The 287,046-nt window shown below is 38.0% G+C and overlaps 1 long non-coding RNA gene and 4 pseudogenes across 2 annotated transcripts; 3 read left to right on the top strand and 2 right to left on the bottom strand.

Annotated features, from left to right (window-relative positions):
• Positions 1-42,198: 42,198 nt before the first annotated feature.
• On the top strand, positions 42,199-168,801 carry LOC139359211 (uncharacterized). The gene is made up of 3 exons (XR_011615122.1): positions 42,199-42,280; positions 45,989-46,147; positions 168,696-168,801. It is a non-coding gene; the product is annotated as an uncharacterized lncRNA (long non-coding RNA).
• Positions 50,456-51,084, bottom strand: LOC105481775 (magnesium transporter NIPA2-like; annotated as a pseudogene).
• On the top strand, positions 76,957-77,837 carry LOC105481711 (large ribosomal subunit protein eL8 pseudogene; annotated as a pseudogene). The gene has a single exon (XR_987139.2). The product of XR_987139.2 is annotated as a large ribosomal subunit protein eL8 pseudogene (transcript).
• A 10,371-nt stretch (positions 168,802-179,172) lies between the features above and the next one.
• Positions 179,173-179,991, top strand: LOC105481712 (large ribosomal subunit protein uL30 pseudogene; annotated as a pseudogene).
• Positions 179,992-237,318: 57,327 nt separating this feature from the next.
• On the bottom strand, positions 237,319-238,967 carry LOC105481713 (T-complex protein 1 subunit epsilon pseudogene; annotated as a pseudogene).
• Positions 238,968-287,046: the final 48,079 nt, after the last annotated feature.

The following is a 287,046-nucleotide window of genomic DNA, read 5'->3' on the forward strand; positions in this document are numbered from 1 at the left end:
ATACACATTACTTCATATGCTCTTAGAAGAGACTGAAACTTCTGGGACAATTTCATTCTGAGCAATTCACCTAGAGCCCTCTCTTAGTGAATGAACACATTGATTATCATGTTATAAACTCATCAACTTTTTGAAAACCAATTCAAAACTAATTCAAAGTAATTTTCTAATGAAAAATATGATTTGTTAAATGGTTTGTTAAACCAATTAAACAATTTATTTGAGGGAATTCCATTTTGCAGACTAGGAAAAGTAGTATTGTTCTATTTGGAACAAGATTGCTTCCACAGATTCTGAAGTGCTCATTCTCAAAGAATTATAAGATCAAAGGGGACTGGCCTGCTAACTAACCCAAAGAACATGCCATCGCTCCCCTCGGAAAATCAAAGTATTAATGCCTTTGCTGGTGAGAACTTTGATAGAGGAAAGACACACTATCGCATGATGCCAGTCTCAAAATAATGTTGAAAGTGAAATTTGCTTCAAATTCTTGAAATTAAAGGCAGTCTGTATTTTAAATCATGATATAATTTGTGCCAAGTCTATTGGTAGGTATGACTTTACCAAAATAACATTATACTGTTATTATCTGTATATAATATATGTATATGTTATATATGTATTTTACACAATATATAATATGCAAATATACTCTCTATTCCAAATTTTTCTGTTATCCATTTATTGTGCAAATTATCTTCTATATGCTAAATATGGACTCTCATCTAGGCAAGCTACTTCAGACTTGACCTAACATGATTCAATTTGCTTTAAAAAAAAAAAAAAAAAAAGAAAAGAAAAAACAAAGAAACAAAAACTGTGTGTAATGTTCCAGCAACAGAGGCAGTTTACCATCTCAGAGGTATTTGGGCTAATATTCTGCCTAATGCAATCTTCCTGTTATCAGCCCATCATCAGCTCATCATCCCTTCAATAATGTAATATAAGTGACTAAACCCCTAGAGCTGATTGTATCACAAAGGGATTACCCCAGTCCCATTCTGGGAATTAAACCTGCAGACAAAGGCCAGACAGCTGGGCAGCTGCATCAATTTGACATCGGTTATTTGCTGTGTACATTAGTACAATCTGCTGCCACGGTACAGAATTGTCAGCATTCTAGTTGTGTTCTCAAGACCCTGTTTTGAAAATGTGAACATCCTTGAGTGAACTTTAAGTACTCAATAATATAGCCAAATTCACAGCAACGGAGGATATAGAAGGAAAACTTAATGAAACTGAAAGGGCTCTGGATTCTGCAAGACGTGTCTGTGAGTCTGAAAATTGCAGGCACTGAGTTGAATCTTGGCAAATAACTAAAAGTGTGGTCCATAATCATTCAACAATGACACCTTTTCCCTTACTCAGCTTCTTAAGAACTTTTTTCTTCCTGTTAATTACCTTACTATTTGGAAAACTTGATTCCATTTGAAATTAGAATTGCAGTAAACGATACCACATTTTAAAAAATTATTATTATACTTTAAGTTCTAGGGTACATGTGCAAAACGTGCAGGTTTGTTACATATGTATACTTGTGCCATGTTGGTGTGCTGCACCCATCAACTCGTCAGCACCCATCAACTCGTCATTTACATCAGGACGATACCACATTTTTACTTATATTTCCTGATGGTCTTATAACCATTTGAGCACAAATTCATGTATTAAAACGTTTCTACTTTGGAAGCATAATACCTAAGGGGAAGATTTTCAGATGTAACCCAAACTTATTAGATTATCAGAATTTACTAGTTGTAAGTAACTTACATATTTGCATGCAAATATTAGGGCAGAGTCTTAGGACATTTTTGTTATTGTCCAATATGAGAATCTGAACTTCTGAAAGGCTGTCAATTCCATGCCTTTTAAAGATGCTGCGTATATACCCTTTTAATCATTTTTCAGTCTCAGTGCTTCCTGTGTGACTCCCTTATCAAATGGGATTATGTATTAAAAGAGACTACATTTGAAAACAGCTTTCCCAAGTAACACAATTTGCTGGTGCCTATGATGTGCCTGGTAGCTAAACACGAATCTTATTTCAATTGAACCCTGTTTGGACTCTGGAATCAGGATGTTACCCAGTTTGACTTTAACACAATCAGTCAAATTAGCCTAGTCCTAGAGGCCAGGACCTGATAGATATTGGGTGAAAACTAAACTAAATCATGTTAAGAGTTACAATAATACATTAAACAGAAAATTGTACTTACATTTTAGTCTAGAATTTAGAAAGTCTAGAATAAATGTAACTTTAGGTATAAGTTAGGCAATGCATATTCTTTGTATCATTGATAAGCAAAGAGATAAATATTAAAAAATATACAAGGCCCATAAAGCATTTCCTGGAGATGAAAGCTTTTTGAAAGCTAAGTACCCCAAAGTCTAATTTAAACCCCATTTCCAAAGAGGGGTGCTAAATATTTCATTCAAAATTTGTTAGAATTTTACCAGCACAGGTGACAAATGTAAAATCGAATTTTTCCCCTGAAACTGGTTGAATATACTAAATTTTATTTGTAATTATGATTTAAACAACATCCTTGAAAAGAATCACAAACATGCACCTCAGTGACAGCTACCTCATACCAGTAATATCAGGTGTAATTTGTCCCTTATTTCCCAGAATTCCTCTGGTTTGTAAGGGATAGTCCTCAATTAGTTGTGCTATGTTTCCTCTTGCTTGGTAAGCATTTTTGGTCAAACAAGGAATGGCAGAGTTCCACAATTAGATCAAAAGATCAATCCTAATGTACCATTTTCTCCTCACCCTCCTGCTGTAATAAAGTGGCTGCAGTTCTCCAGGGGACAACTCAAAATCCTAGGACTGATATTTCTAAATTAGCTGACTCTCTGACCTTGCTGGTAATTGCGTTAGTTTATCAATGTTCAACACAATTTATTACTCTCCAATATGTACCAAAGTGTTTATCTCTCAACACTAACAATATTAAAAAATCTAAACTATCTATTGCCGCACAAAGAAGCACCCTTTCATTAGGGAAAAGCATAAATAAGGGGGAAACATCACATGACCTGCCTCAGCACAGGAGAGTTGTGAATCCTGAAAGGATGGGGGCAGCTACCTCTTTCTCGGATTTAGCAATGTTATGTTACTTAAATCTGGAAGAAGAGAAAATAAGTTTTATTTCCATTTGTGTGTGTGATGCTGAAATAAAATGATGCTTCCTGCATTACTAAAGTAATGGCTTCATTACTTCATTACTCCAAGAAAAATGAATGGCATTGATAAAGCCTTATCAAAGCATTTGAAAGTAATGTGGGCATTGATAGCATCTCACTCTGGCTTTAAACGTGGTGCACTTTGATGGAGAAAAGCATTAAGTTCATGAGTCCCATTTTGGCGTAAAGAAAATCAACAGCATTCATTTAACCGCCTTCATCTTAATCATTTTATTATATGTTATTTAAGCCTTGTGTTTGATTATGGTAGTAAACAAGCTATGACAAACTCAGTGTCTATTAGATTAACTAAAGGTAATATGATATCAAAGTTTTGCAAACACAATATGCTGTCTGTTTTCAACATGCTGTGGACGAGGACATGTGGCATATCCTGGCTATGAACAATGTTAATAACGTGCTCAGCCAGAAGCAGGTGTGATAAAGATCGTGCTGTCCAACTTTAACTCATGTGCTGTCTTTTATCTACCTTACTCCTTCTCCCCAGAGGTAGACTGCTCTTCACCGTTTCTTCACAGATGATAGAGAAGTTAGGAAACATCCTCTACCCATCCACCCATTCACCCACCTGCTATCTCCCATTAAACCGAATTATTGTGTTTGTTCTTCGCTCATAAGGAATGAGTTTTAAAAGCAGCTCACACTCAAATAAAACTGGTCTGGAGGCTTGCAAAGCATTTGATGTCTTCATCTAAAATCTTGGAGTCTTTAGATTATAGGTCATATTATTATTGCTATTATGATTTCACTGTATTAATAGTAGTTAAGCTGATTTTCTTTCAAAAGCAGATATGTCTTAATTTCTTTTGTTCCTTAGTAGCTTATTTCAGTGCGAAGAGCAAAATCTTTTTGGTAAGGGAATGATGAGATTTGAATCCTCTATGCAATTTACCTTAGTTTTCCACAGCACTTAAAAAAAAAAATCTGTATTTGGGAAACTTTATTGTTTTCATTACATGCCAAAGTCGTGGAAATTCTTTTAGTTTTAAAAAGTCCTTGACTTCTCTGTCACCCCTTTAGTGTTTGGATGTTATTTACACTGCATTAATGCTGCCAACCCAAGTCAAGAAATCCCTAAAGTCTGTCCATTGTGTGTGTTGCTCAAGCTAAACTACAAATGCAATTTACGCTGTTATAGATTCACACTGAACCCTCACTGAGCACCGCTCAGGAGTCACATTCTGTCCAATGCATCTCATGTGCACATTGCCTCCTTTCATTAGATAATATAAGAAATGAATTTATGTCCATTTTAGTAAAAATTTTACTCAGATTCTTTGATGAACCTTATAGCACTTTAAGTAATTAGACTATTTTCTAAGTAAATAATTAGACTATTTTCTAATAAAAGATAAATATGAGTCATAATTTTGAGCAATAAAAATCATTTTTAAAATTGAAATAGCAGATTTTGTAAATATAAAAGGCCTCTGTCTCAGTTTGTTCAGGCAGCTATAACAAAATGCCTTCGACTGGCTAACTTGCAAACAACAGGAATTTATTTCTTACAGTTCTAGAGTCTGGAGAGTCCAAAATCAAGGTGCCGGCAGATCTGGAGTCTGGTGAGGGCTCGTTCTAGGCTCTATAGATGGCGCCTTCTCAGGCTTCCTCACTTGGTGGAAGGCAAACAGCCCCCCTTGGGGCTCTTTTATAAGGACACTGATCCCATTCAGGAGGGTAGCGCCCTCATGACCTGATGCCTCGTAAAGGCCCGATCTCTTAATACGATTGCATTGGGGATTAGCTTTCAACACATGCGCTTAGAGGAGACACATACTTTCAGACCATGGCAACCTCCTAGTTAAAAAGGGTGGTGAGCATTTACTGGCTGCCTACTGTGTTCCCTCAGTACTGCAAATAGTTTACCCGCTCTCCAAAAACTATGAATCGAGCATTTACTTTGTGACAGGCACTGTGATTATCACAAAGGATGTGAGGGTGAATAAAGTAATACTCTGGCAGGATGCTGTGGCTCACACCTATAATCCCAGCACTTTGGGAGGCTGAGGCAGGAGGATAGGTTGAGGCCAGGAGCTCAAAACCAGCCTGGTAAACATAGTGAGACCCCGTCTCTAGAATAAATAAACAAATAAATAAAAATGAAAAAAGTAGCTGGGTGTGGTGGCATGCACCTGTATTCCCAGCTGCTCAGGAGGCTGAGGCAGGAGAATCCCTTGAACCCAGGAGTTTGAGGCTGCAATGAGTTATGACTGTGCCACTGCACTGCAGCCTAGGTGACAGAATAAGACTCTGTCTCAATAATAATAATAATAAAATAAAGTAATCCTGCATGAATTCTAGAGGATCCAGAGAAGTGTTCAGGCCCTTTATACACAAAAATTACAGAAGTATGACTTGATTTCTGAATTACGTCTAATGATGCAGATAGAGTCCTGGCGCGGTGGCTCACGTCTGTAATCCCAGCACTTTGGGAGGCCGAGACGGGCGGATCACGAGGTCAGGAAATCGAGACCATCCTGGCTAACATGGTGAAACCCTGTCTCTACTAAAAATACAAAAAAAAAATTAGCCAGGCGTGGTGGCGGGTGCCTGTAGTCCCAGCTACTTGGGAGGCTGAGGAGGGAGAATAGCGTAAACCTGGGAGGCAGAGCTTGCAGTGAGCCGAGATCGCGCCACTGCACTCCAGCCTGGGCAACAGAGCAAGACTCTGTCTCCAAAAAATAAAATAAAATAAAAAAATAAAAAAATAAATAATAATAATAATAATGCAGATAGAAAGCAAAAGTTAGGCTGGGCGTGATGGCTCAGACCTGTAATCCCAGGACTTTGGGAGGCAAGGCGGGCGGATCACGAGGTCAGGAGATGGAGACCAGCCTGGCTAACATGGTGAAACCCCGTTTCTACTAAAAATACAAAAAATTAGCTGGGCGTGGCGGCGGGCGCCTGTAGTCCCAGCTACTTGGGAGACTGAGGCAGGAGAATGGCGTGAACCAAGGAGGTGGAGCGCCACTGCACTCCAGCCTGGGCGACAGAGCAATACTCCATTTCCAAAAAAAAAGAAAAAAAAAAGAAAGCAAAAGTTAACAAGCTCCTCATTATACATTCTGAATATGAATTCTCTGAAGTAACTAAAGAGAAGACTTTTTTTTATTATTATTATACTTTACGTTCTGGGATACATGTGTAGAATGTGCAGGTTTGTTACATAGGTATACATGTGCCATGGTGGTTTGCTGCACCCATCAACCCGTCATCTCTTAATTAGATATTTCTCCGAATGCTATCCCTCCCCTTGCTCCCTACCCATGACAGGCCCTGGTATGTGATGCTCCCCTCCTTGTGCCCATGTGTTCTCATTGTTCAGCTCCCACTTATGAGAGAGAACATGGGGTGTTTGGTTTCCTGTTCCTGTGTTACTTTGCTGAGAATGGTGGTTTCCAGCTTAATCCATGTCCCTGCAAAAGACATGAACTCATTCTTTTTTATGGCTGCATAGTATCCCATGGTGTATATGTGCCACATTTTCTTTATCCAGACTACCATTGATGGGCATTTGGGTTGGTTCCAAGTCTTTGCTATTGCGAATAGTGCTGCAATAAACGTGTGTGCATGTGTCTTTATAGTAGAATGATTTGTCATCCTTTGGGAATATACCCACTAATGGGATTGCTGTGCCAAATGGTATTTCTGGTTCTAGATCTTAGAGGAATCGCCACATTGTCTTGCACAATGGTTGAACTAATTTACACTCCCACCAATAGTGTAAAAGTGTTCCTATTTTTCCACATCCTCTCCAGCATCTGTTGTTTCCTGACTTTTTAATGATTGTGCTTCTAACTGGCGTGAGATGGTATCTCATTGTGGTTTCAATTTGCATTTTAGAGAAGAGATATTATATGTGTGTTTTTTTTCCAAAAAATGGGATCACCCTAAACAGGTTATTCTGCAACTTGCTCTTTCTCTCAAAACTGTGTTTATGAGGCCATATTAGAAACCAAATAAAAATTCCTTAAAATGCCATACTGAAAATCAGATCTGTGTTTTCATTTGTCCCTATAATTTTTATTTTCATCCTTTTTTACTTTCTCAGTTAATGTTATACCACGCAAACTCCATTTTATGACTATTTTTTTCACCTCCTCCCTCCTTGCTCTCCCCTCCTTCTGATGTTAACTCTTAATGACCTCCTCACTTTGAATACCTTCTCTTCATTTGATTCATTCTCAATGATAAACCATTGAGTAGTTTACCTTAGATAATACCTTAGATAAACCAAGGTATTATCTAAGCTCATACTAATCAATTTATATGCCTCCTAACATATGTATTCAAAGACATTAATAGATCCTGTTGTGAAGATTTTATAAAAATTTGGTCATATAAGCTTCTTAATATTCCATAATGAATGTAATAAAATTCACTCAACTATTACTCTATGAGTGAACAATTTGGTTGCTTTTAGGACATCACAAAAAAATCTTGCAACAAACATCCTCTGTGTATCCTACATATGACAACTTTTGTTTATGAAGAATAAATTCTCCAATTGAAGATTGCTGGGTTCAAATTTAGGTGTACTTTTAGCTTTCTAGCCATTGCCAGATTGCTTTAAAGTTATGAAAGTATTGACCAGCAATATACGAGCTTTCTGGTTTTTTCATCAACACAGGATGTGATTGCTCTTCAATTTTGCCAATATAAGAGTAAAAAGGAGGTGTCTATCTCATTGTTTAATTTGAATTTCCTGTGCTGTTAGTGAGAACACACATTTTTATATGCTTATTATTTATTTATTTTTACAGTGTTCCTGTTTATATACTTTGCTCAGTTTTCTTTGAGCTGTCTTTTCTTCTTCTTCTTCTTAAAACTCAATTTGTAGAAGCTCTCTCTGTATTGGAGGTATTTGCTCTTCGTTTTGGTCAGGGCTTTCAGTTGATAACAATGGAAACCGGTGGGCTGAGATTGTCTGAGATCTATTGAAGAATGTTGAGCAGCTGACCAATCAGTGGAAAAAGGGTCAGGCCGAATTTCCAGGAACAGCACACAGTATAGCACTGAAGGACTGGCCGGGGGAGAACATTCAGGCCCACAGATATGACTCTGCTGCCGCGCACTCCTGCAAAGTCAAGTAACTCCGCAAGGCTGTTCCCTCAAGTGGTCTAGTTAGGCATCAGGAAGCTGCATATCATTGGCTGAGCATGGGAACATGGCTGTGCCCCATCTGCAAGGGGGGCTGGGAAAATGAGTTTTTTGATTTCTACTATGTAAAGGTGGGATTCAGAATGAGATAATACATTAAAAATGTAGGGAGGATATTCGAAAGAGTTTGTGCACCACAAATGACAGTGTCTACTACATCTGTTATCCGTCTTATGAGTTACAGATATTTTTTTCTGATCTATATTTTGGCTTTGTTAATGGTATCTTTTATCAGATAATTACAAAAAAATATGTTTCTCTCCCTTTATAGCTTCTGGGTATTCTGTCTTGCTTAAGGGGTTCTCTACCATCCCAAAATTATACAAATAATTTCTTAAATTTTCTTTTAATATTATTTTATATATTTGGATCTTTAGTTCATATGAAATTTAGTTTTGAATATGATATAAATTGGAATCTAAGCATTTTTCTTCAGATTGACATCAGCACCAAAAAAACAAACAAACAAACAAAAAACAACAAAACTTTCTTGACCCTGTTCAGTGGAAATGCCAGTTCTGTAAAAGATTAATTTCCCATAGAAACTTGTATATACTTCTCAACTTTTATTTTACTTGTCTTTCTTATTCTTGTGCAAATCTATATTGTTTTGAATTATAAGAGCTTTAAGTACCTCTTATAGTTTTAATAGTTATAATATACTTTAGTCATGGTTTTATAATATTGTAATGCTTTTTATGATTATCTCAAACATTTTAAATATAAAATATAAAATAATGTTACCCAGTTCTCAGAAAACAAATTGGAATTCTGGTCCAAATTGCATAAATTTCATAAGGATAGACCACATTATGAGACTAAGTCTTCATATCCAATAATATACTCTCCAATGAGTTCTTTATCTTTCCATAGGATTTTGTAACTTTCTTCATATACGTCATGTATCTTTCTTGTTAAATTCATTCCTGGATTAAATTATATTTTCTATTGCTATTGCAAATGGAATATTTTTCTACTTCAAATAATGATTGTTGACTAGTATTATAGACAAAAGCAGTGAACATTTGTGTATTTTCCCTGCATCAAGACATCTTCCCAAGTTCATTTATTACAGTTTGATAGTAAGAGTTTCATGGATCAAATGTAGAAATTTGTGTTGCCTTTACTCTAATATTTATACCAATTATTTGATATTTTTATTGTAGTAAGTGAAACCTCTCAATGTTGAACATGGTAGAGGTTGGTATCATCCCTGTCTTATTGCTAGTTTTAGTAACAGTGATTTAAGTATGTATTTAATTGTGATCTTTGTAGCTCGTTTTGTAATAGACTGTATCGCACTTAAGCAATTTTCTTCTATTTCCCTTATATTTAAAATACATGATGAAATAATTGCCGATTTTAAAAATAGTGCCTATTTGGCATCTGTCAGTATAATCATATGGATAATATTTAATTTTTTGATGTGATCATGTTGTTTAATCATTTATGAATTTCTGGACTAAATACTATGTGTCATACTTCTTATGGATTCAATTACTTAGTATTTTATTTAGAACTTTTATCCATATCATAAGTCAAATTTTTATATATATTTGTCATTTTATATTATTGTATCAAGTTTAGGTATTGAGTATTAGCAACTTTTACTAATGTTTTCATCATTTTCATACCCCTGTTTATTTGGACCTCTAATTCCAAAGAGTAGAAGCTACATGGAAGGCAATTTTTTCTGTAAATGTGGAACTAGATTTCTTTAATAACAAATGAGATGTCCTTTGAGGTATTGTTTCTTTTCATGAGTTCTGCTAGAACTTATTGAAGAGGGATTATTCTTCTGACTTGGAGATTTGAACTAGACGACTTCTAAGGCCCCATCCGACCCCGACATTCATAATTACTGAATTATACAGGTGTTGGAATTGTAGCCTCCAGAGCCAGATTGCAGGGTTTGAAAATAAGCTCTAAGACTTAACAGTTGTGGCAATTTACTTAACTTTACCAAGCCCAAGTTTCTTCATTTTCCAAATGTGACGGCATAGCGTTTGGCAGATGATAAACACTCTGTAAATGTTAGTAAGTAATTTCATGAGTGTGGAAACTTTCCACAAATTTATCAAAAAGAATGTTCTCCATTTTAAAGATGTGGTTTATGTAAGAAAAAAATTCTCTTCTAACGTTGTGATAATTTAGAAATTGTCCTTTTTCACATAAGTCATTGCCTTTTTTTTAAACTACCTGTTTCTTAGGTGGTCTTTTCTTCATTATTTATTTTGGGCCTTTTTTTGGGTGGGGGGCTCTGCACACATTCTTTGGATGGTTTCAATTACTCTTTAATTATCATCTCTTTTCTGATGACTCCCAAACAACTGTCTCTTCTGAGCTTTGGATTCACGTGTCTACCTGCCTGCTAGATGTTCCCACCTGGAGATCCTACAGGCACCTCCATCCTGATACAATCAGAATGCATCTACCATTTCTCCTAAGACGTTCCCCCTAACATGCTTTTTCTTCATTGCTACCCGTCTCAAGAAATGATGCTACAATCCTTGCTCATGCCAGAGATCTGGCGTTATCATTGATTTTTCCAGTTTCTCCCCACTCCTCACCTCTAATTCCCAAGTTCTGAAATATTCCTCAAAGCAATCTATCGCACTCCATCTCCACTAACACATCTCTAGTTTTGGAAAGCATTAATGAGAACTGTCCTTTAGTAATAAGACACTTCTTTGAGAATGCAAATCTAATGGCCCAAGACTACTACTTCCAAATCATTTCTAGTCTCAACCTTCTAAATTTGTATCCCAGCCATTTTGAATTTCTTTTAGTTGCTTAAACATACCATCTTCACAACAAGCTGTGAACGAGGAACTCTTATTATCCCATTCTCACACACGTAAAATCTAAGGCTTAGAGAGTTTAAGTAATCTTCCTGAGATCATGGATCCTGTATGTGAAGGAATTAGGATTTCAATCCAGGTCTCTGACTCTGGAGCCTCTTCTCTTTAGATATCATCTGCTCCAGAAAGCATCTGGCACAACTGTTCTTTCTCATTATGTTCATCTGTGTATCACACAGTCTCTATTCTAACACTTACTACTCTGCAGTATAATCACTTGTTTCATTCTGTGTGTCTCCAAGTAGTTTGTAAACACTATGAAATCAGGGACTGTTTGTTCTTGTATTCTTAGCACCCAGCACAGTGCCTGGCACATAGTAGGTACTTAATAAATATTTGATATGTGACTGCCATTGTCTTAATGTTTGTTCGCCCTGTCGAAATCACTCATTGTAATCCTAACCCTCCAGGTGATGGCATTAAGAGGTGATTATATCACGATGGTATAGCACTTATGAATGAGACTAGTGTCCTTATAAAATAAACCCGGAAGAGAACCCTCACCCCCTTCACCAGGTAAGGACGCAGTGAAAAGATGGCTGTCCATGAATTAAAAGGTGAGACCTCACCAGACACCCAAACTGCCAGTGCTTTTATCTTAGACCACCCAGCCTTTAGAATTGTGGGAAATAAATTTCTGTTGTTTATACGTCTCCCAGTATATGGTATTTTGTTATAGCAACCTGAACAGACTTAAGACAGTAACCCAGATGTATGGGGCCTCCATGTACCTTGGTCATCCATGGCCTTTGAATAGCTAGCACTCTCTGCAATTCCATGTATGTCTCTTATTTACTCATTGTTTCTTCTTTCTCTATTTCTGCATGGTAGTCTGCCATATTGGTTAATCCTATGTATCATCTTTTGGCATTTTCTCTCAAACACTCCTACCTCACTTAGGATACTGTGAATTTGTCAATTTTATTGAAATCTTAAGGACTTATGGGGAGGACTTTGTTACTCATAGCCTCCCACTCTTTCTTTCCGGTATTCCTTTTGTCTATGCTCTCCTGCCTTAAATCCCCAATCCGTGCTTCTCCCTGTCGTGCTCACCACCCAGGAAGGTAGGCCTTTCCACGATTTCCTGAAATTTTGGTAATAGATGTTTTGCCACTCCATTGTAGTTGAGTGAATGAATGAATGAATGAATGAATGAAGGTGTGAATGTGTCAATAAGTCCAGGCTGAAGATTTGAGATTAGACTTACCTTATATGATTTTAACCACCCCAAAAAACTTTCTTTGAGGGTGAATCATTGACTATATTGATACATTACATCTGATGAACCTGTTTATATTTTATATGTAACTGTTTGGCTATCTTTTAGGTACTGTATTATGAGAAAGAATTGTTTAATTTTTTTCAAAGTGCATGCTGATTTATTTTGGGCTCTGAGACTGTGGGAGAAGGTGTCCTCTACTTCTTTGTGTCTGCCACATGATTTAGCAAAATGTCGTGTGCAGAGTAGGTACTCATTTAATAGCAAGTTGATTGATTGAATAATTATTCCATCTATAAACACTGCTGCAGTGCATTACCTGATGAGTGTCTATTTCAGTGTGACTATGGCTATGACCTTCGTGTAGTTCATTAGCAAATGAAAAGTATGCTCATTTCCATGGAAGGAAATGAGAATATAAAAAATGTGGTTCTATTTGTAGTGCCATTACTGTCTTACTATTTGATTAAGAACAAATTCTTAACCTTTTAATGCTACCAGTTACCTATGACTCTGATCTCAAGGCTATTGCAGTACCAAAATCCTGGGGAGGATAATATAATAACCCTGATCTATTTGAAGGGATAAAAATAGGCCAAAAATGAGGGAACTCATTGACTAAAATCAATCAGTAGTAGAGGAGAGGTGATGTCTTAGAAACAAACAAACAAACAAAAAAGCAAACAAGCAGTTTCCCAATCACATTTTGTAATCATAACAGTTCCCAGTGAGAATATCACAATTCTGCTGATGAGGACACTGAAGCTGAGAAATTTTAAGAAACTTGAGTCAAATCATATAGCTGGTAAGAAGTAGTCATTTCTGGTTCACTGTTTTCCCTCCTCATATCAACCCACTGTTCATTGTATCTTGTCAGTTTTGAAATGCTTATGGTAGGATACCTCAATCCATGACACCCTATTCTAACAAAGGAAAATGAAATTACACTGATTGGAAGTAGCAGCAGCAACCAAAAAACCTGTTAATAAAATCTTTGAACATTACTTGTGATCATGCCCCTGATGTACATTTACTGAACATTCTCTGGGACAGACACCCTCCTATGTCCTAGAGACATGCAAAACAGAGAAAAACAAGGCTCTGCCATTGACAGGGTTCTGGGTCATGAAAAATGAGAAAGTTCCCAGGTGGACAAGGGGAGGAAGGATGTTCAAGGTAGAGAGAAAAGCAGGTACAAAGTCAGCGAAGCATTCAGGCCTATGCTTTTAGGAGTTTTGAATGTTTCAGTCTACCTGGAGGGTCCAGAGTCATTGCAGAAAGCAGAGTAGAAAAGCAAATGGAGGCAAAATCAAAGGGACTCGAGCTGAGGAATTTGACTTTATCTGGGCTTTGCCTGTAGGTGATGGAGAAACTGCAGGAAATTTTAAGCAGGAGAATCCTAGGTTTAAATCTGGTTTTAGAAACAATTTATTGAGGCCAGGTGGGGTGGCTCACATCTGTAATCCCAGCACTTTGGGAGATCAAGGCTGGCAGATTACTTGAAATCAGGAGTTCAAGACCAGCCTGGCCAACATGGCGACACCCAGTCTCTACTAAGAATACAAAAAAATTAGCTGGATTTGGTGGCACACCTGTAATTCCAGCTACTGGGGAGACTGAGGCAGGAAAATCACTTGAAGCCAGGATGTGGAGGATGCAGTGAGCCGAAATCATGCCACCACACTCCAGCCTGAGTGACAGCATAAGACTCAGTCTGAAAAATAAAAAAAAATTTAAAAAAAGAAACAATTTATTGATATTGAAGAGGAAATGTATCAGGTGTAAGTAATGGGAATGGGAGAAAGAATGGAGACTCTTTGGTGGAGACACTATTGCTGTAAATTGAAAGCTGAAGCCACTTTTCCTTTGGTAAATAAGTGGGAGATGCGACATTATTAACTTTGCTCAATGATTTGATTTGGGTTGTAATCACATGAAAATTGGTACCTTTGATAACATTTGAAAATTATCACTAGTAATTCTAACTGCTCTTCTAAATTATAGCTTACTCTAGTGATTTTATGGCTGTCTTTGTGCTAAAATTGCAACGTTTCTTTTCACTAATGCCTTTTCCTTATTTGCTTCCATTGACTGTGTAAATCCTTTCTAGCCCATTTGCCATTTATACCATAACCCTCCTGTGTTTGCTCCTAATGTGTTATAATTCTTTATAATCTGGTCCTCACGTGTTTCTGATTCCTGCTAATATTTCTTTTTCCTCCCTTGAGGAAAGTATATCCATTTTTGGTTTCAAATGCTCTTCACCTTTTGTAAATATTAAGGCAACGATTCAATTTAATTTTAAAAATAATGTTTTTCTATTTCTTCTTTTGTCAATACATTACCTTTGCCAGCTTTTAAAAGCTGTATTGTCTCATAATTTTCTTATGTGCTCTGCTGTTTCATTTTGTTGTTCCCCAGAGGATGTGGGAATATATATTGATATAATGAATAATGTGAAAATAAAAAAAAGAAGAATTTAGGGTCATATTCATACTCTATAGTGTTTACTAGTGATCTATTTCAAAATAAGTCATATATTTCGGTCCTGATAAATCAAATATTTAAGAAACATTCTTTAAGTGGAGAAATATACATGGAAAAAAATTACTAGTGACCCTGAGAGGCCTCCTTGAATGATTCTTGCTGTGGATGATTTAACTTCAATTTCAGTCCTGCTTCTGCTACCAAGGGTTATCATAGTACACATTGCTCATAAGGGTTCTGGGAGTACAAACGAGGGTCAGAGATCAAAAAACATAAGATATAATATTAGATAAAATATTAGCAGCCCTGCAAATATTCACAAAGTCATACATCATGTTAGAGCTACTGTATTCCATGTAGGAAAATAAAAATGGGAAATTGCATGAGCTACTTTCTTTTTTATTACAGAAATTAAAGGTCTAATTTAGAATTGTAAATTTATGTAAATAGCCATTAATACCATTTTATTAGTTCAGGTACTTGGGGTATGAACAAATAAATATAACAGGATTTTTATAGAGTCTGCAGTAGTAGTGATTCAGTATATATGTAATATGAGGTATTTAAAATTTATAGAACTACAAAGATGCTCTGAGAAGCCTTCAAGTTCATATTAAACCAGGTTTATGAAAATTACTTAATAGATTTTTCTTCTTCCTTTCTACTAATTACATGATGTTGTGTGATGATACTGATGTTAAAAATGGCAATTCTCAGTTCCTTGTGCCGTACAAGTACTTCGGCACTTTTGCCATGTATGTGTTGTGCCACTTAACCTTCCTAACCCTGTAATGTAGGTGTTATTCTCATTTTACAGATGAGGAAAGACACAGGGAGATAGAGGAAATTGCCCAACGTCACGTAAGTGAGTAGTAGAACTGGGAATGAAAGTTAGGTTTGACTGTGACCAAAGCCCGTGCACTCCTGTTGACCACAGGACATTAGTCATAAAGGAGCGCTGAGTATGAACAGAGGTGGAGTGTAACTGCATTTAACTCATGGTAAGGTGGTAGCTTTTCCCCCTACACTGGGAATGTTTACACAAAATCCTGCTGATAATTCTGCAAGGCTTTTCTCTGTGTTATAATCTGAGGGCCATGATATACTTCATAAATATCCAAGTCTTGGACAAAATGTCACATCCTTTTGTTCTTTCTCTTTGGCATCTCTCCTGAACTTGCTTGAAAATTTGTGCCTCCAGTACTGAAAGTAAAAAAATTAAAATCACAATTGATTCAGTAAACTCGATCAAACTGAACTGTTTATTTTCTTGTTTTATTTTTGTCTTTGCCTTCAACATTGATAAATGCAGTATATGTGCAAAAAAGTATAAATTATATATAAGTGCAATTTAAAGAAGAGAAAAGCCATATACTTGCTAACACATCTTACCAAATAGGACCATGCCAATATCGTAAAGTCACTGTTTGCTCTTCCTGGAACCCATCTGTCTCCCCCTTCTTCTCGGAGATAACCATTAGTCTGAGTTGTATGCTTAGCACTTTCTTGTCTTCCTTCAAGATCTTACCATATGTGTAGGTGTTCCTATATATTTAAAATGTTTTATTTTTCCGGTTCAACGTATAACTTTTAAGATTCATCCGTTTTAATGTTGGTGATTATAGTTTTTTCTCTTCATGGCCCAATATTTTACTAATATGTCACAATAAATTCACTTCATTATCAATAGGGATGTGGATTTCCCCATATTTTTTCTGCTACAAATATGTTTCCCATGAATATTTTCATACACGTCTCCTGATGCACATATACAAGTGTTTCTTCAGAGTATTTGTCTAGGAACGGAATTGATGAGCTATTTATGTAATTCTTCTAATTTGGTAGGCAATGCTTAATTATTTTCTAAAGTGGTCGTACCAGTTGTTATTTATAATCCAAGCCACAGATTCCCCAGGTTCTTGCTGATATGTTGTATCATCAGAGTTCATAACTTGCCTGACTGGTGGGTATGAAATTGTATCTCCTTGATGGTTTATTTTGCTCATCTTTTGTTTCAATGACCTCAATTATCTTTTAAAATAATTATTGGCCATCTGTTTCCTCTTCAGAAAAAAATGCCTGTTCTCAATTTTTCTAAAAATTGTTAGCCTTTAACTTATTATCTCTTTTCCAAAAGTTAAAAATAAAGTATCTGGATAGTAATTCCTTGTCAATTATATGCATTGTAAACACACAAATTGTTGCCCAGGTTTTGGCTTGTTAATTAAGACCTTTCTTGCTCCAGTTTCTTCTCTTCTTTTCCTATGGCTAATTGCCAGAGTTTTCAGAAACCTTAGGTAACAAACTGGAAAAGAAGAAGCAGGAAAAGGCAGAAAAAACTGACTACAGTCCTTCCCTGATTCAGAGCTTTCACCCTGTAGCAGGCCGCAGCTGGAGAAGATATAACTTTAAATGAGGATGAAAGCTTTGGCAATTACACTGATCTTTACATTCAGAGTACAGAGCTGAGAGTCTGCTTGGTGACTTAAAATCAGAGTGGGACTTTGAATTACTGAAGAGTGACCAACACAGTTATAGGACTGCCCATGTTTTTTATCCAGATGAGGGGAAAATCTTTCCTGTCATGTATACCTTCAAGAGATAGAAGAATACAAAAGTAAGTTTCACTATGATTAAATCCCACAAGTCCCGATTGTTTGATATACACATTCATTCAACACACATTTGCTGAGCACCTATTAAGTGTTGGATGCTAAGCTGGGCTATAGGGATAGAGAGTGAACAAGATAAGCATTACTTTTGCTCTGTGGAAGCCTGTTGTGTAATGTAGCTCAGAATACCTTTGGGAAGGAGAATGCAATTGCCCAAAATTTTCTTCAAGTCCCTTGCAAAATTTTGGCAATCCTGCCTGTAGGGAATATAGCATCAATGACTAGTCACCTTACTCTAAATTTGTATGAGGGTAAACTTAGGAAGAAGGTTAGGTGGTCTTCTATGTCACCCACATCCGCAAATTATGCTTCTCTATACATGAAAGAAATTAACCAATGGTATGTGAATGTATTCATTATCATACAATGATTCAGTTTTAGCTGTATCATGAGTTAACAAGTTGCAAATCTCAGTGGAACTGTGAAAATAGAACATAAATGTAGCTAATCACTTTTCCAGAAGCTAATCATATTTAATGTCAATAAGCATGACCCTCTCTGCAGATAATCATATTTTAATTTCAAAAGTGAGAATACTAATAGAATTAAGTGGGAAACCAATAATAATTTACTACTGACAGATTAATGTAGGATAAAGTGACTTGGTAGTAGCTATAAGTGGAAAAATCTACAAATATCTATCATTTAGGATAATTAAAATACTGGAAGATAAAATAAAATCTATTAGCATCAATGTCATTGAAACAAATACAGTTAGATATATACCATGTGAAACTTCTTTGTTCTCATTTTTAATTTAATTTAATCTTTGAGACAGAGACTTTCTTTGTTGCCCAGGCTGGAGTAGTGATGCAATCATGGCTCACTGCAGCCTTGAACTCCTGGGCTCAAGACATCTTCCCACATAAGCCTCTTGAGTAGCTGGGGCTACAGGTATGTGCCACCATGCCCTGCTAATTATTCTGTTTTTTGTAGAGATGGGGACTTACTTTGTAGCTTACCCTTTTGGATCTAAGTTAAATCAGACTATCAAAGTTTTGAGCAAGACGCCAAGTCACAATAATTTCTGTGTCCTGTTGGATATGGTGGACAATATGCAGAATTTACGAGGGAGGCATCAGAAAACTAGTTAGGAGTCTCTTGAACTACTTTACCCACTGAAGATACCTTAAAATACGAAGATATAAAAGTATTGAGAGATAATATACTGAGATAATGAGTGTTTTTTTTTTTTTTTTCCGGAGAGAGCTATCCTGTGTATCCTATTCTCTGCAAGAGGGAGGAATGTAGATAAGTGCTATTTTCTAAGCCCTGGTCTGAGGAGAAGGGCTTCATGACATCTACCTATAACACTTACTGCACAGCTCCTGCAGTCAGCTATGTACTCTGACATACTGCCTTGGAAATCTAGATGGCAAGAAAGAAGGACCATTGAACCATTTTGGCAACAGAGTGAAGAAGAGTGCTGCTGGGGGATTGACTTGCACCCCGAAGTTGGTCAGCACAGAAAGGTTGTGAGTGTTTCCTTTGGGCCAGATGAGGGCCACTTGGGAGAAAGAGCTAGCCTGGAGCCATTTTAAATTCTACCCAGTGGACTGGGCACAGTGGCTCATGCCTGTAATCCCAGCACTTTGGGAGGCTGAGGTGGGCTGATCACCTGAGGTCAGGAGTTTGAGACCAGCCTGGCCAACATGGTGAAACCCCATCTCTACTAAAAATACAAAAATTAGCTGAGTGTGGTGGCGTGCACCTGAAATCCCAACTACTCAGGAGGCTGAGGCAAGCGAATCACTTGAACCTGGGAGATGGAGGTTGTAATGAGCCGAGATCAGGCCACTGCACTCCAGCCTGGGTGATAGAGCGAGACTCTGTCTCAAAAAAAAATATATATATATATATATATTTTTATATATATATTTTATATATATATGTATACACACCCAGTGAAATACAGAAAATCTGAGATTTGCTTAAAAATACCCCCAGGAGAATAACAATAGGTAAAAATGCTGATAATTGTTGAAACTGGATAACAGTGCATGAAACTTCACTGTCTCATTCTCTCTTTTTCGGAAATGATTACTCATGTTCCTAAAAGAAAGTTTAGAAAATTTTACTCAAGAGGATCTCTGTGGAAAGGCAATGAGATTCCCATGGAGAAAATTTGTTTGGCATTTACCAGTCAGCAAACTGGGGACCAAGGTAGCACAGCAGGAGAGGAAGTAGAATGCACCGTTACCGTCGAAAGAACTTCAGGAGAGGTACTCAGTGCATGGGACTGTCTGTCGAATATGTGAAAGTACTCTGTGTGAGAATAAGTGCTCCTTAAACACCTCCCCAGCTCAGACATTGAGAAGCCTTCATTGATAGTACCAGTCAAGCAGTGAGTATTCTATCCTAATGCATTTTTTTCTTTCTCTCTTTCAAAAACAGGTCTGGCAAGTAAAGGAGAAAATTAGTAAGATAGAAGAAATGGGAGAGGGGATTAGCAAGAGAGAAGAAGGCAGAAGAGGTGAGTGAGGGAGCGAGAAAAGCTACACACCCCATTTCAAGATGGGGAGAAGCTGTGTGTGATCAGCTCCAGTGATCCCACCTGCAGGCAACAAGGTGCTTCTGGGAGAGGAAAAGGTTTCTTAATTCTAAATCAAGTTTTAAGAGTTGATGAATAAATGAGACCGGAAATTTAATTACTGAATTAATGTTTGGTTTTTGAATTAAAGCATCTGCAAGACTTCACACTATCTAGACGTGACCTGCAAAGTCTTGGGCTTTGCCTGCATTTTTATCCAGTGACAGGTGATGAGCTGCCTGTGTTGAGTTCATTGAGAAGTTTTTGTTGTTGTTGTTGTTTTGAGGCAGAGTCTTACTCTGTCGCCCAGGCTGGAGTACAGTGGTGCAATCTCAGTTCACTGCAACCTCTGCCTCCCGGGTTCAAGCGCTTCTGCCTCAGTCTCCCGAGTAGCTGGGATTACAGATGCGCACCACCATGCCCAGCTAATTTTTGTATTTTTAATAGAGACGGGGCTTTCACTATGTTGGGCAGGCTGGTCTTGAACTCCTGACCTGGTGAGCCACCCACCTCAGCTGCCCAAAGTGTGGGGATTACAGGTGTGAGCCACCACACCCGGCCCCATTGAGAAGTTTTAATGAGGCAGATTGAAAACAAAAAAGATGCAGAAGATGCTTTTGGCTTACGTTGAAAGCATTCTGCTTGTTCAGTCCGTTTTGTATATGTGTTATCCCATATTAACCTTATAGCAAGCCTATGGATGCTCAAGGGAGGCATTATTCACTGCATTCTGTTAATACCAGTAGATAAATTAAAATGTTAAGGAAGTTGAGTGATTTGCTCAGGATCACAGTATTGCTAAAAGATTGAAGCAAAGCTGGAACCTGGGCTTTCATTACTTTATTGGTGTCACACGCCTCTGTGTGAAGAGACCACCAAACAGGCTTTGTGTGAGCGATAAAGCTTTTTAATCACCTGGGTGCAGGTGGGCTGAGTCCGAAAAGAAAGTCAGTGAAGGGATATAAGGGTGGGGCCGTTTTATAGGATTTGAGTAGGTAAAGGAAAATTACAGTCAAAGGGGGTTCTCTGGCCGGCAGGAGTGGGAGTCACAAGGTGCTCAGTGGAGGAGATTTTTCAGCCAGGATGAGCCAGGAAAAGGACTTTCACAAGGTAATGTCATCACTTAAGGCAAGGACCAGCCATTTTCACTTCTTTTGTGGAGGAATGTCATCGGTTAAGGCGGGGCAGGGCATTTTCACTTCTTTTGTGATTCTTCAGTTACTTTAGGCCATCTGGGCGTATATGTGCAAGTCACAGGGGATGCGATGGCTTGGCTTGGGCTCAGAGGCCTGACATTGGTCCAGCATTTTTACACTTTATCTCCTAAATCCAAACGAGTCCGAAAGATTTAGAGAAACTCTGAGGAATGGACTAAAAGTGTTAAAGACTCCTTCTAGACCATGGAGAAGCATCAGGGTTTACCTGGTGGGTTCTACATTCTAATCCTGTAACTTGGTTCCTCCAGATTCCAGGGCCTTGTCACTTTTCTGGGGATCTCAGAGACTGAAAGTAGCTTCATGTTTAGAGAAGTCTGTTGGGGCCAAAAAGCCCAGCCCTTATTTTCTGGAATTTAAACAGGTGTCACTTTTCTGTCAAACAAAAGACACTTGAAGGCTGTGACTTTTTTCCTCGTGACTCAAGTTTGATCAATCAATCGGTCAAAACAGTGACTCTCATTCGAATGTATCCATTAGGGTCTCAAGGTAGAGACATAGACATAATTAGTTAATTCATATATAGATTATTGTTGGGTTAATTAATGAGCACCCACAATGTACCACCTGTGCTTGGCATTAGAGATGTGATGGTTAGAAAAAAAGAAAAGAAAAAGAAGAGAGGAAAAAAGGAAGGAAAAAAAATGCAGTCTCTCTTGTCTCATGAGACTTAGAATCTAGGAGGGAAAATGGGCATTAATGTAAGAATCATGCAAATACAAATTAAATATCAGCTATGGTAAGTGGTAAATAGGAGAGGATATGGTGTTATAAGAATCAGTACAGGGGTTTGTGGCCTACCTAGTGAAGTCAGAGTAATCTGGAGGAGTTTAACATTTCATCAACAGAGATTAACTCAGTACATTCAGTTGGGGTCAGGGAGAGAGAAAGGGAGATAGTTTTTAGAGATGTTCCTTCTAGAAGTGTTATCTTTCTTCCCTGAGAAAAATAGACTATTAATATAAATAGAATTAAAATTGAATTAATTTCCACAGGGAGAGCCTCTTCCTTCCATTGATCTGGGAAACATGAAAAACCTGAACTTAGTACTTTCGTAACTTCTGTGCTTTTAATTTCTGTAGAATAAGCTCTTTGTTATGCTCTAGGCTTTGAGGGAGCAGGAATTAAGACTTGGACTTAATTTCTTTTTAATGAACATGGTGACAAAAAGAAACTTTAGCAGGACTCAGCAGCAGTCTTGGCTTCCTGAGGCAGAGGAAGACTGACAGGGAGGATGGGGGACTGTGAATCAGACAAGCAAATGGGTCCCCATAATAGCCTCCCTCTGGAGCGGTGTGAGGGTGGCAAATAAAGGTGAAAGGGAGCAGCAGGCCTTTAGGAAGAGGACACAGCTCTAAAAGACCCAGGGTCTCATCAGGACTGTTTGTGAACCAGGAGTAAATCTCCTTGAGCACTGGGATCTTCATGTCTCTCTCTGTTATTGATTCCCATGTTTAGTACCAGGCATTGCACAAACTGCTCTGCAAAAAAAAATATTTACTGAACAAATGATGAAACTTGAACCAAGAACTTTGATAAAGTAATGAATAGAAAGTGAAGACCTTGGAAATAATGGAGAAAGAACAAAGTCACCCAAAAGGAGGGTGGATACTGTAGTTGTAAATTGCTGAACATCCAAATTGGCCTTCAGCTTCCTGCACATGGTCAAACCTTGACTTCATGCTCCAGTGAATTGGGGAGTCTCTACCCTTTTTTCTCAATAGTGTTTATGTATGATAATGTTTTGCAGATTTTGAAAGCCCGTTCAGTCCTGTGGGTGGGGATAGCAGGCTGATGAGTCAGGATGACTGCTATCAGATTACTGATCTTGGAAAGTGGCACTGTGTGGGGCTGTTGCTCTGGTTACACAGCAATACCCAACTTTTCTCCTGCACTCCAGGTAGCAGGAAAGAGGGTAGAAAACTGACGAGGGGAAAGGATTGAGAGCACCCTATACCTCTCTTGGTTTTGGTAGGAGGGATGATAACTTAGCTCTATCATTTCCTTTAAAACTTCTGTATATGCTAACTGTATTTTTGATTATTAGGACTGTCACACATTGGCAGCATTCAATGAAGTGTCATATGCACACCAAGCCACCAGTATTACATCAAATCAGTGATTTTCTATGCTCTTTGAGAACAGTCTTAACTGTACTGCAGTCTCATATAACATGCATTAGTCAAATCAGAAAAATACATTGCAATAAATAAAAAGGCAAATTGCAAAAATGGTAGTGTAATGGCGTGAAAAAGGAGAGAACAGTTGCTCATTCAGGTGTGGCAATAAATTTCAGAGTCTACCAAATTGGCTTTTCTATCTTAAAATAATTTTGTTGCCTGGAACATTGCCTAATGTATTCAGGTGCTCAGTACATATTTGTTAAGTGAATAAATGCATTTTCAGGCACTGCCAGTACTCATTCTACAACCTTGTTGAAATTATAATTACTTCCTTGGAGTAATAATGGATTTACAAAAATGAATCCCAAACTTTCAAACCTGGTTTTAGGGCAATATGAGGCTTTCTCTTTAGGGTTAAGTAAGTGTTATCCTCAGGATGTTCTTTATTTAATCTTATTTTTATTTGATGGCATTGTTTGAAATTAGTCTGGGTATAGGAGTAGTAAGTTTAAATCCATAATATCAAAAAAAGTTACTTGAATGCATATATCTGGGCCATTAAGAGAAGAAACTGGAATCAGCTACTTCTTTTTTCTTGATTTTGTTTTTGTTTTTTGTTCTTTTTGAGATAGAGTCTTGCTCAGTTGCCTAGGCTGGAGTGCAGTGGTGCAATCAAGGCTTACCGTAGTCTTGAATTCCTGGGCTCAACCAATCCTCTCACCTCAGCCTTCCGAGTAGCTGGGACTAAAGGTATGCACCACCACACTTGGTTAATTTTTAATTTAATTTTTACCCTTCCTTCCTTCCTCCCTCCCTCCCTCCCTCCCTCTCTTTCTTTTCTTTCTTTTCTTTTTCTTTCTTTGTCATGTTGGTCTCAAACACCTGGGCTTTGTTTCAAACTCCTGGGCTCAAGCGATCTTCCCATCTTGACTTCCCAATTAACTGAGATTACTGGCATGAGCCACCACACCTGTCCTTGGAATCAGCTACTTCTGATCCTGAACTAAAAACTGGATGGATGGTCTCACACTTTAGGCAAATGTCAGGCTAATTGGGCCTCCTTAATCCATACCCATATCTAATTGTAGGTAATTTCTAGGGTTCTTGCATGACCCAGGAGGAGTGAGGTTAGCTAGACAGGAAGATTCCCCACAGCTTGTCTCCCTTGCTGTGTCCCAAAGGGAAATTCTAGGTAGGTTAGGGAATTTTTGTTTCACTATGTTGATGTAAACCTATACAGCCTATCCCACTCGCTGAGTACAACTAAAAACTCTGGATAAAATACAAAAAATATCTATCAAAGGCTCAGATATTACAGTAAACAAAGGTAGGCAGATTGTGAAGAGGCGACTCATATGGGGAAGGGACAGTGAGCCCTCGTTTTCTTTTTTCTCTCCTAGCTTTGCCCTGAGAGTGAATCTCAGTGTGGAGTTACTTGGCAGAGGTAGCTGAAACTTTGGAAAAATCTTACTTCTCTGTCTGGGAGAACTAGGGAAAGAAGCATCTGTGGGCCAGAGAGTATGAGACGAATTTTGGAAAGGAGAGCCTAGGGAAAAAGACCCCTATTTCTCTGAGTGAATCCACAAAAGTATCAGACTAACCCCTAAGCTATACATGTATGGCTCAGTCGCAAATGAGGTAGCACAGCTTGGGAGACCTAACCTGAGATTTTAACTGCTGCTCTCAGACGATGAACCTAAATGGCTTGAATGTGTGCTAAAACAAAAACAACGCTTCTCAGATAATTACAGTAGGACTCAGAGTCTACAGAACATCACATTCATCAATCTAAAATTACTCAGATCAAACAAACATAGCAGAAAAAGAACTAATTTTCAAGGGAAAGAAGAAAGAACAGATGCCAAACCCTAGATGACTCACATGTTGAATTAATAGACAAAGATATTAAAGAAGCTATAATGTATATGATCTATGAGGTAAGGAAAAACATACATTTCAGCAGAGAAAAATTATAAAGGACAACCAAATGGAAATTTTAGAATTGAAAGTTAAATATCTGAAATAAATATTTCACTGAGTGGGTTCGATAGCAGAATGGAGATGACAGAAGAAAGAGTCAGTGAATTTGAAGACTGATCAATAGAAATTATTCAGTCTGGTACACTGTTGTTGGGAATGTAAATCAGTATAGCTACCATGAAGAACAGCATAAAGGTTCCTCAAAAAAAAAAAAAAAAACACAAAAAACAAAACTAAAAATAGAACTACGATATGATCCAGCAACCCCACTACTAGCATTTACCCAAAGGAAAGAAAATCAGTATAGCAAAGAGACATCTGCACTCCCGTGTTTACTGCAACACCATTCACAATAGCAAAGATATGGAATATGCCTAGGTGTCCAACAATAGATGAGTGGATAAGGAAAATGTGATATATATACACAATGGAATACTATTCAGCCATAAAAAGAATGAAATCCTGTCATTCACAGCAACATGGGTGGAACTAGAGGACATTATGTTAATTGAAACAAGCCAGGGGCAGAAAGACAAATATTTCATAATCTTATTTCTATGTAGGAGCTAAAAAAATTTAACTCATTGAGATAGGGAGTAGAATTATGGTTACTAGAAACTAGGAAAGGTAGTGACGAGGGAGGATTAAAGTGATTACTAGAGATGGGAAGGATTAAAGAGGGGCTGATTAATGGGTGCAAAAATAGTTAGATAGAAGGAATAAGATCCAGTATTTGATAGCACAACAGAGCACTGTAGCCAACAATAATTTATTGTGTGTATATATCTATATGTGTATATATATACATAGAGAAGAATTGAGATATTCCTAACACAAAGAAATGATACATACTTGAGGTGATGAGTATTTAATTACTCTGATTTAATAATGAAAAATGAAATATTTACATAAAAATATATTTACCTCATAAGTATGCATGACTATTTTCTTTTTTAAAAAGAAATTATTCAAAATGAAGAGAACAATGAACAAAGCAGATTGAAACAAACAACAAAAAAACACAGAAATTCAGGCACCTGTGGGACAATATAACAAGGTCTAACATGTGAAAATTGAGTTCTGGGGAGAGGAGAAAGATTGAAACAATAAACATATTTGAAGAAATAATAGCCAAGCCCAATTTGGCGAACAGTAAAAATGTACAAAACAAAGCTCAGTGAAGAGGAAATAAGATGTATTTTAAAAAATCGGGCTTTGACACATTATAATTGTATCACTGAAAATCAAAAATAAATAAGATGGCAAGATGGCCGAATAGGAACAGCTCCAGTCTCCAGCTCAGCGACACAGAAGACCGGTGATTTCTGCATTTTCAACTGAGGTACTGGGTTCATCTCACTAGGGAGTGCCGGACGATCGGTGCTGGTCAGCTGCTGCAGCCCGACCAGCGAGAGCTGAAGCAGGGCGAGGCATCGCCTCACCTGGGAAGCGCAAGGGGGAAGGGAATCCCTTTTCCTAGCCAGGGGAACTGAGACACACAACACCTGGAAAATCGGGTAACTCCCACCCCAATACTGCGCTTTAAGCAAACAGGCACACCAGGAGATCATATCCCACACCTGGCCGGGAGGGTCCCACACCCACAGAGCCTCCCTCATTGCTAGCACAGCAGTCTGTGATCTACCGGCAAGGCAGTAGCGAGGCTGGGGGAGGGGCACCCGCCATTGCTGAGGCTTAAGTAGGTAAACAAAGCTGCTGGGAAGCTCGAACTGGGTGGAGCTCACAGCAGCTCAAGGAAACCTGCCTGTCTCTGTAGACTCCACCTCTGGGGACAGGGCAATAACAAACGCAGCCGAAACCTCTGCAGACGCAAACGACTCTGTCTGACAGCTTTGAAGAGAAAAGTGGATCTCCCAACACGGAGGTTGAGATCTGAGAAGGGACAGTCTCCCTGCTCAAGTGGGTCCCTGACCCCTGAGTAGCCTAACTGGGAGACATCCCCCACTAGGGGCAGTCTGACACCCCACACCTCACAGGGTGGAGTACACCCCTGAGAGGAAGCTTCCAAAGCAAGAATCAGACAGGTACACTCGCTGTTCAGAAATATTCTATCTTCTGCAGCCTCTGCTGCTGATACCCAGGCAAACAGGGTCTGGAGTGGACCTCAAGCAATCTCCAACAGACCTACAGCTGAGGGTCCTGACTGTTAGCAGGAAAACTATCAAATAGAAAGGACACCTACACCAAAACCCCATCAGTACATCACCATCATCAAAGACCAGAGGCAGATAAAACCACAAAGATGGGGAAAAAGCAGGGCAGAAAAGCTGGAAATTCAAAAAATAAGAGCGCATCTCCCCCGGCAAAGGAGCACAGCTCATCGCCAGCAACGGATCAAAGCTGGACAGAGAATGACTTTGACGAGATGAGAGAAGAAGGCTTCAGTCCATCAAATTTCTCAGAGCTGAAGGAGGAATTACGTACCCAGCGCAAAGAAACTAAAAATCTTGAAAAAAAAGTGGAAGAATTGATGGCTAGAGTAATTAATGCAGAGAAGGTCATAAACGAAATGAAAGAGATGAAAACCATGACACGAGAAATACGTGACAAATGCACAAGCTTCAGTAACCGACTCGATCAACTGGAAGAAAGAGTATCAGCGATTGAGGATCAAATGAATGAAATGAAGCGAGAAGAGAAACCAAAAGAAAAAAGAAGAAAAAGAAATGAACAAAGCCTGCAAGAAGTATGGGATTATGTAAAAAGACCAAATCTACGTCTGATTGGGGTGCCTGAAAGTGAGGGGGAAAATGGAACCAAGTTGGCAAACACTCTTCAGGATATCATCCAGGAGAACTTCCCCAACCTAGTAGTGCAGGCCAACATTCAAATCCAGGAAATACAGAGAACGCCACAAAGATACTCCTCGAGAAGAGCAACTCCAAGACACATAATTGCCAGATTCACCAAAGTTGAAATGAAGGAAAAAATCTTAAGGGCAGCCAGAGAGAAAGGTCAGGTTACCCACAAAGGGAGGCCCATCAGACTAACAGCAGATCTCTCGGCAGAAACTCTCCAAGCCAGAAGAGAATGGGGGCCAATATTCAACATTCTTAAAGAAAAGAATTTTCAACCCAGAATTTCATATCCAGCCAAACTAAGTTTCATAAGTGAAGGAGAAATAAAATCCTTTACAGATAAGCAAATGCTTAGAGATTTTGTCACCACTAGGCCTGCCTTACAAGAGACCCTGAAGGAAGCACTAAACATGGAAAGGAACAACCGGTACCAGCCATTGCAAAAACATGCCAAAATGTAAAGACCATCGAGGCTAGGAAGAAACTGCATCAACTAACGAGCAAAATAACCAGTGAATATCATAATGGCAGGATCAAGTTCACACATAACAATCTTAACCTTAAATGTAAATGGACTAAATGCTCCAATTAAAAGACACAGACTGGCAAACTGGATCAAGAGTCAAGACCCATCAGTCTGCTGTATTCAGGAGACCCATCTCACACGCAGAGACATACATAGGCTCAAAATAAAGGGATGGAGGAAGATTTACCAAGCAAATGGAGAACCAAAAAAAGCGGGGGTTGCAATACTAGTCTCTGATAAAACAGACTTTAAACCATCAAAGATCAAAAGAGACAAAGAAGGCCATTACATAATGGTAAAGGGATCAATTCAACAGGAAGAGCTAACTATCCTAAATATATATGCACCCAATACAGGAGCACCCAGATTCATAAAGCAAGTCCTTAGAGACTTACAAAGAGACTTAGACTCCCATACAATAATAATGGGAGACTTCAACACTCCACTGTCAACATTAGACAGATCAACGAGACAGAAAGTTAACAAGGATATCCAGGAATTGAACTCATCTCTGCAGCAAGCAGACCTAATAGACATCTATAGAACTCTCCACCCCAAATCAACAGAATATACATTCTTCTCAGCACCACATCGTACTTACTCCAAAATCGACCACGTAATTGGAAGTAAAGCATTCCTCAGCAAATGTACAAGAACAGAAATTATAACAAACTGTCTCTCAGACCACAGTGAAATCAAACTAGAACTCAGGACTAAGAAACTCAATCAAAACCGCTCAACTACATGGAAACTGAACAACCTGCTCCTGAATGACTACTGGGTACATAACGAAATGAAGGCAGAAATAAAGATGTTCTTTGAAACCAATGAGAACAAAGATACAACATACCAGAATCTCTGGGACACATTTAAAGCAGTGTGTAGAGGGAAATTTATAGCACTAAATGCCCACAAGAGAAAGCAGGAAAGATCTAAAATTGACACTCTAACATCGCAATTAAAAGAACTAGAGAAGCAAGAGCAAACACATTCGAAAGCTAGCAGAAGGCAAGAAATAACTAAGATCAGAGCAGAACTGAAGGAGATAGAGACACAAAAAACCCTCCAAAAAATCAATGAATCCAGGAGTTGGTTTTTTGAAAAGATCAACAAAATTGACAGACCACTAGCAAGACTAATAAAGAAGAAAAGAGAGAAGAATCAAATCGACGCAATTAAAAATGATAAAGGGGATATCACCACCGACCCCACAGAAATACAAACTACCATCAGAGAATACTATAAACACCTCTACGCAAATAAACTGGAAAATCTAGAAGAAATGGATAATTTCCTGGACACTTACACTCTTCCAAGACTAAACCAGAAAGAAGTTGAATCCCTGAATAGACCAATAGCAGGCTCTGAAATTGAGGCAATAATTAATAGCCTACCAACCAAAAAAAGTCCAGGACCAGATGGATTCATAGCTGAATTCTACCAGAGGTACAAGGAGGAGTTGGTACCATTCCTTCTGAAACTATTCCAATCAATAGAAAAAGAGGGAATCCTCCCTAACTCATTTTATGAGGCCAACATCATCCTGATCCCAAAGCCTGGCAGAGACACAGCAAAAAAAGAGAATTTTAGACCAATATCCCTGATGAACATCGATGCAAAAATCCTCAGTAAAATACTGGCAAACCGGATTCAGCAACACATCAAAAAGCTTATCCACCATGATCAAGTGGGCTTCATCCCTGGGATGCAAATCCTGTTCAACATTCGCAAATCAATAAACATAATCCAGCATATAAACAGAACCAAAGACAAGAACCACATGATTATCTCAATAGATGCAGAAAAGGCTTTTGACAAAATTCAACGCCCTTCATGCTAAAAACGCTCAATAAATTCGGTATTGATGGAACGTACCTCAAAATAATAAGAGCTATTTATGACAAACGCACAGCCAATATCATACTGAATGGGCAAAAACTGGAAAAATTCCCTTTGAAAACTGGCACAAGACAGGGATGCCCTCTCTCACCCCTCCTATTCAACATAGTGTTGGAAGTTCTGGCTAGGGCAATTAGGCAAGAGAAAGAAATCAAGGGTGTTCAGTTGGGAAAAGAAGTCAAATTGTCCCCCTTTGCAGATGACGTGATTGTATATTTAGAAAACCCCATTGTATCAGCCCAAAATCTCCTTAAGCTGATAAGCAACTTCAGCAAAGTCTCAGGATACAAAATTAATGCGCAAAAATCACAAGCATTCTTGTACACCAGTAACAGACAAACAGAGAGCCAAATCAGGAATGAACTTCCATTCACAATTGCTTCAAAGAGAATCAAATACCTAGGAATCCAACTTACAAGGGATGTAAAGGACCTCTTCAAGGAGAACTACAAACCACTGCTCAGTGAAATCAAAGAGGATACAAACAAACGGAAGAACATACCATGCTCATGGATAGGAAGAATCAATATCGTGAAAATGGCCATACTGCCCAAGGTAATTTATAGATTCAATGCCATCCCCATCAAGCTACCAATGAGTTTCTTCACAGAATTGGAAAAAACTGCTTTAAAGTTCATATGGAACCAAAAAAGAGCCCGCATCTCCAAGACAATCCTAAGTCAAAAGAACAAAGCTGGAGGCATCAAACTACCTGACTTCAAACTATACTACAAGGCTACAGTAACCAGTAGCTTCTACTTCATCCATGTCCCTGCAAAGGACATGAACTCATTCTCTTTTATGGTTGCATAGTATTCCATGGTGTATATGTGCCACATTTTCTTTATACTATCATTGATGGGCATTTGGGTTGGTTCCAAGTCTTTGCTATTGTAAATAGTGCTGCAATAAACATATGTGTGCATGTGTCTTTAGAGTAGAATGATTTATAATCCTTTGGGTGTATACCCAGTGATGGGATTGCTGGGTCAAATGTATTTCTGGTTCTAGATCCTTGAGGAGTTACCACACTGCCTTCCACAATGGTTGAACTAATTTATACTCCCACCAACAGTGTAAAAGCGCTCCTATGTTTCCATAGCCTCACCAGCATCTGTTGTTCTCTGACTTTGTAGTAATCACCATTCTAACTGGCATGAGATGGTATCTCATTGTAGTTTTGATTTGCATTTCTCTAATGACCGGTGATGATGAGCTTTTTTTCATATGTTTGTTGGCCACATAAATGTCTTCTTTTGAGAAGTGTCTGTTCATATCCTCTGCCCACTTTTTGATGGGATTGTTTGTTTTTTTCTTGTAAATTCGTTTAACTTCCTTGTGGATTCTGGATGTTTGTTAGATGGGTAAGTTGCAAACATTTTCTCCCATTCTGTAGGTTGCCTGTTCACTCTGATGATAGTTTCTTTCACTGTGCAGAAGCTCTTTAGTTGACTGGATCCCATTTGCCAATTTTTAACCATAGAGTTTTAAAGGTACTGTTCAGATCACCTGGTCACCTTGGGAAAGTCAATGCCAAGTCTGCTTTGTCTCTGTGAGGTATCCTCACTAGCATGGCTTCAGTGGTACCTGATATATATGGGTCCTGAGTCACAGTTGAGTCTGGCATAGTTACAAAGGCTATGTCCTCTCACCATTAGCTAAATAGTAGTCAACTTTTCATTTTTAATTGTTCAGGTATTTTAAAGTGATGATCACAAATATAATATAATTTTTCAGAGAAATTCAAACTAAAGATAAAATATAAATGAAAATCTTAGCTTTTGAGTTCAGTCTACATAGTCTTAAAAATTTAACAGGCTTTTCTTGTTGACAAAATACCCTGCCAAGTGATATAGAGACATATAATATAACTGTATGTAACTGAAAAATAATCTCCAGGTGTTATTGGCTGATTTCTGTTCCACCAAAACTCATATGGTGAAGTCCTAATCCCCAGTTCCTCAGAATGTGCCTGTATTTGGAGACAGGGTCTTTCAGTAGATAATTAAGTTAAAACAAGGTGAAACAAGGTCGTTAAGGTAAGGCTTTAATCCGATATGACTGATATGTTCGTAGAAAGAGGATGTTGGGACACAGACATTCATACGCAGAGGGAGACCCATGTGAAGACGAGGGAGAAGGTGGCTAACTGTAAGTCAAGGGGAGAAACCTCAGAAAAAAACAGTTTTCCTGATGGCTTGATCTCAGACTTCTTGCCTCCAGAATTGTGAGAAAACAAAATTGCGGTTGTTGAAGCCACCCAAGTACTTTGTTACGGCAACTCTAGCAAACTAATACACTAGGCAAATGCCGGGGAAGGAGCAGGAGTAAAGTGAGATCCTTTAGGGATTAAGCAACACCTAAACTGTCTGCAAGGGAAAGCATTTCCTGCTTTGCAAAGGTGGTCACTCATATCCCAGGATTTTATTATTAATCCATGTGAAGTTTCTCAATATGTATAAGTATATATACATGATTTTCTTGTGTAATGAGAATAATGGAAGTAAGTTATTACTTCCATAAAATGTTGGAGTGGATGTAATTGTAGCTGAAAGGATGATTTTATTATATAAGAAAGATACTGTTGGCTAAAGCCAATTCATTAGAATGGTACACCAGTCTGTTGTTATTATTTTTATTTCTAGTCCTTACAAGATTTCATTCTTTTAGATAAAAACATGCATATCAGCTTTGGAGTTTGATTGCCTTATGGGCATAAAGCTTTGCATATTTACTGCCCATGAATCATACCGGTATGTGAAATCCAGAGAAGATTCAATTTTTTCCTGCTAGATGCACCTCCAGCCGTTTAATTAAAATATGTATTATTAATAAAACTATATTTAAGTCATATTTTTTACAGATATGACTGAAACATTAAGTGCAAATTGTTTCATACTTTCATGGTAATTTGCTTTTAACGTTTTGTGCCTTAATCAAGGTAGTACACTAGTCAAAGGTTTGTGGTACTGCAGACTTCTTGATGGCAAAATTGAGAAAAACAAGTGGAAAGTCGTGATTAATGAAAGGACACATTTACTTTTCAGAAAGACTCTGGTTTTATTGCAAAAGGGTTCTGCACTAAATTGGAAAGAGCAATAAAAGAAAGAGCAGAAAAGAATATTTAATCTCTTTTAGTGCATAGCAATGCCATTTGCCATGTGCATGATAGCTTTGTGCATGTTTCCAACACTGTGTTTCAGCCTGGCTGTCTGCCTTTAGATGTCACAGTTGTTCTGCCATTGAACTGAACTGACTTCGTCTCTGTGTTTTCACAATTCTTCCACTTTCCAGAAAGCTTGTATAATCAGTAAGACTGATTAGAGGCATTATAGCTCACTTACATAATTCTTAGCATGGAATTGATTCACAATAGTTTTATTAAATAGGTGATGAAGGTGATGGCTGGGTGGCTTTGTTAGACACTACGTAGCTTGCTCTAAGAATGTAGCCATGGTGAATGGAGTTTGTTATTACAGATGACAAAATTTCCAAACTCTTGAATTTGGTACAAGTGACGACAGTGGGGAGTGGTGCAGAGTTAGCAGAAAGGAAGAAAGTATGTAATGACTTCCTACTATGTGCCAGGTCCTGTGCTAATCCATTTGCCAGTTGTTATTTCATCCTCATGACATAACTTCAAGGAAGAAATGTACATCTCATGGGGTTCACATGAGAAAATGTAGGCCCTGGGAAGTTAAGTAACTGCCCCAGTTTCGTAGCTGGAAAATGACTGAGTCTGGGATCAAACTTTTGGCTTTTTAACTCCAAAGCTCCAGTGGGATCACTGTATAGTCTCTTGCATATTGTGCCTCTACGAATCTATGCATCTTTTATGTCTGTTTCTAACTAACTGTATGAACATCACCACCAAGCCCTCGCCCCACCATGAGGTCCCCAAAAAATCAACACTGCTCCTTCCTGTGCACTTTCCTACTCCTGTCCTTTCGTAATCCTGCAATCCTTCCTACTCACTGCTTTTCTCTCTACCCACACAAGAATGTTCTACATTACGTTAAATGGAGCGATGATGATCTTCCTACTTTGACATATTCTTTACCATAAGAATCATATATCTTCATGTTATTTAGCATTTTCAATTAAATTCTATTATGATAGTTTTTTGCTAAGTGACCTGGCTGCTAAAATTTAATTTTTAGAAGTAATTTATTTGTGATTCTAGACCTGTAATTACAGAGTTCAAATTAATGAAGCCCCCTCCTTTACTTTAAAATGAGCTAGATGGGAAGCCATTAGCTCAGCTAAAATGAAGACAACATTTTAGCAAGTTTTCTTTCGATAGATAGATAGAGATTCTGACTTTATGACATCTACTTAAATGGCGTCGGATTGGATAATTCTCCTTCGAGAAGAAGAAACAGCGTGGAGCTGACATAGGTCATAGAACAAAAACCCTTACTGAAATGTGTTTGCTGTAATACAGACATCTCTTTTAATACTGAATTCCCATTGCAGAGATACTTAAATATGACTTTTTGCTTTCAATTTTCCCATTTCTTTATGCTAACTATAGAAATTGAACTTAGCATCATGTTGCCACCAGAAACATGGATGCTTCTGTCTTTTCCCTAACCAGTGGGAGAGTTTACCTGTGTTTAAAGTAACAATGATGGCTGTATTAGTCAGGGTTCTCTAGAGGGACAGAACTCTCTCTCTATATATATATATATGTGTATATATATATAAAATAATATTTAATGTAATACTTATAATATTTAATAAACTCATATACGAGTTTATATATATACATATATATATACATATATATGTGTGTGTGTATATATATATAAGTTTATTAAGTATTAACTCACACTCACAAGGTCCCACAATAGGCCATCTGCAGTGAGGAGCAAGGAGAGCCAGTCCAAGTTCCAAAACTGAAGAACTTGGGGTCTGATGTTCAAGGGAAGGAAGCATCCAGCACGGGAGAAAGACGCAGGCTGGGAGGCTAGGCCTGTCTCTCTTTTCACATTTTTCTGCCTACTTATATTCTAGCCACGCTGGGCAGCTGATTAGATTGTGCCCAGCCAGGTTAAGGGTGGGACTCCCTTCCCCAGTCCCCTGACTCAAATGTTAATCTCCTTTGGCAACACCTTCACAGACACACTCAGGATCAATACTTTGTATCCTTCAGTCCAATCAAGTTGACACTCAGTATCAACCATCACAACGACCATGCTTGAAAACAAAGGGAAGCTAAGCAAAATTAGGTCTGATTTTCGTTAATAGTAGAAGAATGTTTAGGCAAAGAAACAGAAAGCCCCCATAGGCCAGGGCAGCCTAAATTCCAAGAAACAAGTGGCAAATCCCAAGTCTGGTTTTGCAGGTGCTGGTGAGTTTCTGTGTTCTGTATATTTTTAAATTTTATCTTTCACTGAGCATCCGTGAAGAGAGTTCCATTGGTTTCACAGTGGGCGTGCTGCTTCTTGACTCCACAGAACTCTTGGCATGGAAATTAACCAAACTTCAGAAGTTCTTTGTGTTCTAGAAAACAAACAAAACACACTCTGAGGGACTTATTTGCAACACTAAAACACATGCACATGCACACACATACTTACACATATTTCAAAATGTGATGACCTATCTTGAAAATTTTGTAACTACCCACCCCCTGCCAAAAGCAGCATGATCTCTCAAGCCAGTTCAACCCATACAAAGTAGAAAATACCTAAAATAAATACAATTAACTGGGCACCACAGTTGCACAAACACAAATCTTCAAAGAAGAAAAACTGGAGAGGAAATAAACTAGAGCAAGCCAGCAACTCTGGCAGGAGTGGGTAATGGAGAAACCCTTTACAGAGTGACAGCTGTTAAAACACTCATCATACCAGACGGTCCAGTTGAGCAAGGCTTGGCCTCTGAAAATATTGCTGGGTTAGGTGGTATTTTTTTCTAAGGTGCCACATACATTTTTAGAACTGAAAGTGACCCAGGAGGACCTCATGACAGCAAAGTGACTGAGATCTGTTAAACAATGTGTTATCTGGTGCTTTATTTGTAAATTTTCATTCTGGTTTTAGAGTCAGGGGAGGTTTAGTAAGTCTCGTTTATGGGCAGATACGGATGAGACCAGACGTGGAAATTTTACTTGAGCGAATTTAATCAGTTTTGCTTTTAAACTTGCACATGGTTAAATAAAACATTTCAAATGTGGCAATCACTTTCTTTAGGCCTTGTGACAGTCAACCTTGCGAGGTTGGACCATGATCTTCTGATCAATCTGTCTGCTCCGTGTAAGTACCTACTGTTGTGCTTACACCCAGAGGGCAAGCAGCAAACAGGCATCATAATGCTTACCTGCGTCCTTGTCCTCTCTCCAGTCTGGTTTTTGGAATGCTAATTTTAAGACTGAAACTTAAAAAATGTAATATTTTTGTGCTGTTATATATTGGTGCTTACCCTAAACAGCTGTTTCCAAAAACTCTACGAAGTTTTAGGAAGGGCCTTGCAGGAGATGCCCCAGTGGAGTCCTTATTTCTGCTGATGACTCCTGAAACAAGTAACTATTTTTTTTTTCTTTCCCCTTTTTGGAATTGTCTTGAGCAATGCACTCGAAGTTGATAAATTACTTGTGAACTTGTTCTAGCTACTTCAGAAAAAATTCAGAGACATTAAAAAAATTTAGTACATTTTGCTTGAATTGTGAGGGTTAGGTCATGTATAGGAAAAGTGATTTGATGCTTTAGGAAACCTGCATAGCCTTTTCTTTCAAGAGCCATTCTTGAACCCCATGCTGAACTAAGTGTCCATCCTCTGTGGTCCCACAACACATAGGGCAAAGCTTTGCACTTCTCACACTTGATTCAATCCATACATTTTTAGGTGTATCTCTCTCAGTAGTCTAAAATCTCCTCGAAGACAGGCACTGTGTCTGATTCATCTGTGTGTTCCTATTACCTATTTTGGTGTTTACACATCTTAGCCCTTACGTATTTATTTAACAGAACTGAAATGGGGGCAGAGGATACAGGTAACTACATTTCCCTGTAAGAACCTACATTCATTTAGAAGCATTCTTTATTTAAAAGCTGAGATAGATTTGGCTGCAAATACTTGATAAGTTTTTGCCAGACTTCTCCTATCTCTGGGCGTTTGCTGTATCTATTGATTTTTTTAAAAAATTATCTGGTTGGACAATTTGTTGTACAATAATGATCCATCATGAAAATTAACTTCTAAATCCTGAAACATAAATTTATAAAGGATTCTTCCACTTAGAAGCACCTCTACTGTGTTCCCTAGGTGGTCTCTACCATCTGTTGAATCCAAGTATACTTACTTGTCATATTCACTTCTAAGTATTTTCCAATTTCTATTATTTTTGTAACCAGTAAATTATTTAGCATATTTTTCACTCTTCAAATGATTGTTTATTTAAGCAATATTTTACTATTGATATTGCTATTTATATTGTTGTTAGAGAATATCATCCAAGTGACATGGATTCCTTTTTTAACAGACTTTTAAAATAATTTTTACTTTAAGCTCTGGGATACATGTGCAGAATGTGCAGGTTTGTTGCATAGGTATACATGTGCCATGGTGGTTTGCTGCACCTATCAATCCATCATCTAGGTTTTAAGTCCCACATGCATTGGGTATTTGTCTTAATGCTCTCCCTGCCCTTGACCACCACCCCGCCACAGGCCCCTGTGTGTGATGTTCCCCTCCCTGTGTCCATGCATTCTCATCATTCAACTTCCACTTGAGAGTGAGAACATGTGGTGTTTGATTTTCTATTCCGGTGTTAGTGTGCTGAGAATGATGGTTTCTAGCTTCATCCATGTCCTTGCAAAGGACATGAACTCATCCTTTTTTATGGATGCATAGTATTCCATGGTATGTATGTGCCACATTTTCTTTATCTAGTCTATAAATGATGGGCATTTGGGTTGGTTACACATCTTTGCTATTGTAAATAGTGCTGCAGTAAACATATATGTGCATATGTCTTTATAGTAGAATGATATATAATCCTTTGGATAAATACCCAGTAATGGGATTGCTGGGTCAAATGATATTTCTGGCTGTAGATCCTTGAGGAATCGTCACACTGTCTTCCACAATGGTTGAACTAATGTACACCCCCACGAACAGTGTAAAAGTGTTCCTATTTCTCCACAGCCTCTCCAGCCTCTGTTGTTTCCTGGCTTTTTTAGTAATTGCCATTCTAACTGGTATAAGATGGTATCTCACTGTGGTTTCAATTTGCATTTCTCTAATGACCAGTGATGATGAGCTTTTTTCATGTTTATTGGCTGCATAAATGTAGTAGACTATTATTTTTTAAACAATTTTAGGTTCACAGCAAAATGTAATGGAAAGTACAGAGATATCCCATATATCCCTGTCCCCCAACATGCATAGCCTCTCTCGTTATCAACAACCCTACTGGAGTGGTTCATTTGTTAAAATCGATGAACCACACTGACACATCATTATCATCCAAAGACCATAGTTTATGTTAAGTTTCACTCTAAATGTTGTGCATTCTGTGCATTTAGATAAATGTATAATAACATGTGTTCACCACTGTAGTATCATACAGAGCAGTTTCACTGCCCTAAAAATCCTCTGTGCTCTGCCTATCTATTCCCCCTTCCCCTCTAACCTCTGGAAACCATTAATCTTTATACTGACTCCACAGTTTTGCCTTTTCTAGAGTGCCATGGAGTTGGAATCATGTAGTAGATAGCCTTTTCAGACTGACTTCACTTAGCAATATGCACTTAAGTTTCCTTCATATATTTTTGTGACTTGATAGTTCATTTCTTTTTATCACTAAATGAATTCCATTGTCTGGATGTGTCACAGTTTATCTATTTACCTACTGAAAGATAATTTAGTTGCTTCCAAGTTTTGGCAGTTATGAAGAAAGCTGCTATAAACATCTGTGTACAGATATTTGTGTGAATGTAAGTTTCCAACTCCTTTTGGGAAATACCATAGAGTAAGATTGCTAGATTGTATGGTGTGAGTACGCTTAACTTTGTATGAAACTACTAAACCAATTTCCAAAGTAGCTGTATCATTTTATGTTCTGCCCAGCAGTGAATGAGAATTCCTGTTGCTCCACATCCTCATCAGCATTTGGCGTTGCCAGTGTTCTGGGTATTGGCCATTTTAATATATGTGTAGCTTTATCTTATTGTTGCCTCAATGTGCATTTCCCTGATGACCTATTTCGCTGATTTTCAAGTTTATACGAAGGGGAAAAACTCCCAGAATAGCCAACACAATATTGAAAGAGAAGAACAAAGTTGGAGGACTGACATTACCTGATTTCAAGACTTAACTATAAAGCAATAGCAGCCAAGACAGTGTAGTATTGAAGAAAGAATAGATGAATAGATAAATGGAACAGAATAAAAAGTCCAGAAATAGACTTACACAGATATAGTCAATTAATCTTTGACAAAAGACCAAAGGCAATACAGTGAAGCAAAGATACTCTTGACATCTACATACCAATATTAAGATGTACCTAGACACAGACCTCACCCTCTTCACGAAAATTAACTCAAACTGGATCACAGACCTAACTGTAAAACACAAAACTATAAAACTCCTAGAAAATAACATAGGAGAAAATCTCAATGGCCTTGGGTTTGCAAGGAGTTTTTAGATGCAACACTAAAGGCGTAATCCATGAGAGAAAAAGAGTCACTATAATGGAAAGTTCCTCTTCTACAAAAGACACTGCAAAGATAAGAAAAAGATAAGCCACAGACTAGAAGAAAATGTTTTCAAAAGACATATCTGATGAAGGACTGTTATATAAAATATCAAAATAACTCTTAAAATTCAACATAACAAACAATTGACTGAAAAAATGATGAGAGACCTTTACAGACTCCCCATCAAAGAAAAGGCATAGATGGTAAATAAGCATGTGAAAAGATGCTATACATCATATGTCATCAAGAAAATCGATTCTTTTTTATTTGCTGATACTTCATACATGCTCCAGAACATAGCTGTCCACTGATTGTGAGATATGAGGTTCCATATACGTCTAGTGTTGTTCAAATCTTTTCCACCTTTGTTGTTAAAGTATCTTTATTTTTGTTCCTTTAAAAATTATAGCTTTGCTGGCTATAGACTTTTAATTTGACAGTTATTTTTACCAACTATTTGAAGTTATTATTTCAATGTCTTTTGGCTTCTATCAGTATAATTTCTTTTCTGGCCTTTTTAATGGGTAATTTCCTCCTCCCTCTTTCCAGCTTGCAAGATTTTCTTCTGGAAATTCTACTTCATTAGTCGTATTTCATCATGGTTTCTCTTTGTTACATGCTTATTATATTAAGCATATTTTAAATTTTTTTCTTCAAATTATTTTTTTATAGTGCCATTTCTCATTTGTTCTATCTGCTGACCCTCCCTGTTTCCTTGTGTTTTATTGTGTTTGGCAGATAATTTTTTCTCTTTGTTTTCTTGGAAAGTTTCATGTGCCTTGGGTTGAATATATTTTCCTATGTTGCAACCGCACAATTTTTGCCAAGATATTAGAGATTTTAATTTCTCAGTTTGGGATTCCAACACTACAGGGATAGCATTTAGCCTTCCATAACCGTGCAAAGTGTAAGGTTGGAATTTTCATTTTTATGCATATTTTTTTCTCAATCTGCAATGATGTCAACACTGAGACTGAACTATTCTTTAAAAGAGAAAAGAAAGTTTGTGCATAATATTTTATTCAACTATATTAAGAAAAAATATCTGATCATTTGCTTCTGATTCCTTTTTTTCTTGTTCTTTACTCTTTTATTAATGTAAGCTATAAGAACAAACTGTAGTAGCATAATGAAACTTATTTATTGGTTTAGGATAATGGCATTGCACAGTTATGCACAATACATTCTCATTCCAGACCTGGTGAAAAATGAATGATAAGTATCAATATAAATTATGTCCTATGGTTAGCAGAAATTAGGTGAGAGGGTTATAAGACAAACACACACATATGCAATTTGTCTTCAAATACAGTTTACTGTTTTTGTTTTTCTTATCATAACTTCATTGGTAATTAAACTAAAGAACTTCTGCACAGAAAAAGAAACTATCAACAGAGTAAACAGACAACCTAAAGAATGAGAGAAAATTTTTGCGAATTATGTATCCGACAAAGGTCTAATATTCAGCATCTATAAAGACATTAAAATGACAAGAAAAAAACCAAACAACTGCACAAAACAAATGGGCTAAGGACATGAACAGACACTTTTCAAAAAAGGCATACATGAGAAAATAAAAACTCAACATAAATGATCATTAGAGAAATGCAAATCAAAACCACAGTGAGATACCATCTAACACCAGTCAGAATGGCTATTATTAGAAAGTCAAAAAATAACAGATGCTGGTGAGGTTGTGGAGAAAAAGATTCTTTTTTTTTTTTTTTTTTTTTTTGAGACAAAGTCTCACTCTGTCACCAGACTGGAGTGCAGTAGCACAATCTCAGCTCACTGCAACCTCTGCCTCCCAGGTTCAAGTGATTCTCCTGCCTCAGCCTCCTCAGTGGCTGGGACTACAGGCACCTTCCACCACATCCAGGTAATTTTTTGTATTTTTAGTAGAGACAGGGTTTCACCATGTTTGCCAGGATGGTCTCGATCTATTGACCTCATGATCCACCCAACTTGGTCTCCCAAAGTCCTGATCACAGGCACGAGCCACTGTGCCTGGCCCCCTTAAAAAAAAAAAATTCAAGAATTCACCAGAAACAGGGACGTATAGCAGTCTTAACTACATCTACAAGCCAATAGTTAGAATTTTAAAAAATTTCTTTTCAGTGACTAGGTGAGCTTTTAAGGATATTGGCTTTATTAAATGATCTTCATCCCACTTCTTCTCCCACGATAACATTTCTTGTCTTTGCATTGTCATTAAAACTGCAATCCTACAATTCTTATGATCATACCTGGCTTTAAAATGCATCCAGCATTTTGAATGAAACCGCTACCCTGGCTTTAAGTTCCCTCTTCACTCCTGCTTCTAGAGGTCTTACCTTCCTTTTCACCTTGGCTACATATTTAAACATAATTTTTAATATCATTAATCTAGTGTCTGGAATTTTATCGCATCTATAAGTTGTAACTGGAGGGTGTGCCTACTAACCCAATCTGATGTAAGGTTAGCATTGAGGCTAAACTATTATTTAAAGGAAAAAAGTTTATGGAAAATATTAAAATATTATATTATATATATGTAATAAGCTTATTAAACATATTAAGAATATACAAGAATAAGTTATTAAACATATTCATAAAAAAGTCTAGTTCTGATTCCATTAAAGAAATCAATTCACCTTGCTTTGAATATTTGCTAAAGTTGTTTGCTTTTCTTCACTGAGAACAACTATCCTCCTCAAGTTCACTTGAGAGGCAAAAAATATTTACCGTTTTCGAGGGGTACAAAGGAACTAATTGGGAGAAATTTGCTGTTATGTTACTTTCTACGCAAGAAGGAAGAAATAAATACGTTATAATTTTATATTTGTTTTCTCATTTTAAAATTGCTATCTGAAATCCTCAGTAGTATTTGCCGACAGGAACCATTGGAAGAATCTGTTTTCCAGCTGAAGCCAGTGATGCTAAATACATGCCTAGACTCAGGTTGTGCCCATTTGTTTACCACTCTAATTGCATAGGTGGTACAGTTCTAGCACATGGTAACTTCGAGAAATCTGTCTTAAATAAATACCATTGCATGAATGGATGAATATACCCACAGCAATTCTCCAAGTACAATAGCAAAAATGTGGTACATACGCGAGTTATTGCCAGAGAATTGCTGCTTAAGAAACTGTCCCCACAACTCAGTAGTATAAAGTGATATTTATTTTTATATTAGTGTGATTTTGCTAATCTAGACTATGTTCAGCTGGGCACACTTGTGTATCTGTGTGTTGAGGATTAAAAAAAATTTTGGCTGGGCTCACTGAAGGCAGCTTGTATGAACATTAAGTGTCTTTCTTGGAGCTTCAGTGACGAATTGGCTAGTCCATACATTTCTTTTAAGGTCAATGGCAGAGGCTAGGAGAGCAAGCTAATTGCTGGACTGTTAAGAGACTCTGTTTGCCTCATGTTTGCCGACATCCCATTGACTGAAACAAGTCACATGGTCAGGTCCAATGCCAATGAAATGGGAAATATGACCCTCCTCTGAAAGTAAGGTGGAGGAAGAGAAAATTTCTGAATGATAATCCAGTCTACCTCATGTGGGAAGAGTTGAAAATATACTGAAGTCTGTTTCACCCAAAGTGCATTTTCTGTTTAAGGGGTCCCTGCTCTTACAGACATCTGTTTGCAATTGCAGGAAGTTGTGAAACTCTCCTTTTACAAATTTGCACTATCTTCTCTTATTATGATGAATGGCTACTCTTTTCTGAGTGCCTACCATGTTCCAAGTGATTTATATATACTTTCAAATTAAATTCTTTAACATTCCAACAAATTAACTATTTTATTCATTGCCATTTTTCATGTTTTTTATTTTTTTTAAAGTGGCTCAGAATACTTAGTAACTGGTATTAACAAATAAATGGTAGAATAGGCATTCAAATTCAATTCTCTTTGAAATCAAAATCCATAATTTTAATCCATGCCATAGCTTAACTTTTATAATCCTAAAACTGCCTCAGAGGAATGAGTTTTGAGCTCTGAGTGATAATGATTAAAAAAAAAAAAAACTAACATAAAGACGAGATTTGTTTTTTTAGAGGGCTTTGTTTTCTTAGCTCCCAAAGTAAGAATTTTAAAAGTGAAATATCTCTGACATATTATTGGTTAGAATAGAATCAATTACTGGCCTTTTCTATGGCTTGTTCAAAGTAATATCAATTTGTTGTTTTAGTTCCTTTTAGCAATACTGTCATCTTATTGAGTATTTCTACTTGATTACTTTTTTTTCCCTGGAATCTTGACTTGCACTTTTAAATACAAATCTATTTTGGTTCAGGATGTCCTGGAAACTCAGGCCTTCATATGTTTTCAGATGTCAAAAATACAGCTATAATTTTTAAAAGTAATTTTCTGACCATTAAAACATAACATTATAAGTTTTTAATATTTTTCTTGTTGAAAATGTCTGCAGTAAACAAATGTTGCCTGACAGTTTACAACTCCAGGAAAAAATGAATGTAGAATTACCAGTGGGGAGATATCTGTCTGTCTGTCTGTCTGTCTGTCTGTCTGTCTGTCTATCTATCTATCTATCTATCTATCTATCTATCTATCTATCATCTATCCATCATATATCCATCTATCTATCTATCTGTATATTTACCAGTTTTTAAACGGTGAAAATATTAACATTTAATTGTTAATGTTTGAATTGATGATGGAGTGTGAGTAGAGATGTGTGAACTGATGATTGAACAGAGAGGTGAGTATAGAGCAGTAATTCTAGCTATTTTGGTTCTGCTACCAGTTTTGCTTCCAACTAACTCTACAATCTTAGAAAAGCAATGTCATTCCTTCAGTGAACTATCAGTTTACAGCCTCCCCTGTGATCAAGCCATCCTGTCATTTATTTTGAACTTGCTACTAGTTCCTTGCATTACTATTTTTGATGTGGAAAAACTTTACATGGAAAGTTTATCTTTTCTTTAGGCAGAAGGAGATAGAAAGGTCTAAATCAACAACTTAATCTCACATGTAGAGGAACTAGAAAAATAAGAACAAACTAAAGCCAAAGCTAGCATAAGAAAATAAATAACTAAAATCAGAGCAGAACTAAATGAAACTGAGACCTCAAAAAAAAAATACAAAAAATAAATGAAATGAAAAGTTTGTTATTTTAAAGGATAAACAAGATAGATAAACCGCTAGCTAGATTAACGAAGAAAAAGAGAGAAGATCCAAATAAGCACAATCAGAAATAACAACGGTGACATCACAGTGAACCCCATGGAAATACAAATGATTCTCGGAGACTACTATGAACATCTCTATGCACACAAGCTAGAAAATCTAAAGGAAAGAGATAAATTCCTGGAAATACACAGAAGGAACTAGGTTGATGGATGGGAAAATTCTATTGAGGTTTTTCAAAGAGCCACGTGGGTTAAGGGGTTGTAGTGTCAGACATGAGGAATTTATTGATTTCAAATGTATGTTTGTGAGAACACTTAGAGTGCAGAGTATCCCTAGCCCCTGTGAGTCCTACTTTATAAGAGCCATTCCCTCTTCTTTCTTGCTAACAGAATTCCAATTTTGTTTGTGTAGCAATATAATAATTCCAGGCTTTTGTCCCGCTCAGATCACTGCTCTCTGAGTGTGAGACTCTTGGAGGTGAAGCCGCTCTCCTTTTCCTGCAAGTGCAAGCCCCATAGCATGGATGCGGGCCCAGCTTCCTGACTTCATTGAGCTCTTGAGCCAGTTCTGGAACCACTCACCTCCAGACTTCTTGTTATGTGAGGTAATCAAATGCTTTCCTTTATTTTAGCTTCTATCAGTTGGGCTTTCTGATATTTGCAGCTAAGTGCATCCTAAAACAAACTGTATGTGGGAAATCTTAATTTCATTGCTGAAGAAGTTTATGTGCGCTCTGTCTGGCCTTTTGAATGCATCATGATTCTTTTCATTTAAGTTCACCTTCTTACTTGTTTGTGAATTGGTGTAGGCAGTGGAAAACATTTGATGAGCAGTTTGACTCCCCTATTCACCTGGCACTGGGTAGAGTGAAAGATGCTATCATCGTATGATAGTCTTTTTATCAAATACCATAATCATATCAAGAACTTCCAGAATGCATTGAGGACCTGGAATGAAATAATTTGGATAAGAATAAACTAAATTTTTATTTTCTATTTATTTTTTATCTTTTTTATTATTTATTTATTGAGATGGAGTTTGGCTCTTGTTGCTCAGGCTGGAGTGCAGTGGTGCGATCTTGGCTCCCTGCAACCTCTGCCTCCTGGGTTCAAGCGATTCTCCTGCCTCAACCTCCTGAATAGCTGGGATTACAGGCGCCCACCATTACACCCAGCTAATTTTTTGTATTTTTAGGAAAGATGGGGTTTCACCATGTTGGCCAGGCTAGTCTCGAACTCCTGACCTCAGGTGATCCACCCTCCTCGGCCTCCCAAAGTGCTAGGATTACAGGTGTGAGCCATCACGCCTGGCTAAATTTTGGTTTTTAAAATCTCAGTTGAAGGTGAATTTATTCTGGATATCCTCTACTATTTATTTATCTATTTTTTACTTTAGAGGATGTGTGATTCTTTTTTCCCCTACTATTTTTAAATATTTTAAGTAAAACTAATTGTTAAAATACACCCTACTCCAGAGACACAATTTCCAATCAATTGGAAATTGAGGTGTAGGGAGAATGCAGTCAATACCAGTTTGCCTTTGAGGCAGTAAGCCTGTTCATTTAAATCTATGTGGACCAAATCCCTCTCTTGAAGAAACCTGATTAGATAGATGAGCAATTGTGTTTGTCTGACAGCCATCTTTTGCAGTTGACTTAATGTGCCACCCAGCAGGTGAGGTTTGTGGAAGAAGACTAGATCTGAAAACAGTGGGAACTGGAATGATCTTTGTATAATGACACTGTACTTATTGCTAGTGTGTTCTCTATGCCTATATAAATGGTAATATTTTTAAAAATCCATGGCTTGAATGACACTCAGCGTTATGTCTTGGCTTAGTTGTGTCACCCCATGCCACACGTTCAGTGAAAATCCCCTGTAGGTTATATATGACAGTTATCAAGTAGTGACTCGGTCTTCCCCTCTCCCGGCAAGTTACCATAATTACATTCACCTTAACGAAAACTGTTTCTCCATCAATCCAAAAGTATTCCTTAAGCCACAGGTTACAACATCATCCTTGAAAAATGTAGTCACATTTTCTGCATCTTGCATATTAAAAGAAGCCTGAAATTTGAAGGCAGTGTTTACCTCAAAGTTGTTCCACCCTGTACCATTCAACAATCAGGTATGAAAAGAGTACAGTTTTGCAGGTGTGCTTATATTTGATGGTTCGTAAAGTTGATCATTAGATCTTTCTTTTTAAGTTGTGATTGGATCACCTACCAATATTAGGCATGAAATGGCTTCATGATAAAAGCTATCTGGCTGGGCACAGTGGCTCACCTCTGTAACATCAGCACTTTGGGAGGCTGAGGTGGGCAGATCATGTGAGGTCAGGAGTTGAAGACCAGCCTGACCAACATGGCAAAACCCCGTCTCTACTAAAAATACAAAAATTAACAGGGCATGGTGGTAGGTGCCTGTAATCCCAACTATCCGGGAGGCTGAGTCAGGAGGCAGGAGAATCACCTGAACCCAGGAGGTGAGATTGCAGTGAGCCGAGATCATGCCATTGCACTCCAGCCTGGGTGACAGATCGAGACTTCGTTTCAAAAAAAAAAAAAAAAAAAAAAGCTATCTACCAGCTACTGCTTTTACCAAGGACCCCTCATCAGAGGTCCAATGCCAAGGATTTCAGCTCAGATCGTAAGCAGGAAATTACTCTTTCCATCAAAAAAGGTGTTAAAATTTTTCCTGTTCTGTAAGAAAGAATGCTGCTGGTAACTAGGAGGATGCAGGCTGCGCTGCATGCTCAGTCAATGAACGTGGGTTTAGACAGATGACCAGATAGCTCTGGCACCGTAGGGCTGTTCTTTAGACCTAGTAAGGCAGGTGCCAGCATTTTGCAAAGCACATGGGAGAAAATCAAAACTTATTGAAGAGAAGAAATCCTTTCTTGGTATCTGATTGATATAGGCTAAGTACTTAATGACATTGATTTGAACAAATGCATTAGCAAAGACTAGGGAATTTCTATAGTTAGAAATGAAGAGGCCAAAAGTAGATATCCCAGTGTAAGTCAGTGTGAAGTGCAAGAAGCAGTTTAGTACCCACAGAAGAGCATCTATACAGAACTAACACTAAGGGTCATCAACTATTCCTTGTGAGAATGAATAGGAAACTGTCATCAGAGCCCACCATATGTGCTTCATGTTCCGTGTATATACATCGTAGGTGAATTGTAATTATCATTAAAGGATGTGGTTTTACTTTGTAGTAAGATGAATGGAATCGTGACTATGTAGTGTATGTTCCATCATCTTATCATTCTCACATAGTACTAAGTGAAAAGGCTATAGTTTAGAGAATTATCTGTATTGCAGGTGATTTACTGGGGAATGACATATTAAATTTTAACAGAAGTCTTAAGACTTATTTTAAGTCCTATTGTATTTGCCTATGCTACATTTCTAGTTGCCTGCTACTATGCAATGGCATATAACAGCTGAGGGAAGTCCATTCAGCTGGCCTTGAGAAATGGGTAAGATTTGGATGGGCAGTGATGGAGAATGGGCAATTCAGCACTTGTGGGGGTGCACAGTGCAGGAGTCTCCATTATTCAGGGCAAAGCACTGAGCAAGGACATGGTAAGGGAAAAGGTGTATGGAGATGTATGTTATATGTTACACATATAACAGTAGCATTCCCTGCTACTACGCAATGGCATATAACAGCACTATTTTATTTATGCAATTAAACTTCTCCCTACTCAGTGTTACTATCCATTGATTAATGTAGCATTTATTTTTACTGCTAATTCATTTAACAAACATTTTTTGAGGTCCAATTATGAGTCTGAAATTTGGTTGTGGCTGTACATCCAAAGGATTCTATGGTCCAGTGTGGAGATAAAAATTCACAAATAATTATGCTTCAGAGTCATATATGCTGATTAACATATGAGCAGGGGCAGAGACACTTCTAAGAGGAAATGATAGTTAAACTTTACTGTGAGTGATGATGAGTTTTAAGGGGGACAAGACAGAGAAGGGGCATAAAGGAAGATGGAACAATAGTGGAGACACAAAAGGGGAGTTAGAAGTTGCTTATTCTGGCTGAGATGTTGGTTGCCTGTGGAGGAGGTGACACTGGAAAAAGGAAGCTTACCCCAGGCTCCTAAAATGTCAATCAACTTGTAGATGAGGCTGTGAGATTTGGGCTTTCTGTTGCAGGTGGAGAGTCCCTGAAGGCATTTGTACAGGGAAGAGATATATTTTGATTTGTGTTTTAGAAAGCTGTCTCTGAGGGTAGGATGAAGAATCAGACTTCTAGCAAGCAGATAGGATGAGAACTTAAATTAAGATGATGGAAATAAGGCTGTCCTAGTTGCATTGTTAGAATATTAGGCTGCAAATAATAAGTACTAAGCATTGGTCCTCCACTGGAACAAATACTTTTTTAAATATGAGGACTGTATTTTATTCATCTTTGTGTGACCAATAATGGGCGATCCATGGCATGATGAAAAGAGTACAGCAGTTTTGAATCAGACAGGCTCAGGTTCAAATGCCACCTCTACAACTTAGTAGAGTATATTGTCTTAGCTAAGTCATTTTGCCTTCTCATCTATAAAGTGAGGATAATAATACTTTTGCAGAGTAAGGACATTATGTAAAATATAATATGCCCATATGTCATTCTTATTATGGCCATAACTATGGTACACTCCACAAGTAAAGGAAAATATCAGGTTGGTACAAAATTAATTACTGTTTTTGCCATTAAAACTAATATTAGAGAATTTATAGGAAAGCCATTTCCCTTTGATATACTTTGCTATTCACTAGAGCGCTCTTGTGTCCAATTTTCTATACAGAAAATGCCTTTTCTCTCCATCTCCACCTGTCCAAAACCTTCCTATCCCTCGTGTTCTTTTTTCCCCACAGATTCGTCTTTTAATTACCTATTTCTTAAAAAGCTGTCAGATTTCCATTTCCTTGGGAGATATTTTCACCGGTTTGTTTTTTGATTCCACAGGTTAAGCTTCTTAAGAATTTCATACATATTAGAGAGATTGCCTTCATTGCTTTCTTGTCTTTTCAAAAGGACACAGGCAGACTTACTAGACTAAAGCCAATGTCTTTAAAGGCATGCAACAAGAATATCCCCACAATGATTGTGAAGAAGCCACTCAAAGTACCAATAGCATCATCAACAGGCATAACTTGCCACTCCTTAGAAAGGATAGCTGAACAAGTTCAAACCGATGTTGTAAAGATTGCATAATACATTGGAGTCACAATGGAAGTGTTGAATACATCCAGGGCCCTATTTAGGTGATTAAGCTGTGTGCTCACACAGACGATGATGCTCAGCAGCAGAACCCAGGCCAGGGGATGCCGCAGCACAGGCTTTCCAGCAAAAAGCTCCTTGCCTATCTCTCATTTTCAAATGCAAATGTCGCCTCCACCTTAGTGGCTTTAGAGCTTTCTTTTTTTTTTTTTTTTAATTATTATACTTTAAGTTCTAGGGTACATGTGCATAACGTGCAGGTTTGTTACATATGTATACTTGTGCCATGTTGCTGTGCTGCACCCATCAACTCGTCAGCACCCAACTACCCTTAAGCCTCCGTGACTCTCAGAGCTCTTATGGTGCTTCTCACTTCCTACCTAATACCAGAAAGATATTTAAGAACCTAACTTGTATACCTCTGTAATTTTAAGAGGCTTTTCCAACTCTTTCCTTTTCATCTTCACTTGGCACCAAAAGTGGTATCATTCACATGGTAGACATTATGTCAATGTTACATGAATGCAAAGATAATCATTTCTGGGAAGAGAGAGGAAAAAGCTGCAGGAGGGGAGTCCATTCAGCTGGACTTGAGAAATGGGTAAGATTTGGATGGGCAGTGATGGAGAGGGGGCAGTTCAGCACTTGTGGGGGTGCACAGTGCAGGAGTCTCCATTATTCAGGGCAAAGCACTAAGCAAGGATATGGTGAGGGAAAAGGTGTATGATGAGGGAAAAGGGGTCCTGTGGAGAAAACTGGGAGGAAAACACTTTTGGTCAGCTGAGAAAAATGAGAGTCAAACATGAGGGTCTGGAATAAAGTTTGTAATCTATAGTCAAGTTCAAATCTTGGAGGCATGTGCAGGATAGACTGTGTGGAAGGAGAAAAGATTGGAGGCCTATCTTGGTATATTATGTTTTTACGAAGTAACGTGGGCTGAAGCACATTGGTGTGATAAAAATTAAAATGATAGGAAATGGGCTAGTGCTCGTGTGACATTTAATAGGAGTTGGTAGGTGATTGCTTGGGGGAAGAGAAAAGGCTGGAGAAGTTGAAGTGAGGATGATCGTGCCATTAGGAGAAATAGGAAATTTTCTGGAAGACATTTGTTCTGTGGAAGGTGATTTCTGTCTCCAATAGGTTGATTTTGAAGTCATCGTGGTAGAAATCAAAAAGGTAATGGGATATTGGGAGAGAAATCAGTGCTCAGGTGAAAGTTTTGAAAATCTTTTGTATTGACCTTATGGTTGAATGGCAGATAGTCTCAATTCAGACACCTGACTCTCATGGTGGGTGTGCCTGCAAGTGGATTGCCAGTCGGTGGAATAAAGTGGGAGAAGCTTAAACCATTTGTGATTATTCTTGGATCTTGTTCAAGCCTTTCTGTATTTCTTTAGCGCCTATATGCTGAGGGTGCTAAACCTGGACTTACACATCTTTATAAAGTCCACATGAAAAAAAAAATCAGGAAAAAAGTTTCTTTCAACTTGGATGGAACTAACAGGGCTACCGAGAGTCAGAAATTATCCTCAATTCCCTTAAGCCTTAGCTTCCAGAACTTACGTCTTCCACATTTGAGGAAGATGTATTACTTTTGGGGTATTAGTATTAAACATTTATAATATAACTCTCAATTTAAAAACAAATTCCCTTTCTCACTTTGGTTTTCTCCAGGAAAACACTCCTTAGGCATATTCATGGGTGAAGTTCTCTTGATAAGCTGTTAGCTTAACCAGAAATTTGCCTGAGCAGTCCCCAACTCTAATATTGAATAGTTAGTCCCCGCTGACTCTTATCAATTATGCCTTTAATGCATAAAACTGTTTTTGGTGGTTTTGTTTTAACCTTGTATTCATAAATGAAATAGTACTCAAAATAAAGTCTAATAATAAAGAATGTGAATTGGGAACTAATGCTTGACTTTTGAGCAAGTATTCTTTTTATTAACGATTGAGAGAATGCTTAGTGATTTTAGTTTACCAACATTGAGGACAGTCATTAAAAGAAAAAAATGAAATACTGAGTTCATATTGTCTCAATTATGTTACTATGTCATTTTTTTCTGTTTTTGTTTTTTTGATGCATTCAAAAATTTTATTTTTCTCTAAGAAATGCCCTAATCAAATCTTTTTCTAGGACAAAAATAATTTTTAGATACTACCAAACACAAGTAGAATTTACATTTATTTTATTTTGTTGTAGAAAGGTTTTTATTTGCTTATTTATTTTCTTCAAAGAATTTTAGGCTACTAGGTCAAATTTAAAGACTTCTTTTCTTTTCTCTCTTCTCTCTCTCTCCCTCCTTTCTTTTTCTTTATTTTTTCTGAAGACTTGGGAGTGTCTGGACTATCTATGTGAGAAGTAGGACCAGATGCTTTTGGAGTTGCTCATATGCTCTGAGGGGAAGAGGGAAAGTTCTTCATTTGAATAATTTGGTCCTTGCTCCTTTAATCAATTCAACGTGTAATTGTAGGCTCACCTGAGAACAGTAGATTATTTATTTTGACAAAACAGTGGTCTGTAGGAAGCATACAATACTTCCTCTGCCTTTTTAACACTTTAGGTCAAGAGATCTACAGTTTGGTAAGGTCCTTGACCTGGGAGTTAGTGACCTGGGGTCAGTTCTGACCTAGACACATCTGAAGACCCCAAGGAGAAGATTCTCTTTCTCTGCTTCTCTTCCCTCTTCTGTAAGTTGAAGTGGTGGGATTCAATGATCTATGATCCTTTTTGTTTTTACTTTTAAAGATTCTTTGAAGGTATGGTTTCCAGGATAGCTGGAACTTTTCAACATGATCCTCTCCTTCCTCCCTCCCTCTTTCCCTCCCTTCCTTCCTTCCCCTTCCTTCTTTCTTTTCTTTTCTCTTTTCTTTTCCTTTCCTTTTCTATTCTTTTCTTTTTGATTAAAGCAACAGCTCAGAGCTCATTCTGAGGAAAGAGGAAAGACCCTGGCTAGATATTCCCAGGGAAAGCAAGTTTCAAAGTGTACTAAGAAATCTGTATAGACAAAGCAGCTTGACCCACGTCATTGTAAACCTTGCTAAAATGTATTACGAGAGGAAAATGATCAGCCAGGAAGATCCTTCTAGATTTACTTCTTAGTGCTTACATTAAAATGTGCATTTTAAACTTGATATTAACATTTAGAATCTAGATTCGTACCTGATAGAATATTGCCACAATTAGCTAGTTATTTCCATATTAGAGAGATGGAAAATTTCTTCTCTTAGGGTTTGCTGTTTTTACAGATGCAGCTACTGGAAATTTGAAATGGGTCAAACTGCTTTTAACCTGGCTACCATTGCTCAATTTTATCAATTCTTCATTTTGTATTAGCAGAAAATCTGTTTCATGACTTCAATATATAAAAGAACACAAAGCAGCCTGAAGCAGATAAATATTGAACTAGTCAAACACACATGCTGCTGAGAATTAGAATAACTTGTATTTTTGCTCTGGGACTAGGCCGGGAGAATATTGAGGCTATTCATACCTAACTCACCTTTCTCGATCTATTTCACCTGCTTCCATTTTTTTTTTTTGTTTAGTAAACATCTGCTTTCTATTAGATTGTTTTATCCCCTTAACCTTCATAAATGACAATTAAGTCCATCTAGTCTGTCAATAGCATGTCATTTATTTGTTGCTACAGCTGAGCCTGACCTTCATTGATTTTATTGGAGTAATTTGCTGGAAATGATTTTTTAATGTTAGATTTATTGCCCAGGCACTTCATTGTCAGATAATTGAAGTAAATTGTATTTTTTTTCAAACCAAATGCAAGAAGTGCAGGAAAGAAATATGCGTTATTTTGAATAATTGTTTCCTATTGGGAAATATTATTATTGGGGTAGAGAGACATTAAATGTGATGTCATACACTTTTCAAGTTTGCAAACATAGATTGTTTTTGAGTCATGTACATTTCTCTCCCTTTTTGGCTTTTCCTTAAGGATAGCTGAGGTAGAAATAGGAGTTGGTAATGAATTACAATCAAAAATGATGTTGCAAATTAGATTTGATATATACATAAATCTATCAAGTAGCTACAACACCACCTCTTACATAAAGTGCCTTGCTATTTTGATTTAACTGCAGGTTAAATTATAAATATGCTGATGTTGCATAGTTAATCTTAGCTTTTACAAGGTATCATCTTATTCCCTCAGTATCAGTGTTAACAAGGCTTTTTTATGTTGTGCGTTTGGTTCTCCAAAAATTTTGATTGTCTGCCCAGATGATAATTGTATTTCAGTCCCTAAATGAGACTGTATTGGTATTTGTTTATTCTAGTGGTGTTGTACTATGTTTATACAGTAAAGGAGATACTGAGCGATGTATTTTACATTTGGAAAAGTGTTGTGAATATATGACTTTTTCCTTGCTGTGCTGTTGTGTCCCGGTGTTAGTAGGGACATGTCAGGAAAGGTTTGACAGCAAAGCTGCTGCTCTTGTTATTCAGAAAATGGACTTGGTTTGACATAAAGGAGATCAACCTTTGAACTCCACTTTAGATACTAGCAAATGAAACATGCTACTATTCACACTCTAAATGATGATGCATTTTTGAGTAGGAAGTTTTCCAACATATTGAAACTAGTTAAGGAAAAGTGGATAGAACTTGAGTCATATTGTTTAAATGAACTTGTTGGTTTTTCTTTTTTTCTCCCGTGTGAGCAGAATCAAAGAAAGTCATCGTGTAATCAAAAGCAGAAAGAACACTGGATCAAAATTCTCTAGAAATCTGTTCTAATGGCTGCAATTTCTCCATGTATTCATAATTGTTTTGAAGCCCCAAAAAAGTAAAAACTATAATTTTTAAGGGTTTAAAAAAACATTTTATATAGTTAAAAGATTTTTGGAAATAATAGCCCTGTTGTCAGTTTATAAGCTAAAACTATAACAATATGAATGGACATTGGTGATGCAGTGGTTCTCACTCATGTTGCCAATAACTTCCTCTCCTGCTGTATTCTTTAACGTGAACTTCATATCAGTTTTAATGAAGAACAGATAGATTATCACATTCCCAGGTTTTTTAAAATTCAAACTTGCTGCATCTGGAAAGGCAGTTATACATAGGCTTAGGAGTGATTGTTCCAAATAATATTCCTGGAATAAAGTTCAGTAAAAGTAGAATCTGCTTACAAATTAGGAGTCTGATGTAGTAATTTCAGAGTAAAGACAGTAAGCAGCCAACAGTGTCCTTCTCAATAGAGTGGACCCTGAGATTCAATTTGAACAGAAATTGTGGGGAGAAAGGGCTGCAAAGACTTGAGGGAAAAACTTCTTGCTTTTAAATTGTCACATCTCTTTTCTGTCTCTGTTCCTGTCACTATTATTGATATAAAGAATCCATCAACACATTTTTATGGGGTGATTAAGAAAGGCTGACCTTTCTTTTGCAGGTACAAATAGGTAGTTCTTCAGAGGCTGTTACTGAGTGACAAGATAATTCTATCCATTTAATATTGAAGTGATGTTGATAGTATCATTCTTCTGGAGCTGGAAACAGGACAGGGTAGAGGCCTTTTCTGCTTCAGCCTGTTCTGCCCTGGGTGATGGATTTTTCCTCTGACTAATCGCTGTCACATTAACCCGCACTATTTCATCCTTCAGAGCTGTCAAGATAATGACGATAATCCAAGTGGCTCATTGTAGGTAAAGGAAATTATATGAGCAAAGTAATATCATAAAACAGTGTTTAAATATTTTAATTTCATTTGTCAGGGCTGCCCCAACACTTCATTACACATATAACCATCTCTCATCAGTGGAATTAGTGCATTATTCATTACCGTTAATTATTTTCACATAATGGCTGCCCTGATATATTTAACCTCCACATTATATCTCAGATAATGGGTCTGTAAAATTGAATTGTGTGAAGAGTGGAGTTCTAAAGCTCATTTGCAGAACATCAAAGAACAAAGAAGAGGAAAAGAATTTTAAATGGGACGTTTTGCCCAGCTGGGGCCAAACATTTGTTTCTGTCTGATTTGCATACAGAAAATAGGTGGTGTAGAAGTAGCTTAACACTATATAGGCTGTCTGCTCCTATTACGCAACCAATTAGGATTTGTTAATATCACACATGTCAGAAGCAACTCGAGAATTATAATATGGAAAATGAAATAGTTCAGAGGATACATAATATATACAAAATGTAATTTCCTTTTTGAGACAATTGTAATAGGCAAAAAAGAAGAGAGAGAGAGAAGGAAAGGATACTATCAGATTTTAGATTAATTATTTATTTTTATGAATGACTTTAATAATAGACACTAAGTTTTGAAAAGTAGTAAAACCTAAGAATAACCGTAAAAGTCCATTTAGCTTTTAGTCACTCATTCTTATCATGGCTAGTACAAAATTTGCTGCTCATATTTATGATGATACTTTCTCAGTAACTTAAAGCCTTTCAACATTCATGCAAACAAAGCATCACTTAAGAATTACCAGCATCCTGTGCATACAGGCCAGGTTTTTGCAATTTAATTCTTCATGATTTTGGATTGCTATTCTTTTATAGAGCATTTGACAAGCTTAATGATCCGGTTAGCAATGTCTAAATATATCTGTATCCAGGTGTATTTTCCTTACAGTTTTAAGTGTAATTAAGTGAACCACAACCAACTGAAATTGGTAGAATCTGAGTCAGAATCTCCTGAGGGTGAGACTTAGACATGCATATATTTTGAAAGCGCTGCAAGAAATTCTGAGGGACTTCCTACGTGCAGACTCTTGGTTTTAGAGGTTAGGGGAGTGTGAAGCTCATCGCAGGCTCGGAGCCTCCCTTTATTGTTTTTGAATGACTCCCTAATTTTTGTATTTTTAATAATCTTTTCCTTCAAATTTTTTAAAAAAATTATTTAATGTTTGTGGGTACATAGTACATGTATATATTTATGAGGTACATGAGATATTTTGATACAGGCATGCAATGTATAATAATCACATCAGGGAGAATGGGATATCCATTCCCTCAAGCACGTACCCTCTGGGTTACAAACAACTTTTGTGTTTTTAAAACATGCTTTAAATTAGTTTTTAAAATAATAAATTTTATTATGCATATTTGAGGTTTATAACACGATACTATTGGATACATATAGGTAGTAAAATGTTCACTATAATGAAACAAAATAACATACTTCTCATCTCATACAGTTTTTTTGACAAGAGCAGCTAAAATCTACTTATTTAACAAAAATTATTAATCCAATACAATTTTATTTTATTATTAATAACTATAGTCTTCATGTTGTGTGTTAGATGGTTAGACTTGTTCATCCTACATATCTGCTACTTCATATACTTTGACTTACATCACCATCTCTGCTCCCCAACCTCCTAGCCCTGATTACCACCGTTTTATTTTCTACCTTTATACATTTGACCTTTTTGTTTATTTGTTTGTTTCCACTGATAAGTGAGATCATGCAATACTTTTGTTTCTTGCTTGGCTTATTTCACTTAGCATAATGTCTTACAGGTTCATCTGTGTTGTGGCAAATGGCAGGATCTTATTCTTTTAAAAGCTGACAGACTCTTAGTTTGTTTTCACATCTTGGCTATTGTGAATAATGCTGAAGTAAACAGGGCAGTGCAGCTGTCTTTACAAGGGAGTGATTTCATCTCCTTTGGATGTATACCTAGAAGAGGGATTGCTGGATCATATAGTAATTCTATTTAAAATTTCTTTAGGAACCTCTATACTGTTTACTATAATGGCAGCACCAATCTACATTCCCAACAACAGTGTGCTAGGGTCCCGTTTTCTCCACACCCTTGCGGACATTTATCTCTTGTCTTTTTGATAATAGCTATCCTAATGGGTGTGAGGTGATATCTCACTGTGATTTTAACTTTCAGTTCTCTTAGTGATTAGTGATGTTGAACACCTTTTCATATACCTATCGGCTACTTTTATGTGTTCTTTATAGAAATGCCCATTCAGGTCCTTTGGCTATTTTTTTTTTTCCATTTTTCTTTTAATTTTTTTTTATATTTCCATTGGTTATTGGGAAACAGGTGGTGTTTCGTTACACGAGTAAGTTCTTTAGTGGTGATTTGTGAGATTTGGGTGCACCCGTCACCTGAGCAGTATACACTGTATTCAATTTGTAGTCTTTTATCCCTTACCCCCTTCCCACCCTTTCCCCCTGAGTCACCAAAGTCCATTGTGTCATTCTTATGCCTTTGCATCCTCATAGTTTAGCTCCCACTTATGAGTGAGAACATATGATGTTTGGTTTTCCATTCCTGAGTTACTTCACTTAGAATAATAGTCTCCAATCTCATCCAGGTTGCTGTGAATGCCATTAATACATTCCTTTTTGTGGCTGAGTAGTATTGCATTTTATATGTATGTATACATACACACACACACATACACCACAGTTTCTTTATCCACTCATTGATTTGTGAGCATTTGGTTCCACATTTTTGCAATTGTGAATTGTGATGCTATAAACATGCATGTGCAAGTATCTTTTATGCATAATGACTTATTTTACTCTGGGTAGATACCCAGTAGTGGCATTGCTGGATCAAATGGTAGTTCCACTTTTAGTTCTTTAAGGAATCCCACACTGTTTTCCATAGTGGATGTACTGGTTTACATTCCCACCAGCAGTGTAAAAGTGTTCCCTGTTCATGACACTCATGCCAACATCTACTTATTTTTATTTTTTTTGATTATGGCCATTCTAGTAGGAGTAAGGTAGTATTGCATTGTGGTTGTGATTTGTGTTTCCCTAATCATTAGTGATGTTGAACATTTTTTCATATGTTTGTTAGCCATTTGTATATCTTTTTTTGAGACTTGTCTATTCATGTTCTTAGCCCACTTTTAATGGGATTGTTTGTTTTTCTCTTGCTAATTTGTTTGAATTAGTTATAGATTCTGGATGTTAGTCATTTGTCAGATGTAAAGATTGTGAAGATTTCCTCCCATTCTGTGGGTTGTCTGTTTACTTTGCTGACTGTTCCCTTTGCTGTGCAAAAGCTCTTTAGTTTAATTAAGTCCCAGCTCTTTGTCTTCGTTTTATTTTATTTGCTTTTGGGTTCTTGGTCATGAAATCCTTGCCTAAGCCAATGCCCAGAAAGGTTTTTTGAATGTTATCTTTTAGAATTTTTTTTTTTTTTTTTGACATGGAGTTTTGCTCTGTTGCCCAGGCTGGAGTGCAGTCATGTGATCTTGGCTCACTGCAACCTCCACCTCTCATGCTCAAGCAATTCTTGTGCCTCAGCCTCCCAAGTAGCTGAGATTACAGGCTCAAGCCACCATGCTGGGCTAATTTTTGTATTTTTAGTACAGATGGGTTTCACCATGTTGGTCAGGCTGATCTGGAACTCCTGACCTCAAGTGATCCACCTGCCTCGGCCTCCCAAAGTTCTGGGATTACAGACGTGAGCCACTGTGCCCGGCCATCTTCTATAATTTTTATAGTTCTAGGTCTTAGATTTAAGTCTTTGATGAATCTTGAGTTGATTTTTGTATAAGGTGAGAGACGAGGATCCAATTTCATTCTCCTACTTGTGGCTTTCCAATTATCCCAGCACCATTTGTTTAATAGGGTGTCCTTTCCCCACTTTATGTTTTTGTTTGCTTTGTCAAAGACCAGTTGGCTGTAAGTATTTGGGTTTATTTCTGCGTTTTCTATACTGTTCCATTGGTCTATGTGCCTATTTTTATAGCAGTTCTATGCTGTTTTGGTGACTATCGCCTTATAGTGTAGTTTGAAATCAGGTAATATGATGCCTCCAGATTTGTTCTTTTTGCTTAGTCTTGCTTTGGCTATGTGGGCTCTTTTTTGGTTCCATATGAATTTTAGGATTTTTTTTTCTAGTTCTGTGATGAATGATGATGATATTTTTATGAGAATTGTGTTGAATTTATACATTGCTTTTGGTAGTTCAGTCATGTTCACAATATTGTTTCTACCCATCCATGAGCATCGGATGTGTTTCCATTTGTTTGTGTCATCTATGGTTTCTTTCAAAAGTGTTTTGAGTTTTCCTTGCAGAGGTATTTCACCTCCTTGGTTAGGTATATTCATAAGTATTTTATTTCATTTTTTGTAAATATTGTAAAACTATTGGGTTGAGTTCTTGATTTGATTCTCAGCTTGGTCGCTGTTGGTGTATAGCAGAGCTACTGATTTGTATACATATCCAAAAATTTAGCTGAATTATTTTATCAATTCTAGGAGTTTTTTGGAGGACTTTTTAGGGCTTACTAGGTATACAATTATATCATCAGCAAACAGCAACAGTTTGACTTCCTTTTCACTGATTTGGATGCCCTTTATTTCTTTCTCTTGTCTTATTGCTCTGGTTAGGACTTCCAGTACTATGTCGAAGAGAAGTGGTGAGAGTGGGCATGCTTGTCTTGTTCTAGTTCTGAGTAGGAAGGCTTTCAACTTTTCCACATTCAGTATAATGTTGGCTGTGGGTTAGTCATAGATGGCTTTTATTACATTGAGATATGTCCCTCGTATGCTGATTTTGCTGGGAGTTGTAATCATAAAGGGATACTGAATTTTGTTGAATGCTTTTTCTGTGTCTATTGAGATGATCATGTACTTTTTGTTTTTAATTCTGTTTATGTGGTGTATCACATTTATTGACTTGCATATGTTAAACCATCCCTGCATCCCTGGTATGAAACCCACTTGATCATGGTGGATTACATTTTGGATATGTTATTGGATTTGGTTGGCTAGTATTTTGTTAAGAATTTTTTCATCTATATTCATTAGGGATATTTGTTGGTTATTTATTTATTTATTTATTTTGGTCATGCACTTTCCTGGAGGGTGGTACTGGCTTCTGTGGATAATTTAGGGAGGATTTCCTCTTTCTGTATCTTGTAGAATAGTGTGAGTAGGGTTGGTACCAATTCTTCTTTGAATATCTGGTAGAATTCATCTGTGAATCCGTCTGGTCTTGGACTTTTTTTTATTGGTAATTTTTAAATTACCATTTCAATCTCACTGCTTGTTATTGGTCTATTCGTGGTATCTAATTCTTCCTGATTTAAGCTAGCAGGGTTGTATCTTTTCAGGAGTTTAGTAATCTCTAGGTTTTCTAGTTTATGTATGTAAAGGTGTTCATAGTAGCCTTGAAAAATCTTTTGTATTTTTGTGATATCTGTTGTAATATCTCCCATTTTATTTCTAATTGAGCTTGTCTGGATTTTCTCTCTTCTTTTCTTGGTTGATCTTGCTAATAGTCTATCAATTTTATGTATCTTTTCAAAGAACCAGCTTTTTGTTTCCTTTATCTTTTGTATTTTTTTGTTTCAATTTCATTTATCCTGCTCTAATCTTGGTTATTACTTTCTTATGCTGGATTTGGGTTTGGTTTATTCTTGTTTCTCTAGTTTCTTCAGGTGTGACCTTAGGTTGTCTGTTTGTGCTATTTCAGTCTTTTTGATGTAGGCATTTGGGGCTATGAACTTTCCTTTTAGCATCACCTTTGCTGTATCTCAGAAGTTTTGATAGGTTGTGTCACTATCGTCATTCAGTTCAAAGAATTTTTAAATTTTCATCTTGATTTCATTATTGACCCAATGATCATTCAGGAGCAGGTTATTTAATTTCCATGTATATGTTGGTTTTGAAGGTTCTTTTGGAGTTGATTTCCAGTTTTATTCTGCTGTGGTCTAAGAGAGTGCTTGATATAATTTCAATTTTCTTAAATATATTGAGGCTTATTTGTGGCCTATCATATGGCCTATTCTTGGAGAAAGTTCCATGCACTGATGAATAGAATGTATATTCTGTGGTTGTTGGGTAGAATGTTCTGTAAATATCTGTTAAGTCTGTTTGTTCTAGGGTGTAGTTTAAATCCATTGTTTCTTTGTTGACTTTCTGTCTTGATGACCTGTCTAGTACTGTCAGGGGAGTATTGAAGTCCCCCACTATTATTTTGGTGCTGTCTATCTCATTGATTAGTTCTATTAGTAATTGTTTTATAAATTTGAGAGTTCCAGTGTTAGGTGCATATATATTTAGGATTGTGATATTTTCCTGTTGGACAAGGACTTTTATCATTATATAATGTCCCTCTTTGCCTCTTTTAATTGCTGTTGCTTTAAAGTTTGTTTTGTCTGATATAAGAATAGCTATTCTTGCTTGCTTTTGGTGTTCATTTGCATGGAATGTCTTTTCCCATCTTGCCTTAAGTTTATGTGAGTCCTTATGTGTTAGGCGAGTCTTTTGAAGGCAGCAGATAGTTGGTTGGTGAATTCCTATCCATTCTGTGATTCTGTATCTTTTAAGTGGAAGATTTATACCATTTACATTCAACATTAGTATTAAGATGTGAGGTACTATTCCATTCATCATGCTATTTGTTGCCTGCATATCTTTTTTATTTAATTTGTATTTTTGTTTTATAGGTCCTGCATGATTTATTCTTTAAAGAGTTTCTGTTTTGATGTGTTTCTAGGATTTAGAACTCCTTTTAGCAGTTCTTGCAGTGCTGACTTGGTAGTAGTGAACTCTCTCAGTATATGTTTGTCCGTAAAAGACTGTATCTTTCCTTCATTTATGAAGCTTAGTTTCACTGGATACAAAATTCTTGCCTGATAACGGTTTTATTTGAGGAGGCTGAAGATAGAGCCCCAATTCCTTCTAGCTTATAAAGTTTCTGCTGGGAAATCTGCTGTTAATCTGATAGATCTTCCTTTATAGGTTACCTGGTGCATTTGCCTCATAGCTCTTAAGATTCTTTCCTTTGTCTTAACTTTAGATAACATGATGACAATGTGCCTAAGTGACAATCTTTTTGCAATGAATTTCCCAGGTGTTCTTTGAGCTTCTTGTATTTGGATGTCTAGTTTTCTAGCCAGGCCGGGGAAGTTTTCGTCAATTATTGCCCAAATATATCTTCCAAACTTTTAGACTTGTCTTCTTCCTCAGAAACACTGATTGCTCTTAGGTTTGGTAGTTTAACGCAATCCCAGACTTCTTGGAGGCTTTGTTTATATTTTCTTATTCTTTTTTCTTTGTCTTTGTAGGATTGGGTTAATTCAAAAATCTTGTCTTCAGACTCTGAAATTCTTTCTTCGGTTTGTTTTATTCTATTGGTGAGACTTTCCAGAGCATTTTGTATTTCTATAAGTGCATCCCTTGTTTCCTGAAGTTTTGATTGTTTTTTACTTATGTTATCTATTTCACTGAAGATTTCACTCCTCATTTCTTGTATCATTTTTTATTTCCTTAAATTTCCTTTCTTTGGTGCCTTCTTGATTAGTTTAATAACTGACCTTCTGAAATCTTTTTTGGGTAAATCAGGGATTTCTTCCTGGCTTGGATCAATTTCTGGTGAGTTAGTGTGATTTTTTTTTCTTTTTTTTTTTTTGAATGTTAAAGAACCTTGTTTTTTCACATTACCAGAGTTGGTTTTCTGGTTCGTTTTCATTTGGGTAGGCTCTGTCAGAGGGAAGGTTTAGGGCTCAAGGCTGTTGTTCAGATCCTTTTGTCCCATGGGGTGTTCCCTTGATATGGTACTCTTCCCCTTTTCCTAGGGATGTGACTTCCTGAGAGCTGAGCTATAGTGATTGTTAACTGTTTTCAGAATCTAGCCACCTATCAGGTCTCCCAGGCTCCAGGCTGTACTGGGGGTTGTCTGCATACAGTCCTGTGAGGCAAACTGTCTGTGGATCTCTTAGCCGTGGATACCAGCACCTGCTCCAATGGAGGTGGCAGGAGGGTGAAATGGACTCTGTGAGGGTCCTTAGTTTTGGTTGTTTAATGCACTATTTTTGTGCCAGTTGGCCTCCTGCCAGAAGGTGGCACTTTCAACAGAGCATCAGCTGTGGTAGTACGGGTAGAATCAGGTGGTGGACTGTGCCCTAGAACTCCCAAGAGGGTATGTCCTTTGTCTTCAGCTACCAGGGATGGTAGGGAAGGACCGTCAGATGGGGGCAGGGCTAGGCATATCTGAGCTCAATCTTGCCTTGGGTGGGTCTTCCTGTGGCTGCTCTGGTGGATGCAGGTGTGGTTCCAAGGTCAATGGAGTTACGTTCCTAGGAGGATTATGGCTGCCTCTGCTGTGTCATGCAGGTGTCAGGGAAGTGGGGGAAAGTTGGCAGTTACAAGCCTCACCCAGCTTCCACAAAACCCAGAAGGCAGTTATCACTCTCACCATGCCCCCTACAACAGGACTGAGTCTGTTTCCAGGCAGTGGGTGAGCAGGACTGAGAACTTGCCCCAGGCAACCAGCCTCCCAGCTGCAAAAGCAAGTGGGGCTTTTGTGCTTCCCCACCTGTGGAGTCTGCACACAAGATTTACAGCTTCCCCCGAGTTCTGGCCAGGAGACTTCTCATTCAGTTGGAATTGTTACAAAGCTCAGCTGGAAGTTTTCTTCTCTCTGTGTCCTTTTCCCAGTTCCACTGACAGCCCCCTCCAGGTAGCCCTATAAGACAAGTCAGAAATGGTTTCCCTGGGAACCCAGAGATCCCACAGGACTTTTCCCACTGCTTCCTCTACTCCTGTATCTCACTCAGCTCTCTAAATTGACTCAGCTCCAGGTAAGGTCAGAATCCTCTCCCATGATCTAGACCTTGAAGTTCCCAAGTGAGGGTGTGTGTTTGGGGGCAGACAATCCCCCTTTCCCACTTCCACAGTTTGGGCACTCACAGTATTTGGCATGTCTCCCAGGTCCTGCAGGAGCAATCTTGTCTGTGGGTTCTCGGCTTTCCTGAATTATTCCTGCAGCAGTTCTGGAGCAAAAGTTCATGATGTGAGACTCCACGTGCTGCTCTCTCCATCTGAGTGGGAGCTGAAATCTAGTCCTGCCTGATCCTCCTTGTCTATTTTTTAATCGGGTTATTTGTTTTTCTGCTATTGAGTTGTAAGTGTTCTTCATAATATTTGCAAACCCCTCATTAGATATGTGGTTTGCAAATATTTTTTCCAGTTCATAGGTTGCCTTTTCATTTTGCTGATTGTTTCCTTTGTTATGCAGAAGTGTTTTAGTTTGATGTAGTCCCATTCATTTATTTTTTTCTTTTGTCGCCTGAGCTTTTGTTGTAATAGCCAAAAAATTATTGTCAAGGCCAATGTTAAGGAGTTTTCTCTCTGTTCCCTACTAGGAATTTTGTGGTTTCAGGTCTTACATTTAAGTCTTTTACCCATTTTGAGTTGATTTTTGTTTATAAGGTATGATAAGGGACCAATTTTATTATTTTGCATGCGGAAAAAGAATTTTTCTCCCAACACCATAGTTATGAAAGTGTCTATTCTCCATTGTGTCCTACTGGTGCTCTTGTCAAAAATTAGTTGACTGTATATGTTTGGACTTATATTGGGGCTCTCTATTCTGTTCCATTCATCCATGTTTCCATTTTTATGCCAGCATCAAACTGTTCTGATTATTATAGCTTTGTAGTATAATTTTAAATCAGGAAATGTGATGCCTTCAATTTTATCTTTCTCAGTATTGACTTCAGCTATTCCAGGTTTTTTGTGATTCCATATAAAGTTTAGGATTTTTTTCTATTTCTGTGAAAAATGCATTAGAGTTTTTAATGGTAAAGGATCATGGTTTACAATTTTTTAATTTAATTTTTAAATTGACAAATAATAATTGTGTATATTTGTGGGGTACAATGTGATGTTTTGATCTACATATACATTATAGAAACATTCAATCAAACAAATTAACATATCCATCATCTCACCAACTTATCGTTTTTGTGGTGAGAATATTAAAAATCTAGTCTTTTAATTATTTTGAAATATGTAATACATTATTATTAACTGTGGTCACCATGCAGTGCAATAGTTCCCCAAAATTTATTCCTCTAGTGTAACTGAAGCTTTGTCCCCTTTGATCAAGATCATCCCTTTGCCTTTCCTTTTGCCTCCTTCCACAAACCTCTGGTAACCACCTTCTATTCTCTGTTTCTATGAGGGCAACTGTTTTAGATTCCACACATAAGTGGCTAATACAATATTTGTCTTTCTGTACCTGGCTTATTTTACTTAGCATAATGTTTGCTGTATTCATCCATGTTGTTGTGAGTGACAGAATTTCCTTTTCTTTTTTTTTTAAGACTGTGTAGTATCCCAAACACTATATATACATATATAGTATCCCAAACACTATATACACATATGTAAAATATTTTTTATCCATTCATTTGTTTCTGAACACTTAGAATGCTTCCATAGCTCTGCTACTGTGAATAATGCTGAAATGAACACAGGAGTGCAGCTATCTCTTTTACATACTCATTTTAATTTCTTTGGATATATACCAAGAGGTGGAATTGCTGTATCACCCGGCAGTTCTATTTGTTTTCTGAGGAACTTTCATACTGTTTTTCATAATGGTTATACTAATTTATATTTCCACCAACAGTGTACAAGGGTTCCCTTTTTTCCGCATTCTTATCAACATTTGTTATTATTCATTTTTTTGTAACAGCCATTCTAACAGGTGTGAGGTGACATCTCATTGTGGTTTTAATTTACATTTCCCTGGTGGTTAGAGATGTTGAGCATTTTTTCATATATCTGTTGTCCATTTGTATTTCTTCTTTTGAGAAATGTCTGTTCAGATTCTTTGCCCATTTTTAAATTACGTTGTTTTCTTCCTGTTGAGTTGTTTGAGTTCTTTATTTATTTTGGATATGCCAGATATATGGTTTGGAAATATTTTCTCTCCTTTTGTGAGCTATCTCTTCACTTTATTGTTTTCTTTGTGATGCAGAAGCTTTTCAGTTTGATATAATTAGATATGGCTATTTTGCTTTTGTTGCCTGTGCTTTTGGAATCCTATTTGGGAAGTCATTACCGAGACAAATGTTGGGGAGATTTTCCCCTAAGTTTTCTTTTAGCAGCTGTAGTCTTAAGTCTTACACTTAAGTCTTTTATCCATTTTGAGTTGAGTTTTTATATGGTATTAGTTAAGGATCTGGTTTTATTCTTTTGCATGTAGATGTCCAGTTTTCCAAACATTATTTATTGAAGAGACTGTCTTTCCCCATTTTGTACTCTTGTTTTTCAAAAAATCAATGGACTGTAAATAGTTATGTTTAGTTTCCTGCTTTCTCTACTGTTTTGTTGGTTGAGATACGTGTGTTCTTATGCCAGTATTATGCTGTTGTGATTACAATAGATTTATAATCTATTTTAAATCCAGGTAGTGTGATGCTTCCCAGCTTTGTTCTTTTTGTTCAGGATTATTTTTGGTATTAAGGATCTCTTCTGGTTCCATATTACTTTTAGGATTTTCTTTTTCTATTTCTGTGAAAAATGCCATTGGAATTTTGATTCAAATTGTATTGAATTTTTAGATTGTGTTAGGTAATATGAACATCTTAACAATATTAATTATTTCAGTCCATAAACATGGAATATCTTTTTTTTATGTTTTTCAATTTTTTTTCATTAATGTTTTATAGCTTTCAGTGTACAGATCTTTCAACTCCTTGGTTAACTTTACTCCTAGTACTTTATTTTATCTTTTTTTTTTTTTTTTTTTTGATGCTATTGTAAATGGGATTGTTTTTCATTAACGTTTTATAGCTTTCAGTGTACAGATCTTTCAACTCCTTGGTTAACTTTACTCCTAGTGTTTTATTTTATTTTTTGATGCTATTGTAAATAGGATTGTTTTCTTTATTTTTTTGGATTGTTCATTTTTGGTGTATAGAAATGTTACTGATTTTTGTATGTTGTTTTTATAACCTACAACTTTATTGAATTTATCAATCTTAACTTTTTTGGGGGATGGAGTTTTTAGAATTTTCTGTATATAAGATGATATCATCAGCATCAAAGACAATTTTGCTTTTTTCATTTCCTACATGGATGTCTTTTATATTTTTTTCTTGCCTAATTCCTCTGGCTGGTACTTTCAGTACTATGCTGAATAAATGTGGTAAGAGTGGGCATCCCTACCTTGTAGTGGGTCTTAGTGGAAAAGCTTTCAGTTGTTTCCCGTTTGTTTGGATTTAAGCTGTATTTCAAAAATGAACTTCATTATGTTGGGAAATTTTCCTTCTATATGTAAACTGTTAAGTTTTTTTTTTAATCAAGAAAGGAGATTGAACTTTGTCCAATGCTTTTTCTGTGTCAGTTGAGATGATCCTGTGAATTTTATGTTATTCTCTTAATGTGACATATCACATTGATTGATCTACATATGTTAAATCAGACTTGCATACCTGGGATAAATCCCAGTTGGTCATGATATATACTATTTTTGATGTATTATTAAATTTGGTTTCATAGTATTTCATTGAGGATTTTTGCACCAATTTTCATCAGACATACTGGTCTGTAGTTTTCTCTTCTTGCAGTGTCTTAGTCTGGCTTAGGTGTTATCAAGGTGATCTTGGCCTTGTAAAACATGTTTATATATGTTCCCTTTAGCTCTATTTTTTAAGTAAAAGTTTATAAAGTATTGGTGATACTTCTTTTTAAATGTTTGGTAGAATTCAGCTATGAAGCCATCTAATATTGGGCTTTTCTTCTTTGGTAGGTTATTAATTACTACTTCAGTGCCTTTATTTTTTAATTGGTCTGTTCAAGCTTTCTATTTCTTCCTGATTCAATCTTTGTAGGTTATATTTTTCTAACAATGTATTCATTTCTTTTAGATTATTCATTTTTTTGCTATATAATTGTTTATAACAGTCCTTTATGATCTTTTTAATTTCTGAGATATCTCTATTGTAATATCTCTACTTTTACTTCTGATTTTGAGTCTTCATTATGTTTTATTTAGTCTAGCTGGAGGTTTGTCAATTTTGTTTATGTTTTAAAAAATAATCTTGCTTTTATTATGTTTTCTATTTTTTTGTTCTTTATTTTTGTTCTGACTTTTATTATTTTATTCCTTCTGCTACTCTGAATTTAGTTTGTTCTTATTATTTGAAAATGTCCTTGAGGCATAATTTTAGGATATTTACTTGGAAACATTCTTCTTTTTTAATGTAGGCATTTATTGCTATAAACTTCCTTTTTAGAAATGCTTTTGCTACATCCCATAGGTTTTGCTAAGTTGTGATTCCATTGTTATGTGTCTCAAGATATTTTTAAATTTCCCTTTTGATTTATTCCTTGACCAGTTGGTTGTTCAGGAGCATATTTAATTTCCACATATTTGTAAATTTTCTAAGATTCCTCCTGTGGTTATTGATTTCTAGTTTTATATCATTGTGATCAGAAACAATACCAGATGTGATTTGAATCTTTTTGAATTTTTAAAGACTAGTCTTATGATCTAACATATGGTATATCCTAGGGAATGTTCCATGTGAGGCAGAGAAGAATGTATATCCTATTGCTATCAGATGGCAAGTTCTATATATGTCCATTAGGTTCATTTAGTGTAAAATGCAGTTAATGTAAATATTTTGTTGTTAACTTTCTGTCTGGTTGATCTATCCATTTTTGAAAGTGGGGAAGTTTCATGCTACAATTATATTTGCTATCTCTCTCTCCCCTTGTGTTCATTAATGTTTCCTTCTTATATTTAGTTGTTCTGATGTTGGATGCATATATATTTACAATTATTGTGTCCTGTTGATAAGTTGACCCCTTTATCATTAAATAATGTCCTTCTTTGTCTCTTTTGCCAATTTTTGACTTAAAGTCTATTTTACCTGATATAACTACTCTTGCTCTTTTCGTTGCTATTTGCTTGGATTATCTTCTTCCATCCCTTCACTTATAGCCTATGTGTGTCCTTAAAGCTAAGCTAGATCTCTTGTAGGCAGTACATAGTTGGATATTATTATTTTTTTTCTTTATTCATTCCGTTTTGGTTGCAGAGTTTAATCTTTATGTGCTTTGGTTGCAGAGTTTAACCCATTTCCATTTAAGGTTATTATTTGTAGGTAAGAATTTACTCCTAACATTTTGTTGATTGTTTTCTAGTTGTTTTGTAAATCTTTTTATTCCTTTCTTTCTTTGTTATGCACATTTTGTGTTTGGTGTTTTGCTACAGTGCTAAGCTTTTGTTTCTTTCTCTTTCTTGTTCATGTATCCATTGTGGCTTTTTCTTTGTGATTACCATAAGGTTTATATGATGCTTAGTTTTGAACAAGAATAATAAGTGCTGCCTGATGGCAGTAGCTATGTATTCTTGGCTTCCTTTACTGCTATCATGCAGGGCAATATAGAAGGTCACCCGGTAACTGCTTGTTAAATCTACTTTGCCTTTTTCAGGTATTCACTGTTATAATTATATTGAAATTAATTTCAAATCTATACATTTTCTTTCTTTTGTATTAAAAAAATTTTTTTGAGACAGGGTCTTGCCCTGTCACCCAGGCTGGAGGACAGTGGTGTGATCATAGTTCACTGCAGCCTCAACCTCCCAAGCTCAAGAAAATCTCCCACCTCAGCCTCCCAAGTAGCTGGGACCACAGGCACACACTACCATGCCCAACTAATTTATTGTTTTAGTTTTGATAGAGATGGGGTCTTGTTATGTTGCCCATGCTGGTCTCAAACTCCTGGGCTCAAGTGATCCTTCTGCCTCAGCCTCCCAAAGTGCTGGGATTACAGTCATGAGCCTTTATGCCCAGCCTGGATTTTTTTTTGGTTTTGTTTTGTAGATAAAGTTCCATGAGTGGGATTTACCATTTTTATGACTCTTGGTACATTTCGTTAAGTAGATTTCTAAGAGTTGCATCAGTACTCTAATAACAATGTATAAACATAATAATTTTATTGCACTCTTGGCAGAATTGGCTATTGACATTAAAGCATAGTTTTTGTTAGTTTAACACTGTCTGTAGAAAATGGCATTTTACTGTTTTAACATGTATTTTTTTTTTCTTACTACCCTGGTTTAACACTTCTCTTTTTTATTTATAATTTGTTTTCTGTGAATCATCTCTTAGTTATCTAAGACTTTTGGGTATTTATCTAATGATTTCTTAGTATTTTTCTTTTTTTTTTTTTTTTTTTTTTTTTTTTTTTTTGAGCTGGAGTCTTGCTCTGTCACCTAGGCTAGAGTGCAGTGGCATGATCTCGGCTCACTGCAAGCTCTGCCTCCTGGGTTCACACCATTCTCCTGCCTCAGCCTCCCGAGTAGCTGGGACCACAGGCACCCACCACCACACCCAGCTGATTTTTTTTTTTTTTTTTTTTTTTTAGTAGAGACGGGGTTTCACCGTGTTAGACAGGATGGTCTCAGTCTCCTGACCTCATGATCTGCCCCCCTCAGCCTCCCAAAGTGCTGGGATTATAGGCGTGAGCCACTGCTCCCAGCCTCTTAGTATTTTTCTTAACAAGTTGAATGATTTCTTCGTATAATAAATGTAGTATAGGTTTTATTGCTCTTATTTACTACAAACATCTTTTACTGTATGTTGTTTGCATTCTTATTTAGCCTTTGTTTACTTGCATCAAAGTTTTCTCATTTTGTATATAGCCAAATACATTGATGTTTTTTCTAGTAAGTTTTGTCCCCATCTGTCTTCAAGACTTAAGACATAATCACAATCAGCTATTTTTAAAAATAAATTAGATTGAGTCCAGAGATGTTTGAAAATATAGTGGAGAAAGTCTAACAACATAGCTGATAATTAAATTATGATAATTTTCCTTTGTACATTACACCGTTCTTTTATTTTAATGAATTAGGTAAACTCCCTTCCTGAATACCCACTGTGAGAATAGACCGAGTTGGTGGGATATAAACAGAAGAGAAGTTCATCTCTTCCACTAACTTCCCACTTGTTCTCATTCATTTTGTACCATATGGTTAAGTTGTCCTATAGTATCAATCTATCACATCATCACATAAAATAATATCTGAAATTTTGGCCTGGTCATTGAAATATTTCTTTTATTTGTTGCCTCTATGTGGTGTTTTAATTGTGTATCCATTGCCTAATGCCAAGTGAATATTGTCCAATATTTATTTATTAAACATTTATTGAGCTTTTACCATGAACCAGAAGTGTTGAAAATAAGCAAAAGCAATCCCTACCTTCAAGGAACTCATAGTGCATTCAGCTCATTCCTCCTAGAATATTCTCTGTATTCTGCTTCTGGAAACTTGCTCCATTTTCTTAGTATACTTAAATATTCCTATACCTTAAATATTCCTTCACAGCAGTACCTATTTTTTTAAGGCTCCCATTCAAATCCTATTTTATCTAGTAAACTTTCTATGTCAACTACACCCATGTTGGCAAGAATGTTTTATCTACATTATAACATTTCATTTTTATGAGCTTCATAATAAAGTTACAGATATATACCTCTGTCTCCTCTGTAAGACTTTGACATTTATGACAATAGCAGTTTGATTTTATTCAACTTTGTATACCTCCTAATGCATAGCAAGGCTTGTGCTCATGGTAGGAAATGAGTAAATATTTGTAGTTTTTTTTTTTTTCTGTTCATTGAAAGGTCAAAATCCAAGATTACAATCAACTCCTCCAATATTGAGTCACAATTACCGCGATTTTTGCCATTCTTCAATTTGTGTGTTTATTGACACTGTAGAGATGCTGTGCTTTCCACAGGGCTCAGATTTAGTATCCAGTAAGTGTTCAATAAGTTTTCTTGACTGACAGGCTGAAAGGGTGGCATTAAGTCTGTGTACAGAATCTGTAATAACATTTGCTATCCACTTATTTCTGTATTCTTGCAATTTAAAAAAAAAAGGGGCACAAAATTTAGTCAATGGATGTTTGATAAACCAGTTTTTTTTTTTTTTTTTTTGGTTGAAAATCTTGCTTTAGTACCATGCCAAGTGTTAATTTACATAACTTCCTGTTTTTGTCATTTGCTAAAAAGGTTTCTTTCACAACTGCCAAGTGGCAAAGGGGTTTCGGCTCTTTCCATTAAGTTTTAATAAAACATCCTGGAGTACAGATCCCCTTTACCTGGCTCATCTGGGAATTGTTTGGAAGAGATCCATTTATTTTACTTAAAGTTTGTTACATCCTTCCATTTCGGTAGCAAATCCCAGGGTGCTGTTATAGCCCAGAAAGGTTGGTGTTCATTTGTTTAGAGACTTATGAAAGATTACTCTTTGCGGTCAGTGTCAGAATGTGTCATAACAGGGGTCCTCCTTTTATTTTTACTTGGTAAACCCTGTGAATGAAGACAATCTGATGTTTCTAATGAAAGTGACTTTTATAAACAAGTCATCCCCCACCGATTGCTTGACAAAATACCAAGGCCAATCCTAGGGAAAATTGGGAAGCTGAGAAAGTTTGCTTTTATTCCTTGCCTGTCATTGTTCTCAGAGCTACTTTGTCATCTTGGAAAGCCTCCCTTATTGTGTGACTTGCCTGTTTCTTCCTTCTGGGTCCTTTTATCCAGACTTTATCTCTGACATTTATTCTAGAGACATCTCTCTATCCTCTCCCACTTTCCTCAGCTCCTGCCACCTTAATAGGAAGGTAAATAGGAAGTGTTTCTGATCTCTTACTATGACTCTGGCACTGCACTAAGCACCTGATATGTACTATCTCATCAATCCTTAAAGCTATCCCATGAGTTGACTATTATTATCACCATCATTTTTCAAATGAAATAACTGAATCTTAGTTTAAAAGATTTGCCCAAGGTGACACAGCTAGTGTGGCAGATGGTAATTTTTACAGATGACCACAGCACCATCTCTCATCCTGCATGTTCTTCCATAATGTGACCTTGCCACTCTGCCCATTAAGGGTTTGGGTCTGTGTCCTTTCCTTCTTTTGAATCTAGGTGAGTTTATGATGACTCCACCTAAAGGAATCTGGCTGATGTGATGTGGACTTCTGCACCTGGAAGATAAAAGACACAGTAGCTTCTGCCTTGGTCACTGAAACACTTGTGCTTGAAGCTCTGAGCTGCAAAGTGAGAACTCTAATTACCCTGAGATGGCTACATCATTGTGACGAAGTCGAATCACATGGGGATGTCACATGTAGATGCTCTGACTGGCAATCCTAGCCTTTGAGTCATTTCATCGCCAGTGCCAAACATTGACCATGAATGAAGCTGTCTTGGACCTTCCATATCAGCTCACCTACCAGCTGAGAATCACCAAGTGACCTTAATCAGTGCTACAAAGGGCAAAAGTATCAATGAGATGAACACTTCCACAAATTCCTAACTCACAGAATCTGCAAGAAAACAAAAACAAACAAACAAAAAATCATTGAGTTTTGGAGTATTCTGTTACATAGCAAAAGTAACTGGAACAGCTAGTAAGTGGGAGAACCTGAATGGGAGCTGGGCATTCTGACTCCAGAGTTCTCACACTTCATCCCTAAAGATGAACAGTCCCACAATAATCTGTGACACCAATGTTTGCATATAACAGGATCTTGCTTTAACTGCAAGGGTTAAATTTCTAATGGCAAAATTTTTGGCACCAATGGAAAGGTTGGTGGTGTCCTCACATCAAATCAAGGTGCTCATTATCTATTTCACACTAGAAAGACAGTAGCCTGATCATTGAATACTTAGTATAATTTATTTTATTTCCTACTTATTAGAAAACACATTTTCCAACTTTTATTGGAATGTAACACACATATAGAAAAAAGCACAAATCATAGGCGTATCATTTAATAAATTATCATAAAGTTAATTCTCCCATGTAATCACCACCCAAGCAATAAATAGAAGGGAATAAGGAGTTGTCTCTTCATTGCTATAAGGGTTCCTGTATATAGCACCTTATTTGTTGCTTTACACTACCATGAATTTAGAAAATGAGTAACAAAATGTCATAGACGTTTTTAGGTAAGAAACAAATGGACTATTATAGATTTAGCTTTGGCTTTGGTGACGTCTATTTGGCTCTGCCGGGACTTTTGTTCTTATTTCCAAGTTTACAGACATGTTGGCCCCCACTTAGTCCCCCTACCTATTTGGCTACTGGCTCTCCACAAAATGGTGTGCTCAAATAGAGCTAAGTTTGCACATACACCTTGTGTGTTTATGACCATCTGTGTCAATCATGATTTTCTGTCTTAGAACACCTTACTCCCCCTTCTTGGTCCTTGTAAGGCTACTCCTCCATTCCTACCTCTGGAAGATCTTCCCTGACCTTTCACTGCTCCCCACCCTAACCTTCACAGCTCCCAAGGACTCCGGGGTGATGTAGTACTGCTCTCCTCAGGACTTCTTGACCATATATGATTATCTCAGTTATGATGTTTTTCTCACTGTCTTGCAATTATTTGTACACATTTCTACCTGCCAAAGAAATTGTGAGCTCCTAAAAGGCAGGACTTACCTAGCATATTTCTTGCCACATTGCAGGAATCAATACATATTTACTGAGCCACCTGGAAAACTATAGATGATTATATCCTTTAAATAAATAAACTACAGATTAAAGGATAAACATTAGGTAATGAGAACCTCAACTCAAGCAATTTTTTAAAGCTATTTTACAACTTTAAAGTCTGCTCAATCTAATCAATTAAAATATCAGACTAAATGTAACTTACAACACATAAATGCAAAACGACCATATATTTTCTTCTAACACAGGTCAAATATTAATTTGGTAAAAAGCTCTGTAACAATGAGAATATTTTTTCCTTTGATATGTACCAGTGTATGTCTCAGTTTCATCAACTCTTCAGAATAAAAAGTATATCTAAATGAGGTTATATTTCTTTTGGTATTGAAATTATAATGATTTTGAGTCTCCATTTTCCAGTATAGATAGCCAAGATATTTCTCCATGTCTCACAGTCTCCTCTGAAAACAATTCTTCCTTCAACCTTGGGCCCACAGATACAGATTTCCTGTCAGCTACTGATTCCCTCTTATTCTCCCTCTACCTCTATCTCTGTCTGTCTGTCTCTCTCTAACTCTCTGTCTCCCTCTATCTGTCTCTGTTTACCTCTGTCTCTCTGTTTTCTTCTCTTTCTCTCTGTCCCTGTCTGTCTGTCTGTCTGTCTCTCTTCCTTGCTCCCTTTCTTTCCCTATTGCTCCTTCCTTCCATTGCTACCTCCATCCCTCCCAGACTCCCAGAACAGGCACAGAGAACACTCAATCCATAATGAGAAAAATAACATTTCTCTGAAGAAAGCATAACTTGCAGAGATCCAATGTTGTCTACACCAGAGGCAACTTTATATATAACACCCAGAGCAGTTTAGCTCTTTGTAACTGCTAGCCTCAAATAGTTCTACTTCAGAAGAGGGTCTTTATATTTAAAAACTCAAAGGGCTGCTCTCTCCTCCCGCCGCCCAAGATGCCGAAAGGAAAGAAGGCCAAGGGAAAGAAGGTGGCTCCGGCCCCTGCTGTTGTGAAAAAGCAGGAGGCCAAGAAAGTGGTGAATCCCCTGTTTGAGAAAAGACCTAAGAATTTTGGCATTGGACAGGACATCCAGCCCAAAAGAGACCTCACCCGCTTTGTGAAATGGCCTCGCTATATCAGGTTGCAGCGGCAGAGAGCCATCCTCTATAAGCGGCTGAAAGTGCCTCCTGCTATTAACCAGTTCACCCAGGCCCTGGACCGCCAAACAGCTACTCAGCTGCTTAAGCTGGCCCACAAGTACAGACCAGAGACAAAGCAAGAGAAGAAGCAGAGGCTGTTGGCCCGGGCCGAGAAGAAAGCTGCTGGCAAAGGGGATGTCCCCACTAAGAGACCACCTGTCCTTCGAGCAGGAGTTAACACCGTCACCACCTTGGTGGAGAACAAGAAGGCTCAGCTGGTGGTGATTGCACATGACGTGGATCCCCTCGAGCTGGTTGTCTTCTTGCCTGCCCTGTGTCCTAAAATGGGGGTCCCTTACTGCATTATCAAGGGTAAGGCCAGACTGGGCCGTCTAGTCCACAGGAAGACCTGCACCACTGTCGCCTTCACACAGGTGAACTCGGAAGACAAAGGCGCTTTGGCTAAGCTGGTGGAAGCTATCAGGACCAATTACAACGACAGATACGATGAGATCCGCCGTCACTGGGGCGGCAATGTCCTGGGTCCCAAGTCTGTGGCTCGTATCGCCAAGCTCGAAAAGGCAAAGGCTAAAGAACTTGCCACTAAGCTGGGTTAAATGTACACTGTTGAGTTTTCTGTACATAAAAATAATTAAAATACAAATTTTCCTTCAAAAAAAAAAAAAAAAAAAGGGCTATTAGGTTGATTTTCCCAGAACACAAGGAAAACTCTGCTCTCAAAACAGCATTCAAAGAGTATTAAATGTTGCTTTTAAAAGCAAAAATTTTCCAGATATTTTAATATTTAAGCATCTTTTAGGGCTTAGTTTTAACAATAGCCCCCCAATTCCATGTGGGAGAAGAGTGAAATAGTGTATAACATGTCCATTCCTACGAGACTGTCTTCTCTTGTATAAAATTCTCTCTAGACTATCACCAGGACATATTAAAGGAAGAATATAAACAAATCCCTTTGATTTTTATCAGAAACCTGCATTGAATTAAAATTTTAGTAAATCCATTTTTTTTCTTGGCATGGAGAAGAAATTTCATCTACATGAAAAATGAAACATCAATCTACTGGGGAAATGTACATTACAAAATCAAATTAAGATCAAGAAGTTGTAAGACAGGTTCAGTGTCAACGCCCAGATCCCTGAGTGCATTTTGCCTGGACAGAAAACTTCTCAGAGTGGATCTTAGGATTCTTTCCAAATAAGCAGCCTTCTCCTCCCTAAATCTCTACATATGGTTGAGGATCAAAGTCAATGCTCAGCGGAGACTTGTGATCTGAATACCACCATTTTCTGGTAATAAATAATTCCTTATTTAGATCAGAAATATAATAGAACAAAAAGGTTAGAACTGCTGAGCTCTATAATCCGACACAAAGGAAAACCTCATTCTTCAAATTGTTGCTCACCCGTCTTTTAGATGAAGCTTGAAAGATTTTGTTTGCAAAAAGCTGTTGAGAGGTTAGAAGGTCATCCTTAGCTACAAAGCTCCTTAGGGTTTTCAAAGTACTTAACCATTCCCTGAAGGTGCCCTTTCCCTGGGCAGTGTTCAAAGCCTCTCTAGAAGATTCTTCAATATTTCTCTTTCCACAGTCAAACTAGGCTCATTGTTTAGAAGAAATGGATTCAGGTGAGTGTCTTTGAACTGCATTTTGAATGGACTATGAAGTCAAGTGGCCTTAAACAAACACATATGAGCAACTTGCGGCTAAAAAAAGGATTTTTAAAATGTTACCTATTTCTACGAGGGAAAGGTGGTTGAGGGAGAGGTGTTTTATGTCAGTTAAAAAGCAAACATGCCTTCTTAGTAGATCTGAATTTCAAGGTTCTATCTTGTATTTTTCATGTATAGTTTGATTTTGAGATATAGGCCAACACTGCCTTTTTGAAGTATTGCTATTTAATTTGTGGGAGATCTTTCATTCGAATAGCTACATGGACAGAGTAGAGGTTTAAAGCAGTATCAAGATTAATCAGGCCAAAAGATCCACTGCTATAAAGTAACTAATTAGTAAGTAATTAGTGAGCACAAACTATGTGTAAGGCAATAGTGTATTTTGTGACCTTGTTTCTCTAGATCAAAGTTTAATTCTATACTTTCCAAGGCTTGTTCTAAGAAAGATATGCCTCATTTCTATAATTAGAAATGAATAAATGGTCCAATTTATTCATGAGTCAGTTTTCACAGGGTTGAGGCAGAGTCATGATTAGTGCTTATCCTGCAGCTCTTGTAGGTCACAAGGAATGCCTCTTCTGTGAAATGATATAATTCAGAAAAGCTTTGTCCTTCCCTCTGTTGCTCTAATTACAGTTGTCACATACACTTTAGAGTCCTAGGTGTTAGAAGTTAAAGGGATATATGTAATTGACAAAAAGTGAATTTTAAGTGAATTCCTATTTGTACTTTTAGCAATTGCAGAAAATGAAGGAAATTCTTTTACCATCCCAAGAGACCCAGATTATCATCTAAAAGTGCTTATTTAACTGTTTTCAACTTTTCCCATATTTCCAAGCAGATTTTACTTCACATATATAAAGTATGGGCAACATGTGTGCACACACACACGTTTGCACACACAAACACACATACACGCTTATTCTCAACGCTTGTCTTGGAGGCAGGAGATGGCAGGAAACATCAGGGACTGGTTGTAGACTTATCAAGTCAGAGATCATTTGTTTCAACTGTCATTTTGTTTAGGAAACTCAAGACTGATTTGTGCAAAAGCAGTTAGTTACCTCGGACAGAACTAAAACCAGAACCCAGATGCCCTGACTCCCTATTAAATTTTATTTTTCTCTACTTCTCATTAAAATCCAATTCACACAAAAGGTAAAGATCAAAGGCAAAGAAAAGCAAGAGTCTATTTATAGTTTTCTCCAACTTGAGATTTCAGCAGTACAATTTTGGATAAATTTACAAAAAATATTGATTCCACTTACCCTTCTTACCTGCTGGAAGCCAAAAGACTGATAAGCAACGTATCAACAGGTTGCACAGCTGAGCACTAACCAATCAGAATGAATGCTGACAGCTGGGAGGGAAGTCTTGGCAACCATTTAATCTGCAGATCCCATTATTCTTTACCTCCTACCATGTTGCTTTATATTCCTTGCCTAGAGTTCCAGATGACCTCTGGAGAGTTGCACTGAACCTGTAGCCTCTAGGACAAGGGCTATGAAATCCTTTCTCACTTTCCCTAGATCAACTTCCCCACGGTACTGGAGTTGGAAGTCACTGCCCCACACCTGAAGTTTCTGGTGTGGGTCTTATACTAAACTGCCCATCACCCAGAACCATGGCACTGTCTTATCATAATACTATCATGAGGACTTTGCTGTCTTATCACAATACTATCTATCATGAGTACTTCACTGAAGACTTTTTTCCATCTGTTTCATTGAACTTAATTTTCCCCACCTTCACCATGGCTACAAATCTACCTGTGACTGCAGCTCTTGAACCACCCTAGTACCCTCATGGGGACCTGCCGCTATCCCTCCCACTGTCAATCCTTCACCTGACAACCCTCATATTTCCCTCATGCCAAATCTTAGCGTCCTTCCGTCAGAATCTGCCTACGTTCCAACTCAGTGTGTAAGGACTTCATGTGCCTTTATTCTCATTTGTCTGTGAGAGATAAATGAGTGGACATTATATTTCATTTGGTGGTTATTCCTTACATGTTATGTCCATTCTGTATTTGTACCTTGACAGGAAAAAACTTTAAAAAACAATGTTGATATCTAACTCAAATGTCTATTATTTGCAGACTGGGTAAACAAAAAGTTAATTGTTACATATTTCTTCATGGAATACTATTAACAATAACCTAAGAATAAATGAGTTACAGCTGCCTGTAACAACAGGGATCAATTTCACAAACATAATAATGCTGGGTAGAAGAAGCCAGACTCAAGATAATACCCATTATGTTTTCACTTAAATAAAGTTAAAAAGCAGACAAAACTAATCTATGGTGTTAGAAGTAAAGATAGTGGTTACCTTTCCAGGGAAGAGAGAAGGGATTAGGTGGTTGCTTAAGGGGGGATTCTGGGGGCTGGCAATGTTCTTTCTTGCCCTGGATAGTGATCACATGGGGGAGTTCACTTTATGATACTTTATCAAGTCAAACACTTAGGATTTATGCATTTTTGAATGTGATTTACACTTCCACAAAAAGTTGAGAAATGTGTATTTTCTAGTCAATGGGAAGTAAAAACAAAATGAATTATATTCATTATTCAGTGACCAGGGCTAATGTTTCTTAATTGTGAGACAAGTAATGAGTACTTTGATTTAATTTGAGGAACCTATCAGCACTTTCACTGGTGTTAGAAATTTCACTATTAGAAAGTTGTCCTCATGGTTAAAGCAAAATCCTGGTATATGCAAATAGTGGTAGAAAGCGTGTCACAGGTTATTGTGGGTTTGTTCATCCTTATAGTGTAGGGATGAAGTGTGAGAGCTCTGGAGTCAGAATGCCCAGTTCACATTTAGGTTCTACCACGTACTAGCTGTTCCAGTAGTTCCAACACACACTCTCTGATGATCCTTTGAGGAAGAGCCAATAAGATCGGATTTGTTCTTTGTCTGAAAATTTCCCCACATAAGCAAAATATCTGGGAGTAAGACCTATATTTTTGTTGTAGATGAGAAAAGAACCGTGATTTTATCTCACCTCCTTTTCCTGGTGGTTTGAGAAACCCCATCAGTGAATTTTCATCATAACAATATGTACAAAAGTTCAATATTTATGTGGTTGAAGCTATAGTCAATAATCTGTCCATTTGTCCTGTGTCAAGTTGCAAGTATGACAAGGCAGAAACACCATTAAGTGCACCTCAGTTTTATAAAGAGACAAATTTCACCATGTCATGCATAATTTAAATAATAATAGTAACTAATCAAGGGTCACAAAATTGCACAGAGACTATCAACCCTGTATGAATTTTCCATGTGATAAAATACCTTCACGTATTTCTATTTAAAGCCTTTGCTCACTTTTTAAACTTAATGCCATGTTAAAACATGCGCAGGGATTTTGAAATATGCTTGGCTGGGCGTGATAGCTCACGCCTGTAATCCCAGCACTTTGGGAGGCCAAAGCGGGCGGATCATGAGGTCAGGAGATGGACACCATCCTGGTCAACATGGTGAAACCCCATCTATACTAAAATACAAAAAAATTAGCCAGGCCTGGTGGTACATGCCTGTAGCCCCAGCTACTCAGGAGGCCAAGGCAGGGGAATCGCTTGAACCCGGGAGGCGGAGGTTGTAGTCAGCCGAGATCGTACCACTGCACTCCAGCCTGGTGATAGAGTGAGACTCCATAAAGAAAAAATAGAAAAAGAAAAAGAAAAAGAAAAAAAAAAAAAGGAAAAGAAATATGCTTGAGTTTGTAGCTTGCTTTCTCTCAAAACAAAAACAAATCAAACCAAGTTTGTTAAAGTTATTGCTTAGAAATTGTCTTCTAAAACTTCCTCATGGTAAAAACAAAGGGTAGTACAATTTGTATCTGAAAGCAGTTTTTATAATTTTTTATTTCTATTTCATTTGTTTTTGCTATAGGTTAGATAGTACAGAAATGTTGGGAGCAAAGAATGATAGAAATGCCATTTTTCCACTCCCCTCCAGAGGCAGTCAAGATCGTGTAAGAATGAGAGCTATGGGAATGGGAATGACTTCAGATTAATGAACTGAGAGAAAATAAGGAGAAAACACGACTGAGAATCATACTAGTCAAAAAAACAGTTAAAATATATCATAAAAAGATATTTATTTAAAATAGCTTTTGCTAATTTAAAAAATAATACATGTTCATCTTAAACTTATTTATAAAATGCAGGGAACTGTAAAGAAGAAAGTAAAAGTCACTGACAGTCCTATTGAGTTAACCACTGGTGACATTTTGTGGTATTTTCTTTTCAGTTTTTTCTCCACTTCTGTATACAAAATATATGTGTGTCCTTTACTGAAATAAAGTCAGTCTATATACAATTTTTAAAATTTTGCTATTTTCACTACACATATCATGAGCATTTTCTCCCTTTGTTTAAACATTTTTAAATTTTTTTTGCTATATTTTATTCAGTTCTATGGCATTTTAGAATTTGATCTTTTCCTATATATATAACTTATCAACTAAAAGGAGTCTTCCATTTATAATACATTGCTTAGTCAATGGCATCTAGTTAATAAACGTACTTCACTGAAGTAATGTTTTTCTATGGCAGAACTCATGGGGTTTCTATAGACCCGTTCGGAGAGGGGATTGATGGCAGGGATGCAAGTGACTCCATAGGCTGTGGATGAAACTAACTGAACCCACACGGTGGTGACCCAGACCTTAATTCTCTCTGATGGGATGGATAAGTCTTATCTGCCCCATTTCAAATCTAAAATCTTTCTTCAGAGCACCCTGGATTATCTATATTCCAATTGTTTCTTTTCAAACTCCCATGATGAAATAAACCCTACACCTGCATTGTAAGTTTTTTAGTTTACTTTCTTCCCTCATTCAAACAAACTCTGCAAATCCTACCTCAATCTAAACAGTTTCTCAAATCCCAGAAATCACTTGAATTTTGCTAGAATGAAGATCTTAAACCTTTCTTTCCCATCACACAAATTCAGTTTCCTCTTGATGTTTACAGTGCAAATGTTTGCTAGCTTTATATATTTCTCTGGGCTTTTCCTTTGTGTGCTTTTAAATCTTCTGCCTTTGCTGAATCAACAAAGTCAGGGTCTGCATAACATAGTGGACAGATCTGTGCTAGAATTAACACACTGCTCCGCATTGGGGTGTGTGTGTGTGTGTGACTGCGTGTGTGTGTGTTCACACGTGCCATGCCAAAAGCGTCTCTTTAGTTTCTTTCCTCCATATTTTTTCTCAAATACTCTTTACAGCTATAGTTTCACACATTATCTTTGGGCTCAAATGCATTCTGGGAAGTCCTCTTTTTGTTGGACTAAGCAGGGGTGAAGCTGGAGGTAAGAATGGGCATTGACCTAGGAGCTAAGTTTGTTTGTTATTGTTATGTATTTATTTTTTTTTGTTTCAATAGTTTTAGCGGTACAAGTGATTTTTGTTTACATAGATGAATTGTATAGTGGTTAAGTCTGGACATTTAGTGTACCAGTCACCAAAATAGTGTACATTGTATGCAACAGGCAAGTTTTCAGCCTTGGCTTCCATTCCATTCTCCCTGCTTCTTAGTCTCCAGTGTCCATTATACCACTCTGTATGCCATTGCATACCCATAGCTTAGCTCCCACTTATAAGTGAGAACATACGATTTTTGGTTTTCTATTCCTGAGTTGCTTCACTTAAGGTAATGTCCTCCAGTTACATGCAAGTTGCTGCAAAAGACATTATTTCGTTCCATTTTATGGCTGAGTAGTAGTCCATGGTGTATGTGTGTGTGTGTGTATATATCACATTTTCTTTATCCACTCATCAATTGATGGGCACTTAGGCCTTTGCAATTGCAAATTGTGCTGTGATGAACATGAGCATGCAGGTGTCTATTTGACATAATGACTTCTTTTCCTTTGGGTAGGATCCCAAAGTAGCGGGATCACTGGATCAAATGATAGATCTATTTTTAGTTCTTTGAGAAACTTCCATACTGTTTTCCATAGTGGTTGTAATAATTTACATTCCCACCAGTAGGATATAAGTATTTAACCTGAGAGCTAAGTTTGGACTAAAGAGAAATTGCCTCACTTAATCCAGTAGTCATTTTAGGATATTAAATGTTCTACTCTACAATGATTAGTTGCATGGTTAGTCTAGCCATATGGCCAAATATAATTGATTGATGTTGGTTGAAGTTGTTAAATAAAGGTATTAAATCTCAATGGATACATTATTATATGCTATGCCTGGGTCGCTAGCAAAAAGGGTTTGGGAGGCAGGTTCTAAGAGGCAGTAATTGGCCAAAAGGAATTTAGAAAATATGAAATACCAGACTTATCTGGGAGAACAATATATGTATCATTTATGAATGAAAAATATTCCTAATATACAAAGAACTCCTAAACATTAAACATAAAAAATGGCAAAATGAAAGGCAATTCCTAAAGAAGATATGCAAATACACAATGGATTGACTTAATTTCATTAGCAGGCAGAGAAATGCAAAACAAAACAACTGTGAGATACCATTTTTTGCTTGAATCCTAATCCTAATTCTAAACCTTTTCTGTTGGTAAATATTAAAAGGATTGGTGATGTCCATTATTGTCAAGAGTGTAGAGCAACAGAAATACAAATATATTAATAGTAGGAGGATGACCTACCAAATATTTTGGGAAAGTAAACTAGAGGTATCTTTAATGATTAAATTATGCAAAATTACCTTTAACTATGGAGTCCTACTGTGGGAATCTAAAATAAATTAAACTATGACTATGAAAGGACATAGATAAATGTATCTGTTGTAATATTGGTTATCACATTGTAGTAAATGGTATCAAGAAAAATACCTATCAATGGAGAAATGACAACAGGCATACCAGACCACCACAATAAAGTGAATATCACAATAAAGCAAGTCACACAAGTTTTTTTTTGTTTCCCAGAGTTTGTAAAAGTTATGTTTACACTCTACTGTAGTCTATCAAGTGTACAATAGCGTTATGTCTAAAAATTTACATATTCTAATTTTAAAATATTTTATTGGCCGGGCATGCTGGCTCACGCCTGTAATCCCAGCACTTTGGGAGGCCGAGATGGGTAGATTGCCTGAGGTCAGGAGTTCAAGACCAGCCTGGCCAACATGGCAAAACCCTGTCCCTACTAAAAATACAAAAAATTAGCTGGGTGTGGGGGTGCATGCCTGTAATTCCAGTTACTCGGGAGGCTTAAGCAGGACAATCACTTGAACCCGGGATGTGGAGGCTGCAGTGAGCCAAGATCACGCCACTGTACTCCAGCCTGGGCAGTAAAGCAAGACTCAAAAAATAAAAAACAATTAAATAAAATAAAATAAAGTGCTTTATTGCTTTAAAAAAAAATCCTAACAATCATCTGAGTCCTTAGTGAGTCATAATCTGATTACTACTGGAGGATCTTGCCTCAACGTTGATAACTGCTGACTGATCAGGGTGGTGGTTGCTGAAGGTTGGGGTGGCTGTGGTAATTACTTAAAATAAGACAACAATGAAGTTTGTAACAAAGATGGACTCTTCCTTTCACAAAAGATTTATCTGTAGTGTATGATGTTTGATAGCATTTTACTTACCGCAGACCTTCTTTGAAAATTGGAGTCAATTCTCTCAAACCTTGCTGCTGCTTTAGCAACTAAGTTATTGTAATACTATCCATCCTTTTGTTGTTTCAACACTTCACAGCATCTTCACCAGAAGTAGATTATATCTCAAGAAACCACTTTCTTTGATCATTCATAAGAACCAACTCTCATGCATTTGAATTTTATCAGGAAATCACAGCAACACAGTCACATCTTCAGGCTCTACCTCTAATTCTAGCTATCTTGTTATTTCTACTACATCTGCAGTTATTTCCACCACTGAAGTCTTGAACTCCTCAGACTCACCCAAGAAGTTTGGAATCAAGTACTAACTTTTGCTAATGTTGATATTTTGACCTCCTCTTATGAATCATGAATGTTCTCATTGGCATCTGGTAGGCTGAATTTTTTCCAGAAGGTTTTCAATTTACTTTGCCCAGATCCATTAGCAAAATCACTGTCTATGGCAGCTACGGTCTTATGAAATACAGTTCTTTTTTTTTGTTTGTTTGTTTTTTGTTTTGTTTTTTGAGACGGAGTCTCGTTCTGTCGCCCAGGCTGGAGTGCAGTGGCTGGATCTCAGCTCACTGCAAGCTCTGCCTCCCGGGTTTACGCCATTCTCCTGCCTCAGCCTCCCAAGTAGCTGGGACTACAGGTGCCCACCACCTCGCCCAGCTAGTTTTTTGTATTTCTTAGTAGAGATGGGGTTTCACCGTGTTAGCCAGGATGGTCTGGATCTCCAGACCTCACGTCCGCCCGTCTCGGCCTCCCAAAGTGCTGGGATTATAGGCTTGAGCCACCGTGCCCAGCCTGAAATACAGTTCTTAAATAATGAGACTTGAAAGTAAAAATGACTCCTTGATCTATGGGAATAGATGTTCTATTAGCAGGAATGAAACAATGTTTATTTCCTTTACATCTCCATCAGGGCTCTCGGGTGACCAGGTGCCTTGTCAGTGAGCAGTAATATTTAGAAAGAGTATTATTTTTTTTCTGATCAGTAAGTGTCAACAATGGGCTTAAGTGATTCAGTTATCTCTGCTGTAAACTAAGACACTGTCATCCAGGTTGTGTTGTTCCATTTATATAGCATAGGCAGAATAGATTTAGCATAATTCTTAAGGGCCCTTGGATTTCTGGAATGGCAAATAAGCATTGGCTTCAACTTAAAGCCATCAGCTGCATTAGCCCCTAACAAGAGTCAGTTTGCCCTTTGAAGCTTTGAAGCGAGTGTTGACTTCTCCTCTCTAGCTATGAAAAGTCCTAGATGGCATCTCCTTCCAATAGAAGGCTGTTTTGTCTACATTAAATAGCTGTTATTTAGCGTAGCTACCGTCATCAATGATCTTAGCCAGATTTTCTGGATAACTTGCTGCAGCTTTTACATCAGCACGTGCTGGTTCACTTTGCAATTTTTTGTTACGGAGATGGCTTCTTTACTTAAACGTCATGAACCAACTTCTCCTAGCCTTCAACTTGTCTTCTGCAGCTTCCTCATCTCTCTCAGTCTTCAGAGAACTGAAAAAACTTAGGGCCTTCCTCTGAATTAGCCTCTGGTTTAAGGGAATGTTGTAACTGGTTTGATCTATCCAGACCACTGTAACTTTCTCTACATAAGCAATACGGTTGTTTCACTTTTTTTTTTTTTTCTTTTGAGACAGAGTCTTGCTCTGTCACCCAGGCTGGAGTGCAGTGGCATGATCTCAGCTCACTGCAACCTCTGCCTCCCAGGTTCAAGCAATTCTCTTCCCTCAGCCTCCTGAGTAGCTGGAACTACAGGTGCATGCCACCATGCCTGGCTAATTTTTGTATTTTTAGTAGAGGCAGGGCTTCACCATGTTGGCCAGGCTGCTCTCGAACTCCTGACCTCAGGTGATCTGCCTGCCTCGGCCTCCCAAAATGCTGGGATTACAGGCGTGAGCCACCACTTCTGGCCCACTTTCTTATCATTTGTGTATTCACTGGAGTAGCACTTTTAATCTTTTTCTTTGCATTCACAACTTGGATGTTTGACTTGAGGCCTAGTTTTCAGCCTGTCTTACCCAAACACACCTCCCTTGCTAAGCAGAATCAGTTCTAGCTTTGATTTCAAGTGACAGATGTGCAACTTTTTCTTTCACTTGAACACCTAGAGGCCATTGAAGGGTTATTAATTGTCCTAATTTAATATTGTGGTGTCTCAGGGAATAGGAAAGCCTGAAGAGAGGGAGAGAGAAGGGGGGATGGCCGGTAGGTGGAGCAGTCAGATCACACACAACGTTTATCAATTAGGTTTGCTGTCTTGTATGGGCACAATTCATGGCACCTCAAAATAAGTACAATAATAACATCAAGGATCACCAATCACAAATCACTATAACAAATAAGATCATAATGAAAAAGTTTGATAGTGTGAGGATTACCAAAATATGACACAGAGACACAATGTGAGCACGAGCTGTTGGAAAAATGGCACTGATAAACCTGCTTGACACAAGGTTGCCACAAATATTTAATTTATTTTAAAAAATGCGTTATCTGTACAATAAAGCACAATAAAGCAAAATGCAACCAAATGAGGTATGCCTATACTTAAATTGTGATGGAGCCACACCATAGAATTTTATGTAGTTATCAGAAAAATTAGTTGGTTCTGCATGTATGGTTGTATTAAAAAGTTACAGAAAAAAGTATAGAATAAATAGAAACGTACCCTCATGTATTTTAGAGTATATGTTTATATGCTTTGTAGGAACATTGGAACAGATATGTAGACTCGACATGATGGAGGAAAAATGGATGGAGCTTGTTATCAATCCTTGCTTGAGGCCAAAAATCGCTTTTAGCTCAACCAATGAGCAATTACTGAAAATTTAATGTACATAAAGCTGTGCTAGACCCTGGAGAAAACACAGATATGTGAGATATAGTTACTGAACTCTAAACAATTAAATTGAGTTAGGATAAAACAAACATATACGTGTACATGATTACATGCTAGGTGATACGATATGAATTCCAGGTGCTGTGGAAATTCGAAGGAGAAGTTGATCCGGGTGGACAGGGAGCAGGTTTTGGAGAAAAAGAACTCAAATTGTGTTTAGAGAGCCCACTGCTTGCATTCTTTTTGCTTCTTTTTGCTCCACTTTCCTTTATTTAGACTTTCATTACTGTGTACCTGACCTTATCATTTGCCCTTGGTTGTCCACCTTTGTTAACACTTGCTTAGTATTTTGGACTCTTGAGTAACTTGGGCCCCAGTTTGTCCTCAAGTGTACCTTTGAGCCCATTTCCCTGTCTTAGTCCCTCGGAATAAGAATTAGATGGACTTCAGCCAACCTACCCAAGCTCAGTCGGTCTCCACCTTTGTTGACATGGGTCAACATGACAAGCACCATAACAGTTGGTTGTCATGATTAATCTCCATGTTGGAAATCCAGGTCAGGACACAAAAGAACTTGCTCAATTCTTTCCTCTTAGGCTGTTGAAATAAATGAGGGTAAACCATGCTGGTCGAGTTTTGCCGCTCTATGTCTAGTTCATTATGATTACACAGACCTAGCCTCAATTAAGTAATATTCTCTGCAGTGGGAGGGGGCCATTTTGTGAGTGAATTTGAATGTCTGCATAGATCAGCATTATTGTTCATCACATCTGCACTTACATATATTTATATGCACACTCACAAGTGCAAAGATGCAGTTTCAAACTTAATTAAAAATAGGAAGCAACCTAAAGTGTGCTAGTATTTCCCCTGACTTCAGCATGATCTACCACTTTGACAAAATTTCATAAATCTCCTGCAATAGGAAATTCTACTGCATAGAACCATTTTATGTAGCAATATAGGTATTTAAAATATTCAACAACTTTCATCATGTTTTGCCTCATGGTACATAGGATTTTTATGTATTTGATAGTTACATATGTTATATATTTTAAACAGTATTTTTTACTAATGGTCCCCAACAGTACATTTTTCTGAAACTCTAACATCTGCGTTTTGTTCTTGTAGCTTATGATAATAATCTTGAATTGAGCACGTCCAACCATAGAGGATGAATTAGTAGCTAGCTTTCAAAGGTGGCTGGATCCAGCAACCAAAGCATCAAAACTTATCAGGTCCTGGTGACAGAAAGGCCTCCTTCTTCACTTTTTGAAGGGCAATTCCGGATCTGGCATCTGAGTGGCTCCTGCTGTTGCCAGGCCTGCAGCAGGTACACAGAAACTCAGAGGAGAGGAACCGTGGGGAATGTTCATTTGTTATTTATTTATAAACTTGCCGTGCCACATCATGTAAAATTAACACCTTTAATGGACTCCTGCCTCAGTTGCTTGAAGGACGAGCTTTCACCAGCCAAGGCCACCCACTGGCTTCCAGGAAGTATTGCTGTGTGTTTGCTTTGGGCTTCGAGTTCCATGGAGTTTACCTGCTGAAGTCGTGCCTGTGCCCAGCCGGTCAGCAAAGGTCTGTCCCATTAGAGAGAATGTTCAGGAAGTGGAATCTTTGGGGTTTTTGTGCTGAAGAGATGAGTGATTACTCTGGAGCATAAATTCCTTTCTCCATCTAGTTAATGAAGAGATTTACTTCAACATTCATTTATTATAAATTGGAGGGGGGGATGGCTTCTCCCATGTGCCAGCATCGAGAGGGTCCCTTTCCTGTAAGAGTTCATAAATAATCAACGTTTACAATGAAAAGGTTTTGTAAGCATTATCTTTTCCTGTCACAAAAATCCCCTCATGTTTCTAAGGGAAGACCAATATAGTTTGCAGACAATGATTCTGGAACAAAAATGGCTTTATACATAGGGAATGAATGTAAGCATTTGGGGATTTCTAAGGAAGAGCTCACCTTCTATACACACCCCATTGCTCCAGCTTCAGTGCCTAAAGTTCCAGTCTAATTCTGTAACATTATCGAAATGCAAATAATGTCTGTGAGAGTGGAGGAACAGGTTAGGTTATTCAACAAACATTTGTCAGCTTCCCATGTGCTGAGTATTGCACTTGATAGATATAAAGGCTGTAGAAGAGATCATGGTCTAATGGTAGCAAGAAAAAAAGTGACAGATAATTAAAATCCAACTTTAAGTATTATAGTTGAGGCCAGTGCTGAGCGGTAGGGAAATAGAGAGGAAGGAGGATTAATATTGCCCAAAGAGATTGGAGAAGGCTTCAGAAAGAAGACACTTTCTGAGCTTGAAGAATGGATAAACTTATATCCAGATGGGAAGAAAAAAACAATTCCAGTTAATTTTTGAGGGAGCAATGACAATATGTATTTGAATCCTTGCTGGATGCCAATTGTTGTGCGAAGGGTCAGGCCCCGTGTGAAGTGCTTTAGACCCATCATCCAGTCCAATTCTTACAAGGGAGGAGCATTGTCAGTGCCTTATGTGTCAGAACACAGAGAAGGCCCCCAGAGGTTAACTAACCTGCCCAGTGTTGGAATTCGAACATAGGGCTATATACTCCCCAGCCAGTGCTCTTATTGTGGCCCTGCAGCATTCATCGCTGCCTTTTTCCAGAGCCATGGGGAAGTATGACCTGTTGGGAGATGGCAGAACCATGGGGAAGTATGACTTGTTGGGAAATGGGTGAGATCTAACATGGCTGTGAGTTGAGAGAGAGAGGGTGCTGGGAAGTCAGGTTGTGACCAGATTGTGAAGAGCTTTGAAGGCTGTAAGACGTTTGAACTTTGTACTGTATCCTATAGGCAATGGGAAGCCAGCCATTGGAGGTCTTTGAGTGTGTGTGCTTGCATGAGGGAAAGAGAGAGAGAGAGAGAGACAAAGACGGGGTGAGATTAAGAGAGAGAGAGGGAGGGAGGGGGTTATGTTTATCTTTTAGAAGGACAACTATGGGCTGGTGCGGTGGCTCATGCCTGTAATCCCAGCACTTTGGGAGGCCAATACTGGCGGATCATGAGGTCAGGAGATCGAGACCATCCTAGCTAACACGGTGAAACCCCATCTCTACTAAAAATATAAAAAAAATTAGCCGGGCATGGTGGCGGGCGCCTGTAGTCCCAGCTACTCGGGAGGCTGAGGCAGGAGAATGGCGTGAACTGGGGAGGCAGAGCTTGCAATGAGTCAAAATGGTGCCACTGCACTCCAGCCTGGGCAACTGAGCAGCAAGACTCCGACTAAAAAAAAAAAAAAAAAAAAAAAAAGGACAACTATGGCAATGTGTGGCAGATGAACTTCAGAGAAGGGTAGTAGTGGTGGGTGGGGTAGTGAGATGACGAGTGAGTTATGTTATATCTTCTGTGAGATACAGCATAGGTTCGAATGTAGGCCTTCCATTCATTGTGGCACAGAAAAGTTGACCAATTTTCAGTTTAAGAACATGTAGATTTGAAAGGTGGATAGGTCTGTAAATGACTAGCTGTGGCATCCTAAGCAAATTAGGTAAGCTCCTTTTACATAGTCACAATGCCAGCCTCAGTCTCTTCACCTGTAAAAAGGGGATAATAATAGTATTTTCCTCACTAGACTGTTGTGAAGATTAAATAAGATAGTGATCTATGGTCCAATGCCTGGCTCATTGCACATTTCCTATTATTGATAGCTATTACTCTATGAGCACTTTCCAAGGAGAGTTATTTTATCAGACTACTCAGTGAGCCACCCATGAAGGCCATGAGGAAATGGAATTTGAACACTCATTGATGTGTACAGTGGGTGGCAGGTAGAGTAGAAATGAAGGAGAGTAACAAAGTTCTAGAGCATTCTCCCAGAGTGAGAGCTGGGCCTGGAAGCTGTGCAATGATGTCTACAGTTAGATGGGAAAGAGGAAACCAAGAGAAAATTGAAGGCAAGCATTCCTTCCCAAAGTGGCACTGGAGATGAACTTAGGTAGTGCACAGATGAATATCGACCTTGTGATGATGTTATATTTATTCTAGTTATTGCCAATAATTACTTCTGTGTCTTTTCCTCCATTCACTGTGATGTTATGAAGTGGGTCTGTCTGAAGATAAATATTAAACAAATAATAGTGCATGTGATGTGTGGATATAGCAAAAATTGTGAATATGGTCTGAGGTTGGGGACATGTGGTGCTAGAGAATGTGGCCTTCTCCAGGATAGAGAACTTACCTGATGCACGACTCTCTCTCACCCTGGTATGTAGCACCACAAGCCTGGCAGAATGGATGCTTGGTAGATGTTTGTTCCACCAAATCATGTTCCCTGCTGGTACTCTGGGAGCACTGTGAGTTTTTAGTATCAGCTTCATGCACTGCTACTGTCATCCTTTCTTAGAGGTCATCTCTTGCCTTCTCTATCTCTCAACAAGGGGATTTCCACTAACAATACAGATTCTAAATTCTATGGTGCATAATACATACACGCTGAATTTACACCAAATAAATGAAGGAGGTGTGCGATGCTCTCTGTAGCCTTCAGCAGGGAACATAATAAAATGATTAGGAGCAAGGGCTTAAGGTCACACAGACCTGGTTTCAAGTTCCTATTCTACTGTTCATAGCCACTTAACCTAGGGTAATTCATTTAATTACTCTAAGACTCAGATTTCTCATCTGTAAAGCAGTGATCTGATAATAAAAGTACTGAACTCATCAGGCAATTATGAACAGTAGATTATATAAATGATGGAAAGTACTTGCACAGGACTTGTTAGAAATACTTAGTAAATATTTATTATTATCATAGTAATATCATGCTAGCTATGGGGACTGTAAGTTTCTGGTTTCTGCAGGTACAGTATCCAGTTTATGTCTGTTTTGGAAGATAGTACATGCTTCATCTGTTGCCTACCACAAGACCTGGCACATAAATGTTTACTAAATAAAGGGGGTAATGAATAAACATTAAAAGAGGAAGTGGAATGAGATGATTTTAGGTGATTTGAAGACATTTTGCATACATGGTTTAGTAAGCTTTGTTATTAAACACAAGGCAAGATGACTTGTGTTTGCTGACACAAAAGTAAATGGCCACTCTCCTTTTAAAGAGTGATAATCTGTCAATATACGCATCAGCCAATATCACCTTTGCTTCTCTGCTTTTCCCACTCCCAGAGATATCATAGGTGAAACTAGCATAGGAGTTAGATACCTTTTAAGCAAAAAGCACTTGGGGCAATACAGGACTTGGCAAGTATAGCATAGCTCATGCAGTGTTATAACTCTGGAGTCTGAGAGGCTGAATTTTTTTATTCACCTAAGAAATGGAATAATCCCTTCTGAATATACTGCCTCAAGCATAACACTGCTCATAAGATAAGAAGTGCATTTTGACCAAGATGGCCAAAGGTCCCCCTCAGCTTGACTCAACTTTAGCCAGGCAACTCTCGGGCCCTGACCTCCCTTTTCTTAGAATATTTTACTTTAGAAAATTTGCAATTGTAAATTCTTTCTCTGCCTTTATGAGATGTAAATCTCTTACAACCTAGCAATGTGTTTCTCCCTGAGCTGGGATCTATCTCTCTGAAATGTAACCATTGAAGGTGATAGCACCCCTCTCGTGGTCTCTGCGGGAGGATAGGAGCCTATAACTTCTACAAAGGACAATTAGCAAATACAGATGGCCTAATCACATTGACTACCCTCACCCTAATGTCTTGTGGTACTTTTACATCAGCTTACCTCAGGGTTCAAGTACTCCTGCCTTTTGTTTCAGCGAAGTTGAGTTCAGCCTCTCTCCCCATTGCAGTAGTCTTGATTGAATAAAGTCTCCCTTGCTATTTTTAGCAAGTGTACAGTGCAATTTTTATTTTATAGTTCTTTGAATTAAAAAGGGGGGAGGTGAAGACTCACCCTGTGAATTTACTGACTGTTGTTAAAATCAGCATGTTGTCCATCACCATCAATCAGACAAGTCCCACAATATCCAAAGCCTTCTGATAGTGAGTTTCACAATTAATAAATGAGACAGAATAGGGTGTGGATTGCATGATTTTAATCTTCCCAGAAGAGGGTGCTGAAAAGCCTCAGGTTGAAGACCCAGCACTCTGAGGTCAGCCAATACAGAAGGAATGCTGCTCAACTTTCCAAGCCAGGGTTTGACTAATATGCTAATGTCTTTAAAAACCACACTGCTTTAAAAAAGTAAAGAATGAGGTTCAGTGGATCTGAGATGGGATGAAAGACAAAGAATTTGAAATATCTTTGCCAAGGTGGGCTCAGTGAATTCCGAAAATTAGTCAGATAATTGATTTTATCAATTTGTTTTTATCAAAATATTCAGATCCAACTTCTTGTTGAAATAACAAGTTTTGAGGGGCACATCACTCCTTTCCCTAAAACTTTTTCCTGGTTTATGTTGGACTTAAGGATATCATTCAGCCTTCTTGAAGTGGCTCGTGGTCTTGTCTCTATCTCTCTCTCCTCCTTTCTTACTGACCCCCTCTCATGCCTTGTGGTCCAACCATTCTGACCTGCCTAAAGTCCTCTGGATGGGCCATGTACTCTGCTCCTATGACTGCTATTAGCTCTGTCTTAAAGACTTTTCTACCATTTTTCACCTGTCAAACCTAGCCAGTCCTCTTGGAAGCCTCCAGCAGCCTCACAGGGTTAGGGTCTCCTTCTTGATACCCTTAACCATCCAGTTCATAGCCCCATGGTGTGAGAGTCATAAGATGTATCAATGTTGCTTTTCTATGTGTCTAAATTCTCCACTAGGGTGAGGACTCTTCCTTGTCCATTCTATGTATTCCCAGCGGAGTTGCTAGACCCAAGAGAAGTACTAGATAATACTTTTTGAAATAACTTACAGGTGCATAGTATCAAGAGTTCAGGCTGAGTCTACAAAGTGAAGGGAAAGATGGGTCTGCGTCTAGTGCTAGCAGTGACTATCAAATGCTAGCAGCAGCTGTAATAAGAGCAATAATTTCCCAGGTCTTCTTGACTTTAGCCAAGTTTTAGTAAATCTGTTTTTACTCTAAATATCAAAAAGTAGTAGCTTTAAAGGGACAGACTCTTTATTGACCTTAGGGACACTGAATGTTCCTCGAAAACATACTTAGAGGGCATGATTTGAGCGTACAGATTAATCAGTGTGATGCTTGCCTGATAAAGAGACCCATTTCACTGAAATAGAAAGATCTACTTTTGGGTCTTCATGTTTTACTTGGCTGGTCTCTGAGCCAGTCCTAACCATTACACCCCATGTGGGCCATGCCTGTTGGCCTTAAGTCTCATGAGGGATTGGAGTTCAGCTACCTGCAGCATTCTTTACTTTGCTCTTCTGGTTCCTTTCCTGTCATCATTGGCACCCTTAGTTCTATAACACCTACCCTTTCTCCCATTCTTTTCTTCCTGTAAATTCTGGTGATCTTATGTCATTACATTGAAAAAGAACTACTCTGCTCACCATAAATTAGCCATTCCTGCTGAGACAGAACAGAGACATTTCAGATGCCGTGGATGTCTTTTCCCTGCAATGTACAGGTCAGCTTTGCTGCAGTTATGCGTGTCTGGTTGAAATTCTTCATGCCTGGGCAAAAGGAGAAAGGAAATTTTTTTGAGTGTCAGCCCAAAAGTGATGCTTGAAGTGCTCTCAATATTCCAACATCTTATGGCACTTTCTCAGTTCAGTTTGCTTGGTAGTCATTAGATGTCTTCAACTTGATGACTGGGTGGTAAAAAGAAGTCTTAATAAGTCAGCATTTTTATTGTATAAAATAAGAGTTTACCAGTAAATACTAAATTTTTTAAATAAACAATATGATTGATGCCCTAAGTTCTAAGTGTTATTTTGGATCAAACTCTACGTGTACTGATGAAAATGCGCTTGAGGAATGACAACCTGTGCGCTTCTCTATTAGAGGTAGGCAGTAATTCCAGGCATAGAGCTATTAAGGATTAGGGAGTCTGATGGATTGGCAGCCTCCTCAGTCAATACCTGATGCCTAAGTGCAGAGAGGACTCAGTCCTTGGCATGATGTGAAAGGCCTTTTATGATGTGGTGCTTGCCTGCTTCTCCAGCCTCATTGGTGAATGTTCCCCTCCTTTATCTCACCTTCTTCTGAGTCTCAGCTGTGTGTCCTCTCCCTAAAGATTTGTTGTATATGCACCCACAGAACCCTGTGAGTATCGCCATCCTAGAACTGAGAATAGCATATTGTAATTATATATTTACTTTCCTTTTTTCACAGGATTGTGAACTTTCTTGAGACTAGAGGCTGTATCTTATTTATCTTTGGATCTTCAGAAACTAGCACAGTCCCTCTTTCAAGGTTAGCACTGACATAATCTAATTTTTTAAGATTCATCAATAGAAATATATTATTATTTTTAGTTCAAGATTTGTATATATTAAGACTTTGGTACTATTTTGGATATTTACTTATCAAATATTCACAAATTAAAATTTTTACTATAAATTTCTTTTAAAAATCACAGAAACGTTTGTAAAATAGAGAATAGAGAAAAATCACCCATATTCACATTTTTTCTGCTTCTTTTAGCAATATTTTAAAAATACTTTCTCAAATGAATTTCAGAATAGTTTCATCAAATTTGCATTCTAGAAATTCTTACTGGGACTAGAAATGCATTAAATCTATAATAGATTTGGAAAGAACTGTTCATAGTTTTTAGTCTTCCCATTAGACACATCATTGCTCCTGCCAGTTTTGCAAACCTCATTCTTTTAGAATGTTTGGAAGTTTTCTTCACTAAGATTATTTTAAGGTATATTGCTTTTCATAGCTTTAGATTCTGATTAAAAGTACACTGGCCTCAGGCGGGTGCGGTAGCTCACGCCTGTAATCCCAGCAGTTTGAGAGGCTGAGGTGGTCGGATTACCTGTGGTCAGGAGTTCGAGACCAGCCTGGCCAACGTAGAGAAACCCTGTCTCTACTAAAAAAAAAAGAAAAAAAAATACAAAAATTAGCTGGGCAAGGTGGTGGGCGCCTGTAATCCCAGTTACTCAGGAGGCTGAGGCAGGGAGAATCCCTTGAATCCGGGAGGTGGAGGTTGCAGTGAGTGGAGATCATACCATTGTACTCCAGCCTGGGTGACAGAGCGAGACTCACAGAGTGAGACTATCCTTAAAAAAAAAAAAAAAATCACTGGCATCAAATATTCAGCACGCTGTTTTCACCAATCCACCCACTGAAGTGCAAAGTCCTGAGCCTCCCTTCCTCCAAATCTCCAGTCTACTTGTGGAAGTACCAGGACTCCGGTGGGAATCCATACCTTGTGGGGCTCCTGTTCCTGCATCACCACTCTATTTAATATAAGTTGGAGATCAGTATCAGTTTGTGAGATTTCTTTACCCTGCTTCTGGATTGTTGTCCTAGTGAGTGAGAAAGAGGTCTCTAGTGGGAGACTCTTAGGGTATGAGGAATAGCTCATCCCTTCTCTATATACAGTTAGGAAATAACAATGGATAGAGTGAGCAGAAAATTGGTGTCCCAACTCTGATAGTCTGTTCTATTGATTTCCCCCCTAAAGATTTCTACAATGCATAGATTTTTGGGTTTTTTTTCTTCCTTTCTTTCTTAAAAAAAAAAAAAAAAACAGTTCATGGTTCACTCTACTAAACAGGTTCAATTTTGCAGGCAAGTGCTGTGTCATCATTATCAAATCTCACTTTTTTCAAATATCTTAACAGGTCATTCTGTGACTCAGACCTGCTTTTCTCATGAAACTTCTAAACCCAGCCTAAACTGCCAATCTGTGGAACCCATGAGCAAATAAATAGCTGTGGTTTTAAGTCACTTGAATTGGGTGGTAGCTTTTTGTACAGCAATAACTAACTGATACACTCTTCTTATTTCCAATCACCTTTCATAGTTTATGAGAAGGAAAATAAGATAATACTTGAAAATAGTAGTCACTGAATGAATAGTTGTTGAATAAATAATTAAATGAATGTACAAATGAATGAATGAAACAGTATAATTTTTTTCTTAAATTTCAGGTTTAAAACAATTCATCTTGATACCTTGAATGTTGGTTTTTCCCCTCCACTGCTATATCACCTGGTGCACACATTTCTAGTAGCAGCAATTACACTGAATTGCAGTTATTTATGCATGTGTTTCTTTATATTATGAGGAATTTGAGGACCAGGACTATTTTCTAGCTATTTTTGTATTTTTAGTGCTCATATACTCAGTGCTCCCAAAAGGTTGATTCTCTGGGGATTTTAGAAATTGGAAGTTTTGACCTTCGGAAGCTGAACAGCAGCTCTATAGGCTGCAGTGATTCTAGACTATGGCTGAAAATTAAAATAATCTGAAGCTTTAAAAATATATCAGGGCCCAGTATCATTTCAGCAGTCAATTCAGAATCTCTAGGGGTAGGACCAGGCAATGCCAATTTGCAACCAGGACTGAGAACCTCCAGGTTTAAGTGTCCTTAAGGTTTATTAGTATTAGCACCAAACAAATGATTCTCTCCAGCAACAAGGAAGACATATTAGGAAATAATTTGGGATCACTAAATATTCTTACTTTCCAAGTTGAAACATTCATGATAATTGAAGTACTAAATATTATGCTATACATATGAATATATGAGTCTATGGATTACATAGGAAAATTCATTAAAAATTATGTTTAATATTTGACATAAAATTGTCTTTTATTTTTCCTTTAATATTTTATCAAAGCTATAAAAGTTTCTACAGTTTTAAACATTTTTTTGAAAAATGTCAATTTTATTTTTCCATTTTCTTTTCAATCAAGAATTTTATGATATTTTAGTGTTTATTCCTTGGTGTTGATTTTGAATATTTAAAAATGGGTCATTAAAATTTTTTTTTTGTTCAACAATAGCTCATTTAGAACAAATCACTCAAGATATTCTCTCACATGAATAGTTATGCTGCAAGGTTTCAATTTGACAACATTAAGCTCTATATTCTTATTTCTTAAACAACGAAAACATATCTATAGATTGATTTTAGTGCACCTTTTTTTTTAAAATTTATTTATTATTATTATACTTTAAGTTGTAGGGTACATGTGCCTAATGTGCAGGTTTGTTACATATGTATACTTGTGCCATGTTGGTGTGCTGCACCCATCAACTCGTCATTTACATCAGGTATAACTCCCAATGCAATCCCTCCCCCCTCCCCCCTCCCCATGATAGGCCCCTGTGTGTGATGTTCCCCTTCCTGAGTCCAAGTGATCTCATTGTTCAGTTCCCACCTATGAGTGAGAACATGCGGTGTTTGGTTTTCTGTTCTTGTGATAGTTTGCTAAGAATGATGGTTTCCAGCTGCATCCATGTCCCTACAAAGGACACAAACTCATCCTTTTTTATGGCTGCATAGTATTCCATGGTGTATATGTGCCACATTTTCTTAATTCAATCTGTCACTGATGGACATTTGGGTTGATTCCAAGTCTTTGCTATTGTGAATAGTGCTGCAATAAACATACGTGTGCATGTGTCTTTATAGCAGCATAATTTATAATCCAGCTCATTTAGAACAAATCACTCAAGATATTCTCTCACATGAATAGTTATGCTGCAAGGTTTCAATTTGACTACATTAAGCTCTATATTCTTATTTCTTAAACAACGAAAACATATCTATAGATTGATTTTAGTGCACCTTTTTTCCCCACTTGAATTCACTATGATTGAAAGTTCACAGCCTTGGTAACAATATATAATTTGAGAAATAACCAACAATGTCTCTAGTGATTAAATATTCAAGTTTGCAATTATTTTGTAACTTTTGTTCTGCTCTTTGCTCACTCTAAAAATTATCATAAAATTTTGAAAGATGTCCTCAGTGTAGAATATGTCCATAAAATATTAAATATTCAATTTTCCTCTATCATGGCTTGAAAAATTCATAATTACATGATGATCCACATAATAACTCATTCTGAAAAGTCATATATGGCACTCCCTCTGTGACTGAGTTAATAATTTACTGCTGTGTGGGATTTTCACTCTGCACTGTTAGTCTTGGGAACATTTATTAAGCAAATGTTCATTTTCAAAGATCAGGATGTGAATGAAGAGGGTAAGAATTTAATGAGGAGTGACAGACAGGTGAACTGATTCCATATAGAACTTTAGTACAAGGGAAAGCAGAGAGCTTTTTTTTTGTTGCCTCAATAGACACCTAAAATGAAATATAGAAGACAGAGGGCAGAGAAAAAAAATGATGCTCTCCTGCAGGGGCCAACTGAGGGATAAATCAAGGGAAGTGAGGAATACAATTCAGGTCATTTGAAAAGATGCCACTAAATGTGGCTCTTTAAGCTTTTGGAATAGAGGGGATGCTCACTTTTTATTTTAAAGTCACCAAATCCTGCCAAAAGAGAATATTTCGTGTCTTATTTTTTTCCCTTTGGTATCCCAGATTTTCACTGCCAAAAGCTTGAGTGACCAAAGCATGTGATTGAATAAGCAAAGAAGTTTCCACAGAACTGGTTACTTTAAGGGCTTGCAATTGCTTAGAGAGGCTTTTAGGAAACCCATGTTATTTAAATGAAGACCTAAAATACAGCATCTAGAAATAAATCTTACAATGAATAATCTTTATTCTCTTATTTGGGTCAGTTCTGTGAAAATACAAGCAGCGTGAATGAAGCAAGAAGTTTGTGTTTGATTTATTAGATAATTACATTATGTGGGTAACTGTGACCTCACTTTTCCATGTTGCCTTGGGCAGATCTTAGATATTCAGAGAAGTGATGGGTCACCAGGAGTCATCAGATGGAACCAAGAAGGAAAACTGTTCAGTTACCTTATTATTATATTAATTTTTGATTGACAAATGTTGAGACTCAATAAAAGGGTACCATGATAGGTTACTTCTATGCCCTTTTAAGTGATTTTTGGAATATGATGCAGGTTAAACAAATATATAAATAAATAAAACTAAAAGAAATGACAAGAGGCCACACTACACACATATTATTTGAAATTTATTGAAGATTTATCTGTAGTCACCAGTTTTCATATCTCCACACTTCAATTTTTTTTTTTTTTTTTTTTTTTTTTTGAGACGGAGTCTCGCTCTGTCACCCAGGCTGGAGTGCAGTGGCGCGATCTCGGCTCACTGCAAGCTCAGCCTCCCGGGTTCACGCCATTCTCCTGCCTCAGCCTCCCGAGTACCTGGGACTACAGGCACCAGCCACCTCGCCCGGCTAATTTTTTTGTATTTTCAGTAGAGATGGGGTTTCACCATGTTAGCCAGGATGGTCTGGATCTCCTGACCTCATGATCCGCCTGCCTCGGCCTCCCAAAGTGCTGGGATTACAGAGGTGAGTCACCGCGCCTGGCCTGCACTTCAATTTTTTTATTGGTGAGGATAAGTGATGAAAACCAGAGTGGGGCACCAGGAAGGATGTTAAAGAAGAATCAAATTTTGTTGATTGAAAATAACTTTGCTTTGTTTTGTTTACCCTTAAAAGCAAAGTTTATATTTGAGGTCCTGGATCATCATTATTGAACTTTGCCTGAGCCCTGTGCTTCTGTAAAACAGCGAAGTTGAAAATATATGTAGATATAAGTAGACCCGATTCAAGTCCCAGCTTTGCCCTAAGTTGGCTGTGTGACCTTAAACATGTCACAATTCTGAGTTTGTAATCTCAACTGTGAAAATGTGCATCGTAAACAAGAATATCATTTCGGAATTCACACAGCTCTGAAAGCCCATGGTTAGAGAGTGATGCTGGTGTTTCCATACAATTTGATAATCCTAAAATTTTTTTTCTCTCTTTACTGTCCCAATTATTATTTTAGGGACATATAAAATAAGTCCCTATAGTTCTTCAGGTTTAACTTATTTTAAAAATCAACCTTGTTGAAGTATGCGTAATACGGAAAACTGTACATATTTAATATATACAACTTGATAAGTTTGTAGATAAATATATACCAGTGAAACCATCACCACAATCTATGCCATAAACATATACATTATCTCTAAAAATTTCCTTCTACCCTCTTTATTATTAATATGTGTGTGTGGTAAGAACACTTAACATACAGCACAGTGCCTAGAGTAAACAATACTGTATTGCAGGGGTCCCCAATCCCCAGGCCCAGTCAGTCCATGGCCTGTTAGGAACTGGGCTGCAAGCAGGAGGTGAGCGGTCGGTGACCGAGCCTTACCGCCTGAGCTCTGCTTCCTGTCAGATCAGCAGCAGCATGAGATTCTCCTAGGAGTGCGAACCCTATTGTGAACTGTGCATGCGAGGGATTTTAGCTGGCGTGCTCCTTATGAGAATCTAATGCTTGATGATCTGTCACTGTCTCCCATTGCCCCCAGATCACACTGACTATTTGCAGGAAAATAAGCTCAGGGCTCCCACTGATTATACATTATAATGAATTATATAATTGTTTCATTATATATTACAATATTACAATAACAGAAATAAAATGCACATAAATGTAATGCACTTGAATCACCCCGAAACCATCCCCCACGCCACCCCGTCTGTGGAAAAATTGTCTTCCATGAAACCAGTCCCTGGTTACAAACAGATTGGGGACCACTGCTGTATTGTATACTTACACATTTGCTAATAGGGAGGATCTTGTGTTAAGTAATGTTAGCACATCTAATGTTTTGTTTAAACTGGTTTTTAATCCATTTTAAGAGGTTGTGGATTCTTAGATTTGAACATATATTCTTAGGGTTGGCCAGAAATATTTGTGCTAAAAATGTATCTTTGGACTTCCATTTTATTGCCTGGAGATGTTTACCATTTCGACCAATAATAAATGCCTGAGATTTCCCTCCTATGCATTTGTGTAAATCTGGGCTTCAAATTTATCTAAAGATTTGGGTAAATGCCAAGGCTATGTTTTCAAATAGCCAGGTACTTTGAAGAGCTCTGTCTTCATTGTTCTCCTCTTGATGGCGATGTTAATGGAAGCTGACCTTGACTGGCACTCAGTGAGAAATCAATGAGATATTTTTTTCAAGGTGTTTGAAAAGGTGTAAAAAAGGTTTGGCAACTGTTTTTAACCCAGGCCCAGATTTTAAAACCAAGTTGCTCATGTTTTATTAATAGATAATAATTTTTGTAGTATTATATTTTACAGATAGTTTGAATGAAAGAGAAAGCCTGTGTTCCATTTTGATCAATGTCCTAGATGGGTGAAATATGTCAATTACTCTATTCTACATGTGTTTATTAAAGAAAGCATTTAACATTAATGTTTATTTAAAAGTCCAAATGGGCCTAGTCTTCCCTCTTAGTCTCTTGGTTTTGTCCTCATTCTTTCCAGTTTTCACTTTCAAATAATATATAATGTAAATTCTAGCTTATTCTTGCTGAAACCTATACTGTACCAGTGGTCAGTTTGCTTATATTCATTACAACAAGTCACCATCCTAAGAAAGCCTCAATTTTCAAGACTGATAGGGACTGGGAGAGGATTTATCACCAATTTCTTTGCATCAGAATAAGTCAATTTCCTCATCAAAAATATTAGTTACGAAGGTCTAAATGAGGTCACTTTTAAATGCCAAGTGGAAATAGAATACTCAATAGTTTACCCTAAGTAATTTCTCTGACTATAAATTTCAAGATGAATGAAGGCAGAATTTTAATCATTGCACTGAAAAAACTCAAACTGATTGTGTTTCTACTATAAGAATTTGTCAAAACAATAGTAACGGTAACAGTGAACATTGGAAACATATTTTTCTCAGATATCAAATACAAGTTCATCATTAATATGTGTTCTTCTATGGTGATACCAAAAAGCATGAATACATACGTAAAATACACACTACTCACATACAGATCATTAAAAGTGGTGAACAATACAAAGTATAAATTTTCTAACTGCAATAACAATATTTTGTAGGATATGTAAACTAGAGGCTCCACTGAGTTGCTCAAAAATTATTTGGTTAAAGGGTAAATACACCTTGTACATCATAATGAAAGTCTTATAGGTAGGGGTGGAGATTAACACTTCAGGCTGTCTACAGAATATTAATAAAATTCAATATATTTTCTAAAAGGTATAATTTATATTTTGTGGAAATGAGACCCTTTTCTAATAAAATTCTTCTGTCCTTCATTCTGTTCATATAATTTTGCTATAAATCATCCTGTAGGAATTTTTCCCCTAAATATTCATCTCAGGGAGAACCTATTTAAATAAGCCCTCTTAGCAAGATCTTTCAGAATTAAAATTACACCACAAGCAATACTTCATCTAATATGTTTCCTTCTATAGAATTTTCTTATGCTAAAATGATGTTTTTACTGAATTCCATTAGGATAAAATTGTTGATTTGAGGTGACTTTGATAGTAAAGAAACTCCATGTTAAAAGATCATCAAATTATCCTTAGTCTTTTTAATTGTAGTGTCTCTGAATTTGTACCATTGCAGCTCCTTGCTGCTTCCCATCTACATACATAGTGAGAAAAACCTAAGGGCATTATTCTCAGCTTCACTGCAAAGAAAGAATAAGAAAGAAGAAAAATTGCTGCTGGATATACTAGGTTTCCTAGGCTTCTAGTAAACTAGAACATTATGCTTTTTCTTAGTCATTTAAAGCATATTTTACTCTACTATCTGGTAGCCATTAGAAAAAAATTCTTTTATTTCTGATATAATAAGTAATTTGATTATTTTAAGATGTGAAGTACAATGTGGCAAATAGACATATCAGGCATTCACAGGTACACATACACACACACACACACACACACTACATTAGTGTCAGGTCTTTGGAAGGTCTCAAATACTGGGAGTGTCTCTTGAGGGTATTACAGGAGGGTTCCATAGGAAACTCATGCTGCAGAGCTCAGAGAAGATTTTGGATAATGTAGTTAGCAAAACTCTCGCTTTACAAATTATCAGGTGCTTTACAAGTGAACATTCAGATACTTTAATTCACCTGTTTCTTGTATCTGCTCATTGAGGTAGGTGAAATGGGCTTTACTGCCTTCTTTTTCCATATGGAAACGGGTTCAGTCAGGTTACCTGACCTCAATACAGCTCACAGCATTGTTTTCTCATGCAGAGGCCAGGATTCTTTTACATGACTTTTACGTGATGTAACGGAAAGTTGACTTTCAGTCAACTAATACTTTTTGCTCTTGGGCTCTCACGAGGCCTTCACATCATTTCAGTCCCAAGGATCAAGCAGGAGATGAGCTTGGGGATCAGATTAAATGTATACATTTATGGTTTGCTGTGGGATATATGTGGGAAGCGGTAATGTGCATAGGCTCCACAGTTGTTGCAAACATTAAGCACCTGATAAACCCTCTGTATGGGCCATGGGGCATCACAGACTATAGCATCAATGTGTTGGGGAATATCTCTCTGCTCCACCATCCTCAGTGTCATCTGTCTCCCATACCTGTAGATCCCTTCATGGTCTCAAGTTGGCTGCCACATCCCAGGAGTCATTGGCAGACAGACAATATCAGCAAATTTATCAGAGAGGAGTTGAGCCTCTTCTAATGCACATGTCTGCATGATACAAAATAAGGGTTCTTGTGGCGAGATATGACAGGAAGCATTTGAAGAGGCAATAACAAGTGTTGCCCAGAATGCATAGAGAAATAAGGTAATATTTAGCTTCTTACATTTAAAAAATAGGATTTTTACAGCAAGAACGGAGACTTGTTATCTAAATTCCTTCATCTGCTCTTCTGGCATGCCATTAAGCAGGTTTAGCAGGTGAGAGTTTGATGTAAAAGAGGTCTTCAGACTGGAGAAGGGGGAAGACATAGTCTTCTTTGGCTCCAAAAGATTGTGGAGAGAAAGAGAGGAGGAGAGTGAGATGTTGTCCTGTTTTCCCTTCTTGGGGTTGGTCTGGGGACGTGCCTGCGGGAGAGGGGCACTGACATTAAGTAGGTGTTAGGGAGCAGTGAAAGCACAATGCCCGTGCCCAACTCTCACATTTGGAATTCTGGAAAAATGCTAATTTGCCAAGAATCTTATTAGGAGGGACTAGCATTGCAGTCAGCACAAATAACTTGCTGGCACTTTTTTTTTTTTTTTGAGACAGAGTCTCACTCTGTCTCCCAAGTTGGAGTGCAGTGGCATGATCTCGGCTCACTGCAAGCTCCGCCTTCTGGGTTCACGCCATTCTCCTGCCTCAGCCTCCCGAGTAGCTGGGACTACAGGCACCCGCCACCACGCTCAGCTAATTCTTTGTATGGTCTCGATCTGCTGACCTCGTGATCTGTTAGCAAAATAGTGTATTCAAATTACTATTTGTACAAAAACACAGAAGCTCTATAATAATTTAAGCAAGTGATATTATAATTTTATTTCTGTTGATACCATATAGGAATTGATGAGCTAATGTTGTCCCCCAAATCTGTGGTGGCAAGGAAGTTCCTAGGAGGAATACAAGAACTACCTAGCTTAACCTAAAATCTACACAGCATTTGTGCCCCTGAGCTTTTTAATAAGCAATAGCAGTGGGGTTTCTGATTGAATACTCTCCTTGGTCAGTATCAATAAATACTTAACCTTTTGGAGCCAAAACATGCATGTGAAATAAACAATGAAATATCTCCTGATTCTCTAAGAAGGCTTGGACTCTGAAATTGTTTTACATACTATGACTTAATTTCTGACCGTTACCTTTTTCACCCCTGATATTTTGATCCTGTCCTTGCCAGAGAGCCACAAAGCACCTTCTGACTAAAAAACAATACAAATAAAAGCTTCACATTCTGCAAAACCACAGATATAATTCTACATTGGACAGCACTATTTAGTATCATCCTAGGTTTACTGAAGCATTCTATTTTTTTTTTTTAACCACAAATTCAAAGCTATCCAGTGTTACTTTTCTTAATTAAGCTAGGCTGCTCTCACAATTCAAACAGCTTCATTTTTTTTCTTGCTTAAATTAAACTCCCTGTGCAATGCAGTGACCAAAACAAATAATCTATGACCTACAAACAAGACACTTGCATTCCCTGAAGAATTACGTTCTTGTTTCCTCTAGGTTATACATCTTTGAACCTCTCTTTGCTGTAACGACCTTCTGGTGCTCATTAGCATGCTGATTACCATTAACACAGCTATAATGCAGCAATTTTCTTGGTGTATGTCGAGGAGAAATGCTCATCTGAATGCAGTCAGGGGACAAAATTAACTGCATAAATCTACAGCGCAAACTGGATCTCGTCCAACTTTGCATGAGTCGTCTCTCCTCTCCTGGTTGTGACATCATCATCTAGATTCCCACTGATGGCTTAATAAGTATCTCAGGGTTTCATATTTAATTTCCTTTCTTCTCTGTATATTACATTTCAACTTAATTTCAGGAATGCCTGACCACCTTATTACTATGTCTCATAATATATATTTACCTTTAATCTTTTAGCTATATCCCTTAATGGCTCTGTTATGAGATTCCTATCAACTCTACTTTTTACATCTTTTTTTTCAACATTTATATCTTTAACAAATATTGACTGATAGAGTAGAATTTAAGCACACGAACACACACACATTAATACATTTATGGAACTAAGAATGAGATTGAGATCTATAAGTCGTCTGTATGTTTGGAGGCATGCATACATATTACTCTTTTGCAAGAGAGAACTCAATGAATAGTCAGGAAAGGAAGAAATTTTAATGGAGAGAACAATAGATGTATGAGATCGGATTTTCTTCTTGCTGCTGTCATGGGCATTTGATGATATTTTGATGATGTTGGTCTCCAAATGTAAACTAAGGGCTGCTGACTCTCAGCTTGCGGGTTCTGAAGCTGACAGGAAAGCTCCTGTTCCCCTCTAAAAGTCCTATCCTGGGTCATGCTTCAAGGGTGGCATTGCAAATATTATAGCTAATTAAATGAACAAATGGCACCAAGAGTATTTTGAAAGGTGGTTCTCTTAATGCTTATATAAGTGGAATTATAGAAAATGTGGCAGAATAAGAATCACTTTTTTAAAAAAAAAAAATTTGATGTGATTACAAACTACATCATAGTATAAATAACCACTTCAAATAAGAAAGGTTATGCATTTTCTAATCAAGAGTGGGCTGATGTTTGCATTTATAATCTTTAAAAATGCTAAGCTCTGGCCATTTTAATTTTTAAAGACATAAAAAAACTTCTGCCCCATACTTTAAGAAAAGCACAGATTAAGAACACAGGCTGTGAACCACTCAATTGCTACCTCAGGATGATTAAATCTGATGGAGAGTGGTCTCCTGGTAACTTCCTAGCACTTCCCGCACGGAGGGAGACTGGGAAAGGGTGGAGCGAGGAGAAATAAATGTCACTAGAATGCCACTTCTCTTAACACACTGTGATTCACTCCATATTAGCAATGTGAACAAAGAGCTTGTGGATGCTTATGGAAAAGGAAAGTTAATTCTGATTCTTCTCTGTGGGCAGAGAGTTGAGGGACATAATGGAGAAGATGTGGGGGAGCATTGGATTGAGTTTTGAAGATGGGATAGAATTTCATGACCCTGAGAAGGGTGAGAGAGAGAGTCTTCTTTTCTGACTTTGATCATTGCAGCTATAGAAACAGAATCATTGGATGGGACAGCTGGGAGGAGGTTCAATGATCTCTTCTGTCCTACTCACCAACTTACAGATGATAGGAAGCACTACTTTCTTATAACCCTGACCTGTTGATGGGAGAAATGATCAATCATTAGGTTTGCAACTATATCACTAATACAAAGAATGATAGGATACTTTTTAATATTCTCATTTTCACTTTTATATGCAAATTAAACATTGTAAAAATGATGAAAAAAAGAATAAACTCATAATTGTCATTACTCTCACACAAAATGCTTGCATTTAGTATATATCCACATACTTTCTGAAAGTCACCTCAGTAAGGCTCAAGCTCTAGTTTGAATAAAATTCTTTAAGTAAATATTATAATAGTCATTGCTGTAAAAATGACTGCTTAATCAAGCCTAAATCTCTTTGTATGACCCATCTCTCCTATGTCTACATTCTAAAAGCATGATTTCTTTTATAAAAGCAGTGACCTCTAAAGGTTAATGTGTCTTTCCAACGTTCCCAACTGATTCTCAAGGAAAAACTCATCTTCTTGAGCAAATGCTTGTGATATTCTATACACCATCCAGATCACACAGGTAAATTTTCTGCAACTTGGAAAGTTGCACAGATTTGCTAGATGGATACAGGTATAGATAGATATCAGAAATGATTTGCCCCAAATTAAAAATCTGTAAACTTGAGTATATCTGAATTGTAAAATTCAGTTTGAAGTGTTTATCTTTCATTCTTTCTTCAGTCGTTTAATTATTCACTCATCCAACACTCAATGCCAATCTGTTAGATTTCTGTCTACTATATTCCAGTTACTCTGCTACAAACTGGAGTTATAAAGACAACTGATGAACAGTTCACATTGCAAGACATCACAGTATTACAGGGGAAAAAATAGTCAGGCTGTAAGTGATTGGTCAACAGGCTGCATTAGTCTGTTTGGGCTGCCATAAAAAAAAACTTGCCACAGACTGGGTGGCTTATCAACAAGAGAAATTTGTTTTCTCACACTTCCAGTGGCTGGCAGTCTGAGATCAGGGTGCTGGTGTAGTTGGGTTCTGGTGAGGACTCTTTCTAGCTGCCTTCTGCACGTGTCCTCATGCAGTAGGGAGAGAAAGAGAAAGAGCCAGAATGCTGGTGTTTCCTTTTATAGGGGCATTGATCCCATCATGAAGTACCACCCTCATGACCTTATCTAAACCTGAATTCTTCCTAAAAGTTCCATCTCCAAATACTATTACACTGAGGGTATAGGGCTTCAACATATGAACTTTGGGAAGATAAAATTCAGTTCATTGCAACAGCTGTGCTACTTTGATAAAATTGTATAACCTCTCCGGGAGTCCAATTCTTCCACTATAAAGTGAAAATAATACTGCACACATTTGAGATTATTGGGATAGTAACATAAGGTAGTATAAGTAAAAGCATTTATTAAAGATGGTGCCTGATAAATAGTAGGGACTAAATAATTAGTGTCACAGTCCTCTTCTACCTGCCCTTTCTCTGCTAAAAGCTCCCAATGGTAGGAATAGATTGGATAGTGGGACAAGGAAAAATAAACTGTAAAGGCACCTCTCATGAGGCATTATGATATGTTCTGTATTGGCAATACTTTATCATAGAAGGGAGACATTAATTCCGATTCTGACTTCTTGGAGTAGTGAGTGGCATGGCAGAGGGCTGCAGGGGAGTGACTAGGAAGGAGGAGATATTTGAATTGGGTTTTGAAAACGAGGTGGAATTGCCCTAGGCTGAGACCCTCTCTGCTGATGGACACAGTGCATCTGGGGAATCTGGTTGGCATGACTGTGAGCACCTATCTGAGGAATTTCAGCACACTCTAAGGTGATTTGCTTTTTTTCCTTTGAAAGCTCCTTTACCACCTCATCTTCTCATCTTAGTAGTCTATCATTTCCAGGTAAGAAAAACATATGCCATGTATTACTGAGTGCAAATTGGAAAGATTACAGCACTCTGGGTTTTGGAGTTGCAGATATAAATCTCTTCGCAGGGACTCCCAGACACAAGGAGGCACATGTGGCAAGTCTCAGCCTTCCACGGGGCCTGACTGAGCCTCTCAGCAGCTGCTATTTTATTTCCTTGAAAGCATGTCTGTTAGAGAAAATCCTTTTGCACACAGTCTCTAATGCTAACAGTTTCTTTCCTAGATTAAAAAAAAATATTTTATTTCACATACAGAAAACAAAGTAATAGAACCATTTAAATGCACAACTTTTAGGGTATCTGATTTTTCTTCTTAAATATTAATGCCCTTTTTTCTTATTACAGTGGTAGTTCATGTTCAGTTTAAAAACTACAAAATACAGATAAACAGGAAAAAAAAACAAACATAAGTCACCCGAATTCCTACTACTTAATGATAGTTAATGTTTAAATTCTAGGGGAACTTAAACTCTTTAATTTGTATTTTATGCATATAATATTTTACTTTTCTATATGGTTTTTAATGTTTTATCAAATATTTTTGGAAATAAGGTATTTTTCTAATATAATTATAGTAGCTGTTTAATATTTTAGTATAATGTTGTGCCATAATTTGTTTTCACCAACCTTATATTCTTGTTTATTTAGCTTGTTTTTTTTGTGAAATTCTGTGATATCACATTTATAGCTTGTAAATTTTGCATAAGTTAATACTTCTTACGATAAAGTTCTAGAAGTGGAATATTTTAAGTTACAGGTATACATATTTTACATGCAGTTGATAAAGTGTTACCAGTTTCTGACCACAAAGAATATGCTAATATAAAAATTTACCAAAATGTTGTGAGAAAATAGATGTCTTTCTGCTTTTTCCAACACTGGACATTAGTATTTTTAAAAAATATTGCCCATTAGATATCTTTTTCTTTTTAAGAATAAGCTTTGACCGGGCGCGGTGGCTCAAGCCTGTAATCCCAGCACTTTGGGAGGCCGAGATGGGCGGATCACTAGGTCAGGAGATCGAGACCATCCTGGCTAACACGGTGAAACCCCGTCTCTACTAAAAAATACAAAAAACTAGCCGGGCGAGGTGGCGGGCGCCTGTAGCCCCAGCTACTCAGGAGGCTGAGACAGGAGAATGGCCTGAACCCGGGAGGCGGAGCTTGCAGTGAGCTGAGATCCGGCCACTGCACTCCAGTCTGGGCGACAGAGCGAGACTCCGTCTCAAAAAAAAAAAAAAAAAAAAAAAAAGAATAAGCTTTAATAGGGAGGTACTACTTGAGCTTTAAAAGGGAGAGACCTGGGGAGAATAAAACCCGAACTAGAACAAAGGACTTGAGAGTCCAAGGATAGAGCTTCCCTAGCTTACGTTTTTGCCTGGGGTTAGCCCTGAGTTGCAAGACATATTGTTGCATTTTGTCTGAGATGCCATGACATACTTATTTGGAATTCTAAAAAGACCACAAAACCACCTTTCTTTTTTCTCCATTTCTCTTTTTTTTTTTTTCTTTTCTTTTCTCTGAATATACCCTTTCTTTCTCACTGGAGTTGCCTCCACTATTGCAGGAGTGACAAGCAAGTGGTAGAGATTAGACTTTGGCTTCTCTACGAAGGGTGTCTATACTTTCTTCAAAGACTACTATGGAAGGGGGCCGCAAAGATGCCTACTCTGCAGGCAGGATTACCTGGTGGAATACTTCAGTTCATTGTTTATTTATTCAATGACACACAGAAATGGAAATTTCTACCCGATACACTGTTGAAGTGATCATGGAAATAAAACCAACAAAAGAGAACTTTTAAAAATAATGTTTTTAGGGAATGTCATTTTCCTCACTCAAAATTTACTAAATCACAAACCTGGACCTGACTATGAAGTGCATGTTCCAGCCTTGGGGTTGACTTAAATTGTAAATAAGTAGTTACAGTGTGGCCAAGAGGACTGTGTCTGGCCTAGTGCCGTGTGGGAAGAGGACTGATTAAGGGTAGAATGAAGTAGTTAGAGGACTGGCTGTGAGACTGAGACCTGAGTTAGAATTCACTTCCATCATTCACTGACTGTGTAACTTTGGTAAGTGGCTTAAATTTCTAACACCTCAGTATCTTATCTGTAAAAGAGAGATTATAAAAGCCCCCTCAAAGGATGTGAGGGTTAAATGACATACTTGTAAAGTATTTAGCAAAACATCTGGCTCATTGTAAGTGGTCAACAAGTAGTAAATATGTAGATACAGTTGTATCTACTACCAAGAACCCAAAAGTCTCATTACTTCACACTGTAGCCCCTTGTGTTAACATTGTGTGAAATGAAGAGGCCACATTCTGTTAAGTGTTAGTTTTAAAATGTTCACAAAGGATGAAAGCAAGAGGAGGAGGAGACCCATACGAAACTGTGAAATTATCCCATAGAGGGAAAGATACGATGTAGATCATAATCCTGCTACTTTACTGAGATTGTTCAAACTCATTTCAACTGGAAAATTGATCTTGGCTGGGGCATTATTTGCAGATAGTATTTTTATTCTTTAGGACAGGCCTCAGTTCCTATAGTCTTCTTGGACTGAGATGAGAGCTGATTTTTCAAAACCCCCAGGAAACAGGTAAGGCAATATTAGTTAAACAATAAATTTATAAACAGGCTTTATCTATTGGTCTCAAGAAAGTGAGAATTCTGGTCAAGTGACAAATCAGATTCTTGAAAATGAATTTGGATGTGAAGACCATTTAACAAGAGGCTGGAAATAACTGATGAATGATTCAATCATATCTATCTCTAGATTGATAAGTCAAGGATACTGAAGCTGGTGTAATGAATGGCTAGATACTAAAGTGCTTGTTTATCCTTTTTATCCTCCCCAAGTATTTAGCAGGGCTCACACACGTAGGTGTTCAAGAGCTACTCATTTTTAATTAAATCAAATGCATATTTCATTATCATGTTTTTACTATTATATAATACTTCAGTGTAGAGAAAGTAGAGTATTAGTATTCTGTATGTGCCAACTGGTTTAATGTTTAGTTCCAGAAACAATCAGTTGTTTTTATAAAGAATCCATTCTCCAAAGATGGTGGGCTAACATTTTATCAGACGGGCCACACTCCAGAGATGGCTACTCCAAGATGTATAGCAAACTATCCATATTGCAACTAACATGTTAGGTGATGTTAGTTAACACAGTGAATGTCAAAAATGGGTTATTATTGGTGAAATTGGTGGCTTGTTATTTAGTATGTTTAATATCAGAGATGAGTTTTCACTGTGATGTTAAAGTATACAAAACATGTGAATTGGCCAAAATATTTTTAAAAATCCTACCCCCTTTTCCTCCTCCTTGAGTGAACGAGGATTAAGAATCCAGTATTGTTGGTAGCCAGTGCCTTTAGGCACAGGAAATGAAGCCCCAAATGGCCCTGAGCTCAGCTATTGGTTTAAGAAGCTTAGTGGCCTGGTACCAACTATAAGGGTAATAAAAATCTGCTTCTAAAATATGGGTCACATCTCAGAATTGCCTAAAAGGACACTGAGTTCACTGAACAGATTGTATGAAGTGTGTTGAGGGTTACTTGCTAATGAATGCTGAATTTGTGAAAGAATTGGGCTTGAAGTAGTTTTCATTGGCAAAGCTGTATTGTGCAGAGGTAGGAATGGAATCCTCTCACCCACCTCAAATTTCTTCAGGAACTACCATAAAGAACCTAAGAAATGTGCTTGTCCAAAATGGGTTATGTATAATTTGCAACATGCTTACTTGCTCTATACAGAGTTCCTTTTTTAAGATCCTGATTTTTCGGAGGAGCTCCTATTTGTTCAGAAATGTTCAGAGCAGATTATGTAGACTATTCTACCATCCCTAATTAACATCATTATTCTATTTAATTTTTTTAAAAATTTGATATTGTGTTCTTTCTTTCCTCTGAGTGTACTAGACTCAATGACATTTGGTTATATGGATAATATATTGCCTTCAATTTTTCCCAAAGGAAATGTTGGTAAAAGGAGAGAAAGGGCTTCCTCTCTATGCACAAATACAGTGGTGCAGGGATAGAACTTGCCATATGGCCCCAAATGGGAAGAGGGCCAAAGGAAGGAGCAGAGGAATGGGTGCATTGTTGGCCATGACAGGAGTCTGGAGGGGTTAGAAGCAAAACTCTTCTCTAAGAATAGCAATTTTGTTTTTGTTTTTGTTTTTTTTGGGGGCGGGGAGTGGAGGGGACGGAGTCTCGCTCCGTCGCCCAGGCTGGAGTTTAGTGGTCGCGATCTCGGCTCACTGCAAGCTCTGCCTCCCAGGTTCATGCCATTCTCCTGCCTCAGCCTCCCGAATAGCTGGGAATACAGGTGCCCGCCACCACGCCCTGCTAATTTTTTGTATTTTTAGTAGAGAGGGGGTTTCACCATGTTAACCAGGATGGTCTCGATCTCCTGACCTCGTGATCCGCCCACCTCGGCCTCCCAAAGTGCTGGGATTACAGGCGTGAGCCACTACGCCCAGCAGAATAGCAATTATTTTTATGGTGACTATTTACTGAGGATTTAATATGTGTAAGGCAATGTGATAAACTCTTTTTAGTACAGAGTCTGCTTTTACTTAAAGTCTCTATGAGGTAGTTACTATTATCCTCATTGTTACTATTATCCTCATTTTACAGAAGAGAAAACTGGGACTCAGAGATGTTAAGCAACCTGCTCATAAGTGTTAGGGACAGAAATCAAACCAGCTGACCAGCAACACTCTTTCAAGCTCTCCTTTCTTCTTCTTTTTAAAAGAAACATTTTTAAGAATAGAAGTTTTTGTATACTTTTGAGACAATTCTACACAATTTCACACACCCTTTTTACATTTCATAATCTTTCAGAAATTTGGTTACTGAATCCTATACTTGCTTCTGCTAGCACTTGTGAAGATTCTATAACCAGGGAAAGAAAGGGAAGCAAGTCTCCATTTTTTCTGTGACCTCCATTATAGCAGGGATCCCCACACCCTGGATCATAGACTGGTAGTGGTCTGTGGCCTGTTAGGAACCAGGCTGCACAGCGGGAGCTGAGTGATCGGGCAGTGAGCATTACTGCCGGAGCTCCTACTCCTGTCAGATCGGCAGCAGCCTTACAGTCTTATGAGAGCACGAACCCTATTGCAAACTGCGCATGTGAGGGATCTAGGTCTCGTGCTCCTTAGGAGAATCTAATGCCTGATGATCTGTTGCTGTCTCCCATCACCCCCAGATGGGACCATCTAGTTGCAGGAAAACAAGCTCAGGACTTTCACTGATTCTATAATGATTCTACAATTCTATATAGTGAATTATATAATTATTAATATTTTATTATATATTACAGTGTAATAATAATAGAAATAGAGTGCACAATAAATGTAATGCACTTGAATTATCCTGAAACCATCCACCGATCCCAGTCTGTGGAAGAATTGTCTTCCACAAAACCGGTCCCTGGTGCCAAAAAGGTTGGGGACCACTGTATTATACCATTCTAGCACAATTCTAAGTGTTTTAGAGGAGCTCTAACTGAATAATACTATCACTCAGAGAACACTGCTATTAAATTTTTGAATATTTGTCTTTTAGGTATTTTCCCCCAATGCACATGGAGCAAAATGGAATCACATTATATTATGTTATAACTTGTCTCTTATTAACAACACATTATAAACACCTTTTGGTGTCACTAAATATAAACATGGAATATGTAGTCTTAAGAATTATATAATTGGTTTCAACAACACATCCCCCCATCCAGGAACTCTTAAAATCTCCTTACTGTAACTCTATTGAGAGGATGCATATGACATTATTAGCCAAGAGGAAATCAAAGTTATCAAATGCATCTGTACTATTCTCCCACAGCATTGTTTTGACAGGAATTGCAGTATTTTCAACCAATGTTTTGGCACAGTCTGAAAATTCAACTTCTCTTTGATGATCACAGATGGCATAACTGAAGCAACTTGCTGCTGCTGTTGTATAAATTTTGTTACATTTTGTTCTGGGAATGGGGTCAATATGGTCATAGATCGAAGCTGGGCACTTTGGCAGCAGTGAAATCAATGCTGTTTTGCATTTCCTCTATTGATAGGCTCTAAAGGACCACACTTAGACCAATTCTGAATTCACATTTTGGTAAACACTCATCCAAAAAGTAGATGTTAATGATTTGACATCTGATAGGGTAGATAGCAAAGTATCCCTCCTTCAAAGTGAAAGAAGTACAAACTATCAACAAAAAAATTTCCTTATTTCTTAGATTGCTGTGATATTCTACCCACTTCCCTCTCTTTGCATACCTGATGGTTATGATTGTTAATCTTAAGTAATTGATATGCATATATATATATATCTCCACATTACAGTTTTTAAAAATCGCAGTTCTTTACCGACAACACCCAAATATGGCAGATAATCTTACAAAGAAAAAAAAATCAGAAACAAACCTCAGATGAAACAAGAATACCAAAAAGAATTCAAGATTTTTATCTACCAACTTAAGAGGAAGGCAAGGCACTTAGTCGATCTTGCCTTTTGCTGGTGTTTAGTCTCTCAGGCCCTCCTCAGTTTTATGAACCAAGAGCCACCAGAGGGAAATAGAAAGTTGAAACATATGAATATGTCAAAGTGTGGAAAGGTGAGTCTCAGCATTTCCCATGTGGGTGTGTTTTGATTTCATGTCAATTTGCTTATTTCTTCTCTTACCTGGAGCTTCAGAGGCTAAAATTGAAAGTGCAGGAGATCCTGACTGAAATGCTAAATTACTCTTCCGGAGGCTATGATTCCACATAGCCTAGTACCCCAGCATTCAAAGAATCCATGGAGGAAGTCATTTTCATTATTAATCTGTTCATTTTTAAACCTTAGTCTATTATAGACTAATATTTTGGTAAAATACAAAATCTTGCTCTTGGCTGTCATGGCAATGCCAAATTGTTATAAAAGGTTTTAATCATGTATTCTCAATCTCTGTGCCAGTAACAAACAATTTGAGTAGTACTGGTCTACTGAACTAAACATTAGTTTGACAGTTTAGAGATTGGGACTAATCTTGATTTGAATGCTAAAAGTCCAAACAACTCAGATCATTTAGCTTTCCTAGGACTCTGGCTTTTTTAAGCTTTAAGTTTCTATATCATAGGAGATGTTAGATGTTAACCAGCTTTGATTAAAAATGTTTAAGCATGACACACAAGCTGGTGGGAGAATTTGATACCAGCTCATTTGGTAACTGGGAACAACTTCAGTGCATCTGATTTCAACATTTTCTGTGGAAATTGGTTTCTTAACTGAACTGCTGGAAAGAATCATTAATAATAGATAACATAAAATTAAACACCCACATACACACATACATACAGACATCCATGTAATACAGCCATTGTAGATATGTGTGACTCTTGCAAGAATTGGTCCAAGAAGCCCAAATGGATCTAAAGTACATGAGATTAAATGTGTCTTCTTTTAAATTATTTTAGGCTTTTTCAAAGAAATGTAAATTTTCTTACACAGAAAGTGGGTTGCATAATGCTGATTATGCTTACCTTAGGTACATTTTTTTTCCTCCTTATTTTGAGGCAGAAGCTATTGGAGGAAAAAGGTGTGGCTTGGATGAACTTAGTTTATTATAATTTGCAATGGGAAACATGGTGTTTCTGAGAAAACATTATATTTTAATTATAGTTGACACGCATAGAAAAGTGCATAAACTGTAAGAGAACAGCTCAATGAATTTTTATAAAATGCATAAACCCACCAAACCAGCACTCAGTGACTGAAGAATATGAACAACCTAGAACCTCTCCCTCCCTTAATCTCCCTTTCAATCACCAATCCCCCATGGGTAATTATATCCTGGCTTCTTATGCAATAGATGAATTTTGCCTGTACTTGAACTTTATATAAATGGACTTATACACTAAGTTCTCATTTTTGGCTGACTTCTTTTGCTCAACATTGTTTGTGAGATTCATTTCTGTTGTTGCCTGTAGTTGTGGTTTGCCTATACTCATTGCTCTACAATGTCCATTATATGAACATACTCATTTTTTTTTTTTAAATTGGGGAAAACTTGAATGTATTTGAAAACGTTTTGAACCCATCTACAAGACAGAATTATAAATCCATGAAATGTTTATAAAGACGTTGCTCCTGGGGTGTTAGACTTCTGTGTGCCATCCCATTTTCTCTTCCCAATTTTCATTCTACAAATAGGCCGGAAGTTTGCCTAAGCTGAGTCAGAAGAAAAAAGGTGAGCAGATCCCATCCAAAAGCATCAGCAGCCAAACAGATGTGGTAAGAGTAATGGTTCTGATGTTAGAAGGCACCTGGCTACTGCCTCCCTGATTCGGGAAAACAGTACCCAGAGAGTTGCTTTGGAAATGAGTCAACTGATCCATGATAGGAGAAGCTGATTTATTTGTCGAAATATAGGCAGGAGGTATTGAAACTAGCCTCACTCATCAAGGTTTATGCAAGGCCATTATAGTATTTCCACATTATCTCTGCCTTTATTAATTCATCCAAGCAGACTATTTGCTTTTTGGCCCAATGTAGCCCATTGAGCAGACATCTTTCTGAGTTGTTCATAATGACGCCTAGATCTTTTTCGTGAGAGGTGCCAGCTAATTCAGAGCCCATCAGACCCATTAGTGTGTGGGAACTTTAAACGATCTTTTTCAATATGCATTACTTTGCAATGAACTATTTGGGAGTGTGTTTTCATGCATAACCTAATCAATTTCTGTTTTAGTTTCTTTGGGAATGCCACAGAATCTCTCAATGTTTCAATGAGGCTTAAAAGTGTTGTTGAGATCTCATAGTTAAATGGGTCAAGTTTCAATTCTTTTTTCTTTCAGGATTTACATTTTGAGAATTTATTTGCCTAGCAAAACCCTAAGGTTTTTATTTCGAGCTGAAGTTATAGTTGAAATATTGTTTGTTTCAAAAAATATCTACTTGAAAAAAGCCTTGGGCATTACAAAGCTCCAAAGAATGAAAGAAATCAGAATGTGTACCTCATAATGAAATCCTACACAGAGAAAATGAATTTAAAATTCAATAAAGGAAACCACACCTAATAATTCTGCATATATTTGAATCGAGCAAAGCACTATTTTGTTTATATTCTATGATTTGAAATTAATTGAAATGAGCTGGAGGTTTTTTTTTATTTTGAAAAATAGTCTCTCAATAATCTTAATAATTTAAGACTGGAAGCAATCTGTAGGATCCATCCTTTTTTTTTTTTTAAGAGATTGACTTAATTTAACTTTCTCTGAGAGGAGTTGGGCATCTAATGTATTATAAAAGAGGCAGAATTATGCTCTATGATATGATGACTCTTTATTTCATCTGTAGTTTTACAAATATAAAGGGAAAATCAATCATATTTTATCTCTATAATGTAGAATATTTAGACTGGTTATAAGGCTAACCTACAATTAATCCTATTACTCTTTCAACTTTGACTTGAGACAATTTCAAAGCTATATAAGAAATAATTTGGGAATTTTCTTAAAATAGAGATAAATTCTTACTCTGTGTGGGAAAATAGATTTTGGCTGCAGCTCTGCTGACCACCACCCTCACCACCCATAGGTCAGGTTCTTGTTCTTTACATTTTTATAAAACAATATATAATGATGAAAGTACATACTGATCATATGATGTCTTTGATTTACTTAATTCTAATTGACTTAGGATCTTAATATTAAAGCAGTAGTAGCAATAATATGCATTATAATCCATAATGATATTGTCATGCACATCCATGTGAAGAGACCACCAAACAGGCTTTGTGTGAGCAACATGGCTGTTTATTTCACCCGGGTGCAGGCAGGCTGAGTCTGAAAAGAGAGTCAGCGAAGGGAGATAGGGTGGGGCCGTTTTATAGGATTTGAGTAGGTAAAGGAAAATTACAGTCAAAACGGGGTTGTTCTCTGGCGGGCAGGAACGCAGGTCACAAGTTGCTCAGTGGAGGAGCTTTTTGAGCCAGGATGAGCCAGGAAAAGGAATTTCACAAGATAATATCATCATTTAAGACAAGGACTGGACATTTCCACTTCTTTTGTGATGGAATGTCATCGGTTAAGGCGAGGCAGGGCATTTGCACTTCTTTTGTGATTCTTCGGTTACTTCAGGCCATCTGGGCGTATATGTGCAAGTCACAGGGGATGCGATGGCTTGGCTTGGACTCAGAGGCCTGACAGATATAAAACAACAAATATATCTGTATTTTGAGAGTAATTTTTTCCCAGGTGGTAAGTGAAGGTCAGGAGGAATCAGTTGATTTTTCAGCTCCAGACTCTTAAGTATAATTTCACCTTGAAAATGGCAAAACAAAATATTTAGTATTGCATGAGTCAATGACAAAGAATGCCAGGAGCCCAAATATACTTCATCAAATTCAGATATCCCTCTGGAACCACTGGCGGATTTTGATCACCAAGGATGATCATGTGAGAAGTTATTTATTGACAAGGTTTTTCCTGGTTGATAGAAGCCAAACATCATGCTCAATTGGCTGTTTAGTAAATGATTGTGCTGATAATGATATCAATTTTACATGTGTGTGTTACCCTTTATTTACTCCTTTATTTTTAAAAAATTATTATTTTCATTTTGTAGAGATGGGGTCTCACTATGTTGTCTGAGTTGATTTTGAACTCCTGACCTCAAGTGATCCTCCCACCCTGGTCTCTCAAAATGCTGGGGTGAGCCACCACTCCTGGCCAATGTCACCATTTTTTTAAACTTTTATTTTAAGTTCAGTGTTACATGTACAGGTTTGTTATATAGGTAAACTTGTGTCGTGAAGATTTGTTGTGCAGATTATTTCATTACCCAGGTGTTAAACCTAGTGCCTATTAGTTATTTTTTCCTCATCTTCTCCCTCCTCGAACCCTCCACTCTCAGGTAGGCCTCAGTGTCTGTTGTTTCTCTCTGTGTCTGTTCTCATCCTTTAGCTCCCACTTATAAGTGAGAACATGTGGTATTTACTTTTCTATTCTTGCATTAGTTTGCTAAGAATAATGGCCTCCAGCTCCATCCATGCTCCTGCAAAGGACATGATTTTGTTCTTTATTTATGGCTGCATAGTATTCCATTGTGTATATGTACCACATTTTCTTTATCCAGTCAACTGCTGATGGACATTTAGGTTGATTCCTTGTCTTTGCTGTTGTGAATTGTGCTGCAATGAACATATGCATGCATGTGTCTTGATAATATTTACAGAATATTTATATTCTATATTATATTATATTATTTACATTCATTTGGGTATATACCCAGTAATGGGATTTCTGGGTCGAATGGTAGTTCTGTTTTTAGCTCTTTGAGGAATTGCCACAGTGCTTTCCACAATGGTTGAACTCTTACTCTCTCACCAACAGTGAATTGTCATTATTTTAAAAGTCAGCTTTGTCAATTTGCCTCCTTACATCTTTCTGGTGTTATCAATTACTTCCAGATCCCTGGATCCACTCAAACATTCTGGAGAATGATTGACATTTACTGGTAACCAGTGTCATTAAAAAGGATGTAGCAACAAAGAAGTTATATTAATAATACGACTTTCTAATGATTTGAATCTGACGAAATATCTATGCCTTTTTATGTATAATATTGATGTATTGAGAACTCACAAAATTTTATGTGAGAAGGAAATATAATACTTTTCCATGATGATACTTTGGTCCACTTTTTCTCAACTCAAAACTGTGGAATTAAAAATACAGCAGGACCTAAAAATTCATCATTTCAATAGTGAGCACAAATAGATACTCAATACTTCATCTTTGACAAACCAGAAATATAGAACTCAATTTATATTTCATGTTCTTAGCAGTTATTTGAGGACAAAAATTATTTTTTAATGTGTTTTGTGAACAACTCTTGCAGGAATGTGGGTTATTAATAAATTTCAGTTGGGGAAGATGATGATGGATCACACATGAGATTGGATGGACCCTTAATGGTGGATTAGATTCTTTTAGCATGCCTCAGCCACTTGGAAATAGCAACATAATACATAAAGATCAGCTTTGTAAGTTCTAATGCAAGAAGAAAAATGGCAATACACTGGAACCATGAAAGATACCCCAAATCCTAGCAGGAGGATGCCAGCAAACAGCCTCTGTGACAGTGTCTGGCTGAAAAAACTGAGTGAAGCCCCAGTACCTGAGAGAGGCAGAGTGCCTCCCCCTGTGACTCACCTTTCCACCTGGAATTCAAGCAACTCAAGCCAGAAAAGAGCACTTTGTTTATCCCAAGCTCTGGAGTTAACTTGGGGAGAGGTTTGGAGGCTCTGAGAGGGAAAGACACTGGAAAAAGCTACAGGCATTTTCACAGACCCAGCACCTAGAAGAGGATGCCATTTTTAATCCAGGTGCATACAAAATCAGCCATTCTTTGGGGACCCAGCAATGTGGCTGCACAGACACGTTAGTCCCGGGTCAGAGATTGGAGCATCTCTCGGGCCATAGATTGCAGTGGGGTAGAGGCCTCCACAGCCAGGACTGTGGAAAGTGCCTCAGCAGTAGGCACTGGAATTGTGCTCTCCCCTGTTGTAAGCCTAGGGCAGGAGGAGAGCTGCTACAGCTGCAGTTTCTCCTGGATGGCAAGACTTGTAGCCAGAACCAAGTTGGTACTAAGAACCGGTCTGCATGTGCCATGGCTGGGTGCTCCAGCATGCTGCCCTGAGTTCATGGTGCAGAAAGGCCATCTCTGCTCCATCGCCAGGCAGATATGTGGGCATTTGGTGCACATGCTTGCCTGAACCAGCAGCCTTGAGCTTCCCCATCCTTCCTGAACATAGGTCATGGAGCAGCAGGGCTCTATCCACTCCACACCCAGACAGATCTCCAGGCATTCAGAACACCCATTCACCTGGTTCAGCAGCCTGAGCCACTCTACCCTTTCTGACATAGATTGTGGTGCAGTGAGGACCTCCTCATTCCATGCCCAGGCAGATTTTCAGGTATTCAGAGCACCTGTTTGCCCAGTTTAGCAGCCTGAGTCACCCCACCCTGCCTGTACAGAGATCTTAGTGTAAGGGGACCCACTCTGCTACATACCTAGGGAGACCTCCAGGCATCAGGAACACCCAATCTCCTGGTTTAGGAGTTTAGTCCACCCTCATCCCCATATATAGAACTTAGGACAGAATACAATGGGTGGCCACCAGTGCCCGGAGGTGTGCCTAGGCATGGAGCTAGGAAACCATGGAGCTGCTATCCCAGTTCCATGCCAAGGCACACCTCTGGGCACTTGGTGACCACCCATTGCATTCTCCCTCAGTACTGGTGCATGTGCTTGTCATTGGGTGACCTGTAGGTGGACCTTCCTGGTCTGGCCCTGCTCATTGTGGCCCCCACTCACCCTGACCTGAACAGGAAGTTCAGACCACGGTGCATGCCACAATCAGCCCACTTCCTGAGGCAACAGAGAACCTCTCCCACTAAACAGGGATCAAGCATATACCCAGCCACATTGTACACAGCTGGTTCTTACCTGTAACTGCCATCTACTGGCTTGCAAAACAAACTGCACAGCCCAATATAAAACCTGCAGACAAAGGTACATAGGGCTATAGGAAGCAAAACCAAAAGACCCTACCTAGCATTCTCTATAGTCTCACCCCTAAGGAGCAAGGGGGAGGAAAAGGGAAAGAAAAAACCCAATATTATGGGGGTAAAAAGGGGAAAACCCTGTATACACACAAATTACAAACATTGGAAGTGCTATTATCTCAGATGAGAAGGAACCAACTCAAGAATTTTGGCACCCTAAAAAATCTGAATGTAGCGACACTACAAGAGGATCATACTAGCTCTCCAGCAATGGTCACTAAGCAAAATGGAAACTCAGAAAAGATGGATAAAGAATTCAAAGCATGGATTGCAAGAAAGCTCAATAAAATCCAAAACAAGGTTGACAATCAACACAAATAAACTTCTAAGGCAATCCAGAAAATAAAGGAAGAGATAAACATCTTAAAAGGAAATCAATTAGAGATTCTGGAATTGAAAAACTCACTTAAAAAGTTTTAAAATACAATTGAAAGGTCTATAAATAGATTGGACCAAGCAGAATGAAGAGTTTCAGAGTTTGAAAACTGCTCTTTCAAACTAACATAGATAGAAATTTTTTAAAAGATTATAAAAAGTGAAAAAAGTCTTTGAGAAATATGGCATTGTGGAGAGTGACCAAGCCTAAAATTATTGACATTACTGAGGGAGAAAGAAAAAAGTAAACAACATGGAAAACATATTTGAGGGAATAATTCAAGAAAATTGTCCTAATCTTGCTATAGACATAGACAACCAGATATAAGAAATCTAGAGAACTACTGTGAGATACTATAAAAAAGTCAATAACGCTAAGGTATATAGTCAATAGAGTGTCAAAGGTCAATGCCAAATAAAGTATTTTAAATGCAACTAGAGAAAATTATTACATCACATATATAAGGCAGCCCAGCTTGCCAAAAGTGGACTTCTCATCAGAAACCTTATAAGTCAAGAGAAACTGGGATCCTATTTTCAGCATTCTTAAATAAAAATAAATTCTAACCAAGAATTTCACATCCCACCAAACTAAGCTTCATTAGTGAAAGTGAAATAAAATCTTTTCCCAACAAGCAAGTGCTAGGGGAATTTGTTACCACTAGACTAGATTTACAAGAGATCCTAATGAATGTTCTAAACATGAAATGAAAGAATAATACCTGCTGCTACAAAAACATATGTAAGTACATAGCCCACAGACCCTATTAAACAACCACACAATAAAAACAACAAAGCCACCAGCTAACAACTTCATGATAGGATCAAAACCTCACATATCAATATTAATCTTGAATATAAATGGTCTAAATGCCCTACTTAAAAGACACAGTGTGCAAGTTGGATAGAGGCAAGACCCATCTGTTTGCTGTTATCAAGAGACTCATCCCACATGTAATGATGCTCATAGGCTCAAAGTAAGAGGTTGAAGAAATAGCTACCATGCAAACAAAAAAAAAAAAGAGTGCAGAAGTCACTATTCTTATACAGGATAAAACAGACTTTAAACCAATAACAGTAAAAAAAAAGGACAAAAAAGAACATTACATTATAATAAAGGGTTTAATTCAATAAGAAGACTTAAATATTTGAAATATATACCCACCCAACATTGGAACACCCAGATTCATGAAACGAATTTGTCTAAACATATGAAAAAGACTTAAACATCCACATAATAGTAGTGGGGGGCTTCAACACCCCACTTCAACACCCCACCCCAATAATAGCATTAGTAGATTATTGAGGCGGAAAACTAACAAAAAAATTCTGGACTTAAGCTTAACACTTAACCAACTGAACCTAGTAGACAAGTATTGAACACTCCACCCATCAACTAGGGTATATACATCCTTCTCATTTGCACACTATATTAGTCAGGGTTCTCTAGAGGGACAGGACTAATACAAAGGGGAGTTTATTAAGTATTCACTTACATGATCACAAGATTCCATAAAAGGCTATCAGAAAGCTGAGGAGCAAGGAGATCCAGTCTGAGTCCCCAGACTGAAGAACTTGGAATCTGATGTTCAAGGACAGGAAGTATCCAGCCCAGGAGAAAGATCCTCAGATTATTAGGAACATCTCTATGCACACAAACTAGAAAATCTAGAGGAAATGGATAAATTCCCGGAAACACACAACTTCCAAATATTAAGTTGGGAAGAAATGAAAACCCTGAACAGACCAATATTGAGTTCCAAAAATCAATGAATAATTGAAAACTAATCAACCAAAATAAAGCCCCAGACCAGATGGATTCACAGATGATTCTACCAGATGTACAAAGAAGAGCTGGTATTAATTCTACATTCCAAAAAATTGAGGATGAGGGGCTCCTCCCTAACTCATTCTGTGAAGCCAGCATCACCCTGATACCAAAACCTGCCAAAGACACAACAGAAAAGAAAACTACAGGTCAATACCTGTGATGAACATAGATACAGAGATCCTCAAAGAAATGCTAGTTAACTGAATCCAGCAGTGCATCAAAAAGTTAATTCACCACAATCAAATAGACTTCATTCCTGAGACTGAAGGTTGCTTCAACATAAACAAATTAATAAATGTGGTTCACCACATAAACAGAATTACAAACAAAAACCATATGCTCATCTCAACAAATGTGCAAAAGCTTTTGATAAAATCCAACAATCCTTCATGATTAGAAACCCTGAATAAACTAGGAACTGAAGAAACATACCTCAAAATAGTAACAGCCATCTATGACAAACCCGCTGTCAACATCATACTGAATGGACAAAAACTGGAAGCATTCCCACTGAGAATTAGAACAAGATAAGAATGCCTACTCTCACCACTCCTATGCAACATAGTACTGGAGGTGCTAGCAAGTCTCATCGGGCAGGAGAAAGAAATCAAAGGCATCCAAATAGGAAAAGAAAAAGTCAAATTATCTCTCATATCATGGATGATAGGATTCTATACCCAGAAAACCTTAAAGACTGACAGAAGGCTCCTGGAAATGATAAACAACTTCAGTAAAGTTTCAGGATCCAAAATCAATGTACAAAAAATCAGCAGCATTTCTATACACCTATAACATTCAATCTGAGAGCCAAATCAAGAAAATAATCCCACTTATGATAGCCACAAAAAGTACCTAGGAATACATCTAATCAAGAAGATGAAAGATCTCTATGAGGAAAACTATAAAGCCCTGCTGAAAGAAATCAGAAATGACACAAATGGAAAAACATTTTATACTCATGGATTGGAAGAATCAATAGCGTTAAAATGGCCATACTGCCCAAAGCAATCTGCAGCTTTAACGCTATTCCTATCAGACTACCAACATCATTCTTCACAGAACTAGAAAAAGCTATTTTAAAATTCATATGGAACCAGAAAAGAGCCTAAATAGTCAAAGTAATTATAAACAAAAGAACAAAGCTGAAGGTGTTACATTACCTGATTTTAAACCATACTATAAGGATCCAATAGCCAAAACAGCATGATACTGGTACCAAAACAGAGACATAGACCAATGGAACAGAATAGAGAACCCAGAAATAAAGTTGCACACCTACAGCCATCTGATCTTTGACAAAGTTGACAAAAATGAGCAATGGGGAAAGGGCTTCCTATTCAATAAATGGTGCTGGCATAGCTGGGTAGCCATATGCAGAAGAATAAACTGGACCCCCTAGCTTTCACTATATGCAAAGATTAACTCAAGATGGATTAAAGTTTTAAATGTAAGACCTCAAACTATAAGAATCCTAGAAGTAAACTTAGGAAACATCATTCTGGATGTTAGCCCTGGGAAAAAAGTTTATGACTAAGTTCTGAAAAGCAATTGCAACAAAAACAAAAATTGACAATTAGGACCTAACTAAACTAAAGAACTTCTGTAAGGCAACAGAAACTATCAACAGAGTAAACTGACAACCTACAGAATGGGAGAAAATATTAAGACATTATGCATCTTACAAAGGTTTGATATCCATAATCTGTAAGGAACTTAAACAACTGAACAAGCAAATAAATAAATAAATTTATTTTCTTAATAAATAATTAAGAAATGGGCAAAAGACATGAACAAGAACATAAACTTATTTTTCCAAAGAAGACATACAAGTGGCCAGCAAACATATGAAAAAATGCTCCACGTCACTAATCATCAGAGAAATGCAAATCAAAACCACAGTTAGATACCATCTCACATCAGTCAAAATGGTGATTATTAAAAGGTGAAAAGACAACAGATGCTAGAGAGGCTGTGGAGAAAAGGAAATGCTTATACATTGTTGGGTGGAATGCAAATTGATTCAGCCACTGTGGAAAGCTCTGTGGTGATTCCTTAAAGAACTAAAAGCAGAGTTGCCATTTGACTCAGAAATCTCATTACTGGGTATATATCCAAAAGAAATGGGTATTCATCACAGCACTATTCACAATAGGAAAGACAGGGAATCAATCCAGGTGCCCATCAACAGTGGACTGGATAAAGAAAATGTGGTACATATACAGTATGGAATATCACCTGGCCATGAAAGAGAATATCATGTCCTTTGAAGCAACTTAGATGCAACTGAAGGACATTATCCTAAGTGAATTAATGTAGGAATAGAAAACCAAATACTGCATATTCTCCCTTAGAAGCGGAAGCTAAACATTGGGTACTCATGGACATAAGGATGGTAACAATAGAAACTGGAGACTACTAGATAGGGAAGGAGGAAGCGGGCAAAGATTGAAAAACTGACTGTTGGGTACTATGCTCAGTACCTGGGTGAAAGGATCAAATATACCCAGGTAAAAAACCTGCATGTGCATCTCCAAATCTAAAAATAAAAGTTAAAAATAACAAAGACAAAACAAGAGCAAAATAAAATTTGATTGGGAAAAAGAGGCACCAATATGGAAAGACAGCCACTGCCATAGAAAATTTAATATCTGATGCCTACATGGGGGTTAGACAGAGAGATGTAGCTGTATAATTGCATTTTTCTTTGGTCCAAGGATCTTAATTATTACATTTGGAATATTTCAGTAGTTTCCAGAGTACACTGTCATTTACCTAGCTCAACACAAATGTCTATGGAATAAGCTATAACAACATATATTTTATACCCAGAACAGAAAGAAACTAATATAAACTAATATAATCAAAATTGTGGAAAGAAAAAAAATGAGTAAATTTGATGTGGTTCTAAAGTGAAAAAACAAATCAAGATTAAAGGAATGCCATAAGAAAAAAAATGTTCAAGTTGTAAAAGGCCTATTCCAATGTTGCAGTAGCTAGGACTTGCTGATTAGGAAAGAAGGAAAAGTTGATCAGATAAGTGTAATGGGAATAATATTTTAATGGCCTCTTATGTGTGACTGTGTGTATGTGTGTGCATGCATGCATGAATTTGGCTGAATATTTTAAATCAACTTGAGGCTGAATATTTTAAATCAACTTGAGTGACAAAAAACTTACAAATAAGAAAATGTACATACGTTAAGTATGGAGTTCAATGAGATTTGAGGATACATGTACCTATGTAATCCTCACAATCAAGATGTAGACTATTTCTTTTTAACTAAGAACCTTTTTCTCTCATTGCAGGCAGCATCTGAAGCAGACATAGAAACTGCATTGAGAAAAGTAGGAACAAAATATAAACTCTAAATAGAGTTTTTTAGATCTTAACTGAGGATATTGGTTTTGGAAGAGAGTTTAGGTTCAGAAGTTTGGGCATTGGAGTATGAGAGCCAAAGCTCCAATTAGCCATCCAAAAGGCTTGTGAAAAATGCTGAATGAGCTTTCTATAGGAATCTTTTCCTCTCTTAGTCTTGCTTAAAGAATTTCTTGGGCTGTAGAGAAGAAGCTGAATCAGAAATACTAAGAATTAGCCAGTTTGCGCCAGTATTATGGAGTAGGAGGATGGTAGAAAAAGTGATATGGTGTTTTTCAGTACAGATGATCAGTTTCTCAAACCTCTGGTTGTCTTAGGAGTGGTACGTGAGAGCATCCCAAAATATCTCATCACCCCAAAAGAGGAAAGGGTACCAGAGACAGCCTGTGGGCCTAGGGTGAGGAATGCAGGGTGCACTATCAGCTGGAGGCTGATGAAAACTCAGACATCAGCAGTGAGTGGCTAAACCAAAGAGTAATGTGAGCCAAAAACCAGAACTCTCTCCTGCCCTCACTCCCGGTAGCCTAGCTGTGATACACGTTTCCCAGAACTTAAATTAACTCTGGGGAGAATGGTGAAGGGGAAATCCTGGAATGTCAGAAAGCACCAGTTTGACAAAAATTAAGTTCTCTGCTACTAGGTAAAATGAGGCTTAATGTAGAGATTAGGTTGAATAGTAGAAAAATAAAATTACATTTTCTTTTTTTGCATATCTAAATTCTGAGAAATGTGTACCCACTACATGAGCAGAATAAATAAATCCAATGTCATATTAGAAACTAAGATTAGTAATGAATGAACATTATTCAACCATATTGAGTAACTATGTTTGTATGGCACTTGAGAGTTGACAAGTGGTTTTATGTACTTAATCTTATTTGGTCCACTCAATAGCCTGCAAGGTAAGCAAGTCAAAGACCTTTCCTTTACATGAAAATATAGACAGCTATGAAATACCATCCCTGAATATTCATTGATTCAATTCATCCAAGAAGTCAGTGAAATGCCACATACTTGCCACCTACTTGACATTTCATTTTCCCTGGAGTGCATTTCCAAGAGGCTGTGAGGGATATAGAGCAGGGTCACAAAAGCATCATGAAAGGTAGGAATATAGTAAGACCAAGGGGTGGTTATGCCCATAAACAGAAATGGGCATAGAGGTAATAAGTATAAAACAATGAGTTCTTGACATTTTATGTTACTGTTACAGAAAGGAAAGTGATATGGTTTGGCTGTGTCCCTACTCAAAATCTCATCTTGAATTGTAACTTGAATTATAATCCCCATGTGTTGGGGAAGGAACCTCATGAGAGGTTATTAGATCATAGGCATAGTTCCCCCATGCTGTTCTCATGATTCTCAAGATAGTGAGTGAGTTTTCACAAGATTTGATGGTTTTATAAGAGGTTTTTCCCTGCTTCGCTCTGTACTTCTCCTCCCTGCCATCATATGAAGGACATATTTACTTCCCTGTCTGCCACGGTTTTAAGTTTCCTGAGGCATCCCCAGCCATGCAGAACTGTGAGTCAATTAAACCTCTTTCCTTTATAAATTACCCAGTCTTGGGCAGTTCTTTACAACACCATGAGAACGGACTAATACAGAATGGGAACTCTAGTGATATCCTCATATCTGCTGGTGGTGATTTAGATGGTGCAGAGAAGAAGCAAAAGGTTCACAGGAGAATAGTCTTAGTCATCTGACTGATGAGCCAGTGGAGGCATCAGTAACCCTGCTGGGTGGTGAGGAAGATGCTGGATAAGGTAAGAAAAGGGCTTGGAGAAATAAAACTAGTTTCAGAGACTGGTCTTTGCATACAAGATGCAAAGGGGTGTGGTGTTCTTGAGCTTGCCCTGTATCTGAATAAGTCTAGACATGCAGATCTGCACTTATTATCTAGGGAGCAGGTGATATCAAAGCCTGGCAGGTGGCTGGTCAGTTCCTTCACAGCCAGGACCCAGCCACTCATTCAAACAGCTCAGAGATTAGAACAGAGTTTCAATTCCAGCTGCAACTGGAGTCCTGGAGGGAAATCAAGTTTGTAATCCTGTCTGCGGTCTAGTGCAAAAGAGAGGGGAGCAGAGAAAGAAATAGTGGAGATGAAGTCAGTGGCAGCAGGGCCCCTTTCCTGCCACTGTGGGCTGAACTGCTGCTGACCTTCCGACAGGGTCAGGATGAACGTGAACTCAAGGGACCTAGACTATAGATGAAGGTCATCCATAGTGCCAGTGGTGTATAGAGAAGACAGAGATTGAATATCACAGCACCCATACAGGGTAGCTTTTGAGCCAGACTGGAAATCCCAGTCTGACAAAGTACACTAGTCATCGATTTGGCGCACTGCTGAGATGTGAAACAGGTAGCTGGAAAACAATGCCTGATTGGTAGGCCATTTATTTAAAGAAAATCAAAAATAATTTTAACCAGATGGCTAAATAATTTTGATAATAATTTGTAATTTTTACAGGGTTTAGGACATAGGAAAATTTTCCTAGATAAGTAGTAAGAAATGTTCCAAGCTGGACTCAAGAATTAAATGAACAATAAAATAATTCCTGATTACTTCTGTCATATATAGAAGCTCATTTGACTTAACTGTTCATCTGACCAGCCTAGTCGTGTAGAAAACTGGCCAGGCCAGGCCAGTCCCATGATTTCAATTTCTCCCTTAAGTCCTTTTGTCCTGTCAGTCAATTTTGGCAGGATCCTGAGAGAGGCATTTAAGAATACCTAGGTTTTTTGTTGGTTGGTTGGTTGGTTTTTGCTTTTTTTGTTGTTTTTCTCTATTTCTGTTTACTTGAAGAGCTTCCATTCTCCATGCACACAGACAAAAAAAAAAAGTATAAATTCTGGAATAATAGGAGCAAGGTCTTATACACCTGTAACACGTACACTATCTAGTCGAGTTACTACATGACATTAGAAGCTCCCAATGCACCAGGTAACTGATCTTTAATTTTATTTATTCCATTTTGTTAGAGAATTTTGAACCAGGTTTTCTGTATAAGTGCCTAGTTTTTCCTATGTAGCAGAAATAATAAAGATGATAAGAGAAGAATGAACACCTATAGAATGTGTACTGTGTACTGTGTCCTAGGTATCCTTTGAGTTGCTTTTCACAGATTATCTTATCTGTCTTCACAAACTTATGAGGTAGGTACTGTTATTATCTCTGTCTTCCTGGAATCCACAGGATTTTAGATCTGAACGACGTGTTAGCAAACATGTTGCCCTGTTTTCCAGTTAGCTCTTATGCCATACCAGTGTCTCACACAAATGAGAATGAATTAGACACCAGTGTCTTGCACAAATAAGACACTGAGGTCCAGACCACTTATGTCAGTTGCCTAAGGGCTTGCTTTTGTTATATGACAGGCCTGGAATAAATGTAGGTCATTTCATGTTCATTTATCTTTCAACAATACCATGCCTTCTCTTAATTATAATTTAAAAAAATATCTTCTCTTAGAAATATAAGTGTATGAAACAGATGAGGTCTGGTACAGTCACCAGAAGTAAATAAATAAAATTCTATGTGAGCTGATTATATATATATATTTATATATAATGCCGCCTTTAACAAAATATCAGCAAAGGAAATAAAAGAATACATAGAGATTTCAAATCTTTGAAAGCTCATCAGACTTCCTGATAACCAAGTTTGTGTCAATGGTTTGGAGCCACTTTCATCTGAGCTTCTACAAAAGATCCGAAGAAGGCACCTATTAAAATTTCATAGGTCATAATTAATGATCCTGCTCATAAAATTGCTGCTATTATCTCTGACTCTAGATAGACGGTTTACCTGCAGGGAGAATTTTCTTTGCAGCAACACGTGGAAGACCATAAATTGGCCTGGTTCATTAATTTAGTGGGTCTTGGAAAGCTAAACCATCTTTCTTTCTAAATGATTTCAAAATAAGTTTACTGCAACAAGACATGGAGAGATTGCTATATACCCACTTTCTAAATCTACTACCATGGCCTGAGGTTGTGAAAATTTGAGAAAACTTTTGATTTTCAACTCTTATTGTGGTTTCCCCATGTTCATGTCCTTGTGTTTGCAGGGCATGCCTCCACAGCTCTATGGTACACATTGGGAGCAAAAGAAAAATCTGTGTCTTTTGTGATCTCTGCTGCATGCAATACAGTGTGAGGGACAAGGTGTAATTCCACATTTGTTGAGCCATTGAGACTTTTCCTTTCACCTACTTTGTCCTCTTCCTCTACTGTTTCTTCCTCTCTTTCTTTTCTCCCATCTCAACCATTACACCTCTGAAAGATTCTCCCTAAAACAATTTCTTAATTGTCAGTGTACAATTGAGCCAAGAAAGCATTTTGTTACCACAATCGCTTCCTCCAACCTCCCCACCAGAGTGTTCTTTGGTTTCTCCTCCACTGTTAGAGGAAATGAGCTATAGGGATATTACCTTGACGTGAGTGTGCTTCACAAATGCTTATCAAATTTAATACTTGTTCTTTTGTTGAATTAAAAAAAATGTAGAGATGGGGTTTTGCCATATTGACTGGTCTCAAATTCTTGGGCCCAAGTAATCCACCCACCTTGGCCTCTCAAAGTGCTGGGATTACAGGTGTGAGCCACTGCACCCTAATATTTGTTCTTGAAATGTATAATTATAAAGATAAATCTACCAGGGGTAAAAATATATTACACTTTAATTTAAACAGTATGGCCAATTGTTCCATTTGGCATTTTGGATTATCTGCACCTTCAGGGATTACTGTCTGAACCTAGCATTTTATCTGCAACAGTTTTACATCCTGCACAGAGTTTTTGATGGAAATGCAATAAAAGTTATTAGTTGACAGGAAAGAGTGCTGTTAAATTTGCTTTAAATAATAGACCCAAGTGACATATCAAAAATGTTGACTTGGTTTTCTAGACCTCATGGAAACAGACTAAACGGGAAGGGAGTAAGGGTGTTAAGTACAAGGGTGAAGATATAATTTACACTTGGTTATTAACTTAACCAATGTTGTCAATAGTGTATTTCCTTTTGCCTTGGGGCTAGCTGGAAATGGCAAAATTATCTCCAGTCCAGTCAACTGGCATCTGCCATTCACGGTGTGAATAATACCACACTTAAAACTTGATAGAACAACCCATCTCATGTAGACTTTGAAACATCACCACTTGGAAATTGCATCTCAAGAAACCAGAATCAAATATGACACATCGACCTAAAGTGAGGAGGGTCAATAGCCCATTAGCACTTCCCCAGAGAGTTTGTGTTATAAGTGACCTTCCCTTTCTGCTGCCACTCTCATCCAACTGCATCAAAGCTGCTTGGGGAAGAGACAAACTAATCACTTGCATATACTAAACTTGCTGCAGGCCATTGTATGATAAATTGTCCAATTTCACTAAGCAAGGTAGCTTTGAAAAAGAAAGAAAATTCAGTCTCACAGAATATAACATCATTGTGTGGTCAGGTCTTCAGCTGTAATGCAGGACTAAAAATATCTACATTTTCTGTCAACTTCTCCCATCTTGCTGGGTGTGTGTGTGGTGCATAGAGGGTGTCACTATTATAAAACAGTCACCAGAGGAGTCTCCTTGGCTAGAAGAACTTGATTTTTTTAAAAATATGTCACCTCATTGATTTGAAGGTTGCATTTTTATAATTTTGTTCTTGTAAGAAACTAAAGCATGAAGTATGAACCCTAAGAGTCAGGTCAATTTGGAGTACACTTACATGACGAATCAACTTGACAGCCTCTGAAACAACTTTCAATGGCTTTAAAAATATGAATAATAATTTGAGTTATAGCAGTTTGGGTATTGAGAAGGATGATATCATAAATTCTACTGCCTGATTTAAGGATTAGGTAGCTTGGGGGAATTTTGTTTTGCTGCAAAACACACTTATGTTTAACTGTTGTTGCTAATCTTGTCCCAACATTTCTAGGCAGTAATGTTAGGAATACCAATTTTTCTGTTGGCCAATTCTGGGCAGGTGGTAGGTGGGACATTAAGTGGGGTTAAAAAATGGGTGGCCATATCTATTGTCTCCACAAATTGTTCTTGGTCCTTGTTTACTGCACTGTTCTATCTCAAATGTTAGTTTCTTTCATTTATGGAGTACCTCAGATGGGATTTGCCAAAGGGTATGCCTCACAAAACTGGTTACACAGCAAGAAAATAGATGCTACTCCAAAAATGATAAGTTATCATTTAAACTTACTAATAAGTTTAATTGTTTAAATTTATTTAAACAATAAAATAGGTGCTTTTCTCAGAGCTTTAATTACTAATGTGCATTGTGGCTAACCAAAAGAGATAGAAAATCGGTGGCATTTACCAACCTTATTTGTCCAACTATTTACTTTAATCTAGGGGAATTTTGTGGGAGTGATGTTCTATGGAGCATACTTGGCCAAACATTTAAATTGCTCAATTTCAAATGAAAGCAGTCCTTAAAAATGATCTGCAATACCTACCATTTGAACCTACTATAAAAGAGAACCATAATAGAGATGGCAGCAATATAGAAAAATAAAAATTCAATGTGAACTGACACTATGAATAGTTTTGAAAAACTCTCAGACTAGCGTACAGAAATTCAAGGGAGAACAGAGGTTAACTGCCTTCACCTGCGCTCTTGCAGGTTGCCTGGTCAGTTTTCAAGGGTGATGAGAGATTAAGAGATGCTCCCACATTGTGAAAATTGTGAGGAGCATGAAGGTCTTAGAAGTTTTATTCTCCTGTGACAAAGTAGCTTTGGGAATTGTGACTTGCCTTGGAAAGGCAGTTCACTAGGGAATAAATGTGGCCACGGAGGCATCCATCCTGCTTAGATGGCATGTTACCCTGCAGGAGAGCACAGACCTCTTCTCTCTGGGGCATGCTTAACAAGACTCCCTTTCCCTCCAGAACCAGATACATCCATTACCAATCAGAATTCTCATTAAAGTGGTTTATCTTGGTATAGGAAACATGCCTATAAATTGTACTTCTTTATCATTTGTAGATTAACCTGAATAACTTGAAAAGCCATGTAATTAAAATGCTTAATAGAACAATAGAACCTATTTTATTCATTTATTTAAATATTTATAATTTTATTTATTTTTGAAACCTCTATTAACAATTACTGTATCAGCTGTCTTCTAAGCCTTGACCCCTTTCTTTCCACATTGTCTCTTCCTAGACTTTCCCTGATTTTCCTGCTCCTGCTTCCAGCTCCTGAAACATAGCATCAATGGATTTGTAACAATTGTATCTAATATCGTCACATGAACAAGAATGCAAATAAACCTCCAACCAAAAAAAAAAAAAAAAAAAAAAGAAATGAATGAATAGAACTTCATTCAAGGCAATGAATGAATGAACTTGTAGATCTTCTTTGCCCCCAATTTAAGAGTCTGTCTATATAATCTGCCACATCAAAACATCCAATGTTTTTAAAGCCAGAAGCATTTTGTGTATTCATCATTTCTCACCAAATATAAGAACTGCCACAGAAATGCCTAGCTTTTAAAATTCTATAGCAGAATTAAACAATCTCAAGACTAAGCAGAAAATCAGAATGCCGAAGCTAGAAGAAGAAAAATGAATGTAGCTTAGTTTGTTTCTGCTGACAAGCCAATTTGTAGTTCTCTCTTTAGGTCAGTGTTCCTACGAAGCTGGAGGCTTCCAGCGGTTGCACTGGAATCTCCATACTCAGTCGCTGAACTGTTGCAGAGCTGAGCACCCCCGCCTTGTTTAAATCATGAGGGAAATCTCAGCTGTCCTTCTCTTTGAACAACTGAGGTGGCTCATGGGTCATCATGGCGAATAGCCAATAAACCAAAGCCAATACCTCATCATTCCATGACAGAGGGCAATGAAGCCAGGTTGTGGGGATGATTGCCTAAGGTTGCAGAATCACAATTTGTCTTCAGGTCCCTGACATCTAGATTAATAGTTATGTTCAGGCTTCTTTGTGATGGTGCCTCTCAAAACTCTGTAGAAGGTACTAATCCTGCTGATTTTCAGAAGACAGTTCTTGCTATCTCTATTCAAAATACCTGACCTAAGGATCTTAACATGCTTCATGAAGAAATTGCCTCAAAATGTTTAGAATATGGGTGATGAGAGGAAGCATGGAGAAGTTGTCTCTTGCCTTATAACAGAGGAGCTGGGAATAGTGCCCAAGCCTGAAAAAGATCTCCACTGCAGCAGGGCTTGCTAAGGCTTGCAAAGGTCTTAGGGAGGTGAACGATGTTTCAAGAACAACAGTTATTTCCAAAGGCAACTTCCTTAAGAAGTACAGCTTTTTGACAACTCTTTCTGATAAAGCCATCTTAGATTTAGAGACTACCACCCAAGTTCCAGATGGTCTAGATTAAGCTTTGGATATCAGTTTAAGAAGAAACTAGTCAAGAATAAAGAATTTTTCTGAAGGAAAAAAAAAAACCTTACTAGCTAAATTTAGAATGTTCATTATATGTTGGTAATTTTTAAATAATTTCTCTTTGATGCCATTCTGCTAATGTTCTTGGTGTCTAGAAAGAAAACAAGCACAATTTTATTAGATCCAATATGTGAGTAGTTTTGGCTGCTTTGACACCTAAAAAATTCTCATCATTATTATACTTATTATTTAGAGATGGCAACTTATTTTAATATGATTGCTTTCTACCATTCTGTGAAGAAACCTCTGGAGCCATGATCCTTTTGAGCAGAAGAAAATGAGGTCTGATGAGCTCAGTGATTTATCCTTAGAATCAAAATTGAGTCCTTGACTGGGCTGGGATAAACCGCAGGTTCTTACTCACATGAAGTATTTATACTTTTTAAAGATTTTAAATAAAATTTTTTGCTTCTCTCCACAATATTCATTAGTTCTAATCATATTATGGTCCCAATGTAGCTATTTTAAAGTGAAATTAAAAGGCAGCCCAGCTTTGGAGGGTAAGAGTTATTGAAAGAGGTGTCTGGAGAGCCATTTAAAATTTTCAAGTAAAAAAAGAGAGTATGTGTGTGTATGTGTGTGAGAGTGAGCTGTTCTTTTCCTTTTAAAAATTAAGAAATCAAATATAGAAATAGTCTAATTTACATTAATGGTCTGCAATCCATGAGACAATTTTTAACCATTTTTAGTGAAAGGCTAGTGATTATGTGGGTGAGTAGATGGCGATAATAACCATAAATCTTTGAAAATATGTGCTAGGTAATTATAAAAATGAGATTGGTTGGGTTTCTGGCCTGTGTGAGAACTTTCTTTTACTTTTCTTTTCTTTCTTTTTTTTTTTTTTGAGACGGAGTTTTGCTCTTGTTGCCCAGGCTGGAGAGTGCAATGGCACAGTCTCAGCTCACTGCAACCTCTGCCTTCAGGGTTCAAGTGATTCTCCTGCCTTAGCCTCCCAAGTAGCTGGGATTACAGTCACTTGCCACCATGCCTGACTAATTTTTGTATTTTTAGTAGAGTTGGGGTTTCACCATGTTAGCCAAGCTGGTCTCGAACTCCTGACCACAGGTGATCCGCTCACCTCGGACTCCCAAAGTGTTGGGATTACAGGTGTGAGCCACCATAAGGAAAATCTAAGCCATTATTCTGAGCCCTTGAGAGGTTGAAACTTACTATTTCTTCTTGTCCTTATACTTGAAGGGTTAGTCTTTTCCTTTCTGGCATCTTCTCCACCGCTATGGACACTGTGTAGGATACAGTTAGGTCTGCAAGTGAGTACTGGCTCTTCTTAACCCCCCTCTCAGGGAGAGTAGGGCTAAGAGCAGTTCAGAAAGTGGGAATACTGGCTGTGAAAATAAAATCCCTGCAGAATGGCAGCTGGCCCAGGTGGACTCCAAGGAATTCCCCACTGGTGTTGCTGGGAATCAGCATTCTTTCCTCCTAACTTGAATCATGAAAGCATGGTGTGTGTCGACTGCTGAAATTGTATTCTCCTTACTGCTACGCCCAGTCCCTCTTAGAGAAATAAACATTATTGCTTCATAGTGGGGTGGGTGTGGATAAGGGACTGAGGATGGAGGGTGAAGACACAAAAGATGGAGGTGAAAGGCAGATTTGTCTGAACCTATCAATGTGATGAATGAACCTCAGCTCATATGCAAAGGGAAGATGAGTGTCCACCAGATGGTTCTACTAGGAAACAGAGGCAGTCATGACATGCGCAAACTGCCCAGATGTGCAAATTGAACCGGAGACTTGTTTGAAAATAGAGTCTACTTGCCCTGTTTCCCAGTTCTAGGCTCCACATCATCACTGGGAAAGAACACATCATGGAAATCCACATGTAAAGCATAGTCAGAAACAAACTGTGCATTTATGTGGGTATGATTTTAAACATACTCAGTGATACTCTCAAATATGTCATGAACACACTTTTAAAGAATTCTCCTTTACCACTTAAAACATGTAAGTGCAATGAAAAGTATGCTTGACTGCACTGCAATAAATAGTATGTTTCTTAACAATTTTAATATCTCAACTATACCCCCAAGTCTCTTAAGATAAATAGTTAATGGTAATTCTTTGTAAATGTTATACTTTAAGGGAAGTCTATCGCATGAATTTGGTTTTATATGACAGGCCAATACTATGAAAAGAATTTCAAAATTTAACCTTATTTTTAGAGACAAAAATGGATTTTTTAAAAATGCCTGTGGAGAATTGGCTCTAGCAATGCCATTATGTGTTATACATATTAGAGAAGGGGGCATGGCATGGACTCAGAGAGTTTTAGAGGAAATTAGAATGCTACAAATGATTCCCTTTCTTGAACCCTAAAAAATTCTACTTTGATTTAGCACTGGTGGAATTGTTAATAAAAACTTCTTTGCACATGGTGTATAAACAGCACAGCCCAGCCTGTATCAACTTTATGCTCCAATAAACAAGACAATAATGACAAATTATCAAAGCAGGCCTCAGATGTGACCCTCAATTGGGAGAGCAGCAATTTAATGAAGACAAAAGCTAGGTGAAAGCTGCTAATATCATTTACTGATAAACAGATTTTCTCGAGAGGCTCCTAGCTGAATCCCCCAAGGACCCATAAACCTGCATAATTCCATTTAAAATATTGTGCAATTCACTAAATTAGTCTTTGAACATCCTTACTATCCAATTACGAAGCCCCAGCATGGACAGAATAATGAAATTTTTCAAACTGTGGAATGCATGTGGTCTTAACAAACTTATGACAAACACCAAAATTAGCTTTCAATTTTGAGGCCAATGTAGCTCCCTTTAATACCTCAAGTCAGAGAGTGGCAACAATAAAACACTATTGCAAGGCTAAGCAGAACAGAAGAAAAATAAATCTTGACTTACTCAGAATTCTGAACACGGTCTACCTTCAGGAAAAAAAAAATCATATGAAGTTGAATGATGTTTTGCATTTGCAAGCTATTTGGTCGCTTAAAATCTAGTAAAAGCTTTACTGAATAAAGGGGACAAAATACCTCCTGGACAGTTCTATCTTCCAGGCAGGCAGAAAAAGGCGAGAGTTTGAGGAAGTGAAATTTATTTCTGTTCAAGCATTGCAAGCTGCATTATTAAAGTCATTTGTCATGGTTTGAATATTTCTGCCTGATTCACCATTAAATTGGCCTTCTAATTACCAACTTCGTCATGAAAAGTGGTCTGGCTGTTTCATTCACCAGAAAACTTTAATTCTTTAGTCATCACTTGCTGCATGAAAATAAAATAAGAATTAAAAAAAAAAAGTCCAGAAAACAACAAACCATATATTTTATCCTAAAATCTTAAAAGAAATGATGTCATCAAAATTATGCTTAAATTATCACATAGCTACCCATTTAAAAGATGGTGATAAGTATTTAGGAAGTTAGTTCTTTCATCTTTGTAAAGAAACTTTGCCAGCATAAACTCATCATCTGGTTATGTAACTCAGTTTGCTGTTTGACCACATAACCTCATGTGATGGTTTCAAAACCAACACATACCAACTATAATCATAGTGTGCCAGGTGAGTTATTTCTCCTCCTCACATTTTCTAGGTTCTTGGCTTTTTGGTTGCTATATTTAACTCTATCAACAGGGAAGTACCTGGAATCCATGGCTTCTCTCAGCAGCCTGGCGAGGTCATCAAGTTAACTGCTTGTTCACCCTGTAAGGGAGGCGGGGGTAGGGAAGTGTGGCGACAATCACAGTATCTTTCATTTTATATTAATTACTGCTCGGTTGTGATCATATTACAACATGCACTAATATTTTAAACTATGCAGCATAGTTTCTTTCAACGTTGGGGAAAGAAGATGAACCTATCAACATGACTCCAGTAAAGGCTTAGTAATATAACCATATTTGGGAAATATTGATATATATCAAAACAGATTGGCAAAAAAATGTAAAACACCAAATTGTGAGAAATTGTAGATAGAGAAACTAAAACATAGAGGGTTTTGTAAATTTCCCAGAGGTCACGCAGCTAATAAGAGGCATAATCATAATTTGAATCACTGTCAACCAGACCTTCTGGAGTTCATGAATGGAACCATCTATCTCCCTGGGTGTACGGAAAGCACTTAACACAGTGGCTGGGATGGGTGCATGCCTCAGATCTCTGAATGAGCTAATTTTTATGTTTAGGCTATCTTTAAAAAGAAATAAATGCTTTAGACATTTTCCTTTTTAGACTCCAAATAAAGGGATCAATATTTTAGCTACTGCAAAGGCAACTGGCAATAAAACCAAAGAACTTAAAAGTTACATCATTGGGACTGACATATTAGCATCTTATGATCACCCTCAAATTATGTATTATGAGAGGAATCTTTGGATAAGCATTTTCTGTTGACCTATATGAGAAGCAAAAATGAGTAGAATATCTGAATAAAGTTTATGAATGTTGAAAACATATTTTTATATATTTTTGTCTTATTTCATTACTAACTTTACTTGAAGGAAACTTGCATCTGCTAGTGAGAGGTTTACTCCCAGCATAATTATCTTGTAGTTACAAGATAATCATGCATATTTTCTAATTCATTTCCCAGAATTTATATAAATTGAGTCATTGGTTTCATCATGTTTTTTTCACATTGAACCAAAATGAGGAAATCTGATTAAAAATCTTGAACATCATAAAATATGAGATTAGTATACACCTTTTAGAAATAAGTAGGACACTTTTGAGAATAAAAGGAGTGCTACTAACAATTACGTCCAAACACTAGTGCTAAACCAAGACTGTTCAAATAAACCGAGACATCTTTTCACTCTAACATTAGAGTATTTATATTCTATATTTATATTCTCTCCTGATTTCCTACTTTTTCTGAATTATATAGCCTGCAGTGGGTTCCAAAAAAAATGTGATGGTAGGTAACATTTTTGGAGTCCTAATATGTTTAAATATATATTTATTCTACTCTCAGACTCAATTGAGAATACTAATAATATAAAATTTAGGGTTTATGGTCATTTTGCCTTAGAATTTTGGAAGCAATTTTTCCTCTTCTTCTAGTTTCCAGTGTTGCTTTTAGGAAATTCAATGCCATTCTAATTCTTTATTCTCTATATGCAATCTATTGTTTTGTCTTAGGTTCTTTTCTTATCCCATTTTTTTCTTTCCTTTCTTTCTTGACGTATTTAAGATACTGTGTTTATCCTCCATGTTCTGAAAATTCATGATAATGTGCCTTGATAGTGCATTGGTTTGGTCTCTCTTTTTTATTAACTGGGCTGGGTACTTGAAATATTCTTATAACCAGGAGACAAATGTCTTTCAGTTCTCAATATTTTTCCTCTTTTATTTCTTAGGTAATTTCATTTGCTCTATTTCCCTTATTCTCTCTAGACCTTCTATTAATAAAATGTTGTGTCTTCTCAATTGACTAATTTTTAAAATTTGTACACTTTCCATGTCTTTGTGGGTTTTTTTTAATATACTTTGAAGACTTTTTCTTACCTTTATCAACCTTTCTGTCAAATTGTCATTTTTGCCTTTCTTTTTCTTAATTTATAATAGCTCTTTGTGGTTCTCTGATAGTTTCTTTTCACAGCACCCTGTTCTTGTTTTATGAACACAATATCTGTTCTTGACTCTCCAAAGATATTTTTGATTCTTCTGTTCTCTGTATTGTCTTTCTGCTCTGAATTCTTTTCTTGTATTATTGTTTTATAATATTTTCACAATGGAAGCTTCAACCCAATGCCCTATGATCCCTTGTTGCTTGTTAAGGTTTATGAATGAGGCATTAAAAGCAGATTGGAGGCTCCAAATGTGTGGATGGGACTTGTGCACGGAAGGGCTTGACTGTGGGCTCAACAGGAAGCAAGATGACCCTTTCACTGGAAGATCGCTAAAAGACCAGTTCCTCCACAGAAGACTCCTTCAGCTTTCTGCTGGTTGGTGGGAGTATTCTATAAGCCTGCTTTCTCTTAAAGGAATTATTCTGTTATCAGCTCCATACCCCAATCCTGACCGCCTTTGTTTCTGTTGTACCTGAATCTGGGAACACTCTGCCCAATTTCTCCCAAAAAATAAAATTCTAGTCTCCTTGGGAGATTCAATGACCATACATACAATTTTAGCCCAAGCATGTCTTCTTGGCTTTGTACCCATCAGATGCCTGATGTTTCCAAGTGCAGAACCTCTTAGGGGTTTATTGGACAATGTAGCTCATCTGTGTTGCTGCCCCACCTGTGCCAGCAGGTATGTTCTACTTCTACTCTGCTCTACCCTACTCTACTTCCACTCTGGTAAGTCTGTTACCCCGTGGGTTAAATCCATCACCCTTCATCTACTTCCTATCTTAAAAAAATCTGATAAAATCTCTCTTCACATTTTTATAACTTCAATATCAGTGGGTAATATGCTCTAAAAATCAGGTCTTGCTCTGATTACTAAATTCAATGAATAAACAATGCAATGGATTGGATATCTGCTGATGGCCAAATTTCAGCCATTGTTTCAAGACAACTGAAAACTCAGAGTTCAGGCAAAAATTCAGATCTGAGATCTGAAACAAAATACTTTTAACTTCACAAGATCCCTGCTGACGTATCAAAGCAGGCAGCTCCGGCACACAGGATGTTGCGTATCTTGAATCAGAAAAAAAAATTGGAAAAGAGGTGGTGAGTTTGCAGAGAAAAAAAATTAAGTAAAATACAGACCTGCAGTGTTAGCAACTGACATTAAAAAAAAAAAAATTAAATGATGAGCTTGTAGTTTTAATATCACTGCTCTATCCAACCCTCTGAATCTTTTTTATCATACCTAAAGAATTGTTCATTCATCTTTCAGGAATACATTAGGGTAGGAGACTTTTCCCATAGGCAAAACCATTATACATATTTGCAAATGTCTTACATAATGATGCAAATACTATGCACAGAGATGTTTTGATGAAAGGTAGAAACAATGCAGCAATTTTCATTTCATTTCATTAGCTATCTTAGCTCCAAGTAAAGAGAGTTTTCTTTGTTGTTTATGCTTTTTCAAAAGTTAAAAATGCAGATATTTAGAATTTATGGTACTGCCTGTAAAGAGAAAATCAAGTTTTCTGATGGAAAATATTTGTTTCTGATCTGATGCAAAATAGATGTTTCATCTCATAACCATATTTCTGGTCACTATTTTTATAACTTTATTTAAAATATCTGCTTATTCAGAAATTATGGCCAGGTTTTTCTTGGATTTAAAAAGTATTTCCAATATATTGTAGAGAGAAAAATATGTATATATCAGCTGCAAATACAAAATAAAAGGTTGTCTTCTTATTTTGCTTGTTTTGGTCAACTTGGGTTTAAAATTTTATTTTTGCAGCAGAAGCTTAAATACAACTACTTACATTAGACCTTAGCTGTCAATGTGAAAAAAATAAACAAAAGTCCCAACCATTTAGTGCCTGCTTTGCATCTACATAAGAATTCCCCTTTCAATACACCCCTGCTCCTGGCAGCTTATTATGGCCATTGTTTAATTTGTGCTCTGTTTTTACAGATGACACTTGTACAGGTCTCTTGGGGCAGCTGATAGAAGTCAGGCTCCTCTCTTTCCCTTGTGTCAATGCTTTTGTGAACCTTTATAATTAGCCACTTAACAAATTGAGGGAAATGAACCTTCAGCTGCAAAGTACATTCTGAAGTTAAGTCAACCATATGACAGGCAAAACTGATACACGAAAATCTCCTTAACTCAATTGTTGAGTTGCCTCAAGGGTTAAGAGGGATTCTACCAGTAATAGCCTAAAAGAGAAGCATTAGGAGTGATGTTTTTGATGGTTCTCTACCTAAATGCCTCTTAGCCTTCTCAAGAAATAGCACATATCAGAAAAAGGGACATATTTGAAAGCATGTTGGCTACTTCTTTTTTAAATCTTTTGTCTTGCAGGAGAAAAATGTCAAAACCTGATTTTTGAAAGAAACAAGGTCCCTAGGCTTCAGCCTTACAGGTTAAATGTAGATAAATAAAGTTTACATCTTCTGGGCTGAAGTATTTGAGTATTGAAAATGATATAATGTAGATTAAGATATTAATGAATTTGTTTTCAGAATCTGTAATAAGGACCCTAAGAGCAGGGTGCTATCAGTACAAACTCTTCCCTTTTTATTACTAATTAGACTTCTAAATGTGAGTGTAAATGTACCTCAGAGAGTATGTATTAAAAAGTTGCATATGCATAAGAGATCATTTCAAATTCATTTTCCAACAAAAACTTCAACTTTGATATTTTCTCATGTTCCCATTTATATCACATTAACATAATCTTTTGTATTTAATTTATAAATTCCATTGTGATCATTCAATCAAGGTATTTACTTTGGGGAACTGTCTGATATCTTAATCCCCAGTTCAACAACCAACAGTCAAATATTATCTATTTAATGTATCCTATTATTCATCAGTGATTCTTTTTCAAGTTATACATGTATTTTCTCTAAAGTGTATAATAAATCTGGTTTAGTGGCATATCCAAATCAAAAATATATATGGAAGCTTTTATGCAGAGCTGGGGAGACATAAGTGAGGGTTTAGAATATTAGAAGATAAAAAATGTTAATATGCTATGTAACATTAAGATACTAGCATCCTTTTTATCTTGAGAATAATAAAATGGAGCACAATAGCACAGTAACATTTTTGTATTGGTCAGCGAGATTAAGAAAAAAAGACAGAAAGTTTCACTTCACATAAGCTCAAAGTGTTACTGTAAACAAAACCTTTATTTTTATTATGATATAGATCTCAAATATCTTAATTATAGCTTATAGCAACCTGTCATTTGTTTTGTAGACTATTAAATTGGCTGTAGTCTATTGAAGTTATGTTTGGCATTGCTCAATGAAGGCTGCATCTATAGTAGGACTGTTAATTTATGCATGTCTATCTTTTTAATTGATAATGTAGTGAGAAGAACCCCTTATTATATGATTGACAGTATGTCAGGCACTGTTCTAGGCACTTTACACGTATTAATTCATGTAATCCTCATTGAAACCCTATTGAGGGTATGTGATATGGTTTAACTGTGTCCCCATCCACATCTCATCTTGAATTCCCATGTGTTGTCGGATGGACCCAGTGGGAAGTAATTGAATCACGGGGCAAGTCTTTCTCATGCTGTTCTTGTGATAGTGAATAAGTCTCACAAGATCTGATGGTTTTAAAAGGAGGAGATCTCCCGTGCAAGCTCTCTCCCTTTGACTGCTGCCATCCATGTAAGACATAACTGGCTCTTCCTTGCCTTCCACCATGATTGTGAGGCTTCCCCAGCCACGTGGAACTTTAAGTCCAATTAAACCTCTTCCTCTTGTAAATTGCCCAGTATGTCTTCATCAGCAGCGTGAAAACAGAGTAATACAGTGAATTGGTACTGAGAGTGGGGCATTGCTGAAAAGATACCGGAGAATGTGAAAGCAACTTTTGAACTGGGTAACAGGCAGAGGCTGGAACAGTTTGGAGGCTCAGAAGAAGACAGAAAAATGTGGGAAAGTTTGGAACTTACTACAGACTTGTTGAAGGGCTTTGACAAAATTGCTGATAGTGATGTGAACAGTAAGGTCCCAGCTAAGGTGGTCCCAGATGGAGATGAGGAACTTGTTGGGAACTGGAGCAAAGGTGACTCTTGTTATATTTTAGCAAAGAGATTTGTGGCATTTTGCCCCTGCCGTGGAGATTTGTGGACCTTTGAACGTGAGAGAGATGATTTAGGGTATCTGGTGAAAGAAATTTCTAAGCAGCAAAGCACTCAAGAGGTGACTTGGATGCTGTTAAAAGTATTCAATTTTATAAGGAAAACAGCATAAATATTTGGAAAGTTTGAAGCCTGAAAATGCGATAGAAAAGAAAATCTCTTTCTGTGAGGAGAATTCAAGACAGCAGCAGATATTTACTAAGTAATGAGGAGTCGAATGTTGATCCCCAAGACAACAGGGAAAATGTCTCTAGGTCATGTCAGAGGTTTTCGTGGCAGCCCCTCCCATCACAGGCCCAAGGCCTAGGAGGAAAAAGTGGTTTCATGGTCTGGGTACAGGGTCCTTGGACCTTGGTGCCCTGCATCCCAGCTGCTCTGGCTGTGGCTGAAAGGGGCCAATGTAGAGCCCAGGCTGTGGCTTCAAGGGGTGCAAGCCTCAAGGCTTGGCAACTTCCACGTGGTTTTGAGTCTGCCAGTGCACAGAAGCCAAGAATTGAGGTTTGGAAACCTATGCCTAGATTTCAGAAGATGTATGGAAACACCTGGATGTCCAGGAAGAAGTATGTTGCAAGGGCAGGACTCTCATGGAGAGCCTCTGCTAGGGCAATACAGAAGGGAAATGTGGGCTCAGAGCCCCCAACACAGAGTCCCTACTGGGGCATTGCCTAGTGGAGCTGTGAGAAAAGGGCCACAGTCTTCCAGACACCAGAATGGCATATCCACTGACAGCTTGCACTGTGTGCCTGGAAAAGTTGCAGATACTCAATGCTAACCCATGAAAGCAGCCAGGAGGTAGGCTGAACCCTGAAAAGCCACAGGGGTGGAGCTGCCCAAGACCATGGGAACCCAGCTCTTACATCAGCATCACCTGGATATAAGACCTGGAGTCAAAGGAGATCATTTTGGAACTTTAAGATTTCACTGCTCTGCTGGACTTTGGACTTGCATGGGGCCTGTAGCCCCTTTGTTTTGGCCAATTTCTCCCATTTGGAATGTCTGAATTTACCCAATGCCTGTACTCCCACTGTTATCTAGGAAATAACGAACCTGCTTTTGATTTTACAGGATCATAGGTGGAAGGGACTTGCCTTGTCTCAGATGAGACCTTGGACTGTTTACTTTTGTGTTAATGCTGAAATGAGTTAAGACTTTGGGGGACTGTTAGGAAGGCATGATTGGTTTTGAAATGTAAGGATGTGAGATTTGGGAGGGGTCAGGGGCAGAATGATATGGTTTGGCTGTGTCCCCACCCAAATATCATCTTGAATTCCCACATGTTGTGGGAGGGACCTGGTGTGAGGTAATTGAGTCATGGGGGCAAGTCTTTTCCATGCTGTTTTTATGATAGTGAATAAGTCTCATGAGATCCAATGGTTTTAAAAAGAGGAGTTCCCCTGCACAAGTTCTCTCTCTTTGCCTGCTGCCATCCATGTAAGACGTGACTTGCTCTTCCTTGCCTTCTGCAATGATTGTGAGGCTTCCCCAGCCACATGGAACTGCAAGTCCAATTAAACCTCTTCTTTTGTAAGTTTCTCAGTTTTGGGTATGTCTTTATCAGCAGTGTGAAAATGTACTGGTACAGTATGAGATAGGTACTCTTATCATTCCCACTTTACAGATGAGGAAACTGAGACTAGGGAGGACAAGGTCACAAAGAGCAGAAAGTGGCAGCACTGGAATGTGAACCTGACAGCCTGGCCCTAGAGTCTGTGCTCTTGACCACTGGGCTATGGTAATTCATTTCCCTGATTTATTAATAGCTCTGCCAATCAAACTGTGTTTAGTATCACATAATTAGCTCCAGAAACCCTTATAGCAGTTCTCCTCAGTTAGAAGCATTTTAACCTATCAGAAGTCTTCTTTCCAAAATAGTTGATAAGATTAGATAGCTATTATCCAAGGGTGAAGTCAGCTAGTATTAATGTGACTGTATAATTTATTGTGTCAGTGGGGCGCTTTTAAGAAGAAAGTAAGGTGCTATTAATAATTATACACCTGGGCAACTGACAAAAACTGGGACTGTCTTGGTCAAATCTGGGCATATAATCAGCCTAGTAGTGTACCTCAAAATCAGAAGCTCGGCTTTCTTATAGTGCAGACAGAAGGGCAGGTGGCAATCCTGCTGATTCTCCTGATGCCCTTACAAAATAAGTACAAATACTATGAAGATAGAGTCACCTCGCTGACCTTCTACTTTGTACATCAGAATTCTATTTTAAATTTAGTTTGAGAGTCCTAGGTAGGCCTACCTCTTAGAAATTGTCAAAATGAGTCAGCACTCTGGCCACCCTTAAAAGAAGTCTTAGTTTTTCATATTACCAATGGGAAAATATTTAACAATCTTTGCAGGGTAAGGGGCTCAGGAGGGGGTAGTTATTTGGTCAGTGAATGTACCCTGCTGTCTCCTTGTTACTATCATCTACCACTCATTGGTCATAGCCTTGGATGATTACCTTAGTCCATTAACTATCATCATAGTTACTAGGTGATAAGGGATACCAAGTACCATTCCCCTCCACTCATTGGAGCTGCTGATGGTTTAGCATAAAGCCGGATACCTCATACCTGTTTAACCCTGATTCCTGATTACACATGCATAAATGAATGAATAAACATGAGGAAAAGACTATTGCCTCCTCAGCATTATTAGTAGCAGGAACACACTGAGCTGCTAATAGGATTATAGGTGGTGCTTTCATAGCCCTTCATGTTTAAGGAAATAGGTTATAAAATATTTGAACTGAAAGTCAAGTTGCCCATATAAGATAGAAAATCTACAATATTTATGCCTGTGTGGCCTATTAGAATAAATTAATTTTGGTGGTATGGCTGCTAAGACACCTATAATTTGATAATAATATTCCTTATGTTCAAAATGTTGTTCCAACTTTGATGGCTTGAAGAAGGAAAAGTCCAATTCCACAAACAGTGAGTGTGCCTAAAGTGTTTTCACCTCTGGACTTTTGTTTGTTCCTCCCTGCTTAGAATGTCTTTGCTGACTTTCTTTGGGACTCAGGTTCAAGTTTAACTTCTTTTGTGGTTGTTTTCTCCATTACCACAACTGTTCCACAGCAAAAGATACAATATGTACTGCTTGAATTGGTAGACACATATTTATTTGTATAATAAGTTCTATAATGAGGTTTTCACAGAACAGATTGTGTATGTGTTTGTTCCTGCTTACTGATAGATATTGAGAAGTGTTGCAAGATTAATTATTGCTTCCATTGTAAAAAATCATCAGATAGCAATGTTGAGGGAGAAAAATTTTAGCTTGCACCTACCTCTAACTATTAGAAGCTTTGTGTATCTACTCAGAAGAACTAAGTAATTGCAAATGCCTAAATGGGCTCAGATCAGTAACAAGACTATTACTAAAAGGCACAGGGACTTAGTGTTATAATTTTTATTCATAATGCTACGTGATTGCTCAGTTTATATGTGAGTGCTAGATTTATATAGTTTATTTCTATTAATGGCTGACAGAACATATGCATAAATTATATATATTTACAGCATTTATTATATAAATAAGTGCAATCTTTTGTAGTAATTCAAAGTATTATATAAATAAATGCAATCTTTTGCAGCATATGTGTTGTTAATCAGAACGACATGGATAACAGGTAATATAGGAGTTCAGATAAGAAGTTCAGATAGATTACTATGAATTTTAAAGTTCTTTTCTGCTACTAAAGCAACCTCTAAGGATATAAGAATACCCACTTAATATGAGGGTGAATAATTAATTATGGGTGAATAATTAGTATGAAAGTGAATAATTTTATACTAATTATAGTGCTAAATATAGCCCTCCTGCTCTAAAAGGATTAAAGCATCCCTATGTGAGTTCAATATACACCAGTACTCAAGTGAAATAATCTGTTGGGTTTTTTTTTTCCCCTTGGCTTTCCAGTTATACTAAGTAAGAAAGAATAAAAGGATAAACTGAGGCATGAGGATATGTGTTACTTTCACAAGGGAAACAGAGAGGGTTCCTGATTCCCAAGGCAGTGTTTTTTGTTTTGTTTTGTTTTGTTTTTTTTGAGGATGTTGCATAATGCATTTAAATGTTTTAATGGGCAAAGTTCATAGAGGACATTGGCAGGAGGATGTACCTCCATGTTTTCCCCTTGGGCCCCTCTATGCTGACCATCCATGAGGGGTGATAGTTGAATTTAAAATAGTATAATGATATTGGGTGTTATTAGCTTTTCTCATAACAGCTCCACAATACTTTTCACATACAGATACTCAATAAATATTTTCTGGTGCTGCTTATGAAGAATTCATATTCAAAAGGGAAGTGATTTGGTGAGGCGTGAATGAAAACCATTCTCCTCTAATAACTTCTTTTCTGAATGGTACTGCAGGGGACAGTGAGACATTTTTCAGCCTAGGCACAGAGACAGTCTCTTTTGTGTTGGTAAATACAGAACATAGTGTGCAGGTGTGCTGTTCCAACAAATTGATACAAATGAATAATACATCCAAGGTATTACATGTCCATGGTAAACCAGGAGGCAAGAACATGGATCTTTTACAAATCTTATGCCCGTATAGCAATTTTAGAAATTCTTTTGTCAATTTTACATATCATTCTTCACAGTGACAAGTTGAGATTTTAAGCATATTGTTCCTAACTATGTGATCATGATGAATAGAAACAAATGACACATATTACTCTATGTAGCAGGCAGTATTGACCTATTCTAAAATGCATTATTGAACCAATTTTAAAACAGAAGAATCAAAGTAATTGATTGATGGTGGTGGGATTGTCCTCCCATCAATATTTACATGTATTTTGAATTCTCTATATACAGTTAAGCAAACCTAATTGAAGACACCTACACATGATTGTTGATGCAATGAAAATAGGAAAATATTCTGAAGGAAAAAGTTTAAAGCTACATCTCTTTAATATTTTATTCAAATAAAAATGAAAAGTCCTTGCTGACATTAGTATAAAATAATTTTTTATCTTTGAAAATAATTTGTAAAGTAGGCTATTTCTCACCTTGAGAAAATATATTTTAGAAAAGTTTCTGAAGTGAGTTTTGAATAAGAAATACAAATATGTAAGACCAATTTTAGACTGCCAGAACTTTAAGAATGTAAAAGAAGAATGTAAGAATGCAAAATTTAAGGATGTAGAATTTTGAGTGATAATTTTGTTAATCTCTACAAGAATCACTACTTTAATTCCAGGTTTTATATAAAATATGCTAAATACATATTTATTGTTTCTACTGCTTTTTCATTTAGCATATCTTGACATATTATGGTATCTATACCTTAATTTCTTTATAATGTTCAAGTTGCTTTTGCTAAAAGTGTCACAAAGAGCAAGCAAATGATTTATTTTCATTCAGTTGAAACTAACCAAAGGGAAAATCAAGACACAGCTACTTGCACGTGTCCAGTCCTTTATGCCCTTGCATATAAAACAGCCATGAGGCAGATTGAGAAATGAAATCAAGCTTCACATTAATTGCATGGAAAATTCTCCTTTAATGAAAATTCACTGATTACTGTCATGGATGCCTTAGTTTTCAATTGCCCCTTGTATTGCTTTCATGGTTGAGAGATACTCATTTTTCTTAAGCAAATTTGGGGGTCTACTAAGCACATAGCAACACAATTCACTAATATAAGTCTATTTGTTGATCTCTTAAAGCTCAGTGCACTCTGATGGAAGTAATGCAAACTATTTTCCGCCACCCTTCACTTAACAAGCATAATAATAAATGAATATTTAAAGTAGCAGCAAATATATTAACGGGAAACAAATAGCTTTTATTTGTAACAAGTGCACACAGGTTAATTAACAAGAAGGAGGTTTTGTGTTGAAACAAGGCTCCCTGATGCTGTTCGAGCAGGTGCCGTTAAGGGCCAATTGAGCTCTATAGGATAATTATGAAGTACCAGTGTGTTCTTCCGTTTGTTAACAAAGTGCTGCCCACAATTTGCCTAAACCTATAAACCATCATCTGTGATCCTCGGTAGCAATTAAATGACAAATATCTCCTCATCAGAGACTCGGGGAAACAAAAAAAGACATGATAGCATTTAAGTAGCCAGATGGATTTTTTTGAACTTTTTGAAGACCTCTTTTCAATAAGAGAATATTAGATGAAAACATATTTGGTACTACGTGAAAGAGGAAACACCGTGGTATTTTTTTATGGGAAATTAAAGCAGGCATATTGAATAATTGAAGCAGTGCATATTTGAACAGCTTTGGTTTTAAAATCTTGGGGTGTTCAGCAAACTTAATAGTAGATGGAAACCTAACTCATCTCCTCAAAGCGCCATTGAAACACTTCGCTCTTACTATTCTAGCTACTCACTTATATTTGAGGAGGGGCTATGAAGAGCATAGTAAAAGTTCTCAGGCAGCATGATGGTGAAAGTCTAACCAGTCTCACGTACTTTCTCTAGGGTATGAGTTACTAATTAGTTCCTTTTTATTAAAAAAAAAAAAAAGCTTATTACTGAAATCCTATATCAGCACAAAAAAAGTAATTTTAGACCTAAAGATTGCCTTCTATCACAAACTAATTGATCTAGAAGTTTTAAGGATGTAACATTTAAAATGCTTCTGTAAGCATAGCAATAGTTCCAGGAGCTATAAACCTTATAAAGCCTTCGCTGAGTTAGTTAAATTGTCTGATTGGAAGAATCTCCGAAACTTGCAGTAGCTCTTGTTTTTATAGTTAAGGATCTTCCGGGCATTTAGTTGCTTACATTAAACAATGTTGTCTAACTGGTTTGCATAATTGGTAGAGCTAAAAGGTTATTCCGTAACATTAAAAAATAAAATTATAAATGTATGAATTTCCCTCAGTCAGAAGGTGCTGATTTTTTTTTTCCAGTGCCAAAATAACAGTATTTACAAATGTTTTCACGAACCATGAGAAGCTACTGCTCAGTGTGTTTTAATGTAGTAGTAGGTCAACAGCTCTCTTGAAAGAACAAAACCAACCTAGGGCCAAACAGGCAGACAGGCCTAATTAAGCACTCCAGAGTAAGAAAACCTCTCAGAGAACTACAACTGACTCGACCCCTGCTTTGTACTTCACCGCGTTTCTCTATACCTTTGCCACTTTCCTCTGGATTTATTTTTTATGAATTATTTAAACATGGCCATTTCACATCCACAATTAATTTTCAAAGAAAAGGCAACAAGAGAAAATAATCACAAGTTAAACAGCTTGAGAACGACTCTAGTTTTGGCAGAATGTAAGAGGCCTGAGTCTCTGTTTCAGAGCCTGCCTTTGGAGGTGGCTTCCCAAATCCTCGTTTGTTTAAGTCCCTTAGATTCAGTCTACCTGACAGCCCAAACCCCTATCTCCACCAGGGAAGAAAAGCAAATTCAAGAGTCGCTTTTCTAGGTTACCTGCCTGTGTTTCTTTTATTTAAATGAATGAGAATTAATGATTATAATTTGAATAGTGGAAAAAAGTAGCCTACAAAGAATGATAAATTTTTCATTATCATTAAGGAGTAACAATCCATTGAAAAATGGAAGTCTTTGCACCGCTAACCATTTGCAAAAATGAAAGTGCTTGACAATTGTTTTATTCTAGTTATCCTTTCCCATCAGCACATGATACTCTGTCCTGTTATAGCAGGGAATGGCCTCCAAAAATGATGGTATCTTGATACCTTATTCTCCATTACAGAACCATTCAATTGGAATAGAAATCAAGGGATCATTAAATTCATCCTTCTGCCTTAGGTGTGGCTACACTCCGCTGGAACTCATCATACTAAAATATAATATAAATATGACATGATATGATATAATATAGAAGAATTTCATCTAAAAACTTGTCCAGTGTAGGAGCTGAGGCTCAGTCATTTGCTATTACCAGAATACCCCTAACACGATATATCCCCCTAAAATGTCTGTACAGAAAGAAATTATATCTCTAGACATGCAAAATATATATTTCTTTTGGGGAAAAGAAAAATCTTTGAGACAAAAAACCAGACTTTAAAAATTCACTTGCCAATTTTTTCTGACCATTTTGATGTTTCATGATACCTGCTCTGGCAGGTATTATGTTTTCCATGAAGAGGGCTCAACAGGACCCTCTCTCTTCATTGCCTCAGGAATGACTTTACAGCGCCCCCCCTCCCAAAAAAAAGCATCAGTTTCCACTTTATTGTTATAGGCCAGTGAAGAAATTATCTTGAAAATAAATTTTTCTAAAATGTTAATGGACTCAATAGTGCCGCTTATATTTATGGCTTAAAACCAAATTGCTAAAATACACGACTAGAAATAGTTCTATTTGATATAACCTTAAAACTATTTAAGATTATAAGTGGCATTTATTTTTTTTTTTTTTTTTTTTTTTTAGATTATTAAAATTAAATTTAATGAAGTTGGTAGCTATATTCTGGTTATGTACAAGAATGTATCCTTTTCTTTTTTTTTTTTTTTTTTAAATTTATTTATTAATATTATACTTTAAGTTGTAGGGTACATGTGCATAACGTGCAGGTTTGTTACATATGTATACTTGTGCCATGTTGGTGTGCTGCACCCATCAACTTGTCATTTACATCAGGTATAACTCCCAATGCAATCCCTCCCCCCTACCCCCTCCCCATGACAGGCCCCTGTGTGTGATGTTCCCCCTCCTGAGTCCAAGTGATCTCATTGTTCAGTTCCCACATATGAGTGAGAACATGCGGTGTTTGGTTTTCTGTTCTTGTGATAGATTGCTAAGAATGATGGTTTCCAGCTGCATCCATGTCCCTACAAAGGACACAAACTCATCCTTTTTGATGGCTGCATAGTATTCCATGGTGTATATGTGCCACATTTTCTTAATCCAATCTGTCACTGATGGACATTTGGGTTGATTCCAAGTCTTTGCTATTGTGAATAGTGCTGCAATAAACATACGAGTGCATGTGTCTTTATAGCAGCATAATTTATAATCCTTTGGGTATATACCCAGTAATGGGATGGCTGGGTCATATGGTACATCTAGTTCTAGATCCTTGAGGAATCGCCATACTGTTTTCCATAATGGTTGAACTAGTTTACAATCCCACCAACAGTGTAAAAGTGTTCCTATTTCTCCACATCCTCTCCAGCACCTGTTGTTTCCTGACTTTTTAATGATCGCCATTCTAACTGGTGTGAGATGGTATCTCATTGTGGTTTTGATTTGCATTTCTCTGATGGCCAGTGATGATGAGCATTTTTTCATGTGTCTGTTGGCTGTATGAATGTCTTCTTTTGAGAAATGTCTGTTCATATCCTTTGCCCACTTTTTGATGGGGTTGTTTGTTTTTTTCTTGTAAATTTGTTTGAGTTCTTTGTAGGTTCTGGATATTAGCCCTTTGTCAGATGAGTAGATTGCAAAGATTTTCTCCCATTCTGTAGGTTGCCTGTTCACTCTGATGGTAGTTTCTTTTGCTGTGCAGAAGCTCTTTAGTTTAATGAGATCCCATTTGTCAATTTTGGCTTTTGCTGCCGTTGCTTTTGGTGTTTTAGACATGAAGTCTTTGCCCATGCCTATGTCCTGAATGGTACTACCTAGGTTTTCCTCTAGGATTTTTATGGTATTAGGTCTAACATTTAAGTCTCTAATCCATCTTGAATTAATTTTCGTATAAGGAGTAAGGAAAGGATCCAGTTTCAGCTTTCTACTTATGGCTAGCCAATTTTCCCAGCACCATTTATTAAATAGGGAATCCTTTCCCCATTTCTTGTTTCTCTCAGGTTTGTCAAAGATCAGATGGCTGTAGATGTGTGGTATTATTTCTGAGGACTCTGTTCGGTTCCATTGGTCTATATCTCTGTTTTGGTACCAGTACCATGCTGTTTTGGTTACTGTAGCCTTGTAGTATAGTTTGAAGTCAGGTAGCGTGATGCCTCCAGCTTTGTTCTTTTGACTTAGGATTGTCTTGGAGATGCGGGCTCTTTTTTGGTTCCATATGAACTTTAAAGCAGTTTTTTCCAATTCTGTGAAGAAATTCATTGGTAGCTTGATGGGGATGGCATTGAATCTATAAATTACCTTGGGCAGTATGGCCATTTTCACGATATTGATTCTTCCTATCCATGAGCATGGTATGTTCTTCCATTTGTTTGTGTCCTCTTTTATTTCACTGAGCAGTGGTTTGTAGTTCTCCTTGAAGAGGTCCTTTACATCCCTTGTAAGTTGGATTCCTAGGTATTTTATTCTCTTTGAAGCAATTGTGAATGGAAGTTCATTCCTGATTTGGCTCTCTGTTTGTCTGTTACTGGTGTATAAGAATGCTTGTGATTTTTGCACATTAATTTTGTATCCTGAGACTTTGCTGAAGTTGCTTATCAGCTTAAGGAGATTTTGGGCTGAGACAATGGGGTTTTCTAAATATACAATCATGTCATCTGCAAACAGGGACAGTTTGACTTCTTCTTTTCCTAACTGAATACCCTTGATTTCTTTCTCTTGCCTAATTGCCCTAGCCAGAACTTCCAACACTATGTTGAATAGGAGTGGTGAGAGAGGGCATCCCTGTCTTGTGCCAGTTTTCAAAGGGAATTTTTCCAGTTTTTGCCCATTCAGTATGATATTGGCTGTGGGTTTGTCATAAATAGCTCTTATTATTTTGAGGTACGTTCCATCAATACCGAATTTATTGAGCGTTTTTAGCATGAAGGGCTGTTGAATTTTGTCAAAAGCCTTTTCTGCATCTATTGAGATAATCATGTGGTTCTTGTCTTTGGTTCTGTTTATATGCTGGATTATGTTTATTGATTTGCGAATGTTGAACCAGCCTTGCATCCCAGGGATGAAGCCCACTTGATCATGGTGGATAAGCTTTTTGATGTGTTGCTGAATCCGGTTTGCCAGTATTTTATTGAGGATTTTTGCATCGATGTTCATCAGGGATATTGGTCTAAAATTCTCTTTTTTTGTTGTGTCTCTGCCAGGCTTTGGTATCAGGATGATGTTGGCCTCATAAAATGAGTTAGGGAGGATTCCCTCTTTTTCTATTGATTGGAATAGTTTCAGAAGGAATGGTACCAACTCCTCCTTGTACCTCTGGTAGAATTCAGCTGTGAATCCATCTGGTCCTGGACTTTTTTTGGTTGGTAGGCTATTAATTATTGCCTCAATTTCAGAGCCTGCTATTGGTCTATTCAGGGATTCAACTTCTTCCTGGTTTAGTCTTGGAAGAGTGTAAGTGTCCAGGAAATTATCCATTTCTTCTAGATTTTCCAGTTTATTTGCATAGAGGTGTTTATAGTATTCTCTGATGGTAATTTGTATTTCTGTGGGGTCGGTGGTGATATCCCCTTTATCATTTTTAATTGCGTCGATTTGATTCTTCTCTCTTTTCTTCTTTATTAGTCTTGCTAGTGGTCTGTCAATTTTGTTGATCTTTTCAAAAAACCAACTCCTGGATTCATTGATTTTTTGGAGAGTTTTTTGTGTCTCTATCTCCTTCAGTTCTGCTCTGATCTTAGTTATTTCTAGCCTTCTGCTAGCTTTCGAATGTGTTTGCTCTTGCTTCTCTAGTTCTTTTAATTGCGATGTTAGAGTGTCAATTTTAGATCTTTCCTGTTTTCTCTTGTGGGCATTTAGTGCTATAAATTTCCCTCTACACACTACTTTAAATGTGTCCCAGAGATTCTGGTATGTTGTATCTTTGTTCTCATTGGTTTCAAAGAACATCTTTATTTCTGCCTTCATTTCGTTATGTACCCAGTAGTCATTCAGGAGCAGGTTGTTCAGTTTCCATGTAGTTGAGCGGTTTTGATTGAGTTTCTTAGTCCTGAGTTCTAGTTTGATTGCACTGTGGTCTGAGAGACAGTTTGTTATAATTTCTGTTCTTGTACATTTGCTGAGGAGTGCTTTACTTCCAATTACGTGGTCAATTTTGGAGTAAGTACGATGTGGTGCTGAAAAGAATGTATATTCTGTTGATTTGGGGTGGAGAGTTCTATAGATGTCTATTAGGTCTGCTTGCTGCAGAGATGAGTTCAATTCCTGGATATCCTTGTTAACTTTCTGTCTCGTTGATCTGTCTAATGTTGACAGTGGAGTGTTGAAGTCTCCCATTATTATTGTATGAGAGTCTAAGTCTCTTTGTAAGTCTCTAAGGACTTGCTTTATGAATCTGGGTGCTCCCGTATTGGGTGCATATATATTTAGGATAGTTAGCTCTTCCTGTTGAATTGATCCCTTTACCATTATGTAATGGCCTTCTTTGTCTCTTTTGATCTTTGATGGTTTAAAGTCTGTTTTATCAGAGACTAGTATTGCAACCCCCGCTTTTTTTTGTTCTCCATTTGCTTGGTAAATCTTCCTCCATCCCTTTATTTGGAGCCTATGTATGTCTCTGCGTGTGAGATGGGTCTCCTGAATACAGCAGACTGATGGGTCTTGACTCTTTATCCAGTTTGCCAGTCTGTGTCTTTTAATTGGAGCATTTAGTCCATTTACATTTAAGGTTAAGATTGTTATGTGTGAACTTGATCCTGCCATTATGATATTAACTGGTTATTTTGCTCGTTAGTTGATGCAGTTTCTTCCTAGCCTCGATGGTCTTTACATTTTGGCATGTTTTTGCAATGGCTGGTACCGGTTGTTCCTTTCCATGTTTAGTGCTTCCTTCAGGGTCTCTTGTAAGGCAGGCCTAGTGGTGACAAAATCTCTAAGCATTTGCTTATCTGTAAAGGATTTTATTTCTCCTTCACTTATGAAACTTAGTTTGGCTGGATATGAAATTCTGGGTTGAAAATTCTTTTCTTTAAGAATGTTGAATATTGGCCCCCACTCTCTTCTGGCTTGGAGAGTTTCTGCCGAGAGATCTGCTGTTAGTCTGATGGGCTTCCCTTTGTGGGTAACCCGACCTTTCTCTCTGGCTGCCCTTAAGATTTTTTCCTTCATTTCAACTTTGGTGAATCTGGCAATTATGTGCCTTGGGGTTGCTCTTCTCGAGGAGTATCTTTGTGGCGTTCTCTGTATTTCCTGGATTTGAATGTTGGCCTGCCCTACTAGGTTGGGGAAGTTCTCCTGGATGATATCCTGAAGAGTGTTTTCCAACTTGGTTCCATTTTCCCCCTCACTTTCAGGCACCCCGATCAGACGTAGATTTGGTCTTTTTACATAATCCCATACTTCTTGCAGGCTTTGTTCATTTCTTTTTCTTCTTTTTTCTTTTGGTTTCTCTTCTCGCTTCATTTCATTCATTTGATCCTCAATCGCAGATACTCTTTCTTCCAGTTGATCGAGTCGGTTACTGAAGCTTGTGCATTTGTCACGTATTTCTCGTGTCATGGTTTTCATCTCTTTCATTTCGTTTAGGACCTTCTCTGCATTAATTACTCTAGCCATCAATTCTTCCACTTTTTTTTCAAGATTTTTAGTTTCTTTGCGCTGGGTACGTAATTCCTCCTTTAGCTCTGAGAAATTTGATGGACTGAAGCCTTCTTCTCTCATCTCGTCAAAGTCATTCTCCGTCCAGCTTTGATCCGTTGCTGGCGATGAGCTGCGCTCCTTTGCCGGGGGAGATGCGCTCTTATTTTTTGAATTTCCAGCTTTTCTGCCCTGCTTTTTCCCCATCTTTGTGGTTTTATCTGCCTCTGGTCTTTGATGATGGTGATGTACTGATGGGGTTTTGGTGTAGGTGTCCTTCCTGTTTGATAGTTTTCCTTCTAACAGTCAGGACCCTCAGCTGTAAGTCTGTTGGAGATTGCTTGAGGTCCACTCCAGACCCTGTTTGGCTGGGTATCAGCAGCAGAGGCTGCAGAAGATAGAATATTTCTGAACAGCGAGTGTACCTGTCTGATTCTTGCTTTGGAAGCTTCCTCTCAGGGGTGTACTCCACCCTGTGAGGTGTGGGGTGTCAGACTGCCCCTAATGGGGGATGTCTCCCCGTTAGGCTACTCAGGGGTCAGGGACCCACTTGAGCAGGGAGTCTGTCCCTTCTCAGATCTCAACCTCCGTGTTGGGAGATCCACTGCTCTCTTCAAAGCTGTCAGACAGAGTCGTTTGCGTCTGCAGAGGTTTTGGCTGTGTTTGTTATTGCCCTGTCCCCAGAGGTGGAGTCTACAGAGACAGGCAGGTTTCCTTGAGCTGCTGTGAGCTCCACCCAGTTCGAGCTTCCCAGCAGCTTTGTTTACCTACTTAAGCCTCAGCAATGGCGGGCGCCCCTCCCCCAGCCTCGCTGCTGCCTTGCCGGTAGATCACAGACTGCTGTGCTAGCAATGAGGGAGGCTCCGTGGGTGTGGGACCCTCCCGGCCAGGTGTGGGATATGATCTCCTGGTGTGCCTCTTTGCTTAAAGCGCAGTATTGGGGTGGGAGTTACCCGATTTTCCAGGTGTTGTGTGTCTCAGTTCCCCTGGTTAGGAAAAGGGATTCCCTTCCCTCTTGCGCTTCCCAGGTGAGGCAATGCCTCGCCCTGCTTCAGCTCTCGCTGGTCGGGCTGCAGCAGCTGACCAGCACCGATCGTCCGGCACTCCCCAGTGAGATGAACCCAGTACCTCAGTTGAAAATGCAGAAATCACCGGTCTTCTGTGTCGCTCGCGCTGGGAGTTGGAGACTGGAGCTGTTCCTATTCGGCCATCTTGCTCCGCCCCCCCATAAGTGGCATTTATTAAAGAGCCAACATTTGTCAGGTCCTCAGTAAAAGATTATTCCTAAAACTCACCACTATTACAAAGTAAGTTTTGTCATTCCCAACTGACAAGTGTGGAAGCCAAAACTCAGGGAGGCTAGGTAACTGTCCCACGGTCACACAGCGAGAAAGGAGAGGAGTAGAGGGGCCAGCATCCTGAGGCTACACCACGTGCTGGTTGTCTGACTCGAGGTTGGACCACTGTAACCAATTTCTTTTCTGTGACTGAGTAAACCCTGAATTAGAGATTGGACTTTTCTTCTCTAACTTAGAGGCCCATATCCACAAGTAGTCAATGACCATGGCCAAGTTAACTGGAATGGGAAGAGTAGCACCAGTCCAAAAGTGGCTCACACCATTTCACCTGTAATACAGTAGCATGCCATGCACACTATGTCAGGGTACCAGAAACACCAATATGACATGCACAAGATGCTGGGATACTTTGTGTTTTCCATGAAGAGGTCTCAACAGGACCCTCTCTCTTCATTGCCTCGGGAATGACTTGCAACCATGGCAAGAAAGATGGTGTCCTGTTCCCACCATCTGCCAACATGGAGCCAGCACATGAGGCAGTGCTGTTCCTCCTCCAACTTTTTCCTCCTGCTGACAAATCTTTAGTCAACCCTCTCTCAATAGTATTTACATGAGATGAGGTAACAGGAGAGGAGAAAAAAATCCAAATAGGCACAATTTAAAGTTTTTTTATTTGCTAGTAAAGCATCTCTGATGAAAGTGATGTAGCCGAAACTTGGATTTTAAAACCAATTGCTTATTTAAAAATTTAACGGAATACTAGTCGTAACATAAATGTCATTATTTTATGCACTGACAATTGGGGCAGAAATCTGATATGTTAGCAGAAGCTATTTTAAAGTGATTGCTAGAATATCTACAATTCTAAATGAGATTTCAAGAAGACCAGAAGCTTCTGGGTTTTGGATTAAAGGGGAAGGAAAAATCCATGGACTGCCACACTCACAAGGAGCCAGAGCTGCAACAAGGACAGTGTATACCCTTTTCTTCAGCTTTTAAAATCTTTGTTGTTTTCTGAGCCTAGGAGTGAACAGAAGAAGATCAAGAGGCAGTGAGGTATCATTATGATCTCCATTTCATACACAAAGAATGGAGCTTCACAGTAGTTAAGTAACTTGGCCGAACTTACACCAGCATGAAGATTCAAATTCCAGTCCAAAACTTGTGGAAATATCTATTAGAGAAACCTGTATTAGTTCTCTAATTACCAAATATATTTTCCTAGGGAAGCCACCTTTGTTCTTACCTCCCTCTGTCTAATTCTCTTTCTTCAGTGTCCTCTGAGAGCTCCTAACCAAATGTTTTATGCATAGTAGGTGCTTTGGTTGAGTGAAATAATGTTTTTTGAGAAAATCAAAACTATAGTTACGTGTCGCTTAATGATGCAATATGTCATGAGAAATGCATTGTTAGGTGATTTCATTGTTCTAATATCATAGAGTGGACTTAAACAAACCTAGATGGTATAGCCTCCTACACCCCAAGCTATAGCCTATTGCTCCTGGGCTACAAACCTGTACAGCATGTTACTGCACTGAATACTGTATGCATGAATCTAAACATATCTAAACACAGAAAAGGTAATGCATTGCACTACAACATTATGACAACTCATATTTCTGTCACTAAGTGATAGGAATTTTCCTGCTCTGTTATAATCTTATGGTACCACTATCAGATAGGTAGTCCTTCGTTGACCAAAACATCATTATGTGGTCCATGACTGCACCTGAGTATGAGTATTTCCTCCTTGCTGACTTATAATAAAAAATATACCTTAAAAATAATGCTAATATGTGAATTTATACTGTGAAAATTATATTCCATACAAGATAGCTGTCAAACATTATAAAATAAAATACTACAGAACGTAGAACCAGAGGCTACTAACCTAATTAGTATATTAAACAGGAAATATAAATGGTTATACTATATTGTGAAAAAATAATTGAAAATAATGGTTAGCCACATTTCAGAATTATACAAAAGATACAATTATCTTATAAATGTTAAGGTGATAGGAATATTGTTAAGTAAATGAATTAGAAAGATGAATTTTAGGGAATTCTATAATTTCAATATTACTTGCTAGAATTGAGCATAAAGCTTTGAGGATAGTTTAAATTGGCTACTTTAGGGTTGGCTAGGGAAAGGCAAAGTTTGCCTTATGTTGCACGGTAGTTCATATCAAGTACGTTCTTCCTCTAGCTTAATAAAGACAGCAGGTTTAAGATTTCTAGGGAGAGGTTAAGAAGCACAAATAAATAAAAGGGCAGACCAACTACAGCTTACAGTGGTCTTTAAATGTGGCCCAATTTTGTGTGGTAGAAACAACTGGGAAACAAACAAACCAAAAAAGCCACAGAGACTCCAGAATGAGAATATTCTATAAAGACGGAAACCATATATTTTTGGTCATATGTACCTCAAACTTGTGCAGCATCTGACCTAAAATGGTCATTTAGTGAGGAAACAGTAGATAAACAAAACAACTAGACAGGGAGACTGAGCAGCATAGAACCTTCTAATAAATCTAAGTACATCACAGTCTTGCTTAAAACCCTCATGGTTTCCCATCACCAAGCAATAGAATTCAAATTCTGTAGTTGGGCAAACAGTTTCTGACATAGAGCCTACCTCCTGTGCAGCTGCATCCCTGGCCACCGACCCAGTGCTCCAGCAATAGTGGGTCACTGGGAGAGCCCTCCATAAACTGCCCACCTGCTACCCCTCAGTGTTTTCAATCTCCCCACTGCTCCCCACCAACTTCTGCCTGCATAATATACTTCTGTTCCCTTGCCAAGACTCCTCCTTAATGTCAACCCTTACAATGTTCCCCCTTGGTTTTTCTACCTTTGTTACACTTATGAAACATACATACTCTCCTAGAATTAGCTATGTGTGTTTTCACCTGGGAGCTGAGTCTGACTTATCTTTGAATTCCCAGAAATTCACAGGGTCTGGTTGCAAATGGGGCACAATAAAAAGATTTTTGAATAAAAGAAGAAAGTGTGGGAAAGAAAAGAGAAAATGTGAGACTCGAATAGGACAGGAACTGATGTACAGCTGGATATGCAAAGAGGGTACTCTGAAAAGACATGATTTCCAAATTCTGTCTTCAATGTTTCAAGTCGAGTCTGCATAAGACTAAAACAACTTGCTTTTTAAATAAAAAATTAGTTACCTGTTATTTGGCAAAGTAACAGTTACTCATTATGAGCCAAAAGATGTGGCAGTGTCATCCTGTTTTTACTGATTATTTTCTTTTACTTTCTGCAAATGTTAGACTTGTAGAAAAGTTGCAAGAATAATACAAATACTTATATCCTAATATTAAAATTTATCTTTTTTTCACTAAATAATGTAAGAATTGTAGGGATGAAAATGCATTCCCTTTAAATACTTCAGTTTGTAATTCTTAAAAACAAAAAATTCTCTTATGTAACCACAATACAATAAATAAAGTCAAGAGACTAACATTGAGACAATACAATTACCTAAACAACCAACCTTTATTCAGATTTTGCTAATTGACTTGATGTCTTTTCTAAGAAAGAAAACACAAGGTCATGTGCTACACTTAACCACTGGGTCTTTAGTCTTTTAAAATCTAGAACAGTATTTACTATTTCTTTGTGGCTCACAACAGTGACATTTTATTAGTATAAGTCAATTATAGGGTTGGTCAAATGTTTCTTCATGAAGTTAGATTTAGGATTTGGGCTTTTGGTAGGAATAACACAGAAGCAATACTTAATTCTCAGTGCTTTATCTCAGGAGGCATAAACTAGATTTGTGCATTTGTTGTTGACGTTAACTTTGAGCACTTGGTTAAAGGGAGATTTACCACCATCCTCTACTTTCAAGTCTTTAAAAGTGGAGAGATACTATGATATGATATCAATAATTCTTCTCAAACTTTTATCCACAGGTTGTAGTCCATTAATGATACTTTCCTGAATCAATTATTATTATTAAGGCTGCCAAATGGTGATTTTTCTAATTTCATAATTTCTTTCACATTTATTACAAATACTGCCTTCCTATTGTTAGAAAACTCTCTTCCTTCTCATTCATTTATGTGTTTATATTAACATGAACTCATGGAGTTTTACCCTACTCAGTGGGTTACAAACTTTTACTGTCATTATTTATTTTGATTCCAAACGGCCCCAGACTTGTCCAGTGAGGGCCCCTCAGGCTGGCTCCTAAATTTCATTTATTTCATTTTATTTTGAGACAGAGCCTCACTGTGTCACCCAGGCTGGAGTGCAGTGGCATGATCTCAGCTCACTGCAATCTCTGCCTCCCAGGTTCAAGCAATTCTCCTGCCTTAGCCTCCCAAGTAGCTAGGATTACAGGTGCCTGCCACCATGCCCAGATAATTTGTGTATTTTTGGCAGAGACGGGGTTTCACCATGTTGGCCAGGCTGGTCTCAAACTCCTGTCTTCACGTGATCCGCCTGCTTTGGCCTCCCAAAGTGCTGGAATTACAGGTGTGAACCACCATACCCGGACACATTTCACTGATTTTTAATCCATTTTCAAGTGGTTTTCTTTGCATCTTATATTCACATCCCTACCAACCTCACACTTTGATCTTGTTGTTCTTTTAGTTTTGTAAACACTGCAAAGCAGCCATGTGTACCCTTCAATGAAGAAGGATAAGTAATCAAAAATTGGGATACTCTTAAAACCTTGTCTTTGAAGATTTTATTCTTCATAATCAAATTTTACATAATGCCAATCCCAATATCAATTTAGGATGATAATGTAGGACAGTAACAGCAGCTGAATTTCGTGTTTTAAAGCAAACCTGCATTTTGATTTTTTTTTCTGATTATTTCATTCTTGATCACTTTATTTGTAGATTCAGAAATGCCTGAATTTGCAAAATATTTGAGTTTCGATCATCATAGGCAAGGTGAAATAGAAAGTCGAAGAAATCATCTCGATCATTACAGTAAAGTACCACTTCTTTCTGTGGGTAAGAGTATTCTTGGTTTTCTGTTTGTTTTCAGGGCTAAGAGTGTATGTGTGGGTGCAGAGGGTGGGCGTGTGGGCATCAAATGGAATAGGGGAAGACGGATAAGGTAGTGTGGGAGAGGGCCACCTACCCTACCCAAGAACCTTAGCAGGCTACATTGATAAAGTGTAAAGAACAATTACTCAATTCAGATTGCTCTGTCTCTGTAAATCTATTTGCCTATCTAGACACATTTAAAATGTTACAGGATTTTAAGGTTTCCAGGGCTAATTTTAAGACACAAACCCCTAAGCAATGCACTTCAAAAAAACAATACCTTTCCTTTGTGACTACTGTTTCAAACTCCAGTGTTTCAAATGCAAATTACAGCAGATACATTTATGAAATGAGTGGCCATGGTCCTCTAGAAGTCCTTCAGCTAGGATGGTCAGCTTCGTGACAAAGGTATGTTAGCATCCAGCCAGGACTCCAAAAGCTATGATCCAATAATTGCTCCAACTGAGACTGTGGAGGAATTTAAGCAGAACATAATTCCTCAAATCATCTTTTGGCCACAATTGCATGTTAACAGTTGCACAGAAATTAGCTTACACGTGTATTTGTTATTTTGCAGCTTTGCAGACACAACAGTATATTCCCCCATCTGATTTCTTTGACTGACAGAGGCCTTGTTTCGGTTGCTGGAGCTCCATTTCTCTGGCTCTAAGAAATTCAGAAAGTGGCAACGAGGGAAAAGACAGGCAACCAAATCTCCTGTTTTCACAACTGCAGTGCTGTCTGAGCTTGTGTCTGGACTATCATATACCATTACAGTTGATCAAGCTTAAAAAGCAAACTCAGATTTTCAAGCACAGCAGTCACTGGAGTACATTTATGGATCGTGTTCTCATTCCAATACAGTCCCCAGGGGAGATAGTGAACAGCACCAGGAACGGATCTGCTGTTTCCCTTCAATATAAGTTTTGCATAAAACAGAAATGCTAGTCTGTAAACAGTATGAGCACCTGTCATACACATGGCAACCAGAAGGTGGCACGGTCTTAACATCGACCGAGGTCTGTCAGCTCTACTCTTGAGTCCAAGCAGATTTATTTGTGAAGGTAACTGCTGATTGCACTACATACATGCATTTATGCATTTGTGTCTTTCCTCAACTACATAGAAACAAACCTCTTCCTACGCCTGAAAACTGAGAACTCTTTGCTTGTTTCCATTTTCTTTTTATCCCCTCTCCCCTCCTCACCTATACAATTAATATTGTTTTGGTTAAGCTTCAGAGGACTTGATTACAGCTCTGTATTTATCTTCCTGTTAGAAGCATTTGGTTAATGAAACCTAAATGAAGCCTCATGATTTGCATCTTTCTTATGTCTTATTTGTAACCACTTGCATCATGAGAAGAAGACCTTAATTTTATATTCATTCATTAGTAGAGTTTCATTCAAATAGTAATTAACTCTTTGGTCAAAATTAACAAAATGAATTACTAGTATTGAGTGGTGTGCTTGCATATAATTCAAAAGGACATTATAAATTTCTGATGTGTTACACATTAGATTTATATTGCAGGTTCCATTATAAAGAAAAGGCCACGAATTCACTAGTATTTTTCTTTCTTTAAGAGAAAAGAGAACATGCCTTTGTCTTTTATGAAACTGGCTATATGAAGATTCATGAGAGACCTTAATGACAGAAGTGAACAATGTGTAGACAAGCTGACAACATTTCATCACAACCTGTGAGTGCTCACAATTGGCATCATTTTTTTACCCCAAAAGTACACTTCTCATGGCCACCAAGTAAACTCTTTAAAATTAGTTACCCTTCAATTGTGAATAAAACCAATTTCCCTCATGTGAATTATTGTATTTATCATTTCTTTCTGGGTCATTTAGGTGGAAGGTTAGATTGAAAATGGACCTCCTGTTTTCCAGTATTTGGGCAGCTCCCTTCCATAGTATACCTCCATGCTTCCATGCTCACATCTCTCCACAAATGGGGTATTTCCCTGTAAATCGTTCCTTTCACTTGGCCTTCTAGGCATTCCCTCCTTCTGCCTCTGCCATCTGGCAGCCTTCCTGCCCCCACATGATATCCTCTGTCCTTAGTCCAATATGCCTGTCAGAATGCTTATTGGGAGGGCAACCCTCTCCAACTGGGAAGCATACTTAGCCCCTACATACAGGCAGCGTCTAACATTGGTTGAACTAAACCATCACTTAGTCACGGGGATTTCAAATAGCAACACAGAGAAAAGTCTACATTTACTTTTTAATAAGCACAAATCCTGAAGTGATGGCTCATTCCTATGAGCATCCTTCCCTACTAAGTCCCCCTTTAAAAAAAAAAAAAAAAACAAAGGCACCACCTAAAAACCAGATTCTAGATATTTCTCTTTTCAGAATACGAAGAAAGCAGGCTTAAGTGAAGCCAAGTGGGTAAAGTTTACAAATATACAATGTTTTTCATTGTTGGACATTTTTAAAGGCTATTTTACAGGTATAAATAGGTCATACCTAAGAGAACCTAAACGTTTTATCTTATATGCCCTAACCTCAACCTTCTAGGCTTTAGAATCAATAATGGCATTTTTTGTCCCCTCCGGTTCTATTTCTACTTATGCCATAAACCAGAGAAATGGAAGCTTAACCTTGTACTGGCTCTGTGACATTTTGACTCTCCCCTCAGGGTCCTGAAATATCCCAGCATATGCCCATTCTGGCATAAATCAGAGAACAGCAAGCTCAGGGGACACCATATGGCCAAGCGCCTGCATGTTACACTGGGGCATGCTGAGGCTTCAGGTACTCCCAGTTAGGCTTAGATCTGGTATTGGTCTTGTGGACCAGAAATGAATTCTAAGAAGTCCTCTGGGGAGGACAGTCCAGCCTATGGAGGGCTGAGACTAGCTACTTCAACCTGGAAATGTTTCAAGAATCTACGCTAATTGAGATTGAATTGTCATCCTCTCATGTGAACCAACTACAGCCCTCTTCTGCTCAAGGATAAATGGTGAAGTGAAGACGATTTACTCCCATAGGGGCCAAGTGGAGACAGTGCTCCACTCCTCCCTGACATAATCTGGGCGTTTTAGGAACCAGGAGGTTTTCCTCCTCTCCAACTGAATAACACTGTAGTAGGTTTAACAGATAAACAATAAAGCCTCAGGAGTCTCATGCCAGTATACAGTAGGTGCTAAATAATGTTAAAGTGAACAAATAAGGTCTCAGGTTCCATGAAGTTAAACGTAGGTGGTAGAAATTCATCCTGAAACTTTCCTTCTGCTCCCTCTTCTCTCTTCCCTGTGTCTTACAGATTCTGATTTTCTATTTAGCTCCAGAGTCTACATCAGAAGTTGTAGATTCCCTTTGTGGAGATGTTGTTGAGGGTGTGATAAAGAAGGCTGGCCTGCAACAAAAGTCAGGAGAGGCCTTACGCTGTTTCCTTAATAAAGCATAATAATTCAAATCAATTACATTTAAACTTCTTAGTAGTATAATATAATCAATTATGTAGGTGAAAAATGAGGAAGACAAAGTAGACACAGAAAGGAGAATTTGGGGCCAGGTACAGCAGCTCACACCTGTAATCCCAGCAATTTGGGAGGCCAAGGTGGCAGGATCACTTGAGGTCCGGAGTTCAAGACCAGCCTGGCCAACATGGTGAACCTCCGTCTCTTCTAAAAAATACAAAAGTTTCTTTAGAAAAACTTTAGGTGTGGTGGCCTGTGCCTGTAATCCCAGCTATTCAGGAGACTGAGGCAGGAGAATTGCTTGAACCCTGGAGCCAGAGGTTGCAGTGAACTGAGATCGCACCACTGCACTCCAACCTGGGTGACAAAGTGAGACTGTCTCATAAAAAAAGGAGAATTTGGAAAGGAATGGAAAATAGAAAAAAATGTGAGAAAGTGGGAAAGAGGTAGAGAGAGAGTAGGCTGTGATAATGTGTACCAAAGAAAAACAAACACACAATTAGTTAGGCCAGTGATTTTTTTAAGGATTGCTTTCCGCATTGTGCTTGAGTGCCCTCATTTGTAAATGTGTACTTTCTTCTGAAAACTGTCATGGAGATAATATGAGTTTGGTAGTGAAAATACCTGGTATTGGCACATGGCATATGGCAAGCCCTCACAAAACTTAGCCATTATTTTTCTTTCCTTATGGGTAAATCAATATTATAAGGATGACATATCTTTACAATTTAATTTTTAGATTTAATGAAATTACAACAAAGATCCCAGTGGGATATGGAGTGGAGGGAGATAAATTAATACAAGTATTAAATTAATTCAAAAGAATAAAACCAATAATTAAGAACACTTCAAAAAATAAAAAGGATTCAGGTTTTGTTTGTTTGTTTTTTGACACAAAAATGTCTCGCTCTGTCATTCAGTCTGGAGTGCAGTGGCCGGATCTTGGCTCACTGCAACCTCCACCTCCCGGGTTCAAGAGATTCTCCTGCCTCAGCCTCCTGAGTAGCTGGGATTACAGATGTGCACCACCAGGCCCAGCTAATTTTTGTATTTTTAGTAGAGATGGGGTCGCGCCATGTTGGCCAGGCTGGTCTTCAGGGGACTTCTTTTACTTGTTATAAAACAGACTAATAAAACAGGAGCAGTAGAGGAAGAATTACAAGAAAAATCAGCAAACTGAATATATAGTCTTTCAACAGACCTAGTATAACTTCTTTGAGTAATAAGAAAGTATCAAATACCAAATGGTGTTTAAAAACAATTGTTTGGAAAGACCTCAGTGTCCTTTTATGTCACTCACTATTCTATGAAGCATTACATGAAGTCTTATGTCTTCCCCACTGTCAGGTAGTCGTATCTTTTGGTTTGCAGGTGAGGAGATGCAACTTCACTGGTGTGATACTCCCTCTACTGTTTGAGGTCCCTCCTGATTTTACTTTCAATTAGCCTTTCCTTTTACAGATGAAATCATTTTAGTTAATACTCAACTGGCACTGTGAGCCACAATAAGTATAAAATAAACTGGTGATTTAAATGTAAAACCTGAAACCAAAACAAGCTAAGAAAATACAGTAACTATTTAATTGATCTCAATTATATAAAGGACTTTTAAGCACAAAAGGAAGGAAAGGAAAATGGATATTTTAAGTGAAAAAAATTAACTCTTGTATATAAAAGAGTCATAAAAAATAAAAAGACCATTGTCTAATTGGGAGAAATATTTGCAGTGAATGTAACAGACACAGAACCACCATCCTAAATGAATAAGGAATATTTGAGGCTAGTTAGAAAAAAATCCTCAATGTGCCAATAGAAAAGTAGGCAACAACTATTAACAATTAAGATAAAAACAGTTAATACAATGGACAATAAAGATATAAAAATTAGTCAGTAGTCATCAAATACAAAGTTACAATGATTTTTTCAATTACGGTTATTAAAGATTTTTCAATTTCATAATGTACGTGAGACAGCCCTGTGTTCTAATGTTCAGCAGATAAGAATGCAACAGAAATAGACTTTCATTTTTGTGGTGGTGGTGGTTTTTTGTTTTGAGATGGAGTCTTGCTCTGTCTCCCAGGCTGGAGTGCAGTGGAGTGATCTTGGCTCACTACCACCTCTGCCTCCTAGGTTCAAGTGATTCTTTTGGCTCAGCCTCCTGAGTAGCTGGGACTACAGGTGGGCTCCATCATGCCTGGCTAATTTTGTTTTGTTTTGTTTTTTGTATTTTTAGTAGAGATGGGGGTTTCACCACGTTGGTCTGACTTGTCTTGAACTCCTGACCTCAGATGATCCTCCTGCCTTGGCCTCCCAAAGTGTTGGGATTACAGGTGTGAGCCACCACCCCAGGCCAGAAATGGACTTTCTAAAAGCTGTTTGGCAATACATGTTGTTGGATGTATTTTTAATATTCTTAATTTTTGAGCCAGTAATTTCACTTTGAGAAACAAACTCCAGAGAATTACTTACATTTTGGGGCAAAGACTTTTTTATAAAATGAAAAATAAGCCAGATGTAATTTCAATGTTTATACATGGAATAAATACATTAATAGGTGGAATATCATATTTCCATCTATGAAAACATTAAAAATAATGTTTTCAAATAATTTTGAAAAATGATCAAAAGATAAGGTTAATAGAACTGTGTGCAACGTGATTTCCGTTATGAAATATATAATCACAAAGAAAAGTCAGAGAGAGGACTGAACCATTTTGATTTTCTGTTACTTTATTTTTTGAAAATTCCAAAAGAAATTTCTTTTACCTTCATAGTTTAAAAAGTCGTTGATTTTTTTTTGTTGTGGTCTTACTTTTTCTAACTCCACACACTTAAGACACAAGAAATATGCAGAGATAAAAAATAAAAGTGAATAAAATTGAATATTAGGATGATGAGAAAATTACTGGAGATCATTTGCATGAATAGGGCAGAAATACATTTAATTATGAAACATAGGAGGGAAAAGAGAAGAGTTAGGAACAAAAGAGAAAAAGACACAGAGGCAGACTGACACTGAAGGCTTTGATGTAAGTAATTTTCCAGAGTCATACCCCAAAATTTACCAAGACCCTGGACTTCCCAAGGCATCTGCATTAAAAAGTGACTAGGTTACTACTTTGCTCTCTTGTTATTTAAATCCTTACAGTTAAGCTGAACTCTGAGTAGAGTTTTCAGAGTAGCAGAAAGTGTGCAAAGTATGCTCTGGTTTGAAGCAGCCATTCAAAGCTACCTCACCCTGGAGGCCAGAAGAAGCCAGTCCAGGGCTTCCCTGGTCAGAGGGTCCAGGTATGTCAACATTCATTCCTCATATTTGGTCTGACAATCAGAAGACTGCTCCATTCTGAAACCACTCACCTGAAAATTGTTCCCAAAGGGCTATAATGTTTAGGGGCTATTCTGATGGCTTATGAGCTGTACATGACATTTGTGGCAAACTGTGGTAAACTAAGGAGAACTGGACCCATGGTGTCCATTTCAAAGATGGCGGCCATCACTAAACTTCAGTAGCTGCTTCCATGTTGAAACGTGAACTCGGTGTTGCCTCATCTCCTAATTGTTGTTCTGTTTGTTTGTTAAATATTGAGCTAGGATTCTGGATTTTGAAAAATGATAAATCTGTCAATTCTTAAAGTTGTCAATTATTTGAAAATATTAAAGCCCTGTGATGGGCAATTTTTTGAGTTGAACAGAATATGCCTGCTGGTCCCAAAGACTGCAATTTGAGACTTCTGTTTTTTAACGTTGAGTGTGACTTAACGGGCTCTATTCTAAAAATAATGTACAAGACTCTGAACAACCAGCGGTGGAAAGATGGAAAAAACACATTTTCTGCTCTTAGGGAGTTTCATGTCTCGTGTAGGAGAAAGACATTTAAGAGGGCAGGTCACAGTACAGCAGTGTGGTATTATTATAGAAAACAGAACAAAGTACTGTCTAATGTAAGGAGGTAGTTTTGTCCCAGGGAATAAAGAGACGCTTAATGAGGGAGGTGTCCCTAGAGCTGGTGTGTTCTGTGATTCCCAAACATAAAGGACCCTACAAAGTTTGGTTTGCTTTCTGAGGGAAAGAGGCCATCTGAACTGAAACCAAAAGCCAACTGTTTTCTGATCAATGGCAGTTTTCTTAGGGGAGAAAAATAGTTCAATCCTCTAAGTAAAAACAGGAATTAAGGAATAGTAGACCAACAACAACAACAACAACAACAACAACAAAAGAAATGGACAGTGTTGATATGACAGAGAATACTAATATTAGAAAATATAAAAGAACAAGAAGCTCCAGGACACTGAACATATGCATGAGAGGAAATTTAGAAAATGACAAGTGGGCTCATAATGACTTTTAGAAATGCCTTAAATCTCTGGGATTATCTGACATTTGATTCCTTGCAGAGGGTGAGCATTGTGGTTAATGAAGGCTGATTTAGACTCAGCTTCCTACTTCTTCTAGCAAGGAGGAACTGATGATCAAAAATACATGTGTGTATATATATATACACACACACATATATACACACACATATGCATATGCATATATATACACACACACACACACACACACACACACACACACACACACACACACACACACACCCCTAGATAGTTTTCTCCCAGGATATAGACTATATATAATCAGTGGTTCATTGCAAACTCTAAATGCATAGTAAGCGTGATTATAATGCTATCATGTTTCCCATGTTGAATTATTTGGTGGATAAACTTTTTACTTAATGTCCTACTTATGAAACCCCAATAAAATATCTGTGGCATGTATTATTTTGATCACTCTACCAGTATTCCAGAAGGTATATTATCCCTGACTGGGTCAGCCTGTGTGCTGCACACTCAGCAGAGAGAAAAGAAGAGTTATGAATAAAAGTGGTTACATTATTCTTGCACACAATTAGCTCATAATTATCCTTCAAAGCAAATACGATTACCCTTTTCATTCCACACATAATTCTTAGGTTGAATATTGCCAAATTGGGACTTTGAATTCCATTTCAAGACTTCCCTTGATGCTAATTTTAACCTGAATTCATTTAGATAAAAATGTCTGTGGGACAAGAAAGGGACATGCAGCACGATTTGCCCTGAACATCACTCTTCTAGAAGAGAAATAATACTGGAACCCAAGGACATTATACTGGTTAGGATGGGCTAAGTTATGTTGCAGTAACAAATAATCCTAAGACATCAGTGCCTTAATATAACAAAAGTTTATTTCTCACATTTTATGCGACAAATTTTTCATTCACACATCCTTCCTTAATCACTGCAGCAAGAAGAAGGGGATGTGTCAAATTATGAACTATTTTTTAAAGCTTCTGTCCAGAGATCATCCAATCCTTTCTATTTCATTGACTGAATCATGTCATGCCCACCTAACTTTGAAATGGGCAAGGAAGTGCAATCTTACAATACACTTGGAAAGAGAGTATAGCTGCAATATTTATGAACAATTCTGGGGGTTATTATAGGCATAGCCCTTTGAGAGAGAAATTTTCTCTTTAGGTTATTGCAGAGTATAAGTTAATAGCTACCAGCCAATGAGATGAGCTGCTTGACTCGTGTCTCTACTCATGACTCAAGAGGACATATGCATGACTGAGAAGTACAAAGATGAAAAGATTATCCTTTTTCTCAAGAATCTTGCAGGCCAGTGATGAGGAAAGAGGTAATGATATGCATATAAGAAGGGGCAATGCCTCAAAATAATTTCTGAGATGGAGGGAAGCACCAGAAGCAATGGGATTATGGGAAAGATGAAAGACTTAAGAAATATAGAGAGGATAGAACTTAAAGCACTTGATGACCAATTAGTCACTGGAAACAAGACACAAATCTTTGATGATTCCCAGACTTCTGATTTGGTTAATCAGACAGACATTAGTACATTAGTCAAGAAAGGAATGGCAGAGTCAAGGACAATCTCGAGCAATAGAAAGGAAAATACAGGAATCTAATTTTATCCAAGTCCTTAAGTACTGATGGGAGGATTTAAACAGTGGTGTCCAGTAGATGTCTAAAAGCACAGAGGTCTGGGCTAAGAGCTATTTACATTTAGTTGAACAAGTATTTATCGAGTGACCACTGTATGAAGTACTTTGCAAGGTGCTTTGGATACAAAGTTAGATAAAACGTAACCCATGCCACTGAGGAATTACGTTTAGTGGAAGTACAACAGATATCAATCAGGTAATGATACTGCAAGGTGGCCTCTATTATAAGATGTGCAGAGTACTCTGGGAGATCAGTAGAGAGACCTCGAACTGAGCTTAGAAGGGTGATTGTGTTTATTATTCAAGGATGTTTTCTTAAAAGTGATTTCTGAGCTGAGTGTGGAAAGTTGGATAGAAGATCTCTGGATACTATGAAGTATAGTAATTTGCAGTTTCTGGAGTTATAATTTATGGATGTAGGTTTTGGGCTTATTATTTTCTTTTGTAAGTCACTTAAAACCTTTCTGTTGTTGGTTTTCTAATCTCTAAAATGGTGATTATAGTAGTTCTACAATACCTATCTCAACGTGGTCCTGAGGATTAAATGAAAGGGTCCCTATCAAGACAAAGCTATAGCTAGACATAGTAAGTGCTCAATAAACATCAACTATTATAATTATTATTTGTAGAGGCAGGATGGGGGAAGGCTATTACAGACAACAGACATAAAACAAATGTTTATGAAATCATAACCACAGGGTTATTTGGATAATTGTAAGTAGTTTACTACTGTTAGAGTTTAAAATGTGAGGCAGGGAGTGGCAAGAAAGGAGCCTGGAAGGACTGCCAGAGAGGAAATAACACAGAGCTGGAACTTATTTCTCAGAAAGTAGCAGCAATTATAAGTTTTAAGAAAAGAATAACCTCTTTTTCCGGCTGGAACCATGGAGGGTGCGGAAGAGAAGAAGAAGAAGGTTCCTGCTGTGCCAGAAACCCTTAAGAAAAAGCGGAGGAACTTCGCAGAGCTGAAGATTAAGCGCCTGAGAAAGAAGTTTGCCCAAAAGATGCTTCGAAAGGCAAGGAGGAAGCTTATCTATGAAAAAGCGAAGCACTATCACAAGGAATATAGGCAGATGTACAGAACTGAAATTCGAATGGCGAGGATGGCAAGAAAAGCTGGCAACTTCTATGTACCTGCTGAACCCAAATTGGCGTTTGTCATCAGGATCAGAGGTATCAATGGCGTGAGCCCAAAGGTCCGAAAGGTATTGCAGCTTTTGCGCCTTCGTCAAATCTTCAATGGAACCTTTGTGAAGGTTGTAGAGCTGAGGATTGTAGAGCCATATATTGCATGGGGGTACCACAATCTGAAGTCAGTAAATGAGCTAATCTACAAGCGTGGTTATGGCAAAATCAATAAGAAGCGAATTGCTTTGACAGATAACGCTTTGATTGCTCGATCTCTTGGTAAATATGGCATCATCTGCATGGAGGATCTGATTCATGAGATCTATACTGTTGGAAAACGCTTCAAAGAGGCAAATAACTTCCTGTGGCCTTTCAAGTTATCTTCTCCACGAGGTGGAATGAAGAAAAACACCACCCATTTTGTAGAAGGTGGAGATGCTGGCAACAGGGAGGACCAGATCAACAGGCTTATTAGAAGAATGAACTAAGGTGTCTACCATGATTATTTTTCGAGTCTCATCAGTTTAATAAACAGTACCTGCTCTCAAAATGAAAAAAAAAAGAAAAGAAAAGAATAGTAATCATATTTCTATTGCTAAGAACTCTACATAGGAACTGTTTGGAATCGTAGGAGAAAAAGAAAGGAAGCTGATAGTAGGAGTATATTGCAATTTTGTAGGTCAGAAATGGATTAAGATTGAATAAACAATAAGAGTGCAACAGACAGAAACAGTGAATTGAGAAATACTTAGGAAGTAAAACCAGCAAATCTATGTGACAAGATAGGGCCAGGGTAAGAACGAGGGATGATTTCATCAAGTTTTTCCCTAGGGTCTCAGGAGCATGATAGTACCAACAAGGGTGCATTTTATAACGCAAAAAGAGATTCAGGTTTAGGGGTATTAGTGCTGTTAAGACTTTTAAGTGGAAATGAGGATTTGAAAATTTTTCGACCTACAGATAAATAATTTAAATGTCAATAGCATATAGCCTTTAAGCCAAATTAGGAGAGTAAGTAATATTCAGGAGATTCTGTTGAAAAGGAAGACGAGTAGGCTGATTATAAAACTCTGGTGAACACCAACAATTAATGGGTGGGGAAAGCAAGAGGAACCCGTATGGGAAACCTAGAAAAATGGCCAAAAGGATTTGCATTTCTTAAAAAGAAAAATTTTGTTTATGTGGGAGCTAAGGGAGTAGCCATTCACTAATTTAAATAATAAATGTATTGAACATCTAACTCTACTCGGTACTGTGGCCACCAGAAACACATTAAGAATATTAATAATATGAACTAAAAATTGTGCATTGCATTTAGCCATAAGGAGTTTCACTGACTAACTGAATTAGAGCAACTTCTGTGGATTGTTGAAAGCAAAAAGCATAAAAGCCATAGTATAAAGAATGAATGGTAGGTATAGAGAAAAGATAGTAGGAGTAGATAAGTTGTGTATAAGCTTACATATGAAAATATATAGTAAAATGAGAAGAAATCAATGACAAAAATGAGATCTTGGTGGAAGAAGAAAAATCAGTAAGGAAGACAGAGAAGGATCTATCAGATTCAGATTGAAAATGTGAGAGGAATTGCACTGTAGAAAGCAAATTGTTAGAATTAAAAAATAAGTTATAAGATTTATTTCAGATAGTTGCAATATTTTTTACTTATGATTTCTATTTCTCTATTGAGAACTTTCATATTTCTATTCAGGAGTGTTTGCCTTTATCTGATGGAACATACTTATAATAGCTGCTTTAAAGTCTTTGATAATTCTAACATCTGGATTATCTCAAGATTGGCACTTATTGATAATCTTTCCCTTTGGAATTTATCACATTTTTTGAGTACTTCGTAAATTGAATACTTTTGTATTGTAACCTAGACATTTTAAATATGTTCTTTACGTTCTAGGTTATATTAAAATCCTCAGGAAAATGTACATGCTTTTTGGTGGTTGTGGTGGTTTGTTTGGCATTCACCAAGTTAGGTTCAGATGGCAATTTCTGTCTCACTTTATGGAAATGATTGTTCCAATGTCAGTTCAATTGGCAAAGCCTTTGATATGCCATTTGGGGTCTACTGTGAGCATGTACCACTCAGGGGTTAGTGTAAGACCTGGGTGATATTTTAAAATTAAGGTTCCACTATCAAAACTTTTGCTGTGCACTTTTGGATCTATCCTGCATAAGTACACTTCAAGAGTAAGCCCAGAAGCTAAACTTGTTTATTCGCAGAATTAGGGGACTCCTTTCTCTAAATCTCTCACCTCCAGGATTTCCCCCACACTTTTCCATTGGAAGGGACTCTTTCCCTGATCTTCAGGCCAAAAATATGGATTTGAACTTGGGGTTAAATTCCGTGCTGCCTTTGCATACTGAATAACTCCAATGATTGTGGCCATCTCAGGCAAGAATAAAGACAGAAAGAAAATGGGACTCATCCTAATACTCTCCTGATTGAAGAGTTCCGTATAACCTATTCATCAAGCCAAAAGGATATGGGTTCTACTGGAGTTTAAGCTTTACAGCACTGCCCACGATATAGGCACCACTGGAAGTGTCATTTCCACTCTTATCAAGCCACAAGAGAAAAAAATAAATGGTGATTCCCCTCATGTTCTCTTGCTCATAGAGGCCTATATCTTAGCCTTCTAGAGAGAAAGAAAGAATTATCTCAACATGTTAGATGCCCATAGTGATGTTGTGTCAGATTCACTGGAAGCCTGTGTTGGCTCAAGTCCATGATAGAAAAAAGAGAAAATAAAAGGGAAATTAACTTACATATAGATCATTTTTAAATGTCTTGACATCCTTCCCCAATCTACCTGCTTTGGTTTATTTTTCAGAGTCCTCAAGTAGTTGCTTTTTGTACTTCAAATAAAGACTTTAGTCATAGTAGGAGAGACAGACTGTAAGGGACGTACTTCACCATGGCTGCACCAGAGGTTCCAAGAAGAAATAAGTTTTGGAGTACTAGGAAAAGCCCCAAGTGAAATTTAAAGCCTGAAAATTATTTACTGGACATGGCTCTGAGGAAACTATTTGAGGCTTAGAACATATTTAGTGGAGCATAGGGCCAGAAACTGCAGTGGGATGAGGGGTGAACGGGGAGTGGAAAAGTGGAGATGGGTGTGGACTGTTAAGTTTAGTTGTGGAGGAAAGTTAGAAAAAAGGCAATAATCAGGGGGAATGAAGATTGAGAAACATTTAAAAGTAAAGAGGATAGAGTTTGTGCCCAAAGATAAAGGTCAGTTGGTAGATTTGCTGGTGGTAAGATGAGCTAGTTCTCTCTGATTTTCTTTTTTTCCCTGTGACATAATATGTGAATTATTAGCTGAGAATCAAAAGAGGAAGAGTTGAAATCTCAAAAAGAGAAATACACAAAAAGTATCTTGATAAGAAAGAAAGTTAACATTCCAGTGAAAGATTGTAGGATTGAGAAGCAATGTTGGGGGAGCCACTTTTATGTAGTGCTAACCTGAAAATCAATTTCATCCAATCTTCTAGCTCAATACTTTATTGTCTTCTTGTCCTCCCAAGGACTTTCAATGTCAACCCACCAAATATTGGGCTTTCAATGTCAACCCACATCTACAACCCACCACTGTTGCCACACCCTACACCCTGTGGTTATCCAGTTGTGAGTCCTTTTGGAGAGGATGAGGTAGACCCATTGGGGAAAACCTAAGGATGAGAGGTACAGAGGTTGGATGAAAACATGGAGATACTATCCTTAAGTTTATTCAGAGAGTCATAGAGAAAAGAAGAAAACAATAGTTAATAAGGAGACTTGGGTTCCTTAGAAGGAAATTAACCAGCCATCAAACTGATGGTGTTTAGATTGGAAACACAAATCGATGATGAGTTAACCAACTGAACTAAATCAGATCAGGAGTATAAAACTGAGGAGTGAGGAGGGAAGCCTGACAAGTGAGGAGGTACAAAATGACAACCCATGGGCATCTAGCTGGTCATTCTTTCTACATCAGCTACTGTGCAACTCACAGAGTGAGGATAGATGCTTACAAATAACAGATTGGAATGAGCAACTCAGGATTGCTGCACCTCAAAAGCAAATCACAATATTCCATGCTCCTCCTGTAATCTACTATCCTTTGCTATTATTGTGCTTGCTATTCATCTGCATCAATTCTTTCAATTCTATGAATTTTATTCCCATCAATTGTTCCTAACTGATCAGTCCATTCTGGTTTAACTTTTGTTTTGTTCCCATCCTGAACACTGGTCTTTCATTTCAATCTTTCTTCCTGGGCACTCACAAACCTCTCAATCCATTTTCTTCCTTATATCTGTCCTTAAAACAACTTCCTTCCACCTTCAGATAAATCTAATCCTCTGACCTCTACTCTCCTACTGAAACTATTAAACAAAGCTGAAATGCCTTCTGTTCGGGGCTGTTAATCACGTCTTCTATCCCAGCAGCTTATTCAAAAAATATATGTAATATATTTATATTCTATATAAATAACCTAAATATATGTTAACATGAAAATATATGTAATATATTTAGGTTTTATATCTGTAAAATCTTCATTTTGGCTTTCATCTTCATTTTTGGCTCTTCTCAAAGACACGGATGACTTCACCCGCATTTCTAACAGTAAAAATTTGCTCATTCTAGGAGCAGCTGCTGCTTTTTGTTGGATCATGTCTTCTCCATTTCTCCACAATCCCCACAACTCCCTTTTATATCCACAGTAATTATTACACTTGGACTCTTCTTTTCATACAGTAAAGAAATCGTTCTCCATTTTCATGTCAAAGTCAAAGATGAGAAAATACAAGAAGGATCAAGAGTGCTTCCTGCCTCTTTCAAAACAAATGGGAAAGAGTATAATTTTGGGTGGAGGTCAGGAAAAGAGTATTTCTACATGTTTGTTAATAACTCCAAAGAAACTTGTAAATATAATTTAATAGGAGTAAAAATGAAAAAATGATCAACCCTGACCTGGAAAAACTTCACAAATTAAGTAATAATGGAAAAGGGTATTCAAGAGTGAATAGGAGTTTTTCCAGATGAAAATTAACCCCAGTCTTCATTAGGGGATAGTAGGAGCAAGATGGCCGAATAGGAACAGCTCCAGTCTCCAACTCCCAGCGCGAGCGACACAGAAGACCGGTGATTTCTGCATTTTCAACTGAGGTACTGGGTTCATCTCACTGGGGAGTGCCGGACGATCGGTGCTGGTCAGCTGCTGCAGCCCGACCAGCGAGAGCTGAAGCAGGGCGAGGCATCGCCTCACCTGGGAAGTGCAAGGGGGAAGGGAATCCCTTTTCCTAGCCAGGGGAACTGAGACACACAACACCAGGAAAATCGGGTAACTCCCACCCCAATACTGCGCTTTAAGCAAACAGGCACACCAGGAGATCATATCCCACACCTGGCCGGGAGGGTCCCACAACCACAGAGCCTCCCTCATTGCTAGCACAGCAGTCTGTGATCTACCGGCAAGGCAGTAGGGAGGCTGGGGGAGGGGCGCCCGCCATTGCTGAGGCTTAAGTAGGTAAACAAAGCTGCTGGGAAGCTCGAACTGGGTGGAGCTCACAGCAGCTCAAGGAAACCTGCCTGTCTCTGTAGACTCCACCTCTGGGGACAGGGCAATAACAAACGCAGCCGAAACCTCTACAGACGCAAACGACTCTGTCTGACAGCTTTGAAGAGAGCAGTGGATCTCCCAACACGGAGGTTGAGATCTGAGAAGGGACAGACTCCCTGCTCAAGTGGGTCCCTGACCCCTGAGTAGCCTAACTGGGAGACATCCCCCACTAGGGGCAGTCTGACACCCCACACCTCACAGGGTGGAGTACATCCCTGAGAGGAAGCTTCCAAAGCAAGAATCAGACAGGTACACTCGTTGTTCAGAAATATTCTATCTTCTGCAGCCTCTGCTGCTGATACCCAGGCAAACAGGGTCTGGAGTGGACCTCAAGCAATCTCCAACAGACCTACAGCTGAGGGTTCTGTTAGAAGGAAAACTATCAAACAGGAAGGACACCTACACCAAAACCCCATCAGTACATCACCATCATCAAAGACCAGAGGCAGATAAAACCACAAAGATGGGGAAAAAGCAGGGCAGAAAAGCTGGAAATTCAAAAAATAAGAGCGCATCTCCCCCGGCAAAGGAGCGCAGCTCATCGCCAGCAACGGATCAAAGCTGGACGGAGAATGACTTTGACGAGATGAGAGAAGAAGGCTTCAGTCCATCAAATTTCTCAGAGCTAAAGGAGGAATTACGTACCCAGCGCAAAGAAACTAAAAATCTTGAAAAAAAAAGTGGAAGAATTGATGGCTAGAGTAATTAATGCAGAGAAGGCCATAAACGAAATGAAAGAGATGAAAACCATGACACGAGAAATACGTGACAAATGCACAAGCTTCAGTAACCGACTTGATCAACTGGAAGAAAGAGTATCTGCGATTGAGGATCAAATGAATGAAATGAAGCGAGAAGAGAAACCAAAAGAAAAAAGAAGAAAAAGAAATGAACAAAGCCTGCAAGAAGTATGGGATTATGTAAAAAGACCAAATCTACGTCTGATTGGGGTGCCTGAAAGTGAGGGGGAAAATGGAACCAAGTTGGAAAACACTCTTCAGGATATCATCCAGGAGAACTTCCCCAACCTAGTAGGGCAGGCCAACATTCAAATCCAGGAAATACAGAGAACGCCACAAAGATACTCCTCGAGAAGAGCAACTCCAAGACACATAATTGCCAGATTCACCAAAGATGAAATGGAGGAAAAAATCTTAAGGGCAGCCAGAGAGAAAGGTTGGGTTACCCACAAAGGGAAGCCCATCAGACTAACAGCAGATCTCTCGGCAGAAACTCTCCAAGCCAGAAGAGAGTGGGGGCCAATATTCAACATTCTTAAAGAAAAGAATTTTCAACCCAGAATTTCATATCCAGCCAAACTAAGTTTCGTAAGTGAAGGAGAAATAAAATCCTTTACAGATAAGCAAATGCTTAGAGATTTTGTCACCACTAGGTCTCTTCCTTACAAGAGACCCCGAAGGAAGCACTAAACATGGAAAGGAACAACCGGTACCAGCCGTTGCAAAAACATGCCAAAATGTAAAGACCATCGAGGCTAGGAAGAAACTGCATCAACTAACGAGCAAAATAACCAGTTAATATCATAATGGCAGGATCAAGTTCACACATAACAATCTTAACCTTAAATGTAAATGGACTAAATGCTCCAATTAAAAGACACAGACTGGCAAACTGGATAAAGAGTCAAGACCCATCAGTCTGCTGTATTCAGGAGACCCATCTCACACGCAGAGACATACATAGGCTCAAAATAAGGGGATGGAGGAAGATTTACCAAGCAAATGGAGAACAAAAAAAAGCGGGGGTTGCAATACTAGTCTCTGATAAAACAGACTTTAAACCATCAAAGATCAAAAGAGACAAAGAAGGCCATTACATAATGGTAAAGGGATCAATTCAACAGGAAGAGCTAACTATCCTAAATATATATGCACCCAATACAGGAGCACCCAGATTCATCAAGCAAGTCCTTAGAGACTTACAAAGAGACTTAGACTCCCATACAATAATAATGGGAGACTTCAACACTCCACTGTCAACATTAGACAGATCAACGAGACAGAAAGTTAACAAGGATATCCAGGAATTGAACTCATCTCTGCAGCAAGCAGACCTAATAGACATCTATAGAACTCTCCACCCCAAATCAACAGAATATACATTCTTCTCAGCACCACATCGTACTTACTCCAAAATCGACCACGTAATTGGAAGTAAAGCACTCCTCAGCAAATGTACAAGAACAGAAATTTTAACAAACTGTCTCTCAGACCACAGTGCAATCAAACTAGAACTCAGGACTAAGAAACTCAATCAAAACCGCTCAACTACATGGAAACTGAACAACCTGCTCCTGAATGACTACTGGGTACATAATGAAATGAAGGGAGAAATAAAGATGTTCTTTGAAACCAATGAGAACAAAGATACAACATACCAGAATCTCTGGGACACATTTAAAGCAGTGTGTAGAGGGAAATTTATAGCACTAAATGCCCACAAGAGAAAGCAGGAAAGATCTAAAATTGACACTCTAACATCGCAATTAAAAGAACTAGAGAAGCAAGAGCAAACACATTCGAAAGCTAGCAGAAGGCAAGAAATAACTAAGATCAGAGCAGAACTGAAGGAGATAGAGACACAAAAAACTCTCCAAAAAATCAATGAATCCAGGAGTTGGTTTTTTGAAAAGATCAACAAAATTGACAGACCACTAGCAAGATTAATAAAGAAGAAAAGAGAGAAGAATCAAATTGACACAATTAAAAATGATAAAGGGGATATCACCACCAACCCCACAGAAATACAAACTACCATCAGAGAATACTATAAACACCTCTCCGCAAATAAACTGGAAAATCTAGAAGAAATGGATAATTTCCTGGACACTTACAGTCTTCCAAGACTAAACCAGGAAGAAGTTGAATCCCTGAATAGACCAATAGCAGGCTCTGAAATTGAGGCAATAATTAATAGCCTACCAACCAAAAAAAGTCCAGGACCAGATGGATTCACAGCTGAATTCTACCAGAGGTACAAGGAGGAGTTGGTACCATTCCTTCTGAAACTGTTCCAATCAATAGAAAAAGAGGGAATCCTCCCTAACTCATTTTATGAGGCTAACATCATCCTGATCCCAAAGCCTGGCAGAGACACAACAAAAAAAGAGAATTTTAGACCAATATCCCTGATGAACATCGATGCAAAAATCCTCAATAAAATACTGGCAAACCGGATTCAGCAACACATCAAAAAGCTTATCCACCATGATCAAGCGGGCTTCATCCCTGGGATGCAAGGCTGGTTCAACATTCGCAAATCAATAAACATAATCCAGCATATAAACAGAACCAAAGACAAGAACCACATGATTATCTCAATAGATGCAGAAAAGGCTTTTGACAAAATTCAACAGCCCTTCATGCTAAAAACGCTCAATAAATTCGGTATTGATGGAACGTACCTCAAAATAATAACAGCTATTTATGACAAACCCACAGCCAATATCATACTGAATGGGCAAAAACTGGAAAAATTCCCTTTGAAAACTGGCACAAGACAGGGATGCCCTCTCTCACCACTCCTATTCAACATAGTGTTGGAAGTTCTGGCTAGGGCAATCAGACAAGAGAAAGAAATCAAGGGTATTCAGTTAGGAAAAGAAGAAGTCAAATTGTCCCTGTTTGCAGATGACATGATTGTATATTTAGAAAACCCCATTGTCTCAGCCCAAAATCTCCTTAAGCTGATAAGCAACTTCAGCAAAGTCTCAGGATACAAAATTAATGTGCAAAAATCACAAGCATTCTTATACACCAGTAACAGACAAACAGAGAGCCAAATCAGGAATGAACTTCCATTCACAATTGCTTCAAAGAGAATCAAATACCTAGGAATCCAACTTACAAGGGATGTAAAGGACCTCTTCAAGGAGAACTACAAACCACTGCTCAGTGGAATAAAAGAGGACACAAACAAATGGAAGAACATACCATGCTCATGGATAGGAAGAATCAATATCGTGAAAATGGCCATACTGCCCAAGGTAATTTATAGATTCAATGCCATCCCCATCAAGCTACCAATGAGTTTCTTCACAGAATTGGAAAAAACTGCTTTAAAGTTCATATGGAACCAAAAAAGAGCCCGCATCTCCAAGACAATCCTAAGTCAAAAGAACAAAGCTGGAGGCATCACGCTACCTGACTTCAAACTATACTACAAGGCTACAGTAACCAAAACAGCATGGTACTGGTACCAAAACAGAGATATAGACCAATGGAACAGAACAGAGTCCTCAGAAATAATACCACACATCTACAGCCATCTGATCTTTGACAAACCTGAGAGAAACAAGAAATGGGGAAAGGATTCCCTATTTAATAAATGGTGCTGGGAAAATTGGCTAGCCATAAGTAGAAAGCTGAAACTGGATCCTTTCCTTACTCCTTATACGAAAATTAATTCAAGATGGATTAGAGACTTAAATGTTAGACCTAATACCATAAAAATCCTAGAGGAAAACCTAGGTAGTACCATTCAGGACATAGGCATGGGCAAAGACTTCATGTCTAAAACACCAAAAGCAACGGCAGCAAAAGCCAAAATTGACAAATGGGATCTCATTAAACTAAAGAGCTTCTGCACAGCAAAAGAAACTACCATCAGAGTGAACAGGCAACCTACAGAATGGGAGAAAATTTTTGCAATCTACTCATCTGACAAAGGGCTAATATCCAGAACCTACAAAGAACTCAAACAAATTTACAAGAAAAAAACAAACAACCCCATCAAAAAGTGGGCAAAGGATATGAACAGACATTTCTCAAAAGAAGACATTCATACAGCCAACAGACACATGAAAAAATGCTCATCATCACTGGCCATCAGAGAAATGCAAATCAAAACCACAATGAGATACCATCTCACACCAGTTAGAATGGCGATCATTAAAAAGTCAGGAAACAACAGGTGCTGGAGAGGATGTGGAGAAATAGGAACACTTTTACACGGTTGGTGGGATTGTAAACTAGTTCAACCATTATGGAAAACAGTATGGCGATTCCTCAAGGATCTATAACTAGATGTACCATATGACCCAGCCATCCCATTACTGGGTATATACCCAAAGGATTATAAATTATGCTGCTATAAAGACACATGCACACGTATGTTTATTGCAGCACTATTCACAATAGCAAAGACTTGGAATCAACCCAAATTTCCATCAGTGACAGATTGGATTAAGAAAATGTGGCACATATACACCATGGAATACTATGCAGCCATTAAAAAGGATGAGTTTGTGTCCTTTGTAGGGACATGGATGCAGCTGGAAACCATCATTCTTAGCAAACTATCACAAGAACAGAAAACCAAACACCGCATGTTCTCACTCATAGGTGGGAACTGAACAATGAGATCACTTGGACTCAGGAAGGGGAACATCACACACCGGGGCCTATCATGGGGAGGGGGGAGGAGGGAGGGATTGCATTGGGAGTTATACCTGATGTAAATGACGAGTTGATGGGTGCAGCACATCAACATGGCACAAGTATACATATGTAACAAACCTGCATGTTATGCACATGTACCCTACAACTTCAAGTATAATAATAATAAATAAATTTAAAAAAAAAAAGAAAATTAACCCCTTAGATAGTCACCCATTCAATAAAATGTGGAGTCTGAGGCAATTAATCATTTTGGAAGTGTTTAGCTTTTTTCTGTAATTAAATTGATAATCTCTCATTATGGGGCCACATATCATCTGGCCATGTTGTTCAAGGCTACATTTTAATTACCCTGGCCTGAGGCCCTCCTTGAGCCCAAAGGTACCTGGAAGTCCTTTTTAATAAGGAATTCATGCTCAAGGCTTGCTGCGATGCCATAGCTATTCATATTTGAAAATGAGCAGTTGAGATACATTCCGTAAATCAAAAGCCTGAGGAAAAATAGTTAACCCAACATGTTCTGAGCTTGTTCATGCTTCCTTGAGGGAGTTTATTGTGAATGAATACTTGGCTATGTCACTAAAATATTTAAAGGAGAAAAGCAAAAAGCACCAGAACCTAACCTTGTATGCATGTATACAGATGTTACTTTGAAAGACTAAGGCAAAGTAACCTTTCTTAAGAATCATGACTGGCCACTTAAACAGCAGAGGTGGTAGATACTCCTGCCATTCAGTAATTAAGAGACTTCTCCAGTTTCAACAGTGGCTTGCTGTCCTGAAGTGGAGTTTGCAGTTCAGATCTGAATGGAGACAAATTCCTTATGGGGGTGCCCAATTATGGGTCCTGATGGCCTGCGCCAAGTGCAGCATGACTCAGTTAGTGCACACCTGCTGGAGAGGTCCCCGTGCCAGGGACAGGCTCAAGAGCCGCTCAGCCTTGTCTGCTTGAGCGTTTGTTGTCGAGTGCTTTGCGACTAGACAGGGAGAGTGTAATGGCGTCCCTCATAGCTGGAGGCCTGGAAAGAGGATGTAAGTGTGATTACTGCAGACAGCTAATGCAGCATCACCGTCAGAGCCAGTGGTGGCGATGCTGCTTTTGCATCCCAGGTACTTTGGTTCCCATCCCGGAAAATTTCTCATAGGAAATGATTGATCTTTCAAACAAAATAACTAAATTAACCAAGTTGTTTCTATCTTTTGTATTTCAGTTCCTCATCCCTAAAACACAAAGACAAATGGCAGTTAAGAGGTAAAATATTTGCTGAGCAACACGAAGGTTTAGAGTGAATACCTGAAGATCTTTGCCATCACCTTCTCTTCTGCAGATAGCACAGTGACTGGGAGAGGAGAAGGGGGAAATGTGAGCTGTCACGTACGATTTGCATGCATCTGAATACACACTGTATACACACTAACTCAAAGTGGTTCATGAGATATTCCCATTAACTCACAGTGATGGCATCTGCATTTTATAATGTCAGAGGAGCTCACTGGAAATAATAGACTTGAGAATAATGTAAGTGTATAAGAATAAAATAAAAATAAAAAATCAGAAGTAGTGTGGCCAGCTTGGCTACAACCACTACCTTTTTGTGCTTTCTCTCCTGAGGCATCCTGGTTCATGCTTCCTTCATGGTCCCTGGATCTGGAAATCTTCACACTGTTCCACATGTAAACCTCTATTGAGCCATTTAGTTCTAGTTTCTGCTCACAAAACTTTTCCCTGACATTTATGGTAATTATTATATCATAATTATTCATATCTGTAACTGAGTCTGCAAGAGTGACTCCCTTATTTTCCCTCATAAATTCAACTCACGTTCATTAAGCAGTTATGTGCCTGGCCATATTCCAAGTACAAAAAATACACAGATAAAGGGAGAAAATAGTAAACAAGTAAACAATAAATAATTTCAAATATCAAGTGTTGTGATAGAGTACTTAGGCACTCAGAGGTGAAACAGAAGCAGAAGAGGCTTCGAGGAAATTGAGGAGTACTGCCCGTTAGGTAGGAGTATTCCAGAAAAGAAAGTGTGTGAAGAAGAAAAGACTGCCCAGTTTTATCAACTGCCGTCTGCTTGTGAACTTCGGCAAGGGGAAGCCAATGAAGACCTTAGTAAGTATATTTGGATGGAATGATGGGAACAAAGGCTTTTCCTGGGGGGAGAATGCAGAAAATAAAAAGACAGGCATTCTGTTTCATTCATCTTTGTACCATTTTTGTACCTCCATTGTCTAATACATAGTAGTCATTTAATAAATGTTGCCTAAATATGCAAATTCCCTGGTCCTTTACCCCAGCCCATGTAGACTTGAATTTCGTTGTTGGACCCCATGGTGTCTTACATAAGTATCTTCCACAGCAATGACATGTGCAGCATTAATTTATTTACTTGGATCTCTGCCCCCTACCAAACCATACAATCTTTGAGTGAAGGATTTTGTCATATTCATTGTTGTATCCTGAGACCTCAACACAGTTTCTGGAATATAGGAGTGACTCAGTTAATAAATGTTGGAGGAATAAATATTTATCAGATAACAATATTTGCCTCATTTTTTTTCCTAAAATTAGCTAAAATTTTCAGGCCCAACTAAAGAATAGCCTAAGACTTGGGTATATAGAAGGGAGATTTTAAACACACATAAGCCTTGAGAAATATAATAAAAAATTTATAAAGGAGAAGCATAAAAGAACAAAGTTTAGACTTGTTACTTTTAGGAATTGAGTTCATACACAGATTTATTACTCTAAGAAGAGTGACTAACATTTATTAAATGCTTAGTTTTTATAGAAACTGTGCTAAATGATGTACTTATATGGACTACTTTAATTTTCAGAGCAATCTTATTAGATAAGTAACATTATTAGTCTCATTCTACAGATGAGAAAACTAAGACTTGGAGAAGATTTACACTTGTCACATTTAAAGCCACGTGTGACTCAAGAATTTGACCTTTTGCTCTGTGCTCATCTTTGAGATACAATTTTTAATGATGTGGGCAGGAGAATGCTTCACTCAAGTTTCTATTCAAACTGTTATGAACCTTAGTTCTATTATCAAAAAAGTCACAGATACAATAATGAAAGAACTATCAGTTACTGTTCACTTACTGGATCCCATACACTGTGCCAGGCACTTACATCCATTAACTCTGTTCTATGTAGGATAAATATCATTGTCCCCATATACAGATGAGAAAAGTGAGATCGCTTCTCGGCCTTTTGGCTAAGATCGAGTGGAGAAAAGTGAGGCACTAGGAAGTTATATACATGTCTTCCAATATTACAGAGATAATTAGTGGTTAGGAGGGAATTTTGCATCTTTTCAGATCCCCAAGTCCACGAGTTTCTACTTTCATGTTATTTTTCCTTACATTCAAATATAGCAGTACCACAAGTACCAAAAAACAAAAACAAAGCAAAACAAAACACAACAGCACCTTCTTAACTTGGGTGAGAAATATCACCAAACAGAACTAAGCACTGTCCAACAAAGAAGTCCAGAGTCTGTTTTTAAGCAACCAATTTTGCAAAGGTTCTCAGTGTGTCCAAGAAATAAGACAATAGAAAAGTAGATCTATATATGTTTAAGGCAATCTCTCTCTCTCTCTCTCTCTCTCTCTCTCTCTCTCTCTCTCTCTTTCTCTCTTTCTCCCTCTCCCCCTCCCTCCCTCTCTCTTTTCCCCTCTCTCATGCCCCTCCCTCCTGCTCTGATAGCCAGCTTGGTTCATTTATTTATTTTCCATGTTCTGGACACCTTTGATGAGCCACCCAGCACTGACTCAGCGGAGCTGGACCTTCACTTGGGGTCCAATTCTCGGCAGCTGCTGCAGCTCTGCGTTTGCCTACAGCGAAGTGCCAGCTGTCTCCGACTGCATTACACCACAGTAATGTGAACAACTGGAAGCAATAATGTGTCTCCCCATTTGCCTAACAATACCAACATGGACAATAACTCAGAAGCCTGAAGATTTGTGCTGTAATTTAATAAACCCCATGCACATTTCTACAATTGAGTATCACATCTGTGCAATGGATCCTAGAAGTGTAATATTCTTTTATAAGGGACCATTAACCAATCTTAAGTTTATAGGTTTCCTTAAATCTTTTTCATCAGCTGTTAAACTACAGTAAAGAGAAAATTGCCTCTTATGAGACGAGGGATAGTAAAATACAAAGACTGTGATTAAACATCGATCAATTAAGGATTATAATATAATGCTGACTGATGATTAAAATGAGCACTTTCTAGGAGAATTGTATAAGCGATATTAAGAATTATTTTTAAAGTCAGTAGAATAAACTTCAATTAGATAACATTATATATGAGTCCTTGCTCTATTAAAACGAAAGATTCATAAGAATTATTCCTCAGGTACAAAGATCCCAAAATTGGCATTGAACTTCTGCACTAAAAAGTATTTTTTTAGTTTCTCATTTTAATATTCCCTAGTCTACAGAATTTTAAATTTGTTTCTGAACAGAATAAATAACAGCATTTTTTGCTTCGACTAGTTTTCCACCAGTGTATGCAGCTGGGCAACAGTTCATGAAAATGGGTTGTGTAGTAAAACCACCAAACAAACAAACAAACAACATTGCAATTGAGGTAACAAAACACTGACTAGAACTTAGGGCCCCAAAAAGGAGCTTTGGGGCTGTTTATAAAACTTAGCAATCTAAGCCTTCCTGAAATGGTCCCTTATAGAATTTTTCCCTTGAAGACCAGAACACATGTCTGTCTAGGAAGAGTTACAAGTAATCTAAAACTATTCACTTTATTCATTTTCTGCCTTCCATCCTTCACACATCTGTAGCCGTCGGCTTCTCTGCTTTGGACTGGAGTTAGAAGATCCAGGCTAATTAGGTCAGGTTTGGCAGGGTAGCATGCAAGGAAGACTAACAGAGGCTTTTTCCTCTTTGCTCTTGCTGCCATATTTTTTTCTCCCAGTTCTCTATTATCTTCCTCTCACTAATATTACTGGCAAAAGTCCTTTTTTCTTTTTTCTGTACTGAGCTACTCCTTCCTCAGACCTTCTCTCCCCTATTGCCTTCCCAAAGCAATTTTCCTGCTACATTGCTTGTACCTGGTCCCTTTGCAACTCTGAGGGCATTCCAACTCCTGCCAGTTTGCAGGAAGCATTTTGAAGCTTGTTACAACAGCTGGCTTATATGAGCCTTGAAGGACAAGCATGCATACACGTGGCAGCATATTTGAAGCACTAAAGCATCTGGTAAAGTAGGCAGAGACCAAAAGGTGCAAGTAATTCACAGCTTTGCTAGAAACTGCGCTGGAGGAGACTTGCACAACAGTCAGTGACAGAAGCATAATTAATGAGTAAATCCCAGTGCAGCTTGGCTTCTGCCCTTATTACTCTATGGAAACTACTCTGGTGAAGGTCACCACTGACCTTCTAATTACCCAATGCAATAGATGCTTTTCGGTCAATCCTTTTACTAGGCACCTCTGCTGGATGCAGCAGGACAGCTGAGTGACAGGCAGAACATCACACACTCACTAAGTTACAAAGCAGGAATTTTAAACAAGTAGGTTTAAGCCCAAGTTCAGGATATTTCCATAAAACCAAGTTACCTCTCGACGGTTCACAGATATAATTTAAAAGAAGAATGAAATGACAGGGAAATGATGGATTGACTACACACTTATTTTTTCTTCTTTGTAGAACAGATCTAATGTGACATTAATGGCATTTTAAGAAGGTATATAGCCACCAGGACCAAGAGAATGGCAGACAACACCGTGAAGAAAAGAGATTTTTAAAAGACAGAAAGAGGCAAGAACCCAGTGTGCATGCAGGGATTAAAAGGAAACCTAAAAATCTGTGATTAGCATCCAAAAGAAGTAAAATCTGTACAGACACAACTTGTTTATTGTGCTTCACTTCATTGCACTTCACAAATTTGTGCTTTTTGCAAATTGAAAGTTTGTGGCACCAGTTAAGCAAGTCTAATTGGTGCCATTTTTTTCAACAGCTTGTGCTCGCTCTGTGTCCCTGGTCATATTTTGGTAAATCTCTCATTATTTCAAACTTTTCATTATTATTATATCTGTTATGGTGATCAGTGATCTTTGATGTTTCCACTGTAATTGTTTTGGGGCATCGTGAACTGCAACCGTATACAATGGCAAACATAATCAGTACATGTGTGTTCTCTTGAGTGCTCCACAGACTGGCTGTTCGCCATTGCTCACCTACTCTTCAGGACTCCCTCTTTTCTGAGACACAACAATATTAAAATTAGTCCAGTTAAAATCCCTATAATGGCCTCTATATGCTTAAGTGAAAGGAAGAGTCACTAGTCTCTCACTGTACAGCAAAAGCTAGAAATAATTAACCTTAGTCAGGAAGATGTGTTGAAGGCTGAGACAGGTTGAAAGCGAAGACTCTTGCTCCAAACAGTTAGCCAAGTTGTGAATGCAAAGGAAAAGTTTCTGAAAGTAATTAAAAGTGCTTCTCCTGCAAACACATGAATGATTTAAAAAAAAAAAAAGTAAAATAGCCTCATTGCTAATAAGGAGAAAGTTTGAGTGCTCTGGATAGAAGATCAAACCAGCCACAACATTTTCTTAAGTCAAAGCCTAAGCCAGAGCAAGGCGCTAACTCCTCTCAATCCTATGAAGGCTGCAAGCAGTAAAGAAGCTGCAGAAGAAAAGTTTGAAACTAGCAGAGATTGGTTCAAGAGGTTTAAGGAAAGGAGTCATCTCTATAACATAAAGGTGCAAAGTGAAGCAGCAAGCGCTGATGGAAAAGTGCAGCAAGTTATCCGGAAGATCTCGCTCAGATCATTGATGAAAGTGGCTACACTAAACATTTTCAATGTAGACAAAACAGCCTTCTACTGGAGGAAGACACCATCTAGGACTTACATAGTTAGAGAGGAAAAATCAACATCTGACTTCAAAGCTTCAAAGGACATGTTGACTCTTCCTAGGCTAATGCAACTGGTGACTTTAAGTTAAAGCCAATGATTTTTTTCCCATTCTGAAAAATCCTAGGGCCCTTAAGAAGTATGCTAAATTTATTCTGTCTGTGCTCTATAACTAGAATTATAAAGTCTGGATGACAGCAAATCTGTTTTTACAGCATAGTTTACTGAATATGTTAAGCCCATTGTTGAGACCTATTGCTCAGAAAAAACATTCCTTTCTAATTATTATTGCTTATTCTCAATGCACCTAGTCTCCCAAGAGCTTTAATGGAGATGTACAAGAAGATTAATGTTTTTATACCTGCTAATACAACATCTATTCTGCAGCCTACAGATCAAAGAATAATTTTAAATTTCAAGTCTTATAATTTAAGAAATACATTTCATAATACTACAGCTGCCACAGGGAGTGATTTGTGTGACAGATCCGGGCAAAGTAAACTGAAAACTTTCTGGAAAGGATTCACCATTCTAGATGTCATTAAGAACATTCATGATTCATGAGAGGAGGTCAGAGTATCAACGTTAACAGGAGTTTGGAAGAAATTGATTTCAATCCTCATGGTTGACTTGGAGGGATTCAAGGCTCCAGTGGAGGAAGTAACTACAGATGTGGTAGAAAAAGCAAGAGAACTAGAATGGGAAGTAGAGCCTGGAGATGTGACCGAATTGCTGCAATCTTATGATAAACCTTGAATGCATGAGGAGTTGCCTCTTATGAATGAGCAAAGAAAGTGGTTTCTTGAGATGGAATCTACCCTGTAAAGATTCTGTGAACATTGTTGAAATAACATCAATGGATTTAGAATACTACATAAACTAAGTTGAGAAAGCAGCAGCAGGGTTTGAGAGGATTGACCCCCAACTTTCAAAGAAGTTTGACTGTGGGTAAAATGCTATTAAACAGCATCACATACTACAGAGAAATCTTTCATGAAAGGAAGAATACAGTAATGTGGCAAACTTCATTGTCTTGTTTTAACAAATTTCCACGGCCTCCTCAACCTTCAACCACCACCACCATGATCGTTCAGCACCATCAACATCAAGGCAACACTCTCCACCTGCAAAAAGCTTACAACTCACAAAAGGCTCAGATTGTTAGTATTTTTAAGTAATAAAGTATTTTAAAATTAAGACATGTACATCATTTATTTAGACATAATGCTCTTGCACACATAATAGACTGAAGTATAGCATAAACATAACTTTTATATGCACTGGGAAACCAAAATGTTTGTATGACTTGCCTTATTGGAATACTCATTTTATTCTGGTGATCTAGAATTTACCTTACAATATCTCTGAAGTATGCTTGTATATACTGCAAAAACAGGGAAAAAAAATACCCAATAACAACTTGCCTAGCAGAATAGACCTGGGGGACACCAAGTCATGTGGGAAGTACAGGTGAGACTTAGATGAAAAGAATCGATGTTGGTTGAAAGCCTATACACAAAGGAGTTGCTGTCCTGGATCCCCACTCCTTCCCTACAAAATGAAGTCACAATTTTTTTCTACTATCTTAAGAAAAATGGGAAGTTTAGTCACTGAACAAATCCAGCCAGAAAAGCTTCAGACTTGAGGTACAGAAATGAGTAAAGTTGGGAGCTGAAGATGAGGAGTGTGCAAATTCTACACAATCAATGGTAGAATACCCCGTCTTTCCAACCTGTTCTTCAGTTCTATTTCCAGAACCCCTATAGTCAGAAGATCTTCTCTCCCCCTACCCCCTTCAATTCCTAGATTCGTTTTTGTTTGTTTTTGTTTTTTGTTTGGAGAGCCTGAAATGCCACAAAGACAGAGCTTCCAGATACTGACATGAGACAGCCAGGTTGCTGCCTTGTCACCGTACGGTGAAGCTGACGTGACTCACTCATGCAGACAGAGCTTCCAATCAGGTACAACTGTAGTTCTGCCTTTTAATTATGAGTGAATGGATATTGAGTAATTCCTTCAAAATGAAAAGGCAAAAAACAGAACAAGAAAATTTGGAAATGTCTACCAAGATAAGGAGAAGAAGAAAAGTTAATGTTCTCAGAGATGTAAGAAAATATTCCACTCGTGAAATAAAACTCCCACATAACAGAAAGAATTATTGAAAATTGAAAATTAAATAGCTACACTGAAAAATGCATTAGAAGGGTTAGAAGACAACAAATATGAGAGATTATTAGAAAATTAGTAATACATTACATTGAGGAGGGACAAAATAACTAAAATAAAAAACATGGAGGAGGGAAAGCTGTCAAATTAATAAAGTAATACTTTTCCTAACATGGTTAAACATGAGTTTCTATTATAAAATGGAAGGGCCCACCAATTCTTCAATGCAAAATTCATCAACACAAAAAACAAAAAAGAAATCCTAACCTAGACCCATCACCATGAAATTTTAGAATTCTAGAGACAAATAAGTAATATTAAGTGTTAGGCCGGGTGTGGTGGCTCACACCTGTAATCCCAGCCCTTTGGGAGACCGAGGTGGGTGGATCACTTGAGGTCAGGCATTGAAGACCAGCCTGGCCAACATGGTGAAACCTGTCTCTACTAAAAATACAAAAATTAGCTGGGTGTGGTGGTGTGTGCCTCTAATCCCAGCTACTCAGGAGTCTGAGACAGGAGAATCACTTGAATCCGGGAGGTGGAGGTTGCAGTGAGCTAAGATTGTGCTATTGCACTCCAGCCTGGGCAACAGAGCAAGAATGCGTCTCAAACAAACAAAGTATTGAGAGGGAAAAAAAAAGACAATGTAAAAAAAATCAAGAATCAACACTGCATCAGCCTTCTCAACAGCAACACAAGAAGCTAATAGACAAAATGTCGCTTTCAAAATTCTGAAGGGAAATGATTTCCAAATCAGAATTTTCTAACCAGTCATGTCTGAGAGTAATGCAAATCAAAACCACAATGAGATACCATCTCACACCAGTTAGAATGGCGATCATTAAAAAGTCAGGAAACAACAGGTGCTGGAGAGGATGTGGAGAAATAGGAACACTTTTACACTGTTGGTGGGATTGTAAACTAGTTCAACCATTATGGAAAACAGTATGGCGATTCCTCAAGGATCTAGAACTAGATGTACCATATGACCCAGCCATCCCATTACTGGGTATATACCCAAAGGATTATAAATTATGCTGCTATAAAGACACATGCACACGTATGTTTATTGCAGCACTATTCACAATAGCAAAGACTTGGAATCAACCCAAATGTCCATCAGTGACAGATTGGATTAAGAAAATGTGGCACATATACACCATGGAATACTATGCAGCCATCAAAAAGGATGAGTTTGTGTCCTTTGTAGAGACATGGATGCAGCTGGAAACCATCATTCTTAGCAAACTATCACAAGAACAGAAGACCAAACACTGCATGTTCTCACTCATAGGTGGGAACTGAACAATGAGATCACTTGGACTCAGAAAGGGGAACATCACACACCAGGGCCTATCATGGGGAGGGGGACGGGGGGAGGGATTGCACTGGGAGTTATACCCGATGTAAATGAGGAGTTGATGGGTGCAGCACACCAACATGGCACAAGTATACATATGTAACAAACCTGCACGTTATGCACATGTACCCTACAACTTAAAGTATAATAATAATAAATAAATTTAAAAAAAAACAAAAAAAAAAAAAACAAAACTTAAGACATGTTTAGATGTGGCAGGATTTTCTTAGTTAGATGCTGGAGCATGTGTTCCAGCAAAGTGAGGAAGTAAATCAAAATTGAACATACAAGAAGGACATCAGAATTTTTCCTGAGTATAGAACAGTTCCAAGCAATAGCTTTGTGTCAATGCCAGAAAGCAGAAGAGAGAAGAGGCAGTAAGAGTGAAGTCTCCAAGAGGAAATAATGGAAGCAATACAGTATCCATTTCAATACTTTGAGACAATATTAATAGACATCAGATAGTTTTATTGAACCACCTGGTAAAAAATAAATAAGCATTGGATTTATAGAAAATTAAGCAAATGAAAAATAATGTGATATTTACTCAGGGAAAAACAAAAGTTGAACTAGAAAACGTCATCATTAAAGTTTACTCCTTGGCTCAAGAATAAAGAATATTCATATTTCATATTAATATAAATGTGGTCTATGGATTTAAAAAAAATGTTACAAATCTATCATAGAAAAGTTCAGAAAACTTTCATCTACCTAATAAGAAATTAAGGAGATAATGTCTACAAGATGAGCATGTTATTTAGAAATATGAGGGTGAATATTAAACACCCAAAAGACTTAGCAGTGGTGGCCTCTGGGATGGTGTCCTGAGGCACAACAAAAAATATGGCAAGGGAAAAAGATGGAAGAATAGAAACAGCTCCAGTCTGCAGCTCCCAGTGAGACCAATGCAGAAGGTGAGTGATTTCTGCATTTCTTACCCAGGTAGCCGGTTCATTTCATTGGGACTGGTTAACCAGTGGATGCAGCCCACTGGAGGGTGAGCAGAAGCATGGGGGGGCGGAGGGAGAAGTGAGGGGGAGAGAGGGAGAGGCAGGCGGGGGTGGGGGGCGGGGCATGGGAGGGGGAAGTGCAAGGGGCTGTGGAACTCCCTCCCCTAGCCAAGGGAAGCCTTAAGGGACTGTGCTGTGAGTAACGATGTGGTGCACTACAGCTTAGGTACTACGCTTTTCCCACGGTCTTCACAACACTCCACGGCAAATGCAGAAGAACAAAAATTATAACAAACAGTCTCTCAGACCACAGTGCAATCAAATAGAACTTAGGGTTAAGAAACTCACTCAAAACTGCACAACTACATGGAAACTGAACAACCCACTCCTGAATGACTACTGGGTAAATAACGAAATTAAGTCCGAAATAAAGAAGTTCTTTGAAACCAATGAGAAAAAAGACACAACATACAAGAAGTTGGGACACGGCTAAAGCAGTATTTAGAGGGAAATTTATAGCACTAAATTCCCAAAGAAGAAAGTGGGAAAGATCTAAAATCGACACCCTAACATCACAATTAAAAGAACTAGAGAAGCAAGAGCAAACAAATTCAAACACTAGCAGAAGACAAGAAATAACTAAGATCAGAGCAGAACTGAAGGAGATAGAGACACAAAAAACCCTCCAAAAAATCATTGAATCCAGGAGCTGTTTTTTTGAAAAGATTAACAAAATAGATAGACTGCTAGCAAGACTAATAATGAAGAGAGAAGAATCAAATAGACACAATAAAAAATGATAAAGGGAATATCACCACTGATCCCACAGAAATACAAACTACCATCAGAATACGATAAACACCTCTATGCAAATAAACTAGAAAATCTAGAAGAAATGGATAAATTGCTGGAAACATACACCCTCCCAAGACTAAACCAGGAAGAAGTTGAATCTCTGAATACAGCAATGAAAAGTTCTGAAATTGAGGCAGTAATTAATAGCCTAACAATCAATAAAAGCCCAGGACCAGATGAATTCCCAGCTGTATTGTACCAGAGGTACAAAGAGGAGCTGGTACCATTCCTTCTGAAGCTATTCCAAACAATAGAAAAAGAAGGACTCCTCCCTAACCCATTTTATGAAGCCAGCATCATCCTGATACCAAAACCTGGCAAAGACACAACAAAAAAAGAAAATTTCAGGCCAACATCCCTGATGAGCATCAGTGCTAAAATCCTTTATAAAATACTTGTAAATCGAATCCAAGAGCACATTAAAAAGCTTATCCACCACAGTCAAGTCAGCTTCATCCCTGGGATGCAAGGTTGGTTCAACATATACAAATCAATAAACATAATTCATCACATAAACAGAACCAATGACAAAAACCACACAATTATCTCAATAGATGCAGAAAAGTCCTTTGATAAAATTCAACACCCCTTCATGCTAAAAACACTCAATAAACTAGGCATTGATGGAACACATCTCAAAATAGTAAGAGCTATTTATGACACGCCCACAGCCAATATCATACTGAATGGACAAAAGCTGGAAGCATTCCCTTTGAAAACCCACACAACACAGGGACACCCTCTCTCACCACTCCTATTCAACATAGTATTAGAAGTTCTGGCCAGAGCAATGAGGCAAGAGAAAGAAATAAAGGGTATTCAAATAGGAAGAGAGGAAGTCAAATTGTCTCTGTTTGCAGATGACATGATTGTATATTTAGAAAACCCCATCGTCTCAACCCCAAAATTCCTCAAGCTGATAAGCAAATTCAGCAGCCTCAGGATACAAAAATCAATGTGCAAAAATCATAAGCATTTCTATACACCAATAATAGACAAACAGAGAGCCAAATCATGAGTGAACTCCATTCACAACTGCTACAAAGAGAATAAAATACCTAGAAATACAACTTACAGGGGATGTGAAGGACCTCTTCAAGGAGAACAACAAACAACTGCTCAAGGAAATAAGAGAGGACACAAACAAATGGAAAAATATTCCATACTCAAGGATATGAAGAGTCAATATCATGAAAATGGCCATACTGCCCAAAGTAATTTACAGATTCAATGCTATTCCCATCAAGCTACCATTTACTTTCTTCACAAAATTAGAAAAAGCTGCTTTAGATTTCATATGGAACCAAAAAAGAACTCGTATAGTCAAGACAATCCTAAGCAAAAAGAACAAAGCTGGAGACATCATGCTACCTGACTGCAAACTATAATACAAGGCTACAGTAACCAAAACAGCATAGTACTGGTACCAAAACAGATATACAGACCAATGGAACAGAACAGAGGCCTCAGAAATAACACCACACATCTGCAACCATCTGATATTTCACAAACCTGACAAAAACAAGCAATGGGGAAAGGATTCTCTATTTAATAAATGGTGTTGGGAAAACTCACTAGCCATATGTAAAAAACTGAAACCAGACTCCTTCCTTACACCTTATACAAAAATTAACTCAAGATGGATTAAAGATTTAAATATAAGACCTAAGACCATAAAAACCCTAGAAGAAAACCTAGGCAATACCATTCAGGACATAAGCATGGGCAAAGACTTCATGACTAAAATACCAAAAGCAACTGCAACAATAGCCAAAATTGACAAATGGGATCTAATTAAACTAAAGAGCTTCTGCACAGCAAAAGAAAAGAAACAATCATAAGAATGAACAGGCAACCTACAGAATGGGAGAAAAATTTTGCAATCTATCCATCTGACAAAGGGCTCAGGGCTCATATCCAGAATCTACAAGGAACTTAAACAAATTTACAAGAAAAAAAACCCATCAAATAGTGGGGGAAGGATATGAACAGATACTTCACAAAAGAAAACATTTATGCAGCCAACAAACATATGAAAAAAAGCTTATCATCACTGGTCATTAGAGAAATGCAAATCAAAACCACAATGAGCTACCATCTCACACCAGTTAGAATGGTGATCATTAAAAAGTCACAAAACAACAGATGCTGGAGAGGATGTGGAGAAATAGGAACACTTTTGCGCTGTTGGTGGGGGTGTAAATTAGTTCAACCATTGTGGAAGACAGTGTGGCGATGCCTCACGGATCTAGAACTAGAAATACCATTTGATCCAGCAATCCCATTACTGGGTATATACCCAAAGGATTATAAATTATTCTGCTATGAAGACACATGCACACATATGTTTATTGCAGCACTATTCACAATAGCAAAGACTTGGAACCAACCCAAATGCCCATCAATGATAGACTGGATAAAGAATATGTGGCACATATACACCATGGAATGCTCTGCAGTCATAAAAAAGAATGAGTTCATGTCTTTTGCAGGGACATGGATGAAGCTGGAAACCATCATTCTCAGCAAAGTAACACAGGAACAGAAAACCAAACACCACATGTTCTCATTCATAAGTGGGAGTTGAATGACGAGAACATATGGGCACAGGGAGGGGAACATCACACACTAGGGTCTGTCGGGGGGTAGTGGGCAAGGTGAGGGATAGCGTTAGGAGAAATACCTAATGTAGATGACGGGTTGATGGGTGTAGCAAACCACCATGGCACATGTATACCTATGTAACAAGCCTGCACGTTCTGCACATGTATCCCAGAACTTTAAAAAAGAGAAATACTAATACTTTACAGGTTATTTTGCTATCTCCTTTCCAGCTGGACCTGCTCTCACCTCCTCTGGCTGGGAATCACTGGGCTTTAGGAAGTAATGCACTGATCATTAGCTATTGGGGATTTGGCCTCTTTGACAGTTACTTTGCAATCTCTGTTAATAATTTAGTATTCAAGTTTGTGTGTGTGTGTCTGTGTGTATGTGCATGTATGCATACCTACATGCATATATAGAGTTCAGTAAATAACCAGATTTGGGAACCTAGAGGAAAGATGAGCTGGAAGTTGTACCACGATTTCTAGTTTAAGTATTGGGCTTCTACCATTTTCTGATTCTTTGTTATTCAATATAAATACAGTTGGCTTATTCATGGCAGTAATATTTCTTTATCCTAGTTATTTCAGGAAACAACTAGGATAATCACTGAAGCGCGTTTTCTGAAAACCTTTTATTATTGTGAAATACAACTCACATCAAGAAAAGTGCATAAACTATAAAGAAAAGTTTAATGAATTATCACAAAATGAATCTCAGAAACCAGCACTCAAGTCAAGAAATACAGTATTGCCAGCCACCGTGGGAGTCTTCACACTCACCTTTTTAATCATAACCCCTCCCCTCCTTCCTAAATATAATTGCCATCTTGACTTTTATGGCAATTTCCTTGCTGCTTTCTCCATGGTTTTATCACTGAAGTATGGATTTAATTTCACTAAGTTCAGGCTTGTTTGGGATCTTTAGCAAATTGGTCTAGTTGGTTAAATGGAACCAGGGTGCAGTAGCGGTGGTTTGGCAGAGAAAGTGAGGTACTCCTACCCCTCAAGAGACCTTAACTACTTTAGATTAGGGTCTTGTAACCTCAGCACTATTGACATTTTGGGCTGAATAATTCTTTGTTCTGGGAAGCTGTCCCATGCATTGTAGGATGTTTAACAGCACCCCTAGTATCTACCCAGGGGTTCTATTTTCATATCTCAAACCTTCCAAAATTGCCAGCTTATTTAGGTGGTTTATTTGCCACTATATGTCAAAGAACCTGAAATATCAATTGTAATGTATGTGCACACATATATTTATAAACAAATTATATAAATTGGAATGTAATATGTAACTATTAGAGGTTATAATCTAAAAGCAGAGTAGATGATAAAAAGTCTCAAATCTGATATTTACATGCTATTCAACCTTGAGCATGTCCCTTAACCTCTCTGAATCTCAGTTTTCTCATTTATACTACAAAACTCACCAAGTGCCCCTCTGAGGGTAGTTTTTTTGATCCAGCGAGGTCAGAAAATGTAAAAATGTATTATAAATGATAAAGTACAATACTAATGATTGCATTATATTCTAAAGATTCAACGAGAAAAAGAGCTTCAAAGCTTACAGAAAATTAATAATAGTGTAGAATCTCTCTCAATAATGTGTTTTTGCTGGACTTATGGGCCAATAGTAGAATAAGAATTGACTGCTATACTTTAGGACTCTTGAACTTTAGATTTGAGGCAGAACTCATGTTAAGAAAATTCAATGCAGGAATAAAAAGATTCATATTCTCAGCATCTTGGTGCTGTACACTCTGTCATGGTGTTAATCTTCCTGATTTTTGGAATCTTATTACTTCCACTAACTATACATTTTGCTTTAAAATTAAGTATTTAACTATATAATTAAGTATATAAGTATTTACTGGATTTTTAGATAAGTCTCAGATGCCATTGTTCATTCTGTGTTGCAGACTGCTATGGTCAGGGGCTTATGCTTATGCTACTTGTTAAATGCAGTGACTAACACAGCATCACATGCAAGAAGTTACCTAATGAAGCTATGGAAGAATTAGAGAAAGAAGTTCTGAAGGAAGGAAACTGAGGATTCCTGGGGGAAGGTGAGAATCAGAATCCTCTGTTGGTATAGAGAGTGACTGTAGGGTAAGAGGTAAGAGAGTATTTTCATAGGGTAGCCAGGGAAGGCCTCTAACTAAGTGGGTAGTATTTAAGAGGAGAAAAGAGTGATGAAAAGGCAAACAGTCATTATATATTGAGTCCATGTTATTAAGAGCATATATCATTTATATAAAATTCTAGACATTGGCCGGGCGCGGTGGCTCAAGCCTGTAATCCCAGCACTTTGGGAGGCCGAGACGGGCGAATCGCGAGGTCAGGAGATCGAGACCATCCTGGCTAACATGGTGAAACCCCGTCTCTACTAAAAAATACAAAAAACTAGCCGGGCGAGGTGGCGGGCGCCTGTGGTCCCAGCTACTCGGGAGGCTGAGGCAGGAGAATGGCATAAACCCGGGAGGCGGAGCTTGCAGTGAGCTGAGATCTGGCCACTGCACTCCAGCCTGGACGACAGAGCCAGACTCCGTCTCAAAAAAAAAAAAAAAAAAAAAAAAAAAAAAAAAAAAAAAAAATTCTAGATATTATTATTATTGTATTACGTGATCAATATTCATTTAGACTTACCTATTTTTCCTTTCCATTACTCTTCATTTTTTTCCTGCCCATTTTATGCTGCCTTCTGGAATGCTCTCTAAAGGAATCCTTTCAGTTTCTCTTTCAGTTTGGGCTGCTGGTAACAAATTCTCTGTGTCTGTTTGTCTCAAACCATCTATATTTCACATGTACTTTTGAAGCATTTCATTTTACATTCATTTTCACATTCCTTTGACTTTTAGGTTGGTTAGTTATTTCTTTTAGAATTTTAAGATGCTATTGCCCTGATACCTGCCTCTTCTATTGAAAACTCCACTGTGAGTATTACATTTTTCTCTTCTTCTTTCCTTTTTTAGCAGTTTTATTATGGTGTGTCTAGTTATAGATATCTTTGTATTTATCCTCCTTGACGTTTGTAGAGATTCTTGCATCTGATCCTAAGTAACTTTGCATCTGTATTGGAAAATCCTTAGTCAACATCTTTTCAAATGCTGGTTATGTTCCATTCCCTTTCTTCTCTCTTTTGTAACTCCAATATGTTAGAATTTATCACCATGTCCTATATTTTTTGTATGCTCTTTTCTGTGTATTCCACCCTTTTTATTCTTTGTGCTTCAGTTTAGATATTTTGGGCTAACTTATCTTCCAATTCACTAATCTCTACTACTATGTTTCTAATCCACTGCTAGATCTACTTATTATTTTTTCAATTTTTTTGTATCTAAAATTTCCATCAGATTATTTTGTTTGATTACAGTTCTTCGATGAAATTCTCCATTTTGCAATCTATTTTCTTGAATATATTAATTATAGTTATTTAAAAATCTACATCAGATAATGTCAATATCTGGATCTCCTGTGGTAGGTTTTTATCTATTACTTTCTATTTTCAACATTTGGCTCCGTATACTAACAACCTGGCATTTTGTGTTGGGATGTCAGAAATTATATATGAAAAATACAACAGTTCTGTGTTATGTTATCTTTCTCCAGAGGGGATTTAATTTTCTTCTGGCAGGACTTTGGAGAAGGAGCAGGCCAACTTGATCCAATGAGGGGTGAGATAATTTGACTGGGTTCAGTCTTCACAGAACTGATCTATTTCTTGTTTGTTTTTACTTCCAGGTCATATCCTTTTAGAGGTTTCAGCTGAAAGCCTGGAAAGTTTAACATGAATCCCCCACCTTGGCAGGCCCTGAAATCAAACTTCTATCTTCTTGGCATTGTGAAATTGTCAAAAGTTCTGCTCAGATTTTTACTCTCTTAATTTGTATCTTTTTTTAATTTTTTTTTTTATTTTTAAGAGACAGGGTCTTGCTCTGTTACACAGGCTGGAGTGCAGTGACACATAGTTCACTGTGACCTCAAATTCCTGGGCTCAAGAGATCCTCCTGTTTTGCCTTTCAACTAGCTGGGACTACAGGCATATGCCACCACATCCAGCTAATTTTAAAAATTTTTGTTGAGACCAGGCCTCTCCATGTTGACCACGCTGGTCTCAAACTCCTGGCCTCAAGCGATCCTTTCACCTTTGCCTCCCAAAGTATTGGGGTTACAGATGGGAGCCACTGAATTGAGCCTTAATTTCTACTTTATTGCTGTTGTTTCTAAACTTCTCAACCACTGCAATTTAAGAACTGGCAGATATGTTGAGGAAAAAAGTAGCATAGAATGTTGAACTCACGTTTCTGAAGTTTCCTTTTCTTCAAGACTTATACCTTTTATTTGTGGAGTTAATAGTAATGTCTGAATAAATTTCGGGCCTTAGTAACCCTGAAATACACTTTTTTGTCTTTGAAGTTCCATGAGGCTGCTGAATGCTTCAAGCCACTGCTTTTGACTTAGCTTCTGAATGTGTGCCACAAATCAGCAACTGTTTCACGGGGAAAGGCAGCAGAAATTACTGCCCCCTGCTAGAGACTGAATTGTGCTCCTGTACCCCCAAGTCATATGTTGATGGCCCAACCCACAATGTGACTGTGGTTGGAGATGAGCTTTTAAGAGATAATTAAGGTTAGGCTGGGTGCCATGGCTCATACCTGTATTCCTAGCACTTTGGGAGGGTAGGAGTTTGAGACCAGCCATAGCCAACATGGTGAAACCCCGTCTCTACTAAAAATAGAAGAACATTAGCCAGGCATGGTGGCTCATGCCTGTAATCCAAGCAATTCTGGAGGCTGAGGGAGAGAATCTTGTGAAACCGGAAGCAGAGGTTGCAGTGAGCCAAGATTGCACCACTGCACTCCAGCCTGGGTGACAGAGTGAGGCCCTGTCTCAAACAAAACAAAACAAGAGAGAGAGACTTAAGGTTAAATGGAGTCATAAGTGTGGGATCCTAATCCAATGAGATTGGTGGCTTTATAAAAAAAAATCAATCTTGGCTGGACGCGGTGGCTCACACCTGTAATCCCAGCACTTTGGGAGGCCGAGGCAGGCGGATTACCTGAGGTCAGGAGTTTGAGACCAGCCTGGCCAACACGGTGAAACACTGTTTCCACTAAAAATACAAAAATTAGCTGGGCATAGTGGTGGTTGCCTATAGTCTCAGCTACTCAGGAGGCTGAGGCAGGAGAATTGCTTGAACCTGGGAGGTGGAGGTTGCAGTGAGCCGAGACCGCACCATTGCACTCCAGCCTGAGTGACAAGAGTGAAACTGTTTAAAAAAAAAAAAAAGAGAAAGGAGAAAGAGAGAAAGAAAGAAAGAAAAGAAAAGAAAAGAAAAGAGAAAAGAAAAGAAAAGAAAAGAAAAGAAGGAAAAGAAAGGAGAGAAAATCAACCTCTCTATGTCCCTGTCCTGTGAGGACACTGCAAGAAATGCAGCCATCTCCAAACCATGAAGAGAACCCTCATCAGGAAGTTAATTGGTTAGGACTTCGATCTTAGATTTCTCAGTCCCCAGATCTGTGAGAAATACATTTCTTTATAAATTACCTAGTCTCAGGTATTTCTTTATAGCAGTGTGAGGAAATATATATATATATATATATATATATATGCATACATATGAATGAAACGGATCATAAGCAACACAGAAGTAGACATGGAATGTTAGGAGGCTATTGTAGAAATCCAGGTGGGAGAAGATTTAGCTAAGGTGGTAGCCAAGAAGGCAGTGAGCACAGGTTAGATCTCTGCTATACTGCATGCAGCAGGGCTTTCTGATAGTTTGAGTATTTATTATATTGGGGGAGAAAGCAGTCTAAGATGACTTGGATTTTTTTCTTTTCAGCTTCAATAACAGATAATAGAAAATTCTGAGGGAAAAGCTATTGTTTTGGAGGACTAGTTAGGGGCTCTCTTAAGTTTGAGGTGTATATTAGATAACTGTGATGGATACTTTTATGTGTCAACTTGGTTAGACTATGGTGATCTGCTTTTTGGTCAAACACCAGTCTAGATGTTGCTGTAAAAAATTTTTTAAAGGTGTAATTAACACTTACAATGAGTTGCTTTAAGTAAAACAAATTATCTGGGAGGGCTCATCCAATCAACTGAAGGTCTCAAGAGCAAAGACTGAGATTTCTCAAAGAAGGTGATACTCAGCTCTCAGACTGCAACGGTGAAACTCTGCCTGAATTTTAAGTCTTCAGCCGCAACAGTGCAACATCAACCCTTATCTGTATCCCCAGCCTGCTGGCTGGCCCTATAGATTTCAAACTTGCCAGGTATCATTTCACATGAGCCAATTCCATTAAAATTAATGTCTCATATATATGAGATTTCTCTCACATATATGAAATCTCTCATATTTTGACCAAACAACTGTTGAATTCTATTTCTCTGGAAAACCCTGACTAGTATCACAACTAAGTGGAAGTATCAAGAAGGCAGCTGCATATATGAGATCTGAAGCTTAGGCAAAAAGCTGGGTACAAATCTGGACTGAAGTAACTATCATAAAATTAGAATGATATATAGTTGTAGTAGTTTCCTCGCACTGCCACAACAATTTATCACAAACTGGGTGACTTAAAACAACAGAAATTTCTTGCTCTCATAGTTTTGGAGGCAAGAATTCTGAAATGAAGATGGCAACAGTGTTGGTTTCTTCTGGATGTGCCAAGCCTTTTCCCAAGTTCCTGGGGGCTGCCGGCAACCCTTGGTGCTCCGTAGCTTGCAGAGACATCACTCTGCTCTCTGCTTCTGTCTTCACATGGTCTCCTCACCAGTGTCTCTGTGTCTTCTGTTTTTTTGTCTCTTATAAGACACTGCCATGGGATTTAGGGCTTGTCCTAATCCAGGATGATCTCCTTTCAAAATCCTTACATTAAATACATCTGCAAAGATCCTTATTCCAAATAAGTTTAAATGTGGAGTTGGTTCCAGGTAGACAAATATTGTGGGGGACACTATTCAACCCACTGCAAAAATATTTTTAAAATATAATATTCATACTATTTCTACTGTTAATAACTGATATAAGTAGCACTACAAGATACCGTTTGCTTTACACTATCATCCTTATAGAGAATTACACTCACCATAGAATTACATAACCCATTGTCAACCAATTGGGTTTTGTGATTTACCCTTTCATAAATCACAAAAGTTACCTGGGACTGTTACCCATTTTAATTTTAACTTTATGCTCAAAGCAAAATTATATCAAGGTTGTATGTCTCAGAGGGTAGGCACTGTGTCACTTTCATCAGCTTTGCTGTAGACACAGTGAAAGCCTTATTCAATAATAATGTATCAATCCATAAAACTGACTCAAGCATCTGATGGATTGGTGTGTATAGTTCGCATCAGTTTAAGTTTCCATCTTTCAGAGGGTGAAGAAAGTTAGATGATAAATAGTCTTGATCTACTGGTTCTGCTCAACTTTTATGCCTGCCTACCCCAGGAGATATGCTTTTTTTTTTTTTTTCTTTTTTACACTAAAAGATCTGCAAAATGTCTGGACCAAAGTGACTAGAATTGCCCTCATTTGCAAAAGGCCTCAGAAAGGAGATTAAAGACAAGTTCCCTCCTCCACTGCCTTTTCATCTGACTCTTGTGGTCATTTCTGCTGATGTCAGCTCCACTCTCTTCGGCCTTCACCGTGGTCTTCCTACAGAGATGGATGGCTGAGCAGACTGATGGAGTAGCTATCCATCACTCATGCCTATGGATGATCAAGGCCACATTTGTGGTCCCAAATTTGGCAGCAATTAAGTATGGGTTGCATCTAGTAAAACAGTTCTCTTGTGCCACCCACAGAGAATCAGAAAGGCCTTCTGCTTATTTCAGAATGCTGCCAACAGCTCACCCACTGGGACTGAAAAGTGGAATTGAAGATCAGAGGAAAAACGAAAAAGAAGTGAGAAAATGGAATAAAGATATTGCAAAACGAAGGCTGTGGGATCTAGTGTGTCTTTGAGCTTGCCGATTTCGTGGGAAGCATTTTGTTATGCGAGCCAGGGATAGTACATGAACAGTAATGCCTCTGTGGCTCAAAGGAACTGGATGCATTGAACTAGCCATAAACCTGAGAGTGAAAAAGGTGGATTGCTGCTCACAGACGTGGAAAAATGTGTTTTCTTGATGGCCCTCTAATCTTAAAAACCAAGATCCAGTGACAGCTTAATAAAAATTCCCTCCAGCAGGATCTGGTTCATTCTCTAGGGCAAGAATTTGTTGCAATTATTCATTTCGCATTTATTAGGTAGGCACCATTACCAATTCACTGGTGAAATGCCAAGAGATGTAGTGAATGCATTGTGCAACCTTAAGTAAAGAACTATTTGAAGGCCGGGCGCGGTGGCTCAAGCCTGTAATCCCAGCACTTTGGGAGGCCGAGACGGGCGGATCACGAGGTCAGGAGATTGAGACCATCCTGGCTAACACGGTGAAACCCCGTCTCTACCAAAAAATACAAAAAAATAGCCGGGCGAGGTGGCGGGCGCCTGTAGTCCCAGCTACTCGGGAGGCTGAGGCAGGAGAATGGCGTGAACCCGGGAGGCGGAGCTTGCAGTGAGCCGAGATCTGGCCACTGCACTCCAGCCTGGGCGGCAGAGCGAGACTCCGTCTCAAAAAAAAAAAAAAAAAAAAAAAAAAGAACTATTTGAGAACAAGCATTCAGATGTTTAACTCCAAGTCACTTAAGACTCATTTAAAAATGGAAAAAGAAATAATCATGAAAAATACAGATTAAACTTAACATATGAAAAATGTGAATATTTTCTTCTAAGTGAACAGGGAAAAGTTTTTAGGACCCACATAAGTCATCATGTTCTCTAGGGCTTTTCCTCTCTTCTTTTAAGACAGTCATTCAGAAAATACTAACAGAGCATCTACTCTTTGGGTACAGGCAAAAGATACTGCATTCTAGGAGTTTATGGTCTGTCTGAAGATGCTGAACTCATGTATCCTTATTTTATTTTCCTTTTGAAATATGCTGACTTATGCTCCTCATTCTCTAAGCTGGGAACTTTGTGTCTTTTGGGGTAGCAAATAGAAGATACAATAAACTGATGCATGTTAATGATGGAATTATAGAGAATGCTCTGAAGGCCTCCTGTGTCCTTTGAGGTAGTGGGAGCAGTTGACAGGTGACCCCTGGAGACAATCTCATGGCTTGTGTTCAGGTACCATCTTCCTTGAATATTAAATTCCCACTACAAAAAAATGAAAAGACCTACATGAAACAAGTCAGGAAGATACTTTTAAGAGGCTTATACTCTTCCTATTTAGTTGCCTGGTGCTGGATCACAAGGTAACTTTTTAAATTTGATTTTATATATTTATATAATTGATATACATTATGTATCAGTGTATTTTACACATTGAATTAGTCAAAGTCATATCTGCTTTAAAGTTCTCTGTATTTACTGAGACTCATTAGAGGAGATAGTTGAAATGCTATGAAAAAACACAACAGCATTACATTATGAGTGCAGCTAGCACCATTTTTCATTCAGTATAATGCTGTTCTGATTGGAAATCCATAATCTGCTGTTAACCCTGAAATTTTCCTTCCAACCAGTGGACAAACAAAATGATTTTTTTTTTTCTCTTTAGAATTACTATTCCCTGGAGCCTCATATCCTAAATGTGCAGAGTTTAGCTCTTTATTCTTATCACAATGTATTGTGCCTGCAAGAATGTTGCAATATTTAAAGGCCCACAGTAGATAGACGTCTTTCGGGGCTTAAGCTGCTGCTGCTCATTACTTTGCACACACACTTTATTTGATATGAGGAAGAAGGTTTGGGGGATCTTCTCTCAACACTTACCATTCCAAGATTGGCTCATCACATCGTGACATTTGGTAAAATGTGTCATTTATTCTGTCTCTGTTGCATCTCTAGGACTTGAGAATTCAAAGCACCCACCTGGGAGATAAGTGGGGACTGGAATCCAACTTTTACTCCTCAAGCTGTGTGCCCTGGCATGATGCTGAATACACTCAGAGGAAACGGCATCCAATTCTAATTTGCACCAAGGCACCAGATCATCTGCTAGCAGACCTGTGCAAAGCAGGATTCACACAAACCAAGCTTAGGGGACCAATTGAGCCTTCATGCTTTTAGATGCTCTCTTGCCTTCCTAAGCACATAGCTCATTCTTGCCATCTGTAGAATCAGGTCTCAAAGAAATCCATGGCACCTCTTAATTTCAACTAGTTTGGAGGAGTACAAGTTTTCATGTTGCCCTTCCATTTGAAACTGTTTTTGATGACTTGAATTTGCTATTACAGCATGGCATGGCTTATCCATATTCTGTAGCATTTCAAGTTTGGGAAAATTAGTGCAGTATAGCTAGTGCTAGGTTAGATGCTACTAGGAATGGAAAAAGAAAAACAATTATAGCCATGTGTGTTTATATGCATCACATAGATGTGTGTGTCTGTGCGCACTTGGCAGTTTTGTTCTTGCTTTTGTTTTATTTTGACTCTAATTTGAATAATTAGAATACCTTTCCTATCTCTTTCATTTGCTGCATAATAAATTGTTCATTTTTCAAGGCCCAACTTCAACCTCACTTCCTCTGGGTAGCCTTCACTACCACCACCATAGGGAAGCTCCACACATTTATTATAGCCTTTACCTCTAGTAGTTTTTATTTGCCTGCTCTATTGGGACAGCCACGCTATGAATGAGTTCTTTGAAGGGAAGGACTTCACTTAATGCATTTTTGTAGCTCTAGAGTCAGTATAGGATCTTGCATATCTCAGTTATTCTGGAAATGCTAAATCAGTCCACAGTGATTGACATAATTCTTGCAGTGTGATCACTAGTCTTTGAGGGTTATGACTTTGAAAATGTTATAAATTCTCTCCCCAGCACAAACACCACCACCAAACAGTCATATACTGTGCATGAAACATTTGCATGAAATTTTAGGCTATTCTTGGACCTTCTAAAGTTCTTCCACAGACCTGCCTAGCGGACCACAAAACTTGGAGTAAGAACCACTTGCTGAGGAAAATAAATGAATATCCTTGGCAAATAAAATGCAGAACATTTTTATACCATTTCCTTCACGAGTATTTATTGTGCTGGTGGCTAAGGATACCATGGCGAATATCATGCACGTATTCACAGTCCAGAGACACTAACGAATGAGTCAATAATTATACTATAGCATGGTAAGTGTTATTGTAGTGTTATACATAGGTCACTAGCCTTAGGGGAGTGTTTTTCAGATTCATGTTTTATTGACTAAAATTTTTTCAAAAACAAATTGGGCAACTGATATGGGTGGCCAAGTTTTATTATTCGAAATCAAAACATTTAAAACTTTTTTCTACTATTACTCTCATTTCATAAAATGTTGTAACTCAAAAAGAATACATTATGATTTTGGAGTAAAGGACAATCTTTTAAATTGATCACATATAATTTTGTGAATATTTGTTTAGCTCATTTCATCATGGACCTCTGAAAACTCACACCCTGGCACCAGGCATTCAATATTTGAATGCCCCTATCTTAGGGAGTCATCAAAGGCTTTGCAGGAGAACTGTCCAAATTGAATTTTTTAAGAGATAAGTAAGGGGTAAGGATGGGAAGAAACCAGTATGAAAGGTTGATTCCAGGCAGATGAAATCATAATTGAAAGAGACTACACAAATATGTAAAGCTTGTACATATTAGGTAGTAATGAGGTGAGTTCAAGTTAGCAGGAAATTCCTCATGGAAAAGATGAAATGAGTGGGTGTTGAAAAGTCTTAGGAATTGAACCTGAACAGAGGAGGGGCATTAGATGCCAGTAGGATCCAGAAGCAGCGACTGCTGCAGGCTGGCATAGAAGGGAGCTGTAAGAAGTTTGGGGCCCCTTTGTGAAGACTCACTTACCCTGAAGCCATGTGTAAGAGCAAATCAGCCAGCAAGATGCTCCTACTGGGAGGCCCTGGCAGCTTAGGAGAAGGTGAGATAGGGTTTGTGGGCAATCAGAAGAGCCTGTGAGTCCCTGTGTTTGAAGAGGCTAAATGCCTGGGGAAGGCTGGTGGAGAGTGGCATCTGCACAGGTGACAAATAGGAAGAGGGGGCATCCAGAGTCAAGGCAAGCATCCAGAAAGCTGTTCAGTTGGTAAGATCTTCTTTTGCTAAGTGGAAAGTAGATGAAAATCGAGATAGAGTTTAAGGGTGAATGGAAGACACAAGGAAGAAAGTATAATTAAGGTAGATACAGATATATAAAAATCCACAAAGGTAATATCACCTTATTTTAAAAATAAAATTATTCTCTTCTATTATATATATGCCTGATTTTCTCCAGTTAGCATATTAGGCTACTCAAACCTTAATAAACATGTAATTCACATGTTAAAAATTTCTTACAATTGGATTAATGCTATTGGATAGTATTTGTTGACAATGATGTTTTCTTTTAAGATTTCAGCTTTGAAAGAGTTTATGAGTCAATTAATTACCCAGATACTCAAGCCTATGTAAAGTGTCATACATTCCAAAATTATTTTTTTCAGATGAAGTGCAGGTGTATCTGCACAGGAGACTCCTCATCCAACCCAGGACCACTGCTACTGAATAATCCCTTATCAAGGAAAATAAGTGTTTAATGAAAGGACTGCTAACATTTCTGTGTATGTTTACATGTGAGCAGATGCAGAAAAAGACCATTCTGACAGAAAATTCTACCTGTGCCACAAATTTCCTTTTTCCCAAATTCTAAGCATTTTACCCTAGTAGAATAGCTGGTTTGTATTGTGAGAATATTGTGTGTTATCAACAGCTCATTGTCAGATACTTTCTACTTATGGCATGTGAATATTTAAAAGCCATCTATGCCTGGAACCACCATTTCCTACCTGCCTTTTCCTCCACCTAAGATTATTCTTTTAATTCTGTAGCAAGTAATTTTTAGACACATTTCTTATTATAGCATTACCACAGCCAGCACAAACATCTTTTTCCTTTTTCTCACCATGTGTACACATAATGGAGTTTCTTATTAAATATACATGCAATCCCTCATTGCATATAAATGTACCTCATCAAAGAATAAGGAAGACCCTGCAACACTGCTATTGATTGTTCATAAAGACAGTAATATCTGAATGGTGTTCTCGGGCTTTCTCTTAAAACAAACAAACAAACATAAAAACCACCAAGAGTCATGTAACCTTGCCAGCCATCATGAGGAGCTCTAATGTGACTCCTTTCTTGCATATTTACTAGGCTGCTTCGCTTCAGATTTCTGAGACCACAGAAAGTAGGAGGTGATTTTCTACTTCCTGAAGAGAATTTACAAAGTCTTGGGTTGTCTTCATCGGGCAATACTCTCCTCTTTGGGAAAAATGCCAGTCTAAAGAAAGCCACATTGCTATTTTGGAGAGGCGAGGAGGATGGTTAAGATTAGCCAGTAGTGAAATGCTTCCTGTTGGTTCCAGTGCCTCTCAGAGAAAACACCAATTAGTGATATAGAAGATATCCTTTGAATGTGAGAAAAAGAAGAATATTTCTCACATTCACTTTCACTTTAACATTAGATGCGACTGACTTGAAATTCACAAGAATGTTATCCATGGGAGAAGAAAATCAGAATCTTATTAAGGGATACTAAAATAAGCACTTGGAAGGACAATTTATCATTTTGTTGAAGGCACAGGCTTCTTGGGAAGCGCTTTCTCCCTCTGGTTTGGCAGTATTAAATTACATTGTTGGAAAACACACTTGGTTGGGTGACTTAAGCCGAGTCTGCACACACTAGGTGAAACCATATCTATTGACTTACAAGCTGGATGCATGTGTCAAAATGCAATCCGGTATTTTTGTAATAATAGCTAGCAGTCATAGTTGTAAATTATTTATGGAGAGTATTCAGTGCAAACAGGTTAGTGCACACATCCTCTTCAGCTTGACTGCCCTGGTTTTAGATCACTCAGACATTCAACTCCTCCGAGATCTGCTCTTATCAGTGCAAACCCTAAAAGGGGGCCCCAACTGCAGTCAGTTCAGCGACTCAAAGCTGCCTGGCCACTTGCTTGCTAAAGCTCTACCTCAAGGTTCAGTGAGTGAACACGGTCTCTCTGCCCCCTCTAACACCCGCCTGGCCCCAGCGATATAAGGTAATATCAGACATGAAGGCGGATCGATCTCCAGAGCAGAGGCATGGCCGTGCTCCGCTAGCTTTGTGCAGAAACATGGAAGAATGTACGCAGCAAAGGCCACTGGTGATCTTAACGCAAGCTGACATTTCACTAATGCCATGTTTCAGAGGCTGGGAACGAGATGGCTCTCCAGCGAAGCCCTAAGTTTACATCTAAATAAGCATGGGCCCTATTGCAATGCGGGGCATGGATTTCCTTTTCTGCCCTGGACTATTTCAGCCATGGCCATTTCCAATTTTCTCTCAGTGATCAATTTAGGCAGGTGGACCTCTCTGCTGTGCCACGTAGATGGTCAGAAAGGTTACAGTATCTTTTACGTTTTAAGGATTAAAGCCACAAGGGAAAGCAAACTCTGTTAATATTGCAAGAAGCCTACCCTGTCTCCCCATCAAACAGGCAATTAATGAGATATGGACCTTAGATATCCCAGGTCAGATAATGACACATTTCACTGTATCTTTTGTCCTTTAAAATGAAAAGATATTACAGACTTTCCACCGCTTAATACTGAAAACTATTTTTGTCATAAGAGATCACACTTTTTATTTGTGAACCAAGAACAGGAAGTGGGTTAAGCTATGTGTTCACCAGTTTATAAATGAAGAAGATGCTAGCATAACCACCAGAGCTAAACTTGAAAACATGATGGGCACTACAAGATGGTAAGAGCAGGAAAGAAAAATCTGTGTGTTCTAGAATCTGCTTTCTTTTGGATTGGACATCAACGGTTTATCTTCCAAATGGTTTTGCAGAGTGTTAGAAAGCAATTGATAATAACATATACATATGTCAGAGATATTGTGGATTTGGTTTTAGACCACTGCAAATATCTCAAGAAAGTGAGTCACATGAATTTTTGGTTTTCCTGTGCATATAAAAATTATGTTTACACTATAATGTCATCTATTAAGTATACAATAGCATTATGTCTAAGAAACAATATATATACCTTAATTTAAAAATACCTTATTGCTAAAAAATGCTAATAATCATCTGAACTGTCAGCAAGTCATAATTCTTTTGCTGCTGGAGGGTCTTGCTTGTTGATGGCTGATAAATGATCAGGATGGTAGTTGCTGAAGGTTGGGATGGCTATGGCAATTTCTTAAAAGAAGACAAGTGAGTTTTGCCACATCAATTGGCTCTTCTTTTCATGAAAAATTTCTCTGTGGCATGTGATGCTGTTTGATAACATTTTACCCACGAAAGGACTTTCAAAATTGTCATCCATCCCCTCAAACTCTGCCACTGCTTTACCAACTAAATGTATGTGATATGCTAAATCCTTTGTTATCACTTCAACACTGTTGACAGCATCTTTACCAGGAGTAGGTTCCATCTCAAGAAACCACTGTCTTTACTCATTCATAAGAAGCAACTCCTTAGCATTCAAGTTTTATCAGGAGAATCAGCAACTCAGTCACATCTTCAGGCTCCTCTTCTAATTCTAGCTCTCTTGCTATTTCTACTACATTTGTAGTTACTTTCTTCAGTGATATGAACCCCTCAAAATCATCCATGAGGATTGGGGGCAACTTTTTCCAAGTTGATATTTTCCAGTTGATATTTTGACTTCCTCCCATGAATCATGAGTTTTCTTCATGGAATCTAGAATGGTGAATCCTTTCCAGAAGGTTTTCAACTTACTTTGCCCAAATCTGTCAGAGGAATCAGTATCTGTGGCAGATAGCCTTACAAAATGCATCTTTTAAAAAATAAGACCTGAAGGTAGAAATGACTCCTTGATACCTGGGCTACAGAATAGGTATTGTGTTAGGAGGTACAAAAACAATATTAATCTTCTTGTATATCTCCATCATAGCTCTTGCATAAATGTACATTGTGAATTAGCAGTAATATTTTGAAAGATATCTTTTTTTCTGAGTTCTGGGTCTTAACAGTGGGCTTTAAATATTCAATAAGCCATGCCATAAAAAGATGTACTGTCATCCAGACTTTTTGTTTTATTTATAGAGCACAGGCAGAGTAGATTTAGCATAATTCTTAAGGGCTTTAAAGTTTTCAAATAGAAAATGAGCACTGGCTTTAATTTAAAGTCACCAGCTGCATTAGCCTCTAACAAGAAAGTCAGCCTGTGCTTTGAAGTTTTAATGCCAGGCATTGACTTCTCCTCTGTAGCTATGAAAGTCCTAGATGCCATCTTCTTCCAAAAGAAGGCTGTTTTGTCTTCATCAAAAATCTGTTGTTTGGTATAGCCACATTGATCAATGATCTTAGCTATGTCTTCTGAATAACTTGCCGCAGCTTCTCCATCCAGCACCTGCTGCTTCACATAGTGCTTTCATGCTTTAGAGATGGCTTGTTTACTTAAACCTCATGAACCAAACTCCACTAGCTTCAAACTTTTCTCTGCAACTCTCTCACCTCTTTTAGATTTCATGGAATTGAAGAGAGTTGGAGTTGTGCTCTGGATTAGGCTTTGGTTTAAGTGGATGCTGGGGTTGGTTTGATCTTCTAACCGGACCACTCAATATCAGAAATAAGGCTATTTTGCTTTCTTATCATTTATATGTTTGCTGGAGTGCACTTTTAATTTCCTTCAACAGGTATCCTTTTACATTAACGACTTGGTTAGCTGTTTAGAGCAAGAGGCTTAGCTATTTTGGCCTTTCTTGGCTTTCAACATGCCTTCCTCACTAAGCTTAATCATTTGGAGCTTTGATTTAAAGTAAAAGACATGCAACTTTTCTTTTCACTTGAACACTTAGAGGCCACTGTGGTGCTACTAACTGGACCAATTTCAATATTGATGTGTCTCAGGGAGTAGGGATGCTTGAGGAGAAGGAGAGAGATGGAGGAACAGCTGGTAGGTGGACCAGTCAGAATACACACATTTATTGATTAAATCATGGTCTTATATGGGCACAGTTTGTCATTCCTCAAAATGATTACAATAGTAACATCAAAGATCACTGATCACAGATTACCATAACAGATGTAATAATAATGAAAAGTTTGAAACAATGCATGAATTACCAAAATGTGACACATAGGCACAAAGTGGACACAGGCTATTGGAAAAAAATGTTGCTGAAAGGCTTGCCCAATACAGGGTTGCCACAAACCTTCAATTTATAAAAAGTGTAATAAATGCAATACAGTGAAGTGCAATAAAATGAGATATTCCTGTATGTCTTTAAACCATTCATTTAACCGTTCATTTAAAGGCCTGTATGACTTTAGACGATTCATTTAACCCCTCTGAGTGCAGTTTCTCTTTCTTGAGATACTTTGATAATCTTCTTTATATATTTCAAAGGCAAATTGAAATGATTAATTTCCTTGAATTTACAAAATGCTTGAGACAGAACAGGTCTGAAGAGTAGAAATTAGACTACATTTTAAAATGCTTTAGAAACAAATGATAGGTAAATAATGGCAGGTGTTTTCACCATGGGAAGGACTTTATCCAGACATGGAGGTGCTGATATCCCTTCCACATATTGATTTGATGTCCCTACAAAGGACATGAACTCATCCTTTTTTATGGCTGCATAGTATTCCATGGTGTATACGTGCCACATTTCCTTAATCCAGTCTATCATTGATGGACATTTGGGTTGGTTCCAGGTCTTTGCTATTGTGAATAGTGCCGCAATAAACATACGTGACTTCAGCACCATTTTTGCATCAGTTCTACTTCCCAGCCCTATCTGCATTAAGTGTTCCAAGTCAAGTGTCACATATACCATTTGATGGCAATGCATGCTAGGTGAACACATAGAAGAAAATTGAACTATAGCTTACTAATTAAGATCTTTTTATTTTTAACTAAACAACTAGGTATATTTGTATGCAAGTGATATTTACCTTTACAAATAAACTATTTTAAAAAGATTTTATCCTAAAGACAATTGTTGACATTTTTTGAAAATTTATAAAACATTTTACCAAAGTTATGTAGTTACATAGCTCTACTGGGTCGATAAGCTTCCAGGTTATCTCCTCTCTTCAAACTTCATTTAAACCAGGAAGCTTTATAGGATAGAAATATAGTGCCAGACTTAGAGCAATGTAATCACTTCTGTGTGCAGTTTATTGAACACATGCTATGAACTGAGCATTGGGCTAATTTGGAGAGACCAAAAAATGAAAATGTAATAAGATAGGTTCATGTTCTTAAAGTGTCCAGAGTCCAGTTGGAGATAAGACTGAACTATATATATAATATTATTCCGTGATATAAGCCAAAATGAAGAATATACATAGTTATGAAAATGTAACTTTCATAATAGGGGCATAAAATGGTGAAACAAGAATATCCCCAGTACACTTCAAGTAAGGGGGGTGTCTGTTAGTGTCCCCCTAAGAAGAGGTTGCCTGTATTTCTACTGAATGGCAGATCTGCATTTTAGAAGGTATTTCTTTTCCTCCCTGTTTTATTAAGGTGTAATTGTCAAAAATTGTACTTATTTACAGTGTACAATGTGATGATTTGATGTATGTATACATTGTGAAATGACCAACTCATAGTCACCATGCTATACAATACATTCCTAGAACTCCTGTCTAAATGAAACTTTGTACCCTTTGACCAACATTTCCCCCATGTAACCCATGTTAGTATGAAAACAGGTAAAATAAGTAAAGAGTCATACATTGGCACTTAGCCATAAAAATATATTTCTCCCTTTGAAAAAGAGAAACCAAGGCCATATTGCTACATTTAGGGCACAGAAAGTGAAAATGGTTGGTTGGAAATGTACAGTGGCTCAGTAGGACATTGAAAATATAGAAAAGGAATTTAGTCATGCAGGAAAAGGGAATAATGTGTGTGTGTGTAGCGGGGTGGGGGGGGGGCAGGGGGGTTGTGGGGGGCTGGGGTGTGTGGGGTTTGGGGGGTGGATTATAGATAATGAAACAGCATGAACAAAGCACAGAATTGGGAGCAGGTGTGGTGTGGATCTACATAGGCCCAGAGCTCTTACCTGAGTGGCTAGGGGAACATCTAGTTGGTAAACATGTACATTATCCTTACTGACCTGGCAATAAAAGTGATAGTACATTGGAAAAGAAGGAAGAACCTAGAGCCAGATGTCGAGACTTCACATCTTACCAGTAGTAGAACCCCAGCTGAGTTGCTTAAACCTCACTATGCCCCGATTATCTCGTGTAAAAATTGAAGATCAAATACTTCCCTTACAGGGTCATTCTGAGGAGTATGAGTTGGTCAATGTGAAGTCCTTATAACAGTGTTTGATGTCAGAAGTGCCAATCCACCATTCTCTCTGAGCATCCCTGTACATTCTGGCTGGAAATGATAAGCCTGAAAGGCTCTGATTGCTCTTTATCCAGGGCATTTTCAGGGTTGTGTTCATAGCCAGCAACTTTAAGAGATGAGGTAATGTCTCCTGGGACAAAGAACACACTTGGTTACTGACTGCCATAAAAGTGTAGGTTCCTCAAGCCCAGTGCTTCTCTCCTCTAATGTAACCAACTGCAGGTGCAGATACCCGTCTAGGCTCATACTGGATCACCCCTGTGCGTCTTGGGCAGATAGGGCTGGGAAGTAGAACTGATGCAAAAATGGTGCTGAAGTCACGTATGTTTTTTGTGGCACTATTCACAATAGCAAAGACCTGGAACCAACCCAAATGTCCATCAATGATAGACTGGATTAAGGAAATGTGGCACATATATACCATGGAAAACTTTGCAGCCATAAAAAAGGATGAGTTCATGTCCTTCGTAGGGACATGGATGAAGCTGGAAACCATCATTCTAAGCAAACTATCACAAGGACAGAAAACCAAACACCTCAAGTTCTCACTCACAGATGGGAATTGAACAATGAGAACACTTGGACACAGCGTGGGGAACATCACACACCAGGGCCTGTTGTGGGTTCGGGGGAGGGGGGAGGGATAGCATTGGGAGATATACCTAATGGAAATGACGAGTTAATGGGTGCAGCACACCTACATGGTACATGTATACATATGTAACAAACCTGCATGTTGTGTACATGTACCCTAGAACTTAAAGTATAATTAAAAATAAATAAATAAAGTATATGTACATAAAAAATGGTGCTGAAGTAGACACAGAGGTGCTGATATCCCTTCCACATACTGATTTCATTTCCTTTGACTTCATACCTAGAAGTGAGATTGCTGAATCATATGGTAGATCTATTTCTAATATTTTCAGGAACCTCAATATCATTTTCAGTGATAGCTGTACTAACTTACACTCCCACCAACAGTGTGCAAAGTTTCTCTTTTCTCCACATTCTCACCAGCATTTGTTATATTTTGTCTTTTTTGTAATAGCCATTCTAAGAGGTATGAGGTGATATCTCATTGTGACTTTAGTTTGCATTTCCCTGATGATTAGTGATATTGAGCATTTTTTCATACATACATTGGTCATTTGTATGTCTTTTTTTAGAAGTGTCTATTTAGGTCCTTTGCACATTTTTAAATCTGGTTACTAGTGTATTCTTATTTTTTTTTTTTTTTTGCTATTGAGCTGAGTTCCTTACATATTTTAGATATTAACCCCTTACTGGATATATGATTTCCAACTATTTTCTCCCATTCCATAGGTTGTCTCTTCACTGTCAACTGCTTTCTTTGGTGTGAAGAAGCTTTTTCATTTGATGCAACCCCATTTGTCTATTTTTACTTTTGTCGCCTATGTTTTTGGGGTCATATCAAAAAAATAATTACCCAGACCAATGTCATGCAGGCTTTCTCTTATGTTTTCTTCTAGTAGTTTCATAATTTCAGGTCTGACATGTACATCTTTAATCCAATTTGAGTTGATTTTTTATATATGGGGTGAGATGAGGGTTTAATTTCATTCTTCTGCATGAAAATATCTAGTTTCTCCAACACCATTTATTAAAGAGACTCTTCTTTCCCTAGTATGTGTTCTTGGCATCTTTATTGAAAATCAATTGATCATAATAAATGTGTGGGTTTATTTCTGGGCTCTCTGCTTTGTTACATTGGTCTATGTGTCAGTCTCTATGCCAGTACCACTCTGTTTTGATTACTATAGCATTGTAGTATATTTTAAAGTAAGGTAAGATTTTGTCTCTTCTAACAAAAGGATAGGATAGTAAAAACTTAACCATGATATATTATCTTTTTGTTTTGGTTAAAAAATTACTGAGAAAGACAAATCTCTAACCAGAGGCTAATAAAGAATTGTTGGGAATATAGAGAAATGAAATAATATTAATCATACATTTCAGAAAAACACCAAGGCTCAAACTACCGTAGACATTTCCCTAGGGGTGTTGGGATAAGATGCAGTGTGTACAGTGAAGAACAGTACGGCAAGAAAGAGGGATTCTGATAAAATGAAATGAAGACTGAAGACAAAGAGATGACTTACACTCCTCCTGTATCCTTCAAACAGTAAGGCGGAAGAAAACACAGCCTCTCTCATCTTCTCCATTCTGACTATTCTTCCCTTTCCTTATTCTCTGCCACTGCATTGTCATAAAGTCTATGAGGGCAGAATTGGAACCAAATACATTAAGATGTGAGTAAGGTGAAGGGGGAGGTGAGGGCACATGGCAGACAGTAAGGGGGCAGCTAGGAGGTAATCAGTACATCTTCAGCCTCTGATATGCACAAGAATCAGGACAACCTGCATCTTAAATAAAGCCACCAATGAAATAAAGTTGAGGAGGGGAGGAGATGTTATTAATCAAACATTATTGTCTTTATATAGTTGAAAAGTATGTCCACATCTTTTTTCAGAGGTATATTCTCAGGGGATATCCAAGGTTTAAATTTTAGTCTCATTACTGAGACCATAGCTTGGCCTATCAGAAAGAACAGTGCACTGGGGTCAGAAGACCTGAGGGGTTTTCTTGCCTTTGTCACCTCCTTGTCCAATGACCTTAGGCAAGATGCTTAGCTTGAGTTTCCTTTCTCTAAAAGGAAGAAAACACTATCTCACTCACAGCGTCCAGAGAGCATGAGCCAAGATAATATATGCAAAGTGCCTGGACACTGTAAATTGTGAAGCATTATCATAGTGAGAAAAAAACAATTCAAAAAAGTAGCTTTCAGAGCAAAATCCTTATAGTTTCCGTAAGTGTGTAAGAATATAATCCCGTGCTAGCTATTCTGAGATCAGTTTGAAAACTTGAAATCATTCATAGTCTGAACCAAAAATTCCAAGCCAAATGACAGTATGTGCTTATATAGACATGTTTAAAAGCCAGTAATGCAAATATTTTGAGATTATACATGTTTCTAATGCAACCAGATCATAGAATATAAGTTAAATTTATCTCACAAAAATTATCTTTAAACAAAATGCATTATTAGAATTAGAGAACACTAAAATACTACCCCTTTCAACTATTTTATTGGGGACTATCAATATTTTTAATACCTGAAGAATTACAGAAAGAAGTCAAAGCAATGCCTCATTCTTCAATCCACCCCCTCTGGTTGTAGCAAGGTCGGGTGGGAGCTGTCTGTACCTCCATGTGTATGCTCACATTTTACTGGCAAATAGAGATTCTGACAACCTGAAATATTTTCCATAAAAACTTAAATTAGACTGAAAAAAAAAAGCCTAAAATTGTTAAAAACTCTATTCGCCTCCTGAAATAAGATTGCCAGATCAAATACGGGACACCTAGTTAAATTAGAATGCCAGATAAATAGCAAATAATTGTAATAATTTAGTACATGCTTATACTAAAATAGTATTTATTGGTTTTCTGACATTTGAATTTAAATGGCATCCTATATTTTGATTTGCTCAATCTGGTAGCCCTGCCTGGAGAGATGAGCTGCTCCATGATCCTGTATCACAGTCATCTCACCATACTCAATTAACTTCATGAAGCAAACAAGCCCTGTCCCTCATGGCCTTTGTGGAACTTGACATTTCTCCCCATCCTCCCTGACATTGCAAAAGGGGAGGTCACATGTATAGTCAGCAGAACGTGTGCCTACAAAAGCAGATATATGTTAAACCACACATCTGTGTTAAAGCAAACTAAATATAGCCTGAGATGGATTCCACACTTCTATATATGACTCCTTGTGGATAAACTGCAACCTAACTTAATAGGTAGACAAGATTGAAAACCTAACTAGGAGTGTGCGCCTGTAACAATAATGAGTCTTGGCCAATCCCAGCAGCCACACTTCAACCACTCATATACTGCTGAGGTTCAAACTGTGTTCAAACAAGGCAAACACGGAGCTGTAACCACTCTAGCTGTTTCCGTACCTCACTTTCGATTCTGTACATCACCTTACTTTTTTGTCTATAAATTTGTTCTGACCCCTGGACTCTCTCTGAATCTGCTGTGATTCTGGGGGCTTCCCAATTCACGAATCATTCATTGCTCAATTAAACTCCTTTAAATTTAATTTGGCTGAAGTCTTTCTTTTAACACCTGTCTAAAATTGTTTAGAATTCTTCAACCACATTCTTATTTCCATTGAAGAGGCCTGGAAATCAGCATCCAGGTGCTTTGGAAGAACCAAAACACAACTTCTCTTTCTGGAAGAGATTAAACTGAAACTCCCAGAAACTCAAGATTCTACTATCTCATATGAGTAATTGCAGTAATGATGACTGTTTATATTGTTACATTTTGACATTTCTTTGATTTTTTTAAAAAGCAATGCCACTGCTATGGAGAGAACTGGAATCTAATTATTTCCACATAGATTAGCGTTCTCACAGCTCTGTCTCAGATCAGCTTCTTGTTGCTTACATTATTAAAAAATAGAGAAAGGGCATTATTCTGAGTAATTAGCAGCCATAATTAAAAACCAGAATAAGATATCAGGTGTAGTAGTGGCTTGATAAACTCCTTTGGGCTGGCTCAGACTCTTTTGCCTTCTGATTAGAATTGTATGAATCTGGAAATATCTACCTACATTATCTCTATTGGGACATGATGTTTTCAGGCTTAGTAATCAATTCAGGTCTGGTAATCATTTCCAAGAAGTTCTAATGGTGATGAGGACAATGTCGAAGTCTAGTAAACATGATGCATGATTTCTAGTTTTGTATAATGAACGAGTATTCAAAATTACTGTTAAAACTTTAATGGGGATTTCCAGAATCCTTAACATGTATGTAAGATTGAGCATCCTTAAGGATCACCAAGAAATTGGCAATTCTCACAGCCGTCACATCTGAACGTTTGCACTGGAAGATGCATTACAAGTTTAGTTTTTTACAGTCAAATGAAGGTAATTCATTCAGCTTTTGTTTAATTTCCACCTAAAATGTATGAAATGAGAGAGGCACTTTACTGTTACAGAAGAAAAAGTTCATATTGTCCCCTTTTCACTGTTCTTTCAGGTAAGACAGCTAAAATTGTCCAACTTTTCCACAATTGCAATGAAATTACACAAAATGAAATTTATGTAGATTGAAGAAGTATTCTTCTCATGACTATGAAGTCACACCTACATATTTTCCTGCAAGTTGTCCATAGGCAATAGGAAAGGATATCCTAATTTTTTGTGCAGGGTTATTTTCACAGTTTTGTAGGGTTGCTCATAAGTTGAATGGATGCTTCTATCTCATGAATTACTTAGGACCACTAACTTTCAGAAAAGTTTTGTGGTGCTTATAATAAAATCACAGGAATAAAAACTTAGTGAAGACACAAATAGGAATCAAATAAGGTAATGGGTCTGGGGAAAAGGAAAGGGTGGGGGCAATCAGGAGAATGATAAAGAGGGCACATGGAAAATCAACAGTGTGTCGAATTCAACTCTCACTTGCTAGCAACTGGAAGAGAAAAGAAAGCAAACAGGTTACTGAGTTCTCATTGCCAAATGTGGTACAATTATAGCTCACTGCTATAGGTTACTTTGGGCCAAGTGACCCTCTCACTTTAGCCACCTTAGGACCACAGGTGTACATCACCATGTCCAGCTAATTTATTTTTATTTTTTTGGAGACATGGGATCTTGCTATGTTAACCAGGCTGGTCTTAAACTCCTGGTCACAAGCAATCCTCCTGCTTTGGCCTCCCTAAGTGCTGGAATTACAGGGTTAAGCTGGCATGCCCCACCCATTAAGGATGTCTTTGTGCATGAACTGGACAGGCACATGGTGTTTTCAAGCTGCTTTCAACACTGGCTGAGAAGTAAGAGACCTCAGAGGCCACACATGCTCCGAATCTATTTTCTTTCTAAGCCTAACTAAGTATTCTTCAAACATGTTAACTGCCACTCATGTTTGAAAAAAACCTTTATTATGTATTACTCTGAGATTTTCTTATTGATTCTATTTTTATTTGATTTAAAAATTCTGGTCAAAGCCCACTAAGTTGACTTTTTGAGTCTCTAATTAATGGGGACCCACACTTTGAGAAACATTGTGCTAATGGATACAGAATTTTTCTAAAACATAGAAAAATGCTAAAATGTAATGTATTTTGTATACATATACAAATGTGTGTGATATATCAAAGTCAGTATACATCCACAAACATATGTCCTATCAAAATGTATATATAAACTTCTATAAATGCAGTAATAACTTGCCTAAGCTCATGAGAAATCTTGAAGTATATTTAAATATTTTTTAATCATACAGTTGAACCGTGGAATACTACACAGCCATAAAAGGAATGACTTTATATCCTTTGCAGCAACATGAATGGAACTGGAGGCCATTATCCTGAGAAAACTAATGCAGGAACAGAAAACCAAATACTGCATGTTCTCACTTATAAGTGGGAGTTAAACATTAAGTACACATGGACACAAATGAAAGAACGATAGGCACTGGGGTGTAACTGAGAGTAGAGGTTGGGAAGAGGGTGAGGATCAAACTATCTGTTGGGTAGTATGGTTATTTTCTGGGTGACAAAATAATCTGTATACCAAACCACCATGACATGCAATGTAACCATGTAACAAACCTGCACATGTACTTCAAACCAAAAATAAAAGTTAAAAATAGTAATAATATACAGTTGAGTTAAATCATATTAAATATTAAAGTGGCAGTATATATTAATATTCATTTCAAAGAGTTTAATTCATCTCCTAACATAAAGATATTTTAACTAACCTAAATAAATAACTGTATCAGTCAGTTCTTATGCTGCTAATAAAGACATACTGGAGACTGGGTAATTTATTTTAAAAAGAGGTTTAATAGACTCAGAGTTCCAAGTGGCTAGGGAGGCCTCGCAATCATTGCAGAAGGCAAAGGAGGAGAAAGGCATGACTTACATTGCAGTAGGCAAGAGAGTGTGTGCAGGAGAACTGCCTTTATAAAACCATGAGATCTCATGAGACTTATTCACTGTTATGAGAACAGCACGGGAAAGACCTGCTCCCATGATTCAATTACCTCCCTTCAGGTCCCTCCCACAACACTTAGTAATTATGGGAGCAACAATTCAAGATGAGATTTGGGTGGGGACACAGCCAAACCATATCAATAACCTAGCTGACCCTTATGAATTCTTATTATCTAAGTTTTCCTATAACTTATTCTGATAGGTTTTCCTCAGTTCCCAGGTAGTCTGAGTTGTCAAGTGTATGGGTAAGTCATTTATAAGTGTCTGCATATCAGTTTAGCACATTATTTTATTCAGATATGATTTAGATGCTATATGATCATTTACTTAAGCTTTTTAATACTGATTTTTTTTCCAAATGACAAATATTTTAAACTAAAATCATCCAGTTAGCTCTCTCTTCTTATCTGCATACTACTCACTGATTTCATTTTTTCTCATTCTTGGTCTCAATAAAAGAATGTCAAATCTTTTAGGTCAAACTGTTAGCCCTTCCTCTCACCCAGGAATATCAGTTTTTCTCTCTGTTTTCATTCATTATAATTGAAACAGCACTGTTCACCAGGCATGCTCCAGGGGAGATTGGGCTGGCATGCCAGGAAAGGCCTCCAGAAGCAATAATGCTTGAACTGAGATAGGCTGATAGAGGAGCATGGAAGGGCACTCCTAGAAAAGTGAAACATGTATCAAAAAGGTCAAAGTCATAGGGAATAGCTAAAGCAAGAGTTCAGGCTGAAGAACAATGGAAGGTAATACTTCAAGTAAAAACAAGGTCCATATCAGAAATGTATTATTTATTACATTGGGGTAATGGGGGAGGGGAGAAAGACTTGAAATGTTTCCAAGCAGAGGAGTGACATGATTAAACTTTCATTTTAGAAAGATTACTTTGACGAAGATGTAAAGAATGAATGGATTGAAGGGAGTTGACACATGAGGTAAAGAGTTCAGTTAAGGGGCCATGGCAGTAATATGGAGAAAAAATGATAAAGACTAATTAAGACTATGGTAAAAATTAAAGAGGAGCAAACAACGGAAGTCATCAGGAAAATGAAAATTCAAAGCACATCTGTTAGAATGGCTAAATCAAAAAGACGAAAAATCACAAGATCACAAGCGTTGGCAAGGATGCGGAGAAAAGGATCTCTTGCAAACTGTTGGTGGGAATGTAAATTAGTACAGTCATTATGGAAAACACTAAAGAGATTTTTTTTAATTAAAAATAGAACTACTATATGATCCAGCCATGCCCTACAGATTATATATCCAATGGAAATGAAGTCAGTATGTCAAAGAGATATTTACAATCCCATGTTCATTGCAGCATTATTCACGATAGCCAAGATAAAGAATCAACCTATGTATCTATCAACAGATAAATGGACCAAAAAATGTGATGTATATATATACACACACATACACATATATACATAATACATACATGTATGTGTGTGTGTGTGTGTGTGCATGTATCACATTTTTTGGTCTGTAATATTCTTTACACACACACAATGGAATATTATAGACTCCAAAATATAATACATATATATACACACATACGTGTACATATATATACATACATGAATGTGAACACATATATTATTCTATTGTGTGTGAAGCTGAATAAGATTCCTATGTGTGTGTGCATGTGTGTATATATATTATATATATTTGTATACATATTTATGTATTTTTATATAATATATATACACACACATATATATTTATATATACCGAAAAAAGGAAATCTGCCATTTTGTGACAACATGGATGAACCTGCAGGACCTTATGCTAAGTAAAATAAACCAGGCACAGAAAGACAAATACTGCATGATCTCACTAATGTATGCAATCTGAAAAAAATCAGTGGTGATTGCCAGGGGCCAGATGGAGGGGATGGGGAGCTATTGCTCTAAAAGTACAAAGTTTCATTTAGACAGGATAAGTTCTGGAGATCTCTAGTACAGCGTAGTGACTACAGCTAATATAATGCATTGTATACTTGAAAATTGCTAAGAAAATAGTTCTAGTTTCAAACACACAAAAAGGATAACTATATGAAGTGGTTATGTTAATTAACTTGATTATGGTAATCATTTTATAATGAATACAGATATCAAAACATCATGTTGTTCACCATATTTGTCAATTATTCCTCAGTAAGGTAAAGACTAGGTATGGTAGAACTGAAGGAAAGGGTATGGAGTTGATAAGCTGTAATGCAGGTCAAAGGTTTAGGCCTCTTAGAGATAAACATCTGGGTGGGATGGGGCCGAGCTGGAAAAGAAGAACTCTAGAATGATTCCTGGCTTCTGGCCTGGACACTGCATAAATGGTGATGCATGTGATGCAAGGATCAAGCTGTGTAAGAAAGATAATTGTGGATTTGAAATGTTTAATTCGAATTATCTGTTGGCCTTCTCCATAGAGAGGTTCAACCAAAGAGCTAACTTTCACTGAGCACTTACTGTGTGCTAGATACTGTACTAAGCATGTTACATGCATGAATTTCATCTTTGGAAGACTCATAAGAATATCTATTGTCATCCTCATTTTACATGTAAGGAAACTGAGGCTCAGAGTAAAGTTATTTACCTAATGCCACAGATCTGGCATATGGCTGAGAAGGGACTCAAATTCATATATTTCTGACCTTCTACCTGTGTCATAATCTCTATGCTATATAGAGGCTCTGGAATTGAAGAAGTATCTGTGGTATTTGAAGTTGTAGTTGTGGGTGAGGCTATCAAATCAGAGTGAATGTAGGAGAAATAACAAACCCAAGGACAGGCCTCAAGAAATACCAACATTTAATGCACAGGCTCCAAATCAGTGGTCTCCATTTGCCCACAGATACAATTTGGCTAACATCACATTTACTTTTACTTTTTTAAAGACAGGGTCTTGCCTGGGGTGCAATGGCATGATCGAGGCTCACTGCAGCATTGAGCCTTCCAGGCTCAAGTGATCCTCCTTCCTTAACCTCCCCAGTAGCTGGGACTACAGGCACACACCATTATGTTCAGCTAACTTTTGTATTTCTTGCAGAGATGGGGTTGGTCTTGAACTCCTGGGCTCAGCGATCCTCTTGCCTTCGCCTCCCAAAGTTCTGGGATCACAGGCATGAGCCACTGTGCCTGACTAAGACAGCATTTTTTAAAAACTTGAATGTGAATGGCTTCTGGAAAGGATAAGGAACACTTTGCACTCCCTCAAAGTCCCCACCACCTCCTGCTAATTGCCTGCAGGTTTTTTACACCTGTACATTTCCTCCTGGCCCTCTAGAAGCACTAGAACTGCATTCCCTAAAGTGTGGTGGAAAAGATACCCACGTAGGAAAAGAAAAAGTCAATAAAGATAAAGTAAGTAAAGAAATGCTAGGAGAATGTGGCTTCATTAAAATTGAAGGAGTCTCCGGAAAAAGAGGATAGTCAAGCAAATCAAATGTCCAAAGTGGTCAAGCAGGATGAGGGAAGAACAGGATCTCTTGGATGTGGCAATCTGGTGATCACCTATAATCTTAGTAAAAGATATTGGGGGTGAGTGGGTTGATAGTAAAGCCAGATTATAGGGGGTTGTGGAGTGAAAGGGTATTGAGAAGGTGGAAATAAGTGGTTTAGTGTCCTCATTAAGGAAGCGTGGCCATGATGGGAAGGAAATAGATAGGCAGGCAGCTAATATGAGATGTGTGGTCAGATGGAAATTTTTGCTTTTAGAATGGGAAAGGTTTGATTATGTTTTTATGCTGAGAAAAAATAACCACAGGGATGATCAGCTGGGAATACAGGAGAGAGGCAATGATGGGTTCACCAGTGATTTCAGAAGCTATACTGGTACCAGGCATTGCCTTAAGAAACTGAGGACACAGAAGTGAATAATAGACAAGATGTTTGTTTCTTGGAGATTATACTCTATTGGGTGAAGACAGCCAATAAAATGAAGGAGAATAGGCATTTCAGAGAAATAAGTAATTTCAGAGAGTTATGTGATGAGAATGGAAGGTCTACTTTTTATTTCTTGCTGTAGACTGGCTTTATATTGGATATTATTTTCAAAGGGCTGACATTTGAGCTGAGACTTGAATAAAAACAAGGAGCTAGCCATGGAAGCTCTGGGGAAGAACATTCTAGATAGAATTATAACTAGTGTATGCATATAGGGTAGACATGAGCTTGGTGTGACTGGGACACAGAAGCCACAGTGATTCAATGACTACATTGTGGTGGGAGATGAGGTCAGGAGGATAGTCAGGGGGTGAGGTCACAGTGTCTTGTAGTCCACACTAAGAAGTTTGAATTTTATTTAAGGTGCAATGGGTGGCCATGGGAGGGCTTGAAGCAGGAGATTGCTATCAGCTCAAAGGTGAGAAGGGATGGATCTCAATGCAAAGTAGGGGAATGTGCCTTGAACAGGTGTGCTGTTAACTCTTCCACTGAGATGGGGGAAGCAGGAAAGAACAGGTGGAAGGCGAGACTTTCATAGGTAGTGTAGGAGGTAGTTGAAGAAATTAATACTTAAAGGCTTCAATTTTTGCAGTGAAGCAAAATGCAAGCTTATCTGCTAACAGTGAATGGAGAGATTGTGGAGTAGGAGCTTGTATTAGTCTGCTCAGGCGGCTATAACAAAATACCACAAACTAGTTGGCTTCATCAACAGAAATTTTATTTATTCTTATGTCTGCTTCCTGGCTCATCTTTCAAGACAGATGAGGAACCATGGACACTGCACATGCAAAAGGAAGAAAGGAGGATTTCTGGAGGCTAGAAGTCCATGATCAAGGTGCCAGCCCATGTGGTTTCTGGTGAGGGGTCTCTGGCAGATGGTTGCTTTCTTGTGTGTCCTCACATGGCAGACAGAGAGAACTTTGATGTCTCTTGTTCATCTAAGGACTCCAGCCCTATTGGGTTAGGGCCCTACCTTATGACCTCATTTGACATTTATCACCTCCTCACAAGCAGTATCTCCAAATGCAGTCCCAGTGGGAGTTAGGGGTTGGGTGGAGCATAAACATTCAGTTCATAATAGGGGTTTGTGAAGAAAAGGGAAACTTTGAGGTATTTGTTGAAGAAATGGGAAAGGGAATGAATTAAGAACATGAATACCTTCCATCCTATTGTATTTTCTGTAGTAAGGCTAAATTACTTGTATCTCTCCATGATTCCAAACTTTATGTGACGGAAATATTTGGGTAAGGGCATTATTATCCTTAATGTGCAATCTCCCATTGACTTAGAGAGTAGGTGGATCCTGGTAGCTTTTCTTTTCTTTGTTTTTTGTTTAAAGAGATTCCTTTAATATAATGAATACAAAAACATGACCTCTGCCAAAGATTATAAAGCCCTTCAGAAATATGAGAAGGAGAAATTTGAAGAGGTGATCAACAAATTAAAGAGACTGGTGCTAACCTCACAGTTTGATAGTATGCCCACAATTATACAGCTTTGAATAAGTGAAACTATGGTTACCAAACAGCTTTTTTTTTATTGTAGCATCTACAGTGTCTGAAAAAGGATGTAATAATAAATAACTGTAGATGCATCATGAGACACCCATTTATTTAATTACAGTAGTGGATCTTTCTACATAGTATTCTCAATGTCTTCATTCTTCAGATTCTCCAGGCTTACGAATGTTGTCAATCTTCAAAATCATTCTAACCATTTGTGTTGCAAGAGATATCTGTTGCTTTTTTGCCAATGAAGGTTTCTATGACATGCTATTGCTTCATATCATTTGTTCCCTTGTGCAAACAGTCGATGCCAAGAGCAAGGTTCCTCTCATTTACTTGTCTGGCTCGGGCTTCGGTCATAGTCTGGATGGGATTCATGCCACTGTTTTCAGAAAGGGCCTTGGGAATGACCTCCAAAGCGTCGGCAAATGCTCTCAAGGCATAGAGTTCTAAGGTGGGGCACTTATCAACCTCTTGGCTAACTGGCAGGGCACAGGATATCTCAGCAGCCCCTCCTCCACACACCATATGATTATCATGGATGAGCTTCCAGATGACACACAAAGCATCATGAAGGGGTTGTTTCACCTCCTCAATACTCATCTTATTTCCTCTTCTCATAAAAATGATTACAGCTCTGGAGTTCTTACACTGCTCAATGACCAGCATTTTATCCTTAGTTGTCCTAAATGAGATCTCCTGTACAAGACCAGCAAAGCCCAGCTTCCTGGCCGAGAGCTCTGAGAACTTGGGGGTGACCTGCCCTCCTGTTGTGATGGCAATCAGTTCAATTTCAGGTCCTCCTACCCAGCGAACCACGGGCAAGTTGTTCTGAAGTAGTAAGTGATTTGCTTCATCATCAAAGTCCCACTGACAAATTTCTATTTTAGCACCAGTCTCTTTAATTTGTTGAATCATCTCTTAAAATGTCTCCTTTTCATATTTCTGAAGGGCTTTATGATCTTCTACAGAGGTCACATCCAGCTTATGCTTTGTTTTTGGTTTGGGTATTCAAATGGACATGTGAGAATTACAATCTTAGCATCTTCCACTTTTTTGGCATCTGTGGGTGACTGAAATCCTTGTCCACAATCATGTCCTTAATCCATTTAGTGTCCTCCAGCCTGCCACCCACTTTGCTTTCTACTTTGATAAGCTCAAAGTCAACACCTCTCTGCTCCATATCTGTTACAGTAAGGACGGCATTCACAGCAATCTCAGCCATTTGTCAGTGACAACTGTTGATCACTTTGGAGCCCAGCATGGTTTCTGCAGTCTGAATCAGGGATTTGGTGTCCTTTACATCAACAAGGATGCTATCGCTGATCTTGTCCAGGTGTTCAATAGCAACACAGGCAGCCTGCTCATAGCCACCAGCTATTCTGATTGGGTGAATACCTTGGTCTAGCAACTCCTGGGCTTATTCTAACAAGGCACCAGCCAGGACAACCACTCCTGTGGTTCCATCTCCAATTTCATCATCCTGAGACTTGGACATTTCCACCATCAGCTTGGCAATCTGATGGTCGACATCTATCATGCTTAAGATGGTGACCCCATCATTACTTACAGTCACATCGCCATCCTTATCCACCATCATCTTATCAAGCCCATTTGGTCCAAGTGATGTTCTCATCGTATTTGCTACAGCCTTTGCTGCCACTCTATGAGACTTGAGGGCCTCAAGTCCCATAAGGCGGGACTTGTGGTCCTGATCCTTGCTGATGAGGAAAGGGGGCCCATATCATTCGAAGGCGAGGGTCTCCATGGATGCCATGTTGCAGCAGCAGGAGTTACTTTTCCACTTTTTCTTTATTTGACAGCCATTAAGGCTGGTTGGTAAGACAGCTGGTAAGACAGCCTGGAGCTAAGTAAGAGCTGAGGTGCTTAACATTAAAAGAGGAAAGATATCCTAGAGAAGCTAGGCAAGACCAATGAGCCAGGAAGCAGACATAAGGAGGCCATGGACACTGCACAGGGAAAAGGGAGGGGGGAAGGAGCCCCTGTGACTAGCAGCCAAAGAAGGACCCAGGCAAGATCCTACATGTCTCTGGATTTGTAAGAGTTTCTTTCTCATATAAACATGTGCTTCCTTCTCCACAAGAAATCTTCAACCAAACTTCTAATGCATATTAATGCTATGTGGAATGACTTTGCTTTTCTTGGAGTGAGGAGGCTGGAGAGCTGTTTTAAAATCACTGCATGAAGGAAACCAGAGGAAGAGAACCACATGTTGGAGAAGAATGTCCACGACCTCAACAAGGTAACACACAAAACCAACAAGCGTGCAAAATTTTAACATGACTCTCACCAGGACCCAAATGTTTAATTTTGACTCATGCTCATTTTGGAGATTTACTCTACTTTGCAGATAACAGATGCAGATTATTTTTAAAGTACTTTTACAACTCACAAGTCCTTCCCTCCCGACTCTGGCCATCTCTGCCTTTCACAAGAGCTTCTGTTGCAGGGTTACTGAGTCTGACCCTGCTTATTAACATCTACTGCTGAATATCCCCTGACTATTCTTTACTGAAAACAGATGTGACATATAATCATGCTTTTCAGAAAACAAAATCAGAACAACTCTAGCCTCTTCTAGTTTTATTCTTGATTCTTTCAGGGTTAAGTAAGCTCACTCAGATTCCTCACTTAATTTCAACTCCCTAGCACCTATAAATGACACCCTGGTTACTTATTTCTTACCATGAGATTTTTTTTTCCTGGTTGTTTTATATACATGGGATTTTTCTATCACTAGATTGGGAGAAGGTTGCTTTACACCTCCTTTCTATTTCTTGGGTCTCCATTTTGGTGTCATAACTAGATTGACCCACTAATCAATGCTGGTGGAATTGATGAGAATATGAATAAACAATAATCAATAATCCTTTTGAGTCACCCAAGTCATAGAGATGGCAAGTGTGTCTATGTTTTATAAAAATATTTGCCAATTGAGGAACTTATGGATAGACGTAAGTGATGCGGCTGCTTTATTTTCAAGGTTCTCCCAAAGTGTCAGTGTAGCTCAGGGCTTTGTGTGGGTTTCCATCGCAAGTGATTACAGAAGTGGCATGTGGAGAGTGGACTAGGGGGCAAAATATATGCAGGAAAAGTGGAAATCACCAAGGAAAACGACTGAAGGGGAAATCAATATGAGGTGAAAGGTCAACAAGCCTCCTGCTGTTACTCTGTCAAAATGTATTTAATGGGTTCATTGGATATTTTTCACATTTAAGAAATTGACATGAGAAAGGGTAAGCCTGTAATAACTTTTTATCTCTCACTTACAAAATAGCCTTTTTTTTTTCTTTTGAGAATTTTACCTCTGATCTCAGTATTGCATTTATGCCCAGGGGTTTGAGGCTTCAACAGAACCATAATGACAAGCTTTCAAAATAGATAAGATAGTTATTTCCTAAGTAGTTAATTCTGTAATCATAGCTACATCAACGTATCAAAGTGTAATTTCATATATATTTATTAAAGAAAGAGCAGATATGGAACTTGCTGTATCCAAGGGTATAGTTTCTGAGTCTGAAAGTATGAACTCACCATATTTATTAAAAAGATAGCTTATTTATTCTTGTTTCTATCATCTGTACAGCTAGATTGATATTCAGTTATCTCCTCTTCAAGAAAGAACAAGAATAACAGATACAAAAAGACCCCATTAATTTCCAGCAATTAATTTTGGTTGGGGACTTTAAAAATAAAGCCTCTCCATGTAAAATAATATCTGTATTATCTTTTTGAAATTTCTAAACTCTCAATTGATGAATGCTTCTCATTTTTTGACAATTCTGTCATTATCTTATTAGAAGTTCAGATTTTTATATTTCTCTAATACCTTTAATCAAGGTACTTTTAGGTGCATTAGAAATATTAATTCATTCAATAGTTCCTGAGCTATGCAGAGAGATTAAGCATTAAACATTAATATCTGGAAAATTCAGTATGGTAGATTTATGTATGCTGTTTTATCCCTTTCTAAGACTAAGAAATTTATGTTCAAGATTTAAATTTCCTTCAGTTTTCCATCTTGAGCACCTGACACCAATTTGGCAAGGTCATACCACAGTCTTAGATTTCTGTAAAGAGCTGCTCCATTAATTTTGGTGAGCAATACTATAGAACTAAAGCATGGCCTGGGGATGTTTCTTGAAATTGTCAAGGCCCCCGGGGATCTAGCACCTTCGTTTGCCATGGGTAATATTAGCAGAGTTCAAAATAAGATTACATACATGAAAGAAGTTTGAAAACCGAAAGTACTTTATACAATTTTCCAAGACATGCTGAGATTTGAAATTTCAAAGAGTTAATGTGAAAAGGCACTACAAAGATCGAAATGGATATTTTTGTCCTTTTCATTTCAGAATGTTAATCATCAGTCATTTATTAACCAAAGGTTTATTAAATATTTGCTATACATAAGCATTTCACTAGATATTGGTGAAACCAAGATAAAAAGAACATAGTCACTGCCCTTTAGGAATGTTTTGCCTAGCAGGAAGCATTAATGTAAACAAAAATTATGTGACAAGTGCAATGTATTAGTTTTCTTCTGCCATGTAGCTAGTTGCTACAAACTTAATAGCTTAAAGCAACACACAGTTATCTCATAGTTCCCGTGGGTCAGGAGTCTGGGTAGAGCCTAGCTGGGTTCTCTCCTCAGGATCTCACAAAGCTGCAATCAATGTGGGCCAAGGCACAGTCTCGTCTAAGCTTAGGATCCTCTTCCAGACTCATGTAGTTGTTGGCACAATTCATTTCTTGAAGCTGTAAAACTCAAATTGTCTTATTCTTCAAGAGTAGTAGGAGAGAGTCTCTCAGCTCAGGAAAGCCCTACATCCTCTTTTAAGGGTTCGCATGATAAATCAGACCCATCCAGGATAATCTCCCTGTGACCAACTCAAGGTCTGTTGATGGGGGCCTTTGGCAACATCTGCAAAACCCTTGTATGTTCACCGTAAGCATAATCAGGGAGTGATATCCTATCATATCCACAGATCCTGCCTACACTGAAGGGGAGAGAGATATATAAGAGTATAGGGTCACTGGGCATCATCTTATAATTTTGTTTACCACATTCCTGAAGAGACATATTTAATAAAGCAGTAGTGAATGAATACAGTCTGGTTATGGAGAAATAAGGCAAAGAAAAGGCCATGGGCAATGGTGAGCTGTAGACAAACTAGGTTCCTCAATGTCATGATCATTAGAGTATTTCTGTGTCACTCAGAGAGAAATTTTTTGTCTTTTCTTTTTGACATGGAGTCTCACTCTGTCACCCAGGCTAGAGTGCAGTGGCACAATCTCAGCTCACCACAACCTCCACCTCCCGGGTTCAAGTGATTCTCTTGCCTCAGGCTCCCAAGTAGCTGGGACTACAGGCACCCACCACCACGCCCAGCTAACTTTTGTATTTTCAATAGAGATGGGGCTTCACCATGTTGCCCAGGCTTGTCTCGAACTCCTGAACTCAAGTGATCCACCTGCCTCAGCTTGCCAAAGGGTTGGGATTACAGGCATGAGCCACTGCGCCCAGCCCAGAGAGAAAATTTACTTCAGATTTTTTATAAACAAAGAGCTTCAAAGTTAAATTAGAGAGGAGATTTTACTTGGTCACATTAAGGATACATTACAGGTAAATTCAGATGCCACAATTATTGGGTCCTGTTAAACAAAACATTTGGACTATATGGTACCCAAGTGGGAAATTGTGTAGGTCCTTGGATAGCAGACCTTAAGACTTTTCAAGACATTAGGTGTCTTAGCTTGTGACAGAAGCTTGTGTGGCAATCACATATTTGAGAATGTGATTGCTGGAAGCAAGAGTGGGACAAGAGAGCATGAAGCAGGAAAAAAGAGAAGCCTGACCCCAAAATGTATTTTGAGTTGGTCATGCATGAAGCCTAAAAGGACTTCTTATAAATGTCATGACATGGAAATCAGAACTTTTCCTTTGGAGATAAAACAGGGAACCATTGTTCTGTTCGCTCCTGATACCTATTGGTCAGCAGTGGCCCATGGATCTGAATGCCAGAGGGGCATTAATGGTGGCAGGGAAAAATGAAAGACATAGAGGTGTGAAGTAAGGTGAAGTGATTTTGGGTTGCACAAGCAAAAAGCTGGTGAAAACCAGTGCAGAGTTGGCCCTAGAGCAGTGATAAGGTACAAGGTGGGGCTCAGGGGGTTTGGAAGAGCACACAAGGGGAATTTGCTATGTTGACCTTTGAAAAATATGATGGGAACTATCTGGAGCCAGTCTCCAGAAAAATGAAAACATGCACACTTATACACATACAGAGAGACACATTGACTCACAAACAAATCGTACATAGCTCAGGTAGTTTTATCCTTGAAGCCCATCCACGTACCCAAGAATAGGGACCTCTGTTTCAGGGGCTAATTATAAAGAAAAGATTTTGACAATATGGCATTCATGTAAGAAACTATGTAGGTTTCTGCAAGACAAGTATATACTTTTAAAAAATATTTGCCCGGGGGCGGAGCAAGATGGCCGAATAGGAGCAGCTCCAGTCTCCAACTCCCAGCGCAAGCGACACAGAAGACCGGTGATTTCTGCATTTTCAACTGAGGTACTGGGTTCATCTCACTGGGGAGTGCCGGACGATCGGTGCTGGTCAGCTGCTGCAGCCCAACCAGCGAGAGCTGAAGCAGGGCGAGGCATTGCCTCACCTGGGAAGCACAAGGGGGAAGGGAGTCCCTTTTCCTAGCCAGGGGAACTGAGACACACAACACCTGGAAAATCAGGTAACTCCCACCCCAATACTGCGCTTTAAGCAAACAGGCACACCAGGAGATCATATCCCACACCTGGCCGGGAGGGTCCCACACCCACGGAGCCTCCCTCATTGCTAGCGCAGCAGTCTGTGATCTACCGGCAAGGCAGCAGCGAGGCTGGGGGAGGGGCACCCGCCATTGCTGAGGCTTAAGTAGGTAAACAAAGCTGCTGGGAAGCTCGAACTGGGTGGAGCTCACAGCAGCTCAAGGAAACCTGCCTGTCTCTGTAGACTCCACCTCTGGGGACAGGGCACAGTAAACTAAACAAACGCAGCAGACAGCTCTGCAGACGCAAACGACTCTGTCTGACAGCTTTGAAGAGAGCAGTGAATCTCCCAACACGGAGGTTGAGATCTGAGAAGGGACAGACTCCCTGCTCAAGTGGGTCCCTGACCCCTGAGTAGCCTAACTGGGAGACATCCCCCACTAGGGGCAGTCTGACACCCCACACCTCACAGGGAGGAGTACACCCCTGAGAGGAAGCTTCCAAAGCAAGAATCAGACAGGTACACTCGCTGTTCAGAAATATTCTATCTTCTGCAGCCTCTGCTGCTGATACCCAGGCAAACAGGGTCTGGAGTGGACCTCAAGCAATCTCCAACAGACCTACAGCTGAGGGTCCTGACTGTTAGAAGGAAAACTATCAAACAGGAAGGACACCTACACCAAAACCCCATCAGTACATCACCATCATCAAAGACCAGAGGCAGATAAAACCACAAAGATGGGGAAAAAGCAGGGCAGAAAAGCTGGAAATTCAAAAAATAAGAGTGCATCTCCCCCGGCAAAGGAGCGCAGCTCATCGCCAGCAACGGATCAAAGCTGGACGGAGAATGACTTTGACGAGATGAGAGAAGAAGGCTTCAGTCCATCAAATTTCTCAGAGCTAAAGGAGGAATTACGTACCCAGCGCAAAGAAACTAAAAATCTTGAAAAAAAAGTGGAAGAATTGATGGCTAGAGTAATTAATGCAGAGAAGGTCCTAAACAAAATGAAAGAGATGAAAACCATGACACGAGAAATACGTGACAAATGCACAAGCTTCAGTAACCGACTCGATCAACTGGAAGAAAGAGTATCAGCGATTGAGGATCAAATGAATGAAATGAAGCGAGAAGAGAAACCAAAAGAAAAAAGAAGAAAAAGAAATGAACAAAGCCTGCAAGAAGTATGGGATTATGTAAAAAGACCAAATCTACGTCTGATTGGGGTGCCTGAAAGTGAGGGGGAAAATGGAACCAAGTTGGAAAACACTCTTCAGGATATCTTCCAGGAGAACTTCCCCAACCTAGTAGGGCAGGCCAACATTCAAATCCAGGAAATACAGAGAACGCCAGCCACAAAGATACTCCTCGAGAAGAGCAACTCCAAGACACATAATTGCCAGATTCACCAAAGTTGAAATGAAGCAAAAAATCTTAAGGGCAGCCAGAGAGAAAGGTCGGGTTACCCACAAAGGGAAGCCCATCAGACTAACAGCAGATCTCTCGGCAGAAACTCTCCAAGCCAGAAGAGAGTGGGGGCCAATATTCAACATTCTTAAAGAAAAGAATTTTAAACCCAGAATTTCATATCCAGCCAAACTAAGTTTCATAAGTGAAGGAGAAATAAAATCCTTTACAGATAAGCAAATGCTTAGAGATTTTGTCACCACTAGGCCTGCCTTACAAGAGACCCTGAAGGAAGCACTAAACATGGAAAGGAACAACCGGTACCAGCCATTGCAAAAACATGCCAAAATGTAAAGACCATTGAGGCTAGGAAGAAACTGCATCAACTAATGAGCAAAATAACCAGTTAATATCATAATGGCAGGATCAAGTTCACACATAACAATCTTAACCTTAAATGTAAATGGACTAAATGCTCCAATTAAAAGACACAGACTGGCAAACTGGATAAAGAGTCAAGACCCATCAGTCTGCTGTATTCAGGAGACCCATCTCACAGGCAGACATACATAGGCTCAAAATAAAGGGATGGAGGAAGATTTACCAAAAAATGGAGAACAAAAAAAAGCAGGGGTTGCAATACTAGTCTCTGATAAAACAGACTTTAAACCATCAAAGATCAAAAGAGACAAAGAAGGCCATTACATAATGGTAAAGGGATCAATTCAACAGGAAGAGCTAACTATCCTAAATATATATGCACCCAATACAGGAGCACCCAGATTCATCAAGCAAGTCCTTAGAGACTTACAAAGAGACTTAGACTCCCATACAATAAGAATGGGAGACTTCAACACTCCACTGTCAACATTAGACAGATCAACGAGACAGAAAGTTAACAAGGATATCCAGGAATTGAACTCATCTCTGCAGCAAGCAGACCTAATAGACATCTATAGAACTCTCCACCCCAAATCAACAGAATATACATTCTTCTCAGCAACACATCGTACTTACTCCAAAATCAACTACGTAATTGGAAGTAAAGCACTCCTCAGCAAATGTACAAGAACAGAAATTATAACAAACTGTCTCTCAGACCACAGTGCAATCAAACTAGAACTCAGGACTAAGAAACTCAATCAAAACCGCTCAACTACATGGAAACTGAACAACCTGCTCCTGAATGACTACTGGGTACATCACGAAATGAAGGCAGAAATAAAGATGTTCTTTGAAACCAATGAGAACAAAGATACAACATACCAGAATCTCTGGGACACATTTAAAGCAGTGTGTAGAGGGAAATTTATAGCACTAATTGCCCACAAGAGAAAGCAGGAAAGATCTAAAATTGACACTCTAACATCACAATTAAAAGAACTAGAGAAGCTAGAGCAAACACATTCGAAAGCTAGCAGAAGGCAAGAAATAACTAAGATCAGAGCAGAACTGAAGGAGATAGAGACACAAAAAACCCTCCAAAAAATCAATGAATCCAGGAGTTGGTTTTTTGAAAAGATCAACAAAATTGACAGACCACTAGCAAGACTAATAAAGAAGAAAAGAGAGAAGAATCAAATCGACGCAATTAAAAATGATAAAGGGGATATCACCACCGACCCCACAGAAATACAAACTACCATCAGAGAATACTATAAACACCTCTACGCAAATAAACTGGAAAATCTACAAGAAATGGATAATTTCCTGGACACTTACACTCTTCCAAGACTAAACCAGGAAGAAGTTGAATCCCTGAATAGACCAATAGCAGGCTCTGAAATTGAGGCAATAATTAATAGCCTACCAACCAAAAAAAGTCCAGGACCAGATGGATTCACAGCTGAATTCTACCAGAGGTACAAGGAGGAGTTGGTACCATTCCTTCTGAAACTATTCCAATCAATAGAAAAAGAGGGAATCCTCCCTAACTCATTTTATGAGGCCAACATCATCCTGATCCCAAAGCCTGGCAGAGACACAACAAAAAAAGAGAATTTTAGACCAATATCCCTGATGAACATCGATGCAAAAATCCTCAATAAAATACTGGCAAACCAGATTCAGCAACACATCAAAAAGCTTATCCACCATGATCAAGTGGGCTTCATCCCTAGGATGCAAGGCTGGTTCAACATTTGCAAATCAATAAACATAATCCAGCATATAAACAGAACCAAAGACAAGAACCACATGATTATCTCAATTGATGTAGAAAAGGCTTTTGACAAAATTCAACAGCCCTTCATGCTAAAAACGCTCAATAAATTCGGTATTGATGGAACGTACCTCAAAATAATAAGAGCTATTTATGACAAACCCACAGCCAATATCATACTGAATGGGCAAAAACTGGAAAAATTCCCTTTGAAAACTGGCACAAGACAGGGATGCCCTCTCTCACCACTCCTATTCAACATAGTGTTGGAAGTTCTGGCTAGGGCAATCAGGCAAGAGAAAGAAATCAAGGGTATTCAGTTAGGAAAAGAAGAAGTCAAATTGTCCCTCTTTGCAGATGACATGATTGTATATTTAGAAAACCCCACTGTCTCAGCCCAAAATCTCCTTAAGCTGATAAGCAACTTCAGCAAAGTCTCAGGATACAAAATTAATGTGCAAAAATCACAAGCATTCTTATACACCAGTAACAGACAAACAGAGAGCCAAATCAGGAATGAACTTCCATTCACAATTGCTTCAAAGAGAATAAAAGACCTAGGAATCCAACTTCCAAGGGATGTAAAGGACCTCTTCAAGGAGAACTACAAACCACTGCTCAGTGAAATAAAAGAGGACACAAACAAATGGAAGAACATACCATGCTCATGGATAGGAAGAATCAATATCATGAAAATGGCCATACTGCCCAAGGTAATTTATAGATTCAATGCCATCCCCATCAAGCTACCAATGAGTTTCTTCACAGAATTGGAAAAAACTGCTTTAAAGTTCATATGGAACCAAAAAAGAGCCCGCATCTCCAAGACAATCCTAAGTCAAAAGAACAAAGCTGGAGGCATCACGCTACCTGACTTCAAACTATACTACAAGGCTACAGTAACCAAAACAGCATGGTACTGGTACCAAAACAGAGATATAGACCAATGGAACAGAACAGAGTCCTCAGAAATAATACCACACATCTACAGCCATTTGATCTTTGACAAACCTATCTAATCTTGGTGCTTTTTGTTCTGGAAGGTTATTATCATTAGTTCAATTTCCTTAATAGATATCAGCCTATTTAGATTATCTATTTATTCTTGTGCGAGTTTTGGTCAATTGTATTTTTAGAGGAATTGGTCCATTTTATCTAAGTCACCAAATTTATGGGTATAGAATTGTTCACAATATTCATTTTTTATGTCCATGAGATCAGTAGTAATGGCTTCTCTTCTCTGATATTAGTAATTTGTATCTTTCTTTTTTCTTGGTTAGCCTGGTTAGAGGATTACACATTTTGTTGATCTTTTTAATGAATGAGCTTTTAGTTTCACTGAATTTCTCTATAGTTTTCTTATTTAAAACTTTATTGATTTCTGCTCTGATTTTATCATTTCTTCACTTTTGCTTAATTTGGATTTAATTCTCTCTTATTTTTCTAGTTTCCTAAGGTAGAAGCTCAGGTAATTAATTTTAAATCTGTATTATTTCTAATATATGCATTCTATGCTATAAATTTCCCTCTAAGCTCTGCTTTTGCTGCGTCCTACACATCTAATAAGTTGTATTTTTCAATTTTCATGTAGTTTGAATTTTTAAAAAATTTCTTGAGATTTATTCTTTGACTCATGTTTTATTTAGAAGCATGTTTTTTAATCATGAAATAATTTAGAATTATTCAGATACCTTTCTACTATTGGTTTATAGTATAATTTTACTGTGGTAAGAAATAATACTTTGTATGATGTTCATTCTTTTATATTTATTAAAGTACTTTTGTAGCCCCAAGTGTGGCCTATCTTGCTGAATGTTTTATGTGTGTTTGAGAAGAATGTGTATTATGATGTTGTTGGATGAATTGTTCTATAAATATCAATAAGATTCAGTTGATTGATGGTGCTTTTCAGTTCAGCCATATTATTACTGATTTTCTGCCCCAGACTTTGCAATGATACAAAATCTAAACCTGTTATTCATCACAAATCCGCAGTATAATCCTGTTACAGGACTTTAGGTCTTTCAGTACACAAAGATCATTTTGTTTACTGAAACAGAGATGCTCCTGATACCTTACAAAAGTCTTTCTCTAATACTAGTGCCTCTGAATCATCTGAAAGGCTTGTTAAAATGCAAAATGCAGCATAGTCACTCTCAAAGCTCCAGATTTATTACACCTTGGGTAGATTCTGAGACTGCATTTCTGTAAATTTTCATAGGTATAATTGATGTTGCTTGTCCAGAGACTACACTTTGATAACCACTGCCTTATACCATCCAGGGGGACATTTAAAAATGCATAACCTCCAACACATAGAAGCCAAGGATATGGGGAGAATTGTGCACACCATGTCAGAATGGAATAATGAAGAGAAGATGACTCTTGATGAAAGTTTTCTATGCCTTGGACTATTCTGAGTGAAGAAATGGGTGATTATGAAGCTGCTGATAGCTGCTCATTAGAGGAGACACAGTTGGGAGTCATGCTTTTGTGATGTTGGCCATCAGCCTACATGAACTGTAGATTCTTCCTTCTCATTCCTTCTCAGAAGAAAGTTTCTCTTATTTTGACAAAATTTAAATTAGACAACCCAATCTTGTCCAGTAGATTGGAAACAAAAGTGAACAGGAGACACAGCAAAATAACTTTTGGCTTAAGTGCCCCAGGAAACTTCCTAATACACTTTCAAGTGACTGAACACAGCTTCCCAAATGTTGGAAGATAATTATTTCTCAAGAGTGATTAAATTAATCATCAAAGCCTAGGCCATAATTATAACCATGTTTTTATGCACTTTTCTCAGGTTCTCTTGCATAACCTGATCAAGGTTCAGTTTTACACAACGTGGGGATAGTACATTCTACACACACTCAAGAAATATTTCTTTCCTAGCTCTTTCCTGACAAGTGGAGTGGCTCTTGAGCTAACCAAATCCACGGTTTGACAACACCCTCCCTAGACACGGTGCTTGATGATACTCCACATTTGCCCACTCAACAGTCAATCAAGAAAAGTCTTCTCAATTCTAGAACTATTTTTCTCCTAGTGACTTTGGTTTTTCAGACATAAAGTAAGCAGCATCAGTAGGAAGTGACTTCATCTGCTGTTAAGCACAATAAGGTTATACTTTCTTTATACCTGGGAGATTTATACCTCTCAGCAACTCATCGTCCTCTTGGAGAATGTTGCAAAATGATGCTGTATGGTTAAGATCCCTGATATGTTTGTGTTTTCTGATAGAATTCTACTATTAGTTAACCAAAAGAAACCTAGATTTTAGGATATTTACCCAAATATTTTCTCATAATCTATATCTAAACAATATGAATAAATATTATCAATAATTACCCATATTATCCCTCTTTATTTTAGGGGGAAAGAGAGACGTATGGCTAGGTTTGTAACCTTTATATGTGCAAAGTCCAGGAAATTTATTCTTCAGGCTAATTTGGTCCTGCCTTGGAAGAACAGGTTTTGCCTCACCTCATTCTGCAGGGGAAGGGATAGTTAACTATCTCAATGAGTTAAATATTCTCATCAGGGATGCCCTTTCATAAAAATATGTCAATCCAATTCCTTGCTCAAGTTTATTATTAAAATATGAAGGTTTGATCTTAATGTACAACACATTGTCACTGCATTTTCAATTCTTCCCAGAAGTAAATATCTGAATTGTTTGCTACCTTATACATCAAAAGGTTTGGTTGAAAAAAAAATTTGTGGAGGAATAATTTAAATAATAAACTATCTGTCCCAGGATTAACAAAATCAGGAGCAAATCCCTTTGACGTCTACAAAGACCTGAATTTACTAATTGCAGTTGGTTTACTTTGCACAACACATTAAGAAAAATCAGAAATGTCTTGCTTTACTCAAAGCAAGGATTCTGGTGAGGATGCTGTTTACTACATTATACAATTTCCTTTTTATGAGCACACAAAGGGTAAAATCCCCTCTAGTTCAAAAAGCAAGAATAATTATGCTTTTACTAAAAAATTGAATTGTATCATTTTATTAAACATATTTTATGCACATGTTCTCATTTCCTTCTTGATTGTTGGCAAGCTTAGAGTCACAATAGTAATTCACAACTAGCAATGTTGAAGACATATGATATAGACTTTGTGTAATAATCTGATGTATTAGTCCATTTTCACAGTCCTATAAAGAAATACCTGAGACTAGGTAATTTATAAAGAAAAGGGGTTGATATGGTTTGACTGTGTCCCCCCACCCAAATCTCATCTTGATTTGTAGCTCCCAGAATTCCCAAGTGTCATGGGAGGGACCTGTTGGGAGGTAACTGAATCATGGGGGTGGTCTTTCCCATGCTGTTCTTGTGATAGTGTAGAAGTTTCATGAGCTCTGATGGTTTTATAAAGGGGAGTTCCCTGGCACACACTCTCTTGCCTACCTCCATGTAAGGTATGCTGTTGCTCTTCCTTCACCTTTCACCATGATTCTGAGTCCTCCCCAGCCATGTGGAACTGTGAGGCCATTAAACCTCTTTCCATTATAAATTACCCAGCCTTGGGTATGTTTTCATTATCAGCATGAGAATCGACCAATACAGAGGTTTAATTGACTCACAGTTCCAAATGGCCAGGGAGGCCTCAGGAAATTTACAGTCATAGTGGAAGGGCACCTTCTTTACAAGGTGGCAGGAGAGAGATAGATGAAGAGATAGAAGGAGAAAGGGCCCTTATAAAAACAACAGATCGCGTAAGAACTCTCTCACTATCATGAAAACAGCATGGGGGAACCACTCCCCACATCCAATCATCTCCCTCCCTTAACACATAGGGATTACAATTCGAGATGAGATTTGGGTGGGGACACAGAGCCAAACCATGTCATCTGGCTTGCTTTATTTTTCCTACTTTCATTTTTCTTATATTTTTATCATCCACTTATATTTTATTTTGCTATAGATATTGATGGGATGACTTTTTAAAATATAGATTCAGTCATTCCAAAGTAATCTCTTAGTTTAACAGTTTCCATCACCTTTCAAAACTTATGTATTAAAGCAGTGTAGTACTGTCATAAAGATAGACATATAAATCAATGGAACAGAATTGAGAGTCCAAAAATAAACTCTTTATAGTCAATTGATATTCATGGAGGTGCCAAGGCAATTCAATAGGGGAAGTGATAATCTTTGCAACAAATGGCATTGAGACAATTCAATATCCAAAAGTGAAAAGATGAACTTAGAACCATCTCACACCATATGGAAAAACTAACTCAAAGTGGATGAGAGACATAAATGTAAGAGCTACATTTATACAGATTTTAGAATAAAACATATAAAAAACATTTAAGACCTTGGATCAGGCAAAGATTTCTTGGATAGGATACCAAAACATGATATAACACCATAAAAGAAAAATTAGACTTCATGAAAATTAAAAATGTATACACTTCAAAAGACACTACTTGAAAAGCTGAAAAGAATGGGATAAAATAACAGCAAGTCATTTATATAAGGGACTTTTAAAAGGAACATAGAAATAACTTTACAATGCAATAATAAGAAAACAACCCCATTTTAAAATGAACAAATTATTTGAGTAGATTATTCACCAAAGAAGATACACAAATGGCTAACAAGTACATGAAAAGATGCTCAACATTGGCCAGGCGCGGTGGCTCACGCCTGTAATCCCAGCACTTTGGGAGGCCAAGGCGGGAGGATCATGAGGTCGGGAGGTCAAGACCATCCTGGCCAACACGGCGAAACCTCATCTCTACTAAAAATACAAAAATTAGCCAGGCATGGTGGCGCATGCCTGTAGTCCCAGCTACCTGGGAGGCTGAGGCAGGAGAATCACTTGAACCTTGGAGCCAGAGGTTGCAATGAACCGAGATCGTGCCACTGTACTCCAGCCTGGCAACAGAGTAGGACTCTGTCAAAAAAAAAAAAAATGTTCAATATCATTAGGGAAATGCAAACCATAACCACAATGATGTATCATCTTACATGCATTAGAAAGGCTATAATAAAAAAGACAGACAATAATAAATGTTGACAACGATGTAAAAAAATGAGACTCTCATACATTGCTGATGTGAATATACAATAGTGTAGCCACTTTGAAAATAGTTTGGCATTTCTTAAAATGTTAAACCTAGTGTTATCATATGGCCAAGCAATTTCATTCCCAGGTATCCACCCAGGAGAAGTAAAAGTATGTGTTCACAAAAGAAAAACCTTGCCCACAATGTTCATAACGGCATTATTAATAAAAGCCAAAAGGTGCAAACAATCAGAATGTCTATGAAATGGAGAATAGAGAAACAAAATATGGTACATTCATACAATGAAGATTATTCAACAAAATGGAATGGATTTCTGATATGTGAATAACATGGATAAGATGCAAAATCATTGTGCTCATTGAAAGAAGTCAAATACAAAAACCTGTTGTATGTTTCCACTTATATAAAATATCCACAAAAATCAAATCTCGAGAGACAGAAAGTAGATTAGTGGTGGTCCAGGGCTTGGGATGGAAATGGGGATTAACCATAAATGAGAATGGGGATCCTACTGGGGGATAAAAAGTTCCCAAACTGGATTATGGTGATGGTTACATAACTCAGTAAACTTACTAAAAATCATTAGATTGTAAACTTAAAACAAGTGAATTTCAGAATGTGTAATTAAACAATTCCATAAAGTTAAATATTTCAACAAGTATTGTTGAGGAGACCTACTTCAACCAGAGGTACGTGGTAGTTGCTGTCAAGTTCTTAATGTCCATAGCAGACAGATCAGGAGGGTGGTACCCTTTCCAGGATAGATTCTGAGGACCAGGCCTATTCCCAGTGAATATGCAGCTGTCACAGTATAGTAGCGGTTAGTTTAATGGTGCTACATGTCTTTTTGAAGCACAACATTTCTGAAGCATCATAGGACATCTATGTAAACAAACTCCCCTAAACTAAATAGTTAGATCAGTATGTGAATAAAAGTCCCCCCAAGGTCAAGAATGGATAATCAATATGTCAGACCACATTTATCTCAAGCGAGGAAAATTAGAGTGACATGAAAGAAATGAAGATTATATTTGAGTGTTAAAGCTTGCCTGCCTCAGGTTATTTCGATAATACTTCAAATATTTATAGAAACAAGGAACTATTTTTCTTCAAATAGTTTAAATTTGAGTAGAGATGCTTCTGGTAGCACCCTTGGCAACAATGGTGCCATAAGGAAGTCCTTGATTCTTTGTAAGGACCCCAAGCATATAAAAACTTTTGATAAGGTTCAAAATAAAATATGTGAAACAGTCCAGGACTTTCTTCACAAAAAGAAAATATTACATATATTTATAGAAATATAAATATATATATATATAATTATTCATTATCTTCACTGCAGCCACTCAGAACCTAGTTTTTACTGCTAATGTGAATAACATGGAACTTAAAATACTGTATTATGTTACTCAAATATAGGCCTGTCATAGAAGACTATATTATGAGTTTCAAGAAAAGAAACTAGGTCACATTCATCTTTGTAGCCCTAGCATGTGGCTAAAGATTTGGGCATAATAAATAACATATATTTGGTAGATTATAACTAGAGTGACTTAGTTATACAGTCATTGATCACATCTATTCCCTGCCATAATAAATTGATCAATAGCATTCATCTCTTCATTCATTCATTTACTAATTCATTTAACAAAAACTTGCCAAGTACCTACTATGCACTGAATACAGTGTTAGGTGCAGAAGTTCCAGTGGCAAAAAGGTTGACCTTTGAGCTCCAGAGGACAAAGGCAAATAAGCACAGAAATAAAATACTCTGTGATAAGCAGAGATAATATTTAGGAGCCTAAGGGACCAGCTTCTAATCCAATTTACAATGTGTCTGGGGCGGGATCCAAGCTGAGGCCTGGTAATGAGTTAGGCAAACTGAGGAGGCAGGAGGAAACAGAGAGGAAATGAGGTAACACTGCAAGGTGGCTTATAGGATTGGAAAGAAAGTGAGTTTTAAAAATCAGAAAGACCAGGCTTACATACTTACTAGATCTATGACCTTGTTCAAGTTATTTATTCGCTCTATTTTGCTCACCTGCAAAAGGTTGCTAACGGTACCTAACTTACTGTACTGTTGGCATGATTAGGGCTAACATAGCTGGTGCAAATTACACACAGCACAGAGTAAATTACCCAAATTGTAACTATTGCTATTACACTTCAAAAATAATTTATAGAGCTTCAAAATGATATGTGAATTTATTTAAATGTAGTTTAAATGTTTTATTTGAACAATTCTTAATAACTAATGGCAAACTATTTTCAACAGTTTCTCCCATTTATGAACTTAAGTGGTTTCCCATTGTGTATAGAATTGAAATCTTTTTTTAAAAAACAACTGTACTGAAGAATAATTTGCATATCATAAAATTTACTAATTTTAAGTATGCAATTCAGTGGTTTTTAATACAGTCGCTTTTTAAAAATTCATTCATCAGTTTGATGGACATTTGGGTTGTTTCTACTTTTCGATTGTTATTCACAATCCTGATATGAACATTTGTGTGCAAATCTTTATGTAGATATATGTTTTCACCAGATAACTTAGGAATTCTAGGTCAGATGGTAACATTTTGAGAAACTGCCAAGCTGTTTCTGAAAGTGGCCGAAACATTTTACATGTGCAGCCATCACTACTATCTAATGTTAAAACATTTTCAACACTGCCCCAAAAACTTTGTGCCCATTCGCAGTCACACTGAATTCTCCTGTCCCTGCTTCTCCCCACCCACCCCCAGCCTGAGGCAACCCTAGGCAGCCCTAATCTGCTTTCTGTCCCTACAGTTTTACTCATTCTAAACTTTCATATAAATGGAATCAGACACTATGTGTTCATTTGCGTCTGGCTCCCTTCTAATAGCATGTTTTTGTAGTTCATGTATGTTGCAGCATGCATCAACACTTTATTTTCATTGTTGAATAGTTTCATTGTATGGATACATTACATTTGGTTTGTTTATTCATCAGCTGATGAATATTTGAAAAGTTTCTTTTTGTAAATTTTTTTTATTTTTTTGAGACAAGGTCTCACTCTGTTGCCCAGGCTGGAGTGCAGTGGCACAATCACAGTTCACTGCAGCCTCAACTTCTTGGGCTCAAATGATCCTCCCACTTTAGCCTCCCTAGTAGCTGGAACTGCAGGCATGCACCATGATGCCTGGCTAATGTTTTTTCCGTATTTTTGTAGAGACAGGGTTTCTCCATGCTACCCAGGCTGGTCTCAAACTCCTGGGCTCAAGCAATGTTTCCTGGATCTCCCAAAATGTTAGGATTACAGGAGTGAGCCACCATGCCTGCCTGGGTGGTTTCAATTTTTGACTCTACTGAATATGGCTACTACAAACTCTTGTATACAATTCCCATGTGAACATATACTTTCACTCCCTTGAATACATACCTAGGAGTGGAATTGAGAGATCATATGGCAACTCCCTAAGTTTACCATTTTGAGAAATGCCAAACTGTTTTCCAAGTGACTGCACTATTTTACATCACCACCAGCAATGTGTGAGGCTTCTAATTTCTTCACATTCATGCCAACACATTATTGTCTGTCATTTTAATTTAAACGTATTTCCAAGAAAAATTGTTACAATGATTTTTTTTAAAAAAGCATCTCAATAGCATAAATTTTGAAAGTAGGTGGAAATAGATAAAAAGCAAAGTTATTAACAACTTCACCAAAAGTACATCAGCTGTTAATATTTTAGGGCATACTTTGGTAATTTTTTCCTAAATAGCATGTTTTTAACCTAGTGTTGGTAATACTGGATAGCTAACTTTCATTAAATATAACTTTAGCGAAGGGATTGAGATAATCAAGAAAAAAATACACAATGGCAAACTTTTACTTATCATTTTATGCTAGGAATTGGTATAGTTGTATGATTTTGTTTAACCCTCAAAGCAATGCTATTGAGAAAGGTAATATTATTATTCTAGCCATCTTATAGCACGGAGAACTGAGGTTTTGAGAAGTTAAGTAATTCTTTCAGGTTAATATGGAAGCATATAATGGGGTCAGATCTGAAACTCAGGTCTGGAGTACTCTAGGGTCTCTGCTATGAGTCACTAAACTCCTGTTGTTTATTGGATATAACCGGGCCTAAAGGTTAGGTGGGATTTATTTGACAGAGGAGAACTTACTGGTTAGGAAGAAACTTATGGTAAAAACAAGACTTGGACTAGAGACATGGAATCTTTGTTGGTCAATAAAGAGACCACCCTGACTGGAGTTGAGGGAGGGCAATAAAGTTGGGTGGGTTGCATTGTATGTGTTCTTGAATGTAGGATGAGGAGGTCAACTATTTCCTAAAGGCAATGGGAATTCAACAGATATCTTTGAGATGAAGAGGTGGCATGGGCTTTACCCCACAGGGATGTCACAAGATGGATCAAGGGAAAGAGGGATGAGATAAAGTGGGAGCGTTAGGATGCTTTTGAAGAGCTCAAGTGTGTAGTGATGAGGCGTGAGACCATAAGGGTGGCAGAGGATGGGAATAGACTTACAGAGCATAGTAAATGGGAGCATTAAGGGATGGAAGGAGCAGAAAGGAAATTCTCCCACTTCCACCTACACCATGGCTTGTAGGAAAGAGAAATTAAACATGCAGGAAAAAAACCCATTAATTTTTCAAGATATTTCTGATAGGTTGAATTATTTCCAATAGGTACATTTTTAATGTATTTTGGCATCTAATTCAATGGTGTTTGCACCAACACAGTCAACGAATGTCAATTTTTAACTGTTTCCTTTATAAAGAGATGGAACCCTAGCATTTGGAGGATGAAACTAATTCGCAATAATCTACATGATGTTAAACTCATGATATAACATGTGTATTCTTCCTAGCGTCTCAGTCATCTGCTGGCCTTAAGTGTAAACACAGTAGAAGAGAGAAATGTTGTCAGATTTCCCAGGGTGCAGTTATGTTCCTGAGGTTATTGCAGTCATAATAGCTTTTTTCTTAGGGTTTTGATTTAGGACAAAGGAGTAAATTAAAAAGAATAAGGGAATTCATACTTTAGTGTAAAAATTTTTAGCTTTTCAGAGCATACACTTGTTAAGGTCCACTATAATGTAGTTAGAAAATTGTGATGATAATAATAATAAGGCCATAGCTGCTATTGATTAAGCACTTGCCTTGTTAGTAGCAAACATTATTTCACTTACAAATATTATTTTACTGAAACATAGCTTCAACAGGACCTGAGAAACTATTTTCTCTATTTTTATAGAAAACAAATCTTAAGCTCAACAAGTCTAATTAACTTCCCCATGGTCAGTAGATAGAAAGGTTCATAGCCAGGATTTGCCCACTTCTTACTCCAAGTATGTGCCCCTTCTTTACTGAGTCTACGGTGCATTTATGTTAAGATGCTTCATCAACTGCTGTCACCTGAGTTATACAATTTAAAAGTATAGAATTTAGAAAATACTATTATTCCTACCTAACTGGTCATTCTAAACATATTCATCTCCAAGTTGAAATCACTTTTTTGTCTATTAGAATGGTGATGTTCTTGTTGAAAGAACTGTTCAGATCTTTCTCATGAGAACACATTCTTTCTGCCATTTTTCCTCAGAGACGACATCCTCTTCCTTTGGTCTGGCTGGTCCTCCACCTTTCCTTCATCTTACACCCTTTGTATGTTCAGCCCTCCACATTTCACCCATTCTGTTTGCTTAGTCTGCCTATGGCTTTCTTACCTACCTTTCCAAATCCTCTTTATCATCAATGTCCTATTCAAATGCCTCTGTCTGTTGCTTTTCTTGGTATTTCCCTAAAATTATTGAATATCTTCCTACTCTGCACCTCCAAAGAAAGTTAACTGTCCCCTAACACACACTTGTATTGGTTTGTGTAGATACCTATTTTACTTACTAAATTATGATCTCTGTGTGGGCAAGAAGTAACTTATTTACTTACTCTGCCTTCACTATTATTGATCTTTATAACTGCAACGCCTACCACAATACCTTAAACTGAATTGATAAATTTTAAAAGGTCAACTTATTTATTAATATTAGCAATCATATTTTTGTTTTATATTTATCAACTTTGTTCCTTAAAGGATCTATTGTGTAGTTTGCTTGGACACTGCTCTAATTCATTTTAATTTTTGAACAAGGCCTCTAATGAGGGCAACTGTCACTCTACAACAGTCAAAAAACAGTTCATGCTCTTTCTGTATGACAATGAATGGCAGGGTCTGCATCCCAGATCACACTGGCAATATTTCCAGATTCACATTGCAAAACTATATCTACTTTTTGGTCTTAATCACAATCATATGTAAATCTCTAAGTATTACTCTCTTCCAAATGCTTCTTCCCAGATGTGCTGCATTATTAATGGAATGGAATTAAATACAGGGGTTTTAAAATGAACTTGTTTCCAAATATATTAGACTTCATCTTCTCATTTTGACATTATTTCTTGATATTAGTATTTTTCACCAGCACTTTTGCCCCCATTTCTTTATCTTCTGTTGTATTCATAGTATCCATCCAATTATTACATCTTACAATTTAATTGGTACACTGTTTATGATACTTCCAACATCTTTAATTAAGACCCTGTCTTAGTCCATTCAGGTTGTCAATAAAGTGTCATGAACTGCTGGCTTATAAATAACAGAAATTTATTTCTCACAGTTCTGGAGGCTGGGAAGCCTAAGATCGAAGTTCACGAGGATTCAATGTCTGATGACGGCCTGCTCTGGCCGTCTTTTTGCTGTAATCTCACATGATGAAAAGAATGATGGAATTCTCTGGAGCCTCTTTTATAAGGTTACTATTCTTATAATGGCACAAACTGGGATCTAATCCCCTCCCCATGTGAGGGTTAGGATTTCAACATATGAATTTAGGGGAATACAAACATTCAGATCATAGTAGACCCTAAAGAGTGACTTAATACTGATTGTTCTGGTGTCTCTGCATGACTCCTTCTAAAAGGATAAACTGCTATTTATCATGATTACAGATTCCTCTCTACCCTTGTTTTTTTTCCTGAGCAGGGCTCCAATCACATTCCAAACCACTGTCATCATTCATTTCCCAGCTATTATGAATTAATTTTCTGGCCAATACACCCTATCAAATTATTTACTATAATTAAGTGTTTTCCCTTGCACATTGATAAACCTTAAGAGAGGAATTACTGGCAGCCCTGGAGACTGTATGTGTTTGTATGTGGAAATTGGAAGCAATGATGAGAAAGAAGAAATATGATCTAATGGTAGATTAAAAACTCAAAAACACAAACTTGCAAGAGCTTACTTACTCTTTAACTGAAATGACTTGTCCTGGTAACAATTTTTTTTTTCTTTTTCTTTTTCTTTTTTTTTGAGATGGAGTCTCGCTCTTGTCACCCAGGCTGGAGTGCAGTGGTGAGATCTGGGTTCACTGCAACCTCTGCCGCCTGGGTTCAAGTGATTCTCCTGCCTTAGCTTTCCGAGTAGCTGGGATTACACGCACCCGCCACCACTCCTGGCTAATTTTTGCAGTTTTAGTAGAGATGGGGTTTCACCATGTTGGCCAGACTGGTCTCAAACTCCTCACCTCAAGTGATCTGCCCGCCTCGGACACCACCAAAGTGCTGCTATTACAGGCCTGAACCACCATGCCCGGCCTTTCCTGGTAACTATCTTAACAAGCTGGTTCAACAAAAGTTTCTGTAATGAATTTTAAAGAAAACGAAATATTCTCCATTATCAAGAGCTAATGCAAAGCAGAGGTAGAATTCCATACAGATGCTTATCTTTATTCTTTAGAATTTACAATCTAGGATGGATACTCTATAAATACCTGATGTAAATGACGAGTTGATGGGTGCAGCACACCAACATGGCACAAGTATACATATGTAACAAACCTGCACGTTATGTACATGTACCCTACAACTTAAAGTATAATAATAATAAATAAATTAAAAAAAAATCCTTTGGAACAACCATTGTTCTCTTTCTTTCTTCAACCAGACTTCTATTCCTTCTTTTTCTATCAATCATGAGTAAAATATTGCACACTGAAAGGGAATAAATCCTATTTATAACAACAATCTGTCATACCCGAGTCATCTTTCCTAATGTATCTTCTTTTAGGTTAAAAATATTGATCAGAAGACTTACATAACTCCATACAATTCATTTCAATTTTAACAATATCTGAAAGGGGCCTCTAACTTGGGAGGCTGATGAAGGAAGATGTTGAGAAGTTCTGAACCCCTTCTTTGTAATGTAAATGACACTGAAACCAAATGACATATAGGTCAGATATATTCTGGACTTGCTGCATGGTAGTAAGTCTGCTAATGGATTTTTTATAACATCTTTATTTCTCACAGCAGCCCTATAAAGTAGGTACTATTATTAGCCCCATTTAACAGATGAGAAAACTGAGCCTTAAAGAAATCAAAGAACATACCCCAGGTTGTATGGGAAGTGCTATTGGCACAGTGGGTGGAGGCCAACGATGCTGCTAAACATTCTACAGTGCATGAGGCAATCCTCACAATCAAGAATTATTTGTCCACATTGTCAGTTTTGCCGAGGTTGAGAGATCTTGTTCTACACACCTAATTTTAGTGCCTTAGGATGGATGGAGACTTGTTACTGCAGCAGTTTCACTAGCACATTTTCAGTCACTGACTAGAAAACAGAATTCAAATTCAGTCAGCATGCCCTACGCTTTCTTAGGACTGCTCCAGTGTGTGCTATGAAGTCTACTTGCTTCTGGATGCTTAATACTAAATCTTGGGTTTGTTCAAGCTGTTGCTCAAACTTTAAAAGATAAAGCCTTTTTATCACTGATTCCTATGACAGGCTTGGCTTTCTTCTAGTCTGTTCAGCAAAATGCTGCAGTGCTCTCTCTAACCTGAGTGTACTTGCCTGGGGTATTTCTGATGGCTAGTTTCTACTTGCACAGTCTGTGCCATTTGGTAATATAAAGGGTCGTGGGTAGCTGCAATGTCCTTTGAAGGAAATATTTTCCCCAGACTAGTGTCAGAAGATAAAACCCCTCTCGCAGTTGGGCAATGCCATCCTTCTTGCTAAACAGGATCACCAAACACCCTTCAGACAGCAACAACCCTAAGTAATACGACTGAATCCTGTGCCAGTTTCATGCGGGCCAGCCTTATACCCCATGGTTAGTCTGATACTTTCCCTATTACACTCCTCCTAATGGAACTATTCAAAGACAGAATGAATCAATATTGTTGCCTTGAAAAGTTATTCAGAATAGCCTAGGAAAGACATGGGATGTGATCTAAAGTCAGTCTGTACCTTTTTTATATTTAGCCTCCTGGAATGGAAACTCTTTGAGGGTAGGAACTGAAGTTTTTGAAGGTCATATGCAGAGTTAAACATGATGAAGCTTGGGAGTGTTTAATATTAACAGTATTTTCATCAAAAAATTAGCAGATGTTCCTCTCTGATTACTTTTATAACAAGTTGGGGCATTTAGTCAAAGAAATATAAAGACAACTTGGAGGGAGTTCAGAATAAAACCATAAAAATGAGTGGTTAGAGGAAAGAGGGAATCAGTTATATGCCGGCTAAACAAGAATGAAAGAATGACCCCTGGTAAATGAAAGGTGTATGTATCAGAGCAAATTGCTTAGCTGTTGATCGGCTGTTGAGTCAGACAGCTACTACCTCTGGAGTCATATATTTTGAGATTAACTGAGCAATTTTCCCCCCTCTCTGCAGTTAAATTCCCTTGCCCCAATGCTAATTTAATTGCTCCACAAGGAGTCATCTATCACAGTTGGTAGGAGTCAGAGCATTACCCAAGACTTTGTGAGAATGTTTCTTTTCTATTCTCCAAAGACTTGAGATCATTCAGAATCTGCTAAAAACAAAATATTTCTAATAATAAAAGTTCTTCCATCCATAATAATAATCCTATGACATCTTGAAGAAGGTGGGGACCAGGTAATAGAAACATGGAGAAAATGGTAAAGAAAAGATATGATGTTGGTAAGTAACTTGAAGAAAAAATAAGTAAGGTCAGAGGTTTCTGGATCAGAAATCTATACAGAATTCATAAGTATATCTCAAATATACTTATTCTCAAATATGTTGTCAAATATACTTATTTGAGTTATACTTACGAATTCTGACTTGTTGGCTGGGGATCTCCATCCATGTAACTGATATGACCATATCTAAAATACTGTGGAATTTGGAACATCACATTCTAAGAAGGACATTGTCATCAGAGAAGGATAACCTGAATGAAAAGAGTTTGAAGATGCAAATGAAGGAGCTGTGGATGACTAACCAAAGATAATTTAAATGCTGAAATAATAACCATCTTTAAATGTCTGAAGAATAGCAAAACAAAACAGAATTTAGATTCTTTCTTGGTTTCATGGAGTGAAGAACAAGCACCAATGGGTGGAAATTTTACCAACACAACTTTCTAATTAACAGAAGAGAAAACGACGAATAACTTGGGCTGTACATTAATGGAAGGGCTGCCTGTAGAGAGAGGTAAGAGTCACTTGAATAAAAGAATGATCTGTTAGATTCATACATGAGATTCATGTATAAATAGGAGAGATAAGACTGAACTATTGTTAATGTCTATTCTGACAATATGATCCTTTAACTGTGTTGAGTACACCTATTTTCAAATGATACTCAAATAAATGATTGAAACGTTTTCAGTTCTTCCCTAGATACATTTATTCATGTTCTACTTCTACTGATATGCATTAAAACCAGTTGTATATGGAAGAGTATGAAGAGAAACATAAATAATATTAATCAGCTTCCATTCTTAAATATTTGTTAAATATTTCAGAATTGTTCCCGTACCCTCATTCACCCCTTCTCTTCTACTGTCACTCTTAATTCAGACCTCATCAACTCTCCCCTGGATAACTGCAATAGCTTCTGAATTGGTGTTGTTTTCCCCCACACCCTCTGCCATTCATTCCCTGTTCCTCAGTAATACCAATGTGACAGAGGTGGCCCAGTGAGCCCCCTCCCCCAGTTAAAACAGGCTGCTAGCTCCTGTCTGCCCATGAATAAAGGCTAATCTTCTAATCACAGCACTGGAGATCCTGGGCTCATGAAGTCTGCCTCTCACACTTGCCTTATCCCTGCTGTCCTTCTCCTGGAAATGTCCCTCCTGGAATAATGGATCTATTGTAATCTCTAAAGGGGACATGCTATCCCACATTTTTAAGACTTTGTGCATAATGTATCAACTGCTCTGAATATTCTTCCCCAATACATATCTACTTTGCCCAACTTTAGTTTTTAATCATCAAATACAAGGTATTTATTAATCAGATCTTTAAATAATCAATATGTTTTATCACCTCAACAATTTAGGCTCAGGTAGAACCACCTGAGAATAAAGTGGAAAAGAAATAAGGAACAACAGTCATTACATTGAATTATGTTCTACATAACCTATTTCACAATCAGTTACTCTTGATTTTCTTGATTCTAGAATGTCAAGTCCATTACTTCCATCACTATATTTTGAGCACTTTATTGAAATGTAGTGTTCTCCATGGTAATTATGTTTTTCTCACATTTAAGAGATGTGGGGCTGGGCGCCATGGCTCATGCCTGTAATCCCAGCACTTTGGAAGGCCGAGGCGGGTGGATAACCTGACGTCAGGAATTCCAGAGCAGCCTGGCCAACATGGTAAAACCCCATCTCTACCAAAAATACAAAATGTAGCTGGGTGTGGTGGTGTGCACCTGTAACCCCAGCTACTCAGGAGGCTGAGGTTGGAGAATCAGTTGAATCCAGGAAGCAGAAGTTGCAGTAAACCAAGATCACGCCACTGCACTCCAGTCTGGGAGACAGAGTGAGACTCCATCTCAAAAAAAAAAAAAAAAAAAAAAAAAAGAAGAGAAAAAGAAAAAAAGAAATGTGGTAATATTGTATTTCTTCTTATGAAAAACAATTACCAACTTATAAATATTAATCTTATTTTTCTCTTTTGCCATGTACTATACCTCAGCAAGAGCCCTGATCAAACGCAGTGTGTGACTTCTGATGTCAGGCTAATGAAAATGCTCTGCTTCTAAAATACTAAAAAGACCATCTTGCATTTAAAATGGGCAGCACACAATTGTATTTACATGTTCCGTTATGTAACATTCATCACCCTCAATATATAATATGCATAGTTCAAGTACACTTTAAATATACATCTTTTCATAAATGCATATTTAAAAACAGATTTGGCATCCTTCATGTAAAGCTGTATGTAGGTGTGGTGTTTTTGGTGAACTACAATAAGAGGAATGCCATAAAGATGAATTTAGTCTGATAACTGGAACCCCCAATAGTACATCATCATAATCAAAGCTTTAAATGCAATAATGTTTAGGAATTGAGCTGGCACCAGGGAGACTAAGTTCTCAAGTCAATATTTGAAAATTGGAGCTGTTGTGTGAAATGAAGTGCTCAACTGGAGAGATGCCAACAGCTGAAAGCCCACATGTAGGAGCTGTGACTGAGAAAATATAGAGTTTCCAAACGAAGCCAAGGAGGTGATATACAGGGAGAGTTTGTCTGATTATCATGTCTTGTACTAGCCCAGTCTCTGGACTCGGACTTTTTATTGCTCTCTTTCTCTTCCTGTCCATAGATCCTTTAACTTAACAGTTCTGTTTCCCTAAGTGAACTTGGGTATGCTTAGCTGCTCTTTGAAGCCAAGGAAGACCAGAAAGATAAAATTATTTTTTGGTGGTGAAGGGGGCTTGGTTTTTGTGTCAGCCCTGTTAAGATAAACATCACATACCATTGTACAAGATGCAGAAATACATTCAAAACAAATTGAGAAAACCATATTTGTGTATTTGTTTCAGAGTTAGGAGAACCTTAGATTAACGTTGTGATTACCCCTCTAAAAAAATTCAGGTGGAAATATTGAATACATTCTAAATTAAGCACCTGGACATTCTCTAAGTATGTGTAAGTTTTTTCTTCCATTCAGTACAAAAATCTTAAGCTCCTTTTCCCTCAAGTGCCTTTGTATCTCCCTCACAGACACACCAGAGTGCTAGTGTCTGCTTGGCAAAGAAAAGATATGAGACCCTGATATTGTTTCAGTCACAGTTCAATCAGGAAAACAGACCCTGTGCTATGTAATTCAATAGAGGAAATTCGATATGTGGAATTAGATAGAGAGGTGTTGGAAGAGCTAGAAAGCCAAACAGGGGACTGGGAGGCAACCAGAGATTATCAACAGCAAAAAGCTGCCACAACTCCAAAGGCTGAAAAGATATGGGGATGATAAATTGTGACCAGATCTCAGAGACCAGCCATTATGGTGGGAGTCTGAAATACGATGGAAGCTACACAGCTGAAGCAGAAGCCATAAAATGAAATGGTTTTTGACAGGAAATGAAGCCATGGAGGAGACATAACGTCTGCCAGAGATGCTACTCAAACAGGAGTTGGACAGGATCAGGGAAGTATTTTTTTTTTCTACCCTCCAATCCCCTATCAATGTATCCCACTGGCCAAACCTGGCAGGAAGCCAGGAGCAATGAATGCTGGGAAGTGTAGTTTTGGGGAACGGTCTTGTAAAGTGCAGAACAGAACAGCAAAGATAGGAAATGAATCTGAGAACAAACTGGCAAATTACTGACATGGTTACACACCCAATCAGAATAAACTCTTACAAATGAGTAGGATAGCAATAATTTGATTTGTAGTCCTCTTTCCCTAAAACTGCCTCCAGGTATAGAAAATTTAATCTGTGGTCAGAGACTGTGGCATACAGTTAAGGAATACAGAGTTGATCTACCTTCCAATGACAACTTTGTTATTCGTCAGTTCCTGGACTTGTGTAAATGTAATCCACCTATCAGACAAATTTTGGCTAAAGACTTATGGTGTGCTGGGGTAAGGGGAGGTAGGTGTTTTAATATAATCTTTAAAAAATGCTGAACTAGGTAATACTTTACAAAATTAAGCACTCCATTTTATTGTACAAACTGTGGACTTAACAGACACACACACAAGCACACATACACAGAAATTTCCAGAAACAAGAGAATATATAGCCAGGAAAGGCTTCAAGAGAGAAAGTTCTTGAGGACAGTGTCAAAGAAGTAGTTTGAATTAATGCAGGAGGAGGATGAAATAGTTTTTTCAGGTAAAAGCAAAAAGAGAATGAAGGCACAAACGAAATTGGCCTTTTCTTGGTTCAGTGAAGTAGCTGTTCAGATTACCAAAGAGGATATGAGTTAGGAAGACTGGGAGTAAAAGGTAATTGAATATTTGCGTGGAATCAGGGGATTAGCAGATAGACTAAAGCATCACGTAGGCCAGCAGCTATTTTCACAGTTTTGCTGCCCCAGCCCACAACCATCAGTAACAGTGGCTGTGATTCAGAGGTGGGGAGGCAAAATATGCCCCTTCTATGCCCTTTTCTAATAAAATTTGAGTGGAAAAAAAGCACAGGAGGGAACTATTTAACATCCTTCCTTAGAAGAATATCAGGAAATTTTTCCTCTATCTACTTCCTAATGCATTTTGAATGTGTTCCTTCCTCCTCTTAGCCATTCTTTAGCCCTATGGTGAATTTGCTTATCATTATCAAATATATCTATTTATTCATGGGTCTCTCTAGCCTCCATAACTAAGTTATAATTTACTTAAATAAGAACAGAGGTGATATCTACCTATATGCACCCTGTGAATGGTCAAGACATATCACTATTATTTCTTTGGTGTCTTATGGGCTTTTTTCAAATTATTCAATCAATTGCTGCAAAAGAAAAGGGTTTGTCCCTTATCATCAGATAGTTACATTTAAAAAAAAATTTCCTTAGTAATCAACATACCGGATTATAATTAAAATAATGTTTTAGTTCCTGTGGAATGCACTTCTTAGACTATTTTTTATCCATCATATTATTCACTATATGGTAATGTGGTAATGGCAGTTCACTGTGTTTGGATGTTTCTATTAAATATTTCAATTTATCTCATGAACATGAGTTTCATTTTTAGAGTAGAAAGTATTCATTTTACTACAGTAGAATAGGCCCAGTAAGCCTAAAATAAAAATGGCATATTTTATAAATAGGTAATAATATCCAAAGACAGTTTTACTGCCTAGAAACCTCCAGATTTAATGTTATATAAATAAAATATCCATTTTATATCAATGCTGTACCATCTGTAGTCATGTGAACTGAATTTTGCAACTATCCATGCATTGATTTTAAAACATGGATTGTTAAGCAAAATATTAGAACTCAGTTATTCAGCTGGACAGAAAGGAGAACAAATATTTATTTGAGAAGTCTAATCTCACCAAACATCAAACATGAGTATTCATTTTTACTTTTAATATTCAGAGTATATTCAGAATTTTGAAAAAGGTGAGCAGATTAGACATCATTTTGTTCCATTCAACATCTGTAGACCCTTACTGGTGCTGTAAATCAATCAAGAAAAGAGACAGAATTGTTCAACTCTACATCCACAGAGCGTGTTATATGATAAAATGGACACATTTACAGTTTACGGAATACTTTTCCTGAACTCTGAACTTCCAAATATTATCCTTTTTCTTCCAACTCTAGCTAACTCCAGTAGGCAGAATAATGACCTCCCAAGATGTTTATGTCCTTATCCTCAGAAACTAAATTTATTACCTTATGTGGCAAAAGGGTCTTTGTAATGTGATTAAGGAACTTGAAATAGATTATCCTGAATTATCAAGGTGATCCCAATCTATCACAACTTTCCTTGTAAAAAGCAGGAAGATTAGAATCAGAGAAAGAGATATGATGTTGGAAGCAAAAGTCAGAAAGCCATGGAAGGTGCAAGGCTTCAGGTCTTGAAGACAGAGGAAGGGGCCATTAGCCAGGGAATGCAGGCAGCCTTCAGAACCTGGAAAGGTAAGGAAAGGGACTGACTTCCAGGGCTTCCAGAGGAAAGCAGTCCTTTAAATACCTTACTTTTAAAATTTCTGACCTCCCAGACTGCAAGATGATAGATTTGTATAGTTTTAAAACACTAAGTTTATGATGATTTATTATAGAGCAATAGAAAACTAATAAACCAATGATCTTGAACACTACTGTATCTACCTCACCACTCCTGGTCACTCTCATCCCACCACCATCTGTTTTCCTCACTTATCTCTTTTCTGAATTGGTTACCTTTACTGGCATTCACTGGTCACCGATAATGACAACGTTGCCAAATCCAGTGATTGCTTTTTGGCCTCTTGTTACCTGACTGCTCAACCTGTAGTGGGAAAGGTCTCCTGTCTATGTTCTCCATTCATTGGGCTCCTCGGTTTGTAATGAGATTACCTCCCTCAGTTTCCATCTAGTAATGGGTGGTGTGGTAGGCAACTTCTGACCTGGCTCCCAGTGATTTCCCCTCCTTGGATTTGCACCCTTATGTAATGGGCCTTTGTGTGTAAGCTGAACCTAGTGACTTGTTTCTAATGAACAGAACATGTCCAAAGCGATGGCATGTTACTGATGCCAGCGGCAGCCCATCTGGAGCAGCTGCTGCAAGGATTTCAGCCACAGCAGGATAGGCATGGCTGGAGCTGTGCACTCTGTGGAGCCAGCGAGGGCCGGGAGCAGGTGATCCTAGTGGGAGCCCCAGGCCCTACCAAATTTCCAGGGTGGAAGCCTATGCTGCTGCGTGCAGCTGCAGCTGCCCAGTCACAGCTCCAAACCTGGGCATCCCTGCACTCTCAGGGGCCCAGGAAGCCCCCTGGCCCCACAGACTTGGAAGTACCTGCTCTCTCTCTCTGGCCTCTCCCCACTCCCGGTGCCTATTCCAGTGTAGAGCAAAGTAATGGCCGAGCCTGGATGCTGTTGCAACCCAGCCAGGTGTGCATGCACTTGGGGCAGCATGGACACACCAGCTCCCTGCTGCCTCAGCCCCCCTCTGGACTTTGGGCACCTATAAGTACAGAAGAGAGGCTGGCAGTGGTGGCTGAGGGCAGCTCGGCACAGGCCTGCAGGTGTCCCTTGGCACAGAAAGCCTGGGTGCTGTGGACAGCATGTTGTTGGCAGTGGGAGGCAGACAGTTTCCTGGGTACGAGGGGGCAGGTCCCCAGTGAAATTCTACCTTCAAGCCAGAGACAGCCTGAAGCCTGGGGGCTGGGCTGCCAGTTACCACTGGTGTCTATGACAGGGAGTGAGAACTTCTTTGATGCCTTTAGCCCAATCAGGTGATGCTTTTTCCAGGCCCACCCATGGCCACCCATGGACCAATCAGTATGCACGCCCTCCCTTCTGAGCCCATAAAAACCCCAGACTCAGACTAGTTGGACAACCTGTCTGCAGATGGGAGCTACCCACTTTGGGTCTCCTCTCAGCTGACAGCTGTTGTGTCACTCAATAAAATTCCTCTCTGCCTTGCTCACCCTCCAGTTGTCCATGTAACCTCATTCTTCCTGGACCTGGGGAAAGAATTTGGGACCTGCTGAATGTTGGAAGTGAAAGGAACTGTAACATGTTCCTGGTCATCTTACCAAGGTGTTGTCAGTGACACGCTCTTGGACTGCAGGAGTGAAGAGTGGCAACTCTTCTGGGGGCCCAGGACTTGGGATTCTCCAAGCCACAGTTGCTGTAATACTATAGCCCTCCTGCCCTCTGCTGGCACCAGGTGGCTGCCCCATGTGACAGGAAGCAGTGGCAGGGCTGGGCCATTTCAGGAGCCTCAGGCCAGAGTAGGGTGGTGGAATTGAAAGAGCTGTAACACAAATGGGCTGAAACACGCCCCCTGGAACATGCCCCCCAGCAACTCACCATGATGTGGACGATGAGTAGAAAAAACCTGTGGCCCTTCTAGGAGCCCAGACTTCAGGGTTCCCTGAGCCAGATTGGTGACTAAAACACCCTCTTTGGGGCTTTGCAGTTCCTGGCATCTCTGAGCTTTCAGGCACCACCACATTCCCCTTGTACAGATGCTGGTGGTCACAGTAGAAGCCACTTGCAGTGTGTCTGGTCCAGCCACAGCCTCTCACGGAGCCAGCACCTGTACTGGCATCTGGAGTTGCCTGCCCCGCCACAGCAGCTGGCATGCCTGGCTGTGCACAGTGGCTGGACCCCGTGCTTGGTCACTCACACACCCCTCACCGCTCCATGCCTGGCTCACCCTTGGCAGGCATGGGATCTGGGATGGTAACACAAGCAGAACGCAGCCTGTAGGACTGAGTGGGTAGAACAAGCCCAGCAAGAGTCAGCAAAACTCAACCAGAGGCACCACCAGTCACAGAGGTTTCTGGCTAACAAAGCAACACCTGAAGGATCCTGTGACATTACTGCTGAAATTAAGTTACAAAAAGACAGTCACCCCCATTTGCCATACCATTTTATCCTCTTGCTTGCTTGCTCTGATGAAGCCAGCTGTCATATGAACGGCTCTATGGAAATGTTCATTTGGCAAAGAACTGATGGAGCCCTCTGGCCAACAGCTGTAGAAAACCTGGGGTCTCAGTGCAACAGCCATGAAGAAGTGAATCCTGCTAACAACATAAGTGACCCTGGATTTTAGTCTTTCCCCAGTTGAGCCTTGAGGTGAGATTGCAGCCTGACAAATACCTGGATTGTAGCCTTGTGAGAATTTGAGGCAGATGCACCCACCTAAACTGCACTGCTTCCTAACCCACAGAAACTATGAGACAATAAATGTTGGCTGTTTTAAGCCGTTAAGTTTTAAGGTAACATGTTACACAGCAATAGATAACTAACACAGGTGGTCATAAAGAGGATATACCTAGACATGAGGAAGATGGGACTCTTGATTGTGTAACCAGACCTCACAGTTAAAAAGTAAACCATGAGGTCTCTTAACAAGAACAGAAAAAGCAATGTATTATTGTCTCAAAGATTGAAACAGTTTAGGGATCATAATGTAGTCCAGGATTTAACTCACCCGTAATTTACCAGGTTATCTTATTCTCCCTCTAGTAGCTGAAGGCTGTTGACTTCCACCTTCATGCTCCACCATGGTAGAAACTCAGTTCTGTTTTTCCAGCTTGGCTTCTTTCTTTGCCAAGCAGCCACCTCACCCCACCTTCTTTCTCATGGCTTCTACTTGCATGTGCTTTGGTCACCTCATGAACCCTGCCACTTACTTCCTCTGCATGTGTTTCTCAACACATGTATTTTGTTTGCTAGGGCTGCCGTGAGAAAGTGCCACAAACTGGTTAAAGAACAGAAAGATATTGTCTCACAGTTCTGGAGGCTAGAAGGCTAACATCAAAGTGTGGGCAGGATTGCCTCCTCCTGACAGCTGTGAAGAAAAATCTGTTCCATGTCTTTCTCACAGTGTCTGCTTTGTTGTTATTGTTGTATTTGTTGTCATTCCTTGGTTTGTAGAAGCATTATCCCCACTGTCTGCCTTCATCTTTTATTATTTTATTTTATTGTATTGCACTTTATTTGAGACAGAGCCTAGCTCTGTTACCCAGGCAGGAGTGCAGTGGCACAATCTCAGCTCACTGCAACCTCTGCCTCCCAGGTTCAAGTGATTCTCCTGCCACAGCCTCCTGAGTAGCTAGGACTACAGGCGCATGCCATCATGCCTGGCTAATTTTTGTATTTTTAGTAGAGTCGGGGTTTCACCATGTTGGCCAGGCTGGTCTTGAACTCCTAACCTTGTGATCCACCCACCCAGCCTCTCAAAGTGTTGGGATTACAGGCATGAGCTACGGCACCCGGCCATGTCTGCCTTCATCTTAACATGATGTTCCTTTGTGCGTGTGTTGGTGTTCAAAATCCCTCTTCTTATAAGGCCACAAGTTCATAGTGGATTAGGTGCCTTACTTCAGTATGACTTCTTTCTAACTTAACTAATTGCATTAGCAACAATCCTATTTTCAAATAAGAGCATATTCTGAGATATGGTGAGTTAGCATTTCAACATATGAATTTTGGGGGGGACATAATTTAAACCATAACAACACCTCCCGCCACTTCTGTCTGTATAACCCCAGATTCCTGGTAAAAAGAACCCTGTTGATCCACTTGGTCATTGCAGATTTATTTGATCAAGGTTCTCACACCAGGACTTCCTTACAGAACTATAAATTGGTTGAATTTTGATGAAAGACCATATGACCCAGATCATAGTCATCTGTGTATCTGGATAATTAACGACATAGGGCTGATTCCCTCCACAGTGATCTGTGAAAGATAATCACTTTGAAAGGAGTTATGGGGAAAACAGGCACAAATTCCCAAGCTTGCCCTCTCCGTTAAAACTTAGATGACATTTCTGCCCCCCCGCCCCAATTTTACACCCTCTTCTTTGGTGCTCAGCGTTAAGCCATTCTTTCTCCACTTGCTGTTTACATCTTAGTTCTTCAGGAACTTGTTCTCAGCCCTATACATTTTTTCTAAACAATTTGCTCTTGGCAACTTCATCCAAATCTATAGCTTCACCTGCCACTTTGGACTTCTAAGTGTATTCCCACAGCCTAAGACACTCTATTAAGCAATTTATTCAACTACTTACTTAGCCTCTCTACCTAGGTGTTACATAAGTACCTTAGACTTAACAGGTCAAAACCTGAACTCACCAGTTCACCTCCCACAAACATACCTCTCCCTAAGCTCACCCCATCTTGGGATCCTCCCAGTCCCTCCAATGGGAACACTGGCAGCGCCTCCCTCTCACCATTTACCCTGACACATTCACTCAGTTACCAAGGCCTATGGCTTCCTCCTACATATTTCTCAAATTTTTCCCCTCATATCTATTCCTACCATTGCACCTTAATTCAGGGGCTCTTCACTTCTTTCTTGGATTATATGAATTCTCAAGTTGGCTTTCAGAATATTATTTTTCAAAGTATGTTGCGGGAAGTCAGGGACCCCAAATGGAGGGACCGACTGAAGCCATGGCAGAAGAACATAAACTGTGAAGATTTCATGGACATTTATTAGTTTCCCAAATTAATACTTTTATAATTTCTTACGCCTGTCTTTACTGCAATCTCTGAACATAAATTGTGAAGATTTCACGGACACTTATCGTTCCCCAATCAATACCCTCGTGATTTCCTATGCCTGTCTTTAATCTCTTAATCCCGTCATCTTCGTAAGCTGAGGAGGATGTATGTCACCTCAGGACCCTGTGATGATTGTGTTACCTGCACAAATTGTTTGTAGAGCATGTGTGCTTGAACAATATGAAATCTGGGCACCTTGAAAAAAGAACAGGATAACAGCAATGTTTAGGGAACAAGGGAGATAACCTGATTGCCGGTGAGCTGGGTGGAACAGAGCCATATTTCTCTTCTTTCAAAAGCAAGTAAGAGAAATAACGCCAAATTCTTTTCTCAGCAAAGAACATCTCTGAGAGAGAGAATGGCCCCTGAGGGTAGGCCTCTGAAATGGCCCCTTTGGAGGCAGCCATCTTTTATGATTGAAGATGAAGGGATGAAATAAGCCATAGTCTCCTGTAGTGCTTCCAGGCTTACTAGGACAAGGAAACTACTGCCTAATAAATTTTGGTCAGACAGGTTGTCTGCTCTCAAACCCTGTCTCCTGATAAGATGTTATCAGTGACAATGCATGTCCGAAACTTCATTAACAATTTTAATTTCACCCTGTCCTGTGGTCCTGTGATCTCACCCTGTCTCCATTCGCTTTGTGATATCTTATTACCCTGTGAAGCATGTGATCTCTGTGACCCACACCCTATTTGTACACTCCTTCCGCTTTTGAAAACCGCTAATAAAAACTTGCTGGTTTTATGGCTCAGGGAGCATCACGGAACCTGCTGACATGTGATGTCTCCCCCAGATACCCAGCTTTGATAATTTCTCTCATACTCTTTCCCTTTATTTCTCAGACCAGCCGACACTTAGGGAAATAGAAAAGAACTCACGTGAACTATGGACTTCTAAGTGTATTCCCACAGCCTAAGCCACTCTATTAAGCATATTTATTCAACTACTTGCTTAGCCTCTTTACCTAGGTATCACATAAGTACCTTAGACTCAATAGGTCCAAATCTGGACTCACCAGTTCACCTCCCACAAACATACCTCTCCCTAAGCTCACCCCATCTTGGGATCCTCCCTGCCCCTCCAATGAGAACACTGGCAGCGCCTCCCTCTCACCATTTACCCTGACACATTCACTCAGTTACCAAGGCCTATGGCTTCCTCCTACATATTTCTCAAAATTTTCCCCGCATAGCTACATTCCCACCATTGCACCTTAATTCGGGGCCTCTTCATTTCTTTCCTGGATTATATGAATTCTCAATTCAGCTTTCGGAATATTATTTTTCAAAGTATAAAAGTTATTTCACTATTTCCTTCAAAAAATCACTTCATAATGTCTGATGTATTAGGGATAAATTTGAAGAACATAAAATATTTAATGTCTAGGACTCTGCCAATTTTTCCAGCCCTTCATCTCCTGCTGTATGTTAAGGGATACCTACTGCAAGATATTAATAAACCATTTAAAATGATTCTGTGATCAACTGCGATCTAGTCTTGTTCATCTTCACAAAAATACTCCCTGGAATTTGATTTAGATATAATTTGTCAGCATTTATCCAAATTCCCACTGAATCTTGTATGTTACATTATCATAGTCTTTACCACATTGTGCTATAATAATCAATTTACTTGTTTATTTCCCCTATTAGAAAATAAATTCCCTATAGACAGAATCTATTTTGCTTTATGCTCCCAGAGCCAAGTGGTATGTTAAATAATTTGTTGTTAAATAAATGTATAAATATATTAAATGGTGTAGTGAATAAACTGCAGTTCTTGCCTTTAAGGAATCATATTGGAGGAAACACATGTTTAATAAATAATTATAGTACCAACTTAGATATCTACTACTAAAGTGACACTAACAAAGTGCAATAGGCTAGAATGAGATGAGATATGTCTTGAGGGAGCCTGAAGAGTTGAAGAGGATGGAGTCCGATATCCTTGTTAAGGAGACTTGGACAAGATGAATTCGAGACACCATTCAACATCCTAATCCTGGAAAAAATGATGGCTCACAAGTCCATCCCTTTGGAAGAATCATTCCTTCATGTGGATAATCACATGAATCTTTGCTTTCAATCTAAGAAAGCAGCTTTTCCAAGTTCACACAATAATCTGCCCAAGTCTAGTAATCTGATGAGAAAGATTTGCAGTCTAAGGAAAGGATTTTGTGGCAGAGCCTGTTAACAATGTGAAGGGCTGCTTTATAAGAGAGCAAATTCCTCGTCACTGGAGATGTCCAACCCAAAACTGAATAACCTACTTTCAGGGAATTTTTTAAAAGGTGCCCCCATACTGGGTGGAAAGATAACTCATTTTATATAAGGTCAATTCCCAGCATGAAATTAACTATTCTTTGTTTCTGATAGTTACCAATAAAATACACCTTTTCAGATCCTAATCATAGAAAAGAGATTTGATAGAACTATTTTACTTTTTAAAATCTGTGTCTTCCAGGCTTCATATCAGACAGTACATAGAAGACATGTTTCTTCTATCTGTTTATTAAATTTCAAGTTTTATTGACTTTTTTCTTCTACTTTTAACACTATTAAAATTCCTTTTAGTTCTGTTTACATGTTGTATATGTATGTGCATGTGTGTGTATGCATGTGTACACATGAGGGAGAGAGAGAAAGTATGCTCTACGGAGTTGAGTGTCAAGAGGGATTTATTTTTGTTCTTTCCAAATACTTGGTCAAAAGAGTTACATCTGCAGCACATTACAAGGTTAACAAGGGATTCAAATGTTGAAATGCCATTCATCTTGAAGGAGCAAGTGCCCAGTCTTCTGTAAATGAAATGCCATGTTATTTTTAGATTAATTTTTTTTTTTTTTTGCCAAGAGGATCCAGGACATGGTGAACAATGTACAGTCTGATTAGCAAACCTATTTAAACATGTGAATGTCTGTGGTTCCTTAATGTTACTCACAATGTCTGTGGCAAGCCTATTCCCTTAGCGAGGGTGCATTATTTAGTTCATAAATTTAAAAGAGACCAAAAAAAAAAAGCCTTTCAAAGAATTCAGGCTTGTTTACTAATAACAGAACATGGAAGTATGAAGTGAGAGTTCTATTAGAGTATAGTTCTTGTTAAGTAGGGCACCGAAGTGTATTTCCAACCCAAGGTCTCTTAAAGAGTTTTCACTGACATTTTGCTAGATCTAGATATACTCACCCAGAAGGCGGAGTCCAAAGACCAATCACTGTAACAGGTTACCCCCAACACACCCAAGAGAAAAGCAGACTCAGAACATTAAGTAGAAGCAAAACAGGTAGGTGATTGCTACTTTATTAGACCGTTGCAGTTGAGAAAATCATGTCATGAAAAACAACCCCCTAGATAGGTTGTGGGGATACTTATGAGTATGTATGAAGAGCAGTCTATAAGCAGGGAGTTTTGTGTGGCTATAATTCTCTGTCACTATGGAGGAAGGTTCTGGAAGACTCATCTGCTGTACTGTAAAAGATGTTTCATTGGATTTTCATATCTGACTCTCCCTTTCTTTACAGCTTCTTGCTGAGGGATCATACAATAAAAAAACTATCATTTTAGCAAATGTACGCTTTTAAATGTAGGCACATTTTCAAATCATATTCCATTTCTTCCTTGGTCTTTCAGCCGCCTCACTTTAAAAGTTACCAAACTCTTTAATGGTGGGAGCTTCAATACAGCTTTTAAATTTACAGAGAGGATTAGTTCATACAAATCACTGCCCCAGGGCATGTATGGAGGGTTTTTATTCGAATGGTCAAGTGCCCTTCCCAAGATGAAAGTTCATAATAACCTTCAGAAAAAGGAATGAGAACCTGTTATTTGGCAGATGAGGACTTTATGGTGAGCTGGGGCTTATTAAATTCAAAAGGCAAGCAAGCTGACCCCAGGGAAGACTGTCATATATCCATATCTACCAGTTCTATCAGAGGAAACAAAAGGAGTTAGAACACAAACTCTTTAAGTACCTGCCTAGTTAACAATCTCCTTGAATAGTCCTTACATTACCAAAATGTGGAAAACTTCACCATAGCTTTGCTAATGGCTTTGTCAACAATCTTCAACTGAACTCCTCTTTCCAAATAGGGACTGGAACACAAATGAATGAGTGGTTGAGTAGAAAATTAAGTTTCTTAAAACTTAAATAGATTCAATCTCTGATGGACTATTCTAACGGGACTTTGTACAGGTAATATCCTGGTCTTAGGTGTCTGGCGTCTTCTCATGTAGAAAATCTCGGGCTGCCTTTGACAGTTGTAATTAAACGTGACTATTGTTTACTAATTCATCTAGCTACTTAGAAGTCATAAACATTCATTTCTGGCTACTTCATGTTCTATATAGCAGTAGATCTTGCATGTTTTATGAACATGGCATATAGACACTTGTTCAATGAATGCATGATCTGCAATTGAGGAGACAAGCTCTTCTAGAACCAGAAAACAGCAATTCCTTGCAAGACAAATTATTCCTAAGAGGAATTTTCACATCACTTTTCACATATAGACATTAAAATAAGCTTCTTCCCTTGGGAATCGTTTAAAAGAGAAAGCGAATTGGAAATATTTTGAGGTTTTCTTATAGCTAATCGACATATCATAGGAAAACAAATAGTGCTTCCTAGACTAGCAATCACAAAATAGGTAGGTAGGATTTATGTAATGAACTCATTATACATCTGTTTTTAAAAGGATGAAACCAGTTCCTATCACAGAAATCTCAGAAATAATGAGTAGATTTCAAAGTATTTCCTGTACTGTCTTGCTTTGGGATTTTAGCACACTCTCTTGCTTTCATTCAAGTAATCCAAACACAAAGAAATTAGATTGCAGCCCATTAACCCCAGGAGAACACTGGACTGGATGCTACCTTTACCATCAAAACCTTTGATTAAGAAAAGTCACTGAACCGGGCAGTGTGACACAATGTGTAAGCCACTGGTGTTGGTGGCATTGCCAATGCTCCTTCTCTGGGTCATGTTGGTGGCCTTTGTGACATGAGCAGCAATTGCTGTGGGGTAATTATATGTAGTTATATAAAATGGACGAATGCCAGCCAAGCAAATTGCGCAAAACGACTGGTTGTGTTCCTTGTTAAATGTTTTGTCAAGCTGACCATGCCCTTTATTTATCTCTAACACAACATGCTTATTCTGCCCCATCTACTGTATTCACCCTGCAAATTTATGAGGCTCTATTAATCTTCTGCCCTGCTGACTATCTCTGTTGCAAAGTGTCAGCAGACTTTTGTACCTTGCTAATGTACAAAGGGCTTCCTATGAGTAATATCAGCATTTTGCCTTTTAATTGCACATATAATTTTTAGGTCTTACAGCTAATAAGGGAATTGAGACCACTGTTCATCACTGTCTCGAATGGTACTCCAGGGGTGTGGGGACTGTGGAAGCTGAGAGAAGAATATAGCTGTTCTAGTTCCAAGCAATAGTTTCTCTCATTATAATGGTACCATCTCTACTACAGTGTTAAGGATCTGTCACTTTTCCCATTATACACCCCACTTTTCTGGGGCTTTACAACTCCATAGTAAAACTGTACTTTTTTTAGAAAACTGTTCATGCTGGATCTTAGCTCATGCGTATTTTTATAATCTTTCATATCAATTGAAAAAGAAATTATTAGCAAACTACCACAAGAACAGAAAACCAAACACCGCATGTTCCCACTCATAGGTGGGAACTGAACAATGAGATCACTTGGACTCGGGAAGGGGAACATCACACACTGGGGCCTATCATGGGGAGGGGGGAGGGGGGAGGGATTGCATTGGGAGTTATACCTGATGTAAATGACGAGTTGATGGGTGCTGACGAGTTGATGGGTGCAGCACACAAACATGGCACAAGTATACATATGTAACAAACCTGCACGTTATGCACATGTACCCTAGAACTATAATAATAATAATAATAATAAAGAAAAAGAAATTAACTGTTTGACTTGTAGAATCCAAGAAACAATATTATCTATTGGACAAACTCCTGAACATCTAAAGCTTTCAAATGAGTGTGCTTTTGCTATTCCTTCCACTGACCTTTATCTAGTGAATATATATATTTTTTGATACAGACTTAGTTTTAAGTATTTTCAAAGAAAACAGCGTTTAAAAAATGGGGGATTCATGTTTTCAATGATGTGGGCATTTTGCTTTTGCATTAATAGCCTTTCACAAACGTTTTTACTGTGCCTGAAAAATGTACATTATTGATGAGTGTACTTCTTACTGTGCAAAAGCCATTAGGAAAGAAATGAAAGATCTGTGGCAAGAATTTGATGCACAGAGAAGGCTTTGGTGGATAGTGTTTTCAGTTAGCAGTTAGGGAGAGCCCATAATCATCCTGCCCAGCTAGGACTATCTCATTTGCATTTTTTATAGGTATCTCTGTGAATTACAGCACACCTATCTTGGCACCTGGCAAACAGATACTTGTGAAATGTGATCACATTAAAATATTGACAATGACATAGCTCCGTAAACTGTTTATCAACATTGGAAATAAGATTATGCATTTTCAGACACATTCGGTTCAGTGTCACATTAGGTTAGTGCAAAAATAATTGTGGCTTTTGCCGTTACTTTTGCACCAAACTAATATGACACTGAAGACAAATTCCTGAGTTTATCATACAATTGATTTAATTAGGACAGAAAGTCAGACATTCAGATTTGAAAAGAGGCAATTTAGGGGAGATGGGAAGCCTGCGTTTTTACCTTGACTGTTTATGATTCTGAGCATTTTCCTTGTCTCAACTGCTTTAGCTGTGATTCACGGAGCTGGAGTGTAAGTTAATGTCTGACTTTCTGTGGCTTTGATTCTGGGTAGAAAGGAAAAAATGACAGAATTGGACTGGCTGATCTGATCTCATCAGGCAGGGAAGGTTCCAGTCAAGCTGAATGCTGTGTGTGGCAACTTGAGCCTTCTGTTTCCTTTTCCCCTGTGTGGAATCTGTATTTCCTCCACATGTGAATATTAACCCATGGGGTTAACCCATCTCATTGCTGGATGGAGGCCTCTTCTCTTCATTGATGTGACTCTTGAGGTCCTCAGCGTGTTATTTTACTCATTTCTGGGAGTTCAGGAATTTTAGGCTATTTTTGGCTGAATTCCTCGGCAATATGTCAGATCAGAAGAAAGTCCCATAGTCATCCTAGGTGTACCTTGAAAGGCACTAAGCTAAGAAGAGATAACAAAGGCTCCCCATGGTTGATAGAGAAAAGTCTAAAGCTCTTAGATTGCTAAAATAAAATTCAGAGAAAGAGACTAACTTAATCGAGTGATTATTGTGTGACATACACTCTTCTTTCATTCTCCCTTTAACTTGCATTAATAGATACTATCTTCAGGTTACAAATGATAAAGTTAGGATTGAAATAAATTTTTCTAGGTACAGGGATCAGATCCAGGCCTCCTGAATCCTGAATCATCTTTTCTTGTGTCATGGAGTTAAAAAAAAAAATAAAAGCCCAATAAAAGAGATTGGTACATACGTAGCCTAGGAGTTATCCTTAAAGTCATGATGTAAAACATACTAGTCCTGTAGTCATTCTGCATCCACACTTCTGTCTTGTTATTTTTTTAGTATATCACATTATTCCATTTCTGGTGTCTCTGTATCTTTTACCCACGAAGATGCTGCTGCTACTGGAGCTGATTCCCACACCAACAGTGTCCCCTAAGGGCTTTGGTTTCACTGTCATAAGCTTTTTGTCTTAGGATGTTGTTTACCACGATTTCTAACGACTTTACCTAAATTTTAGTAAACACAATAACCATTGATAACTATATCACAGTAACAATGTAACTGAGTCTTGTTACTCAGGCAAACAGAGTTTACACGTGTTATTTTCTTAAATGAAAACAAGTTTGATCAAAGAGCAAGAATTGCATAGCCACAAAGATCCTTGGAATTATAGCTTAAATGAAGAACGTATTTTCAGAGATTTGTTTTTTTTGGAAATGCTTTTTTTCCTTTTATTTATTTATTTTTATTATACTTTAAGTTCTAGGGTACATGTGCACAACGTGCAGGTTTGTTACATATGTATACATGTGCCATGTTGGTTTGCTGCACCCATTAACTCGTCATTTACATTAGGTATATCTCCTAATGCTATCCCTTCCCCAGCTCCCCACCCCACGACAGGCCCCAGTGTGTGATGTTCCCCACCCTGTGTCCAAGTGTTCTCATTGTTCAGTTTCTACTATGAGAACATGCGGTGTTTGGTTTTTTGTCCTTGTGATAGTTTGCTGAGAACGATGGTTTCCAGCTTCATCCATGTCCCTACAAAGGACACAAACTCATCTTTTTTATGGCTGCATAGTATTCCATGGTGTATATGTGCCACATTTTCTTAATCCAGTCTATCATTGATGGGCATTTGGGATGGTTCCAAGTCTTTGCTATTGTGAATAGTGCAGCAACAAACATACGTGTGCATGTGTCTTTATAGCAGCATGATTTATAATCCTTTGTGTATATACCCAGTAATGGGATGACTGGGTCAAATGGTATTTCTAGTTCTAGATCCTTGAGGAATCACCACACTGTCTTCCACAGTGATTTAACTAGTTTACAGTCCCACCAACAGTGTAGAAGTGTTCCTATTTCTCCACATCCTCTCCAGCACCTGTTGTTTCCTGACTTTTTAATGATCACCATTCTAACTGGTGTGAGATGGTAGCTCATTGAGGTTTTGATTTGCATTTCTCTGATGGCCAGTGATGATGAGCATTTTTTCTGTGTCTGTTGGCTGCATAAATCTCTTTTTTTGAGAAGTGTCTGTTCATATCCTTTGCCCACTTTTTGATAGGGTTGTTTGATTTTTTCTTGTAAATTTGTTTAAGTCCTTTGCAGATTCTGGATATCAGCCCTTTGTCAGATGGATAGATTGCAAAAATTTTCTCCCATTCTGTAGGTTGCCTGTTCATCTGATGGTAGTTTCTTTTGCTGTGCAGAAGCTCTTTAGTTTAATTAGATCCCATTTGTCAATTTTGGCTTTTGTTGCCATTGCTTTTGGTGTTTTAGTCATGACGTCCTTGCCCATGCCTCTATCCTGAATGGTATTGCCTAGGTTTTCTTCTAGGGTTTTTATGGTTTAGGTCTAACATTTAAGTCTTTAATCCATCTTGAATTAATTTTTGTATAAGGTATAAGGGAGGGATCCAGTTTCAGCTTTCCACATATGACTAGCCAGTTTTCTCAGCACCATTTATTAAATAGGGAATCCTTTCCCCATTTCTTGTTTTTGTCAGGTTTGTCAAAGGTCAGATGGTTGTAGATCTGTGGTATTATTTCTGAGGGCTCTGTTCTGTTCTATCGGTCTGTATCTCTGTTTTAGTACCATGCTGTTTTGGTTATCATAGGCTTATAGTGTAGTTTGAAGTCAAGTATCATGATGCCTCCAGCTTTGTTCTTTTGGTTTAGGATTGTCTTGACAATGTGGGCTCTTTTTTGGTTCCATATGAACTTTAAAGTAGTTTTATTCCAATTCTGTGAAGAAAGTCATTGGTAGCTTGATGGGGATGGCATTGAATCTATAAATTACTTTGGGCAGTATGGCCATTTTCACGATATTGATTCTTCCTATCCATGAGCATGGAATGTTCTTCCATTTGTTTGTGTCCTCTTTTAGTTCGTTGAGCAGTGATTTGTAGTTCTCCTTGAAGAGGTCCTTCACATCCCTTGTAAGTTGGATTCCTAGGTATTTTATTGTCTTTGAAGAAATTGTGAATGGGAGTTCACTCGATTTGGCTCTTTGTCTATTATTGGTGTATAAGAATGCTTGTGATTTTTGCACATTGATTTTGTATCCTGAGACTTTGCTGAAGTTGCTTATCAGCTTAAGGAGATTTTGGGCTGGGGTTTTCTAAATACACAATCATGTCATCTGCAAACAGGGACAATTTGACTCCCTCTTTTCCTAACTGAATACCCTTTATTTATTTCTCCTCCCTGATTGCCCTGGCCAGAACTTCCAACACTATGTTGAATAGGAGTGGCAAGAGAGGGCATCCCTGTCTTGTGCCAGTTTTGAAAGGGAATGCTTCCAGTTTTTGCCCATTCAGGATAATATTGGCTCTGAGTTTGTCATAAATAGCTCCTATTATTTTGAGATACGTCCCATCAATACCTAGTTTATTGAGAGTTTTTAGCATGAAGGGCTGTTGAATTTTGTTGAAGGCCTTTTCTGCATCTATTGAGATGATCATGTGGTTTTTGTCTTTGGTTCTGTTTATATGCTGGATTACATTTATTGATTTGCATATGTTGAACCAGCCTTGCATCCCAGGAATGAAGCCCACTTGATCATGGTGGATAAGCTTTTTGATGTGCTGCTGGATTTGGTTTGCCAGTATTTTATTGATGATTTTTGCATCGATGTTCATCAGGGATATTAGTCTAAAATTCTCTTTTTTTGTTGTGTCTCTGCCAGACTTTGGTATCAGGATGATGCTGACCTCATAAAATGAGTTAGGAAGAATTCCCACTTTTTCTATTGATTGGAATAGTTTCAGAAGGAATGGTACCAGCTCCTCTTTGGACCTCTGGTAGAATTCGGCTGTGAATCTGTCTGGTCCTGGACATATTTTTTGGTTGGTAGGCTATTAATTATTGCCTCAATTTCAAAGCCTGTTATTGGTCTATTCAGGGATTCAGCTTCTTCCTGGTTTAGTCTTGGGAGGGTGTATGTGTCCAGGAATTTATCCATTTCTTCTAGCTTTTCTAGTTTATTTGCATAGAGGTGTTTAAGTATTCTCTGATGGTAGTTTGTATTTCTGTGGGATTGGTGGTGATATCCCCTTTATCATTTTTTATTGCATCTATTTGATTCTTCTCTCTTTTCTTCTTTATTAGTCTTGCTAGTGGTCTATCAAATTTGTTGATCTTTTCAAAAAAACCAGCTCCTGGATTCCTTGATTTTTTTGAAGGGTTTTTTTGTGTCTCTATCTCCTTCAGTTCTGATCTTAGTTATTTCTTGCCTTCTGTTAGCTTATGGATGTGTTTGCTCTTGCTTCTCTAGTTCTTTTAATTGTGATGTTAGGGTGTCAATTTTAGATCTTTCCAGCTTTCTCTTGTGGGCATTTAGTGCTATAAATTGCCCTCTACACACTGCTTTAAATGTGTCCCAGAGATTCTGCTATGTTGTGTCTTTGGTCTCATTGGTTTCAAAGATACATCTTTATTCCTGCCTTCATTTCGTTATGTACCCAGTAGTCATTCAGGAGCAGGTTGTTCAGTTTCCAGGTAGTTGAGCGGTTTTTAGTGAGTTTCTTAATCCTAAGTTCTAGTTTGATTGCACTGTGGTCTGAGAGACAGTTTGTTATAATTTCTGTTCTTGTACATTTGCTGAGGAGTGCTTTGCTTCCAACTATGTGGTCAATTTTGGAAGAAGTGTGATGTGGTGCTGAGAAGAATATATATTCTGTTGATTTGTAGTGGAGAGTTCTGTAGATGTCTATTTGGTCTGCTTGGTGCAGAGATGAGTTCACATCTTGGATATCCTTGTTAACTTTCTGTCTTTTTGATCTCTCTAATGTTGACAGTGGGGTGTTAAAGTCTCCCATTATTATTGTGTGGGAGTCTAAGTCTCTTTGTAGGTCTCTAAGGACTTGCTTTATGAATCTGGGTGCTCCTGTATTGGGTGTATATATATTTAGGACAGTTAGCTCTTCTGGTTGAATTGATCCCTTTACCATTATGTAATGGCCTTCTTCGTCTCTTTTGATCTTTGTTGGTTTAAAGTCTGTTTTATCAGAGACTAGGATTTCAACCCCTGCTTTTTTTTGTTTTCCATTTGCTTGGTAGATCTTCCTCCATCTCTTTATTTTGAGCCTGTGTGCCTCTGCACATGAGATGGGTCTCCTGAACACAGCACACTGATGGATCTTGACTCTTTATCCAATTTGCCAGTCTGTGTCTTTTAATTGGAGTATTTAGCCCATTTACATTTAAGGTTAATATTGTTATGTGTGAATTTGATCCTGTCATTATGATATTAGCTGGTTATTTTGCTTGTTAGTTGATGCAGTTTCTTCCTAGCATCGATGGTCTTTACAATTTGGCATGTTTTTGCAGTGGCTGGTACCGGTTGTTCTTTTCCATGTTTAGTGCTTCCTTCAGGAGCTCCTGTTGGTAATGCCTGGTGGTGACATAAATCTCTCAGCATTTGCTTGTCTGTAAAGGATTTTATTTCTCCTTCACTTATGAAGCTTAGTTTGGCTGGATATGAAATTCTGGGTTGAAAATTCTTTTCTTTAAGAATGTTGAATATTGGCCCCCACTCTCTTCTGGCTTGTAGAGTTTCTGCCAAGAGATCCACTGTTAGTCTGATGGGTTTCCCTTTGTGGGAAACCCGACCTTTCTCTCTGGCTGCCCTTAACATTTTTTTCCTTCATTTCAACTTTGGTGAATCTAACAATTATGTGCCTTAGAGT

This window comes from Macaca nemestrina, chromosome 16, assembly GCF_043159975.1.
Source record: "Macaca nemestrina isolate mMacNem1 chromosome 16, mMacNem.hap1, whole genome shotgun sequence".
In the NCBI taxonomy this organism is placed as follows: Eukaryota; Metazoa; Chordata; class Mammalia; order Primates; family Cercopithecidae; genus Macaca; species Macaca nemestrina.